Genomic DNA, 268,222 nt, shown 5'->3' with positions numbered 1-268,222 from the left:
TTGTCCTCCTTACAGCCACCTTTTACACATTAATCTGAACCATGCAAAACAGTATAAAAAAGTGACTGCATATATCTACAATTCACCAAATTGCAGCTTGAGCCAGTTTCTTGAGTCAGTCCTGCTCCATTTCAGTTGTTTCTAGTCCTCAAACCAGCCCTTAATGGCACAGCCTACTCATTGTCTATGTTGTGGGAAACGATTGGGAATACCCTATAGCCACAGCAAACAGCCATGTTAAGGTTGGCGACCGTGTGTGTGTTCCTCCACTGTGGGTGGAAAACATCATATTACATTCACTCTCACAAATTAATGTAAGAGAAAAGTATAAATCACATTTGTGCGCACACCCCAGCGCCTTATTTCAGCCACAGCATGAGACAAAGAATTAAGTTTATCATGCTTGACATCTTTTCCCATAATTTGGTGCGCTGTGGACATTGAAAGGATTCATTCACAGATGCCCCCGCTGTTACAAACCACAAAATATGCATGCGTCTGTTTAAGAGAACCACTGCTGCTCTAAATATTATAGCAGTTGGGCTTATGCTAAACAAAAGCATAGGTAGGTATTTTTTAAGACTGGAGGGGATAAAGAATAGTCAGAGAAAATAAAAAAATTCAAACATTTCACAATGTCTGCATGACTCAAGATTGTCATATTTGTCACTGGTAATGCAGAAGTCAAACGACATATTTCCATCTTTATTATTTTCAAAGACACCAGGCTTGGAGTGAATCTTTAACCATAAGAGGTAAAATTTTGCCTCCTTGCCTTGTGTCACAGTTTACCACTGTGTACGTGTACCACATGTGGGATTGCAAATAAGCATCTCTATTTTTAGAGGACTTTAAGAACTCTAGCAGCCATCTGGGTCATTCCATATCATTAGAAACAGCTCCAGAGATGAACAAATACTCCTGGCACTCAAATATACTTCTGTCCATAAGCCTATAGCACCCTGAGTTGATGCCAAGCCTAAAACCTCCTCCATCCATGGGGTTATTTTTGAATCTACATAAATTTGGGTTGACACATTGATTGAAAATGCCCGGTACTCCGGTTATCTTGCTCATCAAAGCTCCAACTCAGCAACATTCCCGAGGGTCTTCCATAGTGCTCAGAAGCCTCAGTCTTACCCACTGTCATTGAAATGTGTATTTAAACTCTTCTCTATATTCCTTGATTAACCATTCTAGCTGTCTGTTAGGCTCCTTGGCTTGTCTTTGGCTGTTGGTAAATATTTGCTAGACGGAGATTGCATTCCAAATTGGTGCTCTTTTGCATAATCGTTGTTGTGAAGGCATCTGTTGTCTCAGTTTAACTGACCACATTGTGTATTTTGATTATGTTGGCAAGGGTAGGCTTCTCCGCAACTCTCATTAGCATTCCTTCCAGATAAAACAATGATCACTTGAAGATGACTAAGCTAAGCTTGCAGGAAGTGATCTGAAGCCCTGATAAGAGCCCATGATTACCAAGCAAGTAATTCCAGTCCTCCATGCATAATGTTTTAATTCAACATCATATCCATCACCTCATTTTGTTCCATCACTAATCTTTACTTAAGTTATCTTAAGACTATCACTTTGCCCTGTAGCTACAGGCCTTATCATTTATTGATTATTTCTATTAGATTAAAGGAACTGCTTTCATTTCCACAAGAATGTTCCCAACTCTTTGTGTCCATATGGAAGCACTTGCTGGACAGATGGGTTATTTTCCCTTCTAGTCATGGTCCCACAGGTCAGAGAGGGATTCACAGAGACTCAGTAAGTAATGGGGCTGTAGATATCCAATTGCTGCTTGCTTTGAAGCCCAACTACCAGGTGATCCGTACTTGACCAAGCACATAAACTAAGAAAATGAAAAAACAAAATCATAGCAGCAACAAATGGGAACTGACAATTTTAACATTAATCAGATGAGCCAGTGTTAAGAGGTTTTCTTAATTTCTTTTAGACAAGTCAGGATTATCACATGGCTGCATTATATTACCCCAAAACCCTTCAAGCTTCCCAGACATAATTCCATGTGCTGAGAAGCCAAATTGCTTGAATGTGGGTTACACACAAATGACGGACATTTTGTCTTGGGGTAATTACTAATATGCCACTGTTGTTGCCCAGGCTGTCTGTATCTGGCTTTTGGTTTAAATGTTTGGTTTACTCTCCTTGGGCAGTGTGGTTTGATGCAAAACCGCAAGCATCTCAGCCATGTTGATAGGAGCCAAACTGGGAAGGCTTCATACTGTATATAACATTGTTTTTGTCAGTTCTTCATATAGCAGCCGTTTCTGCAGCATCAGCAGGGCAACTAAACTGAAATTGTCCATGCTGATCCAATTAAAACGTGATTACAATCCTGCTACTATAGAAGTTGGGTCACTGAAGAAAGTGTATATTAAGCGTTAATGCAATAGTTTATACATTTATTACTTTCATTTCAATTATACATTCATGTCATAATAGTAAAAGGACAACAAATGGACACCCTTTGCTTTTAATGTGAACCAATTGTATTTCTTTAAATGAAATTCTTTCTTGAATTTGAAGAAGTTACAAAAAAGCTGATGCTTTAAAATGTTTAAACTTCAAAGTTATCATTTTACTACCTTTTTTTCAATATCTATATGAAATAATATGGAAATCACATTCTCATACATTATTATCATAAATTCCATCTTGAGCCTGTTATTAGGTTTTCTTTACAGAATATTTCTACCTTTTCCCGGTCTCGGCGTGTGTATACAACAGAGGTGGATATTCTGATTCCTTGCTTCTTAGGCTTTCATGAAAAAGTGATAAAAAGAAGGGATAGCGTGCGCATGTAAGTTTGTGTATGTGTGTTGTGTATGTAAGGACATGTGGATGCAGAATTTTTCTGTCTTGCTTGATCCAGTATATAAAAGGGTTAAAATTGGTGCCACATCTTCACATAATAATTGCAGAATATCAGTGTGCAAGCACCTATATTTACACATACGCTACGTCCCAGTTCATGGAAGTTGCTGACTGTGTTATGTTGCTTATCTAAAATTTTTAAAAAGAACAGTGTAAGTTTTTTGGTACAAGGATGAAAGAAAATTTAATCTCAAAAGTCATTACTAAGTAAATTAAATCTTCACGAGTAGTTACCCTGATAGTCTTGCTACATAATAATGCTTTTATGTGCCAGTCACTGTTATCGGATAGTTTCCTCTTGTCTTCTTGTCAGTGACAACAGCTGGAGCATCTGGAGACAGTTTCCAGAAACATTTAACATTTAAAAAGGAAGATGAGTAAGAAACCAAAGTATGGCTTTAAGATTACAGAGAAAAAAAGTCATAAAACGGCTTAAATGAAGATCAAGAACCACAAGCTGCTGGGAGATAGCAGATCACCAGTCTGTGAGCAAACACATGGATGGCATTAGACTTATCAGCCAGGAACAAACTTTTAAGCATTTGAGTGTCTCGATCACACACAATATTTTCCAGCACACAGGTGTTTACGGTCCTTTTTCAAGCAATCTTGTTTACAAAAACAACATTAAAAAAAAAAAAAATTCAAGTTACAATCAATTAACGCCTGTGTTGAGTGCCTCCACTTACTATACTGGTTTACGGCCGAGTACCAAACTTGCTTTTTATTGAGCGTTCTGGTTACAGACTGTCCAAAAGTTACCTCAAGGGAGATTTTGAAATTTTGGCTTGCTAGAGACAGAGGTATTTTTGTTGTGCATGTAAGTTACAATCAAGCTGATATACTTAGAAAACTTGACTCCCGCAAAGCAATCACATGAAGTTTCTCTCCCCTTTTCCTTTTTCTCCTTCTCTTTTTTTCCTAACTTGGATGTTGTGCAGGACCTATGAGACATTCCAGTTACATCATGGCCAAGTTTGAGCCTTACATCTGTTGTTTTTCCACTTTGTAAAATAGCTTGTTCATTTGGAGAAACATTTATTGGGCAATTTATATTAGAACTGTGTTAAAATAGTTTTCTATTGGATTTAAAGCATTAAATAATAATTAGTACAGAATTACTGACATTGTTATTGTTGTTTCTGTAAAATAATCCTCATATAAACATTTCTTTGGGTTAATTTCAAAAAAATGGTTTCAAAAGATACTTTTATTTTTGTGTGCATTTCAGTTCGTTTTTATTTCATTGTCAAATGTACAATAACAATTAAATAATAATAATAATAATAATAATAATAATAATAATAATAATAATAATAATAATAATAATAATAATAATTAAAGCTGCAAGCAGCGATGAACGGGCCCTCGCACCCTTGTGCAGGTTCAGGCGTGCTGCAATGGAAGCGCTTGAATGAATTGCATGTAGATTCTTCAGGCCTGGACATTTAGCGGATGAAACCAGCCACTACTCGCTATGTCAAACCATTCAAAAGTTATGGCAGAAAATAGGGACAATCAAATATCGACCAATCAGAAGAAGAGCGGGGCTAATTCATACCTGGAAGGTCAAGTACTCAAAACCGAGTCTGATGACACCACCCACGACTCTCTATATCAAACCATTCAAAAGTTATAGCAAAAAGTAGGAACTATCAAATATGGACCAATTGGTCCATGGCGCCAAGAGACTTTTCTTTAAGTTGCGACATGATACAGGTGTGTACCGATTTTCGTTCATGTACGTCAAACCGTATTGTGGGGCTTGAGACACAAAGTTTTTTCTGTCTGAACCAATCAGATGAAGGGGGGGCACGCTTTTTGGCATCTATCGTCGCCATGGTAACGCTTTTGACTGAGAAAAGAAATGCGCGTTGTCGCAGGATCGAGATGCACATTTTGATGTATAAGACACCTGGGTGCACGTTACGGTTCGGGCCGTATTAACTGCCGAAGGAATGGCATAAATTGCTCCAAAATTACACGATTAATTGAAAATGGGCAACTTCCTGTTCGGTTTCGGCCATGGCGCCAAGAGACTTTTCTTTAAGTTGCGACATGATACAGGTGTGTACCAATTTTCGTGCATGTACGTCAAACCGTATTGTGGGGCTTGAGGCACAAAGTTTTCTAGGGGGCGCTGTTGAGCCATTAGTCCACGCCAATTAATGCAAACCATTAAATATCAAATTTTTCCCCAGGCCTGGCTTGCGCGCAAAATTTGGTGACTTTTGGGGCACGTTTAGGGGGGAAAAAGGCCCTCATTTCGTCGGAAGAAAAACGAGGAAAAAAATAATAATTCCTACAGATACAATAGGGCCTTCGCACTGTAATGCCGCTTTTGCACTAGGACTTACTTGGCCCGACTCGGCTCGGCGCGGCTTTACACGGTTCCACTCTGTGTTTTCGCATTGCCAGGGGAGAAGCGGGCAGGTTTGGGTGAAGCTGCTGTGACGTACTCGATTGCGCAACCGCTTTGTTCATGTCAGCGCTGATCAGAAATCAGCTGGAGCCGGAGCGGCTGAGAGTAAAACAGCCCGTCTACATCGCTTTTTTAATTTTTCTCGACAGCCACCAGGTTTATGAACATCTGCACCTCAGCGTTGGATCACCAAACAGACGTTTTGTGCTTTATAATAAAATCGCCGCGAGCCGCGGGTCGCCTCGCTCTGACTCCCGCTTCCTGATTCAAACGTCTGACGGCCCCGCCCCCCGACCAATCAGAGGCGCGGAGGGTGGTGACGTCCCCGCCCCCCGACCAATCAGTGGCGAGGAGGGTGGTGACCTCAGAAATAGTCCCTTCTCAGCCCGCTAAGAACCTGGCTGAAATGGTTACAGAAAAAAGTACCGACTTGGAGCGGCTTTACTCGTCTCAGCCCTAGTGCGAAAGCGCAAAACGGGGCCATAGCGGGTAGAACCGGGGAGAAGTGAGACTAATGCAAAAGCGCCATAAGTGCTCGGGCCCTAATAATAATAATTCAAAGTTCTCCAACCTAAACATATTTCCACTCTGTGCCCACAATCCATGCAAACGTTAAAAAAACTTGCCCAATTCATCCTCCTTCCTGATCCCCTGCAGGCCTGTACTCCCATGATTCCAGTCTCAGTCATATTTTAGCACAGTTGCTGCTTGTACAATGATCACATCGGGCACCTGCTTGCCCTACGTGAAGCCTGCACACTCTTGAGAATCAGCACAGTGGAGAAAAGCACAGAAAATATGATGGCAACACTACTGACTAAGTGGCTGTTTTTTATTTTTTTGTTTTTTTTTTCCTGGTCAGATGCAGCCCTCTCACATTTTTTAATTTCTGGAATATGGTTCTATGTTGTTTTTTAGCAAAAAAAAACCCAACTAAACAGTCAAATCTACAAATCATATATATGCAAGTACATGCTGTTTTTACATACGTGTACAAACATACAGTATGCTCAAGTACCAGTACCGGCTCCCAGCAGGGCTGCGTTCTCTCCTATTCTCCCTCTACACCAACAGCTGCATTTCCCTCCTAAAGTTCGCTGATGACACCACCCTGGTGGGCCTCATCTCCAGGTTTGACGAGTCGGCCTACAGGAGGGAGATCGAACGGTGGCTGAGTTGGTGCTAGAACAACCTGGAGCTCAACACCCGCAAGACAGTGGAGATGGTGGTGGACTTCCGGAGAAACACAGCCCCTCCCCTTCCCATCGTGCTGGGAGACACAGGTGGACTCTTTCTGCTTTCTGGGAATTACCACCACCAGGGACTTGAAGTGGGAACTGAACTCCACAACCCTCCTGAAAAAGGCCCAGAAAAGACTGTTCTTCCTCCGTCAGCTGAGGAAGTTCAGGCTGCCAAGGACCATGATGGCCCAGTTTTACACGGCCATCATTGAATCCACTCTCACCCGCTCCATCATCACCTGGTTTCCCGCTACAGCTGCAAGGGACCTCCACAAGCTGCAGCGAGTGACACGCTCTGCGGAGAGAGTGATTGGCTGCCCCTTGCCCTCCCTGAAGTCCCTGTACGACTCCAGGGCATTGAGAAGGGCTAGGAAGATCATGGCCAATCCCTCTCACCCTGGCCATGGCCTCTTCTCCTCTGGTAGGAGGCTGAGGCTACCTAAGGCTGTCAAAGCTCGCCACAGACTCAGCTTTTTCCCCTCAGCCGCCAGGCTGATCAATGACTCAAGTTTCCCCCCCCCTCACCTCTGTAATGATCCTTCGACCAAAAGGTAGTCAGAAACAAACCTTTTGACAGCGTCAGACAAATAGTTTGACCGTCCAGTATTATGATTGCTGCCATAGTCTGTGGTTTTCTAAACAATCAACAGGAATTTAGGTTGGAACTACACGTTATTGTGACTGTGGCGCTGTTGTTTAAAAACCCAAAACAAACCTAAACAATGTAGCTGGAAGGCAAACTAACACAATTAAATGTATTTAATTCAAGCTAAGAAGAACATCTGGTTTACCTGTGGCAGCAGATATGTTACCCACTGGATTAGTCCATGACACCATAGACATGCCAAGGATACTGCATGGAAAGGAAAAGTAGGAACTGTAGATCCCATGTGACTAGCAAACCGGCAAACTGCAAAGTGCATACTTTCTTAAACAGTACAGTATTTTTTCTTAAAATGTTTAAAACATTTTTCGGTCAAAAAACCGAATAAGTTGAAGCATGCCTGACTCACCTCAGAGATCTGCAACCATTCAGCATGTACAGACTGCATGCATACATAGAATTTGGTAATGTGGCATTGCCAAATTCCTTACAGGCCTGTCACACTGTAATATGCAGTAAACTTTACACTGGCAGCTCAATTCAGTCTATACAGTAGCTTTTTATCCACAGCAAACTAGTATGCTTCTTTGAGGAAGGGCCACTAAACCAAAACTTGGATGCAAAAATGTGTACCTAACATCTAGCAGTTGCATCATACAAGCTAGGTTTCCATTAGTGGGTAAAAACAAGACAGCTGGAATTCTAAGAAGGCTGCCCTTTTTCTCTGCCTTTTCACCGTCTTGTCCGCTTTCAGTTAAGGACAGAGTAAAATCCCCTGACTTAGACTACCACTCCATACCACCTGGTGGCAGTAGTACACCATTTTCACTGTTTGACAACCCATAAATAAATAATATGAAGAAGAAGATGGACAAAAAAAAACAAAACCAAGCAAAACAAAAAAAAACTGTCATAAGATCAGCCTTGAAGGAGCTGAGATGTTTTCTGTTTGCTGCGTGCACACACTGCAGTGGTGTCAAATCGGAAAAGACAACCTATATTTGTGAAGGACAAATATAGGACACACACACACAAACACACCCCCGCAGATTTTGAGACCGTTCTGAATATATTCTCTGTGGCAGGAAAGCGTTTCATCCCAGAAGAAGTTCTTAATACTTCCCGTTGCGGGGCTGTTCACACTAATGGAGACACACCAACAGTATAGGGCATCCTTGAAAACTACTAACGATTGGAAATGCACCTATACTGAGGCTGCAGGTGTTCCCCTTTGAAATTGCTCATAGAGTCAGCTGAGTGACAGCAGCATCACTGGTAAGAGTTGCATGCTGCCCGATGTCAGCCTGCCCTTGCTCACACACACAGACACAGACACAATTCAGGCAGAACACAGACAGGCCCGTGTGGCTTTGTGAGTACACTCATTGTTTATATCAGCAGTGAATCAACTTCAAGCCCTTATTCCTTTTCTGTCCTTCCACACAGGAGACACTCATGACACACAGTGAAGCGCATTATTATTCTCACCTTGAAAGGGCGGTGTGAAAAGGGTCAGCTGAAGCAGATTCCAAAATCATTAGACACATTTAATTAACAATTGACCTGGTTATTTGTCACCAAATTATGAACACGACTCAATACATCTTTGGTGATCATGTGTGAAACGACTTCTATGTGGCTTTAATCACTGTTACTCTCATAACCGCGTGTCTCCTTCATTTCCCTCCTCCGTCATCCACCTCCCACTGATGTGTCGCACATATTTCAACGAACCTAGATCCTGCTCCTCAGAGATCTGTGAGTACATTGTGAAGAATGTGCGTCCTTCCTGACATTACAACGCTCTTTATCAACGAACAAGAGGAGTAGGAGGGGGTTGGGGAGGAAGAAAAGAGGATGTTGAGGAGTTAGAAGTAGTTTAGGAGTGGGGGGAAAAAAAGAGAGAGAGCTCTTTGTGGCTGCTTATCTGACAGGAAATGAAGCGACTCAATGGCTTTGGCATTTGGCAAAATAGCTTCCTTCAATAGCCATTCACTTGAAGAGGCATCCCCTGACATGAGGCCACATATGCCTGAGCAGATGACGGCAAATGAGAAAAAGAAAGAGAAATTCAGGAAGGGAAAAGAGAGCCGCAGGGTGTTTTAGAAGTTCCGTATTTCGCTAATTGCCCATGATAAGATGGAGCAATTTGCCAGTAGTTGCGATGATTATCAGTGGCAGCAATTTAACAGATGTTGGGGCATTGTTGGAGCTTTTCAACGCACTGCTTTTCCAGCACTGACTAAAGTACAATTGTGACAGACTTCTGAATTCCCAGTTAGTTGAGCAGAAGCACATTTTAGAGGGACTGAACTTAGCACACCAAAGGGCACATATGCGTACAAAGCCCTGTCTACATCCAAAAGCATAAGCAAGTCACAAGACTTGCCAGCCCACGCAACAGTTTGAATCTTTTTGTTAATGGGATTTAAGGGACTTTGTTTTCCTGACGTGGTATAATTTAAGCCACTGTATTATAGGGCTGTGTTCCTCTCCTGCTGCTGAGACAAAGTCATGCAAACCTCATCCTAGTTATTAACCCTGGAAGCCCCCATGGTGCACGGTCATCTAATGAAAGAGACTGAAATGCATTTAATTCATTTCATTTTGATGATCCTCTTCTGACCTATGTGACCTTTATGAGCACCCAGTGGCCGACATGAATTGCTTTCAATTTATGGTGTTGTGAATTTATCATCAATTTTTTTTTCAAGAAAAGAAACAAAACAAAAGAAAAAAAGGAAACAACGAGGAAAGATACAGTTAAATAAGTTAAACTGAAAAAAACAACACATGACATGTTTAGTTTTATAAATTAAAATATAACAAAAAAGAAGACAAAGTACAGCCCATAACTAAAAAATATCTTTGTTTAAAGAATGAGATAATTGCTCTCTCTCAAAAACAAAGAGAAAAAAAACATAATCTTAAACACAAAGGAAGGTTTTAAGCCTAATCTTAAAAGAAGAGAAGGTGTCTGCATCCCCAGCACTAACTTGGAGTCGGCTCTACAAGAGAGAATCCTGATAACTGAAGGCTCTGCCTCCTATTTTACTTTTAGAAACTTTAGAAACCACCAGTAAGCCTTCAGTCTGAGAGTGAAATGCTCTGTTGGGAAAATAAAGAGTTTTCTGTGTTTTTTTCAAGGTAAGAAGGATCTAGGGCCCTTAAAGGCTTTATATGGAAGAAGGATAATTTTAAATCGTATCCAAGGATTTAACAGGCATCCAAAGAAGGGAGGCTAAGACTGGAGAACTATGATTCTCTCTCTGCAGCATGTTGGATCAGCTGAAGGTTATTCAGACTAAATCTAAGATATAACATTCAGTGTTTTTTTAAAAGGTGAAAGAAGGTTGCCCTAAAAATATTTCAGTTTAAAAGTGGAAATTAGCAGTCATCCAGGTTTATACCATTAAGGTATGTTTGTAAACCAGATAGCTTATACACACATATATAAGTGTGGGGTGAAAGTAACATCAGTAGAGAAAATCTGTGACATGAGGTGGGTTTCTATTGTAATAGGGAGATTTTGTGGGAGCCCCATTAGCCCCTTTTAACATTGACGAATACCCCGCATTTAATGCGCGGATCGAGCGCGTTGCCTGTTCTTTTTACATTGACCGATGCGGGTTGGCGTGCCGCGTGTCGATCTGGCCAGCAAATAACTCGCCTCTGAGGATAGTCTTTACCGCGGTCAGGCCTAATGTAAACAGAACTATCGCGGGTGGCGGGTCGTGGGAGGGAATTGTTGATCATTTAACCTCAGTACAACCCACCAGGGGAGTTTTTTAAATTTTTTTATTTATTATTATCTTACAAAATAAGCAGCTGATGAGAATAACAGTAGCAGGAGGTCACAGGTAGGGCCTATTTTTGCAAGATGAGTAACCGGGGAGATGAAAAGATCCCCGAGGACGCCATAAACAGGCGTATGTCACCACAAAGGATGGTCCATTATTTGGACCATCCTCTACAACTGGACACAAAAATGACAAACCAGGGCTTTGCAAGAAGCAAAACCCGGCCAAAAAACGCTCATGTCAATGTTCATCCATCTTCGTTTTGAAAAGTACACCTGTCTGATGGCGTATAAATCTTGCTGATGTGGGGACCATACATCATTCTACACTCCCACACAGGTCACGTTATGTTACACGGATAACTCCTCCCAACTCGCCTTCAGGCCCGAGGTGACAAAAAACACGCCTTGCGTTTATCATCCAACGATAATAGTGGGATCAAATCTAAAAAGTTTTAGATTTTTTTGGGACTTAGAGTTCAGGCAATCCATGTCTTAGATTAGGTACGTCAGTAAAGGCTACTGATTAGAAATGCCATACCCAGGAGATCACATAGAACCCTCTCAGTCTTTCCTATGTGAGTTTGAGTCTTCTCTTCTCTTTCATATCCCACTATTATCGTGTATACTATAGCAAACAGAGAGGCAGGAACCATTTCAGCCTCCTCCATCTTCATCTTGTTGTTTTTCTTTGCTGTTATTCTTTATAATTAGGGCCCGAGCACTTACAGTGTGAAGGTCCTATTGTATCTGTAGGAATTTTTTTTTCTTTATTTTTGTTTTTCTTCTGACGAAAAGAGGGCCTTTTTGCCCCCCTAAACGTACCCAAAAAGTCACCAAATTTTGCACGCAAGTCAGGCCTGGCAAAAAATCTGATATTTAATGTTTTGCATTAATGGTCGTGGCAAAATGGCTCAACAGCGCCCCCCGGAAAACTTTGTGCCTCAAGCCCCACAATACGGTTTGACGTACATGCACAAAAATCGGTACACACCTGTATCATGTCGCAACAAAGTCAAAGTCTCTTGGCGCCATGGCCGAAACCGAACAGGAAGTCGGCCATTTTGAACATTTTGAATTAATCGGGTAATTTTCGCGCTGATTGGTCCATATTTGATAGTTCCCCAAAAGTCACCAAATTTTGCACGCAAGCCAGGCCTGGCGATAAATTTGATATTTCATGGTTTGCATTAATGGGCGTGGCCTAATGGCTCAACAGCGCCCCCTAGAAAACTGTTCTCTGCCAGAACTTTTGAATGGTTTGACATAGAGAGTCGTGGGTGGTGTCATCAGACTCTGTATTGAATCCTTGACCTTCATTGGCCGGAATTAGCCCCGCCCCTTCTTCTGATTGGTTGTCCCTATTTTCTGCTATAACTTTTGAATGGTTTGACATTGAAAGTCGTGGGTGGTGTCATTTCTGATATGCTTATGGGGGGCGGTGGCCATGAGTGCGAGAGGCCTGTTCATCGCTGCTTGCAGCTTTAATTGCAGTTACGTTTGCATTAAACTTTTTTCCAAAAGAAAAGCAAAACTCAGATTTTGGGATACAGGTACTGCTGCAGGGTTTCAGTGTTTTTCTCTGAATTAATATAACTCTCCTCATTCTCTCTGTGTATCTCATCCTGCAAGGCTTTTCTTCAAACAGAGAAAGAGGAGATCTCAACTTTGAAGAAGATGGACACAAACATCTTTGACAAATAATTGGGATTGATGCTATCACTGTTGCGAAAAGAGGTTGAAGGCAGTGGATGATCATTCAAATGATTATTCAGAGGCAAAGCACTTATGTAATGCAGTAATGCACAATGATTAAGTAGTGTTATAGCACTAACATTTTTATAATGGAGGCCAAAAAAAAACTGAACAACTAGATTTTGAGCACTTTAGATCAACTGGCTATGTCACATCCGTCAGCGCCACAGATGTGCAAATGCACAAAAAGTGTTCCCATTACACTTTTACAATAAACTGGAATATTCATACATCTAAAAAAGCCACTTTGTGAAAATATGAAAAAGGTTTTTTGCGATATTTGGCAGTTTTGTTGAATAAGAGACATTTCCAGGTTTTTCTTTGCGATATTTAGATTTTGCTCAGATCTGGGGGTAACGGAAACGCTACATACGTCAACATTGTAACAGAGTTATTGTAACGGTTGAGAGGACCAAGGAGGAGGTCCTCCTTAGCCCTCTTACATTTCAAAAATTCAAGGTTTCACCCTGTAAACACAATAATGGAGACCTCCTTAATTCAAAATATGACGAAAGCACCCTTTTCAACCATTTCTTTACATATGTGTTCATAGCAGCTGGTTTTATGAGATGGAGTAAAATGCCAACCCCTTTTACACAGGATAGGCCTCTTTTGAAATCAGTCTTACAGCTTTGAGCTACCCACTTCAGAGGTAAAGCAAATGCAGCAAGATGTGAAGTTATAGAACTTTGATAATTCTACTTTGATCTGGGCTTCTGATGTAGCAGGACACCAGCAAATCTCACCTGGTCAAAGATTTACATATATTCAGACTTTAGTGGCTCCATGCAAATGTGTTGTAGTAGAACGCATGAGTTGATCACTTTGGAGATAAAAATATATGCTAAAAATGCATGCCTTTATAGGCACATATACAACCATATCCTCTGTTTGTAGGTTATGCAGAAGTTTCTCTTTAAAAATATACACAAATATGAAGAAAACACTTTTTTTTTGGGGCAAAGAGGACAAACCTTAATATTTATTCCAATGCAAAAAAAGTAAGACTTGAAAAGTAATATATTTCAGTATGACATTTAATCTTCGTGTCCAACACCTTAATTCATATTTGGCCTGGGGATCATGTCAGCCATTAATCAAAGAAAATAATAATTAGATTTCATATCTTGTTACAGGGTCTAGCAATGGTGATCATGCTTTCCTTATCATAACCATGTAGTCATCTTTGGTTAACCTCAACTAAAATACTTTAAATCATAAGTGGCTGGGACGTGGCTTGAGTTCTTCATCTTGACAGTTGTGTCTGCAGCTCAATTTCCCCAACCCTCCAACCTGATAATGCAGACTTCTTTTTTTCCTGTTAAATATGATGCAAGAGTCAGTTTGTGGCTATTCAATGTTTTGCTGTGAAACTGGGTTACAGAAACATAAACAACAGATTTGCTGTCATTAGGATTAGCCCTGTCATCTGAAAAGAAACACATTCATACCACTTCATTATGTGGTTAGAACATGATTTGTATCACAGACAGTCCTTGTTCATCACTTAGTTACACATCAATATGAAAATGTTTACATTTTTTGCCAAACTTCTCTTTAGCGACAAAACAATCCATGAACTGTGGTTGTGGGTGCACTCATTTTCCATTCATTAAGAAATGATGTTTTCACCTGCCAATGTTTCATATAAATCTAATTGTCACTGTCCTCACCCCACTCCCCACACAATAGGCCTTCTACTAACAAAACAACAGCTCATTGTCTTTGAACAAATTAACACTAATGTGTCTTAATGGGGTTAAAATTACAACCCAAATGTTGCCAGGGGGCATTTTCTGACAAGGACTTGTTATTCTCGTTCTAACCAAACATCTGGAGTTTCCCATAATGCACCTTTTATAAGACCTCTGGCTCGATCTTTTTATTTTTTTGTTTTTCACCTGATTGGCTGTGTTTCTTACAGTGTTCCTCCTGAGGAATGCCACCACTGTTGTGTATCCAAAGAAGAGATTAACTCTTCAGTACTCAAAACACTCCCGATTTTCTCACACAGGGCAAAAGCCATTCCGTCGTATTGTTTCCCCAGCTTTGATGTAGGTCTTGAGCCCTGACGGACGTGTAATATCATTTACAGTCAAAATCGGGGTGGTCTTTCACGGGTGTCAACAGCTCACCCTGCTTTTGTCCCACCGATTCCAAAAGACCAGGCTTTTCTCAGGCTGTTGAATGTTCGCTGAAGGGTTTAATTGCAAGCAGACTTATAGAGATGAATATTTGAATCATGCCGAGTAAAATGCGGCTCCATCTGGATTTGATGAACTCATAAATGAATCCCATCTGATGCTTTTCACTTCAAACAATTACATTAATTCCAGGGCACCTACTATTCTTTGACTGTGAAGTGAAAAAGCGCTAATCCTAGAGCAGACACGTGGTTCATGTTGTAAAGAGTTCATAGCTGGAAAAAAGAAAAACACATATGTTTGCTAAGAATAGAAAATGAATGAATGGTATTAACCTCTGTATGAGTGAGAAACTACTTGATTTCATCACTGCAAAATCTTCTCCTTGAATGCAAAGGATTTTAGGGTTTCCAGTTTTTAGCACCAAAACAGTTTTTACCCAGTGTTTGGAAACAATAAAAACATTTGCCAAAAGATCTACTGCAATCCCTGACTTAATAACATTTATACACCAATAGCTCTGATCACAAGAGTTCATAAAATGTGTCAAAACAGGTTGCAGAGGAAGCATGAATCTATAATTATATAGATGGTGTAATTATGAATCAAGCACATATACACTTCGTGGTATAATTATGAACCTTATGATATGCCACTAATGGGAACTGAGAGTGTGGAGTTATTCCGCATGCAGACAGCTAATTACTGTGTAGGCCATGTTAATTGGTTATGCCCCCTGTTTAGAGGCACATGATCAGGTTGGCAGATTTATGGCGTGGCAGAACACTTACACAACATTGAAGTTTTTAGAAAAAGCGTGATCACAAGAATAGGTGAAAAATATGTTATTGAAGGTTTAAACTGAGACTTTTGTCCTTCAGAGTTGTGAAATGTTTTTTTCATGCTTTCTTTCAGAACAAATGACAATGACAAAAATTACCATCATCTGTAAAACTTTCCCATATGATAAGATAAAAAAAAACAGGCCTGCAGAAACATCTTAACAATTAGCGTTTGCGGTTGTTAAAAGAAATTGTTTGGATCACCAAAGCAGTTTGGTTTTGTATGGAAACAACTGTGGCTGGATGTTTGGTCCTCATGGAAGCCACATGACAGAGAGGTCACAAGAAAGACAGCAGGCTCGGCGCTGTGTGCGATCTCACCACACTCGTACTCCACCACACTTTTGATGTTTCTCTCCAGGACTTTTATCATCGGGAGAGACCCCTACTCTCACTCATAGGAAAGCAGACACACACACAGAACACACACACACACACACACCACTTCTCCATCTAAGGAGAAGCTTGGCTACTGCCACCTATTTCCATTTTCACACAACTATTTTAACGAGTGCAGAAATCATTTAGTGGACACTTTCCTGGATCATAAAACGTGAAATGATGGCTGTGGGACCCTGAGCTTTTATTGATCTGTGTTCTCTGATCAAATGTATACATCCTGGGCCAAGCCTCGTCAGCTTTGAGGAGAGGAAGTGGGGGGATGGGGTGCAGTGAAGTTTTTTTGGGGGGGGCTGTAATGTGATATGGAGTCTGCGTCGCATTAGCCTTAAAGAGCCGTGTGGCAGACGCACTGGCACCACAGAGTGGAGAAGAAGAGTGGAGGAGGAGGACTCAAAGGAAGATGAGGGGAGGCAAATCGGAGGATGGATGCCCTGATGAAGGAGAGGTATGAAGCGTTAATGCAGCACGAAGGAATGTCATCATCCCCAATGGAAAATTTTCAGCAACATCCCACTGTTTTTCCCCTGGACCTAAGTTACCTTTCTACCCAACAAACATACATCTTCACACATCCCGTGACAGCCTGTCATCCCACAGGTCAAACTGGCGTTCCCTTACACTGTGTCATGTCGTCTCCCTCCTACTCTGTAATTTCCTCCCCCACCCCACCCTCACCTCTTTCCCAGAAAGAATGCGTCTCCCATTGCTTCACCAGTCAGTGTCGGGGGCATAAACAGACCATTTTGGTGTCTGACTCAGTTACTGAGTCTCCAAGGTGCCTGAAGGATTCCATGAATTCCTGCTTTTGCTCCCTCAACTGTGACGCCACCTGAGGGAATGCCAAAGAGATCACTTCCTGTCCACAATCAAGGTTCACCCACTTGCTGTTTCTTGCCCAGGTGAAAATATTTTAGATAAAAACGTGGGGAAAAAAAGCAATGGACATGAAGCTCAGTGAAAAACTATACAACATATTCCTGCTTTGTACATTCATGACAGTAAATGGAAGGAAGAGTGATGGAGTTGGAAAAGGGGCAGAAAGAGCAACAGAAAAGAGAGAGAGCCAGAGCGAGAAGAGCGGAGGGGTAATGACTAGGTCTGCTCAGGACAGACGAGGCGACAGAGGGGGAAGCGTCTCCGATCGTCTCCTCGTGGCTCCTCTTTGGCGTCTGTGATCCTCGGACCCTTCACGCAATCTCCCTTATTACAAGGCTTCCCCTCTCCACATGGGCACCACTACAAAATGGAGCAATTACATTTAATTAGGCTGCAAAGGGTAGCTAGCCTGCCCCATCCCAAAACCTCAGAGAAGCACAGACTTCAGGTAACACAACGATCGGGGAGAACTTCAAAGAGATGCAAAATTACAGCGCCATTAGTGGAGCCACCACAGAACTGCTGTGAAGCCAAGGAATCATTTGACCCAGAGAGGTAAATTCAAAGGAGTTGAACTGAAAAGAAGTCCAGCAGAGACAAACACATGTCAACAGCAAAAATTAAGGGGAAGACGAAGACGCTTCTGTAAATATTGTTTGTGTTGTATGGTAGACTTGAAAAAATGAAGGAGTCTTTACAATACCTATTAGTTATGCCATACCTCTCTAGCCTCTGTGGTAGGATGTTTTTCGGGCTATGTCAAGCTTTTGTGGTTTAGTGGGGGGAAAAAAGGGGATATTTTGCATTGAAATAAACCAAGAAAAAAAGGACACGATAGGCAGCAACAAAATCAAACATGTTTCAAATTATCTAGTAGTCTTTAGTCTCATCTCATCGTAAAAACATGTTGTTTCATCATGCAATTGGTGTCAACGACCAATAGAAGTATTGATGTCCTTCAATTGATAAAGAAAGCTGTCTGTAGTCATTTGAAGAGTGCAGGATTCTTAGTTTTAATTTTGGCAGCAACAGCACCTTCAAAGACAGTGTTAAAGTTTCAGCTCTGTCCTGGGAACTGCCTATTAAGCCTGGACAGGAACGTTTTAAACTTTAATAACATAAAATACGCAATTTAATGCAAAGTGGATGCACGAAGTATCAATGTATTGTTACACATTACAAAGCACTCAGCATGCAGTTACAGCACAAATAACTAAATGAGGCTTTTCTTAAAAGACTAGTTATAAATGAAAAGTGCAGAGTTCAAATACTTCACGGAACAGAGGAGCTACCGAGCCCTTCAACACCATTAACCTGTTGTGTTATGCTTCTTTTACTCTATTTTTAACTTCCTGAGATCACTAACTGTAATTTGGCTGGAAAATGACTTAATCAACTTGGCGTCTTAGATGTCCTGCTGGGATCATTGCATCATCCTGTCCACTTTCATATTCTCACTCTCACGTGACCATGCGTGAAAGGATTTGAGATGTTGAGGTAATTTACCGGAAATGCTTAAAAAACATAATTTTGATAGCATGCTGATATGTTGAAAACATCCGTGCCAGTGCGACTCATGTACGTTCTTGAGCCATTACCTTTGCCCATGAGCTACTTTAAGAATTTGGCGAATAGTTTCTATTAGGGCTGCCGTCAAAATTGGGAGTATTGGATCCTGGTAGAGCCAAGCTACTTAGTAAGCTTCTCTGCGTAGCTAGAAAATGCATTCTGTTCAATTGGATTCATGAGAAACCTCCATCAGTAACCCAATGGTATAGAGAAATCTACAGAGTTCTTCCGATGGAAAGACTCAGTGCCAAATTAAAAAATAGAGAAGATAACTTCATGAAAATTTGATGGCCTCTCATAGACCATTTGCCCAGGGATCTATCTGCCTTGATTTATAAAGGAAGCGATTCTTTGGATTTTAGACCCCCAGCTGTACTCTTGCAGTTTACCTTCTGATGTGCTCGGTGTGTGCTGTGTGTACTACACAATATAACTTTTTTTTAATTTACATAGTAACTGTGTTGTATCTATAGATGTGTTGATTGCCCTTTTCTTTTTCTTTTTTTTTCTTTTGTTTTTGTTTGTATTGTATTCTGTTTTTGATTTATAACTTTATGTTAATACTGAAAATCAATAAAATATTATTATGAAAAAAAAAAAAGAATTTGGCGAATCAAGAAAAACTTAAGCCAAATCTGCTTGTTTTCAGGAAGAGGCTTAGCTTGTTGTCTTTGCTGTTCTGGAAATAATTACAGGATTTTGGGACTGTGCTGGGTGCAAAGCCACTATAGAGGTACCACAGAAAATTAGATGGCTGACAACCACCATGTCATGGTCACTTTAAAGCCACTCTATGTAGCGATACCTCTTCTTACCACATAGGGGCAACATATTACAAGAAAGTTCATGTTTCAGTCCCTGGTGTCAGACAAAACAAGTGCACCTCCTGTAGCATGTGCCAAACCATCCCTACTCATTAGCACAGTATTGTCAGAGGCCCAAATATAAACCTTGACTTAAATATAAACCTCATCTTACGACCTACTCCTGGATGAGAAAATGTATTTTATAATAGTGATATTCAATCTACTACAGTTTTGAGAATTATGTGATTTACATGTACTGAAGATAATTTTCTAGCTCATACTGGTTCAATACCTTAATGAGATCTGGACACTCTGAGCACAGAGCAATAGCAGATATCTTCTCCCATCTCTGTGGCTACTCCTCTCTCTCACTGCCACTAAAATGTTCTCTTGCATATATGTTATATGTGTGTCTTTTGTAGTGAACTGCAACTCCATAAAGAATTAAAAAGGTCCAGGTCTTTTTTTCCCACCACAAAATTAGTCTCATGCGCGATCATGATTTACTGTCTCCGTTATAGTAATCACAACCAGAACTGCGCTCACCAAAGACTTCAACTAACTGCTGGAAACTTTGACAAGCAGCCAGTCGTGGTGTTGTCGTCTGAGACACCAGCACTCTGGGTTTATAAGAAGCCATATTTCAGAGACCGGGCTGATGACGACTATAATATTCAAATGTGCTCACCCTCTAGATTGATTGTTTTTTCATGTTTTTAATGGGAGAATGAATGATTAGAGTAAAATAAATCCTCATTAAATGTGGAAATAAATATATGTTTAATATCAATAAGGAAAAAAAGGTTTTGGAAACCGCTGAAGCTTGTAAGTAGTACACTGGAACATTTTTATTAATGAGGAAGGAGACTAAACGTGTTATTCCACAAGCGGGTCCCTTCAAAGTCTGAAAATGTATTTGTAAAAATATGCAAAAACCTTATGTGAGGAAAAGTCCAGCAAATAAAATACATTTTCATCTAGTACTATGCTGATGCACACACATAAACCTACCCCCCTTATGAGCCTGGTCCTGCTCAAGGTTTCTTCCCTCCTAAACGGGAGTTTTTCCTTGCCATTGTTTGGCTTAAGGTTGTTCTCCCACTAGGGGGGTTTTTACCTTTACCTTACTTATTGTTTATGTAATAATTGCGCGGGGGTCATGTTCTCGGTCTCTGGAAAGCGCCTAGAGACAATTTTTGTTGTAATAGACGCTATATAAATAAAATTGAATTGAATTGAAAACAAAAAACAAAAACATACCAACTTTCAACCCCATAAAACCAGCAAAACTCAACCTTTGTGTGTTGATAATGACTGAGCATGCTGTAAAGTCCTCAAAAAGACATTGTGCTCAATTTGTTCTTCCTGAGCGTCTGTGGTTGGATCTTTATGACAACAAGATAAGACCAAAAGCATTCCAGTGTGCATCAGTTACTATCTCAATGAAGCCTGCCTCCACTTTGGACATCACAGATCTCTTTAAAGAGAACTTGAACTTAATTGCAGTGTCTGATGATGGGCGAACAGTAAGTGATACCAATCTTTGAACAAGTGGCTGTGACCCAAATGGAGTCTAGACTGCAGGCATTTGGACATTTTCCAATTTTTGTTCCTGTGGGTCTTTGCTTTAACACATTTAACTAGAATTAAAACAATCTACGCTCCATTTAAGAGCCAAAGTAGATTTTAATGAAGGTTTACAGTGGAAACAGCGATTCTGCAACAGCAACTGGACAGATACACAGAAAGTCAAAACAAACTGTAATCACTGTCTGATTGATGAAAAATTAGTGTGAATCTTAGCCAAGCGTGCATCTGTATTTCTCTTCATTCTTCAGTTTGCTGCTGTTAGCAAGAAAATCTTCAATAACAGCCACTGAGCAATTTCTGCTGCAGCTACAAACACTGAATACAAGTTTAAAAAGGCTTTAATTTTGACAGATCAGGTATTGTGTGCTGGGTATGATACCAGCTAATGTTAGATGATTTACAAAAAAGACACTTCTATAATTCCATATGATTGTTTCTAAACCCTGCAATCTCTGCCTATGATTGTAAACTGGTGCAGGTGTTTCACTGCTGCTGCACAGATGCTACTGGAGTATCAAGATTTGATGATTCCAGTGAGGATTCTTTCTGACACACCAGTGGTCTGCACTGTTGTCATGTCACATTTTATTATTTGCTCTACTTGCTTGGACCTTTGGGAGGTGAGCAGAGTCTAGTTTAAGCCCAGCCATGCAGATAGGGTCTTCTGTCAGCCCACTGCACCTCAGTTGAACTTTTCAGCTCTGAGCTACTTCAGGCCTCTTTTCTGCACAAACTAAAATGAACAGAACATTCTGTGATCCAAGAAACATTTGGTGTAGTTGCAATATATGGTAAACTGTGGTTCGGGTGTTTGTCTACAACAGGTTAAGCCTCATATGCCAGGTATATTACTGAATATCATAGCAGTGCCACCTGCATCTTCTAGCAAGCCATCATGGTCCACCGTCATCGACGTGGAGGCAATGGAAGCAATGCAATGCTTAGTACATGGATGTTTCCCATAGCAACGGGAGAAAGATATTGCAAATAGACATCTGGTGAAAGAGATTCATATGATAAAAAAATGACTGCTGCAGAAAGTTTGGATTTTCTATTTTTAAAATTGTGCCTTTTATTAGTTCTCACACATTCGGTGAAGATTCCTGGGATGTTTCTTTATCCAGGATCTTACGTCACCATGTTAGGTACGGATGTGACACCCGAGACGGACGTTCCGAATCTGTGTTGAACTTGTGAAGCTCAGCTGTTTCGAGACCTTGTTCCAAGGTGTAGGTCAAAACCTGTCACTCGACTGAGGTACTGTATCAGTGTTTCAAGTGATGTGTCGGTGTTTCAATAGACACACTTGCACGTGCAAGTCCAAACAATAGAAACCCAAAGTGTTCAAAAGTCATGGAGACAAAACCTAAATTCAATGACCTTTATGAGAGGGGAAAGGTTTTGACAGAGGAGCAACATGTTAATGGGGCAGAGATTTTGTCAGAGATTGATTAGTTATTTATTCAGGTCAGTGAGGTACAAGTATATATAGCAAAAGTTAGGTATGATGGAGAATTATTAACGTATCGTAGTGTTAGCTAGATTGAGTGATTGGTCTAGATTCTAGAAAGAGGAGCGGTATAAATTTGATGTGTGGTTTAGCTTGGCTATTTGTGTATGTCTGTGATAAGTATTCATACAGAAGCATAAAAAAAACCCATACATTTTATCAAATAAAAATATTTATGCAAAAAAAGTGACATTTCTGGTAATTTTCTTTTATTGATCTTAATTTCTGATGAATATTAAATGTTCAATCACAAGTCACTACCAAAAGATGAAGAAGATTTGTCACATATAAAATCAACTAAAGTTTTTACTATACAACATTTGGATGAATCAACATCTATTGAACTCTAGTGGTCAACAAGTGTGTTGATGACTTTAATTACTGTAAAACACCTTTCAATGCTCAGCAAACCTCAGTCTGGGGTTACTTCCTGTTAAAGGGGACCTTCTTTCTACAGCTTGCTCAGGATGGTGGACTGTATCAAAGAAATGTTTTGATGGAATACGTTGGTCTCCTTAGTGAAGAAATACTTTTTTATTGGCTTTGTATTTATTACACTAATTTTTGAATGGCTTGAACTGTATTGCTGGAGTGCCTTGAGATGACATTAGTGGTCATTTGGCACTATATGAAAAAAGCTGAATTGAACTTAATAGTCTGATATAGCCAAGACTAGAGTAGAATTTAATATTGGTAAAGGAATATAAAATAGTCTTTGTTTCATTCATCAACAAATTGTCAAATTATGTGAAATGGCCAGTAGATGTCACTGTGGAAGTGAGATTCAAACATCTCAAAGCTTTGAAACAATTTCCAGCACAATTGTTTGAACATTTCTAAGTTTCACGAAGCCTAGCTTTGCCCACCACTAATGTTAGGGTTTTAGGAATTGGACCCAAATGCGGGAGACCAGGAATAATTAGTAATGAAGTCCTTTATTTTTAACAAAAACACTGGCCAAGCAGACATTCCCTATATATATATAATAATATAAATATATATAAAGAAAAAGCAGCAAATACAGGGGGAAACAAAACCTAAATAAAAGATAGAAGAAGCAAAGGGAAATGAAATTGGAACAATATACAGACTCAGGGTCTATTGAGACACAGGTGTTAACAATCATGACAGCAAACCGTGGAAGTCAAAATACAACTCACACACAAGGAATAAGCCTTTACAAAATAAAACAGGAAGTCAAGCAAATAAGCTAAACAAAACTGGATAACAAAAATAAAAGTAGAGCAGGAAATAAAATCAGAAGTTAAACAGGAAAATTCAAAAAGACCTGAAATTAAAAACAAGATCAAAACCCTAACAGTATAAGAAAAGTACTACAATCAGTTACTTGATAAATACATAAATACAGTATATAAAAACTGTTTTTTTTTTTTACACAATTCTTCCATAATCAAACCATTTCAAATACACTATACATTGTATTATCTCAAGCTGAATTTGCTAAGGAATAGAATCCAAAAGGACAAAAATGGGAAAATGTTTTGATATTGTCATTCCAGCCTGTAGATAAGAAGCCAGTCAAGTGAAACAATGGCAGGAGCAATATCTTGTCTCTGAGTGGTTCAGTGCGGATATGAGGCATGTGGTGTCCATCTGTCTTTAGCCTGAAGCAAGTCTAGATATTTCTGGTAAAAACATATTACTTCAATAAGGGGTTTTCCTGAAGTGCTAGGATACACTCATACATCCTGTTGTATGCAGTGGCGGGCCCAAATCTTTATATCGGATCATTCAGAGCAATATAGTCCAAAGAGTCCAGCTAAAGAAATATGAAATTACCAATGTCAGGTGATCAAAGGTTAGCCACAGCTACTTTTCTATTATTTCCAAATTAAAAGTGTATATTTACTACTGTGGGTTATGCTAAAGCCTGCGTCAACACAAACTGACATCTGGCATGTTGCCGTTAATTACTCTCTGATTGACCTGAAAGTGAAAGAGAGATTTTGTCTTTTCCACATCTCACAAGAGCATAGCCAGCGTGGGTTATTGATGAATGCTTAATAGTTTGTCCTATGCAGATGTGGGTGGCGTTCTGTTTAGATGTGGATGGTGAACTGAACATAAACTCTCCCTCCTTGTGGTGACACAAGGAGGGAGAGTTTATGTTCAGTTCAGTGACTGCAAATCCAACAAAGCTGTTTTTCAGCCTGAAGGTAGAACTTTATGGCGAAAGTGACACAAGATGACAAAAGCAATGAGTTTCATCCTTTAAAATCCTACCGGCTTTGTGGAGGCAGCGTCGTCAGAAGATATCATCCAGTGTGGGCAATTTAAGTATAATGATTTTCTGGGATGTGTTTACTCTCCAGAGGCTTTCGCTCTCAGCTTCTGTGCAACTTGTGTTCCATGCTGTGACACTATAATGTTCTCAACGGAGACTTTGAGCAGCTCTGAGGACATTGTAGTTTTCCTGAAGGTCCTCAGGATATTAGGCATCTATTGTGTCTTTTTTTATCAGAGTAGTATGGGTCTGCAGAATTGTAGGTCCCAAGAATTAAAAGGAGGAGACCCTGTTCACTTCCTTTCCTTTCATTGTCAGTGCAGAGAGGGCCTGTTTTCTAAAAGTCTCAAAGTATACTTACATGCACATTTTAGTTGAGCTATGGCTTTAGCTGGACTAGTCCATCTTACATGCACATGAAGGGAATTATCACGTGGTCACCATTGCCACCATGATAGTGGTGATGGTGCCTACTTTCAGCTTATTAGCAGTGGGTTTTTCAGGTTGACCTACATCATACATCAAAACAATAGGTTTTGCTGGCAGCACATTTATTAAAATAGCAAACAGTGAATTGAACAGACCTATGTACATTTTGTACATCTATAGGCTTTAGTTTTTCTTCCCTCTTCTGTATCACTTTGCTTCTTCCAGGATTTCCACCTCCAAGCCCAGTCAGACTAGTGCAATGATTTTATTTTTTCTAATACATGTAACCACATTGACTGATAATTTCCTTTGTCTCATTGTTTTTTTTTTCACTCCTCTCATGTCATCCGAAGATTTCATTTTTTTGTTTAAGGAGTTTGCAGAGATGCAGTCAAAGCAGGAGCGAACAGGGAAAACAGCATACATTCTCTGGATTCTGGAGACCATAACATTCTTTAAGACGATGGCAGAGTTTAAAAGAAATTTTAAAACTGAGAGAAACCTGTTTTTTTAAATACAATTTGCATACACTAAATCACCAAGGCCACAGAGATCATAAAACTTAAAAGGCAATCCTTGTCGCTGCTGAAATACCCTCACAATGACATTCTCCTTTGACAAACAGTCCTGACTGAAAATACTCTGTACCACAAGGACCTACTGCATAATAAATCATGATTGAGACCACTTTGCTACCAAACCGCACAGCACCACTCCTAAAGGGAATTACTTAGACCTAAATCCCTGTACATGATTAAGAGCTGAAGTCATAGTGGCATTTTACATGTTGACGATCTAACTTTAAACACTCTGCTGGATTTTTATACATTTTGGGAACAGAATTTACCAAGAGTGTACCTTATATTATAATTTCTACGGAAAGTTTTTTTTTTTTTTTCATTTTTTTCATCAGATTGGGTTGAATCATTTTATAGAGACAGCTGTTTGTGTATGTATGTATATGTGTGTGTTCTGCAAAGGGCGCAGGGGTGGGGGGTGTTAAGTGATGTGACACTAAATAATTCAGGTTTCCATATTAGCAAGAACATTTAATTAATTCACATAAACAGCCAAATGTTTGTCTAAAACTGATAAGGGCAAAAATTATGAAATATTTTCAAAACATGGTCAGAGAGGAGTAAATAGACATGTAAGTATTTAGTCATTTATAGTAATAAATGAATTGGAAAGAAGTTGAGTTAGCATGACACCATTATTCGTCAGGCCGACTGTACTCCAGATCTTACCATAGTGTCTACAACAACAAGGTCTTTACTGACATGACCAAAGTAAAGAGGTTTGAAACACAACCATGACTGAAAGGATTTCCCTTAAAGCATCACGACCAGAACAGACTAATATCTAAAAACAGACTTTTTAAAACTATGATGAAATGAAAAAGACAACTGATGGAGAGGATGAATGGACCCATGGCACCGCTTCAGATCTGGCCCCAGTATGGTGGAGGAGGGGTACTGGTATGAACCTTTGGATGATGAGCTTTCAGCACCTTTTCAGGTTTAAATAAAGACTGAATGTCAGCTCCCAAATCTAGGGCTGAACATGCAATCAAATTCAAATCAATCTCAAAGTTCACACCTACAAATGACTAGTACTCTTCTTCTAACATACTAGATCACCACCATTTAAGGAAGCACCATGGGTGCTGTATACTGTGTAACAAAACATGACAGTTATTGATAATGTTTCTGCAAAGTCAATGAAAAATATATTGATATCTGAGTCATTTGTCATATACACAAATATCAAAACGTTTCATGGAGGCAGAGGGAGACAACCAGCTCTACTTGAGAGTTTTTTCCATCAAAATAACTGTTTTGTGGTCTAGTGGGACGACAAAACCATACCCATGTCACAAATTATATTTCACTGAAAATGGATTATTTGAAGAATTGCTGCCTACAAATGCCAATCACAGAAAAAAATTTCAGTTGCAATATTTGTTAGGTAAATTGCAATTAGGTATTTCCCAAAATTGTTCAGTCCTACCCAAATCTGTTAACTTCGGGTGGGCCTAGTATTAAAGTTTGACATAACTCCTATTTGATTTCTTGCTTGTTTTGTTCTCTCAACCACTTTGGAAAAAAGTGTCTGCTAAATGATAGTAATAGTAGTAGTAGTTGTAGTAGTAGTAGTAGTAACATTAACAGAGTAAAATAACGTAGATATTTCGTTGAGGAAAATTGTCAAAAACAGGCTGGAATATCTACATTGATTCCAAAGTATTTTGGGGCAAAAATGATATTATAATAATAATTTATGCTGTAAATTATTAAACTTACTCATGACATAGAGAAAATGCATGAGCTGAGATTTCTTTTGTTTTCTGTGATATTATTGAGTAAAATATTTGTCTTGAAATTTTACACATATACAGTATACATTTTGCTGAGAAACCTAAATTGTGTCAAATATTTAAAGTGTTCAAGCTTTAATAATATGATGACTCAGGTGAAAATTGTTTAATTTATTTTACATTGAAATTAACCTACATAGATAATTTCTGCAGTGTTCATGGCATATTGCTTTTCTTTCATTTTTAAGATATATTGTGGAATTTGCTTCTGTAGATGTTTTTTGCAGTTTTACATTTTTTTGCAGTATTGTTTGTAGCTGATGCTTTTATTCCCCAAAATACGTCATTTAAGCCACATTTAAAGTTGTGCAATATGGTTTTGTCAGTAAACACCAGTTCAGGATAATGTTAAACCATCTTTCTTAAAACCTTTTGCTATTTTTGCCCGCACACTTGTACACCGGTAGAAACTTCAGCCCTGATCACTTGAATGTGGCAGCTTTGCTTGATGGGAGCCTGGACCATACAGGTTGCATAACTCTCCCTCTTAAGAGGCCTCTGTTTCTTTTTCTCCCTTGTCCTCCTCTCAGTAAACACATCTACTTTGACGTGAGTGGCAATTTTCATTGCGCTGATTGAAGAGTAAAGCTGCTGCTGGTCCGCCACACAGACTCCTGCCCTGCCCTGCCTTGCTCCCTCTCGCACTTCATACCATCAGTCATTTAAAAGAACCTCCCCCATAATCTTAATCCTTCAAGTCTCAAGTCCCCTTAAGGACTGAGTCTGAGCCCTAAATGTCTCCTCTCGTCTGTCATTTACTCTGGAGATTCTAAGCAGCAAAAGTGAGACCGTTTTAACTTGTAAAAACAGTCACAGAGTCATACAGTCAAAGAGCTGTTTTTCCAGAGGCGTGACTTTGCGCATAAATCTTCACATGCAAGCTAATAAGTAAATTAATGTTCATGAGCAACAAACAAAACTTCCAAGCGTTAATGAGGTGACTTGCAATAACACAAAGAGTCACTTCATTTTTCCTCTCTTAATCTGCCAGTAGCCTGTCCCTTTAATAGCACAGCTTAATTGTAATGACTATGTCTGTTTGTCTTGGGATTGTCTTGGCTCTTGGATAGAAGGGAGGCGGCAGGCCTAAACCACATCAGCAAGGCTGGGCAGTGGTGACGACTAACAGCTCATCAGTAATGGAGACTGAGGGCAGCTCATCAAAGACTAAATCAACTGAAGTGTCCCCCAACAGATTAAAAGCACAAGTGGCTGAAACCTCAAGGCGATGAATTTGGATAATCTCCCCAGAGTCTTAACTAATATAAAGAGAAAACACAAAATTAACCACAGATTGTGTCTAGACAGAGCTTTAATCTACTCTGATAATTTATTCTAAGAGCTTTCAAATGAGTACATGACCATTGCTCTAGTTTGGGAAGAACATCACACAGAGGCACACAGGTATTACTTAACTGGTTCACACAGCGTGTTTAAAAACAGTAAAGATATAAACAGACACCGTGAAAATGTGGAAAATCTTGTTGATGAAAAGTAGTTGGCAAACGGTTTTATAGAGGCTCAAGTAATGCATCAATGAAGTATGTAAGCAGTTAAGAAAAACAAAAATGTAATCCAGTAGATGGTATTAAAAGACCAAAGGCACCAAATGTTTCCAGTTTATTATCAGAGCTACTCAAGTCTCAAAGCTGATCAGAAAAATTCACTCTCAGTGACTCTTGTGCAGGTTTCAAACTGCTACAGACATTTATGCCAGACAGGATAATTTATTTAATTGGATTTTACTTATTGTTCAGTCAGTATAGTGAATAAAAAAAATACTTAAATACATGATATGCATTATATTTGATGGTCTTATTCTATTTATTCTATTAAAATTTTACTTAAGTACAGTGTCTAATATTCTGATTTGTGGAAAGAAATAAAGTGTGTTATATGCATTTAACATATGTTATCAGGATATTCATTTTCACAAACAGATGAACCGCAAAAGACATTTGTCAGCATGTTTTAATTATTACTGCACTGTTAGCCCTTAGCTAATGTCACTGTGTAAACAGCTGCAGTAAACACTAAATCAGTACATTTACATGCACATCTAAATCGAGCTGTGGGCAATAATCAAGCTGAGGATTTTACTAGAGTTTTCAGAGAAATTTGAGTATACATGTGCGGGAAGAGAAACAAATTATTTAGTGAGGTGCAATCGACTCAGCAGCAACACTAGGGGGTGCTACATGCCCTTTCGCGTTGGCATTCTTCTGGTTAGTTAAAAGAATTAGTAAACAGACGCGGGCAGATTTGTGCATGTAAGTGTTCCAACTAGCCATTCATCAACGTCTACTTATCAGAATTTGGTCATTGGGGCAACATTGTAAGCAGAAAGGCCCAGACCTCCTCTCCCTGGACACAGGTCTGCTCCAGCTCTTCTGGAGGAAAACCGATGCGTTCCCAGGACAGACAAAAGATATAATCTCTCCAGTGTGTCTGCAGTCTGCCTCCTCCTGGTCAAACATGTCTCATGAGGGAGTCGTCTGGTGGCATCCTCACCAGATGCCTTAACTACCTAAGTGGGCTCCTCTGCACGTGGAGGAGCAGCGACTCTACTCCAAGTCCCTAACACGTGACTGAACTTCTCACACTATCTCTAAAGGAGAGTTGAGCCACCCTGTGCAGGAAACTCCATCTCAGCCAATGGTATCTGCGATCTTATTGTTTTTGACCATAGGTGAGGACAGGAACATAAATCAGTAGACAGTAACCTTGCCTTCGTCACAACAGACTGGTAAAGCTTGTATGGTTCGATGATTCCAATAGGATCACATCATCTGCAAAAAGCAAAGAATTAATCCTTTGGCCACCAACCCAGACCTCTTGTGCCCCTTACTGCACCTAGAAATTCTGTCCATAAACGTGATGAACAAAGTCGTGACAAAGGGCAGCCCAACTCTGGACTGGCAAACTCAACGAGTATGGGGTACTGGGTACGTGGCTATGGGCTATTAAAGTCCCTGTACAAACAGAGTGAGAATTTGGTTTGCATTGCCGGTAGTCAAATTGGGAGCGGGAGTTGGACATGTAAGTGTTACACAATAAATGTAAGTGTTATAACAATACGTTTATAACATTCTGTCACACACTGTAACTAAACCCTCATCCCAACTGAAACTTGAAACATTGACTGTCACCTTTGCAACTATTGTAGTCTTATGCAATCGGGACCTCGGGACATCAGGACAAACTGAGACATAAAAATTCAAAAACTACCAGCAAGGTTTGTCAGCTCAGTTCATTTGAGCTACTGAACAATTCCACACTGAAATTTCACAGAGAAATTTAACAGGTGACTAATATACAGTACTTGTGCAAATACACACATACATTAGAAACAAAAATAGTCAATTTACATCTTCTGATCTTAAACTTTACCTGCAGACAAAACTGCATTGCATTATTACCCATTATTCTGTAGATGTCACATTATATATTGTACTTTTATTAATTCATGTGGGACTCTGACTCATGTCCACTATTTGTTTTCCAGTGATTTTAATTAGTGGAATGAATATGTGTTTGCTTTAAAGACTGTATTTGTGTAGATGGACAGGAAAGCAACTACAAAATAATAATTAACTCCAAGCATAACTCCAGACTGCAGCGTTCATGTGATGATAACACTATGTTTGATGAGAGGAGAAAAACAGCATGCCTCCTTTGCATTTCCCTCACAGCCTCAGTTGATGTTCCTGCATGATGAAAGCATCCCATAATCCCGATGGAATGACAGTGGACAAAACATGGATAAGACTGGGGAGGAAATTGCAGTACAAACAGCCTGATGAGTGCCAGAGACATGGCCCAATGAGTATGGTCTGATCTGTGTTTGCACAGGACCAAAGCATGCAGATTGAAGCTCAAAGCCTTTTGAGCGTGTGTGTGTGTGTGTGTGTGTGTGTGTGTGTGTGTGTGTGTGTGTGTGTGTGTGTGTGTGTGTGTGTGTGTGTGTGTGTGTGTGTGTGTGTGTGTGTGTGTGTGTGTGTGTGTGTGTGCTGAGCAAGAACCTGAGGCTGGTGTACAAACAATGTTCGAGGGCAACAGGTGATTCAGGGGAAGAAACTTCTTCAGAAATGGATTCCCGTGGGATTTGTGGCCAACTTTTTTCCCTTCCTCCCGTTTCCTTTCACAGATCCCAAAGGTGTGATCTGCATGACTTTGACTAAGATCTTCTGCGGATTATTGACAGGTAGAATCTGACTCACAATAAGCATTTTTTTTTTCACACGAATTGAGCAAGGCAAGAGATTTTGGATGATAATCTTTTCTTCCTCCCAGAAAGCATCTAATTGCAATTGGCTGGTAAGCCCACACAGAATGGTATGCAGTCGTGAACGATGTGTTTACGCAGGTCGATTTTATGTGAAGTGTATGTTTGCTCTCATATTGCATATAATTTGCCCAATAACACTCAGATCTGCTATTAACTTACCACATAGTTACTTCAGGCAAAAACTCAAGGGATTAACTCTTTGTATTCAAGTCTGGACAGCAATGAAATGAATGACAACAGCAACAAAAGAGTGCAGTTAAAATATCAACTGTAGGTTCAGGATCAAAAACATTCTATCAAATTGCTTGTGTTTTCTCACACTATCACTCCCAACTTCTTATAAACTTAATCAGACTTAACCGGTTCTACTTTTAACACAATTTTCAACATCTAAAGTTTGGATATCCATCAGCAGCTTGTAGGGAGTGAATGTTTGACTGTCAAAGACAGTCTTTTTGGGGGGTGGTGGTTCTGGAATAATAATCTTTCAGACAGAATACGATCATGGCATTCCCTGTTGCATATTATTTTTAATGATTTGCTCTGCATAAACACCAGCAATACGCACAGGAAGGACAGAAACATGATATGTTACAGTATGTTACATAGGGCTGCAAAGTAGGTTGTATTGTAGGTTGAATTGGAACAGATACGCTTCTGAAAATGTCTTTTTCAGTCACTGTTTGGTCAGATTAAGGTACCAATACCTGTACCTGGTTAGCTTTAAGAAAAGTCATGACTTGGGTTCGTAGCCATTAGCTCGCAGGCTTGCATGCATTGTTCCAAAACAGTCCACTACTCATTGCCTTTGAGCACAGATATTGATTAGTGTTAACAGGAAAGGAGACCAAAAACAAATAATTCAAATCAAATACAAATAAGTGTGACAAACAGTAAAGACAGAAAAGTATGGATAAAAAGCTGAGGTAATATCTACTCAGGGCTATCTTCATTTCTTTTTTTTTTTACATTTAATATCACTGAACCACTATGCGGTTCTTTGTCTACCATTTTTACTATATTATTTCACTGCATGACAAAACTATTGTGCAAACACTAACAATGTTAAACTTCGTTCCAAGCTTCACCACACTTTTTTTGCCCCCAAGTGGTAGAATAATGTTACAAGTAGAAGTGTTGGGTTTGCAACACAATAGACACATTTCCACTAGCAGGAGTTCATGGTAATCCCACCAGACAGGAACCAAGCTGACCGTCTTCTCAGCCACACTGTAGTGGCACACAAGAACCTTTAACTGAAAAAATAGCCGAGCCGACCATGAGGTGGCAGTAAGGCGCGGCGGTAAGGAGGCGTAGAGAGAAATACGTACAAAAAGAAGAATGCAGTAACATAGAAAAGAAGGATCACAGAGGAAAAGAAGGAACACGTAAAGTTTTGGTAGTGGTGGTGGTGGAATAATAAACAAGTGTGTTTAACAATGTGTTCATGTGACTTAAGTCCTGAATGTAATTTAAAAATCCAGAAGGCCACAGGGCAGGGCCGTTCCTGGTAAACTCACAAACGGCCCAGCCCAAACAATCTACCCGGAACTCCAGGTGGAAACCAGTGGAAACGCGCCTGGTGACGTAGAACCAAAAAGCTCCTCCTCCATTATCTGTGTTGCCATGGTAACAGTTTCTGTTGGCATGACTGCACCAGCAGTTAGCCACTGTAGTCTCTATTGCTTACTCATGCACGGAGATACTCTTATTTGAGTTTCATTGGGCAAACATGCCCATTTAAAAATGACCTCGACTGGTATCACGTACACGATCAAGTGACACAAAGGATTTCGGACTAAATTAGAAACTCAGAGTGAGAACAACTTGTTTTTTGTAACGATACATGTACCCAGCCACCCAGAACCCACAAATGTTGATTTTAACAATACATTTTTGTCCACAATCACTCTTAGATCAGCTATAATTGGGGGACGGTGTCTATTCCCATACACACATTGTCCCTTGAAAAACAGCCATGGCTAAATCAGTGGCGCCACAGCCACAGAAGCAGGTAGTAATAAGGCTCTGGATGGTAGCCCATAGATGTGTTAGCTGATGTGTTACTCAGAGGGCCCCTATGAAAAGACCCCAGGCGCCTATCCCAGTGCCTGTCTCCACAGCACTAAGCGACCATTAGGCTGGATTTAAAGGGCAAGACATTTAGGCTGCTGTCATCTTGTGTCAGTCCACCACAGGGACCGCGCCGTGGTTAAACGGGCTCATAAATAAACACCACAGGCATACAGGCAGGGAGCTGGGTTGTGGTGCTGCTGCTGCTGCTGGTGGGGGAGTCGACCGCAGGTTTGGACCAAGACTCTTTTCAGCACCCCTCTTCCCTCCCCCACCAACAGCTACATGATTGCCAGACACAACCTTCAGCTTCATAAGTCATCTGCTAGACTGACAGCTCCCCACACAGTTGCTTTGTCCCAGTTGTGCTTTCCCTTCTCCATTTTTACTTCTCTCGCTCTCACACACACACACACACGCTTTGCATCTGCCTCACAGTGTCCGCTGGCTCTGCTCCGAGGCAACATCACCACTGTGGCGGTGGCGACAGCAGTGATGGAAAAACTGAGGGCGTCTTTCTGAGCAGTGCTAGGGGTCTCATCACACCACCCCTCCCCTCCCCTCCACTTTTCCCTCACCCTTTCTGTCTCTCCCCTGTCTGTCTTCTGCTTGAGTGCGGACCACACAGATGTTCCAAACCACATCCAAGCAGTCTGGCTGTGATGAGCACATTTGCACACAGAGTGTAAGCTAACAATCTGCCAACAGCTAAAATGTGTCTACTATTGCCTCGCACTAATCTTTGTCTAAGACAACGGCCACTGGAACCAAAATTGAAGGTGCTTACGTAACTCTGGTAGACTTACTGGGAGACACACACATGCAGACACACATAACAGCAAATTATTACATGGAATACAGGATGAGCTGTTGCTTTGGAAACACCGCGAACGAGTTAATACCTCTGAATATCCCGATGAAGACTCTCAACTGTCAGCAGTAATGTTTTGATCACCAGAAATAAGAACAAGTATAACACTGTTTGCAGAAAGGCTTGCACCAGAAATCACTCAAGAAACAAGTACACTGAAGAAGAAATCTGTGGATTAAGAATGCATTACCATCAGGAACAGCTTAAATGGTGTGATTCAGTCAAACTTCACCAATAAAGAGGAATATAATAAGAGCTGCTGAATGCCACGTCCTTTTTGAGTAATCAGCCATCTTTACCAGTCTTGCAGACATCAATGCAAGTATGTCTCAGGCCCTGTCATTTAAAACAGCTACTGTTTTAATGCACCAAAAACTAGTCAAACCCCTCAATTACTCTTCATGTGAATGTTGTGTGTCTCTGTGAGTGTGTGTGTGTGTGTGTGGGGCACATTTCTCAAGTCTGTGGTTTGGTATGGTTTGGCGGGTGTGGGAAAGTGTGGTTAGAGCTACACTCACACAAATAGCGGTTTTCTGTGTGAGCAGACAGTGAAATTCTCATTTTAAGACGACAACAACACAGCTCGTACCTCGAGGCTCGCCAATGGCCAAACCACACGATGTTTAAATCATTTTGGCTTAATTGCATTTTAACAAGGCTCCCTACTGAGTTGACATTATACATTAACACTGTGGGTGCTGAAAGCTCGCAGTCTGACAAGTTTGGCCAAGTACAGCTGCGCTTGACTCACAATAACACGAGAGAGCCCTTTGGAGAAAAACTCAATTATGTGTTATTTGTAAAATTAACAACAAAGAGGGAAGAAAATGCCTCCAAATTGCTTTAAATTCTTACTGCAGACTTCTCACTTCTCACTTCTCACTTCTCAATTCTCACTGCAGACTTGCACAGCTGGCAGATACAGGATGAGATATGATGTGACCATGTATCCAGAGATAAAGTAGTGCATGATACATGGTACTAACACAGGACTACCAGTCATACACCCCTTCATTAGTAGAGCCAGACAGTGTGGAGCATGTATTTTACTACAGACCCAGCATTTCGGAGAGAACATAACCTTTGGGTGGGATGTCACAGGACTGGGCTCCCTGAGGAGTGTGTGTGTGTGTGTGTGTGTGTGTGTGTGTGTGTGTGTGTGTGTGTGTGTGTGTGTGTGTGTGTGTGTGTGTGTGTGTGTGTGTGTGTGTGTGCGTGTGTGTGTGTGTGCGTGTGTGTGCGTGTGTGTCTGTCAGTCAAATTTTACTTTGGGTTTAGAGTACATTTCCAAAATAACAATGTGCAGCATAGAAATTATAAAGCACTCAAGATGTACAATATATAGTTATGGAAGCCCAAAAGCATCTGAGATTACTTCTGCAATGGCATTAAAGGCGCACGCTCTGCACACACAACAGCCCACCAACATACAGCGATGTCAAAATAAAACATTCAGAGACATCCTAATATCCTCGAATAGGTTGGAAAGCAGGTCCCCAGATAGCTCCGACTGCGGGCATCGGGCGCCTATTTTTGAGAGGCACACAGTCTTAAATAGCTGCAGGAAATGAGGAGATGATGATGGACCTCTGCTCTCTGCTTAAGTGCTGCTCTGCAAAAATAAAATAGGGGTAATGTGTTGTTTTCAACATGCCAGAGAGAAAGATGAAAATAATCAGTTTAAAATAAATGTTTGCTAATTAGGGAGGAGGGAACAGCAGCAAGTCTATAATGCAAACATTATCTTTATGAACATTTTTTTGAGTAAAAGAATGTTCATTTGTTTAATGTAAAAAATTAGCTGAATAATTGTTAATATTCCACTAAAAGGGAGATTAAAAATGCCAACACAAGGGAAACGAAAGCAGTGCAACTTAATCACAAGTTTAATCAGCAATGATGCATGAGGATCTTTTATGTATGAAGATTATAATTGTGCAATATGAAATCTTCACTTTCCTTTAGTTCCTATCCTTTTCCATCTCTCTATTTGTCTTCTCACAAACTGATGTGCTCTCAGCTGTTTGTATGAAGCGCCATCTTGTGGCCGTTGTCTTTTTTCTTTCTGTTTTTCTTTTTTTTTATAAACTGTCATTGTGGGATTAGAACAAACATTGAATGCAATCCCTTTTTTTGGAAAGAAAAACGACAAAAGCCCTCTAAAAATAGTTGTTACTGGTTTTAAGTTAAAATAAACAAGTAAAACACAATCCTAAACACAAAACATATTCAAAGCAAACAGACATCAGTGGTGAAAATTACTGAGGTTGCAAATGTTTTCATGTAAGAAAAACATTAGTTTCCTATACAAATTCAGTGTTTTTTTTATTTTTGTTGTTATTTTTTGTCTTATTATTCTTTTGAATCATGACAGATCATTTGTAAATAAATGCTGGAAATGTAAATTGCTACATGACGTTCTTTATCTGAGTCAAATGCATCAGAGTATAAAGCCTCTATAATGACAACACACTGGTTTATGCAACAGTGACTAATGTGCTTGAATGCAAATAGCCCTACATTTTTAAGTCATCACAATATTCATTATCATCTCTCTGTTGCGTTGCTGATGATGGGAAATTTAAACACTGTGTTAATATATTCTGTGTAAATGACAGCAGGAAACTATAGTAACTCACAGATAATTAACATTTTATCACTACATTGATGAATAATGTTCAGTAACTTCATTCTTCAAGAGCCAAAGGCAATAATTGCGAACTCTATATAATTCTGCCACTGTCAACCCTTCTGTTCACTAATTTCATGCATTTTTGTCTTTGAAAATTATACATGCTACTGACTAGTTGTACGTTTTTAAGTGGACTTGGATCTAAGGCTCAAATTTCACTGTATTACATTATGTTGTATTTAGCAGATGCTTTTATCCAAAGTGACTTACAAAATGATTTATACAATCAAGGCAATAAGTAGAGGGAGATTTGCAGCATGCCAAAAGTGCAATTAACACTTGTGGATGCTTTCTTAGAGACGTGCAGGGTTTTCAAAAGTTTTTCTCAGTCTCTTCTCCCTGATTTGTTTTGACTCCACAGCAGTCCCAAAGAAATTAAATTAATTAGCAATGATGTGCTGAGTACAGTTAAGTAGACTCTTAACAGGTGGTTCAACTGCGGGGCAAAACTGAAAAGGTTAGGCGAGACATTGATTGAAAAGCAAATGAGTGGCCTCTGAGGAGTTTGTGTTGATGGATTGCTCTTAAGAGCAGTTAATCCAGTTGCTGCCAATAGGGAAGGAGTTTAACATTGACCAGGAAATGCCAATGCACCTATAATACCATCACTTGTCACTCAGCGTAAACTACCGATAGCTGCAATAACAACTTCAGCTGTGTAAGCACCTCAGGAAAGCACAGCAAAATTAGAGACTACAGTTGACAAGAAGGTCAACACTCTGTATCTGCTCTTCTTTTTAAGACAATTCATTCGTTTTCATTTTTGAGCTTTCAAGTCTGGGTAAGAGGAGTTTATTATTAATTGGCCAGGTGGACTATTTGAACGTGTTTCCCCATTCTCTCCCACTTTAGTCAATATCTCTGGTCAGTTCAAAGGATGAAGCTGTAAAATAATACAAGCCCAGCAAATAGGTGGTTCACAAAGTTACCGAATGAAGCAACCTATGTCCACTCAACACCTGTTGCAATCTGAGCCTCAATCTGAGCCTCAATCTGAGCCTCAATCTGAGCCTCAATCTGAGCCTCGTTCCTGCCAATTCAGTCCCCTTGGAGCCTCTCAGATGTGCCTCTCAAAGTGTTCTGCTTATCCTGTCCCCGAATCAGATGCCTCTGTCAATGAAGCTAAATAGAAGCAAAGCACAGATGGTTATGTCCTAAAGTTTCAAAAGGTCCTGCTTTCAGATATATATGGGTTGAATTTAGACCACTGGACACTTCAAAGCATCAGCAGGTTACCAGCATTCATAGACTCCTTTATGTCTGCGTTTAAGTAACAGAACTGAAGAACATGTAATCTTGGTAAGGTGCATCTAGTTTACCTTCAAACGAAGAAGTAAAGGAAGAAAACATCAAAGCCAAAAACCATCAAAGACTCAATTTATACTTTTTCTTTTTTTTTCTTTTTTTAATCAAAGAATTGACCGTTAGATGATATGGTGGAACCCGTGTTTGATATCATTATTGTGCAACACCCTCTAATATGGATCCCGTGTAATAACCAGCCTGCAAGCAGCCCCAGTCTGCCCTGGAGCACTAAACCATCCCCATCTATCCCCGTGCCAGCTGCAGGGGAGATCTGATCTAACGTAAGTGCCAAAGAGTCAGAGTTCACTGAATAACAAAAACAGCGACACAGAGGATCCTCGTCATGTGCTGTTCCCGTGGTGTGCGCTCACAAAACACACCGGCTCTTTATTTCTGTGTCAGGATTATAGATGACAACATTTCTTCTCTCTCTCTCTCTCTCTCTCTCACTCTCTCTCTCTCTCTCTCCCTGTTCACATCCTGAGGTGATTTTTTTTCTCTCTCTAAAACACTTATGTAATGAGATGGATAATTTTATTTTGGAACAAGGGCTCGGAGGAAATTAAGTGTGTAACCCTCCAGGTCTGAGCATGCATTGAACAATGGTGACAGATAGGTGTTATTAGGAGTTTCCTCCTTGCTCTTTAGGGGATTTAGGATAATCTCCTTTACAATGAGTCATAGGTAGATTATCATATTGCCTGCTGTAGACCAGGATATCCTATGTAGGCTATGCTTGAATGGCAACAGTGCTCTGTACCTGGGAACCACTTTCCTCTGTGATTCTTTGCACTTTTACTATGCATACAGAATATAATATATATATATATATATATATATATATATATATATATATATATATATATATATATATATATATAAATAATATACAACCAATGTGTTGGTGCATTACTCATATGCCTGATATACTGATATTTACCCATAATATTAAGTGTGTCTACCATGTTTGAGGTGTTTCTTTACATTCAGCACTTGCCAGGTTCAAAGCCTCTTGAGTAATTGGGTGTTTCAACATAAATCCTTGGAAAAATTGATGTGTTGGTTTCATTTTTTAATTTATTTTACTCAGTTTGAATTTGTAAAGGAGTATGTAACTGTGACAAAATCTTCATTTCTCAGATAGTTAATGTTATTAAATATTAGAGATAATAATAAATGTACACTTAGCTGTACTTTCTTTCATGAGTGTGTAAGTATACAGGTTTTTGATCGTTGTGCTTTCCAAACTATAATTTTTCTGGCGTCTAATGCAATAACTTGGTATGCAAAATTACAGTTCCAACTCCAGTGGGGAATCATTAGTTTCCAAGGTTATATATCAGAATCAGAATAATCACTTGTGCACTCAGGAAAAATAACAACCTGGATCCTAACACCTATTAAACATCTGCCCCTGCTTTATATTCACTCTGAACATTTGTTTGCAAGGTGATTTAATACTGATGCCTTTGTGTGAAGTTGTTCCCATTTATTCTTGCAGTTATAGTGAGTGTCATCAGAACAAGAGTTATATCGCTCCAAGTGCTGCAAAGATGCGACCTTATAAGCAAGCCTGCAAATTAGTTTTTTCTTCTAAAGAAATGTCGGACACATATCTGAATGCATGCTTTGGCTCTTTGCGCTGATTAAATCGCAGGCCAGACCGAAGGTCGCTAAAGGCCAATTAGAAGAAGTGAGCTGCTATCATATAGATGGAGCATGACCTTTTTTGTTTGGTGCAGATGCAGGACTACTAACTTTGCAGACTCCACAGAGTATGAATAATCACCATTCATAAAATCTTTAGGGATTTTATGAATCTTTTTAAAGCATGGCGGTATTTTTGTGTCATGATTTAACTCCAGGTCTCTTAAAATATGAGTCCCGCAGAAAATGACTTCACATAAAAACAAAGTGTGGCAGGAGCTCTTTAGGAGGATGTATGATCACATTTAACGAAACCCAGAGGTGAAGATTATATGATACAGGGGAACAGAAAAAAAAGGTTGCCACTTCTGTGATTAGTTCTTCAAACTGCATTTCTACGTATCTGCTTTGCTGTGAAAGTAAGATTGCTTGTGGCAAAAACAGTTTACTGTGAGCACGTTAGAGCATTGCAAATGAGTGCACTACATACCACAACCTCAAGCATTCATAACTGAAACAAATAGAAGTGCTAGAGGATATCATATACCGTCATGCCGTATACAGAACACCACGTCAGTAAAATGAGTCTTCTTGTGTTATTGCGTCTTTCTTCCATTTGAGGGCAGTCTCCGAGATATGTGGCTCAGTCACAGGTGTCTCCTACTGTTTGTTGTACTAGTGTCCCCTTGTTGTTATCTTTGCAGGATAAGATGTGGAAAAAGGAAATATAAAAATGGACAAAACTGTGCTCCGTGGTAAAATGAAACTAAAGGTTGAAGGGGTCATATTGGTTTCTGTATATATATATATATATATATATATATATATATATATATATATATATATATATATATATATATATATATATACGGTATTATCAGTTATTTGAAATGATCAGCTCAAAATTCCAAAAATAGCACAGCCTTGCTAAAACTTACCGTTATCAACAGAGGTGTAAAAACATGGTTTGAAATGGGCTTTTATTTAGTATTTCTTGTGATATTTTTTTCTTTTTTACAAATGTATGAAACGTCCATTTTATTAAGATGGCAGGAAACGTTGTATTTAAAAAAAAAAGAGGTATACTCTGTTGTCCAGTGCAGCCTTGTCTTGGTCTCCACCCATGTCTTTATTGTTTTTGATGCTTTGCCCATCTTTCAGCACAAGCAAACTTGGTTGGATACGATTAATCCTTCACTCTGCTCACCTACGCCTCAGGTAGGTGATGCCACCAACGAACCACGAGTCTGCAGCATGGGGGGACAGATCTTGAGCTAAATCTCAGAGAAGGTACAATGGACTTCTTGTTCACTGTCTTCTGCAAGATTTGTTACAATTCCTCACAAGCGGATGCGATGGCATTACTTTACTTTCTTTTAGGTTATTTTTAAGTTATCTGATAATAACATCAGCATAATCAATTCACATTCTAGCCTGGTGATGGTACTGCAGGAAAAGCCAGATAAGGTCAATTACCACTGACGTTAAGATCATTGCACAAGAACAAAAGTGCGGTTAGTGTTATGAGTGAATCAAGTGAATAACTGACTCATTGGGGACTGAAAGCGCAGTGGCATTCAATAAGACACAGAAGAGGATTTGTAGTGTAATTATCTGTCATACATTCCAATTGTGCCAAAAATCATTTGAGCAAGGAAATTCTGTCTGTGCGCTAATGCTTGTCATTAACATGTATCATTTCTACAAGCAAGCTGTGGAAAGACTGAAATATTTCCAACTTAGAAAATGGATCTCAGCTGAGAGAAATCTTCTTATTGGCTCTCGCTGGCTCAAAGTGTACAATAATCAGTTTTTATCTCTCTATATATTCAAATCATCTAACAGTCAGGGAGTTGTGACCTGGTTCTTTTATGTGCCCTTTAATTTGAGCATATTGTATTAAAACTTTTCACAACATTGTGATTGTACTAGTATTATTATTAATTGTAACATTCAATCAATTCACTGCTGCAAAAAGGATTTTATTTCTCTATAGAAATCTTTCTGCCATTGTGACAATAAACATTAATGAAACTTCAGATCGGTGCAGAGAGGGAAACATTTCAGTCGTCTGACAGCGTGGTTGTAGAAATGAAACATTTAACGACAAGCATTTGAGGGGACATCGAACTGGGAGTTCTCTAAGTACAACCCTTACTGAGAGGCACATGTGCATTTCTTTGTGTTGTAATTAAAGTGAAGAATGAATAAGGCCTTCAGACATAGCGCTGTGACGGACCAGAATGTTTAAATTTTTCATTAAGCTAGTTTAAATCCAATTTTACAAAGAGGCTGGTGAAGTCTTTTGTTAGAGAAAGTGGGTGTACAGATTGGTTTCATGGCCATTGATAACAGTTTCTCACAATATTGTTTCTATTTGAAGGCTTTAATTTATATTATAGTCAAAGTAAGAAGATTGTATTAAAAAACTCTCCATCAATCTGAATCGCAATAAAACACGGCGCAGAACAGGGTTTGTCTCGTATGGTGCCGTTTCTGCACCCGGGGAATGGAGCGGGTGAATGTAAGAACACAGTGGCAACGGTTCATTTAAAAGTTTAAGAAAAAACAAGTATTTTTCTACCATTTGTTTTCGGATATTGGACTGTTTTTGGGTTTGTCTTGGACAGAACATTTTTATCCTGTAAAACTCCTTCTGTGGCCTTATGGGTTTTGTATTTTGCTTTGTTTTCGTTTTATTTATTTCTTCGATGTTGACATTGTCATTTTTTTTTCATCTGTGTGCTTTTGGAAAACAAAATGTTGGTCCGAAAAAATGAAAACCAAATCTTGTTAAAATAAACACAAAGCCCCATAGTTTTCTCATTGGATGTCCCGCAATTCTGTATTGTTGCCCAGGTTTTAGTAAGTTTTGTATATATATATATATATATATGTATTTTTGTTTCCTTTTTCCTTGTAAGGTGAAGAAGTTGGCTAAATACGGCTATTTTCTGACAATTCCTGGCCTTCCTCTCATAGTTTTTCAGAGATACACAATAACAGAATAGTGGCTCCCCATGCACCCATGTTTGGGGATCTGTCATCAGTTTTTTAAGGTGAAAAAGTGAAAAGCTGTGTTGTAGAGAGATCATTCTCACAGCTGTCTGAGCAGACACTGAAGCGCTGAAAGATAATGGCAGCTTTCTGCTGCAGATGCACAATTAAATCTTCAAGCTCAATAAACAATCCAAGCACGCAATCCTTCCAACTTTCCATAAAAATGCATACTAGTGTGAGAAGCTATTAACAAAATCCATGATTCTACATTGGAGCTAAGTTGCTGACATAGCATTTGCAATTATAGGTCATGATGCAGAGAAAAATAGTTTGAAGCTTTATTGTTGAATGTGACTGTTTTTTGGTATTTTCATAATCTTGACATGAACAGAGGGAATCTGCATCATGTAAAGGGATTCAAAATATCACATTTTGTAGGTATAAATGTTCATATAAAAGCATCATACTGTAATTTCACTGTTAAAATTCAGCAACAACAGTTATGTGCATAATATTCTTAATACCATATGGTAGATTCTCCATCTGTTAGGTACAAAATAGACAAAAATAATTTCATACGTATATTTTTTTTCAGAAAAAATCTAAAACACAAATGATCACAACATAAAATCAATCAAGAAATATGTCATTAGCAAAATAATTTTCTTTTACTTTAAACTATGCAATCACACTTTTATAATCAGGACACTGATTTTTCTTTAAATATCTTTAACAATGCGATGAAAAAGGCAGATTTTTTTCAAGATTAAAACAAAAAATGGAATAAAAAAAAAGTAGAAATAAAGGAAAACGAGGAATGGTTATTACGAAAAAGTCCTGACTTGTGTTTTGAACAAAGAGTTGATATATAAGTCAAGCATGATTCATGTAACATTTCTTAGGCACTCATTGCCTTTTAAGCTTCATGTCTATCAGCTATAGCCCTGCCGGTGATAAATGCTGGGTACAAGTAGGCTTTTACATATTATTTAATAAAACATGAACATAAGTGCAACCACCATTAGTGATTGGAGCTTTTTCAGTTGAGGCACACATTTTACAGTCCTTTTCTTACCAAAAACAGAAGGAAATAAAAAGGAAATGGACTTTGTTCAAGGCCAGTCAGAGTTTTGTCATTGGTATGTGCAGGCTGTTCCAGGGTCCCATCCACAGTTCCTCCTCTGATAATGTGCGGTCACTGTGTGACTCCTGTGTCTCCCTGTTGTTCTTGTGGTTGTCAAGAGAAGTCTCTTGCTCCTCATTGACGCATGAGCCACTGCTGTTTCTGTCAATCACCGCCTTGGCGATATTGGTTTTGGACCCCAAACTTTTTATATCTGCGATGGTGGAGCCCAGAGAGCCAGAAGAAGACAGGGTGTTGAGGTTTACGTCCTTGGTAGAGGAAACGCATGAACCTATTCCATTTTCTGAGTTGTTTTCTGACCCCTCAGTGGTCTCAGCAGGGGGGGGTTCTTCATGAGTCACACCCAACTTGTCGAGTTTTTTGAAATGCTTACTCAGCCGGCACGGAGACCCCATCTTTAGGTTGTTTAGATGGGGCGGCCGCCTAGTTCGGATGATTGTGCCATTCTGTGCGAGATAAATGCTCCCGTTGATGTGGCTGTGGCTGTTGGGGAGTCGGTTCCTCTGGGTCTCTGTGGTGCTCTCCTCTCCCGTAGAACTGGTCTCATTCTCCCGATTGACCACAAGCTTAATCCGTTTCGTCCTCCCAGTCTAAGGAGGAGAGGGCGGGGAAGTCAGAGTTAATACAATAAAAAAATAAAACAATATACAGTATAGAGCAGGGATCGGCAACCCGCGGCTCTAGAGCCGCATGCGGCTCTTTAGCGCCGCCCTAGTGGCTCCTGGAGCTTTTTCAAAAATGTTTGACCTTTTTTTTTCCTTTTTTTCTTCTTCTTTTTCTTTTTTTTCTTCCTGTTTCCTTTCCTTTGTAATCTCAACATTTCAACTTTTTTCTCGAAATTTTGACTATTTCCTCGACATTTCAACTTTTTTCTCAACATTTTGACTTTTCCTCGAAATTTTGACTTTTTTCTCGAAATTTTGACTTTTTCCTCAACATTTCGACTTTTTTCTCGAGATTGTACTTCAACATTAATCTCGACATTTCAACTTTTTTCTCGACAATTCCACTTTTTTCTCGACATTTCGACTTTTTTCTCAACATTTCGACTTTTTTCTCGAAGTGCATAATGAAAAAAAAAATCTTCCCCTAGTTATAACTAATATAGCTACATGCAGCATGTGTTGCCTTCATTCTAAGGCTTATAAAAGACTTTTCATTTTTTGCGGCTCCAGACATATTTGTTTTTTGCATTTTTGGTCCAATATGGCTCTTTTAACATTTTGGGTTGCCGAACCCTGGTATAGAGTGTACAAGTCTATGAACTAAAAAGGCAAACGTAACACATGCAGATAAATGAGATCACACTATTCACAAGGGACTCTTGATGAAATTTCATAAGAAATATTTCTGTTAAGATTTATTGATTGCACCCATTAACATCTCATTCCTTAAATAACCATTTCTGAAGTTGTGAAAAAGATGTTCCTCTTTCAGACGAGTCAAAATACTGGTCTGCTTCAAGCAAACACACAGCTTAAAAGATTGCTGAGACTATTAAAACTGGGTCGAGAAACCGTCTGAACAATGTATTATCACCTTGAAATAATGAGGTGTGAAAAATAATCTTTGAAGTGTGAAACATCATCTTGGAGAAAAAGAATGTGGTCATAAAAACCCTTGAATGATTGTGACCTGAGATGAATTAAATTTGTGAAATTAAGGAAAATCAACAGTAGATCTCACAGTAATGTTGACGTGACTAAACAGGAATGTAGACTTAATACAGTACATCTTATGAAGCAGGTAAACCAAAAAATAATAGTCTTAATTTAGTTTGGGAGCATAGAGAGAAATGTAATGTAACCTGCTGTATTTGACCCAGTGCCTGGACTTGGATGGGATGATCAACTGCAGTTTCAGCAACGTGAACCAAAGAATATTTCATGGAGCACGAGACATCATTTTCACACTTAGCACTTGAGAAGTTAGACCCCGACCCAACTGAGGATCTTTGGGATATGATGGAGGGGACTCTGCACAATGGTTGCTCTTTCCTACAATCCAATACAATGCGAGATCATGGCCAAAAACAAAAACAAAAAATCAACCTAGCTTCACAGAGCTCAAATATACTGCTGCTGAAAGAGTGTCAACCGTAGTCCTTTGAGTGTTTTTACCGTACACAATACGGCAGTAGCTGATCTAACCGTTTCTTTGACTTTTGTCTCCTCTAGAATGGTGCCAACATTCAAACAAACTAAAAAAAATCGGCAGCTGCAGACCATCTGTGCTCTGCAAGATAACATTAATGCTTTTATCAAAGGAGTTTAGTGGCTCTGGAGGAGGATACAGGGATGTAACAGCTTCAGTTCCCTGTCCGAGACTATTGTCTGATAGCAAAGCAGTGAAAATATAGTATATAAGTATATGATCATATAATGTTTTTAAAAATGTGGTTAAGGTCAATTTTACTATTGGTCAAATAAAACATCCTGTGCCATTCTACTTCCCTCTCTCCAAGCCTGCAGACTGCAATTTAGTGTAAGCAATAATACAGCAATAAAGCAGCTCATATGACCCCACTTTAAATAAACTTTACGATAAAAAAATAGACTACTACCAATACGTCTAGTAAAGAAGCACTGTCCTAATAACAACTACAACCAAATGAAAAAAAAGAAAATGCATCCCAAAAAATGTTGTGATAAACCACCAATAGTTTTTTTTCCATTGTTGGTTTAACTTTTTATTTTTCTTTACTATTGCCTTGTCCTTAATGAGGTTAGGGGATCGCACATACAGTAGGTGAAGATTCAATGCAATATGTCGGATCCTTGGCTTGGCTGATTTTCATTTAACTGGTATTACATGAAGTTCAAATCTGGATTCTATTGGAATTAATTAATTTCAATTAAGTTGATTATAATGAACTATATTTAGAATGAAATTGGATTTTACTTAAATAGATTGCAATTAACTTGTTTTCTTTATGTGTAAAAGTGACTTGAAAATAACGTTTGTAGTGAAGTGGTGCTATGCAATCAAAGTGAATTGAGTCACGATCTCTTAGGACTGAATGGACCATGAAAAATAATATTTCCACTAAAAAACATCAAAGGGAAATACTAAGAAAAAGGTAGTATTGCAACATGCAAAAACTCTCACAGTAGAATAGGAGTATAAGGCTCTACAAAAGGCAAAAGCACACCAAAAACATCAGAGAGAAATAAGTTAATGACATAAGAAAGACAGATTCAGATCATTTGCAGTGGAAAATCACCAAGATTTTTCCTTGCCCATGAAAGAGAGAGAAAAAGAGTAAATTCAAGACTCTGAAGAGACAAGCAATATTTCTTCACACCCATGCAAGGGTAATTGATTTTATTTACTCTTACTTCACAGAGGGTAATATATCTCTCTAGAAGGCAGTTGAGTTCCCATCAGACTCTGAACCGGCATCTGATGTTTCCTCCGTTTCGGTCGAGCCACTGACTGAAGACTTTTCAGTGGAGATGGCATCCTCGTCCACTTCAGTGATGGGAGACAGTCCTCCGTATATCTCGTCTGCGATGGGAGCAGGGCTTCTGACCTCAGTTCTGGAGGGAGGCCCGCTGTAGGGGGCGGAGGGACCGGGGCCCTCAGAGGCCACGCTGGACCTCCTGGACGACGACTCGTCACTCGCGTTGCTAGTAGACTCTACGCTCTCGTCACCGCTCTCAGGTGTTTCCTCATCCTCTTCCTCACTCTCCTCTGTGATTGTGTCCACAGAACCACGAGTCAGGACGGATTTTTGAGAATGCTGACTCCCAGCGGTGGACGGGGAATCAGCTGAACTCTCCACGCTCCTCGCTGAGCTCTGCTCAGTCACCTGACTGCCGGATGAGGACCTCGCACTTCTGTCTGAACCGGATAGTTTTGTCTTACTGGATCCACTAAATGAAGACAATTCCGTTCCTGACCCAGAGCCTGACTCAGCCTCGGCCTCGCTGGCTGTTCCTGTCCCTGACTCGGCTTCGCTGACTTCGTCACTGGATTTCTCTGAGGTTATTTTTGATGAGCTGGTTCTCTGTGATGACCGAACACTTGAGCTAGATAAAGATGCAGCACTGGTAGCGCTACGACTTCCACTCTCACTTGCACTTTCACTTCCTTTGCTTCCACTCCCGCTCATGCCTGAAACACTGCTCCCCTTGCTGGTGGCCTCGGTGGCTGATGATCTCATAGAAGAACGTGCAGACGATCCACTTTTTGTAGCGCTGCCTGAAGCCTCTTCTTCCTCAGACTCCTCATCAGAATCACTCTCAGTTGCTGAACCCTTTTCTGTGCTTGTTTCCTTTTCCGTCACTGATTCTGTTCCTTTTTCAGATTTCGACTCTTCCTCAGAATCTGATGCTCCCTCAGTTTCTGACTCTTTTTCTGTAGCTGAAGATTCCTCTGATGCCGACTCTTTTTCTGACTCAGACTCTCTTTCGGTGGCAGATTCTTTCTCACTGACAGATTCTTTCTCTGTTTCCTCTTCAGATTTGGACCTACTTTCCTCATCTGAATCCCCGGACTCTTCATCCAGCTCTTCCTCTGAGTCCACGGTGCTTTCGTTTGTATCATCTCTGTCTAAATCTACTTTAAGATAATCTTTGTCAACGCTGCTTCTTTCTGAGGATTCATCCCCATCAGAGGTTTTCTCCTTACTGCTTCCACTTGCACCTGCTTCTGGCTCACTTTCTGTCACACTAATAGACACTTTAGACTTGCTTTCATCCTCACTGGCTGCTTGCGAAGCATCCTCATCTCTCTCACTGCCGGTGGCTGAGCCCTGGCTCACGCTACTCTGTGACTTCCTCCTGACTTGCAACTTGTTACTCAAGTTGATTTTCTTTAAAACTTTGCTAAGCCGGCTGCGGGCATCAGACCTACTTTCAATTGGTCCCATAACTGCTGGTTTGTCGGTCAGACTCTCCTGACTGTCGATGCGGCGGGCTGACATCAGTTTGGCGTAATCCTTGTCCTTCTTTCCGGCGCCAAACATCTTGAGCATCTTGGCTCTCTTCCATGAAGATGGGCCAGAAGGACCGGCATCTGAGGGCTGCTCTCCTCCCTTGCTGGCAGCCAGGAGTTTGCTGAGTTTCATGACAGACTTCAGCCTCTTGGCCGCCTTAGAGGGTTCACCTTCCTCTTCTGGCTCAGCTTGGCCAGTTTCATCCTCTGGCGGCAGGTCCCTAAACCCAACCCTTTTGGGTGAACCTCTACCTCGCACGCCACCGCGACCTCTTCCTCTGCCTCGTCCCTAGGACAGCCACATTTTATTTAGCAAACTTTTGTAATGTTAATGCCACAATGCTGGAATGTCTCACAGGGATAACACTGCTGTTCCGGTAATACAGACAATAGCCATTATCACTGCAAATTAGGGCTGGGCGATATGGACCAAAAGTCATATCTCGATATTTTCTAGCTAAATGGCGATACTCGATATATATCGATATTTTTTCTGTGCCTTAATTGGGGTTTCCCCCAAAGCATTATAGCATCTCTGTTAGCTTCATTTTCTTCTGAGGCAAACCCTTAAAAACAGTCAGTTTTAATACAAAGCCTCGTGCCAAATGTCACACAGGTTCCTTTATTAACAGAGGTCTGCACAATATCAAAATATATAAAACAAATGAAATAAAAATAAACTGCCTGCATATATAGAATAAAAATGCTTCTTGAATAAAATAAAACAAATATCCCTTTCCTGCATAACAATTAAATTAAAATACACTCTGCAATTAATACAATGTAGACAGTAACAGGCAGACTTTTCCACTGAGGTTGACAGTTGTGCAAATAACAAAACATTTGTGCAAATCTCAAATAAAACATTCAAGTCAATTTGTCACAAAATAAGCTATATCAAAATCATTAAAAAAAAAATAATAAAAAAAAAAAAAATGTATTTTTTTTTTTTTTTTTTTTAAATCGATATAAACGATATTGTCTCGTACCATATTGTGTTTGAAAATATATCGATATATATTAAAATCTCGATATATCGCCCAGCCCTACTGCAAATACAAAAATCCCCATTCATGGAAAGATATTACCTCAGCACCAGGTTGACCGTAGTAATACCCATCATCCTCCACGATCACCTCTCCATATTCATCATACATGGGAGATATCAGCCGCCTCCGGCTCCCATACTGAGGAAAATCATACCTGAGAAATAGATTTATAGAGAATCCACAAAATAAAAAGGATGTTTACAATTATTGGTCTTTACATTCAACAACTGATAGATTTTCAACAATACCTTAAGCCAACATGAATGATGAAGCCCCAGTGTTATAGTACCATCCTTGTTCTAGTCCTTTTTGTTATATACATACACATGCACACACACCTATATGGAAATATCTGACCAGTTTTAAAGAAACTGATTTTGCAAAAGTGAACTCAACCCACTGAGCTATTTATGGGTCCGAGAAATACGTATATAAATATATATTTGCTCATTTTCACAAAAATTGTTCAAAACATATAGAAAAAAATCTTGTTTCAAACAATCTGTTTTAAAACAACTGTATGTGGAAAAAACAATATATCTCAAGTCCTGAAGAAAGCTGGTCCTTTCTGCAAGGAAGTTGCAGTGGCCTAAAATCCAGCTGTTCTTTTTTTAACAGTATTTTCCTGCTGGATGTCACCAAATACACTACATAATTAAAAGGGAAATTGCACAGTAGCCCAGATAAAACCAATATTTATGTGTTTCCAATACAAAGTGTGTGAGAGAAATAAGTCAGTGACAATTTGTCCTTTGCCACCCTCTGAACATTCAGGATCAGCTGCGAGGCCCACACGGTCTGCTGATTGCTGGATTAAAGCTCGACCACTAGGCAATGTGACCATTATTGCAAATAAACCAGATCAAAGACATACAGTCATTGGGATGGTACAGCTTTTACAATTCAAATTGTGACATATCATTAAAAATATAATTATAGGCTCTTAAAAGTGTATGCCACTGTAATTCAGTATTAGAACGAGTAAAGGTGACTTTAAAGTAAGCTGGTGAGTATATACAGAGGAAATTACAACATTTACACATATAATTACTACCCCTTTCCAACTGGCACAAATCCTGTTTTTAAGGAAAAAATATATTACAAAACTGTTGAAAATTACTAATGAACCATGGTGGCAATTTAACATCTACCAGGTGTGGACTCTGTGATATTTGAACCTGACCATAATGCCTATGAATTTATGGAAGCTTCCTTTTCAGAGCTTATAATTAAGTAGGGGATTAATCTAATGAAACACTGATTTACTAAGCTTGGCCCTATATAATTCACTGCTGATTGGACAGTTATTGTATCCCAAAATAAAGGATTTATAAACTTTATATGGAAGGACAGTCACAGTGAGGGGGAGGCTCCAGTGTTGTGCAAGAAGGAGACAAGCGTATGTGAAAGAAAACAATTCTCCATTCATGTTTGTTTATTTGGGTTGCCAGAAGATCCAACCCGAGGGCTGTTTCACAAAAGAAAAATCCGGATTTTCCGGATATCCTGGTTGATTTAGGCCTGGATTCAGTATCACAAAAGCAGTAGGACATAAGTGACCATGGTGATGTAACCTGTGCAGCTAGCCTGCCCCAAACCAGGCTAATAGCCAGGCTTCGTTAAGCCAATGTGATTCCATGTTTTTCTTATCTGTCTGTTTTCGACTTTAAAATTTTTTTTTAAAAAAAATCCCATTTTAGAATTACCTTGTCGATGATGAAGCACTTACATTGAGAAGGAAGGATGCCATACACTACCTGTGCTGACTGTGGGTCCCAAAATTCAGCACCGCACCGAGCGGAAAAAAATATATGCACATCTTCATAACCTTCCCCGCCCCATTGAATTTTTTTAAATTGATACATTTATTTCAATCCACCATTAACCAAACTCATATTAACCTAGTGTGGACAGCTGCCAATAGTCTTTATGCCTTTTAATTATACTCACTGGATTAATGTTAGCTAGTCAGGCCATATCATACTACAGAAATGTGTGATTATGTTCAGTAGTGGAATGATGTATGAAAGGGGGCGGTTTCTATGGGGGGGGGGGGTTACAGTCAGTGGCTGTCCCCCCCCTGGATCCCTTCTAAAACTGGCCTCCCTTTATTTATATCAAGGGCGAGCTTTTCTGCTGGCGTGGATTCTGGGGATGGTGCGCAGCCCCCTGTGCCAGACACACAGGGCTTATTTTTAACGGCTAAAATAAATACAGGGATGAAATCTGTGAGCAGGCACCTTCAATGTCAGTACAAGTCATTTGTACATTGTCGTCAACATTTTTTCCAGATACTAAGCTGTCTGCAAAATGTCCTTATATATATATTTCATTTACCTGTTGCCAAGTCCTCTTTGGTCCAGTCATGTTCGTACTGTATAAATATTGATAAGATGTGTAACAAAACCACTGAGCTATCCAGTGTCCGATAACATCAAGCTCTCAGATACCCACATTACATTATACTGCCACCATTCATTTATAAGTTTAAAGTTGTTAATTTGAGCAAATATCAGGTAAATCCTTGACTGATATGATTATAATGTTTTCCGTTAAGAGTAAGAAATTATTATTTTTTTGGCTATTTACGCATTCATGCCTTGTCCTTTTCCGCTCTTTTATAATAGCGGCAGTGTTTCCTTTCTTTATGGGCTTCATTTCTTTATAATCGTCCATCAAAAGATGTTGCTCATTTGGTGTTAATTTATGCAATGTATGTGTTGTAGAATCAGTGAATCTGTGACCTCATGATCTCAAGGTCTTGTGAAGAAATTTGTGGACGCGCATTTACCTGGATCACTTACACCTGACTTGACAAAGGCGCACCTCCTGGGCCAGGATGAACTGATCGCACTATGACAAGCATGGAATTATCTTTTATCCTGGATTTCTTAATCCTACTTTTGTGAAACACCCCTCTTAACATATTGAAGTGCAAACTGAAGTCAAAGAAAGTCTGTAATCTAACTGCAAACTTGGAACACCAACATCACCAAAACCTTTTGCAGCTCAGGGTTGTCATCGTGCATATATTCACCTGTGTAATCCCTAAACATTGAGGAATAACAGATTAACAAATGGAAAAGGCGCAGTGGTGTGCTGTTTATACTCACATTCCAAACAAGCTCTCATGCTTACAGCCTATATTGCTCTTAAATTACACCCTCCTTACCACCGACAGGCTTGCTTGTTTGTGATTCAGTGCTTATTTATGCTGCTCCTCGTAGAGATCTTTAATCATTATTGAAATGTCTTGGATATGCTTGTTTTTGTAAATCAGGAAAACATGCAGAACTGGACCGGACACTTCCATGAGCTTCAAGTGAGATTCAACCACATACTTATTTATCTGAGGTAATAAATCGGCTAAAGGACACTTTTTAACACAAGTCAATTCCTCTTTTGGTGATTGAAGCCTGTAAGATGTAAAAACTTTACCAGCTTTGAGACTTGCAACAACATCATTCCACCGAACAAGTCACCTACAACAGAGCTGGCGCGTCTAATGATAATCATTTCTCAACAGCTGCTTTCGCTTTGAGGTCTATGTGTATCCTCTTTAGACCATATGGAGAATGTAACAGGCAAGCCAAATCGCCCTCCATCCTTCAAGTTAAAGGAAATGCCATCAGGGTTTCAGTGCCTGCCTCAAGGCAGTGTAATTGAACTCATTTGATAACAAAAGAAGCGGCCAATGCTCTGATTGTAACAATAAAGAAGAAGATTAAATACAAAAATCCTTTTTATATTTGTCTTCCCTGAACATTTTAAAATGATCTTCATCCCTCTGGGACCTCAGAAATATCAGTTCAAATGAACCAACAGTGATCAGTAAAGGGGATTAGAGTACGATTAATGAGGGATGCAAGTGGCTGCATGCTCACCCTTGGTCATAATTATAGTAGTCCTGTGTGTAGTAGTCCTGGCCTTGGTCGATACCAGACTCCATCGAGAGATCCTGTGTTTCAGGAAGAAAATTGGTCAATTCTTCAGGTAAACACAGTAGAGATAGACCAATAGAAGCATACAGGGGGTACTGAACAGGAGGACTAACTGAGAAATAAGAAAATCAGGAGTGTGTCTACCTCAGGTCTCAGAAGAGATGGCCTCAGCAGTTGCTGTTGCTATCAAGGATTAGTTCAGAAGAAAGGCAAGGTAACGGAAAGAAGATATGGTCAGGCAAACATACAAAGAGTTCACCATTTCATTTCTGATTAAAAGTGAGAAAACGCTTCTCTCTTTTTTTCTCATTGCTGGGTCTATGTTAGAAACAGTGGAAGAGAAAGACAAAAAGATAAAATATTGATTGAAATAAAGCAAAGAAGAGGAGGAAAGCTGCTAACCAAGCAGTGGCATTGAAAGAAACTGAAAAAAAACATTTCCTTTATCAGATGTTTCCAGTTCATGCATAATTGGAAAGTCACAAAGGCATTTTAATATCAAACATTGTCAAACAGATTTTGTTAGGTCCCTTATTATGTTTTTACAAAGAAGGAAAAAAAAGTTTTTTTTCTGTTATTTGACAGGAACAGAGAAAACAATGAACGGAATCTAAAGTGTAATGTAGGTGTTAGAAGTTGTATCACTGCAATCTAATCTTAACTCAATTCACTGCTTTCCATCAAGTGAACTGCAGATAAGAATAATGTGTAACAAGCTGCCTCAAGTCGCCATCTGTGACAAAATGTCTCAGCACAAAAAGAAATGTTGCAATGCTCTTACCGGTCTGCCGTATCCACGCCTCCTGTGTGTTGCAGAAGGGAAATAAGACATCATGAATATGATTGGTGGAGATTGACAGCAACAATTCAATTGCACATTAGATGAATAGGTGTTAAGGCTACAGGACTAGGGCGTCTACATTCTGCTGACAAGGGAGGAAGATGCAGCCTTACTTACTGCGCATTTTCATATGTTAAATTACAGAGTTGCAGTTATTGTTCAGCTTCTTTCAAAAGTATGCCCAAGGCTGCAGAGTTATCTTCCTCGTTATCTCATCCAAATGGAAGGAATGAAAGATGAAATAAATCAAAAACTGAAAATTGGAAAAAGACAGCTTAGAAGATGTGTAGGGGACACTGAGATCAAGTGGAATAATTTATTTCTCAAAGTTAACGTAATTATGTTTGGTCAAATCACGATATGGTAAATTTAATCTTTAAAACATATTCTGACAAACAAAAACAGCCCAGAACTCTGCCTGAGCATCAGAGCAATCTGCAGTGCCTTCAGCACGAGCCAATGAGAAACAGCGAGCAATGGGGCTGCTCCACTGACGCCTCCACATTCACAAGTGTACAATTGTAACATGTCTAAGCCCATAAATAATGACTACTTTCACACACTGGATATATGGCAAAGTGATGATGTGAGAGCCCTCTGGAGAGCCGTAATCCATTATTATGGGCAGGGACCAGAGAACAGGGACAGGACAGAGTCATATGCCACACCTCCCAGGCAGAGAGGATGATGGGAGTGGGATCTGATGGATGAGCTCTTGGCTCGCCTGCTGGCTGCTGATGGTGCTTCATGTAACATCAAGAATCACGGACAGTAGCCATAGGGAGTTTGCACAAAGCAAGATTTTGGCTTCTCTTTTCATTATCCAGAAATCAGCCCATAACTCTTGAAGAAGCAACTCTTTATTGGGTTATACGGGTCTGAGCTGAGCTCTTTTGTTGCATCACGTAAAAGCTCCTCAGAACCTTCAAACATTTCTTTTATCTAATAAAATGTTTTTCAAACATCAAAACAACTCCAGGTTGCCTGTTGTAGCTCCACATTTTGATTGCATTTTGAAAAATTGCATATCTATCTATCTATCTATCTATCTATCTATCTATCTATCTATCTATCTATCTATCTATCTATCTATCTATCTATCTATCTATCTATCTATCTATCTATCTATCTATCTATCTATCTATCTATCTATCTATCTATCTATCTATCTATCTATCTATCTATCTATCTATCTATCAAAAAGATAAGAGACCAAGATTTGGAAAACACTAGAATAACTGCAGGGAGAGTTTTTTTTTTGCAGCTTAGAAAGCTTCTGCTAAATGAAAAATTGGGTAGTGGGAAACTAGTTTAATTAAGCAAGAGAAGCAAAGACAGGTAGACAATCAGGAGGATGGGGCATTAGTCGACAGTCATGCAGGCAGCAGCCTTAGTACACAATCGAATATTTCTCTAATTAGCCTCTGTCACCATGCAGATGAGCATCACAGTGACAACCTCATTGTCCTGAAAGCATCTCTGCAGACTTGTGAACAAACATACAAGGTCCTCCGGTTGGCGCCCAGCTGATGTGTCCTGCTTTCACAGAGACGTGCCTGGAAATAGCACTGAGATGTTTTTTAAGGATATTCTGCTGCCTGTCTTGCAATTATAAAACATTTTGCAAATGTAATGCTTGTTTTATGATACATACTTTTACAGTGTTTGCATACATTGTTAAATGTTAATTTCTCATGTTTCTCTTTCATCTCTGCATTCAACATTTAAGAGATCCCCCTTGCTTGATCTGCAGGGAATTCAATCTGATTGTATATTTAGGGGAAATGGGGGAAAAAGTTAATCAATTTCTAATTTCCTCATTTGAAAAATAAATCGTCAGTTTAATTAACTTACACGTAATTTGGATTCCGAATGCTCATATCTTTTCAATAAAGTAAAATAATACACTTTAAATCCCCAATATACTTCCACATAAACTATTCCCTCAAGGCTGTGAAAGCTTAAATTACTGTAGTTTACCAAAAAAACGTTATGAAAATAGTTTTGGGTGTGAAGAGTTAATGCTAAGATATTAAAGTGAAAGAAGACGTGAAGGACCTGATAAACTTGCAGAGCTGTGAACTCCAGGGCAAACTCAAGTCTACCACAGATCTCGTACCAGTTTAGAAAATTAAAATGTGCAAATAAAATGGACAGAATCAGTCTAAATATGTAAACCTCTTTTATGTGCCAAAGCAAGCATAAGCAAATTTTACAGTTAGTGCTGCAGAGCTGAGCTGAGTCGATGAATAACATTCGATTTCAATACAAAATATCAAGTAAAAAAACATTTTTCTTTATGAAAAACATGGTCAAAATTCTTTGACTTGCCCAAATCTTTTGTATAAAATACTGCCAACTGTGCAAAGATAAACAGTAGAAACATTAGGAAAAAAAGAAGAGAAAAAACAGGCATTAAAATGAAGAGAGAGAGAAAAATGAGATGATGGAAAAAGAAAAGTTCAGAAAACTGTGGACTGAGATGAAAACTGTTCAGGAGGCTCAGCAGCATTTGGGCTCAACTGACATTGTTGAACTTCTTCCGCTTTGTTCAGTTGACTTGGTCCATGTTCAGCACATTTCATACCTGCTGAATTGATTTGGACTTCAGAGCTGGAATTTGTTGCTTTTGGAGCGCTCTGCTCATCGTGTGAATCAGAATTGTGGTCTTTGTTTGTGGCCTCTGATTCTTCAGTCACTTGTGGTTTCTTGTTAAACTTGGGCACCTTGCAGTTTTTATCTACTTGGCTGTAGAGGTTGGCAATAGATCTTTCAATGTCAGCGAGATTCTGGATGTTTTTAAGGATCCCTTTTAGCTCCTTCTTAGCTCCATCATTTTCTGATGGGTTAAGTGCAGGGGGTCGTTTTCGTTCTGAGACGGGACGGAGAGAGGACACAGGTGGTAAATCGATTGGAACAAATTGGACGACTGGGTGTGGGTGATCGCTAGCAGGTGACACAGGAAGTGGTGGTGGTGGTGGGGGAGCAGTTAGTTTTCTGACACGAGGAGGGGTACACTGTGGTTTAAGCATGTAAGGGGGTGAAGGTGAAGCAGAAGAGGGACTGGAGGAAGTAGATGGTGGAGGAGATGTGGGTGGGGATGGTGGACGGGGCCGTGATGAAGGAGGAGGTGGTGGTGGATTATTTGGTGGATCTGGAATCATCTCCACAGTGATCTGACAAGGCTGCGCCGTCAAGTAGCTGGAGATGCTTGAGCTGAACTTTCTCAGGACAGGTGGAGTCGGTCTCTGGCTGGACAGAGGCTGCGACTCGTTTGCCTGGGCACTGACAAAGTTGGGCGGCACATCTCTGCCTACAGAAATGGGACTCTGAGAATAATCCATGATGGAACGCAGGGTTTCTGAGGTCAACTCCAGCATGTCATCACTCTCCATGTCCCTGATAAAGATGGAAGAGACGGACTCATGGAAGTCTTTATTTTGCATGAAAGCTTGTTGCTCAAACTGCCTGGCTTGCTCCCGAACTGACAACTTCGTATCTGAGCTTTCACTCACTTGAAGCGGATATGGACTCTCTGGATCTTGCTGGCCTGTCATGGTTGTTTGGAGAAGCTGCAGCTTCCAATTGACTTGGTCCATAAGACCTTGTCTTTTTTGCCTTTCAGAGCCATCAAGCCCTCCATGAATGCGAGCAGGCATTGACAACGTGCACCCTGACCCTGCTGAGTTGGATGGCGAAAAGGAGAACCAGTTTTCATTTGGATTGTGCCCCTGTGCAAAGGCACCAGGGCTGCCGGGGGGAGTCCTCTCTTGATAGAGGGGGTTGTGAGTTGTGAGTGGTTTTCCGTCCGAAAGGAATGTCACGTTGCTTTCTGACTTGGGTAAGTTGACAAGCAATGCTCCGTTGCTATGGGCTGCAATGGCACGACGGGCGAAGGTGCTAAGAATCCTTTGGTGGTCGGCCTCCTCAATGACAGACTTTTTAGCCCTGTCCCAGTAAAAGGTGGAGGTGAAGAAAAAAGAAAACTTGAAACAGGTGAAAAGTGACGATTTAGAGGTAAGCAATGAAAAAAAATAGTGAAGCAAAAGCGACAGGCTATGCAAGATTAAAAGACCCTTTGTGCTGTGACTGATTTTTGCAGATACATTCAATGTAGTGATTATTTGATTTATGGCTTTAAAAGTCTGATAACTTTATGTATTTCCAAGTTGTCTCTTTAAAAGCTTTCTAATGAAATGCAAAATGTACAATTAAAAACTTAAAATATTGGTGGAATTCAATTGTTTATAGATGTGCTATATACGGTAATACAAATAGCAAACATTAAACTCTGGAACCAGTCTCAACATAGAGGGATGTGCAGAGATGGGAAAATGTGATACTATCCACCAGTAGTGAAAAGCGAGCAAGGAGAGACATCTATAGTGATATTTTCTTCACTGCACTACCTCTAAAAAATGTGTAGCTTCCCTTTCCCTGACCACATGAATGTAAGAATTAAACCAAGTTTAAAAATCCTCATCAATCCTTCACCGAGGTCACTAAACTGTATCAGTTTGCAAGAATGTGTTCATATTGAAGGGTTTAAAAGATAAAAGAAAACCAGCATTACGGTTACCTACATACTTCTACGGCACATGTATATATAGACTACATTTGCTCAGTAGAATCTAAAAGCAGGAGTTGAAACAAGGGGCTTTGCTTTAAAACAATATTTACACAAAACATTATTTAAAAATGCTCATAAACCTCATATAGATGGACTACTTACTGCAGTCTGAATCCAGACAAACAGGGGAATAGAGATAATGGAAAGATAGAAACAGGCAGATGGTAAGAATACTAAAAGACAAATGTCAGAGGCGATGATGAGATACTGATGAAGTGTAGGTGCAAGTGTAAAGCAAGTTTCCGTATTCTCAGCTCAAGTGCTACACTGTCTTATCTATACTAAGTCTAAAGTGTGCACACAACACAACTCTGCATTTAAAGAACCAAATAGTCTTGTTTTTGAAGGAGTTTTGAATATGAACCACTAACAAAAAACATCTGGCTCTAATGCAATGCAAATACAATTGTTTCTGGTGTTACAGAGCCAAAGGTTTCTGCTTTTTGTTGTTTGTAATCATTTGTTGCGAGCATACCAAATGCTCTTCACAGCCTGCTACCGACTGACGTTTTCTTTGTCAAAATCAACTGTAACATTAATGCTAGTGTTTTAAAATGCTGTACATATACATATATTTTAAATCGGGAGGACAGAGCCCTCAGTGCAAACTTGTTTGATCTACAGTACAAGAATGAACATTTCATTACGCATCCAAAGCAGTTTTCATATCAAAGGTGAAATTCGATTGCGCTGATGGCAATATACTTTGAATGTAAAGGGGAGCGAAGGAAGCAGTCAATGTACTCCGGGTATTAATCGAATTAAGGTTTAAACTAATTTATGAACTCAAACACATTCTTACCTTGAGAGAAGTTCTTGCAAAAATGCATACGCAGTCAAGTTAGAAACACATACATAAGCTAAAGTCTAATCACCTGCTGGACTGCGGCATGCCGTGCACACATGAAAAGTGAATCATTGTTAGGAAGACAAAGAGCAGAGAGATTCACTGATGCAGCTACTATGTCAGAGGCAGCAGGGAGATTTCAGAGATCACCATCAAGAGCTACAAGGGATTTTTTCGAAGAAGGGACTGATATTTTGGTCTTGAGTATGAAAACGCCAGGACACAAGTGCAATGCTTTATCTGAGAGCACTTGTGATCAAAAACTTGGGGGAGGAATGCTGCAAAGCCATATACAGTACCTGCAGATCATGGGAATTGGTGTGACGGGAGGCAGATAGATACCAAACAGACATGACTCACATGCTGCTGTCGCCCAGCTCTTCGTAGAGGTTAGCAGTGGGAGCTGCTGTCGGAGCGGTTTTTCCTCCTGGTGGTAGAGCCATCTGAATCCGGGCGGTTTTGGCACACTCTGCCTGCCGCCTGTGCAAAGTGTACTCATTATTAAATGGGATTTTTGCTTCCAGGCAAATAATATGATTTAAAAAAATACAAAGTAAAAATCAGCGCAAAATACGAATTGGTTTCTGTCATAGTTACGTATTTTAAATATACATACATTATTATACATTATTTTAAATTAGTTCAGTTCCATTTTAATCGTTTTATTTCTGAATTATAAATAAAGTTAATGTGTTGATCTTAAATGGCATAAACACGTTAATTTTAGCTTTAAATACAAGAACATAGCATCTTAAGCCCAAAATTAATGTTTCTAATTATAAAGACGCAATGAAGTGAAGGTAAACTGTAGTGCAGTTAAGCCATAGAACATTTGATAAAGACAGAAAATGTTTACGGCAGTGGAAAACTGTTTCTTTGGTAAGTTTTGGAATGATTTTCCTCTTTATAGTTTTATCAAATTTTCTGCATGAACAAAAGCTATTCAAGCAAATGACACTCAGAATTACATTCAGTCTGTAAGCCACAAACTGAACTAGTATAGCATCGTCATGTCTTCATGTCAGCGACCCTGCATAAAAGTTAGTTCTGACAAGCATGCATCTTGTTCCAGCATCACAACATTCAGCTCATCTTCAATTAACCAAAGAACAACGAGGATGAACGTTAGTGCACTTTTCACATGCACTCACAAAGACAAAACATGAGGTGTTACTTACTCTTTGAACCTGATGAGTTATTGATGAAGAGAAAATGAAATGAAAGAGAAATAGAAAAACAAAATGTAGATATATCATTAGTGTCCGAATTTTTCATGATCTTATACAACTATAATAAGCAAATGTAATCAATAACATATATGCATCCTTTCATTTTACTTAGTCTGCTAAGAAGACACACTTGAGCCTCCAGCTGGAGCTGCAAGGCAATATGTAAAAACTGCTTTTTTTTTTTAATCTGCAGTGCGTCTTGCATGCTTCATGTTACCATTACCTATTTATAACAAAATTAAATTATTCCACATGAAAGAACAAATTAATGTTTTGACTATTATAGTCACATCCAAATGTATGCAACACCAATTTGTTTTGACATCCACAAGTGAGAAAATTAGTGTCACCATAATGATGTAATCCCAGACAAAGTGGCATCTGCTTTGCCAGTTTGCGTGTTCGGTCTAATGTCAGCATCTATAGTTTTCTAGTGTGTTTGGTTGGTGCATTAGGATGAGGACAACCTCTCTACCCATCTGCCATGAATAAATGTTGCCAATATAACTTTTTGCAGCGTACCAACTTTCTTCCTGTCAAAAAAAGAGTTAATTTACACTTCACCAATATAAATTCTACTTAAACCCCGCCCCAAAACTTTGCACCTTTGTAAACAACAGTGTGCATCAATGAGCGTGATAAAGCCTGAAAAATGGGCAGAACATAGCTTTTTCTCTGTCTGTTGTGCAAAGATGATTAAGCAGTGTGACAGTGCGCTGTGACGGTCACAATTGGCTGTAGATGTTTGTCACAAATGAGTGTTAATCAGCTTTCACAGAGCATGAGCATGAGATTAGCCCAGCAGAAGTGCGCAGTCAGCATGTCTGATGAGGAATACATGAAAGAGAGAGACAAACTCACACAAGCAAAGAGCTCTCTCTCTCTCTCTCTCTCTCTCTCTCTCTCTCTCTCTCTCTCTCTCTCTCTCTCTCTCTCTCTCTCTCTCTCTCTCTCTCTCTCTCTCTCTCTCTCTCTCTCTCTCTCTCTCTCTCTCTCTCTCTCTCTCTCTCTCTCTCTCTCTCTCTCTCTCTCTCTCTCTCTCTCTCTCTCATTTCAGTTATTCTGTTTGTGTTTTTTTTTCTGGCTTTATTCTAACAGGCCAGAGGGTGCAAGATGTAAACAATGGCTTACATTATAATGATAATATCCGATTTGTCTTTTGAATGCAAACCCCTTTAGCTAAACTCACAATATCTCCCATGACAGTGCTCTTTCTAAATGAAACATATTCCTATCTTAGTTCTTCTGACAAGTTAAAAATGATTCATCTGCTGTATAGGTCAGTGAATAGAAGTATGGCGAGGGTACTGACTGTTTGTAAGTGACCATGACGATGAGGATGGCAGGAATGCAGCAAAGGATAATGATGATGGCCAGAGCAAGGAGAGCTCCTTCGGTGTAGCCCACGGCCTGGGCAGCCTTCTTCACACTGGCCACGACGTCTGGCGAGCGGATCTCGAGGATGCGGCCTCCCTCACCCAGGTACGGTTGGAAGTCCTTGTTTATGTCCAGCACATTCCCATCAAGAAATCTGTAGTTTACAACATATAATAAGAACAGTGGACTAAAATGAAAACTGTAGCAAAGAGTGATTTTCTGATGGATCTTGTCACTCGTACATACAGGAATCTCTGTATGTTCCCATGTTTATACGCTCTTTACGTTCTTGACAACACTTCTCTTGATATACTGTTAAACATTGCAGGTATATAAGCAAGTACGACTGTTTTGGACAGAAACTTTTGGTTCAGCTTTCCATCACAACTCAATGCTCAACCAAAGAGAAACACTTTAGAAAAATTACATATAAAAAGAGCGAGTTTCACAATGTTTGACTTGGTTCTCAGAGGTTAAATTACAACAGTGCTACTGAAGCACCACTGTTATGTTGAATCAGAGTTTAATATATTATACTATTATGTAAACAACCAAATAACACACAGTACCGATAAAACAAGCTGCTTAACACACCCAATCATTTTCATTGTGAGATATTTATAAACTGCAGAAATTTCAATTCATTTGCAGAAAATCAAACAGAATCAAACAGAATTGGAAGCGCAGTTATTGGGTTTACATTCATCAGAACGCCATCAAAAAGTACCTAATGCAATACTCTATCAATATCTTGGGCTGATAGATTTATTTTTTTTGCTGCTGAAGAATTCAAAAGTTGAATATTTCATTTCCTGAGAGAGCGTTACGGCAAGGTCAGTGAAATAGTTTTGATAATTACTTTATATAAAGCTTAAATTAAAAACAGGGGTGTGCCCATACTGATCTTATGATACCTTTAACTCCAAGTCCTAATGAAGAAAGAATTTAGCACTTTTGCAGCCACAAATACAACCTTATGGCTGATATTAGCATCACTATTTTGATTATATGACCATGCTTACATTATACTCACACATTATTGTTGCAACATTATTTCATAAAACAAACCAAAACAAAACACCTCACCTCTTTCCCCTGCCTTCTGACTCAAACAGAGGACACCCAAATGGATCATTTTGCATTATAAATACATTTGACCTTGACCTTTAACAGTGCAGTTGCAACTGTACAGTATTCAGAGGTTGCTATATCGTCAGGGAGGATGCACACTGTCATGTCCAATTACTGTCGTTTGTGGGTGTGTCTTCTTTTAGTGGATAAATGAATGGAGATGAAGGTTATTAACTGGACTGACAATCTATCCTCCAGAGAGCCCAGATGGCAGCAGGTGTGGATATGACTATGATGCAAAAAAAACAAACAATCCCCCCAGAAACTCACTGGCAATGCCAACATTCTCCTGTTTTCGGTCACTGCTACTGCAAATGATGTGCAATTACGTCTCAACACTGTCAAATGCGTGCATAAAATGTCTTTTCTGTCTAATTTATTTGATTTTCATGGCATTATCTCACCAAATTTATGCAATGTGCTCATTAAGGATATATCAAACTTCTTTTGGCCACCGCCATGTTAAATGATAGCTATAGTGAGAAATCCGAAAAATACAAACTCTCCTCATTAATACTTAATGTAAAACCAACCCATTTTGATACATGCAAAAAAAAAAAAGGTTACAAGACGTGGGCATTTTCTAAATCAACTGAATTAGACGTACAGTATCATGCAAAAGAAGGGAGGAGGTGGGAATCACCTACTCCACAGTATTTTTAGTAAGTATAGATAAAGAGAAGCAGTAAGGTAAATTGGCTGAGTTTTAAGTTAACATCTCAGAGGGGTTGTTTCCTATTGATGTGAAATCCTCATGCACTGGCGGAGTTGACTTCTAAAGATTAGTGTCGGTTTGGTTTGACAGACAGGATAAGAAACATGACATTTATTAGTGCAAGACTGGCCCGTGGTGCCGGCTGAGGCACCTTCTGATGGGTTGACAAGATGTCTTGTGTGCACTTTTCTGTGGTGCCTTTTCTCTCCTTGGTATTTGAACAAACTCTGTCAGACAGATCCTGAACACTCTCTAGCTTTGCACCCTTAAATAAAAGGAATACAATCTTTTGCTCCGTGTTCCCTGAAAAGCCTTTGAGATATCAGCAAGATGTGTTGATGTACTGATTGAAACACACACTGCAAGTTCGTTTTTGCCACTCTGACTGCAACCTATCCTCTCCCATGTGGTACATCTTCCCTCATTTACCAACACCATGCATCTGTGGAATAACCAACTGCTTATAAAGGAAGAAGAGACGGTGAAGGGGAGATTCTTCAGAAGAGGGAAACCTGACAGAGATATTTCCTGATTGTCTGTTTTAAAGACGAAACTGCAGGGTAAACCTATAGTAAACAGGGTCATTAGAAGATCAATATAAATCCAATGCCAGACTGTGCTTTTTGTATTAAATCTTATCCACTCACTTGAAGAGCTCCTTGGGGGAAATGGCCCTGTTGGTGACTGGGTCAATGGCGTACACCATCAGGTCGGACTTACTATAGTCCTCCAACTCAAAGCCATCGCCATGCCGACGCGGTCCAATGGACTCAACAATCACCTTGGCACCCGGAATCTGGTCCTGCACATATTGCTCCATAATCCTAAAAGTAGGGATAAAGAAAAAAAACAGAAAACAGAAAAACAGAAAGAAAAATAGACTAATAAAAAAAAATCCCAAGACAAACTATACAGGAACAATAAAGGCCTTAGTTCAGAGCAATTTGTTGTTAGACCTGAATAAGCAAGCACACAAGTTCAAAATGATATCTGGCACCTGAATGCCCCACGTAATATGGCTCAAGTACACCACTCTGGCAGGGATTGCCCCATTGGGCAGCAATTTCCCTCCTCAATTTCCCTCTTGGCAAAACAAAGCCCTGATAATCCTTTTCATGTACAGAGAAATCCACACCTCAAAATGCAGCCAATAAAAAAAGCCTTTCTATCTGGTGTTGCCATGGTGGTTAAACAGTTTAATCGCTGAGTTAAAACGGCCCTGGATCATCATCAGTGGCACGCAAAATCACAGACCTCTTAAAAGGCGTCACAGCAAGAAGCTCAACATAACTAATGTATGTATTTTTCAGTCTAAAGAGCAGTGTTGCTTGTGTGGAAGAAACACCATCATTAAATGAATAGCAACTATTAACATCCATTTGCGTTTTACATTGACTAATTTGGTTAAACAGTGTGCCCTAAGAGCCACAAGAAAGATGATTCATGAACACCTATCAATAATTAATTTTGGCTTAGGAGAACAGACTCCAGTGGGTAGAGACTGCCGGTTTCACTTCCAATACGGAAAACATAAAGTTCCGCTACCACAGCAGAACCCCCTGATATAGACTGTATAATTATTTATAGTCAAGATTTCCAGTGCATAATAGTGGAACAAACAAGGTTGGTATATTATATGATATATTGATAAATACATAATTGATATATTTTTAGTTGACAACCAAAAGGGAATAAAGTTACTCCTAATCCCAATCCTTTTTACATGTAGTGGTTTTTAAAGGTTCTTAAAAAAATAAAGATATTGCAACAATAATAAAAAAATATATATCGTTTTTTAACTGTGCACAGACTGATGTGAGTCTATTGTCATTTATTCACTGTCAAGCTTGATGAAATATACGTTTTCTTACTTAATCAGCTCCTCCTTATTCTCTTCCACTAAAGCAGGGGGGACAGTGGACACAACAACTTGCATGTCCAAGGCATTGACCACAGAAACCTGAAAGAACCAGTAGAAAGTAAACAGAGAAAAAGGAGGATTGAGGGGTGAAAAAATTTCAGCAGAATTGTGATGAGGTCACTTATACATGTGCCCCACTGTGAGTTTGATCGGCTCATTCAGACGATTCTTTTGGCACAGCAACTCAGACACAATAATTACCTGCTTGTATTGCGGAAAACTGAACAGGGCAAAATTCTGATTCCACTCTGTAAGTGTATAGGCAACAGACCTCTGTACTGAAGCCAGATCTCCCATGTGGCTCCTGTGAAATTAGGTTTTCCCCTTGAAAATTAACGAGCACTGTGTTTAAGCACTTGCTGCTCCCACAAATTCAAGCAATGTCCCAGACTATCCTTCTGTCTCATTAGACGCTTTTTAGCCAGAAAGATTTCACTGAAACCAAAATAACCCTGGCCACAGTCAGAAAAAGAAGCACTGAATTGGGGGCAAAGATGAGCCCCGATAGTGGGCATATGGAGAGTTTATTGGAAAAAGACAAACATTATGGAAGGCAGATGCACATATGGTTCAATACTCATGGAGGAAAAGAAATGATTTAATTAGATAGTCAGCAAGTGGTAGATGCCACACATTGAGAGTTCTGTAATCCAACAGACTGGAACTAAAACATTAAATGCTGAGTAAACAAAGCAAAACAACATACAAAGCTCATCATCGAGGCTCATATAGAGAAGTTGCCATTGTGAAAACAGCAAGGAACTTTAAACCAAATTCACCTTCACATATACAGTAACTTATGTGCACCTCTTGAGCCCTTTTCACACAGCGCTCGTGTTCTATCTGTGAAAAAAAAATCCATCCTCATTATACTGCTGATGTTTCCCTTTGGAAATGCACGCAGACTTAACAGAGGTGGCTCAGCTTTGTGTCACTGTGTGACTTTGCACACTACACTAGCTCTGTGGAATCATCTTGGTAACAGGGACATCATTGTAAGAGTGGTGTGTCTGCCATGCAGGCTCCCAGCTTGCCTCCTCTTTATTTCACTTCTGTTACTACCTCCCAAGGTGGAAGTGAGGTGCAAGTAAAATGGCTCGCCGTTCTGCCTCACGGTCGTTCAGAGTCCTGCCTTGAACATATTGTGTATAGGGGGCTTTGATCTGCTATTGCAAAAAGCTTTTCATGTACAGTATATAATTCCAGTAGAAGGTATTGGGAAAAAAAGAGAAAAAAAAAACTCATACACTGCAATCTAGATGTCACAATAATTATTATACAGTACATAAAGGAACACATTAGGACATGTATTTATATATTATGTACATGCTGAAGCCTATACATAGTACACTTTTTAATATCCTCATAGATTGTTCTTTAATTGATGTTCCATATGTTGATAAGGTTAATAGTGACCTTATATACTTATTTTTTTCTCTTCTAATGAGGCTTCGTGAAGAAGGCGAGCTAGAGTGAAAAGAATCTTGGGTCTACAGAGATTAAAGAGCTCCCCCTTTAACCTGTGGAGTCGTCTACTCCTGAAAGCAAAAACTCTCATTTGTTGCATCAGTATTTAATGGGTAAAACTAATACCTTGTTTGATATTGAGTTACTTTGAAACACTTTCATCTGAACAAATTTCTCTGCGATGACTCACATGTCTTCACAAAGTTTTACTATCTCCAGTGAAGTCTAAAAAATGTTCCTGTTTCTCACTGATTCAAAAAAGTCCTGCAGCCTATCCCTCACTCATAGCTTTTCCTCAAAAATAAAAATTGATCCCTTTGAGAAGATTTTCATAATTAAGATTATTGCCAAATAAGTAGCTCTGTCTGAAAATACGACTTACGTAGTAGGTATGAGAAATTGTCACTGAAAGACAAACTATGCATTGAACTGAAAGTCCATAAAGAGATCGTGCAGAAAAAAATATTGATCACGGATGGGTCAGTAAGCACTTCCATAAAGAAGCGGGATTCTGTACCTCCTTTGTACCAATGAAATGCTAGTCAATGACATGTATTCTGCATATCAAATCAAATCAAACTTTATTTATATAGCACTTCTCATACAAATAATGCAACACAAATATGATTATTTATGACAACAAATTTGCATACATACTATAAAAAGCCTTAAGCTGGATACTCACCATGACTTCGGCACTGCTGCTGAGACCTTTCCCATAGTCATCTGTGGCTATAACTTCAAACTTGAAGTAGGACCTGCGCATATTTCGAAACTTGATGGCTGACTTTATGATACCTGTGTAGGTCTCAATGACAAAGCTGTCTTGTCCCTCTGCTGTGGGTGGAATAATCAGACGGTAAGCCATGGCACTGTAATTCCCAGTGTCCTTATCAGTGGCCTGTAATACATAAGTAGTAGTAATTAAAAAAATCAGGCAGGAATTATGAATAATTACAAAATAATAATAAATTAAAGCTGCAAGCAGCGTTGGTCAGGCCCTTGAACATATGGCCACCCTCCCCAGGTGCCACCACATTCTAGGTCAATATCACTATAAAGTACCTTTGGTGTCCCCATGCAAATCAACTTATCATCATAAACATATTAGAAAATAACAACAATCTGAGGTTCTGGAGGAAATGACTAAACATTTGCACACATATGAGTGTCATGACATGTTTCTTGACATGGATTTCCACCAATTTATACCATTGTCTTTCATTTAGTGTACCTAATTTTAGCATGTCCCTCATGATGCTCCGCTAACTTCTGCAAATGCAAAAAGTGGTAAAAATACGAAACATTAAAATATTTTTTATATTTCCTAATTTTTCTTAACATGTTCTTCAATAAAACTAGTAATGTTGATCAACTCCATTTTTGTGATATTTTTAAACATTTTGTCAGTGTCCCTGGAACTGCTGTTGACCTTGTAGTTATGGGTAATTGAGCATTTCACAGCCGATGTAATTAGTAACATCATCAACACCATTTTGTTTTTCTTAACGAGGACTTGGGTTAACTGCCGCAAATACATCAAATTCCCACCATATAATTCTTAATTTTCATCATTTTTCAAAATATTCTGATGTGTTCAAGCTTAAGGTGTCCATACTCTCATGGTGATGTATTAATAATATAAAAAAACTTAAACTTAATTTAAAATACATTTAATCAACAGTGTATAGTCACCTTCAATACTGACTCACTTTATTGGCCTTTTCCATTAAATGTACACTCACCATTATTTCTGTTTAAGTATTTTCTAAGAGTTTTACATGTCATTTTGAGAACTAGGACACATGTAATAATTACAGTTAAAGCTTCCTTTCACAACAAAGCGAAGTTAGCCACTCATGGTGAAGCGTTTAAATTTGCTGCATCACCATGGGAAGGTCCTCTGATGAAAACTCAATTCTATCTCATGATTTGCTTCATCAGCCTCTTAAACATGGAAACCAGGTTTGACATCTCCTTGATCATCATGTCAGAACAGCCACATTGAAATGTCAGGCCCGTCTATATATATAATTATAATAATGATGAATTAATCGTACATTTTAAATCCTGACAATGAACCAGCATCAACAATGACATCCCAAGAAGAATATAGCCGTTATTAATTCCCATGTGCATTTCCATCCATCCATCCATCCATCCATCCATCCATCCATCCATCCATCCATCCATCCATCCATCCATCCATCCATCCATCCATCCATCCATCCATCCATCCATCCATCCATCCAATTGGTGACAGGATCATGGGGGCAACAGCTGAAGAAGAGATTCCCTTGTTATGTGTAAAAATATCTGCCTTACAAAAAGGTATAATTCGTTGTCTCCAGACTGTGATACTGGCTGTTTAGATGAAAGCATAAATAAAGAACGTTTTGGCAAGATCAGGGCTGGAATAACAATATCCTTCTCTTTGCCACAATGATTTATCACAAAAGGTCCTCTATAGGGCAGCGGTATTTTGGTTTATTACATCAACGACAAAACCAAACATTCCAATCTTCCGATGAGAAAAATGCATAAAGACTCAATAATAATACCTGTGGATGTATCCTTTGGAACATATCATTTTTTGAGCATATCATTTTTTATATAGTTTAGTATGTCTGACTATCTAACTAACGTAATACCAATATTCAGTTTATTTTAGCCTTGTTTTAGCTCTCCACAAACTCCTGAGGGAACTATTTGGCTCTCAGGCTGTTAAGTGCCACACTATGTTCACCAGCTTGTTGCCAACTGTCTGCCTGCCACTTAAGGTTCATTATGTAGTGTACAAAATGGCTTTTCCAAGAAAACAACTGTCTGCTATGAGCAAATAAGAATGACATGAGAATGTTGAGTCTGCTTGAACAGAAAAGTTGTGACCAGGCAACCAAATGACAAGCAGGATCTTGTTATGAAAGCTCATTAAAGTGGATGAAAACTGCTGAGTCATGAGCTCTTCACAACAAACACTACCTAGAGATTTGAAGAACCTTTCTAAAATATTGATTGAATGTTTTCAAAATGGGAACACCAACATAGTAATGATTTTTGGAAAGGCCACTGATTGTACCATATCTTTAAGGAGACATATTACACTCTTTTCAAAAGCTAGCCCAGTTTCCCGAGGTCTTAATAAAACATCTATGACAGTCTTTTTTCAAAATACCACAGGGGTACAGTGCAAAAGCATCTTTTTTAACTATGCCTTTTTTGGGATTTAGTGGTGCTTTTATACAATTAAGCACATGGTCTTAAGTACAATTAAACATTTTCTTTATTATATTTACCCTTTAAATTAGTGGATGATTGTTTTAATGCTCAAAAATAACACAGGAAGATTGCAGTCTGCATGATACTGATCAAGCCACTTTTTCCATTTGTAGACAAAATTCAGTAAAGGTCTGGAGGCTGATGCACACCTAAAAAAGACTTGGTGAAACAGGTGCGTAGGAGTAGGTAGGAGTGAATCAAGGAAAAAAAGGGGGTCTCCCGCACACTGTAAGGTCAAGTGCAAAAAACTTTTCTCTGCTTGAGAAAGGTCCTGTGGACCGAAACGTTGCTTTTTTGTTTACCCTATTAAAGTTTTTTGCACTTGACCTTACAGTGTGCGGGAGACCCCCTTTTTTTCCTAGACAAAATTCACTCATCAACCTCTAAGTTTCAGGTGCTGATCAGCCACTGGGCTCACATGCAGGCATCAATTTTCACAGTGTTATCTGTGGCTAGTGATACTGTTAATACATGTAGGTGCAAGCTTTGCCTTTTTTTTTTCTCAGGCAACTGGGACAGATAGTGAAATATCTTCACTCAGCAAGGGTTTACCTTTACCTAGCTATATGTTTCAATATAATTCACGTGGGACAATCCTTAAACGGCGTTATGAGAGTTGTTATGGGGAGAAGCTGGAACTGCGCTTCAACAGTCTAACCATAAAGGACTGTGGCAGGGACTAAAGACTATGACAGACTATGGAGCACCCACATCAAAGGTGGACATTGACTACTCTCAGGCTGATGAACTCAACAAATTCTATACATACTTTAAGACTAGAACTTCCCAACCGGACATGCGACCCATGTGACTTGAGAGATGAGCCAGATTTCGGTAGATTTAATTAAGCAGTTGCATGCAAATGGGTCAGAACATACATCAGAACGACGAAAAAACAAAGGGAAGCATAATGATTTTAAAGCATAAATGATGATTCATCCTTACGATTCTGATAAACAGATCATTCTAATGTCAGAACTAATCTTTTAGGGACAAAGTATAAGTCATACAGCATATACTGTGTTCAGGCCAAGGCTAAATGCTCATTGCAGTAGTTTTGGTTTGATCCAAGTGGGCAAGGCTACATTTGCCATCACAGTGAACACCAGGAAGGCTGCAGGACCAGATGGGATGTGTCCTGAGAGCCTGTGCTGACCAGCTAGCACCGGTGTTTAGTGCCCTCCTTAACCTTGCCCTCTGCTTGAAGCACCAGGGGACGATACACTGTGAGTCATTGTCCTTGTCCCTTAGAAAGCCCAGCCCAACTCCCTGAATGATTACCACACTGTCCTGACATCTGTGGTGATGAAATGTTTTAGGCGGCTGGTCAAAACTTCCTCCTCCCCTGCTGCTCTGGATTCCCTGCAATGTGCGTGTTGTCCTACTGATCCACAGACGATGCCATTGCCTTCCTGCTCCACAGAGCCCTCGCACAGCTAGACTCTGAGAGGAATTAAGTGAGAACACTATTTGTGGACTTTGAGACTGGCCACAAAGCTGAGTGATCTCGAACTGAACTCTTCTCTATGCAGATGGCAGATGGCTTTCCGATAGACAGACCACAGGTGGTCCGTGCAGGCAACCACACCTCATTTCCCTTCACTCTCAACACAGGAGCTCCTCAAGGGTGTGTGCTCAGCCCCCTGCTGTACACATACTTTACACCCATGACTGCTGGGCCACATTAGAGGACAACATTATTGATCAGTTTGTTGACTACACAGCTGTGATGGGTCTCATCTCCAACAACGAGTCGGCGTACATGAGAGATTGGCCACCTGGAGGATTAGTGTCAACTCAACAACCTCCAGCTGAATGAGCTCATTGTGGACTTCAGTCAGAAGTAGCAGAGGAGCTACACCCTGCTCATCATCGGCGGGACACAGGTGGAGAGGGAGGAGAGATTCCTCAGGGTTAACATCTTAGAGGATCTGACATGGACTATTCACATCAAGGTGAAGGTGGCCTGTCAGCATCTCTACTACCTGAGACAGGATACTCAGGAACTTTTACACCTGCATTGTGGAGAGTATTCACATGGAAAGCATCATCACATGGATGGGGAGAACTCCAAACAGATTATTCTGGCCATCAGCAGGGTGGTCGGCTCAGCTGGGCAGATCGTCAGAACCACCCTCTCCCATCCCCAAGACATTTACAACAAACATAGAACAAGGGCCACCAGGATCCTGAAAGAACCCACCCAAACCTGCCATATACTTGTTACACTGCTGCCTTCAGGGACATGTTACCGCCGCCTGAAAGCTCATACAGAGAGGATGAGGAGTAGCTTCTTACCTCAGGCCATCCGCATCCTCAACAAACACTGAACTGAACTAATCAACACATACATGTAGGCCTGGGCGATAAACTGAAAATGTACCGTTACCGACATTCACTGCGATGACCGACAATTTTCCCATGTCGGTAAATTTGGTGTTGTGATAAAAAAAAAAAAAATTAAGGTTATTTTGTCTTTTTGACTGTGCTGATAGGCTATTTTTATTCCCCTTTAAGACGATGTACATGACTTCACCCATCCAGTATGAAGGAGAAGGGAAACCCAAAAAAATGCCTGATGGTTCAAACGAAGAAGCGGCTGACAACCTGTTTTGCTTTGTTTAAGCAGGTACACAAATTATTTCACTGCACATTGTACAGTACCATGTAAAATGTGTATGTGACGGATAAAGACATTTTGAATTGGAATTTTTGGTGGCCTAAAATGTCCCAGCTGTTGCACCTGGCTACCATTAAAGAACAAAAAGAAAAAGCCATAAAAGTCCATATGTTTCAATCTTTATAATTAAAAATCATTCATAATAACAATGAATAAACTTTATTGGTGTGAGCTGTGTTAAAAGGATGAAAACAGGTAGTCCAAAGGTGAAAAAAGTATTTGTTTACCCATGAGTCCTTACTTACGCTGCATATGATCAGCATAACTGATTACTTGTGTCTATGATTTTAAAACTATTTCTGTCAAGAGGCCAAATGGTCTGAAAATGAAAATGTTTCTTTACGTTGTGATACTTTTGATGGTTATCTTGAGTGAGGAGAAAGGTCACTGAGCTTTGTAACTAATTAAGATACCAAATAATTCTTGGCTCCTGGTAAAAACAAAAAAGAAAAAAAAAGGATCCACTTGACTCTTAATTGGACAGATTGGTGTTTGTTTCAAGTTAATTGATAGACAGATCGAAAATGTAGTTATCAGGTGGTTTACAGTAAATAACTCAACACATTTTCATCAAATGTGTTGTCAGAGCTACATCTGGGTCCTCACCGAATGGGTATAACATGTTGATGCCAGAGCAATGGACGTGTTATCTTGAAGACCAACATTTACTGCATCCTGGTTTAATTTTTTAGTTTGTACTTGAGTACACTGTTTCATTTTCAGAATAGCTCTAATCCTGCCAACGCTACTTGATGAGGACTTTGACATAAAATTTTACTTTACCCCCCGTCACTAAACTCTTCTTCTCTTCTTCTAGGACTTGTTTGGGAATTTTCTATTTTATTTTATTTATTTTTTGCCAGGGAAAGAACCACAAGCAGATGCTATTGATGTGTTGATCAATATAACCCTGTCAGAGTTTGACAGAGTGTGGACCTGGGATTTTCTTGCTATAAAGATTTCACTTTTGATATAAACAAGCTTGGACATGCTTATCTTTTTTGGCTTTCTTTTCCTTCCTCCCCAAATGGAAGCTTAGTAAACACAAGTACATATTTTGGAAACTGGTAGAAATAAGACCGTTCATGGAATCTTGTGCAGGTATAAATGATGGAGTATGACAGAAAAACTCTTCTCTGATGATTTTTCCAGTAAAAGCTGGCACAAACAGGAATACAGCTGTAATATACCCCTTTCACAAAAAATAGAAGAAAAACTGTGGGTTTATACGTCTGAAAGAATAAATGGGAAATGCTGTAAACAGACAAAATCCTTCGGCTCTTGCCAGAAGATTAGTTTCCAGCTGAACATGATAGTGAATCTTTGTAATGTGACACATCGGATGTCACAAACACATCAAAAAACTGTTAAATCAGTAGAAGGAAGGAGGATGAAAGTGAAAATGTTTGGGGATTATTTAAACATGCTTTTATTTCATTATATGTAGTCTCTTCAAACTGAAAAGTATTCTCAAGCGCCTTATAGACTTGGGCAAGTTGGGAGTTTGACGAATTTCATTTATTTTTAGAAAGTAAGATCCTGATCTCATTTTCCTGATTGAGCTAAAAATCTATATGCATCATTCAAGACTGATTAATGAACTTATAAGTAAAAGATCTGTTTAAAAAAAAAAACGTTTATTGCGGTCAAATATTACAAGGCATCAAAATAGGTTTTCATTTGTGGAAAAGATTAAACAATAACTTCACTTGACATAAAGCCAAGGAATTGAATTACCTTTTGGACTAATAGGTATTCATATTCAATTATCCAATAATGCAGTCTTTCAACCTATAATCAGTTTAATAAGCCATGCAGTATTTGCTGTATTTTTAGGGAGTACTTGATTGATCCATCAGTGTTTTTATTTCTCTAATAAGCTGTTTTTTTGGAGTATTGAATTATTTTTAGTAATAAATACCATAAACCTTTTATACCTGAGCTCTTATACAAAGACTTTTGATCAACACTGCATGAGACATGACAACAAAACAAAACTCATACAGGTGTAAGACCTTTACCTGTCTGTATAAAAAAGTTAAACGGTAATTGGTTTACACATTTTAACCCTCTCCATTCATTTTAACCAGATCAGCTGAAACACTCAGTTTATTTAAATCCAGGTTGAAGACACACATGTTCTCAACTGCCCCTTGAATAACGCCCAGAGTCTAATTTAAAGCTTGAGTGTCAAAACGTAATCATATTTTAACTATCGTCTTTATCTATTGCTCTTTTTTGTTTGAATTTAAACTCATACTTTTATTTTCTCCTGTTTTAATGTATCTGTAAAGCACTTTGAATCACCTTGTTGTTGAATTGTGCTACTGTATACTGTAAACAAACTTGCCTTATCCGGAATCAACAAAATTCTTGTATCTTTTCATATAACACCGATTATAGCACTTTAATAAAGAAAACAGTATATATGTATAAGCAGTACATTTTGTCCACAAACACATGCCAGTTAACATTATTGGAGAAATGTGGATACGGGGTCTAGCCCAAGGACACTTGGACAGGTTGAGAACTGAACTATCAACCTTTGATGAGCCTCTTAGCTATCAAAAGTCAGTCAGTGATGAAGCCTGTACAGCTCATATTCACAGAAAATATGACGTAATAATATGGGTTTGATCTGTACCAAAAGTATGATTACATTTACTGACAACGCAACAAGACATTTGTCCTTGTTTATGTCACCTTCAACTAGGGATGGGAATCGAGAACCGGTTCTTGTTGAGAACCGGTTCCCAGTGTTTCAATTCCTTGGAATCGTTTGCCTTTTTCCCAAACGATTCCCTTATCGATTCCAGTGGGCGTGAATGACGTCACCAAGCACGTTGCGCCACGTGCGCATTCACGCCCAGCAGGAAAACACGGGGACAAAGCGGCATAAATGCTCGAAAGTTTGGTTACATTTTACCAAAAAGGATGACAACAGGGCGACAATTCTTGCAATGTGGACATTTCAACAAAGGGGGGAAACTGTTAGGACTCGGCCGGCTGATGCGCTGGGAGCGCGGAGTCAGCCGGCGTGTGGTAAGGTCATTTATGGTTCTGCGTTACACCAACGCAGAGCCTACGGCGTAGGGTACGCGGCAACACGCACCGTACGGCGCGCGTCGCCGCGTACCCTACGCCATAGGCTCTGCGTCGATTTAACGCGGAACCATAAATCATGCTTTAGAAGAGCTGCGCCACGCGGATGAGCCGGGCGCTCCGAGCCTCCGGCGGACAGCAGAGCTCCTGACACAGCTGCAGCTGATCAGCTCATCTATGGAGAAGTTAAAGAGCTTCTACCGCTAGATTCTCCTTTATCAGCAGGGAAGAGTATCAGGCCAGAATAGATGAATGTCACCAGCAGTGACTAAGTTTGTACTGTTTAACATGTTACTGGACATTCTTGTGTAATTGCTACAAAATAATGTGTTGTTTTTCGTTAATTTCTACAGAAGAATATTTATTTTATTATTATTATTTTATATTAAATACATATTTTACTGTATATTACAAATCATTTTGTGGGGACCCCCTGGCACCATCGAGGAGCCCAAGGCTGGGGGCGTCTTAAGACCTCATTATATTTTTTTTGTTCAAAAATATAAAAGTTTTATATCTTTGAACAAAAAAGATCAGAGAAACAAAGAAATTGAAGCAAAGAAACAATTTTAGTATCAACTTTGTATTATTAAAACAAAGTTGATACTAAAATTGTTTCTTTTTAGTATTTTAGTATCAACTTTGTTTTATTAAAACAAAGTTGATACTAAAATTGTTTCTTCTCCTTTTTTCCAAATGAGAATCGATAAGAGAATCGATAAAGAATCGAATCGATAAGCAGAATCGATAAGAGAATCGGAATCGAAAAAATCTTATCAATTCCCATCCCTACCTTCAACTGTATTCTACTTGTGACAAAGCTGTAAAAACAACTACAATGTCCATCTAGATTTCTAATCTGGCCCATTTGGTCCTATCTATTTAAATTTGTTTGTATCCTTGCACTTTCTGTCTGACTGTATCACTCATGTTGTAGTTCTGATGGGTCAAACCTATGCATTGTTATGATGTGTTTTCCTCTTGAGTCCTTCTCCTGTGTTCGCTCTAATGCGTCATCACAATGAATCATCATGATGCATTGACCTATTATGGCATCTAATACCTATTTTAAACAGGCCTTGAATGTCTTAAAAAAGGCTTTTGATTGTTTTTGCTAAATAAATTCGAAATTCAGCCTCTAAACCATGTCTTTATCATCCCAGTCTCTAACTTCCTAATCTATGTGGGATTCTGAGTGGGCGGGGAGGCTATGATAATGAGGTTCTGTGCTGATTGGCTGTCTGAATGATGCGATACACCACTACGAAAAAATGGCGGAAGCTCCGTCCGGTGGAGTTAGTTGTGGGCGTGGTTTCACGTATCGGAGGCCAACCTATGTAAATCGGAATCAGAATCTGAACGGCTCGTAGAAGCCACATCAGACTGGACGGCTCATCTGGGCGGCTGTACAGACTCTGCAGAATTTGGTTGCTTTCCTTCTTCTCTGAGTTGGCAGGCTGAGGGGAGACCACTTTATATATGTTAAAGCAAGAGAAAACCTGTTTTTCCATAATAGGCCCCCTTTAACATAATTTTATATACATTCGATGACATCAGAAGAGCGACACACGACGATGACATGTCAAACATAAGATAAGACACAGAGCAACAATTATGACAGTCATTAGTGTCACAATCAGTTCACTCAAGTGAACTTCAAGTGCAAGCAGACTACATATGTGATGACTAAGGATGAATAAACAAAATAAAATGTTGTCAGGTTAGCAATCTAAAGATAGGATATGCTCATAATTCCCCTTCATGACTAAATTATTTGCAACATGATGACTTCATGAAATATTCATGCACTTCAACATTTGATCATCTTCTGGTCAGCTGAGGTTTGACTGAAGCTGTTAACCAATATCATAGATGAGTCTCAACAAAATTTAATATTGAGAGCGTTACTTCCCTGCAACTGGATGTCATTTCTCCATCACTGTCAGGACAACATGAAACATTTTTGGCAAAGGTGGCTGACAGGGTGTCAAGCCATGCTTGCGTGAGCACACAGGGATTACACCACTCAGCTCACTCTCATCCCACCTGCTTGTAAACGAGGCAGACGGTGAAGAGAGTGAAACCGACGAAGAGATGTAACAAGCGATATGGGAGCAGATCAAATTGTGCCACACGGAGCCAGTTGGACGGATTGTCAAATCGTGGCTGCAGGGAAAGTTTTGAAAGAGTAGGAGGAGATTCAAGAAGTAATGTTGCTGTCTTCGTGTATGCTGATACAAAAACATGTAAAAAAATAAATAAAAAAAGATCAGAGCAGATGTTTTCTTACCACTATCTTGAGCACAGAGCTGAAAATCTTGGTGTCTTCTGTCACGCCGCCTATGTAGAGCTTCCTGGAGAAGACGGGAGGGTGGTCATTCTCATCCTCCACCTCAATGAACACTTTGGCAGTGTTAGCTGGAAAAATAAAAAAAAAACAGTAGGAAGCCTTCAAGTCTTTTGGAGGACATTAACTTCAGCCACAAACAGAGTCCTAATCTACATTTCTATGAGTTTATTTTAAACCAACAAACATTTGGGATTTTAGCCTAGTTTGTGCACTTGAGTGCAACTCGAGCAACTGATAAGAGAGGTCTGCTGTACCCTTATAAATTTAGGACACCAAAACAGAAAGTTTATATCATCGGCAGCCAGAAGCTGCTGAATAAACACAGCTCTGTCAGTCACTCATTTGAACTGAGAATGATCAAATGCTGTACATGTTGGCCTCACAACTGTCAAAGCAACTTTTTCATGGTCATCAGCTGGTCCATATCTTCAAAAGACAGCTTGAAAATAATTTCTAAGGATATTCTGAAATTTATTCATTACTGAACATACCACAATATGTCAAAACACAGTTCATATAAAATCCCATTAATAAGGAAACAAATACATTCGATTTTTTGGGGATGCAGATGATTGCTTTGATCTAAAAAATAAATTGTTTTTAAAATTAGGGATTCCAAATGTTCTTTCCTTGGACAGAGAGCTATTTATAAAGGAATATTCAGTAATATTTTCTCATTTGAACAAGAAGTAAAACCCTCTTAATTAAGAAGTAATTTTCAGCTGCACTGTGGAAGTTGTTTGAAGTTGGATTGCCATAATCCATTTTCAAATTTGGATCAAAAATGAGGACGTTCATTTCGTTTTGATTTTAGAAAACTGAAGTCTGTATATTTTGACGAAGTCACTGTTCTTAAAAAGATCACAAAAACATCTGAGCCAATTTTCACACAGTTCATCAATCACTCAGGAAAACCTTCCTAATTTATACTCTCGGTGAAATACAGCTGCTTAGCTATAAAATTATGATGAAAACAATTTTTTTTGAAGATGTATACAATGTAGACAATGTAAAAGGCTCGCAATTTGCACTGCGGACACTTTAAGAGGCAAAAAGCAGAATCTGCTAGTTAAAGATTCATTGTGGAGAATCTAGTCTAGTGCAGCTGCAGTTTGTATGGTACAAAGAATAGCACTTATCAAACCCCAAACTTACAGCGGTTACTAAAAAAACCTGCTCTGGAGTCTGCATTTGGCCTATTCTTTTGGGGGATTCTTTGTAACACTTTGTCATGCAATTACGGTAGAGTGATGAGGACAACCTTCTGTGTCTTTGGAAATAAATTGCTATTTCAAAATAACAAAAACCAAAGATCCTATTTTAAAAGATCTAACACTTATGAAAACATTAGAATTCACATTGTATAGCATTTTTGACCATACATCACCTGAATAATCACAAACTTTAACTGGAACTTAAAGTGCCCTTGGAGCACCACATGAAATATTCATCCTGTCTATTTCAGGATTGGAAAGTCTGAACCTTTTTCAACTTTATTTTGTCACAGCTATGCCTATATAATACACAGTATTAATATGTACTGAACAAAATCCTTCCAACACTGCAGTTTAGCTAAAAAAGTGCAGTGTCAAGAGCCATTTTTCTTCTAGCTAGATGCAAGATTGTAAAGTAGTGTGGCACTCGAGCCAAGGAGGTACCAGGGGAATTGGACAAACAAAACACTGCATATCAAGTTATGTGAACAATAGCTATAGTGTGAAGCACATGGGGACTACTCAATGGGAGAGAGGTCTGCAAAGTTTCTCTCCTCCTTCTCTTTGTACAGAGTGGCCTTGTTCCTAAGAGATCATTGCTATTTTGAAGATATGAGTACATCTTGGTCTTATCCTTGATTTCAATATGTAACTCTGCATATCTGTGTACTATATGCATGTTTGAACCCTTACCATGTAAGTGCATATAGAGTGTAATCGGGCTGTAATAATTTGACAAACTGTTTTCCAAACTCCTTTCCTAATCCTAGTTTCAGGTGGCATTACCATCTCACATTGGGATTGTCAAAATGTCATAAACATGAAATGATCAGAGGGTGATAGTTCACTATTCAGCCAGTAATGGCAGAAAACAAGCCTATCACTGTCAAGAAGAGCAGAGACCTTTCTCATAAATATTGAGCCATCATTTTACCGAAATTTAATCAAAATTGCTCACTTGTTTCATTCTATAAAAGAGCAAGGAAGGTGGCTCGCTGACAGTTGTTGACAATCCCTTTGCTACTCAGAAAATCAGAGAATCTCACTTTTTAAGATGCATGTGGGTTTCTCCAGCTTTAGTTTCTGGGCATGTGTGGAGAAATGTCACCACCACCAGTTAAGCTAGCCTAAACTAAATCTAATGAATGGCCTATGAGGGAAAAAAAAAATGTTGTCATCCCATTTATGAAGCCCAGATCCACCGTGTGTATTGATAACAAATGATGGAATTTTTAGTGCCTTGCTAGGAGGACACTGCAAACAGACAAGCATCTATATACAGTGTCACTCAAACATCTCATATCCTCAGTGGTTCTAAAGCTGCCTTGGTGCTTTTAATAAACACTCTACAGCTCAAAGAGAGGCCAAAAGGGAAGAGAAGATACTTGTAACATCCCCCCTGAAAAGCAAGCTTAAGGTATATTCTGTGGGCTGGGAATATCAAGATACAAAAGTAAATACTGAAGTTGACTGACATGGATCAACATCACACTATATAGGTGTATGCCAGCCTTTTGAATATATGTACCTTTTGATATGCTTGTTTAGAGCCTTCAAGTGTAAAACTGCATGCATTGCAAGATCAGTTTTGAATAGAAGCAATCTTACTCACAGTCATGTAGCAAAATTGGCTGAACTGTCTGAACTTGCTCTGAAACTGAACCACGTGAAAGAATATTTATTTCAATTCCAAGAGAATAATCAGGCAATCTTTTACTCTTCACAGCCTGAGTGGAGGTGGGTAGTCTGCCATTTGCCCTTGGAAGCAAACGCTTTAGGTGGTCTGCATATTTCACAGCTTTAGAATTTGTAAGGTGGGAGGAGACCTGCTGCAGCCTGAGCATTAGTTTGGTGCTGAGTGCTGGGGCACCTCTGTGAAGATATAGCTTCAAGAATTTGTCATCCCTTCCCCTTTTCCTCAAAACTCTTTCTCATTGTGGCGACAACTGTGCCAGACATTCTGGGGTTTAAGTGTTGTGTAGTGTATAGTGTTCGTAGAAAGTGTGGTGAACCACCAAGATCGCTTCTGCAGAGATACCAGGCCCTGACCTTGATTAAAGAATGAAATTCCCACTCAATGGAGGTACAGGCAGTGATCTACAATGATTCACACTACTGCCCACACCATAGTTTCATCTGAGGTGCTTATCTCCTTCTCCAGCTTGGTTTGATAAACATTCCACAGGGAGTTGACTGACAGGACAGACTGACAGTGCAGCTGTCTTGTAGGATTTCTCAGGCCGACTGGATTGAAAACTGCTGTGGAAGGGAGCCTGAACATGGAGGACTCTGGGTGCAGGTCATTTTCCATCCGTTTGGCTCAACTATGGACGTATCTTCAGTGAAGATGAGAAGCTTCGTTAGCTTCGTTCGCAGTGGATTGGCTGAAAGGTAAACCATTTCCTTTGGCAAAGGGTCAACAGTTAAGAATTTGGCCCCAAATTTGTTCCAGGTTCTGCATCAGTGACCAGCGTCAATGAGTTGTTCACTGGGTCTTGGCCAGTTTTCAATGAAATCATTATTGCTGACAGTTAGGGTTAACCAGGCCTTGTAAGACAGGAGAAGGATTTTGGTTTCGCCATGGGTAGCTAACAGCTACCTTTTAAAAACTGGATTCGGTTGAAGTTGGGAAATTGTGTAAAATGTAAATAAAAACAAAATACAATGATTTGACAATCCTTTTCAACCCATATTAAATTGAATACACTACAAAGACAACATATTTAATGCTCAAACTCATAAACTTTATTTTATTTTTCAAATACTAATTAACTTAGGATTTCATGGCTGCAACACGTGCAGTAGAAGTTGGGAAAGGGCATGTTTACCACTTCGTTACATCACCTTTCCTTTTAATAACACTCAAACGTTTTGGAAGAGAGGAGACTAATTCTCTTAGCTTCTCATGTGGAATTCTTTCCCATTCTTGCTTGATGAACTGCTTCAGTTGTTCAACAGTCCGGGGTCTTCTCTGTCGTATTTTACACTTCATAATGCGCCACACATTTTCAATGGGAGACAGGTCTGGACTGCAAGCGGGCCAGGGGAGAACCTGGACTCTTTTACTTCCAAGTCACGCTGTTGTAACACGTGCAGAATGTTGCTTGGCATTGTCTTGCTGAAATAAGCAGCAGCTTCCATGAAAAAGACGTCGCTTGGATGGCAGCATATGTTGCTCCAAAATCTGTATGTGCTTCACAGACATGTAAGTCACCCATGCCATGGGAACTAATGCCCCCCCATACCATCACAGATGCTGCTTTTGAACTTTGCGTTGATAACAGTCCGGATGGTCCGCTTCCTCTTTGGTCCGGAGGACACGACGTCCAGTGTTTCCAAAAACAATTTGAAAAGTGGACTCATCAGACCACAAAACACTTCCAGCGTTTCTGGATGTTGTTCATAAGCGGCTTTTGCTTTGCGTGGTAGAGTTTTAACCCGGACTTACTGATGTAGTGAGGAACTGTATTTACTGACAGTGGTTTTCTGAAGTTTTCCTGAGCCCATTTGGTGATATCCTTTACACAAGGGGCGGACAACCCTGGTCCTCGAGAGCCACACTCCTGCATGTTTTAGATGTTACCCTGCTTCAACACACCATGATACAAGTACCTGTGTCATCAACAGAATTGTGCAGACCTTGATGACAAGCTAATTAGGAACATTAATTAGAATCAGGTGTGCTGAAGCAAGGTAACATCTAAAACATGCAGGAGTGTGGCTCTCGAGGACCAGGTTTGGCCACCCCTGCTTTACACACTCATGTCGGTTTTTAAGGCAGTGCTGTCTGAGGGATCGAAGGTCACGGCCATTCAGTTTTGGTTTCCAGCCGTGGCGCTTACGTGCAGTGATTTCACCAGATTCTCTGAACCTTTTGATGATATTATGGACCGTGGATGTTGACATCCCTAAATTCCTTGCAATTTTGCTTTGAGAAATGTTGTTCTTAAACTGTTCAACTATTTTCTCACGCAGTTGTGGACAAAGTGGTGACCCTCGCCCCATCCTTGCTTGTGAATGACTGAGCATGTTTGGGGAGGCTCCTTTTATACCCAATCATGGTACCCACCTGTTCCAGATTAGCCTGATCACATGTGGGATGTTCCAAATAGGTGTTTGATGAGCTTTTCTCAGCTTTCTCAGTATTTTTTGCCACCTTTCCCAACTTCTACTGGACGTGTTGCAGCCATGAAATTCTAAGTTAATTATTATTTGGCAAAAAACTATTAAGTTTATCAGTTTGAACATTAAATATGTTGTCTTTGTAGTGTATTCAATTGAATATAGGTTGAGAAGGATTTTCAAATCGTTGTATTTTGTTTTTATTTACATCTTACTCAATTTCCCAACTTCAACCGAATCTGGTTTGTACAACCGAAACATTGCTAATATTAAGCTGGGAGGTACAGTAGCTAGGTGTAGCTCTAAATAGATATGGCTACTTATGCTGATGGCCATATTACAACCTTTGAAGTACTCTGATTTAGGCAAGCTAAAAGTAAAGAATATTGCTATTACCAGCTCACACTTCCGTTTGGTAAGTGGCTCCTGATCTAGAATTTATCTTGATAATTTGAAACCCCAGAACAAAGTGTCCAGTGAATGTGTTAATACTAATGTCTCCACACAGTTAACATTATTCCTGGGGAAGACCGTTTAATCTATACAAGTTAGTTGAAACGTGTGTTAAGTGAGAAAAGGCTAACTTTAAGAAGTGTCGGCTCTACAGATAAGGCTTTTCCACTGAAGGTATTGAATGTTATAGGGACTTTTCAAGGTCACCAAGGAGTGACCCCAAATTGAGACACAAAACCAATGCTATGAAAAAGTGTAATATAAAAAAGTGCAATAATACTCTAATAATACAAATCAATAAAGTAATCATTAGAGGTAAGATGTAGTCCATCATGTAGCCCATATAAAAACACATTTGGGAACAGTTTGTGCCCAGTTGTTCACAGGAGCCCACTCTCAGTTATGCGAGAGAGCCCTCTACTTTGCATCCAGTGCGGCATGTGTGCCTGACTACTGTTTACTTCTAATTAATGTGATTAGTATGTGAGAGAGACAAAGAGTGAGGAAAAGAGATGCAGGAAGAGTAGGTCACTGATTGTGCCCTGAACCGTATTTGCTGCTAGCGCTTCATTCATCATTATACAAAACCTAAGTGTCTGTAGACTTGCTATAAACAAGGCTAATGATATTCCGGCTGAAGTATGGGCATCAGCGATAGCATAGTTAAACATTTTCATATGCTGCAAACAAAGTGCTTCTTGAAAGGCATGAAACCTCAATTTGTGAGAGTCAAAGTATCAAACTACTTACACAACTCTTCAAAACAAATTCATGCCACTCTGCCCAACAGGGTCTAGTCTGAGGATTTTGAATATAAATATTTTGAAGTCTATCTGAAGCTCATTTTTTAAACTTTTTTATGTGCTAGTCAAATGAGTACAAAAACAACACCATCTGGAAGTATTTGTTATTCAAACCTATTAATCTGCAGGTATTTAGGTTACTCCTATGTACATGCACTTCATCTTGCTGAGACTGCAACTGCATACACTGCACTGCAACACTTGAATCCCTGAAGTTCCATCCACAAATAACACTTTAAAGCAACATTCATGGATAGGGCATAAAATCAAATGTTTTTTTCAATCCCGCAGAAGCCTAAATAATGGAAATACACAATAGAGCCACTTGCAGAGAATTGGCCTGCTGAAAATTAAATAGGGAAGCAAGAGGAAAAAAAACATAAACATATCGACACACACTCTATCATGATAACTCAGTGATACACTAGGTTGTTGGAAAATCCTATGTTGTTACAGCCATTTTAAAGGCACATTAGAAGCTTGCTATGCATGTCTATTGGCTACTTAAAAACATAGTAAGCTACATATCTATAAAAAAGAGTATTGTGGCAGGATGAAGCACGACTCGAGAGGTTGGTCAACAAGCCTTTATTCCAGACAACGGAATAACAACTGGCAACTGACAACTGACAGAGAACACGCGTAACTAAGCAACCATAAATCTCCCCGTGACCACGCCCCCTTCTCTACAATCCTGATGGGTGCGAGGTCCGTAATTGTGTCCGCCACAGTATATTCATAATCATAAGCCATAATCCCTCTCTTTCCTGGCTTGATTTACAAGAAAAGTATGATGGTGTATGTCTTTCTGCCTTGTCCGTTCAAATGACCAGAACCAAATAAGAAATTTATTGCAAAGGCAGTAAAATGCCAGCAGTGTGGCACAATTAAAATAACCTGAGGCAGATAAAGTGCGTTCACGTGTCACCAGATTTAACTGTTTGCAATTCAAAAAATCTCCAACATAATGTTAATAAATGGGTGGGATGCTCAGGTCCTCACAATGTTTTCAGACCCTTGTGAAACACTAATAATCAAGTCAGCTAGGTACCAATGTGAAAAAAATTAAATAAAAAAATCTTCAGCTACTTTCTCTGTAAGATCATTATCTGGGCTGTAATTCTATGGTGCACACACAGAGATGGAACCTTGTAATAATAATAATAATAATGATAATACATTTTATCTATAAGGCCCCTTTCAAATTACTGTACAACATAAACTTTTATGACGGTCCTTGGGTGCTCATGTAATAATTTTGCTTAATCTAGCTTGAATATTGTGCACATTCTTCCAAGACAGATCACATCGTCAGGAGAAAAGTGAAGCTAAAGCATGAAGGTTCTTTAAGTTATTTCAAACTGTCAAATTAAAAAAACAACAATTATAATATCTTATTGTGGCGGCTGTGGGATGTCGGTGGCCTTGGACTTGTGGGATACCATTTTCCCTGCAACTGTTGCTTTATTTCAGCATGCTGTTTTCTGTTTGTTGGTGCACCATGAGTAAAAAATGGGTGCAGTTACATATATGTGTATACGTGTGTTCTTTTGGTTGTGTTGTCAATAAAGTTGTTACTGCAGGAACGCGGTGCATGGAGTGCTGCTTGGGTATTAGCAAAAATAGTATCCCTCAGGTGCTCTTCAGTCAAGGGAGATCCATAAATTGTTGAAAACAGAGGACTGAGGCACTCATGAGGGTAAGGTTAATAAAATGCCTTTATTTTTGCATGGCTAGTCTCTTAAAAGCGTGTCTACGCGTTTCAGCCAAACTGGCCTTCGTCAGGACAAAAGAGAAATGTTTGTCAGACAGCTCAATTCACAATTAAATAGGTGATTTCAAACAGCTGCTCAGTGTGAGCAGGTAGGAGGTCACATGACCTGAACAGCAAGACCTGCCAATAACAAGCAGAGGGTGAGAGGCTCTGTACTGAAAGAAAGAAAGTTTTTTTTTCTTTCAGTACAGAGCCTCTCACCCTCTGCTTGTTATTGGCAGGTCTTGCTGTTCAGGTCATGTGACCTCCTACCTGCTCACACTGAGCAGCTGTTTGAAATCACCTATTTAATTGTGAATTGAGCTGTCTGACAAACATTTCTCTTTTGTCCTGACGAAGGCCAGTTTGGCTGAAACGCGTAGACACGCTTTTAAGAGACTAGCCATGCAAAAATAAAGGCATTTTATTAACCTTACCCTCATGAGTGCCTCAGTCCTCTGTTTTCAACAAAGTTGTTACTGCGTTTCAACACAAACTCTCCAATATGCCTTGCCAGCGCCACATGTATAGTATGCATACAAATAGTCATATAGCGTAAAATAATTAATTTGCCTCCAAAAAACACTTAGATAATCATTTTATGCATATAATGAAATAAGTACATAAAAATCACAATATAACATTAAATTGTATTTATCCAAAGCGATATAGATGGGAACACAATCAACCCAAAACGGAGATGGAGACTTGTAGTATGCCAAAAGTGGAATTTCTAATATAAAAAAGGCAGTTACAAAGTGTGAGCAGAATGTTTAATCAAAAGCACAACTAGAGCATCACTTCAAATAAAGAAGTGCAAAGGAGAGTCATTTCAGATTCTGATAGTTCTGTTAGGCTTTTAGAAGAGCAGATGAAGTTGGAAAAGGTATGTCTTCAAGTGCTACTTGAAGATAGAGAGGGATACACCTGCGCTGATAGCATTTGGCTGGTGGTTGCACTAGTGTGGAATAGTCTGTAAGAACTGTCTGGACTAAGAGTGCCTTGTGCATAAGGGATGACACTGCCAGACAGCATTCCTGTGAAGAGCGCAACGAGTGGCCTGGAGCATAATCTGTATAACTGAGCCAAGGTAGGAAGGGGTGATAGAATTTTTTTATTGGAGTCAGTCTGAGTTTCTTTATGAGTGCACTCAGTTCAGACCAGCATTGTGTCTATAGAGTTATGTTCAGCTACCTTGAAATGTGTGATAAATGTAGAGGTGATGTTGATTTTGAAATCCTGGTGGACGGACTAATGGACAGGAATCACCAAGATCAATTTTGGAGAGGTTTAGTTAAAAGTGCAGTTCCCTCATCCATGTGAAGATGTCAGAGAGACAGGAGCTCATCTTTAACAAGATGATAGAGTCATCTGGAGGAAATGACAGGAAAAGGTAGGTATCATCTGCATAGCAGTGATACAAGAACCTACGTAAGCAGATGGCCTCGCCGAACAAAGCTGAGTAGATGGCAAACAGAAAGGGCCCCAGCACTGAGTGTTGGGGAACCCCAACAGAGAGGTAAAAGGGATGTATATTGTTGTAATGAATGTGTGAATGAACACTCAGTGAGGTACTATTCATATCAAGAGAGTGCTTTGCTCGAGATGCCCATATCAGAGAGAGCTGAGAAGAAAATACTGTTACTAGGTGTAGTAGAATGATGACTGACCTACAGCTTTAGCTGCTCACAACGAATCTGTCAGACAGAAGAACTGTTTCAGTAGAGAGACTAGTTTTAAAGTAAGACTGATACTCAGGGCCGCCGCGAGGGGTGTGCGAACCGTGCAACCGCGCGGGTCCTCGCGCTATGGGCCGTTTTTTTTTTTTCAAAAAATTTTTTTTTTTGTTTTTGTTTTCATTTTTTCCCTTATAAATATCAACAGTCACGTTCCATTACAGACCTAAATGTGTACTAGTCTGTGCATATCAATAAATATATGTGCAATGATGCGCGTGTCTGTTGTTCAATACAACTGCGTCAAACCAAGCGCGTTGACACAAGGTGCTCTGATCCAGACGGGTGGAGTTGGAACAAACTGTCACACAATGTCGAGAGAACGAGACAGATTCAGGAAATTTCCATCAGGGGATGAAAAAAGAAAAAAACTAAAGAAAATGGAAGAGTTTAATGCCTCTCTGAAAGGCTTGTTTGATAAATTTGTTACAAAAATCACAGATCCGATCGGATCTCAAGCAGCCGTGGGGCCCTGTGTCAAGGCAAGAGATGATGATGATGAGGCAGGGGAAGGTACCCAGTATTTTGCTAATTGGAGAGTTAAAATTGCACATATAGACACCCCATCCGACCCGAAAAACCCCAAAATGGCCCCCCCAGGCCATTTCGCACAGGGCCTCGCAAATCTCCCAGACGGCTCTGCTGAAACTGGTCCATGAAGTTGTTCAAAGGGGGACTCTGTAGCACCCTATAATGTAATAATTTCCTGAAAATGTAATAACGCCTGAAAATTTAATAAAATTTGCACTTAACTCAATCGAAAATGTAATAAAATCCAATAATGTAATAACTTCACCAATAATGTAATAAAATATCCTGGCTGATATTGTAATAACATTTTCACCGATAATGTAATACCTTATTACATTATTGGGAATTTATTACATTTTCAGGTGTTCTGAAACTCTGAAAGTGAAAGTTTCTGAGCATACCACACCACCAATATTACAGTAATTTTGTCTTCCCAGGAAAAACCCAGTACTAAATTAATGTGTCTATAAATGTCCCTTTGCTGCTTTGCCATAATATTTTTTGGCAGCAACCTGAATAGTTCAGACTAAACCACACAGGCACACACAGTAGTGGTGGATTAGTAGGTGTTACACTCTTCAGTTGGCCTATATTACTTGCAAGGAAGAATTAAGAACTCAATACTGCAAAAACACCTACGAATCCAAATTAGCCAGATTGTAATTCAGTAAATGTGAAAGGAAGTATACATGATAAAATAGAGATTAAAAGATTTCCAGAAACTACATTTAACAAGAATCAGTAACAGAGAGGGATTATGACTTAATATACAGAAAGAGCAAAATGTGAATTAGACATCATTTTATCACTGAATACCAACAAGATAACACATCTTCACTCAACAGCTCATATTTCTTACTTTTAGAAGGCACACGCAGGTTGGACATGACCACCACCATAGAGTCTGCCTGGACCCTGAGGACATAGCTGGTCACATTTTCATAATCCAAGGGTTCTGCAATGGATATGACACCTGTTCTGTTGTTCACCTTAAAGTGACCTGAAACAATGAAAAAACACACAAAGAAAACTGTAACAATTCGGATTCTCCTCCACCATGATTATTTGTGTCTTGTCATATCTGATGGCTGTATTAAAAATGATGGAAGTGGTGGTTGCAGAGCACACTATACACTATACTTGCTCAGAGTTACTATAGCTTGCCTTTTGTTATGGAAAAAACATATTAACACCTCTGACTGGCAGTCATTGTCACCTAGTGTCTAAACCACTAGGTGACTATCTGGATTGAAAATGAATGAATTTAGATTACCAGCAATAAGACTTGAGAAATGAGCCAGATTTCAGTAAATTGAATTAAGCAGTGTCATGCAAGTGGGTCAGAACATACATCATGCTTCTAGATGCAGAAAATGACACAGAACAAAGGATCCATAATGATTTTAAGAACCACAAATGATGACTAATCCTTACAATTTTGATAAACAGGTCATTGTAACACCAGAGCCAATCTTGCACACTCTATACTCAGCCCAAGGCTAACACCTACATCAGTAGATTGAACTGTAGATTGTAGAGTCAATCAAATGGCCATGGCTACATTTCCATCACACCTTCGACAGACCCTGTCAGGTGGTTTCCTAGAGTTTTCATGCCTAAACCATCTTCTCCACTTCGCCACAGAGACACACTTGTAGACATTCATTACCGTCTACTATATATTGTTTCCTACATAAATACAATTATGACTGTCTTATATATATAAGCCGGAACAGTTCCTTGGGAAACAATGTAATTTTGTACAATAACCTGAGAAATCCTTCAGTTAATTTCCTGCATTGATCCGTAGCCCATACCTAGTTCATTTCCAGCAACAATGGAGTAGAAGATGGTCTGATTGATAGCAGCAGCTAGAATAGTCCCCACTGGAGTGCCAATTGGAGCCAGCTCTCTAACTGGAGGAAACCTGAAAAAAACATTGAGTGTAAATCAAAAGGGAAACAGTATAGCCCAACATAGTGAAAGTAGTTCAACATCACAGATAATGGTGTAAGGGAGATAGGCAAACGGGTTGTGACTGCGATTATGTTATCAAATACTTGTTTTATGAACATCTAGGAATTAGAATTCCAGAGTTGTGATATTGACCTACAGTAACTGTAACGTAAAACATTCTTAAAAATCTCTATGTGTGTTAGGAGAATGGGTGCTGTTTTAAAAATCTGGTTGCAGCTTTTTAAAAGTAATTACTTCCTTAAAGTTTTCATAACCACTAAAAGGGTAAGATAGAGCCAGGTGCTGCTAATCAAATATGCTTGATTAATTTATCTTTTATGTGATAACTTTCATAAAAGCAGAAGTTTTTGTAACTTGCTGCTGATTGAGATATGTTTTATTACAATTCCAAGGAGAACAGAAATCAGAAATAAATATAGAGAAACAACTGTTGAGGTACATTAGTATGAGAGGGGTTGTTTTCAAACAATCTGGAATCAAGGATTATGAATTCATCTCAAGTCTAAAGTCCAGACTGTGCAATGCTCAGTGAAATGAATAAAAGAACAAAACACACAAAAAACTAAACATTTCTAGAAAGTTAAATGTCAAAGTTCATTCAAAAAAAGAAGAAAAAAAGACTTAACATGTATTTTCTATTTGGAAGCATTACCAAGAAGGAAGCTAAGAGCCACTGGAGAAATTTGAAGGGATATATCATCTTTGGACTTGCGTATCAGTGACATGGTGGGAATATGAATCCTACATTGTCTACAGTCTCAAAAATATGTAGAAACAAAACCAAACAAAAAACAGGCCATGTATTTAATTTTAAAACAGGATCTCTTACCCCACTAAGACAAGCTCTATATTAAATGAGACTTAAAGGAGCATGAGGCTCCTTTTAAGAAATGAGATTCTCTAGAGCCACCCTTCGCCACGACGGCCGTCAGGGGTACTGCAACCAACAGCGAAGCCGGCACGGGAGAACGGGGAGAACGCGCATGCAGCGTCATGTGACGTCACATCCGCAGGGCAGCGCGGGAAATTCGGCCTCCGAATTGCAGCACATTTTGCAGCACACAGCCTGTTCAAGGCAACAGAGAGATACGCTAGAGGGCTCATTCTTTTTGATTTGGAACGCTTCATCTGACATTTTTACTAGAAAACTTAAAACGTATACGAATTTTCTTCATAAATCCTGCCTCAAGCTCCTTTAAAAGTCAAAACTTAAAGATTTTTCCCAGTGTGTACAAACAACCAGCACAATTCTTTTTTTTTGTTTTTAACCAGTTTCTACTGGATTCAAATCTGTCATCATGAGAAGGGAATCATGTGCTCATGTGTTGAGAGATATTAAGCTAAGGCACAATTTTGCACGACTGTGTCTACTGCTGTGAATGCTGCAAAGCTCCGTTGTTTGTGCATTCATGTTGGTCTGTCTTCTCATGCAGGTTTCATTCAAACATGATCACATTTTACATCAGCAAAGGGATCTCTGTATCACAAATCTCTGGTTGTAAGTGAGAGTAACACAATCATGATCTGTAACTGTCAGATTATATTATACATGCAGACAAAATCAACATCAAAGTTTATCCTTGAGTAGATGGCACGTTCGCAACCTGAATTATAAACAGAGTTGGGGTGCCCAATTGCCCCTCCACTCCATCACATTTTATTGCAGACTTTATTTTCTGTCAAGTTCTCACAGAGCACTCAGTTGACCTTTATCTACATCAAGGGTGACATTTTTCCAAAGAACAAAAATGTTTTCAAAGAATCTCTTCAGGATTACTCATTTCACAAAGCAATAATCCCTTATAGAACTGCAGGCGGGAGAGGTCTAACAAGCAAAATTGAACCCTTTTATAGAAGAAGATGAAAACAACTTTATCCACACGGTAACAATGAAGCAGCTTTGCTGAACAGGAAGAGTGAATACTGTGTAAAATACATCAAACAGTCTTATGTTTATTTGGATGACCATTTGCTGGTAAAAAAGTAACTACAGAGTTTGTATTTAACTTCTCAAAAGACTTAGGGTCAAACATAGATGCAAACTGTACATGGACTGCATTTAATTGGCGCATTTCTCAACCTGTTAACTACTCAAAGCACTTTCCACCAGAATAACAGTCACCCATAGATAGGGATGGGAATCGATAACCGGTTCTCTTTGGGAACCGGTTCCCAGTAGTTCGATTCCGTGAAATCATTAACCCGTAACGATTCCGTTTATAGGTCCTGCCGACCTCTGATGCATTTGCGTGATAACATCATATAAACGCTTTGTATTTTGGCTCAGAATGTTTCCAACGCGGCGTGGAGGCAGAAATGCACAAAAGTTTGGCTATATTTCACAAATAAGGACAATACTAGGGCCAGGTGCAACCATAGACTGTATATAATAATTTACAAAGTTTTGGGCCACCGTCATGTGATCATTATGAATGTTTATGAACATTTGTGTTTCGGTTAAATTCGACTTTAAAGCTGGCTCAATCCTCAGTCTGAAAGCAGCTTCGAATGCCACCTAAGATGGCCACTTTGTAAGGACTCCAAAGCCCAGCGTGCCTTGGAGGTGTGAACAAAGGGCGGCGCCTGAAACGGCGCGCGTCCAGGAAACTGCGATCTGCCGCTTTGATCACGTCACCGGTCGATGGGACCACAAAAATGTCTCTCTTTGCCTCTTCGGGGGCGTGGGGGGGGTGTGTGCTCCCAATCAGGATTACCTGTCGAGCGTTAAGATCCTCTGTTACCACGGAGCGCTGCGCTCCTGATTTCCTCTGCCTCTATCTAACCCTTCTCCCGCTTCGAGCATTCTGTTTATATCAGGAACCGGGACGTCTCGAGGACGGCCAGCTGGCGTCCCGCCTCAGCTGTGAGCTTCATTTCCTGGATCCGTGACACCCGCGCCTCGGTGACTGACGGGAAGAGCCGCTTTTCTACAAGTGAACCGGCTCCCCGCCTGAGCCTCGAAGCCGCGTGAGAGGCTCCGTTCGATCCGGAAAGCACAGCCCGGCCCAAGGCGGCGCTCCACCGCTGTCCCTTTTTGTTTCAGGGAGAAGGAGAGAGAAACCCGAGAGACTCTGACTGAAAAACCCCGGCAGAAACGTGAATCGGGACCTGGAAAAGCCCAAAGCCCTCCTGATCTGGAGCAAGGAGACGTGAGGTTCCTGTGTTGGGCAATTAGTCAGTTAATTTAGAGCAGTTTAATGAAATTGTGTTTTAATTTAACTTTGTATGCATATTATTGTGTAACGCCAGCAACTACCGGCAGCGCTGTTTGTTTATTTTTGTGGCGCCGTTTCGCCAGTTATTCGCGGTTTAAATACCGTGTCCGCCATCTTGGTCGGGTCCACGTGTGTTTTGAGACACGCAGATGATCGGAAGATTTGCATCACATGATTTATTGTTTTGATTTATCTCCTTTACGTAGTAAACGTGTTGTTGTTCTTTTTCTGTATAGTTAGTGTTTTGTGTTAATGTAGTGAGCCATCAGAATTTATCCGGGGTGTCGCTTTTTCATCTGCTTGACATCTAATGTAAATACATTCTGATTGATTTTATTGAGAGAAGTTGTTTGTGTTGTTTTTGTTACAATGGCTTGTTTGCCGGAGTCAGTGCCGAACTCGTAGCCCCTTCAACTGTTATTCTGTAGAGATAATAGTAAAATGTACTATTCTGCAGAATAATCCATATTTTGAGACTGATTCTGCTGTTAAAGTTATCCTTTTCCTGGTTAAATCCAGGTGGTTCCCCGTTTGATTAAGTCATTTTGATAATCTAATAAAGTAGATTATTTATCAAATTGATTATTAATAATTGTTGAAGGACAATTATTAATAACTCTTGATAACTGAACAGCGCCCTCTACTTGTGGCACAACAAAAGTATTCGGTCACGTGATCCATCAGGTTCTGAAAACCAGTTTTCAAGCCCGTTTTCCTTTATACAGAGTGCAGCCATGTCACTCAGCAAGCCCTCGGGAACGCGCCCACTGCACATCAATCATAGTTAGCTTTGCAAACAGCTCCTTCAGCTGAACTCCGGCGAAATATCTGCAGATCAGCATTCAGACTTTTACAGCGGGATACACCATTTGATATATTGACTCGACGGTAAAATCAAAAATGACCATCCAGTTTACCTGATGCTGGGCTTGTATAAATGGATAGTTGTGCTTGGCGAAGGGCGGTAGCTTGACTATTACACATAAGGAAGTGATAACAGCCAGTGATTGGCTGAGCCGACTGCCAAACAATCATAATAGAAATACATTTAATGCTGTGATATAAACTCCTGGCGTGGTACAAACCAATCCCAGCAGTTTTTGAAACAGGCTGTAAATATGATTATTTCTGCTTCTAAAGTGGGATATTTTAACATGGAGATCAATGGAGATTGACTGGCTTTTGCAGCCGCCCTCTATTGGTCCAGGAACTGCAGCGAACCGTAGTCCTGCATGAGCATCAATGCGGAAGTGAGATGGTTGGTGCAAGGTTGCAACAGGTGCAGAGCTTTGATAACATCAAAGGGGGGAAATACCTTAAACACACATAAAAGCTGTTAATGTCCAAAAGTTGATCATTGTGATTGTATTTATGTTACAATGATCATTTTTTAAAATCTGAAGCCAGCTTTGATTTAAATGAAGTTGAGTGCAAAATATTGGTGCACACTTGAAATTAAAGTGTTAATGGAACCAAATTCATTTGTACTATATTTGTACTGTATATAATTGAATGAAAATCGTTAAGAAAATCTATAAAGAACTGAAGCCATAAGCGATATCAATAATGGAACCGGAATCAGTCAACTCTTAACAACTCCCTTCCCTACTCATACAGTAGAATGCTTCTTCATCCATACAGTGTTTTCGCCAAAGCTGTACTTTTTCCCAATTAAGTCAATTTGATATGTGAAGCGGGGATGCTGGGATGCAATTGCTCATTATCCAACTGGTTGACACCTGGGGCCTGTTTCAGAAAGGACTCTGAGTCTAAAAACTGACTCAGAGTCAAGAAACTCTGACTTTTCAGTTTCAGGAAAGGTGTTCAGAATTGGTTCACTCATCTCTGAGTATGTCGACTCTGAGTTACAGCAATTATAAAAAGCCATCATCAATGGAGCCCAGACTCCATGACAACGCATAGTAAGCGGAAGTGATCTTCCTATTTTAATTAGCTAGAACTGAACATATTAGTGCATTCATATAAAGTGTGATGAGTAATGTGTAGATGAATTAAAATATTTAACAACTGTTTCATATGAATGAAAAATGAATGTATAATAATAATTTTAAATAACTTAAAACAGTTGAATGTGAAGTAGGCTTAAACATATTTCAGACAGGTAACTCAAACGTAGCAGGTGGTTGTATTCAGACAAAAAGTTTCGGATGAAAGGAAAAATCAAAGATAAAATCATTCAAGCTGAGAAATATGAGCACACTGAATGCTCAAAGAAAATTTCTTTACTCACAAGTTTGACCAGGACTAATTATTTTGAACAATTAACATCATCAACTTTTAAATCAGGTTAATTAGGCTACTTGATGACTTTGTGGCAACTGGACAAAGAATAAAACTGGAATATTTATGTGTGTGTGTTAGCAGGAAAAAAAAACAAAACGTATGAACACACGTGATATTTGTGGGAACTGAGGAAGGACACATGCCCAGAAGGAACCGTCACAGCCTACTGAAAACAAAAGAGACTTTTGCAGAGACAGAAAGTGATCTGGAAGGAATGAATGCAGACGCAGTATCAAGCCCAGGAACAGATGGACATATGCAGATGGACACGAGAAATGTTCAGTCAGAGTCACCTGTTTTGAGGAGATCTGAGTGTCAAATTAAAAGATCAGACAGATTTGATTGTAGAAGGATGTACTGAATGTCCAAGGTTCTTATGTGGTGTTAAAAAAGAGAAAAAGAAAATGTGAACAGTGATGTTTAAAATGTATGATTATGCCATGGCCTTGTTGGGTGCCCAGCTTCAAAGCAGGGGGATGTGCCGATATGTGCGGCATCTACTGTTTTATTATTCTTTTATTTGTGGTCCTTACACTTGTAGATTACTTTCATGCCTCAGGGACAGGGCAGCAAAAATACAGAAGTAAGCCTTTAAACAATGTGAACACAGTGAAGTGTAGCACAGCACAGTTTTTTAATCTTATAATCTGTCACATTAATGTGGCATTAACTTGACACTTACCAGCAATAATACCTTTGTTCTAGAGATTATCCCAAAAATGGGAAATTCACTGAAAGATCAAAACTGTTTATATTGTGCACATCATAGACACATCACATCCTGAGAACATTCAGCTGACATATTGGTGGTCCAAACTGATAAATATCTGCTGTCTGGAACAGTGTTTTAACCATACCTAAGTTAAATTAGTAGGCCATTGACAGACTAGTGTAGATCTTGATGACAAGCTGAGAGTGACCCAGTCATTAGATTCAAGTGTGTTGGAGCAGAAAAAACAAATCAATTTATCAAACATTACAAGTTCCACACAATGACATTCAAATGTTATTCTAAACTTCTTTTACGATTTTTTGTAGTGATGTGGTTCATAACAGAACTCTCAGAATGAACTTATAACTATTCCAATCTGTGTGAATACATTGGCACCATTTCAAGACTTAAGCGTTGATTAAACTGTCACATAGCAACAGAGGATATGTAATGAAGTTACAGATGTACTTCCTTCATAACGCTACTTTATGAAGGTACATTTCACCTGCGGGAATGCACAGCATACACGTCTATGGTAAAAAAAAAAAAGTTTGAACACAGACTTAAACAATGGTATTTCCATTGATCCATCCATTTTCTATATCCACTGCATCACATTCAGGGGTCTGCTGGAGACTATTCCAGCTGTCACTGAACAGGCAGAGTACACCCTGGACAGGTGACCGGTCCATTTCAGGGCTAATTGTATTTCAAACTAGAAAACTGTCACCATACTCATCACACTAATCCTTTGCACAGATTAAACCACAGTTTGTAGGATTTGCTCGTTTGCACTAACAAAATAGAGGGAGGTTAACACTGACCCAGTTGGAGGCTTTAAAATAGCATTATGCCATTGTGGAATTAGGACTTTGACAATAGTCCGCATATCTATAGTGGCTTCTTCTGTCATACCAGCACTTCATATTCATCGATTCCCCTCTGTGTCTACCTTTGCTGCAACCTCTGGCACAAAACAACTGTGGGTATCAGTTTGTTACACACAGAACTCCCAGGGATAATAACTAGCAGACCCACTTGGGAAAGGCTGTGTTAAAGGGGCCACTGATATGAAACAGGGAGTGTTTATTAGTGCACCACAGAGTGTGTGTGGTTCAAGAGGTGGAGCAGTTATCTATCGCTAGGGAAGTCAGTGTTTCAGTCTTTAGTCACTGAATCCCACATTGCCTCTGATGTTTTCATTGATGTCAAAGTCATATATGTGTCATATATGACACAGATGTCCCTTTTAGGACAAGATTGTGTGAACTAAGAAGTACTGCATCTGTAAATAGCTTGGAGTGTGAAGTGCTTTGTGTGGCCAACAAGACTGGACCGCATAATTGCAACCCAATTTAACACATACATTTCAAATCCATTCATAAGTAAACCTTATAATTTTGAAGAGACATTCGTACCAAATTTGAACCTCAGTGGCAACTGCTTTGTCAAAAATCAAGGGTAGGTCACTACTGTGTAACCAGGTCACTTATTCATAGAGACTCTAACTACTTCTCAATTTTGAAGTATGAAAGATTGTTTCGAGCCTGCATCGCATTCACACCAGGAAGAGGCAGAGCTGACATGTTATCACTTCCCTACAAAGTGGCGGCCTGAGGGTTGTAAACTGCTGAGAAATGCCATGGTAGGTATGAGGTGACTGAAATATGAATAATTGTGTGTATATATATATATATATATATATATATATATATATATATATATATATATATATATATATATATATATATATTTTTTTTTTTTTTTTTTTTTTTTTTTGTATTATTATGTATAGACTGCAGGAACATGATGGCTGCCAGCCTGTGAGCAAATGCACTCTCACAACATATAATTATGTTTCGGGTTTATTAGCTTTGTCATTTACTCAGAATGGAAAAGATGACAGCCGGTACCAAAGTTTTGCTTTCAAGAGTTCAGTTCCAGATAATTTTAATAAGTTATGTAACATGCATGATGTCTGGGAGTACATCAAATGCAATTTGATGTACTCCCAGACATGATGCAGCAAGATGAAAGATGAAAGAAAATCTATTTAGATGGGTAAATTTGAAATGTTCCCATAATGTTGTTATTATTTTTATGATACTTATAGCAATACCTGGGCTTTGGGAATGGGTTGGTACTACTGTATGTACGAATTTGATACCGGTGTTATTTAAGAATTTACCTTCCTATCTTTTAAAAACTCTACTAAATAACTATGAGATGATTGCCATCAGAATATCAATGACACTTCTCTGGAATGGCATACTTTCATTTCAGTTTTACCACAACTCCAAAATGTTCACTTCAGTGGTAAAATCAGACGTGGCTTTTTGGATAATTTGAGGATTTTTCATCTTTTCTGCAATGCAAACACCCGAGTTTGCTGTCTGCTTCTCTCCATTTCACCTGATGGCTCCTTAAATGGTTAATAAGGTTGCTCATCTTACATTTAGTGGCATTCATGCCACCTCTGGAAATCAGAGCTTTGCATAATGAGAAGAGCAGCAGAAAATACCATATTGCCGACATAATGGTAATGGTAACCGGATGGAAAAATTAAAAGATTCTGAAGATGGCATTTTCTTTTGACGGAATCTGGAAGTATCTCAGATGTTGAAATTTTAATCAGATCTGTAAAAGAATGAAAAAGAAAATAAAATCTGATCCGCAGCAAAAGTAAGAGCTGCAAGGACAGGAGGGGAAGATGCTGACATGTCTTTTGGCAACAGAGTCATGGTGTCAACTTGACAGAGGGTGAATGACGAGTCACTATAATGCACAGTGGGCTCATAGGTGTCAGGGAGCAGCCTGCCTCAGGGCCAGTAGCAGATTGATGCTTATGACACAAGGCAAAGGAGGATAAACCTGTATGTGCTGCGAAAGGGTCTAGAGTCTCCCGCTTTCCACCTCCCCTCTCCTCTTCCTTCAAGCATTGCACCACAAAGTGAATAGGAAGCAGTAGATGACAGGTGAAAGAACTGACCACACTTATTTATGTCTTTGTTCTTTTGGTTGTTCCATTGTGGAAAGCTGGAAAGGTTTTTAAGAACCAAGACACAAGCCATTTGGCTGCCAAAATAGCATGACACGGTTGTGCAAGTAACCATATATGCAGCACATTTCCATCTGCCTGTATATAGAAGTCTGTTGCTGCTCGGCTTGTATTTGTATTTATATTATGTATCAGTCCATTTATAATGACTATTGATGTGGATACAGTATGTGGTGGGAGTTAAATATAGGTGATCCATCACAGTGGCGTTATCTCCTTTGTTGCTGCCCAGAAGGAAGACTTTAAAAGCTGACAATCGACTTCTGATTTGACTTGAACTACATAAGACAGAGGGGATGCTTTTCAGCTCTGCCTCAAACATGAGCAGACAAAAGGGGAAATGCTTGTTTAATCCATAGCTTTGTTCTGTATCAATTCTAAGAGACTCTGAGAGCAAAGGCAAAGTCAGCTCAGTTAGAGAGCATGATTTACTCAGGAAAAAGCCTGTTGAGTCTCCATGCAGAATTCCAAATGTCCTTGATGTAATGAAAAAATATTGTTACATTATCAGGAATTGTTAACATGATTACATGAGTTTCAGAGAAGGGTTTTTTTTCTGGATGATAACTTAAGATGTTGGACTCTGTGGTCATTCAGAACCTGAAAGTATTGCATCACCAGTATTAAAATGCCATTCCAGTCTCCGTGCATTTTCTTTATTTAAACATGTCAATGGAAGTGTCATCAGCCATCATTTCACATAATGCATGATATCTATAAGTTTTAACTATAGTGAGACAGTGACTGAAGGCTGAATTTAGTTATGTGTGGCAAAGCTGAAGAGCAGTGTAGTAGTAGATTGGAAAAGGTTAAAGGAGAGGGATAGCTCTAAAGAACAATTACAAGAACCTGAAACCACTCGAGTCATACAGAAAGTTTTGGAAAATGGTGCAGCGTTTGAAAGCCACATGATATTACAAAGAAATTTCATCTGGCAAGAATCAGTTTGCAAGAGTAAGTATTATTGTTGTGAAAAAGGAAAAAGAGGAAGAAAAAAAGACAGCAAGAACATGTCAAACTATACCACAATGGCACAGCAGCATAAAAGGTACTGCAGTAATGTTGTGAGTCTGACGGTATTCAATAGCTCATTGAGAGTGCAAGAACACTATTATGAGATTCTAAAACTTAGAGGTTCCCTTTTGTTCACTATTCCCACTGCTGTCACATGGTTTTATGTATAGACACAGACATAAATTATACATAGTATGTGGTAACTCATAAATATCACATTCAAGACATTATAAGCTAATTCATGATACATAATGAATTCCAGTGAATAATATTCACTTTTGATTGTTTCAGTTAAAGAAAGTGAGTCAGTAATGTAGTCTCTTTAAATAATCATTGTAGCAGGTTAAAGCTGTTGCAAAACAATGATCTTTTGTTCTGGTTGGTACCGCAAACCTGAAAAAGGCTCTGAATTAAGACCCTACGGTTTTTAATCACTCATTTTATGTAGAACGTGTGCAGTGCAGTTCATTATATTTAGCAAGTAATGCAACGCACTTTTTCTTTTGCACAATTAGCTTCATGGGCTCCAGAGCCACCCCGGCACAGAACCAGAAGTCTTCATCAGTTTGTTCAGTTTCTTTAAATGACTGGCTCTGATGTGCTGCCCCAACAAATGACTGTGGCTTAAACTGGACTCTCCAACACACTCTTAAAAAAAAAAACAAAAAAAAAACAGCAACATCTTCCCCATCAAGAAGTACAACCTGTGCAGACTCTTCTTGTAATAAGCTTCAGTTTTGCATTTCCAGTCCAGTCTTTTATCCAGGAGAACACCCAGGGGATTTGAGGACCTCCACCACTCTTCTTTCAGGATGGAACTAGTGTTTGGCTTATTCCTTCCCCTCTTAAATGTTCTGCTTTGTCTAGCTCGTATTCAGTGTAAGGTAATTGGTCCCCTATCATGGTCCAAAGGTTCGTCCTTATCAGGCTCCTGGTACTGTTTTGTGATTTGCAGCAACGAGTTCAAAAGGCTCCATAAAGCCTCATGTCTGTGTCGCATAATCATAACAATTTGTAGTATGTACATCGTAATGTCTTTAAATGTTGTTGCTTAATTTGAAAATGGGAATGCTCTTTAACTCTTATTTTTAAATAATATTTTGGTTTGATTGATAAATCAACCAAATGCATAAAAAACAAACCCAACCAAACAATATAAACACATTATAAACCATTTTCCGCCTGAAAACTATTTCATTCTACAGCTCAAAGCATCTTTGTTCACTGAAAATAATGCCTCTGACTTTAGGTGCACTTGTATACAAACTAATAAGAATTAAATGGGCAACAGCTTACCTATCAGCTATATGACAACAATACAGTCGTTATTTTGTGAATTTTAATTTAATGCTGCACAATATTTATTATGAACCCCCGGTAGTCACTCTCCAATCTCATTTACAATGGAGTGCACAAAGGGATTTAGACATTAGAAATACGAGTAAAAAGCATCAACAATTATAATAATGAAAGACGAACACAGCTATTTTAAGCTAAAAAAAAAAACAAGTGTAATGTTTAGGATCACTTTTGAGCTACAAATTGTATCTGTGAGCAACTAAAAGCTTTTCTAATGGTTCATGTCTTGATCAAAAGCACATGATTTTTTAATAATACTGTATTGATTAAAAGCCATAGTGATACTTTGCCTTCCGAATCCATCTCATGTATTAAAAAAAAAAGTAATTTGCTTAGTTTGTATAAGTCAGTAATATGTCCGAATGCAAACAGAGTATAACATAATGTAGAGGACATGAGAATGTGAAGAATTTGGAGGTGTAGTTATGATACATATTAGTTATGATTTCTGAAAGTTTAGAACATGCTTGAGAAAAACATATCGAAAGGTCATGATCTCTTAAAGCCCTCGGGCGACTGCAGAAAACACGTGAAATAAGACCTTGTATGGGCTCAAACTTTATCTCAAAAATACTATCTGCGATTACAGTACCAGTTACGACTATAACCCAAGAACCATTGAAGAAACATACTGAAGCACATCCTTTTCTAGGCCTGACCTCATTTGAGAGGAACTCAAGTGGAAAACTGCCCCGTGGTCTTATTAATCAAAATTTTAAATTTAACTTGAAATTAGGGAGTAGAAGAGGGACCATCTGGATTGTTATGAGCACACACTTCAAAAGCCAGCATCCATAATAGCATGGGGGCTCATAAGTGCACATGCATGGGGGAATTGCACTTTATAGGGCATCATCACCATTATTGCTGAATGATAAAAACAGACTCTGGAGCAACATATGCTACATACGCTGCTTATTTTTGTCAGTAAATTTTTCAGTTTATATCATTAAAACAATGCCTTGTGAAATTCTACAATAGAACACAACAGCCTGATAATAAATTAGTTCAAGTGCAAAGTTGCTGAAAAAATTCAGCCTTTTGTGAAAATTGAGCTTTAGAGCAGCTAAACGCATATTTAAAGTAAGATTTGGAAAATATTTATCTTTAAAAGTTACAGCTAGTGATTTACATATTACCCAGATGTTTCTATTGAGGTGTCTTGGGAAGGTTATTATTCAGTAAGGGACCTGGGGTCATTTAAGTCTTCACTGAATCTTTGTATTCATTGCTGCTCAGATAATGTTTCTCCATTTGGCCTCCTAGCAGTGCATATCATATGCAAATAGCGAATTCCCTGCAGCATCAAGACACTAAATTATCATGAAGTCCGTTCAAGACTATATTTTTACTTATGTCAGCTTTGGCTTCCTCAAATCTGTGACTAAGTTAATAGTCTATTACCTTTTGGTCACAAATGCTTTTTCAGTCTGAAACCAAATTGAACACGTATTAGCACATGTGTTCATGAGCTGCAGAGTCACATTTGCTGAGAGGATTGATCAAAAACAAAGAAAAAGAAATCCAATGCTTCGCACATGAAGCAATCCTTAAGCAAGCTTTTGTGGTGAACTATCCTGTTCCACAAAAGAACATGCTCAGAGCTCTTTTGAAGGATCATGTGCCCTGGGTTTGCTCAGGGCTTTCTCTCAGTTTGACATGCCTGTAATACCTCCCCAGGGAGGCGGCCAGGACACTTCCTAAGTGGATGCCCCAACCACCCCCAACTGACATCTCACTGATGTGGAGGAGCTGCTGCTCTCAAGACTCCCTCCTGGATGACCAACCCCCCCCCCCCCCCTCTCTCTCTCTCTCTGGGAAAAAATCCAGCAACATTTCAGATGTTGTTCATTTCAGTTGCCTGTGTTTACAGTCTCATTCTTTTGTCCAAAATGCATGGCCGCTCGCTTCCCTGACGCCCCAGTCTGACCTCACCCCTCATTGCAATACATAAATTATTAATTTTAATTCTAATAATTATTCTTGGCATTATCATGATGTATTGTTACATAGTTTATTATTGTATTAAGTTATGAAATCTCATGGGATGTTTAACTATAGTATTATTATATCGTTATATATAATAGTATGGTGATATAATTTGGTTATATGTTATAATATATATATATATATATATAAGGATATTACTATATTATTATTCTACATTGTATAGTGCTACACCACTCTATATGATAATTATTTATTTGTTTAACTTATTTACTTTCGAATTAATATTGTCAATTTATGTATCTACTTTCATCACCTTATCCACACACACACACACACACACACACACACACACACACACACACACACACACACACACACACACACACACACACACACACACACACACACACACACACACACACACACACACACACACACTGTATTGTACTGTACTGTATGTTAATAAAAAAAAAATGCATGACCGCTGATGAGGATAGGGACAAAGACCAACTGGACCAGTTATTACTAATTAAGAAAAACTATTAACAATGTTTTTTATGAAATGAAAACTAGAATGAACTATGCAAAACTGGCTGAAACTAAATAGAAATGACCTCTGTTTGCACTTTTGTTTTGTGTCTTGTTTCTTGACGTCTATTCATCCATGATTTTTGCACTGCATTCCGACTACCAATACCTTTTTACCTTTGGCAGTTAACTTTTCTAATTACCCAAAAGAAAGAATGAAGGACTTTTCTTCAGTTTCTTCGGTATGGCATTATTGATGGGATTCTTTCATCCTAGATTATTTTGCCAATATCTTTAAGTCAACAACTAAAAAGAAAAGACTAAAACTAATTAATTTTTCAAAACTAAAACTACTGTTGCGCTTGTTTTCACTAAAATAAAATGAAATAATCAAACAAACTGAAAAACTAAAATAAAAATACACGCAATTTAAAAAATTCCACACTATTATGACTCTGAAGCACTGCAGAAGTCACACTGAACCGCCTATTGATCTCCTAATCCATTCCCTCCTCAATAGTGAACAAGACCCAGAAAAATTGAACTCCTCCCCACTTGAGATAGTACCCAACTCCCAACTTGGAGAGGGCTCTCGAAGCTTTTCTGACTGAGAACCACTGATTTCACAAATAATCTTTTTACTTTTTACGACACCAGACACAAAGTGCCATGATGGCAATGTTCAACCAGACACAGTGCATCTTCAAGAGGGCAATGTCAAAAAAATCTATCAAAACAGTAGAACTGTCGCTGGGGACAGCCAGCCAGAACATCTTAGCGATGTAAACCCTCCACATAAAACAATCACAGGATCACAGCAGCGAGACAGGGATGTCTGGATGCTGAGCCAGGTCCTGCTCAAGGTTTCTTCCCGCCTAAAGGGGAGTTTTTCCTTGCCATTTTTTATGTAATAATCGCTCAGGGGTCATGTTCTAGGTCCCTGGAAAGTGCCTAGAGACAACTTCTGTTGTAATTGAGGCTATATAAATAAAACTGAATTGAATTGAATTGACTGATGATGCACGTCTTCGAAACTGAGCCAACTGTCATGTGATATTCAGACGCAATGTATATATTTTGTGCCACATAGTGATGCTTTCCTGCAAATCTCACTGTGCAATCACTGGAACTGTCCAAATAGCTACCCTACAATGCCAACACCGAGAGGGTTATCAAAGAGAAACTGAATCCACCAACAAACTGAATCCAGGAAGAAAGACAGAAAGCAAATTAATAACAGAAATTGTATTGGACTGTCCACTGCAGCAGCAAACAGCCTTTTTGAATGTTGTGTGTGAAAGTCAAAGCTCTGGGAAAAACTGATTCAATAGTATCTGCTACATTTTAGTATACTGTAATTATGTTGAACAGTGGGCTGTTGTGCATGTCAGGCATGGATATGCTGATAGCTCAGCTTGATCTCATAGCTAATCGCAAAATACGCACAAAACAAATTATTTAATGCATGCAGTGTGACTACTTGCATAGTTCTTTTAATGTAGTTTAGTTTGAGGTTTATTTTTTCCAGAACCATGTTTTCTGTCCTTTGCAAATTAGGCAGAAAGAAAAATAAAGGCACACTAAATGTAGAGAGTTATTGTTATGTAAGATGTTTTGTTTTCTTTGCCAAGAACCTGAAGCCTAAATCGCAAAACCTCATCAAATTGTGTGAGATAGTGAAAATAAAGAAACTGCTAATAAAAACTGGAAAACCAAGGGAAAATTTAAAGAAAATAAAAAGTATAAATGAAAACCCTATTTGCTCCCTCTTGTTGCTAGATATCCTGTTCTTACTGTAATTTGTGCCCTGAGTTTGCATTTTTGTAGCCGAGTGAAAAGTCGGGGTGGTGACTTATCAATAAATAGTTGGTATTGTTGGCTGAGAGCTCAAAAATGTCATTATAACTTCACAAGCAATGCCAAATATTAATTTTATTTTTAAATTATACAGAGAAGTAAACTATTTACAGTTAATCTTTCACATTTATTTGACTTGTTTAATGTTATTATAAGTTTGTCGATTTTTGCTATTGTGTGTGTTTACTGTGGAAGATTGCTCATCCTCAGTTTAAAGAAAGGTTCATAATTCATTTATTGTAAAGCAAACTAATGCAAATATAGTTAAATACACACTTAAATGGCTATTATCCCTCACATTTTCTTTAAACTTTGGAAATCTCTTTTTGTTTTTCTTTTCCTTTCACTTGGAAACGGTACTGTAAGCCATACTTCTCATCTTTACTGGCTCTTTGGATTGACCTTTATCTGATATTTGAGATGCATGTACTGTAACTCTGTCTGTCAGATGGCCAAGTGATGCCTGCCTATTTATCAGAGACGCTTGAAAGGCCAGCACACCTTTGGTGTTTCCAGGTTTAAGGCTCACTTCAGCAGGTTCAGACCAACAGATGAAAATCAATCCCTTCTGGGACACAAAAGACGTCCACAATCTGCAGCTTTGATTCAGCGGAGGAAGGATCACAGCATAGAATTATATGCTGACGAACATATAGAAATAGAAATAGGGGTTGTTTTCTTATGTACGGTATCTAGGTTTGCAGTGAGGCGTTCTGCCGGTGTGGGGGAGTTCACCTTTAGGTTTCTAGCTGACTTTTAAAATACTTGGCAATAAGCATATACGTGTAGTCCTATTATCACTTACATACTCGTCTGGAAAAACACCAGTCAGTTCCATGAAGGAAGCCAAAAAAAGAGATACTATGACATCATGTGATCTGCCTAATTAAACAAAAATGACAAGTTTGGATTACAGATATAATGGTCTTTCACTAAAAATACCAATACTTGGAGAAATATGGACAAAGAATGATTTTGCGGGATACTTTTCTTTAAATTATTAATTGATGAACAACTTATTTCTTATTGATCAGTGGTTAAAATTCGATTCAACCATGGAGGATGCCATCTACTCTATACTGTACTGCATCGGAGCCTAGAACATCTGGAGGGGAAAGACACACATGTGCGGATGCGTTTTTCTGGACTTTAGCTCTATATTTAACATGATCATTCCACAACACCTGATAAATAAACTGCCCCCCCCCTTGAATTCAGCAACCACCTGTGCAACTGGCTGCTGGATTTCCTCACAAACAGACCTCAGCACGTGCGGGTGAGTTCCATCTCAGTCTGGGCGGTGGCCTGTAGTGCCTCAGACTGGAAGTCCCTACAGAGGGTTGTGAGGACAGTGGAGAAAATTATTGGGACTTCACTCCTCCCCCTCCAGGATACTGCAAGAAAACGCTGCTTGACCAAGGCTCAAAACATCTCCAGAGACCCCTCCCACCCCCACCGTGGACTGTTTTCACTGCTGGCGTCTGGAAGAAGATTCCGCAGCCTGCGGAGCAGAACAGCCAGACTCTCAAACACATCCCACATGCCATAAGACTGCTGAACACTAACCATGCCCCCACCCCGCCTACACAGGAGTACCTAGCTCACTCAGGATCTCTCTGCCATACTGCTGTGAAACAGACATTACATATGGACTATATGCTATCACATCCCATTTTTGTACCTGCACTATGTAAATATATTAATCTCTTTATCTTATTTATCTTAACTGTAAATATGCCATATTCACTGCTGTGCTACATTGGCATTCCTTCGAAATTTCATTTCCGATGCAAATTAGAAATAAACAAATAAAGTCAGGAAAATATAGCAAAGACACAAACAGTTTGAATGTGCCGGGGAACTGCAGTCTAAACTCCTTTTGTGAGGTCAAAGCTACACAGCCTCAGCTAAGATGTGGTCTGTCCATCAGACAATCACTTCTCTCCCCACTCTTAAAAAGTTGGCACAGCTATTACAGAAGCTCTTCACCTGATCGGCCCAACTCTGAATTGCAACTGGTCATCCTCCAACTCTATCCTGTCTCTTGGTCACACTTCACAAAAGGAAAGCTTGTAACTTAACAGCAAGATATTGTTGCCATCAAGTGGTTGCTGGGTTAAACAATGATTTTTTCTAAGCATGTACTTTCATTTGCTGGATGTATTTCTTATTCCTTATTCCACCAGCCTTACAAATGCTGGTATACTGGTCTCACATGACAGTCCTCACCATGTCCACCCCCCCATTCTGGAGGTTCCACTTCATATCCACATAAACACTTTACATCTGCACTCTGATTCCTTGTTGTTGAGTGGTTAAATTCTTTATTTTTGACACTAACCCCTACATTTACTTCTTGATAAATCATAGTACATCATTAAACTGGTTTAAGTTTGATACAAACAATGCTATCAAATGGACACTTGTTTTATTAATTTTCTAAATACAATAATAAGTTCATTTATAAGTTTCCCCAAAGGGAAATTAATTGTTACAGTTGTCATTTCACTTAAAGGGGACATATTATGAAAAACACGTCTTTTCTTGTTTTAACATATATAAAGTGGTCTCCCCTCACCCTGCCAGCACGGGGGAGACAAAATACCATGAATTTCTGCAAGGTCTTTGACCCCCGCCTTACAGAATCCCCCAGTGTCACGTGATTGTTTTTGAGCCGATTAATATCTGCGCCTAGGGTGACGTCACCCGAGGTGCAGAGGTTTGGCCTCCGCTGCTGAAACCACGCCCACAACCAGCTCTCTCCGCAGGCTGGAGCGGTCCTTCCTTGAGCCAGTCGGACTCAGCGGAGCGGATCCGGGTTAAATCATCCAGGTTCCCGGGTGGTTTGGGAGCTGGGTCCTCGGGGGTCCGTCCCAGGTCGGATCAGCTTCACCCGCCGAGATTTTCAGCCAAATCTGACGGTTTGATCCCCGGTAACTGACGATGCGCAGAGGATGCGCCCCGGAGCCGATCTGTGCGCCGGGCGCCCGCCGTGGGGTTGCGGTTGTATGATCTTTGCAAGGGCTAAGTATTTAGCTTAGCTCCGGAGCCCCGGCGCCGCATACAGAGCTGCGGGGGCTGCTCATGGACCGGACCGTCGAGGAGCCCCGGGCTCGGGGCTCCATTAGTACCGTAATACATTTTTCTTCTGTGGTTTCAGATCTTTCAAGCACCTGGAGCTGTTCACATTCAGAAGACGCGCGGCCCTTCCTTGAGCCAGCAATAGTGCATACATTTTATTTATATATTTTAACAATAAAGTTGCCATTTGTGAAAATTCAGTGTTGTGATTTCTTTACAGTTAACATGATTCATTTGTCTTGTAACATAAGAAGTGAAATGATGAGGAATCGGAGTAAATAACCGTGGTGTACCTGTTTAGAATTAAATTCAATCTTCCTGTTTGCAGACGAGGTGACTAAAGGCTGATTTATGGTTCTGCGTTACACCAACGCAGAGCCTACGGCGTAGGGTACGTGTCGATTTAACGCAGAACCGTGGACACGCTTTGCTACGCAGCCGCTGCTCTTCTGCCCGGAGCAACGCTTTGTCTCCTCTCCTGCTACACGTCATTCAAGCAACCAATCAGCGCAGAGCCTCATTATCATAGCCCCCCCCCGTCCTGAAAATGAAGCACAGAAAAAGGCTTTATTATCTGTAAAACTATAGACATGGCCCAGAGGCTGAATTTCTAATTTAGGTAGAAAAAACAAGCTTTAGATTGTTTTTAAGACATTCAAGGCCTGTTTAAAATATACATTAAATGCCATAATATGTCCCCTTTAAGTCCGTCAAGGAGTCATCGTAGAGGGTTATTGGTGTGAGCAGGAAGGATCTCCCGTAGTGGTCTGTGTTGCAGCGCAACAGAAACAACCTCTGACTAAAAAGAGTATGCTCAGGCTTGTCGATGATCTTCATTTTATGACATATCCTACTTTGCACAGGCAGCTCCAGAGGCTCCAGAACAGAGCACGGCCTCTTTATCAGTTTGCACAGTTTCTTTAAGTCACTGGTTCTGCTGCTGCTCCCCCAACAGATGACTGCAGATGTGATTGATCTAACTTTTTTAAGACTGACTGAAATTATTTTTTTCTCAACCTCAGCAAATTTCATTTCCGTTAGTTGTAGCTACCCACGCTTATTTTTCGATGTTCAAATTGAATATCGACTTCAGATTCAGAAATCTAGTCTTTTTTTTACGCTTAAAGTGAAAACAATTTAACATGTTACAATGTAACATCTTACTCTGACAGATTGTAGTTGTACAAAAAGGCCCCCTAAAGAGAAAGATTAAATAGTTTCTTGTCTGGGGCCCCCAAAAGCTACAGCTCTGCCTTTGAGAAGCACAAATGATCAAAACAAGATCCACATGGAAAATCAGGGGCAATGACTGAGTGGCTGATCCATTATCATAGACTCATAAGGATTCAAAACATTATTTTTATCAAGTGACTCACACTTTTGCATTCCAAGTAGCTCCAAACATCCAGGGTCCTTTCCTGACTCCATGGATACAGACAACTGGGCAGCACACCTGACCTCAGCAGTCGGCACGATGAGAGCCAGTCCATCAGCAGGAATAAACAAACTCTCACATTAGCATATCTGTTTTGCCAGCAGGACTCGAACAGAGAAAAAAGGATTTTAGTCCTTTGTATACTTGACACTGACATATTACATTTGACTAGGGCTGGGTAAATTATTATTTTTTTTTTAATCAATAAATCTATTTAATTGATTTTGGATCGATTTCATTAAAATTTTGCAATATCGATTCACAGGGCATGAGATCGATTTTTCCCCAATCGCTTTAATCCCATCAGTCTCGTGCATGATGTCAGGTTGACGTTCAAGCGCACGAGTGTACATACACAAAAAGGTATACGCAAGTAAAAGTCCGCGCAGGATGTCTGGAACCATTTCGGATTTAAAACAACAAAGGACAAAGAACTGGATAAAACCAAAGTAGTATGCAAGATCTGACAAGCGGAGATCAGTTTTTATAAAATACTACAAACCTCAGAAACCACTTGACAAGGTATCATGGTACGCTAGCGTTAGCTTCCGAAAACAAGCCATCCGGAAAAAAACAAAAGAAACTGAGGGAATTACTAACATCGCCAGCCAATTCTCCACTGTTGGCTCGCCTTGCGAAGCAATACCTTTGTGTCCCAGGGACCAGTATTGCATCAAAGAGGGTGTTTTCAACTGAGGGTGATTTTGTCACTGCTAAAAGGAGCTGCGTCACCCCAGATCATGTCAATCAAGTCCTTTTTCTGCACAAGGATCTCAAAATTAGAGACTTGAGACAGTTTTGTTTAGAGTTCAAGTTTAAGCCGTCCAATTAGTACATTTGTATTTTGAAACACAGTTGAATCATTTTAATTATTTAAGACCACACTGAATTGATATGAATCAAATCTTGATTAATCGATTCAGAACCTTGTGAATTGAAATCGAATCGATTTAGGAAATTGGCCATGATATATTTGAAATTGGACTTATATTTGACCAAACTCTTTTTTCTCCCAACCAAAATTATTGATAGGAACAATTCAGCAGTTGCCAGGTAGTGGTAGGAACATGCCCCTCACATCTATACTCAATTCTACACCCTTGGTTAAGTCATTCATCATTCCCAATTTGTCAGTGTAGCTATTTTTAGTAAGTGCTGATATGGAGGCATATATGCCAAACTATAAGTACTTGTAATAATAATGATAATGAACCATATGCAGTCATTGTAGCATGAGTTGCCCAACGGAAATTCAGTTTGAGGTATATTTCAAGTAAGACTCCATCAAAGGATATCATAAGCAAATAACAGAAGGCTGTGGCAGGAAGAAAAAGTCAATTATACTCTTGTTCTATGGATTGTGAAACTGTTTTGAAAACGTATACAAATAAAATCATACAGTCCTTCTTGTGAAAAAAAAAGAAAGACTAGATGAGACTCACAAACCAAACTTATGATGTACAGTGCTGAGTTTTGAAATTGCAGCAACTATAAATGTCCCGTTTCTGAAAAAAATAACATTGCAATCAAAAAAAACAAAACAATAAAACCTTAATTTGTTTTGTTCAATCTGTGAGTTGATAACAGAAAAAAAAACTGTGATCATGCACTACAAATAATGTAGAGCAGAGGCGTGCTAGCATAGCTGAGTCATATTAACCGTGTACACATTTCAGCTCAGTTTGCATATCTATTGTTTCCGCTGCTCTCTTTCTCCTTTCTTTTCACATATGTGATATATTGAAAGAAACAAGGAAATTGCAAAGATAAAACACTCAATATATAGCTGGAGTTCCTGATTCTTAAATTGAACCCTTAACCCTTAATTTACCTGTTTCATTGGTATTGACCAGTAGTAGTAAGTAAATGTATTAATGGATAGCCCCTTGAGATGAATCATCTCGTTTGAGGCGTTCCAACAAAAAACATACAAAACAGTTACATACAACATACATAATACATACATAAGGCTCTCACACACAAACCCGCCCACACACCAGTCGCCAAGACCTACCACACCCGAAGAACACAGGTAAATACTGCATATAATGCAGTAATAGCAACAAGAACAACAATATTAATATTAATAATAGTCATTATCATCATCATTATGATACAGTATATGAAGAAATAGATACATTGTATATAAAATAAATAAATAAAAATAAAATGAGAAGGCAATACCACTACAGGCAACTACATGGTTTATTGAGGTTGGAATATAGTGAGTTTTTAAAGAGATGTAACAAATTAAGTTTTCTTATATTAATGGGTAAGTTGTTCCAGTCTGATGGGGCTTTAAACTTAAAAGCATGTCTGCCAATTTCTTTAAAGGTTAAAGGAACAAAAAAGAAGGGTTGCTGAGTGTTTCTAAGAGAATATGAGGATGTATATGGAATCAGATATTGTTTTAAGTAAGATGGATAACTAAAGTGGATACATTTGAATATGAGTTGGAGCCAGTGGTATTGTCTTCTTGAGCTGAGGGGGAACCAGTTTTATAAATGATACATGGAGCAGGTGGTGAGTTCGATATGGGCACCTTAACACAAATCTACAGAGACTGTTGTAAATGACATTGAGAGGTTGAAGATGTGATTCATAAGTGTTCTGGTAGACAACATCAGCATAATCTAAAATGGGTAATAATAGTTGCGTGACAATTCTTTTCCTTGTTGGTAGAGTAAAACAGTTTATTGAACGGTAAAGGATGCCTAGGTTGCGATGTAACTTGGTTGTGATGGACTCAATATGATGTTTAAAAGAAAATAATGGGTCGATCCAGAGGCCGAGGTGTTTCTCAAGGGGTGTGCCATCATTGAAAAAAATATTAAGATCTGGGTTATTTCCAAGGCCTGTATGACGGGTATGCCTTTTGGTGCTGCAACCAGGCTTTCTTTTACATTAAAAGGAGGAGAATGGATTAGGAATTAGAAGAGGTATGATCATTTTTTGTATTCATTTACTGATTCATTTATTTTCTATACACACACTTTCATTTTGTTCAGGGTCATAGAGCAGTCTCCATGGTATCTAGATTAGATCCCCAGTGCATCAGAAAATATTTTTGTATTCATAGATACCCAGCTACTAAACGAATTAAATGAATAAATTACATTTAAATTAAATTGCATTTAAATAACATTAAGCCATTCTAATGAATAACAGGATTAGTTTCATCTGAAAAAACAAAATAAATATGTAATTTTAATGAACAATAATTAGATTCTACGGGTTTAATCAATACTTGGAGAAAGACTAATAATTTCTTTTGTGGCTGAAAAATATCTGTTTTTGTATCCTTAAAGGGGGGCCCATTATGGCATCTAATACCTATTTTAAACAGGCCTTGAATGTCTTAAAAAAAAGCTTTTGATTGTTTTTCCTAAATAAATAGAAATTCAGCCTCTGAGCCATGTCTTTATCTTCCCATTCTCTAACCTCATTCTCTATGTGGGATTCTGAGTGGGCGGGGCTATGATAATGAGGCTCTGTGCTGATTGGCTGCCTGAATGATGCGATACACCGCTACGAAAAAATGGCGGAACCTCCAGCCGGCGGAGTTAGTTGTGGGCGTGGTTTCACGCATCGGAGGCCAACCGATGTAAATCGCTCCCGTCATTACGTAACGACGGGAGCAGAATCTGAACGGCTCGTAGAAGTCACATCACACTGGATGGCTCATCCGGGTGGCTGTACAGACACTGCAGAATTTGGTTGCTTTCCTCCTTCTCTGAGTTGGCAGGCTGAGGGGAGACCACTTTATATATGTTAAAGCAAGAGAAAACACGTTTTTCATAATAGGTCCCCTTTAAATTCACCAAGTAGTGTTTGCTCTGAATATCTCTGAAGCAGTATATCGCAGCAAGGTTTTGGTGATAATTGGTGCTTTCAGCAGAGATTAAATATACAATGGTTCACTATTAAATCGGAGGTTTTACTAAACCTGAAATAAACTTGGTACAAACAAACAAACAAGATATATGCATGTTAATTAAAAATAAAAGCATTTTGCTCCATATTTTTTGAAAACAGGTAGCAATTTAGTACTACGATAGCAACAAGAGTAAAAGGCATTTATATGAGCCAACAGTGACTGAGAGCCCCTCATTTTCCTCTGACAGATGGAGGAGAGCAACCATAAAGCAGGAGTGGAAGCCATTAAGTCAGCCAGAGCCCTGCTGAGTTGTTTTTACAGCATACTCTACAGCTATAGGCATGGCTTACCTGATTACTGCAATAACTAACTGCCTTCACAGAGGCAGACAAGATCTTTTGTGAACGTTTACAAAGTGATTAGTGTTTGTAAAGTTTATTTTGGAGGGGACAATGTTTAAAGATAAACAAGCAAGGAATGATGAAACAGTAAATCACAGAAAAAGAATACTACACTTCTACACTTGAGAAAAGCTGGTCCAGTAGCAGAAACTTGAGCACCTGGCTAATGCTTTCACGGTTCATAATTTAGAGGTGATGTAGTTCTGTGTGTGGTTGGTCAATGTGATGCCCTAAGGAGGCTTGTGCCTTTGCAATAAGAGAGACTAAATTAAGCCTATCAAGCAGTAAGCAGAAGTGACATACGTGTAGTTGGGGGCTATCCTACTGATTCAAATTACTGATGTGGCCAACACAATTCCTTGATTAATTTATGTTAAGTATGAATGGGATCTACCATAACACTGTCCAAACATAAACTGCCCCTTGCTTTTTTGTTTTTTACTTATATTTCAGGAAGCTGTTCATTGAAATAAACATAAATCTTCATAAGCTTATGCAAAAAAAAAACAGACATTGCCTCCACATGCTATCATTGGGCAGCTTTTTTGTGTACTTGAGTGGATATAATTTATTGTTGGTGTGTGTTTTTAGTGAGTAGGATTAGTAAAAATGCAGCTTATATATCCCACTTTTTCTGTTTATTTATTTCAATAAAAAGGCTTATTGAGCGGAAATATATTTTTTTCTGCAAGAAAGCAAAGCAAATTGCCTTTGAGATTATAGTAACAGTCACAGGCTGGAAAAAGAGCCAAGGCTACAAACGGTGCCTCGTCATTTGACCCAGGCATTAGCTTCCTCTAGCCACTCAGTTGCCAGCGTCACCTTATCATTGGCCAGATCAGTAGGCGGCTTTGGTGCAACATACAACATACAACAAGAGAACACAGTCTCTGACTGTTGCTCAATACTCTAAATTTACTCCCTTTTACTGCACCATGTGTGCCTGTGGTCCAGACCCTTTGTGTGTGTTTAAGACGCAACTTATTCAAAATGTTAATCAATGACATTTAACGAGATCAAGCTGTTACACCGATGTAGCAATCAATGGAAAAACTGAAGAAAAATAAATTTAAGAACGAGAACATACAAAGAGTACTTGATTATAAACCATCAGGACAGTATTTTATTCCAGGCACAAATTAACTGATCTGCAGGAGGAACTAAACACAAACAGACACATATTTAACCAGGCATAGATTAACAACAGACAGCAACATGTACCATAAGACAAACCTCCGCACAAAAAACCTTGACTGAAAATCCTGAGCGAAGTGTTGACAGCTTGGGCAGGAATTGCATTCCTTGTTTTATACTTTAAAGTGTATCAAACTGTGACAAAAGACAGTTGGCGAGACTCCACATGCACAAGCTCATCCATCAAACCATTTAGAGACGGCTTTACTTTCATCTCCTAATGACTACTTTGTGTGAGTTAACTTTGCTGTGAAACCTTAAAGCTTCAGTCTGATGAGGATCCATGTAATACTGCTGACAGGTATGTACTGTACCACAGCACAATACAAAGCTATGCTTAATTCTCCTGTTGCCTCATCACAGAATATTTTTTAAAGCAGCTTTAACCATCATTTTAATCACCTGTATTTATTTATTTGTAATATATTGCTTCTTGGCTTCCTTCCAAGCCACAGCATCACCAGCACAGACAAACAGCACCCAGCCATGGCCCACTAAGGCTGCGTGTTGCATTTTAAGCAGCCTGCCATTTCAGAACGGTATGGATTATGGTTCCTCATGCTGCAGCTCTCCCTGCTGCTGTAATAGTCTAAACAGTTAATCTTGTCCAAAGTGAGCTGTAACCTACTCAGTGAAGCCCTGTTGTTCCCTTCTGGTTAAAAGAAAAGGTACATAAAGGTGATTTGGAGCATCTACCCTGAAGATTTATGATGTAGATATGTGATGTGAAGCTTGATTAGTCATGCACATAAATGAAGCATTACAGAGATATTAGTGCTAAGTACTGGCAACAACGGGGGAATTACATACAGATACATATCATCATCAAAACACGAATGTATAAGGAAGTGACTTAACAGCAGTTCATAGTAGAAACTTCAGTTTACCAAATCATTAAATACTGATGAAAGTATTGGAGGAGCTTAAATTAATATGCGACAACATATGGAGCATGTGTGCTAAGGTGTTTTTCAACCCTTTTCACTGACCTTCCTTTTGTCTGGCTGTACAGCCTAAGATTCTCAAAAGGTGTCTGATGCTACAGAAGCAGAGAGCTGCATCAACAATGTGTCGAGGAGAGTTACCTGTACTCTTCATCAGTGAAGATTGGAATGCGAGAAGGCTGGAGGACAGTGATCTCAACCACAGTACTGTTAGTCTTCACAGGCTCCCCGTCGTCAAAGGCAATCACAAACAACTAAAAAAAAAGAAAAAACAAAAAAAGGGGGGAAGGAAGTGTACGTTAAGAATACACGCATGTAAATACTAATAATATGATAATAGTATGTATAACCAAACCAATAATCTACACAGAATGCATACTGTAATTTCCTTAATGAGGTTCCTGGCAGCGTTTTTTTCTTTCTTTTCTTTTGGGTGATATGTTCAGCATCCTAATAAAGACAGACTGGAAAAGCAGAATCTGGCAAGCAGCCTGAAAAGCTCCTACAGAGAGTGAGTATGAATGTATTGATCGACATTCAGAGTCTGGTGGAAGGGGCTGGAGCAAGGCAGGGAGATTGGGCCAACGGAAAGTGAGAGATCAGCAGGGTGAATGAACATCTGAGGAATGGTTAAAGAGATAGGATCAGAAAAGACAAGGAAAAAAAGAGTTTGAGATAAAGAGACAAGAAAAAAAGAGAGAGAGCTTGAGCTAGACAAGACAAGAGGGTGGGAAAACTCTACAAAAGTACATAATGTCCAACACTTGCCTTACAACAACCTTAGAACTTGTTTACACCTGGCATTAATGAATAGGTTAGGTGATCCAACAGAGGAGATCAACTCCAAGAATTTTAGAAGAAGTTTATATGAAGTGTATATTAATGCTGCGTTCCATTTACCTCGGAAGTCGGAACTCGGAACTGGGAATGGCGTCACAGCCGAGTTATCAGCGTTCCAGTTACAAAGTAGGTAAACAAGTTTGTAGTTCGCATATACCACATGAAAAATGTAAATTACACTATAGCAGCATATATATGCCGAACAATACTTGTATACGACTGATTTAGTGTGACCAAAACTAGAATGAAGTGCTACGAATTTTTACAGAGCTCTCTTCTACTGTTTACAACCGGGGCAGCCATCTTGGAATCTGAACTCGAGGGTGGTGAAGACTCTCCCACTTTCCCAGTGGGAAATCCCACTTCGAGGGGCGTTCCAGTTGAAAAACCCGACTGGGAACTGGGAAATCCCCACTTCCGAGGACAAATGGAACGCGGCATTATTTTTCAGGTTGGTAAACTAATATTTTGAAATGTCCATGTTTCTATAGGTTGTTTTTTAAAGTTAGTCTTTATGTCTAGAACAGCTGAAACAGCTCCGTTCACTGTAAAAAGTAGCACTACTGTCTATGTCCAGCCTCTGCACCCTGGGGTCACTGTAGGAATTATCACAAATGAAACAAAGTAAGTTTTCAATGAATCATCCTTAAGGTGCTCTTGGACTCAGATTAATGTAGAATAACCTTTTTCTGACCATCAGAAAAAAAAAACATAATTCAATCTCTGTCAATGAGTGTAGGCACATTAGTGAGAAGGTTGCCCTTCAAAGCGGGACAGGGTGAATTTACATTCACTGAATGTGCGCCGCAGCAACTGGATCTCAGTGCATATTAGATATCACCCAGGTGTGTTCACACATGTACTATGAGCTGAACTGTAACTTGATCACTAAAGGTACACGATGAGCTTAGGTGTAATAGATATTGAGAGTTCGAGCCGAGGCTCATTAATGTTGGTAGTACAGCTTTATGTAAGTATCTGCTTTTGTTTTGTGTACAGGAACTCTGTCATTATTTTAGACTATTTAAGACTATTTATGACGCTTTTAACTATCATCACTTGAATATTATCAAATGATATAGACATCTCTGATTCTTCTACCGGATGGCAACTAATCCCAAAATTGTTCGATGACCTTATGGTTTCTACTATGACACTGCTTATAAGTTTATATTAACATTATTTGATGAAACACGACCATATCAGCTTTTTACTTCTATAATGTGTATTTTTTGGGGGGACTCTGCTTGGAGTTCGCTTAAAGAGCTGAATCTTTTCTGCCAAATGTGACATAACTCTTCATTGATATGTATATTTATATATATATATATATATATATATATATATATATATATATATATATATATATATATATATATATATATATATATGTCATATAAATTAGAGGTTATATAATTAAAACAAGTTATCACCTGGATTTGACTAAAAAAATAGGTAATAGCCTCCCATCATATAAGTACAGCCATCATGGATATGTGTCAGTTGTCAATGATACACTCCTTATTGATGAGGTAAGCAGCTTCTCAATCTTTAATCAATCATGTTGGAGAACATTTATGGTTGTGAACAAATATGTAACTTTGTATCTGATAGATCTACCACTGGACTGCATCAATCTTACAAAATTACTAAATATACTTTCAAAGTCATCCATCCATCCACCCACCCACCCATCCACCCACCCATTCATTCATCCATCCATCCAATCAGTGACAGAATCATGGCTTGAGTAGAGATTCTTCTGACATTACTATGATAAAAGCTATATTTCCTTGGCTCTTGACCAAAATATTTTTTGCTTTGATGAAACCATTAGATAGTTTAGCTTTGGTAAGATCAGGGCTGGAATAACAATATTCTTCTCAGTGCCACAAAGAGCTGATTTACAGTATCACAAAAGGTCCTTCATGGGGCAGCAGTATTTTGCTTTAGTATATGTGACAAAACCAAGCAGTCCAACTCCCCATTGAGAAATGTCCATGAAGATTGAATAATTTGATCTGTGGAGGCAGTCTCTGAAGAACATTTATGTTTTGTACACATTTTCTTTTTTATTTGGTGTTGTATGTCTCATTATAAAGCTAATGCAATATTCAGTCTGTTTTAGCCTTGGTTTAGCGCTCAACAAACTCCTGAGGGAACTATCTGGCTCTTAGGCCGTTAAGTGCTACTTTATGTTCACCAGCTTGTTGCCAATCGTTTGCTTGCCACATCAGGTAGTGTACAAAATGTTTTTTTTCAAGAAAACAGCTGTCTGTTATGGGCAAATAAGAATGCCATGAGAATGTTGAGTCTGCTTGAACAGAAAAGTTGTGACCAGACAACAAAGCGACGAGCAGGATCTTGTTATAAAAGCTCATTAAAGTCTATGAAAACTGCTGAGTCATGGGCTCTTTACTTCAAACACCACCTAGAGATTTGAAGATATTTACAAAAATATCGATTTTATGTCTTTAAAATGGGAAATCCAATGTAGTATGAGGGCCACTGTTTGTACCATGCACTAAATGATTTTAAAAGGATGAAGAGAGACACTCGACTCCTGGGCCCTTTCCACATGCTGGATAAATTTATGATCTGTGTCTGTGATGTTACTGTGTCCTGCAAATTTGAACAGTTTTTACAAGTTCACTGAAAAACCTTTGCAGAATTATTTTGATTTATTTTAATTTTGATTTGCTTGAGGGTGTTTCTTTTTTCTTTTTTTGTTTTCTTTTTAACTGAACTAGGTTTGGAGAAGGAGCAGGGTCGTCTCCACCTGGTGTTGGGTGCATGGGCTGGCCTGCGCTCTGCTTGTATCTAAGGGGACCAATCAGGAAATGCAAGAAATGCTTAAGTGAAGAGACAAGTTCCTGCTATACCTGGTGTTTCAAAACTTTTTCTTACCACTTAATCAATCATGCACATCTCAAAATGACAGCTAAATAGCCTGAAAACTAACTAGATTACAGTTTAATTCTATTTTAAGTCATGCAAAGCATTTTGGACCTTTAAAAGTGAAAATAAGAGCAATTCTCAACACAAAATGTGAAGGGAAAACAAGGTATTGGGATAAAACAGCTGTATAACCTAAAGAAAACTACTCATCAGTCACTCATCAGAGTAATAGGGCATTGGCAGGATCTGAGGTTGTTTCATTTGGTCAGGTTCAGGTTCAGCAATGTTATGTACCCAAAAAATTAGGTTGGCTGACTATTTGAATAAAACAAATGTGCAGAATTTCCCATCATTTTTTTTACGCCCGTCTCTGATGATACAGGCATATTCCAGCAATGATGACAGAATTCATTAGGCTCTAAATTAAGAAAGGTAGCTCAGTGAGCATGAGACATCATTTTCCCACATGGACTGGCCACCATGGAGTCCAGACTGTAACCCCAATCAGAATCTTTTGGATTTGCTGGAGCAGATGTTTTACAGCAGTCTGACTCTCTGGATGGAAATAAATGTGCCACAACAAATGCAAGCAGTAAGCTAAGCTAAACGGGTGCCAGGAATATATTATGTGACTTTCTTTGGTCAGGAAGTTTATATGGAAAACCACAAGTTAACACCATAAGCAGATACAGCATATCACCAACATCGTTACTAAAATACCCCGCACTTACCTTAAAGGTGACACTGGGCTCTTCATTAAGGTTGACCTTCGTGATGACTCTTCCAGTTTTCTCTTCCACATCAAAGATGCTTCCACTGTATGGTGACCTTTCCAGGTCCACTGTGTAGCGCACAAAACTTGCTGGAGTACTCTGCAGAAGGAACAAAGGAGAGCATGAGGCACATTAGTCTAAGAAGAATCCACTGATACGGACACCATCTTTAACATATTTAAATTTAAAAAAGCAGAACATGGAGAGAGTTTCGATATAATTGTGTTCACATGCAGACCTTTAGAAATGAAAATTGAAAAAAAAATGCACCCATCATCATGCTCCTATTCTGTTAAGGCAAGTGTTACTCCATAATTAGTCATTAGTCCTCATCAGGTTTTCAAAAAAGAAATCAACTCTGATTCTATCAAACTCATCCTTTTCATTTCAAGTTTTAAAACTTGGCCATCAGTTTCATCCTGTTAGTCCAGAGTAACACACTCACACTCATTAGCAACATTATATATAGACTGATAAAACCCTTCGGTGAAACTCAACCATGGGTCCTGATTACTAATCATCAATACGTCATTTTCCAGATTAATCTTTCTGCACTCAAGATTTTTTTTACAAGCTCTATGAGGTTTTGCTCCTTTGCATGTGATTTTCCTCCCCTGGGACAGGGTCAAAGACCTGAGGCTAGATGGACGTAAATCCTGTATTAGTGGATCCTCTGGGAGCTTTGCTAATTCACTAAGATGATTAAAAAAAAAAGAACCTAAGAGCTCTTTAAATGATTTTGTAACATATCATTGAAAATATGTCAGGCCGAGACAATCATAATAATCATGAGGATATTCATAAAAATCATATTTCACTATTATTATAAAATAATAAACACATAATAACAATTATAAAATATATACACAATAAAACTCCTACTGCACATGCCCTCTTAAACTGCGTTTACTCTGTAATTTACCATGTTCCCTGTGGCCTGATTGTTTTCCTTCAGTTGTTGCTTTGAATAAACACGCTTGCTGAATGAAATGTAAAGTAAGGTACAGGAAACAGTCTGTGCAAGAAGTAAAAAGCAACTCTAGAATAAATTTAATTTAGATATGTCTCAGAATCAACAGCAAAGCTAGTGCTAACTGTTTGGAAAAGAATAAAGTCGGATAGTTTTGTAAATGGATTAATGACTTTAATTTAAGAAAAAAAAAGATGGACGTGGATAATGGAATCACTGCAGATTTATAGCGAGGGTCATCTGGGGATCAGGGGATCTACCTTCAGTTCCAGAAATCTTTGTGAACCCCATGTTGCTCCTGACATCCTCTCTAGAGATTGTATGTGTGTAGGTGAATGAAAAACACATTAAAAGTACTTTGTAGAATTAAAAGGCTGTTTCTCTTCCGGGTAATTTTATATTCAGAGTCATATAAAAAATGATAACAGGCCAGTTCAGGTGTTTGTAGGTTTTCTTGTACTTTCTTGACATGTTTGTGTTCCTTTTCCTTCCCCCATATGAGTGGGGACGGTGTCAGGCTGAATGCACAGAGTTCAGTGGTGGCGGTGGACAGTTTGGGGTCCAGTGGGTGGTGTAAATCAAAGAACAGATACTGGTCTGTATGTAGGTGTCCACTCATCAGAACGCTACACTGTCAGCTTGAGACCATCTCCACCATAAAAGAGGAAAAAGAGAAGCAACACACACACATCGAGAAGGCAGTTCCTGAGGTCAGATATGAAATCTACAAGGGATGAAAAAAAAAGCCAGGATCAACCAGAAAGCAAAATAACAAGCGAAAGCCATTCTTATTTTACAGTATCTGAGACACCTAGAGGGGTCATCTCCAAACACAGCTTTCTTTTGCATTTGAAATCAGACAGCATCCTCAGACAAAAATCAGTTTATCCTACAAAACACCCAAACAAAACCAGAGTGGTGTTGTATCCGCGGTCCATTGCATCGGAGAGTGCATAGGCTTAATTTAGGGAAAAACTAAACAACTCTGCAAACGCTGACACAACACAAGAGAGCCAGCTCCCTGTTTGTGACAACCCTTCACACCTCGATTCATATGATCACTAAACCTCACATGTTGACAAGGTAAACAATGTATGATTGGCAAAAAAACCCCATGTAACCAGGACAGGCACAGGTGGGTCAGGTGATTCACATGAATGACTGGCCCAAAAACAGTTTCTAAGCTTTAAAATCCTCAGCTGTCAGTCAAAACTAAAACAATAAAGTAGTTTGGACAGACGTGGAAGAATTATAAAGAGAAAGTCCTGCCGCCTTCCATTCATGAATTTAGGGATGACTATGATCAGGATTAGCTAAAACAAACAAGAACAGAAAAGACAAAATGAAATAAGTGTCAGATTGTGATTCAGGCATGTCCATATATCAAAGATATCAACAGTCTCCCCAAGCATTTCTCAAGATCAATGCTCAGAAGTCAAACAGCTTTTTAAGAAAGCTGTACTGTCAAAAAGATACTCATGTCAGGACAGTTAAAGACTGGGTTAGCTCGGAAATGTAATATCTCTTTAAGTCAAAACATTTTTCATTTTCACCCCGATCTCTTTCACTTTGGCACTGTGGTACCGGAAACAGAACTGTGTTTTCTACTTTGGCCTTTGGCACTGTTGTATGTTTTCTTCAGTAAAGAAAAGTCCTGTACACGATGCAAAATGATGATAACATGTGTAAGTTCAAAAGAACTATTTCAGAGTTGCAACAATGGTGCGATGCTGGCACAAGAAGGAGGGGGTGTCTCCCACTGAGAGAGAGAGTGAGATGTGCCGCAGTTACCGTGACATTCTGGAGTTTTTCTACCACCCACAGCGAGAACTGACAGGCATCCATATCCCTCAGTATTCATGCCCAACAGAAAGGATAAAAGCTTATTCAGCCAAGCGTCCTGAGACACCACCAGCAGGAGGGCCACTAATAAACAAAGACTTTAATGAAACACAGAATCAGAGCTAAGGCTATTTGGACATGGCCAGGGTGTTCATATTCTGCTCAGGATTCCTCAAACGATATTAATATTTGGGTGAGTTGCACAAAAAACATTTGGAAACTCAATGACATATTTTTAGTTTTATCACCAAAATATTGAAATCTACAAGCGTGGAGCTGCAGGCTGCGTTTGGATTCAGCCCTCTCCCCCTCTCCCTCTCACTCACACTAACACACACCCTTGCCTCCTTCCCATTTATCAAATATACACACACTGGATAAGGCTGATGTCTCCTCTGCATCCTTGGGTTGCAGTGTCAACAAATAGATGTAGCAACGTTTTTACTTTTGTTTTAGATCCTTTAACCAAATATTAGCATTCCATCAGAAAATATCTATGCAGCTTCCTGTCTCAATGGCTGTTCACCAACTGTTTTCTGCATCCTTCCATTTTGTTCTTTAGTTTTCAAATCGAAAAAAGAAATGGGAAAAAAATAAGGTCCCCACAACCACAAGCTACTCAGATGTAGTGACGTACATAAAAAGGACTGTGAGGAAATACGATTACGTTTGAGACGACTGCTAGATGACGCATGCAGGACGAGATGCAAAACAAGATCACCTTGTAGTTAAAAACATACTAAAATAAGATGCACACAGTGCTGGGGCTCTGATGAAAACATCTTTAAAAATGTCAAATGCTGCAGCTGAAAATTGTACATTTTCTAAAAGCATCCATCCACCCTCTATACCCGGTTAATGCTCTGCAGGGTCACAGGGGTTCTAAAAGCCTTCTGAAGGCAAGAATCATCAGGCAAAGCTTCTCCACATTTCGGCCACATGTGCTGGTTACACCACAGGTACTACGTATCAGTATGAAGGGTGACTTATTTATGAGTTCATACTTACTGGTGGGTCTCGGTCCTCAGCTAAAACAGTGGTGATGACTGTTCCTTTCTCTGCATTGGGTGCCACCAAACCCTTATACAGGTCTTGATTGAAGATAGGGGAGAAGTCATTCATGTCCTGAAAAGTCAAACAGAAAAACACTGGTGATGTTTCTATTAGTGCTTTAACTTCTGACCCCAAAGAATACGCTGAGGACAAAGTAAACCTTACAATCCCACCAACATGTTTTATTTGCTCTCCAGTAATGAAAGGACTGGCAGGCATAATGATAGCAGATTGTATTTTTCCAGTTGCAGCTTTAAATTTCTACCAAGCTGAGCTACTTTGGTGATTCAACAAAGCAGTCAGATTCTGCTGAGCACTTAAGAAATGTGAGCTAACTGTCATCATACAAAGACACACACATACAGTGCACTATAATCCCAATATAGTTGAAAACAAAACACGCCAGTATAAAATTGTGCCTGGAGGAAATTTGAATATTTCATTGTAGAAACCAAACCAATACTTTTTTTCCTGTCTCTTGTCCTCTGGCTCAGGTCAGTGCTTCAGACATTACTTAGTTTTTAATATTGCTTTTTTATCAAATATATATTTTTTAAATATCAGTTTAACTCTAAGCCTGTGGTAACTGTAAACTTTAGTATTACCTGATTTGATGGAATAAATGGTGCACCATTGACTTAAATAAACGACCCGCTTGCTCTGTAGTTTTTGGGGTTAGGTAGCGGTAGCGGTAGCTTAGCTCAGACTGCGATCAGATCTCAAGATTTAGGTCGATTGCTGTTGTTGTTTTGGTTGGCTCCGTGCCGGTTTCGTGTTTTGTTTGTGGTTTTTTGTTGCAAATTTCCAGTGCGTGTGTTTCCATGTGTTCCTGCTTCCTGGATTGGCAGTGGATGTCGTCACCCCCCCCCCAAAAAAAAAAAAAAAAAAAAAAAAATCACTGGGTTTGTATGTGTATATTTATGTATGTGTACGCATATGTATGCGTATATATATGTATATATATTAAATATAGTAATAATGCACATGTGTATGCTTTTGGTTTCTACCGTCATGGTATCAATCATTAATATGTGTGCAGACAAGGGAAAAAAAAATAAAAAATAAAAAAATAAATAAATAAAAAATAAATAAATAAATAAAATAAACGGCCCACACGATGACTGAGAATTTGAACCTTTTAACTGCAAGATGTACCAGTGACAAACGCCTTTGTGGAGTGTTATTACCTTTGCAAGGTTATCCCTTGCTTTAGCAGCTTTTCGGATAATTAAAAAAAAATGTTTTAATACCGTATGCAACTTGTTGCAGATTGAATAAACTTCTGAACAAAACTGACTCATGTGGAAGATGCAGGCACACACGTTTCTGGCGCATAGAAGATTTTAGGGTTAGATAATCTGGATAAATTGAGGGGGTGGGGGGGTCGGCTCAGTGAGTGGAGCATTGCAACAGCTAGGAAAGACAATAATCTGAGTGAAAGAAAAAAGACGTTTGTTCACCTATAAACATGCCCAATTTAAAAAAAGAAATGGGTATGTTTTCTAAAATGTATTCAAACCTGAAATCAGATATATAATATTCATGTCTATTATTAGATGACCATAAGTATAAACTTTCACAATGGTCTAAAACAGCAAGAAGTGAAGCTGTTTTGATTGAGAACAAAATATGTGGCAAATAATGTTTAACCTTGGGGCAACAGAGCTATGTTAAAATAAACTGTTATTTTGACCCTTTGACAAGACTAAAAAATGTCATTCCACCTGGGTGACTGCATGAATAGGATTCTAATAACCCTACGTTTAATAATAGACCCGGGGCTGTGTTCAATCCCCAGTGTTTCTCAAAGTATATTGATTTTAGTCAGACACACTGAGCAATTCCTTTGTGTTTGGAAAATGTAAACACATCTACCATTTGATGGCATTAAAACAACTGTTGAGGCAGATGCTAAGAAAGGTTGAATATGTACAAGAATGTACAAGTGACACAGTTGTGGAATATTCTCCAGTCATCAGATTAAGTGGTGCCAGGAGAAGGTGTCAGAGTTGGGGATAAATTCACCCAAGCCCTTACGTGGCACTGCATGAAAAGCCGTAATGACACATCGATCAGTGCAGCCACAAGGGCTTAGGAGGACCAAGAAAAGGCATGGTCATTCCACGCAGTCCTCTGCTGCAACCGTTAATATTAACTGAATTTTAAATACATAAAGATTTTTTTTTTTTTTTTATATATCAAAGAAAGGTCATCTAAGCTGTTATCTGAAAAAGTACAGTGATAGTCTGGGATGTATCGGTGCTCAAAGCATGGGTGACTTTACGTGTGAAGAGACCATTGACAGAGAATGAAAATGATCTGATTTTAGATTGAAAAGGCAGATTTCATTAAATGAACAAAGCGTTAGCCACAAATATTTTACAGCCTAAATGAGATGGCTGACAGCATAGCTCAGCATTTAATATTACATGAAAAATACATTTTAATGCTTGCCCTTGCTTTGAACTACAAAAAGACAGTGATGCTGAATTCAATAAGTCTGTGGAATTATGTGGTATTTTATCCCCCTACATTAAAAAAAATCTCAAGGCACTCAAACCTTTGAGCTAGTATTCAGAACTACTGAGAGAAATTTATCACCCTGCCCCAGTTTTTAACCACCTTCTCCCAGAAGATGACACACACAAAAATTTGACAACATTGTTGGTTTGCAAAAACATGAAATCTTGTGAACTGTACAATCCTTACATGTGAAAATTAAGACCCACTCAGCCATCACATATCTCACAGGAATAACTATAATACCCTATAAAATAAATGCGGGAGCTTGATCCTCCTTTCTCGTGAGCTTTCTCTTTATCTTCCACTGTTTTGGCTGAGCCCTGGGCAACAGTGTGTGTTATATAAACTCAGTGGTGAGGGCAGCCCCACCTTGATCTATACACAGATTTAATGTTTCCAAGCAGAAAATGTATGATCCAGCTTTTGCTTTGAACAACAAAGACCAACCCTTGTGCTACAAGTGTTCATGAGGGAACTGTGACAAGACACATGCACAGGCATGCTTTTGTTTTGCTTAAAATATGCACTTGCTTCATGTGCGTACACAATATTTTATCTCCAACCATGCAGATGCATACACATACCCACAGACAAACATTTCCGAAGCGAAGAGAAGAGAAAGTTTGAAAGACTCATTCGGAACAGCAAGACAAGCACAACATTCAATTCATCACACCAAGGTGTATAATAAAAGAGAGAACAACAAAACAATAGAGGGGGGAAAAATCAAATAAAAATGACTTCAAATAATTGAGTTGAGGCGTTGTATGAGATAGGAAGTGAAATCACTGGAATAAACCAGCTCTATCCACCTAGAAGCTAGTGTGAATCTATAATGTTCATTCCAAGTCATTTCAAATGGCAGTAACCAGTTTGACATCAGTGGCTGAGCAGTTCCTTATCCCATCATACACTTCTCAGGGGTGACAGCACAAAGAATGACAACAAAGCTTGTCCTTATCAGAGAACAAACCCACTCTTGGGGTTGCAAGATCTGCTTGAGTGAGGCACTTCCGCCTTTTCCATGCAACCCTGACAGCTCAATTCTGCAGAATGGAGAGTGAACTGAATTCATTAACAGAGATAAACGTGCGCACATTTGGAGGAATTAATTACAGTCAAAAATACACGTGCATTAACTCATGCATGTGTGAAAAGTATCACAACTCAGTCCTTTTTATCAACCCCGCTGTTAATCTTTTAAAAGGCTAGAAAGAAAACAGAAGCTCCTTTAAAACCTAACGTAATTGCTGTCAAAGGTAATGAGTCATTCATGTCTGGAATAGCTCTTTGTGCAAAACAGAAACGCCAATCTGTCAATTTTGCTTTAGTTGTGATGCAGTGAGGAAAAGCAGGTCAGGAGGCTAAAATGTGCTTTAACAAATAAAAAGGACTGTTCTTTTATAATAAATTAAATATCACAATAAAGGTGACATTTCAATACTGAACTGTCTATAACTCTCGTCTGTGTTATGACCTTTGCAAACTATGCAACTGACTCACTGGGATTCCTCCTCCTCCAGCAGAACCATGAGGACAGATGAAAGTTTCTTGAGCGCTGAGTAATAATGGTAGACCGGTGAACTGGAGGGCTCTTACCGTAATGCGGATTGTCACGGTAGCCACCCCAGGGGGCATTGTCCCTCCTTGGTCGACAGCTTCCATCTGGAAAGTGTAAGATGTTCCCATGCCCATAGCTGCCAGGTCCTCAAAGTCCAAGGTCTGCAGCACAGCCAAGTCCCCCGTGACAGGGTTCAAAGAAAACAGCTGCCTCGCCGACTCAGTCTTGATGTGGTATGTGACGTTGGAGAAAAGGTCTGCGTCCACCGCCTGGAGGAGGAGGAGGCAAAGAAGAGGGGTATAAAAGTGAAGAAAAGGGCAAGCAGGTGCAGAACATACGTTGACAAGTTAGAGAAGAAAAGACACGTGTTTCTTAATTACAGACGGAGATTTAACCTAGTTTTTATGACATTAAATGCTTAATTTCTATGTTACATTTATTCCTCAGGGTGACTTCTGTCAATCAATAGTCTTTAATTAAATAAGGAAACTAAAGAAAGTTGAGTTATATTGAAATTAAGTTTGAAAGCAGATAGCATTTCCAAAGATTAATGAAAAACTTGGTTTATACAGTAGTTGGCATTTCATTAAAACGATATATATTTCTTCAGATTGACACTGACTTTAATACATTGTGCTAGAGGGGTGGTTATTCAAAATCTCAGTTATATCTACAGTATTTTGAAAAACGCCATTTCCGTGTCATGCTTTTGTAAGTAAAGACAACGAAAGCCAGAGCATTTATGAATATCTTATGAAATACATTTTGCTCATTTCCACTGGAAATTGACCCTTTGCAACACTCATCCAGTCTGAGGTTAGTAGACTCCCTTGCTATCTCTCTGGTCTTTCTTTACCATCCTTTGAGTTCACTACTTAGAAATGCTGATGTTGTTCTCTGGAAATCATTTCCTGGCCACTGACCCAGGATCTTATCTTTCCTGAGATCATCAAAGACCCAAGGATTTCCATCATCATGATGAATCAGAGCAATTCCAGTGTCATCATGTCAAGGCAAAGGTTTGGTAGGGAGAGAAAAACACCAGTCTCTATGCACGGCCACTGGGGATGACTTTAATTCACTATTACAGCTCACCTTCATGAAGACCAAGGCTTGGTGGCCTTTCATTAGGTTAAAGGAGAAACATTAAATCCACAGGACACTTATGTCAACAGCCAAGAATGTTTGAGGAAATATAAAATGTTTTTCTTCTCTTTTCTTCAGCCTGTGGGCCAGGCATCGTTATTCAACTTAACAGTATCAACAGTATAATGAGATAACCAGAGTTACAAGTAAAATGTGGAAACTTTGGGCAGTCTGTATGAAAACTTATCTTTGGCTGGCACTGTGACTCACAGCAGACACAATAAACACTTTGGATTGTACCCACATCTTAATCCTATGAAAAATACGTGGCTGTTTCTAATGATCGGAGGGATGTTAAAGAAGTCATCCAACCCTAAAGACATGCAACTTTAAAATTACATTTACAGTAAACAAACACTAGTTCACCTGAAGATGTCCTTAATCAAATATCTCTGCCAGACTAATAAATCCAACACATCTGCTGTTCCAGCTTTTGATTGCAGGTAAAAGTAAAACCAGTAAAAAGAGGGGCTGGCATCAACAAAGATGCTTGATGTTTTTTTTTCTTCTTAAAAAATAAAAATAAATAAATAACCCAAGTGTAAAAGCATGGCAAAATGCAGAGAGCTGTAACCCTGTCCAATTCTCTGCTCAACATGGTGCCAATTTGCTGCCACCTAAACTATTTATCAGTGGTTTTACTCTGTGATGTGATAGGTCAGCCAGAAAAAGCCCAGTACTAATGAGCTGAAGGGGAATATTGCCATCTATCAGAGTCTGACTTATTTTGGTCAATAAGCTGATTCTCCTTCCTTGCTTGTATTCTCAGACAAGGACAGTTGTCTAATTAAATGGTCCAGACAAGCTGCAGTATACTTGTACCATGGCTAAATTGTGCATGGAAACATACTGTCACTCAAACCTTATTCTTACTTTCTTCATCTTCAGTTATATCATTACCTGGGTTATCTCACTCACAATATGTCTGCAATCATTTGCCCCTGTGCTCTTGTTTGCTCTGCAAATACACACCAGTGCAAACATGTGGACTGATATTTAACAGCATTGATGGTAGAGTTAGATTTTCCCTGTTATAATGCTAGTATTTTAATTTTTTGAACCATTCCCTACCAAAGGTAGGTAGCCTGGATATGACTTGAGAAAAGCAGCTTTAAGTCTTACTATTTCTAAACGTGCCCAGAGACTTGCCATGTCAGGAGAAATGTGTCTTTCTACTCAGCACAAAAAGCTTCAGGTATATCTGTGAAGATGCTCTATATGGAAACATTTAGTATTTTAAATACAAAATTGCCAGCTCATGGGGTTAAAAAACGCTTTAAGCTGATTTATACAAACACCTGAATAATAACATGATTTTATAAATGAGAACTTACACTTAGCCTCAGCACCACAGTTCCCACAGGACTATTCTCAGGTACATTAACCACATAGGACTGCTGGGAGAAGACCGGGCTGTTGTCATCTATATCCTCAACCTGGACCGAGACGGTCAATGTGGTCCGTCGAGGATCCACTGCTCCATCTGAGGCCTCTATTACCAAGTCATACTGACTTCTTGACTCCCTGTCGAGTGGCACTCTTGTGTAGATGCTGCCATTAACAGTGATTCCAAACAAAGCGGGATGATTCACAATCCGGTAATCAACCTGGCCATTAGCTCCTGCGTCTGGATCTGTTGCCTGAGAAGGGAGAAAAAACAAAGACCAATGGCAAAATGCTTAATGAGGAACACACAAAATACTGAAAATCCTAGCAACATGGCCTCACATATTTTCAGTTGAATGGATCTTCTGCATGGTTTCAGTTTGGTTACTTAATCTGAGCCATTCGCAGCTTTTGGTATTTTAATTAGTCACAGTTTAATGCTGCCAGACTCCCAGAGCAAGCACAGCAACATCACAGATCACAAATAATTGCACCAGCACATTCATACTTTTTTGAAAATACGTAGCAACATAAACAAAACAGAGATGGTGTGATGTGTAACCCAGATAATCATGTTGAAGTATGAAATTTGGCTAATGTTTTGTTAAATGAAACATGAATAAAAGGGCATCAATTTTGCTTCACGCTTGAATCTGTAGCGAGTTTACAATGTGAGTAAAACACAGAGAATAGGTTCACATTCATCAATAATAGGGGATAGTAGTCTAGTGGCTACAGAGGTGGGCTTGGGGCTGGAGGACCTGGGTTCAAGCCCCAGAATGGCAACAAAGATGAACCACCTTGGGCCCCTGAGCAAGGCCTTTAACCCTAATTGCTCCCATGGCGAAATGGTGTGTTTGTTCTCTCAGATGTAAGTCTCTTTCGATAAAAGCGTCTGCTAAATGACAGGAGTAGTAGTAATAGGAGAGTAATTAAACACAGACATGATGTGTGGAAAACTGCTAAGAGGTATACAAAAAGTTCTCACTGGATGAAAACAGAAGTGGTTAGTAGTTTTGTTCCATAATTTGTACATTAAAAAAAAAAACAAAAAAAAACACCACACAATTTAAGATTCAAGATTCTTAATTTGTTATTGAGGCAACTTTCCGAACAACATTAGTACAGCCCGTCCAAAGAGAACAAAGAAAAAAACAAACAAACAACATAGGACATGGGTAGACAGGTGCCTGAGGCTGCAGCCAAGGGTAGGCACCACCCTTTCATTATCTGAGAAAAAAGGATGACACCAGGAAAGAGTGGGAAAACAACATCTTCACGCCATGTAAAGGTGCAAAAAATACCTTAGCACAAAAAAGCAACATACTCCTGGCACAGCACATCTAACGTAGATTGCGTGCTGGGGGGATGGAGGTTGTCTGTGGACTCTGTTCCAGTTCTTTCAGCCATAGACCTTGATAGCGATGGAATGTTATCAGCCTGCATCGGTATACTTCTGATTCTGTTCTACAGGTGTCATAAGGGGAAAGGGGAGTGTTTTGTTAGCATAACAAACATTGGTCACCCTGCCAAGGCCGGACTCGTGGGAGCCAAATTCAGATATCAACGACTTTTTTGGGGCAGGCCGACTCCACTAATTTTATGTCTGCCTTAAAGGTTTCTCTGGTACATCTCAATGGCGACTCCAAACAGTCAAATTTGTTGTCAATTTCTGCCAAGCCGAGCTTGCAACTTCTCCAAGGTTCCCATCACACCAATGAGTTCGAAAAACCGCGGGGAGCCTGCAACTCTGTTTGAGAATCGCAGTTTGCGATTTTGTTCAAACAGCGTCTGAGTTTGAGTGTTGATAGCACGACATAATCCATCACCGGTGCCAGGCAGCCTTGAAATAGCCGGAATAGCGGCCGGTGTTTTCCGAATTTGGCGATATGCCAGGTAACCGCTAACTCCAAATAGCAGAAACCCTGGTATCAGAAATGCAATTATGTAGACATCTTCCACATCCTCGACCGACAATATGGACAGACACACGATTCTCCACTTCTGCCAGGAGTCCATCGTGTATCCATCCGCAAACGTCCTGTCGGGGCAAAAGAACTCTGCCCTGTGTTCTCGTTGAGAAAATTTGGTCAATCGGTTGAGAGACCAGCTAAACAATTCCATGATTTAAAATTTTTCAGAGGATATGCAAAGACAGGCTCCGAAATCGAACGACAATGCAACACAAGACAAAGTCTTGGGCAGGGCAGATAGAGAGGGAGGAGGACAAGAAAAGCGTCCACCTTCACCGAGAGCAGGAAGATAAATTTAACAAGATAACAAGGTTAAACTGTGCTAAAAAGAAGTAGTAAATCTGTGGAGGACAATTCTTCAGTAAATGAACTTGTGTACACTAAAATTCTGGCTTTTTGCCTCATTTCATTGATCACATAGACTAAGTGATGATAGACATTTTTCTTGATGGTGATGCCGAAGAGCAAAGTTTGCTAACAATGTTCTTCAGGAAAGACATTTCAAATAAATGACTGTCCAGAAACACATCGCAATCCAATTTAAAACCGAAAACTAACTTCCTTGTAAAGCAGTTGACAGATGTTGCAGTCTGCAACCCTTGGAACCATTTTTTTTTTTTAGATTAAGAGTGGTGTTTGTTATTTCTGAAGTCAGATCCATGCCTTAAAGAATTTAAGTGAGCCAGTGGAGGTGAAACAAAGTGCTAACTGGGCCAAAGTTTCTTTTCCTCCACTTGATCGTAAAAAAATAATACCAGGGATTTACATTTTTCTAAAATATTGTCCAACAATAGTGTTTTTTTTGTGCATTTTTTGCCGGTTGTAGTTTTGATGTTTAAAATACATTAATGCTTGACTGTGCCAAGGGAACTCAAATAGTTTTCAAGCATCCTTTAACAGTATACAAGTCAAATGTTTTTAAAGTCTCAAAGAAGAAAAAATATTTAAATAAAATATAGATGGCTGCAAGTGCAAACATTAATTGCCATTTGGATATAAAGGAATATTTCGTTACAGAACTTTTTCCAATCAAACCTGCTTTTCACATTGCTTTTGTCAAGCATGAAAGTTTCCACTCCATACCATCTTAAAGGTATTGTGACATCATTTTTAACATGCTTTTAACACTATTAAAAGTCTTGGGCAACATCCCTCAAATGTGTCTAAAAGAGTGTAACAAGAAAAACTTCACTCTAGTAATCTTTTCCTGGCTTTTTATTACAGTGTTTTTTTGCGCCGTGAAAAATGCTTCCTTTCCCCCCTTTCCTGTCAATCATTGCTCCGCTCCTCCTCCAAACCTCCTCCTCCTCCAGCCATACGCTCACAGCGGCGTCGGAGAGGGAGCGACAGGCGAAGCATGCACGGAAAAGCAGGAGGGCGAACCACAGCAAACAATCATAAAAATAAAGGCATGCAAGCAGCACTGTCCCCTTATCTTAAGTCCAGTCAGTGGCCGCGGGTCTTCTTAGCAGTTTTCCTCCGGTGATTAGAACAAAAGAGGCGTGTTAAGCCTCATTTATGGTTCCGCGTTAAATCGACGCAGAGCCTACGCCGTAGGGTTCAGCGTATGGTGCGCGTTGCCGCGTAACCCTACGCCGTAGGCTCTGCGTCGGTGTAACGCGGAACCATAAATCAGCCTTTATGGTGCGCTGGAGAGGAGAGGAGACAGGGAGCTCGGTGGAGGGGGCGGTGATTTAGCGGATCGTTACGTAACGATCCGCCACCAAACCACATGCGCCGTTTTTGCACAGTTATGCGGAAAATCCCAGAAAGCACACAATACACTGAATGTTAAAAGTTCGTTGTTTTTTGGGTGTAATTGATGTCAAGACACCCAACAAAACACAAAAAATCAAGAAAAATGTGTTTTTCATGTCACAATCCCTTTAAAGAGGGTTGCTTTAAGTCAGGAAAACACATTTCCTTTAAACCTTAGTGCCACTCTCTCCAGGCCATATATAAAAGGATGTTTTAACCAAGTGAAATCTTGCACGGTGCTGTTTGTTTATGTCAAACAGTTTCAAAGGAAGCATCTTAGTAAAAAGAAAGATGGGGTTATAATGTGAGTTCCTGAACAAACAAGTCTTCTATTAGTTTTTATATTAACATAGTGCTTGTGCTTTGTAGTCATCTCTACTGCTGGTGGTTACCAGTACGACTCCTTCCCGGCACGTGTATTCAAAGCTGACTTTACTGTATCAGATTTTACTGTTAAATACTTGAATGGGCACCAATAGTCCTAAACTTTCCTGTTTCCATCTCATTTAGTCCCTTATTTGCATCTTTAATTCTCAGTGTATCATGTGACATGTTCATGTTATGATAGAGAGTGTTTTGAAAAAGTGTCTTCATCGGACTTTTAACAAATATACACTGCCAAAAGTCTGTGAATCACATTGTTTTGAAGCCTGCATATGGAGAGCTGGCAGTTACTGATCATTTGTCAGCCCATCGGAGGGGTGATGAAACACAGAGAAATACTCTGTTGTCCAGAAAACAGTGTTGGCCAATAAAATAGTACAGACTGCAAAACTTTGTCTGAGCAGTGTTGACAAAGTCAGGTGTGTCTCACAGTGCATGTATACAGTGTAGGTTGTGGGTGTTTCCTCTCTTCTTATGTATCATTTAATTTTCTCTTTTGTTGGTGCTAACTGATGACTTGAGGCAAGAAAAAAAGGAAAAAAAAAGTCATGAAAATATGAGAATTAGCATTTTACAGTCTTAAGCTTATAGGAACTTGGGATCTAAACCATTAGATACATTGATGGCCTTCTTTATCAAATTAACCACCCATTACTACTCACCCATGGGATATGATGAGTTAATTTCCCCTGCACTTTTCCTGGATATTACAGAAATATGCTAAAACTTCACAACTGAAGCCCCTAAAAGTCAAGTTTCTTTACAAGTGTAATCCTTTGGGGCTGGGTCATTTCAAGCACAAGTTAATTATCATAATCTCTTAAAATATATCCGTCAAATATATACAGTTTTGGTGCTTGGGAGTACTTTTGGGTAGGGTGGTGTGGTGGCTTGTTGCTGGCTGGTGCATCCTTGTGTACGGGGGATTGCCACGTGGCCGTGTGCCATGGACTTGGGGGCGACTGTGTGGGAGGGTCCGGGACAGGACTCCATGGTCATGGCCCTAGGCCCCCTCCTGTTGGTGGGGGTGCTTGACTGGTCTTCCTGCCGAAGGTGGGGATGGCCGGTGGTGGCATTCCCCGGGGGGACTCAGAGCAGCCAGGGAGCATGGTGGTTTATTGATTCATTACAGACATCTTAAAGGGGACCTATTATGGCATCTAATACCTATTGTAAACAGGCCTCGAATGTCTTAAAAACAAGCTTTTGATTGTTTTTGCTAAATAAATTAGAAATTCAGCCTAAGCCATGTCTTTATCTTCCCCGTTTCTAACCTCCATCTCTATGCGTGATTCTGAGGGGGCGGGGCTATAATAATGAGGCACTGTGCTGATTGGCTGCCTGAATGACCCGATACACCGCTACGAAAAAATGGTGGAAGCCCTGGCCGGCGGAGTTAGTTGTGGGCGTGGTTTCACGCATCGCTCCTGTCGTGACGTCACGACAGGAGCAGAATCTGAACGGCTCGTAGATCCACATCACACTGGATGGCTCATGCGGACGGCTGTACAGACACTGCAGGATTTGGTTGCTTATTTTCCTTATAAATGTTAAAGCAAGAAAAAACGTGTTTTTCATAATAAGTCCCCTTTAAAACCATTGTACCAACAATGTTAACACTTGTACAAATCTATGTATCTATATATGAATAGACATACATATACATCCGTGCATACACACAGTTTGAACATATAGAGGGAATCCAAACCCAAACAATGCTTTGGTAGATAACTGATGCAACCACACTAGAGTTTGGGGTGAAAGAGGCTGACACTTAATGGGTAAGGAGGATATGTAACTTATGCCCCTTGACGTCAATGCATCCTTCACTGTCTAGTTTTACAGAAATTAACAATTTAAATGGCAGGTTGGTAAAACAGTACCTCAATTCTTTATTATTTTTTTGTGTCGTCCGCATAAGTATGAAAATAAGTTATTTTGTGTGTCTGTTGTAACTGTACACAGTTTTGAACATGTCAAGAGCTTATTTTTGCATTTCTTATTTAAATGGAGACAATCTTGCCATGCATCATTCCAAAGGGAAAATAAGAAGTCGGGCATATAAATGGTGTTTACAGCCAGTAAAATTGCTAGATAAAAAAAAACAAAACAACAAATAAACAAAAAAAACTATCTTTAAATATATAACTGTCAAATAATCAACGTTCTAAAAGACCATAAGATTCTCTAATTTTGTATTTATCAAATACAAGCTGTTTTCACAGACTGCTTATTGTGGTCAAGGTGATTTTACAAAAGAGAGCCTCCCAGAATGAGAAGGCTCCTAACCCTTTTGATCAAAATAACAGGCAAAAGTACAGCCTTTCAATGTGCATGTGCACAGAGAGCTTAGCTGAGGTTTGCACTCGGCTAAGTACCTTAATGTGCTTTTCAGCTCAAACTGGCAAGGTGCCATCTGAGAAAACATTACAAACCAAGACAGAGGGAGAGAGTTGGTAGCCTGAACTCTGTCCCATTCTAGCTGCTGGCGGCATTTCCCAGGAGGAAGACTCCTCCCAAGCACCTGCTTTTCTTTCCTTCATATGTCCTCTTGTCCTTTTTCTACATTTACTGTGGGGCAAAAAAGTATTTAGTCAGACACTAGTTGTGCAAATTCTCCCACTTAAAAAGATAAGAGGCCTGTAATTTTCATCACAGGTATATCTCAACTATGAGAGACAGAATGAAAGAAAGAAAATCCAGAAAATCATATTGTCTGATTTTTAAAGATTTGCAAATTAAAGTGGAAAATAAGTATTTGGTCAATAACAAAAGTTCATTTACTTTGTTATTAGGGGTGGGGAAAAAAATTGGCTGGATTCTTTCCCCCCATTCTGTCTTTCATAGTTGAAATGTACCTATGATGAAAATTACAGGCCTCTCTCATCTTTTTAAGTGGGATACTTGCACAATTGGTAGCTGACTAAATACTTTTTTGCCCCACTGAATGTCACTTTGAAGATACAAGCAGTTTTAAAATCTGCACAACATATATTTGTACATAACTTCATCTACACAAATGCACAGGCAATGTTCCAAAATATATCTATTAGTTAAATTTCAACCATGTTTCATATAGTTTTGTAAAAGCTTAGTACCACTATTTTTTATTATCTGTTTTTAGTTCAAGAATATAATTAAAAATTATCTTATTATAGTAGTTCCCACAACCTCTGACACAGCATAACATTTTTGTGGAGGAATTATGGCCCATTCTTTTTTACAATGTTGCTTCAGTTGGTTTTTAGATTTACGCTTACCGTAATTTCGCGACCATTCGGCGCACCGTGTGGAAAGGCGCACCCTCATTTTTGTGTGTCATTTTTAGATTTAAAACATACATATGGCGCACCGACCCAAAAGGCGCAGTCTACAGAGCAGAGCTGCACACACGCGTGCCGCAAAACACGCCGGCCGGAAAACACACACACCCGCTGCAGAACGCACACACATGCAGAACGCACACACAAGCACACAAGCGCTTATTTAAAAAATAGAGCGGGAGCAAAACCTCTGTTTCTGCATTAAAGAGCTCCGCTAATTCAGCTGCGCCAGTCCGAATTTCCTCGGTGTCAGACACTTTCTGCACAACAGTAAATAAACTTTTCATACCCCGTTGTGCGGATCCTCCACTGCGCAAAGCCCGTCTCTCCCCAGCGGGGTGGAGCAGCGCGCGTCACAGCGGCTTTAACCTGGAATGTGACCTGTTCGGACCGGCTGGGACCGAAGCCACCCACCTGTATGTGAGCAAGGGCTCCCGGGGAAAGACCAGCGGCCTTTCGGCCGGATCTGCCCCGGGGATGGTGAGCCCTGGCCCGGCAAACCCGCGGCGGGAGCCTGGCGGCTCCTGAGCGCATCCTCTGCATCTTGGTTACCGGAGATCAAACCGACAGTTTTGCCTGAAAATCTCGCAGGGTGAAGTTGGTCCGACCTGGGACAGACCCCTGAATAAATAAAGGTAAGAAAATAAACGTTTCATACCCCGTTGTGCTGCGTTGTGCTGCGGATCCCGACCGCAGCGGTCCCGGGTCCCGCGTCCCGGGTCCCGCGTCCCGGGTCCCGCGTCCCGGGTCCCGCGTCCCGCGTCCCGGGTCCCGGGTCCCGCTCCGCGCTGGTCCCGGGTCCGCTCCCCGTCTGCTCCCCCGCGCTGGACCCGCTCACACACGCGCTGTCGGGGAGCCGGTACCGGGGTTTGTATCCGACAGGAGCTCCAGTCCGAATTTCCAGACCTGTCTCAGCCACCTGATCATCATCATCCCTTCATCCAGCCCCCCCTTTCCATTCGCCCTTATAATGACTCCGGCTGGAAACGTCTTATGCAAAGTTTTTCTTTTAAAAATCACCATAGGTTTCTGTCCATCAGCTGCGCCAGTCCAGCGCTACATGAATGAGAATCTGTGTGTGTCGCCGCGAATACACACCCGCGCATGTCGGGGTCCGGTACCGGGTTTGTAACCGACAGATTTGGCTGCAAATTTCGGAGGGTGAAGCTGATCAGACCTGAGACAGACCCCAGAAATCTCTGCTCGCAAAGCGGCCAGGAACCAGGTCGATTGGACCGCTTGGGGAACCAGGAAGTCGGGTTGCAGCAGCGCCCATCACCGCGCTGCTCCAGCCGCTGCTTTAACCGGGGAAAGTCACCGGTTCCGACATGCAAAACACACGCACGCTGCAGAACAAGTGTGCTTATTTAAATAGAGCGGGAGCAAAACTTAGTTTGATTGTATTTTATTTCACTTTACACATCAAGCAAATCCTTAAAAGTTTTCATCTTCTGTTTCGCATTAAACAGCTCAGTGGATGGTCTCATTCAGCTTCACCCGCCCCCTTCTCCCTTTACCGTTCTCATGGCCGGCCTTACATTACCGTAATTCAGGTAATAGACACGGCGCACCGTTTCTTAAGGCGCCCGGCACATTTAAAAAAAAAAAAAAAAAAAAAAGTTGCGCCTTATGGTCGCGAAAATACGGTACATTCATCTCTCCTGTACTCAGTGTGTCAATCGAACTGAGTTCTGGACTTTGAGTAAGCCATTACAAAACCTGGATTCTAATTTTCAGCCCGTTGATTCTGATCAACTTCTATCATCAATTTCAACTAAGCTGCTAAACAGAGGGTCTCACATTTGCCTCTCGGCTACTGTGGTATACAAAATAGGTCATGGTGAACTCAATGGTTGGAAAGTGTCCAGGCACTGTAGCTGCAAATCAACTCCAAATCAAGACCCCCTCCACTGGCGTGCTTGGCAGTGAGTCTGAGGTATTCCTACTTAAATGCAGAGCTTGGTTATGGGCAAACATGTTAAGGCCAAATACTTTAACTTTGGTCTCATATGTTCAATGTGATTTATGACCATTTCTAAACTGTTGTGCAGCAACAATTGCTTTTCAAAGACCATTGCTTATGACCTGATGAGCAGGATCTGCCTACAAATTACCTTATTGAAGTCTATGAGACCAAGCGGGGGGGGGGGGGGGGTATTTAGTATTGTCCATAAGATTTGTTCTTCTTTTTGGCTTCAGTCATGTTAAACAAATAATGATTAATGTGAAAAAGGTGAGATGTTATTTTTTTTTGCACAATAACTTTTGCACTTGAATCAGCTCATCTCCCACACATGTAACATTATTAAATATAAAACATTTCAAAGCCAAATTTTTGCCTATATTAGGTCTAAAATTGGGTTGTGTATATGCTATGTGTAAAAATTAAGATTTTTGTGAAAAATGTACCAAACATTGGTGCAATAATGGAAAATAATGAGTATAGGACAAAAAGCCTTGACTGAATTCCTTAAGCTATCATATTGTATGCCTGTGCATAGTCAGGGGATATCAGCTATCCTAGTTCCATAATGAATCCATTTACAAACATACCAATTAATCCACACCAATAATTAAAAAATTTAATCTGTCTCCATGCTAAAGCTCAGCCAAGGCAACCAGCAGCGAGGCAGCTTTGGGTCAACTACCTCAAATAAAGCCAAGACAGGTTTTAATGGGCAGCTGAGCTACAGTCATGATCCAATAGCAACAGTGAAGTATAAAGGCAAGTTGTACTTAGAAATAAAAAAGGTCTTAAAAAAGGTTTGTCATACTCACCCTGACTTCTCCTACGAATGAATTGGCCTCTTCTTCACGGACAGTAAAATTAGTAGTGATGGTGTGGTCAAACTCAGGGTCGTTATCATTGACATCTGTCACTACTATGTTCACTGTAGCTGTGGATGTCTAAGGGGAAAAAAAAGAAAGCAGGAAAACATCACATTGTGACTACATTTTGAGCATTAATTAAAAGTAAAGAATACAAAAAAATATTAAAAGATTAAATCAAAATTCCACATCACGTTTTGGGCAAGAAACTATAATAACTAAAACGCAATATTATACATTATACGTTAAATTTCATTAATACAAGAGGTTGGCAGAACCTATTAACGTAATCGTTAGGCAGACCGGTTCTCTTTGAGAACCAGTTCTCGATGCCCAATCCTACCATCGACCTGCCACCCCGCTTTAGTTCCGTATATATTAGACCTGACTCGCGGTTAAGACCCTTGGAGGCGTGTTATTCGTAGGGCAGCTTTGCTCGCCACCCTGCATCGGTCAATGTAGAGGTGCACACAACACGTTATATCTGCGCTTTAAACGCGGTGTATTAGATAATGTAAAAGGGGCTTATGATTTGATGTCAGAATCATCATCTATAGCTGGTAGTGCAGCCGTCTCACAGCTAGAAGGACCTGGGTTCAATTTTCGCCGGGGACGTTGAGTGCGTGTTAGTTCCACCATGACTTCGGCGTCCACACCCTGGGTGGGGTTGGTGAAAGGGCCTTTCTGTGTGGAGTTTGCATGTTCTCCCCGTGTTCCCTTGGGTAGCTAATGTGAGCTACCCTCACAAAAACATGCACACAGTCCTGGGCTATACATGCCCCTCTGGCCAACCGGGGCGCCAGATGGGGTGGGGAGGATCCGGCCGGAATAACGTGATCCTTCCACGCGCTACGTCCGGCCGGAGAAACCCCACCCTGTCTGGTGAAAAGAAGTGACCCGCTCACTCCTCAAGTAAGGAGGAGACTTGAGCTCAGTGTAGGTTCCTCCCGGGGTTGGCAGAGAGAGCAATGTTCAGGACTGACTTAGGTAGGGGCACTGGGTGATAAAATGGGAAAGAAATAAAAATAAAAATATTGAAAAAAAAAAAACTAAAATAATCATCTATTTCAAGATACCACTAAACTACACCCACAATATAATCCATCATTGATTGAAAAAAAAAAAATTCCAATCAATTACAACAAATTGAGCTGGTAAGGAAACAAATAAATCAAAATTAAACTCATAACTTGTCGGGAGGAAATGTTAAAAGTGATTAAATTCCATAAAAAGCTAGGCTTTTTGAACAAGCAGCTCTATAATAACAAGTATAAAAGAAAACAGTTTTGAAAGGTCAGCATGTTTGCTTGACTAATGTTTCTGAAATGTCCCAAAGGGATAGACAAAAGCATCCACTAACAGAATCTTCAAATACCTGAAAATGAATTTAGCACATCCTGCATCTGCTGTGTCTGTTGATTTTGTCTTAAAATATATAATCCACATGCAGTCAGATGTACTCACTGACACAGGTACATGCTTCACTCTGACTCCCATCAGTGGTCTACAGCACAAGGGATTATCTTCTCAGAGTAAGCAGGCAACAAATACTTACCGAATTAAAAAATGCATAAGAGAGAGAGGGGGAAAATATATTTATATATCACTTCTAAGCTGAAAGCTGTGCTGTATGTGATTATGCGCTGACTACAGAAAGAAAGAAAACCATATCTCAATGCATAAAAGCTGATTATCACATCTTTTCCTCCTTCTAACTGCAAGCTTAAGTTGCCATTTAAAATAAAAGGTTAACTCACTCATTGCAACTGAAAAAAAGAATCTAACCCTCATCATGTATGAGAAGTAATGAAATATAATCACAGTTCACAATAGGTTCACCACCTCCTGTCACAGGGAAATGCCTGGGAAATGCTACTTCCTGTGAAATTAAGTCTTCACAGTTGAAACTGGTCTGATGAACTCAGATAGCACTGCATGGGGATATCTTCTGCAGATTTGCCACCATCAACACTAAGGTTTCATCTGCAAAGTTGAAGAGTCTCTAACAGATAACAGAGTCCACTGTAGCGCAGTCATTGTGATATTGTGATAACAGAGAGGGAAACGTGGGGAGAAGATGTCCTTGAGCAGCATCTGTGCTCACCTTTCAAAGCTGGAAAAGACTTTACCAAGCTACACCTGCAATTTCATCCCTGTTAGGAAGGTTAGTTATCCACTGATAAACGTAAGGCGAGACTTAAGAGAGATTTAGGCTACAAAATCCAACAGACCTAGAGAGCTTTTTAGTTGAAATCAAGGTAAAAGAACTGCTTTGGTGTTAAATCAATATGAATACAGATCAGTATGATATTGGACCTTTAAAGGACTTCATATCTACTGAGTTCAGGGTAAACAGGCTTTCAATCCTTAGTCATTCAATCCTGTGGCTAAGGGGTTTCTCGGGGACATGAACGATGGATTTGAAATAGATGACAATTTGGTACACAGTAGCTCAAGGGATCTGTTGAAGATCTGAGTGACAATAGGATTCAGTTGTTCAGCATCTGCTTTAACATAGCAAAGACCCGCTTTTGGGCATTACGTTTTACTGACTGTCTCTAGAAGTGGGGGGTGATATCCCCCCTCACATCCCTGGAGTGCAGCCTTGAGATCAGAGGGGAAGGGAGTTGCCATGAGTGTACTTTTCAGGATACAGTTAGACATCCATATTAGCATGGGTACATTTTAAACAATGCAACTTTTATTAGATCTGGCTGCCACACCACTCTCATCCCCAAAGCGCCAACATTTTTTATTTGCTTGTTAGTGAGGCCTGGCAGGCCTTTTCTAACTAATACAGGATCATTAAATGTAAACTAGTGTTTCAGCTTTTCAGTTTAACTTCTCTTCAGCCTTTTGATTTCATTATCCTAGTCTTCTTTTATAGTAGCCAGCCCCCTCCTTTGTAAGCAACCCTGGCAAAGTTGATTCAGTTTGGCTTGTGAACCAAGCTTTATTGTTCTATGCACAGTAGGCCTTGGCAAGAACACGTCATAAAAAAACTTGGTGTGGGATGTCGGCAAGTACAGTTTGCCCAAGTTGCCAGTTCCTATTTTAAACACTACAGTCTATTAAGTCAAAGCAGTCTTGTAGTTGTTGTGTTTCATAGCTGGTCTTAAATTCCTGCTTCTAGAAGTTGACCAAAAAATGATCTCTGAGACACACCTACTACAGAATTGTCCAGAAGTGATTCAGAAGACTACTGTCCCAGTTCAAGGTTATGTTTAGCTCTGTTAACATTTCCAAATATTATGAAAAGTGGAAACTGGTAAAAAGTTGTTTGTAATTAGCTGCCTGATGTTAAAGGAGCATGAGGCTCCTTTTAAGAAATGAGACTCTCTAGCGCCACCCTTCACCACGACGGCCATTGGGGGTACTGCAGACAACAGTGAAGCCGGCACGGGAGAACGGGGAGAACGTGCATGCAGCCGAATTGCAGAATCGCAGCACATTTTGCAGCACACAGCCTGTTCAAGGCAAAGGAGAGATACACTAGAGGAAACATTCTTTTGGGTTTGGAACGCTTAATCTGACATTATTACTAGAAAACTTAAAATGTATATGGATTTTTTTCATAAATCCTGCCACAATCCGGCCTCAAGCTCCTTTAAACAGTTCTTTATTGGTAAAAGTTATCGGATTTTGTCATGATCATGTCTTGGCTGTGCTGCTTGTGATCTCTAGGTGGGGCTAACGGGCTTCCCAGAATCCCGAGGCACCGCTTGGCTTGTTCCCGCTTGCGCACCTGCATGTCATGATCCAATCTTCTCAGCCACTACTTAATACGAGCAGGAGCAACCAGCCTCCGCTGCATTATTCAGCTACTGTAGTGGTAATTTTGGTTCCTTCAAGCATTGGTCTCAAGTCCCCCCCCCCCCCCCCCGCCAAAAGAGATTTGTTGAACCAACCTACCCTCCTCTATTCTATGGATTATCCATTTCTGCATTTACCTGGATTACTGCCTCATCTACATGCCTGCCTGACCCACCGACAGAGTCTTGACCAGACGCACAGCTAACACTTTCCCCTCAGCACCTGGAACCCTACTGGATCCAGTAAGCACATGTACACCTCTCTCCTCTGGACATATCCCTCCAACAGGACCTGCTCATTAATCCTCCCTCTCCGCCTCAGTTTCCTGTTACCCCAGGAGTAACTCCCTTGGTCTACTCTTGGCTTTTGTTTTTGTAATAAACATAGTTTAATTATTTAAACAACTCGCCCTTTGTCTGGTCCGGTCCCCCTAGATGGCTTCACACGCCGTGCCAGATTTTAATTAACTGTAATCTTAACATGTATGAAACGCTGTCCTTTTTCTTTTCCTTTTCACATGACTATGTTTTACCAATTGCAATCTTTACATTGCACTAAATTAAATGCATATATTCAAGTTTCTTATCAGCATTTGATCTCATAGCTCATTGAGCAAAACTAAACCCTCATTGCAATTAATTTGATTCATTCATTTGCAAGGCCAGTGTGGACAATTGTACTGATGGTGACCTTCAAACAATGACACAGGTCATACTTATAAAGCACTTCTATAAATCAACATATATAAAAGAAAAAGGAGCTGAATATGCACAGTCTACTGTATATCCTCTCAGTATCCTGTGGCGAACATGCCTGTCTCCTTTTAGGGGAGAAAGAATCGGTTGCTCAGGGAGGAATTGTCCTCTGCAGGATAGAATACTTCACAGGATGCCACTATTTGAAGTTTTCCTGGAAAATGAGACATTCGACACATGTCAGGGAAGAAGAGAGAAATGACCTACTTAATGCTAGCTACATTTCCTCATTCATCGCGGACTCCCTATTGTTCTTTGTTGTAACTTCTTTGATATATACAATCATGTATGATGAGGTATGGCTACCAATGCAGAGGTTGGAGCTCACAGCCACTGCTTTAATGAGATCTGCTTTTCATCATAAAGTGGATCTCACACCAATTAGTTCGGCATAATATAACAACAGCCATACCAAGATGAACTAAAGGAAAAAAAAAAGACTCACCTCTATGGACACATATAATTAATGAGCTGCTATAAGTTATTTAACATGACATAGACGAGACCCTGATCCCACAGATTCAGAGGTGGATGACCCTGATTCACTGTGTTGTTGTTGCAGCGACTGATATCATTTTGTTGTTGGGAGTCATATACTCTCTTGCTGTGGATAATCCTGGATGAATTTCTGGGATCCAAGCTTGGCTGTGTTGATTTAAAGCTTGTACTGGTGAGAATACAAATTTTACAATTTATAACAGAAGATAATGATTAGTTTTATGCAAGAGGAGATAATGTTAGAATGAAGGTTTAAGTGTGTATGTGTGCTTGCAAATTACGCTGAATTGAGAGACGATTAACACTGGTGGGAGACAGCTTTCATCACTACTTGTGTTACGTTTCCGTGGTTACCAAAGTTCTGTGCTAATTACACATCCAAATCCCTGCTATCCTGGTCCTTTTCTCTATTGGCTTACATCTCAGATCTGTCCCCTTTTCCTAGTTTCACATTGAAATGCACGTATATGAGTGTCTAAGAACAACCAACTTTCTTAAGAATCTAATTCACAAGTGGCAAAAATTCAACATATTTATTTATCTATTTACAGTCATCGTTTATCTCTGGTTTGGAGCATTTTCTCTTCTGGTTGTTGCAGTCTGTACATTTTATTTTAACTTTATCAGTCCACAGAAAGCAGACATTCTTAAAATCTCAAAAAGCCTTCAATTTGAAACAGACTTCAGGGATCGATATGAAATCAGTGTAAGTGTTTTCCCGTGTTTTCATGTCAGTAAGGGTGATAGAAAAAAAGAGAACAGAGATAGCTCTCAAGAGCAATGGAAGAAGCAATGTGGCCCGATGAGCCTAGATTTACCCTGTTTCAGAGTGATAGGACCATTAGGCAACAGATGAGGGGATGCAGGCATCATGAGGAGTGCCTTACTGTACAAGCCTGAGGGGGCTGCGTTATGATCAGGGGTTGCTTCTGTCGGTCACGTCTGTGTATCAATGGCATACGCCCAAAAAGTGAAGTGAGCTGACTACTTGAATATCCTGAATTAACTTCTTTTTTTTTTCCTTTCTCCTATTATTAGAATTGTTTTAATTTTGTCCCTAGAAGCACAAGGATATTCCAAGATGACAATTCCAGGATTCATCAAGCGTACATGGTGAGACTTTTTTCAAGGAGTATGATGCATATTTTACACACATGGATTGGGCAGCACAAAATCCAGACTCTAACCCCAGTGACAGTCTTTGGGATATCACAAGACTTTACACTGCAGACTGTACCCTCAGTACAAATTGGCATGGAAAATTTAATTCAACTTTAGATGGAAATCAATCTTGCATATATTGCATAAGGTTATTGAAATGATGCCAGTGCAAATGCATGACATGATCAATAAATAAGGCGGTCCATGAAAATATTAGATAGTGCAACACTGTTTTTTCTTTTTTTTTTATTAGCATTTTCCATACAGCCCCAGAGTTATCTGATTTAGGGCTATACTCTGAACAAAGTATGTCAGAACACTAAATAACATACATTATGCAAAGGTATTTATCTGACTAACCTGTCTATCAGCTCTAAGACAAACAACAACAGTTTTTAGCTACTTCAATCTGTAAGGTGAGCCATCAACCTCATGATTCACTTCCTCTTTCCTCTACATCTGTCACTGTCTATAACTATCTCCCTCCCGCTGTATTGCAGAGCATATAAAGGAAGACATACATTTACTGTATGAGGACATACTGTGTCTGCTTATTCTAGTGAAAAAGGCAGTAATTGTGACAGCTCATCAGCTAATGTTCATTACCCATCACACACTGCATCTTAAAAAGGGAACTGCATTTCACCTCTGCCTCGAACAGAGACAGCTGCAGAGAACTGCAGAGAAGTCTAATTAAATTAAGACAGTTCATGCTATTATCACTCCCCATGGGAGACCAAGCAGCCAGCATTCACATTTGGTTCGTAACTGCCGTTTCCCAAAGCTAAATCGTAAAGACTCTGCCCCGTGCATTTCTAGGTGCTTTTGATGGAATTGAATGGGCAGCAGCTTTTTACAGGTACACACGATATTTTGTAAGCTTAATATAAAATTATGGTTAGTATACATAATACGTGCTGATGATAGTGTCGTTGTGGCAAAAGACACAGGCGGTAAAACTTGTGGAGATGTATTCTTATTTCTTTTCACATTGGCTGTCATGGACAGGGCACGAAAGATGATGAAAAACAGATTACGGTATTGAATGAGCAGCTTGTCATTATTTCACTGTTGTCCTCTTAACTTTGAATGCTTCTGCATACTTGGTGAAAAAAATAAAGTTTTAAACTCTTGCTTTCTCTTTTCCAATGAAAAGAAAGTCAAACTTGTTTGAGATGATGTTCATTTGGTCTACATGTCATGAGATGACCGACCCTGAAGGATCAGCTTAATAGTTTGATAAAGGAATTAAGGAAAAAGAAGAAAGGTCCTGCCTCACCCCTCCAGGGTTGCCGTCGGACGCTGTGACAATCAAACGGTACTGATCAGTGGTCTCTCTGTCCAGAGGCATGTCCAGAAGCAGAAGGCCAATCCTGTAGAGAGAGGTCAGAGAAAGCTCCTGTATTATCAAAAAATGTAACTACATTTTCACTGTCAAATGAAGAGACTGCAGTCATTTAAAGAAGTATGTTGAATATGAGTGCCATGGAGGACTTCATTTCAGTTGATTCAATCTCAAGCTTGAGAGATTTATAAAACACAATCACTGACAGAAGAGGATGGGTTCAGAATTGAGAGCAAGATGGAGTTTAAATACCACCACGTTGTTTCTCCATGTAGCAGTCTCTTGCTCCCAAAGCTCAAGGACTACAGAAAGAAAAAAAAAAACATGTTTTCCTTCTAATGACTGCAGCAGACCCAGCAGCCCTCCTGCTTGTCCATGCGGTATAATTTGGCTTGCTGGCATTGCAGACACAAAGTGTGGATGGATTCCCATGCAGAACGCTAAATTATCTCTGTTTGCACACAAGACACGTGAGGACTATTCACTTGACGCACAAACACACACATATACACACATATACACACAACATTTACATTGCAGCACTCAAGAGAGGCTCTAGCAGAACAGGGAGCGCATAAAAAAACACATCTGGACGCACTGCTAAATTAATGTCAGTAGCAATTCCCTGCAGTCCCCTGTTCCTTCACATCTCTGATTTAAAGCTCTCATGGCCAAATGGTTCAAGCAGAACTTGACCACTACTTTCTTCCTGCCTCTGTCACACTACAGAGCCTCATTTCAAGTCTGACAGGCAAATTACTGAAACCTCTATCAATTTTTCTCGAAACACATGCAACAAGGTGATAGCGAATGCACTGTTTGGAATCACATCGTTAAACGGGCGCTCATTCAAGAGGTGAAAAAAAAACAACAAAAAACCCAGCTCTGAAAAACAAAAAATGTGACACTCCATGAATGTTTCACTCATCTTTATTTATACATTTAAAAAAAAAAAAAGTAGAGCAGAAACAAACCCTCTGTACTCAGCCTACAGAAAGCTTTGATCTGAATATGAAGATGGTTTTCTGTATATCATTATTTTGACAGTGTGGAGATGTGAATGATGAAGATGGGAATAATTTACACTGGTTATCTATCTTTGGGGTTTATTTCACACCATAATGGAAGTCCAAGAGGTCCACTGATCATATGTGGTAGGGTCTCTTGCCTCCTCTCCCCAGGCACAACTAAAATAAAAAAGAAAATATCTTTTCAGAAGTATAGGACACTATTAACAACACTGTCTGCAGTGTCAGATCATGTCACTATACAGTAAATTGGACTTGATGCAGAAGGTGTCAGCTCCCCGGTGGCATGAGTATTTTACTTCAGGTCAAGACTGGCTAAATAAGTCACAGAGCTGAAATCCAATTTCAGCCTCAGCACATCTGAGCCTTTAGTCACAGCTGACTTTGTCATGGATTGGAAACATTCAGATTTCAATCTGATTTAATTAGATTTATTCCACAAAGGAAAAACATGCAAGGCAGATACAGTGTCTTGCAAAAGTATTCACTCCCCCTCGCTTTTTACGTATTTTGTTACATTATAGCCTTTAGTTCAATGTTATTTTAATGTGAATTTTATGTGATGGATCAGAACACAATAGTCCAAGTTGCTGAAGTGAAATTAGAAAAATGTATACATAAATCCAGGGCTTAAAGTAAAAAAAAAATCCTGCACCTGAACTTTTTTCTGGGAGCAGGGGCACATGCGCTCGGCAATTTGGCAAGCAACAAAAATGACAACTTTTGAATATTATTTTCCTTTTCACTATGGGTGCTTTTGATATCAAGTTTTGCTAGTTGTCATTGTGTTTGACGGGGTATACGAGGACCTACAATCCAAAATATGAATATTTTAAAGGTCATAATGTTATAAGGGCAGGTGAAACTCAGGCAGGCTAATTAATTGGTGGAATTATTGATTAGCAACAATTTAATTAAGTAATGGACAATATTTATATGTATCACTTCCACTATTTTTTTTTTAAATTTGCAAAACACTTACTGTACAGTGCAACAGTTGAAGAATAAAAGAGGGGAAAGAACCTGGCTGGCCCAGAGGAGGTGGTTGCTGGGGTTCTCCCTCCTAGCTCGTGTCTCAAGTCCAGTCCTCTTTCCCTTCATAACGACACAATTGTCCAGTAGAAAACTTGTGACTTGTTTCCACTCAAGCTCATAAGACTGCAGGACATCTTCTAGTTCCAGTAGTGCTGAAGCATTGGCAAGATTGACTTTTCTGCTTGCCAGATGTTGAGTTGTTACTCTGGCCTTATCATCATGAAAAAAGCGAACAAGTACATTCATAATTTTGTCCATGCTTTGAGCTTCTCTAATAGCCGTATTTTTAAACTCTGGTACTATGCTAATACCTGTCAAGTAGGCCGGGAAACTACCGTATTTTACCCCTCTTTCCCACCGTCCTCCCGTATTAGTATTTTCTCGTAAATTTCCCGTTTTATAATATAGTAATTTAAAAAAAGGATTATTGTGCCTCTCCAAACTGAATTGTCACTAACCTTGTGGCAACAAAGGGAACAAACTTGGAAAAACAAATCAGATAGGTGGATGTAACGAGAGAGAAGACATTTCTGCCAGAAAAGTGAAGACTTCATGTAAATATATCTAAAAATGGGAGCCAGAGACCCACATGAGTGAAAATGACAAATTAAAAGAAAATGTTTTACTTGAAGACATTCAATTTGTGTATAAAATGAAAATATTTAAAATAAATAAATAAATGTGCTTTAATTCCCCTTTGTGTTTTCATTTAGGCTCTATTATAGAAATTACATTCATAGGAATGGTACAGTATATAAAGGTATATAAAGATCAAATAATTGTAGTTTGTAAGTGATTTACAAGTATATATTTTAAATATCTTAAAATGTAATACTGGATCTCGGTCTAGCTGGTAGGACAGCAGGTGGAGGAAAATGTCCCCTTATTTTCAAATCCAAAACTTGACAGGTATGTATGCCATGTGTATTCATATAACTGGCATGCTGATAAGAAATGGTCAGGTTCGTCAAAGCTTTTTTATCAACAGTTAACTTTTTACATAGGTTTACAAGCGGTTAAGCAATAGTGAAGGATACATCATGTTCAGCAATGAACGAGCACACACGGATGTTCGCATCCGCGGACAGCAGATATGAGCGGGATCTCCTTCGTGGCGAGGTACAACTTTTTCCCCGCTGCTGGCGCACATTAGCTTTTTAGAGCAGAGCGTGCAAAAGCACCTGGCTCTCTTAGCTTCTGGCACCAGCTACCAAAACACCTGCCGTCTCCGCTCATTTCTCCCATCCATGCCCAGCGCCATTTAATTTTCAGTACTTTATCGGCCAAACCCTTCAGACTTCATGAAGTTTTTCTCCATCTTGAAGTCGGTGATACATAAGTGTTCGTGTTCCTGCGGACTGAAATACACCGCACTGCACCCTGCTGGTGTCATAGATCCGCCCCCGCTCTATTTCTGATTGGCTAGTTTTAGTTTGGTTGAGCGCGAGAGCTGCTTTCCTCTCATTCCATTGGTAGACGAACTTGGCTGACTCAAACTGACAATATCCCGTAGCCTATCAACACATACTGTATTTAAATATAAAACGTTAAAGTTACTCATCTTTTCATTTATATTTTAAAAAGCAGTCAAACTCCTCAACTGTATCTTAATCCTGTAAAAATGTTTTATCAAAATGATTACATTTTTCAATAGAATTACTAGATCCACCCTATTGTTCCAATGCCTAAGTATTCTCCCTATTTCTGCTGTAAATGTTTTTCAGATTTGTCTTTTTGTCTATCAATCCATCCACAAGCTACTTCCAACCTGTTTTCATTCTTTATTTCAATTCAATTCCCAAATTCATCACTTTAATACTAGGTCTGCAAACAATCTCCATTCAGATTCAGATTCAGATTCAGATTACTTTATTTGCCATTTGTGTAACACACATAGGAATTTGTCACGTTCAAGTCCATCCCACCTTTTGCAGGACTACTTTTTCCCAATTTTCAGTTAGGTTCAGAGGTCCTCTTTATTGGAACACCTTACAACTCAATATTAGAGAATGCTCGAGCAAAAATAATTTCAAAAAACAAATCACAACTTTTTTGCTAACCCAGCGTAGCAAAACAACTAATTTCCAGAACTTCTTTGCACACCCTCATTAGATTCCTGTTTTTCTAGTAATTTAGCTTATTCTCCTTAGTTGTCCTATGTTTTACATATCTCTGTAGATATTGTTTGTTTCATTATAGGAGGACCACTCGACAAACCATTATGGGTTTTTTTGGTTCCTCCTGCACATTTTTTCTGTTACATTGTATTTCTTTTTTTTGTTGTTTCCTTTTTTTTCTACATACTGTTTGTCTGAATTTTTGGCGGTTGTATATTTTTTTTATGTGCAAATAAATAAACTAAACTAAAAACAAACTCCGTACGCAGAGAAAAAAAAATCCATACGCCGGAGATCCGGCACAGTGCCGGAATACTTTAAGCCCTGTAATTCTATTTTTTAGAAATAATAAACTGAAAATGGGCATGGGCATATGTATTCACCCCCTTTGTGATGCAAACCAATTAACTAAAGAAGTCACATCTAGTGAAATGATATCCACCTGTGTGCAATCTAAGCGTCACATGATCTGTCATTACATATACACACCTTTTTTGAAAGGCTTCACAGGCTGCAACACCTAGTAAGAGGCACCATTAATCAAATACAGCCATGGAGACCAAGGAACTCTCCAAACAAGTAAGGGATGAAGTTGTTGAGAAGTAGGGCTGGGCGATGTATCGAGATTTTAATATATATCGATATATTTTCAAACACGATATGGTACGAGACAATATCGTTTATATCGATTTAATTTTTTTTTTTTACATTTTTTTTTTAATGATTTTGATATAGCTTATTTTGTGACAAATTGACTTGAATGTTTTATTTGAGATTTGCACAAATGTTTTGTTATTTGCACAACTGTCAACCTCAGTGGAAAAGTCTGCCTGTTACTGTCTACATTGTATTAATTGCACAGTGTATTTTAATTTAATTGTTATGCAGGAAAGGGATATTTGTTTTATTTTATTCATGAAGCATTTTTATTCTATATATGCAGGCAGTTTATTTTTATTTCATTTGTTTTATACATGTTGATATTGTACAGACCTCTGTTAATAAAGGAACCTGTGTGACATTTGGCACGAGGCTTTGTATTAAAACTGACTGTTTTTTTAAGGGTTTGCCTCAGAAAAAAATGAAGCTAACAGAGATGCTATGCTATAATGCTTTGGGGGAAACCCCAATTAAGGCACAGAAAAAATATCCATATATATCGAGTATCGCCATTCAGCTAGAAAATATCGAGATATGACTTTTGGTCCATATCGCCCAGCCCTATTGAGAAGTATACAGTAAGTCAGGGTTAGGTTATAAAAAAATATCAAAATCTTATGCAATCTATCCCCAGGAGCAGTGATGGGCAGAAACGCGTTAGAAGTAACGCGTTACTGTAATCCGATTACTTTTTTCAAGTAACAAGTAAAGTAAGGGATTACAATTGCAAAAACAGTAATTAGATTACCTTTACTTTTCTGAAAGAAGGCTGCGTTACTGCGTTACTAAATGCAGTATTTGTTTTGTGAAAATATCTCATGACTTTGCGCCGCTCATAAGTCAAGCCTGAATTATGGTTCTGCGTTAAATCGACGCAGCGCATACGCCGTAGGGTACGGCGTAGGGTACGCGGCGACGCGCGCCGTACAGTGAGCGTCGCCGCGTACCCTACGCCGTAGGCTGTGTCGGTGCGCGGAACCATAAATCAGCCTTCAGTGGTAAACCAGAGACGACATGGAGTGCGAGAGAGAGCAGGAGCATGCGGCGTTTAACGCCTGGAATTACAGACATTATTTTGAGTTTGACTCGGTCAAAAGTGATAAAAACATTCTCGTCCGCTGTAAAGTCTGTGTGGGAGGAAAGCTCGTTGCGAGACCCCCGGATTCCTCCTCCCCCACTGGGGCTGCAGCGCCGGCTGCCTCATCAGACTCCACCGAACTGCTGGTGGCCCCTCTGCTGCTAAACAGGTGAAACTAGATGTAAGACCAAGGGGACTTAGTGCAGCTGAATTGAAGAAGCTTGTCGCAGGTTATATTGTAGTTCAAGTCAGAGAGAGCTGTATTTTGCTCGACGCAATGTGCAAAAATTTAAGACTGAAAATAATAAAAACAAGTTTAAAAATAGACCGTTTCATTTACTTATTGTCATTTAATTTTATATGGTGGAATATGCACAAAGAATACAATTAAACTGAAAGTTCTATTGTTTTATATTGTTCCAGTAAAGTGTATTCAGGTTGTGCATCATGTTTTTGAAAAGTAACTAAGTAAAGTAACTAGTAATGTAACTAATTACTTTTGAAAATAAGTAATCAGTAAAGTAACAGGATTACTTTTTTGGTTCAGTAATCAGTAATCAGTAACTAATTACTTTTTCAAAGTAACTTGACCAACACTGCCCAGGAGCACCATCAAATCTATCATAACAAAATGGAAAGAACATGGCACAACAGCAGACCTGCCAAGAGATGGCTGCCCACCAAAATTCATGGACTGGGCAGGGAGGGCATTAACCAGAGAGCCAGCACAGACACCTAAGGTAACCCTGGAGGAGCTGCAGAGGTCCAAGACTTGAGTATCTGTACATAGGACGGCAATAAGCTGTATGCTTAAAGTTTGGCTTAATGGTAGAATGTGGCCAGAAGAAAGCCATTACTTTCAGCAAAAAACAAAGTGGTACGTCTTGAGTTTGCGAAAAGGCATATGGGAGACACCCAACATGTACAGTATGGGGGGAAGGTGCTCTGGTCTGATGAGACTAAAATTGAATTTTTCGTCCACCAAGGAAAACGCTGTCTCGCGCAAACCCAACACATCACATCACCCAAAGAACACCATCCCAACAGTAAAACATGGTGGTGGGGATGCTTTTCAGCAGCTGGGACAGAGAAACTAGTCAGAGTTGAGCGAAAGATGGGTGGTGATTAAAAACAGGGATATTCTTGAGCAAAACCTGTACCACTTTGTTTGTGATTTGAGGCCAGGATGGAGGTTCCAGCAGGACAATGACCTGTTTGCGGTCACTGCTAAAGCAACACTCGAGTGGTTTAAAGAGCATATTGCAGATTAGGGTTTTTTCAAAAATTATACCTGACCTTATGTGAAAATGACTATGTGAGAAGTTAATGTAGGATTTAATATGTTTTACAAGACATAAGCGCACGTATTCAGAGGAAAAAGTGGCTGATTTTAGCAAAGCTCCTACAAACGCTTTTTTTTCCGAACACCGCGTCATATGACGCAGCAGCAGGGAGACGTCTCCACAGCTCTGCCCCATCTGACTGCGCAGACCCCGTACACACGTAGCCGGTATCTGCTAAAACGAAGATTTTTTCCTACGTTTGGACCTGTCATCCACATGAAAACGCAAATAAACGAATCTTTAAAAAAACTCCGGGCAAAGTGAAGATTTTTGAAAACTCTGTTTATGTAGATGCGTGTAGACAGAGACAACCGGAGTTTTGCATTTTCGAACGTCACATTATGCTCCAAAACAACAACAAATCTGCTCTGAGTCTGACGTCTAACGTGCAACCTTTGTTTACAACAGAACTACAGATGATCCACCATCTGTCCTCCAAGCTATTTATTAAATAAACGGTCTCTGCTCTTGACCACCGTTTACTGCATTACACCGACGCAGAGCCTACGCCGTAGGGTACGCGGCGACGCGTAGCCCTACGGCGTACCCTACGGCATAGGGCTGCGTCGATTTAACGCGGCAGCTCCGTGGCGAGGCTGGAAGACCAGATGATCTACAGGTTTGGAATGCTTATGAATGTGGTCGAAAACGCATATCTTCGGTTATGTGTGGAAGGTTTTTTTTTTTTTAACAACGATGTAATGTGGATACAAATTATTTTATAAACGAAGGGGGGGAAATATTCGTTTTTTTTAAATACCTGGCTATTTCGGATGCATTTAATCAGAAAAAAGAGAAGATAATAAGCTTTTTTTCTGTTTAGAAAGTACAAACGTAGACAGATTACAAGTACTCACCCATCTTTTAGGAGTAATTTTCAGAGTTTCTTTCAGGAAGGCGCACGGGCGGGTGCTGCGGTGAATAAAGGCTGATTTATGGTTCCGCGTAAAATCGACGGAGTAGCCTACGGCATAGGTTACGCGGCGCACGCAGCGTCGTGCGTCGCCGCGTACCCTACGCCGTAGGGTCTGCGTTGGTGTAGCGTGGACCCATAAATCAGCCTTTTAAAAAGCGAGTTTCAGCTGTCAATCAAAAGAACATGGGGCCCCTAACGGGTTCGTAATTATAAGGCTGTGGCCCGTCATATTGGTGTGAATACACATTCACAACCTCTTCAGTGTCACAACTAACATTAAGATCCATTATTTTTCCTATTGTTGGAATTCAGCGCGGTCCCTCCCGCTACGTCACTTCCGGTTCAGCTTTGTCAGATGTGGAAGTAAAATACTCTCACAAAAAAAACTCTGGAGGTCACTGTAGTATATATTTATGCGTATTTCAATGAAAATTCAGTTCCTACATTATTTTCCTACACATTGATTCACAGGGGTCTCCAACCTGCAATATGCTCTTTAAGGGGAAACATGTAAATGTGTTGGAATGGCCGAGTCAAAACCCAGACCTCAATCCAATAGAAAATCCATAGTCAGACTTAAAGATTGCTGTTCACAAGAGTAACCCATCCAGCTTGAAGGAGCTGGAGCAGTTTTGCTAGGAGGAATAGGAAAACATCCCAGCTCCTAGACGCCTCTCCAAATAGGCGTCAGCAGCTGTGATTGCCGCAAAAGGTGGATCTACAAAATATTGACTTTAGGGGGTTGAATAGTCATATGCATTGACCTTTTCTGTAATTTTATCCTATTTCTTGTCTTTCACAATTTAAATTCTGTAAATTAAACAATGCAAAACCTCCAACAATCCATGTTAATTCAAGGTTGTGAGGCGACAAAATGCAAAAGAAGGCCAAGTGGGGTGGATACTTTTGCAAAGCACTATAAGTAAACAAAGGGTCACGGATTTCTTTGCTGCCTCCTTTGGTAAATTTATTTCAAACTTACTGAACGAAAGTCCCAGCCGTCACTGTACAGTAAAAGGATGACTTTTCTACAACTCCTCCTTTGAAGCAAGAAAGCTGCTTGGCATGTAAAAGGGACTGCAGGCATGAATGGCAACATGACCTGGGGTTGGCATTTTATGGCCATGGGATGCCTTGGCTTCAGAAATAATGCTGCAAACAAAAACAAAGAAGGCAGTTAAAGCGTCCAGCAGATCTGTAGTCTTACGTACAGAATTTAAATGAACAAAGCCCAAATGAGCAAAACCTCACTGACCTATTTATTTCAGATTGAAGCAACGGCTCATTTTTAAACGAATCCCTCAAAGAGGTCGTATTCTAGGACTGCATTACCACCTTTGGTCAGTTATATAGTTGTTGTGAATATAAATGACTGCAAAGTTTTAAAACCATTCTGATCAGAGGGAATTAATTTCTCCCAGACTGCTTCTGGACTGCTTCAAATGCATCAAAGACAACACAATCTAACACATAATGCCAGATGAGATAAACTGCTTATCTAAAACAAAGAACTGAAATCTTGATGTTAAGTTTGACCACTCACAGAAGCCTAAAAAGACTTTTGCAGATAAAGACAACTAACTACTGAGGAATCTCTACAATCTACAGAAATGCATCAGAAGGGACATAATAATGACTGAATATGAAGTATTATTAGCACCATCCAAGGGAACCTGCACCATTCATCACTAGTTCTGGACTGTAGAGTTCATTATTCATTCCAGCGAGAGAGAACCAACTCATCATATAACTGAACATGTAGCGATTCAAAAATCTCTGTTGAATTTCTGAGGGTTGAGAAATGAGAATATGCAGCAGGTCTTTGTATATATATATCAGACTCATCATCTGTGGGAGCTGTTCATTTTTTTGATTCATGATTTGCTACATCAGCACCTGCCTGAGGTTATTATCTTGTTATGCTGCTGTTATGATTTTCTTATTTTACTTTTGGAAAACGTCTTGAAGGAAAATATGTATTTGTTTAAGCAAGTTTTCTGTCATATATGCTTTAGGAGATTACATCAGTAAAGCCCAAAAGAAAAGAAAAGAAAACAAACATTTCCCTTTGAATATTGAACAGTGCTGCAACACTTGTCCTTTCATAGCTTGGAAACTTTAGACGCAGACAAAAAGGGCTTTAATCAATTAGTGAGAACCCTTTCTGGCACAGCCCTGCATTTTCAGTCCTGCTCCATCTCATCTCTTTATATGTGCTTGCTTATTTAATGGATGAAAAAGGCACTAACCACTTCAATATGTTATGCTTTCTCCTCACTTCCTATTAGCAATTGAGTGGGGTGGGTATTTTTTTGTTTGCTTTATATAAACAGCAAGGCTAAAAATTGACATACTAAAGCTAGATGAAAAGCAGAGACAGGAGGCAAATTGGAAAAACTAAACAAAAAAAAAAACAACAACAACAGTTACTCTTAGCTCTGTGTGCTCCGTGAGTCAACTTTCTAACTCGGCCGTGTTATTTTTGTTGTTTGTAACTTTGGCTTTCAAATTGTAGTTAAAAACAACATATCTGTGATCTTAGATATGTTTATTTTTGAATAAATATAATAGCAATTGTTAACCAGATTAAAGATGAGTTGATAAATCAAACAAAATTAATATAAGTTAAGTAGCATCTTCATATTTACTATAAATAAAATAGTGTCTCCTCATTCCTCTCTGCCCTGCGCTATATTTTGCAGAGATTTTATCTGAGAGAAGCCACAAATTATACACCCTGTCAGGCTCATCTAAAGACTGGTAATTAAAATAAAGAAAAAGAAAATACTATTCTACAAATCATGTTACTCTTTGCCTTGAGCCTCTGCACATCACAGAAAATATGAAACAAATGTCAAAGATTTCAAGAGCCAATGTGTCCTCTGTGTTCACAACTCTTGAATCCCAAATTCAATCCAGCTTTTAATTAACCAGCTGCACAAGATCATTTTTCTAATTTAAGAAAATTCTCAGCGAATTCTGCAACTAATGTCAGAGTAAAAAATCAGAATCACGTTTATTTATAACGAACCTCCACTGAACTGAACACAGTGAATTTGTTGAACTTATCTTAAAAATATTCAAATTTCTACAGTAGACTTAATTTGCTGATTGAATACAATGTCAGACCCAATACAAATGATTCAAGGCAACATAGCAAATGAAGACAAAGAAAGTCATAGTACATCTGAAGATCTGGCCACCCAGCCATGGAGTTCTGAGTGAATATCTCAGAGAGCAGAAAGCCTTGTGAGGAGGAGAAAATAGACAGCAACACAATGGAACTACAAGCCCCTAAATGACATACCACCGGCAGATTGAAAGAGCCGCTGATGTTGAGTCCTATCAGTGGCTAAAAAAGGCTAGTCTGAAAGAAAGCACTGCAGCACTAACTGCAGAAACACAGCAGCCCTGATCACTAGAGCTAAAGAGATGAGGGTCTGCCACAGAAGCAGCCTGTGCAAAGATGGTGCTGAGACAATCCACCACACTAACAGGGTGTAGGATGCAGGTAGGCGCACACACATGGCACGTCAATGCTACCCAGCTGGAATGGTGTACCGGAACACCTGTGTTGGCTGCGGTTTGGAACCGCAGCCAACCAATGCCACCATTTACCAGAAGAAAATGCACAATAACCTTGAAAATTAAAAAGGGCTGGAAAAGGAAGGAGAAAAGATGGAAAGTGAAGGGAAGAGTGGCATCAATGGTAACTGGAGGATTTGGAGCTGTGACTGCAAACCGGGGGAGTGACACCACCAGATTCCAGGAGCAAGCTTAAAGACCTACATTTTGTATACACACACACACACTTAAAGGCTGTTTATCAGTGACCTCCATGCCCTGGACTTAGAAGACAGGGAAAGCCTTTCACTTACGTTTCAGAGAGGTTGAAGACCTTCTGGGAATCCCCGCTGGCAATCCGGTATGTGATCGGATCATTTTCTCTGTCAGTAGCCTGGAGAAAGAACAAGATAACATAAAAGGTCGTACAGTACCATAACAGCTGAAGGGCAGAAGATGACAGCTGAACAGAAGGACGCTGGACTGGAGTAGTGTCAAGCACATCATCTTGCAGGCATTGAAATGTGAGAGATAAAAAAATGAAAAGATATGTAGTGTGTACATCAGTTTGAAAATTGCAAAATCCTACTAAATGCTTCACGTGAGGGGCTGCATTTGTGTTGCACCTGTAGGTTGAGCAGAATAGCTCCAATCCTCATGGCTTCGCTGACCTCTACGTTGTAGGTGAGGAGGGGGAAGCGAGGAGGGCTTTGATTGTTGGGTGGCAAAACCTCTATGTAGACTGTAGTAATGGAGCTCCTGAAAACAGAAAAGTATCAGCAAAATCCATTTCTCTTTGATGGGTTTGCCTGATATGTCTCACCCAAAGCACAGTCAAAAAAAATGCTCATAAGAAAACATGGGTTTTTTCCAGCTCGCTAATATAAGAAACACGTTCTTACAAAAGGAAGAGTCAAAGTGAACTAACTTGGTGATCTTGAAGAGTGATCAAACTTATTTTGACTCTTTTTGACAAGTGAATTAAAAGACCTGACATGACGTTTGAGGCATCTTTGGATAAAATTACATTTTTTTTGTTAGTTATTTTTCTACATGCTAACTTGCAGCATGCTGTAACTTGTGGCAATCTTCTACTGAATCCATCCAAACCCGTTGAACTTGATTAAAAATTAATTGCTTTTGTACAACGAATAAAACACAAGACGAAGAGGAAATGAAGTCGAGACAAAGTATCAACCACCTGATACATTCACCCTCAGAAATCTTATTTCTTATAGTACTCAGCCATTTCAGTCACTTAGAAGTAAAATTCTGAATGGGATTATCAAATAATCCTTGTAAAGTGATGCATACTGAATGATCCACATTCTGCAATGAAATCAACAAAATGTAGAACATTTCAAATAACACCATCAAGTTAGAAGAAAATAAATCGGCTCTTTATTCTAAAAACTTTTATCATCAAAAGCTGCATTGCTAGGATACCTTCTCTGGTTCTCTGGTGCATTATCAGAGGCCTTGACAGTCAGTGCGTAAGATCGTCCCACAATTAAGGTGACACTAGGCGCCACAGTGATGCGTCCAGTCCGATTATTAATAATAAAGTCTCCTTGGGCGCCAGCCAGTATCTCGTAGGTCACCAGACCATTCAGTCCCTCATCAGCATCTGATGCAGTTAACTGAAATAATTGAGGCAGAAGCAAAGAAAACACAAACAGACAAAAAAGAGATGCACATTATTCACATTATGTGTGTAGTCTTTATTTAACTTTGTAGTTTTCAATGAAGAATTCACAGTTAACACCATTACTGAGCCAGTCAAGCAGTGAATGTTTCTTAGCAGGGAACTGTGACTTCATTCAGTCACAGAAGTTTTAACAAAGGGATTTTTTTGGAGGACATGTGTTGTTTGTTGGATACATGACATGTGCTTAATGCATAGACGGAATCAAGCAATTGGATTTATTTCCTAGGAAATTGATTATTAATCAGTAAAAAGACCCTGTCAGATATTATTCATTCAGAGGTACGATGCAAATTTGATATAGTACATTATATACACTATTTCTTTTATGCTGTTAAAAGGAAGAAGAAGAAGAAAATAAATTGCTTCAGGAAATAGCACTTTTTCCAAGTCACTTATTAAGGGCACCCCACTACTCGTGATTGTAAACATTCATGGTGTCATTGGTTTCATATGTTTAAAGCTTGAAACTTCAATGCAAACTACTCCGACCTCCTTTTTCATGCTTCTGACACTGGAGTAAAAGCCAGAGCATCAAATAGGCAGCAGCCTTCTCAGGGGGCCTCCAGCTCTTATAAACAGCTTACAAAAATCGGTTATGCGGTCATACCAGACACTCTGCGACCCTTGGCCTCATTTTGGGGAGGGTGAAATGGCAGTTTAAAAAAAAAAAAAAGAAGATTAAACCTAACCTTTTGGTTATATATATATATATATATATAAATATATATATTCTCTCTTTGGGACTTTCTGTGCAGAGAAGACAGATCCAGTGAAAGGAGATAAACTTGTGCTCCATCTACCAAATCAGTTAAGGAAATGATTGACCTCTGGTCAATCTCTGATTCAGATTATGGGGGAATTTGAATCAGTGAGCGGACGAACAAGTCAGTGCTGAAAAGGTCAAGTTTAATCATTTGCTTATTTAATGCTCAAGCTTTATACTCACACACACACATATGTGCACACACACACACACACACACACACACACACACACACACACACACACACACACACACACACACACACACACACACACACACACACACACACACACACACACACACACACACACACACACAATATATACAGACACACACACACAAACACACACACACACACACACACACACAGACTTAGCACAGAAAGTAAGGACATTTATGTTTGCTAGATTATTTCTCTGTTATAATGCTTCTCGGCAGTAAATCTTATACCGTTGGAAAGCCTGTTTATCTCTTTTTTTTTTTTTTTTTTTTAAATGGTGCCACATTTGTAAGAAACATGCATTATTGGAATGAGCAGCAGAGCTGAGGTATGTGGGTTGCTCCCATGAAAATTTGCCAAATGTTGACTGCTCATGCCAAACAACATTGACTCCTGTTTGGTGGATTGGATGAATGAAGTTTAAAGAAACGGCATATATTGGAAATTGAACAATTTCTCCACGTAACAAACATGAGCCTCAGTAGTGTGTGGAAGAACCCTAGACCACCACAACAGCCTGGCACCCCCTCCTCATGCTGGTCACCAGCCTGCTCACACACAGCTCCGGGATGGCATCACATTCTTCAACCAGCATTTGTCCCAAGTCAGCCAACGTGGTTGTGTTGGTCACTCTGGCACGAACAGCACGCCCGAGCTGATCCCACCAGTGTTCAATGGGGTTGCCGTCAGGACTGCTGGCAGACAACTCCATCCCCTCCACTCTCAAATTCTGGAAGTAGTCTCTGTTGGAATGGGCGTTGTCATCTTGGAGGATAGAGTTCAGTCCCAGACTGTGGATATATGGGATGGCCACTGGTTGCAGAATCTCATCTTGATATCTCTCTGCATGGACATTGCCTCCAATGATGAAGAGCCTTGTTTTTCCAGTGATGGAGATGCTGCCCCACACCATCACACTGCCTCCACCAAAAGATGTTACTCTATCAGTGCAGCAATCAGCATAAGGTCTGAAAAGCCTTGTCAACACTTTGACCCTTTGATCCAACCTAGGATCAACCTAGGCAGAATCTGGACTCATCATAACATGAACATAACATCCCTCCACATGTTCAGGTTCCAGTGCACATGTTGCCGACACCAGTGCAAACGGGTGTGCCAGTGAAAAGTGGTCATGGCAGGTGTCCTGGCAGCCCTATGAGACCAGAGTGGCTGCATGCACACTGTTCTGGATTGTTTGGGCAGAGAGCCGTCGGTTATATTGTCCTGCAAATCTTGACTGCAAAATCTGTAGAAGACAGCCTACGGTACTAAGTGCCTGATTGGCAGCAACTGGGGGCACCAGAATCGGAAAACAAGATTCAACAGCAACAGCAAAATTAAAGCTGCAAGCAGCGATGAACGGGCCCTTGCACCCTTGTGCAAGTGCTTGTATGACTTGCATGTAGATGTCTTCAGGCCTGGACATTTAGCGGATGACACAAGCCACGACTCTCTATATCAAACCATTCAAATGTTATGGCAGAAAGTAGGAACTATCAAATATGGACCAATCAGCGCTTTTTGGCGTATATCGTCGCCACGGTAACGCTTTTGACTGAGAAAAGTAATGCACATCGTCGCGGCGATCGAGACGCACATTTTTATGTACAACACACCTGGGTGTATGTTACGGTTCGGGCGAAGAAACGGCTGAAGAAATGGCATAAATTGCGCCAAAATTACACGATTAATTAAAAATGGCCGACTTCCTGTTCGGTGTGGCCATGGTGCCAGGAGACTTTTATTTAAGTTGTGACATGATACAGGTGTGTACTGATTTTCGTGCATGTACGTCAAACCGTATTGTGGGGCCTGAGGCACAAAGTTTTCTAGGGGGCGCTGTTGAGCCATTAGGCCACGCCCATTAATGCAAACCATGAAATATCAAATTTTTCGCCAGACCTGGCTTGCGTGCAAAATTTGGTGACTTTTGGGGAACGTTTAGGGGGGAAAAACGGCCCTCATTTCGTCGGAAGAAGGAAAAAAAAAAATCCTACAGATACAATAGGGCCTTCGCACTGTAAGTGCTCGGGCCCTAATAAGCTGTTTGGGATTGGCAGAGAATTTTCACGGGTACAACCCACATACTCAGCTCTGCCGTTCATCCCACAAATGCATGTTCCTTACAAATGTGGCACCATTTAAAAGGGAAATAAACAGGCTTTCCAACAGTATAAGATGTATTGCGACAGACAGACAAACAGACAGACAGACAGACAGACAGACAGACAGACAGACAGACAGACAGACAGACATATATTCATATTGGCTGCCCAGGGCTCCACACTGACGGAGATGAAAACATTTCATCCGACTTATGTGTTATTACTGTTCCAAACGTTTGCTTATCAATAGTATGCGGTTGATTGTGTTCTTTCTCTTTGAGCAAGAACGAGTCAATAAGAGAGATCCTATCTGATGAGAATACAGGCAGATGTGTATAGCACTGAGATTGAAAGGAAAGATAAAATAAGGAAAGGAGAAAAAAATCACCTGTAGCACCGTCTCTCCAGGCAGCATGTCTGTAAAGACTTCGACGCTGTAGGAGACCTCTGCAAACGTTGGTGTATTGTCATTGGCATCAATAACCAAGATGTTGACAGTTACTGGGCTGCTCTGCTGGACGCCATCTGAAGCCATCATCTGCAAAACAACATGTGAAGAAATGCTTCTTGTGACTACAAAAATTGAATATATGTGAAAAAAAAAGAATCAATAAAACAAAATAAATAAAAAAATAAAAAGCCCACTTGTCCAGAGGGATCACTCTTTTTTTTTTTTCTATTCAAGCTTTTAAGATTTTAGGCTTTGATGACTAAAACTATCAGAATCTTATTTCATTTTTTCCATCTTCATCATAAAAACCTTGACAACACATTGCATCTGTGTACGATCATTTTCCATTCCAGTAAAGTCAGAAAAGCCTTCAAAGATTAAAAAAATGGGGGGGGCTTGTATGAAGTTTGCCTAAAGCACAGTTATCAAATTGAGCGAACTACATGTTTGCTTCTCTGTGGCAGCTCTGATCTCCAGTATTTGGCAAGGAAGAAAAAAAATGGACTGAGCAGACATCAAATGAGGTGTAGGGGGTAAATGAGATCTAAACAACTGTGACAGCAGTAAAAAGCAATAGACAGACAGACCAATCACTGTGTGCGTGTGTGTCCCAAACCTCCTAATTTTCATAAAGCAGTAAAACAAACATGGCACATGCAGCTGCAGTACATACAATGTAAAAACACACTAACAGTCAAGACATGCCCGCTCAACCCTCTACTTGTCTCTCACTCATCAACAATGACTATACAGACATGACATGAACATATCTATGAAGACTGCAATCCATCTAAATAGGGTGTGAACACATTTGAGTTAGTTTTGATGTAAAGCCTTTTTTCTGAATAACATCCTTAAGGCAACAACGTAGCTTTCAAAGCTTTTATCCAGCTATCTGGTAAACAACATGTCATCACATTTGATAGAAAGAGCTCCTAAAGGCCTCCCTTCAAATGACTGATAAAAATCAACAACTAAGATTAAGTCTCTAAAATGGCATGTTAAGTGTATTGCTTGACATGATTGTTTCAGCTAAAGCAGTATATCCCAATCATTCACTGACCTAGCAGTGTGCAAGATTTGGATGTTTTGACACTGCCGAATCTCAATTACGCCGAGTCGGTTAGATAATCTTATTCAATTTTGCTGCCATTGTTATGGAGGTCTACAAGCCTTTAAAGAGCAGTAGTGTAAAACAGTGAAACAATGTCAGTAGACTAAAGCTACACGTGCATAAAGCATAAAGGAAACAATCTGTTACAGATCCTGAATCGACATCTGAGGAGATTAGAATAGAGCAATAGTGGCTCAGCCGTATGTACGGGGGAAGGACGGGGGAAGGGTGGCTGAAATATTCTGCCAAAACAAATCCCATATAGATTGCTAGGATGTGTTTACGGGTGTGTGACATGTACTGTAATTTGAAGATTACGCAGTATAATTGAGATGAACCCAATTCAAGCAAGCATATGCTGTCATAATCATTTTCACACAAGTGAAGGGCTTTTTTTCACAGCCACAGATTCTGATGTGAAACAGCTTCTAAAAACAAGCCTTGTTTTTAGAAGCTGCAGTGCAAAAATTCATTGTGTAGAGAGTAAAAAAAGCCTTGTTTCAAGAACATTAGGAGACTGTCTTTGACTATTTTCCTGGTTTAAAAAATTGGCAAAGATTATTTTACTTAAAATGATAATTTTGACTAGATTTATGGAGTATTATACTTATTTCTAGAGGCGTTGTTTTTTTCTTGCAGTGTAAGCAACATAACATCATTATTGCCTGTAATTTACTAGACGGGCATAGCCATAACTCATCATTAAAAATATTTATGACATGCTCTTTAACGCTGACCAAAGAAGATGGTTTCACTTGAGTTTTATAAGATCCAAGTCTTGAGTTCAAATCTGCAATAGCTATGTTGTACAGTGCTATTCTTTTATTTTTATGTTTAAGGATTACACATAGGTGAAGATCAGTCACTTAAGTCCAATATGTAAATCAAATAAAAGGAAAACCTTATAGTTCCTACTCAGGGTCATGGGGGTCTGCTGGCGTTTATCTCAGCTTCCTTGGGTCAAAAGCAGAGATACGTCCTGGACTGGTGGCCAGTCCATCACATGGCCACATACAGACACACACTCACTCCTGTTGGCAATTTAGAATCACTAATTAGGCCACGTTCACACATAGCCGGGTATTTACAAAAACAGATATTTCCCCCTCTACGTTTTGAAATTGGAGTGACAGAGAAGTGGAGTTACTTTTAAGTGTGACTTTAGAATATAAAACAGGTAAAATACAAGAAAAATATTGACAGTGGCCAAACAAATTGTAAACACAGGTCGCACACATGACGCTGGTGATGTTTCCGTCTCATAATGTGACGTTCTGAAGCCTAAATGTCCATTTCCCTCTGTTTACAAGTAAAGATTGTTTTTGGTGACTTTGAGCTTCGTTTTTGTGTAAACGAACGGCCAAAACACCACCGTTTTTGCTAGGTGTAAACGGGGCCTTAGCCTGACCTAACTTAACATACATAATTTAGATTGTGGGAAGAAAACCAGAATACCTTGAGAAAACTGCAAGCTTGGGCAAAGCATCAAAATTGCACACAACCACATGGCTACAGCAGTAACGAAAAGACAGAAAATCTAATAAAGCCTGTTTAGGTCTTAAAAGGCCATAGCCTTTAAGACAAGGAAAATATACTGTGCAATCCATCAGAAATGTGTTTATCGGAATTTTTGCAGTTCTTAGTGTCTGTGTGTATGTTTTTTGTTTATGTCCCTGAGAGCCCTGCATTGCAAAACAGTGATATAAAACTAAAGAGTCTCGAATGCTGGAAACTTGCAGCAGGAGAAGTCATGGAAACGGTTAAAGAAACAGTATATAGTGTTCTCCAGTGAAGAAGGATGATAATAGAGCTCGTTGTCTGTAAAATGATATGAGGAAACAGAGAGACTGCTTTAAATTTGAAACACATTGCATAATTGACACCCTACGCAGGACTGGCACTCCTGTGACTCGTAACTGAGCATCGGGAACATTGCCAAGGCAATCACTAATGCAACAATAGCAGACTTAGCAAACATTTTTATTTCCCTAAGACAACCTAAATGTGGACGACTTATATAAATTCGCTCTCATTTCACAGGCATATGGGAAGACAACGCAAGTTTATTTGTACAGTACATTTCAGCAACAAGACAATTCAAGGTGCTTTACATAATGAAAATATGAAAAGTGGAGTGGAGAAAATAAAGAGCTACAGTGCAGTGGCAGAATAAAGAAAAGTTAAGATAGTTACAATTCAGTACTGAAATTATCATTGTTTAAATCTAAATTCAGAATGGTTTGAATAATTTAATCAAAGGCAGCTGTAAACAGATGAGATTTTAACCTTGATTTAAAGGACCCGAGTGTTTCAGTGTTCCTACACTTTTCCAGATCTGTGGAGCATAAAAGTTTAATGCTGCTTCTCTGTGTTTTGTTCTGATTCTGGGGACACAGAGCAGACCTGAACCAGAAGACCTGAGACGTCTGGATGGTTGATATGGCAACAAGTCTGTGATGTATTTTGGTCCTAAACCCTTCATTTATTTATAAAGTAACAGAAGTATGTTAAAGTCTGTTCTCTGAGCTAAAGGGAGCCAGTGTAAAGACCTCAGAACTGGAGTGATGTGGTTCACTTTCTTAGTTGTAATGAGAACTCAGGCAGCAGCTTCCTAGATCAGCTGTAGCTATCTGTGAAGACACTGTTGCAGTAATCAATTCAACTGAAGATAAACGCATGATGAAATTTTCAAGGTCCTACTGAGACATTAGTCCTTTGATCCCCAAGATGTTCTTCAGGTTATAGAAGGCCAACTTAGTAATTTCTTTAATGTTTTCTAGGAAGGTTCAGCTCTGAGTCCATAACTACACTCAGGTTTCAGGCCCACAACTGCAAAGGAAATCAATAAAGTTATATCTCATGGTGCAAGTACTAGTATTCTGAATCTCTGGTCGTGTTGTGTTCACCAGTAAAAAGATGAGTGTTCAGATGGAGTAATACCAAGTGGAACTCTAAGTGGTGTTATTTCGATCAGAGTGTGTCAAAGACGTTTACAGAGAACTGGCACATATTCTATCTTTGAGACATTTCGAGAGCAAAATGAAACAACCCTTTTAAAAAAATAGTGAGTGCAATATAACTAAAAATGAAAAGGCTAACACTCACCCCATAGTGACAGCTTCTACAGTAAAGTGCTGCTAGAAAGGACCCTGAGCCGAAAAGCTTTCTTTGCACTTACCACTGTTTGTGCTGCTCATACAACCAACGACAGAGAGAACTATATTAGATGAATAAACCTGTGTGCATGCAGTGAAAAAGGTCAACCCTGTACATACAAAACAAACACATTGTGCTTTCCTAAACTGTGGACGTCCAAAGCTCTTCTGCTAAGCCTATCAAACCATGTACTACATCAAACCTGCGGTGAACTGAGTCATTCCTTTAGCTCCTGCAGAGCGCACTGTCAGTACTCTGTAGTGCAAAGGAAATCTCCTGCGTGGAGGAACTTCCTGTACTTCCAGAGGCTTCCGTTTTTTCAGTTGCAAAGGGACAACAAAATTAAGTGAACTAGGTTGCCAACCAAGAGTGTTGTGTACACTTTGTAAAATACTGCCTTGTGACACAAACAGTAAATCTACATTGATAGAATCACACGATAAGGATAAACCATTAAAATAAAAGTGTTTCATACCCTTACCCTAAAGGAAAAATAAGGTAGCTGTTTAGTTTTGGTTATAAATGTTGTCATTTGAAGAAACCATAAAACAGGGTTTTATATCATTCTTTTATGACAGTATTGCTAAAAAAAAAAAAAAGGCAATAATGCACGTCCTTTGCAGACCACTGTGGCCAGGCTAACTAATCCTCCTGTGTCAGGAGCCCCTGACCTATTATTAAACTGATCCTGTAAAGAGTTTGGCTCTTTAAAACGTGAAAATCAGTCATGCTGTGCTTCAGACAGGATGTGTCTTTGCAAAAAGCCAAGGACACCTTTAAGCTTCAACAAATGTTCCAAGGGGGGTGAAAGGGACAATCTATCATCAATCCATGTTCCCAAATATTTGTAAGATGAGACAATCTCTTTTTTTCCTCCTACTGAGGTCCAAATGCTGTTGTACTCCACGCTTTGAGAACAAGCTTTTGACATAATCATAAACTTTGGCGGATACCCTAAATTATCTCCATGAAATCAGATTTCAGACAGTCAACAAAATCACACCATGTCCTGTCCGAGAGATAATTCCTGAACTTTTTGACAGGTGAATCACCCAGATCAATGACCCTGAGTCTGCTTCAACTAACTGATGGACGACCGAATCAAACGCCTTGGAGGGATCCACAAACAGAGCTGCAGTGTTTTCTGACATCGTTATCAGGGTGTAGCAAGAGCTGTCTCTGAAAAACTGTCATCCAAAGTTGGTTTCTTCTCCTGAATCATGACCCTGGAACACAGTCTCATTTGCCAATTATTTCTAAAGCCTTTTCGACACACATGAAAGCAACTACAGAATTGTTCATTTTAACTTTTTGCAGCTCTGCATGCTGCCTACATCCCACCACGTCAGGTAATAGCCTACGACACTTGTAGGTATCATTTTACAGCCTGTGTACACTGTTCTTGATGTCTTACCCAAGATTAATCCCAAGACGTTATTAAATACAGCTCATATGGTTACTTGACCTTTTCACATTTGCCAGGTTTGAGGTGAGATGTCTGATGTACATCTCATGTCTGTTCATTAAAGAATGAATGTGTTGGAAATGTGTTACCCTGTACTTTGTACCAAAATCGCAAAATATTAATACAATACTTTTTTTTGTGACCAGAGGTGGGCAGTACATCCTTTTTGTATTTTCATATTAGGCTAAACTAAGCTGACTGATGCAGCCTGCCTTTAACTTTAAGAACAATAAACAATTCTGTTCATATATACACTAGGTTGCCGAACTGCTATGTCAAAGTTCAACACCAAAAAAAACAAAAATATATATATAACGTGACAATCACAACTGTGTCACAGTGAGAGAGTTAAAGATCTGGTTCATAATCTATGAGAATAACTTGTAATCAAACGATATTGTCACTGCAGACTTTTTGAGAAACTTGTGACTTTCTGTAGCTTACAAAAACAAAAAGCAAATCATAAGGAACGACCCATACATTTGAAACATGCGGTTGACATCAACAAACATGTGGCAAAAACTGAGAAACATTGTAAAGATGAAGCAATCGTACGCAACAAGAGACCTAATTTGCAGTGTTTTTTAGGCTCCTGTAGGGCATCAGTAATCAATTAATTAATTGCAAGAGATACACTGCCTGGCCTAAATAGAAGAGTAAAAAAGAAAAAAAGCCACCACCTTTGGTTTAACTAAGCAAATGGTCAAGAGCCTCCCACAGGAAAATGATTGTAGTGATTAATATGTTTCAGATGGCAAAATGTTATTTAACCCAAACTGATCCCGTTAGGAGCTCCTCATTACTTTAACATCCACATTTAGCCACACAAAACAAGGGCGTATGTACAAACCACTAAATAGGGTTAAAAACTCTCTAATAAGGACGGAAGGAAAGTGGAGAACATCATTTTTGAAGAAATTGGTTTGGAAATAAAAATCCTGAACGGACACCATCAAAGATCACTTACAGTAAATGATTGGTATAATCTAATTCAGGAAAATCAACAGCAGAACTGGTAGAAAATATTTGATTGTGATAGCAAGAATATTTCCATATGCAGAATGCAAATAGAGCTCAAGTTTTATTTAAGTTTTAACTAAACAGCTAGAAAGAAAGCACACGTATCACTTAAGGTTAAAGATTAAGAATAAAGGAAAGAAAGAAAAGGCTTCTTTTTGCTGGGGAGCATAAAAATTGCACAAAAAAAAGGTTACGTGGTCTGGTGGGATTTACCTAGAGTCAAGAGGCCCATCGAGAAGAAAACTGGGAAAATACAATCAGGATGTCAAGTCTAAGAAATACAGTTAGTCAATTTTCAAAAATGCTAAAATTTTCGTCTAGTTTTTATGTCACTTTTTTTTTATGGTTCCGGATGATTTGATTGTTACAAACTCCACATTTCAGGTGTATGGTTTCAATCAATGACTTAATTTGATCACTTTTATGATTTACCAGACCAAAAGAGGTCTGACGCTTCGGTTCACTTCGGACGGAAATCTGTAAAATCATGCAGACTGTCTTAAGGCTGAATTATGCTTCTGCGTCAAAACGACGCCGTGTCTACGGCGTGTGGTTTTTGTACACGCAGAGGACACGCCGTCACATGCGCCGTCAGTGACGTGCACCTCCCGAAAATTGTAACTACGCGTCGAGGAGACGCCGACCACACGCAGACCGAGAGGGCTGTGATTGGTTCGTTTGAAAGCGAAGCATTTCCGGTTTCCGGTTTGAAGCAGTAGTGAACTTCCAGGGCTTTTTTCTTCGTTTATGTGTGATTTTTTTTGTTTTTGTTTTTTGCACAATAGTTGTCCTTATTTCTTTGATTTACTGTGACCGGAAAAAGTCGGATAAACCATTCAGAAAAAGATCGCTAACTAGTGGCCGCGGGGGGTACTGCACCGCGACCAAATGGAGAGACGGAGAACTCTGAACGGTTCGTGACGGCGTCACGACTGCGCCGTGTGCTCTGCGTGTGTGTGACGCAGAAGCATATTTCAGCCTTTACTCCATAGCTACTTGTCCACTAATAAAAGGTCATACTCTTCTGAAAGTGTCAAGTCAGCTTTGTATTTCCAAGTGCCTCTTGGTTTAGCACTAATTTGTGACTTTTATTAATATACACAAAAGGGAGAAGCAGGTCACAGGGCTCAAGGGCAGTCTTGCATAAACAGTAGCTGAACAGAGTTGGAGGCTCACCGTGAAAGTATAGGACATCTGCTTCTCCCGGTCCACAGGTTTGAGGAGCCTGAGGTAGCGGATTATCCCAGTTGGGGTCATGCCGAAGATCGTGGTGTAGTCATTCAGAGTAATCTTCACCATGGGGTCTTTTGTCTTGCAAAAGAAAGATATACCAAAAGAAACGTGTTATCATGGCAAAATGAGTGTTTCATCATTTTTATTTCCCCAAGGCCGCAGCTGTGTGGCCGAGAAAATGCATCAAAAAGAAAATTCTGATGCACCAAGGAGGTGAAAAAGTAATTTGCCTGCCATCTGTCTCCAGGAAGCAGTAGAGAGCAAGCAGATGACAGAAGCATAAAACATCTTTTTTCTCCCATAACTGTATCAGAAAAGCAATGATTAAAAGAAATTACGTTTACTTTGCTAACTCCCATTCCTTTAATTGAAACAATTACGCAGTAATTAAGACTTACTTAAATATTGGTGTGACAGCTTTTGTTTGGCGTATCCAAATAAACCAGAGGCCTGTCAGTTTGGTTCGTTGCTACAAGTCGGTTTCGATTCACGTCCATCAGTAAGTCCTCGTAAGAGTTTGGTAAACATCGGGCCTGGGTGCTTTATTGATTTTATTCTCTCTCTATCTACTTTGATTTGTTAATCTTCTCTAGTGACTGAGAGAAGAGCTATTTTGAAACATGAACTAAAAAGGTAGAGCTCTTCTGCTAAGGCTCTGCGTGTGTTCATCTGAGTGTGTATGTGCATGCCCTCAGTGTGTTTCCATCCATCACTGTTAGTGTATAGATTGAAAAGCTCCTCCAATGTGGTGGACAAACACACAAACACACACAACTGGACAGCTTGTGAACTTGTAAACCGTATATGTTTCCACCTCCTTTACCCAACTATACAAATGATTCATTCAATAATGTTTACGAAGAAATACTATTCAATGAAATAGATACATAACCTTTGACTAAACAGAAACATCAATCTGCATATACGATAAGAAAAAAAAACTGATACATAATAGAAACATGCAGATCACTTCAAACACACACAAACACCCCTAAAAATACAAAGGTCCGTGCAACAGCTAAATTAATCTATGTACACACACATCGCTACCGGAGACTTGCTTCATCTTTGGTTCATTTTATATTGAAATTTTTAACTTTTTTTAATAGAATCCCAAACTTCACAGCTGTAAATCAAAGAGGTCTCCAACAGCGATGACTGCTCTGAATATTTTGCACTTTCTGCAGAATGATGCGTGCATTAACTGTAGGGATGTCCTGACTTAATTTGCAGAGGAAGTCCACTTCATCAAGTTTTGTTAATGGATGATTGTTGACTGTATAAAGCCTGTCCGCTTCTGATTCGTTATTAATTGTAACTTGGAGAACTGAAAGAATAAAAATAGCTAAGCCTTTAAAAAATAAATAAATCATTTTTAATAATGATAATGATTTAATAATACTTTTGGGTCTCTCTCATGCCCTCTCTAAAGATATTATACAAAAACTCCCAGAGACACTACGTGGAGTATTGACAGAAAGCATTTAGAGCTGTGATGCATGTTTAATGCTGAGTGATTAAGCTATCAAATCCCTAAAATGAATTTGCATTACTGATATCAATACTGGCCTACTTTAAGTTATTAAATCTGCACTGTGCAGCTTTATACTGTAGAGGAAAACAGAAATAGTGGATTAAACTCATAGGATACTCAATATTAAAAATGACTCAAATCAGAGATTAAGAGAAACAACATTTGGGTCAGGACATGCCATTAGTACACTGTGTGGGTCACTGCATGTAAACACACTCCTTTTACCTACAGGTGTATCACCAGGAGCCAGCTATGTCACCAAAGAAATATATGATTAAAATGAAAAGCAAAAAACATGACATTTTCGGTGAAACACATTGATATAATGTACATTGATGAATTCAGTGTAATTAATATAGTTTCAGTGCTTTGTGTTGAAATGTACACATGTGTGAATGGATGTGTAGCATGCATATAGACAACAGCGAGTTTAAGTTTGCAAAAGCTCTTTTTCTCTCTACCTCTTCAATGTCATTATCCAAAGCGATGATTCCCAGGGGGGCAGAGAGGTTGGCACTGCCTGAAATGGTGGTACCCACTGGGGAGGACTCGCTCACATAGCCCTGATAGGTGGCCAACTGGAAATACGGTGCCTGGTTGTTCTCATCCAGGATTTCTATAATGAGGTCAGCAAAGGCTGGCAGGGGGTGACCATTGTCCTGTTCAGCCTGTGAAAGAGCAAAAAAAGGAAAGAGAATAAGGGATAAAAGTGTCAGTATGGGAAATTGCAGCATGACAATTAGATGGGAAAGTTACTCTCTCCCATCTCTTACTGTATGAAGGCACATGGGTAATTTCTCTGTCACCTCAATTCAAATAAAGCTACAGTGACAACATTTACTCAGGGCTCCGCATAGGATTATCCTGTAAGTTAGTAATTACCTGAGCACTTAATGCAAATACCATCACTTGCAGCAGACAGTGTAAAATGAGTTGCTCTAGTTCTGCATCAAATGAGTGACCAATGCTACAAGGAGACCCACAGGGAAAATTAGTACCTGAGTCAATGTCAAAATAAACTACTTATCCTCTTAGTGTAATATTCCATTTTCAAACTAATCCTCTGAGAACTCTGTTCCTGTTTTGCCTGAAACTTCCATTAATCAACCATAAAACAGTTTCTTCCTATAAAATACCCACTTGAGACCCATTTCTCTCTGAAGGTTAATAAACTTTCTACAGATACATATTCAGTATGCAGCCGTAAAGGAGAGGCCTTTGAAATGTAACTTTGCAAGAGTGCAAAAGAGAATAAATTAGGATTAACTGTAAAGTTAAAAGTTCTCAATAGCATTTTTACAAGAACTCGTTATTGGCAAGTTTGGCTTTTATTTTGGAGTTCAACAGAAATAAATTTTACATGATTCTGTGTTAAAAAATACTTTTTATTCATGCTGTAAATTGTACTGGCATAACAGTCCACTCTGTTTGGTCAGGTGACTGCAAAAATGACAGAGTGAAAGTAAGCGGCCTAATTTCTGTTTGACGTATTTCAAACTACCCAGAAGGCAGAGATTATGCAAGTATTTTTAATGATGATATTGACAATTGAAATAAGTAAAAAGATAACTATAAACAGGCAGTTGAAGACTAGTGTCCTATGTGAAATATAATAACTCTCTTTGGTGTGGGCTGGGGCCAGCTCTGTGTAAATGCACAAAAGCATCAGCAGGCAAAGCCAATATTTCATGTTTTCCTGTGCAGTCACTGGATATTTGAAAAAAGATAAATGATATCCAGGCCAAGATGTTGTATTTTGGGGTTAGTCATTGCTTGAATGCAGATTAATGTAAAAAAATTAATCTAAATGATCAGAAGATCATAGCTGAGAATTTCATTAAAGATTCCATTAAAGCCAACAACTTCTGTTTTCCACATGTCTGACTTTATGCTGCAAGCAAAGTTGGCTCAAATCTGATTGACAGCCTGACGATGAATGGCACCAGAAAGCTGCTACTACCACAGTTTATCATATATAGATTCTTCATATTCATGTAAATAAAAGTTACAAATTACAAAAAGAAAATTACATACATGGGTGTGCATTTACAAACAATGACAATAACTATAGTGAAACATACAAAACTAGATACCACCAAAGTGTAAATATTGCCTTCGGTTGTTTCTCTTCCAAAAGCGTTCCTAACTGCTTCAGGAAAGTAGGACAGTTAAGAAAATAATAAAATAAGTGTTATCTCAGTCGTGTAATTGTGCACAAACTCTAAGAAGCAGTAAATAAACTCTTTATTGCGTCTTAGGCCAAACAAAATGAATGCGATCTGGCTGGGCTGTCACTGCAATCTTTCCCCTCTTAAGCACACTCAGTGGGGCACCGCTGCCTCCCGCACCGGGCTGCTTCAGAAACATAGAGGCCCTGAAAATCCAGATGGAGAGGACGACTCATGCGACATCAGTTTAAGCCATGAACTGGAACTAATTCTGCTAATTAGCTCAATTTCACTGGCCTTGTGTTGCAGAGGGAAGATTATAACACAGGAATATACTTGTAGTACTAACTGGTAACATATATGGGCTAAACTATTCCTTTCTTCCTGTTGTGTGTGAACTAGGCACGACCAGTAGAGCTCATCCAGAGAAGGAATTCATACATGTTATAATTTTACCACAATGTTATGTCAGACTGTTTATTTTTCCTGGAAATCTTTCACCTTTGTCCCTTATCTGAGTAATAATACAGAACTATGTCATAACACCCACACTATACCACCCCAAAGATCCAATCTGTTCACACAAAAACCTGAGGGAAGAGTCCCCTGTTTAAAAGATAAGGTATACATTTCCAGAAGTTTTATTTTACCTACATTTATAAAGATGTATATATTTGTCTCTGTGAGAAACCAGACAGGGAGTAGGATAATGTTATTCCCTTGTGATATAGCTCTTTACTGGTGTCTCTATTTCAGGGATGCAGTGCTAAATGACCAGCCACTGCAGCTATCCAACACACAGGCCAGCATGACAGTCGATGTAAGCAAAAGTCTTTGTTTATCGCTCAATCTTGATTTTCCTGTCCTGATTCCATCATTCCTAAACTGTCATAGTGCACCTCTTCTTCTCTCTTTATTTGTTTTCTAATTTACCAAACAATTTTTCTCTCCGCCTGTCCGCCTCGCCCACTTGTCTTCATTTCCTTCAAGTCATCTGGGTGGATGTGCTTGTATCAGGGTCAGTGATGACTATTAAAGGACAACAGATGTGTTTTACTGATATATGCCCAATAGTCTGCAGGTTCTTTCATATACTGTATTTACCACAATCATTATGTATGCAGGCTTAATACACAAAATCTGCTATATCATTGCACTGTTAATTCTCAATTTCCTGCTCTTCTGAGTCCCAGAGCAACAGTCCCTTTTCTCTAAATAACTCTGATAGATAAGGCTCTTAGCATCCAACACACATATCCCCAATTTATCTTAGTTTTTTCCTATTGCCTCCTTGATCTTTCTCCCATTTTCTAGTTATACACCTAAATTCACCAAAAGACATGCAAATGCCTCACATATTATAAAACTGTATTTCCTCTATTGAAAATAAGGGGTTCCTCTCCTTTCCTCCATCCTCAGCTATCCAGGTAAGTGGCAGGTTAGAAAGTACACAGAGGTGTCTAGAGCCTAGTGATGGGTAGATGGAAGGTTCCTTTGCTCCACTGCTCTACGCCAGCAGCACCAAAGTGAGCTCTCCTCTAAATTAGGATTCATGAGGGCAGAGTAGCCTATCCTCCTGTTAAGTCCATAAATCATAACATTGCTCATGGCCCTGTTTCTTAAGCAGTTGAAGATAAGGTTAACAGCCTTAAAGACTGAGGTTATCTTGGTGGAGCAGGTAAGGGTGCATGCTTGAAATCAAAATATGGGTCCGTTGTTGTTCTATTGTTGTGAGACAAGCACATAAATAATTCAAGAAATGAATTAAGATTTTGATTGAAACGGCTTTCTTTGCAGGATGTCGAGGAAGAGAAATAAACTGTATTTTAGTTTGAGCACAAACATGTAAAGACAGATGGGCTGCATAAAATTCAGGAATTTTGTTTTTGCCATTTTCAAGCCATGAACATTTGTGCTCAAAAGAAAAAATAAATCATAGGAACTTATTACACACGTTGTTATTTTAGTTGTGGTGATTGTGTGGTGATGACATTGACAGTTCGGCAGAGCCACAACCTTTAATTGGACTGCTGCCCTTATTCTAATTAAAGAGGAATCGATTTACGCACCAAAGTGCATCTAATGATGTTACAATAAAGATGGGCATTGGGCCTTTTTCAGCTGGGCTACTACAACAGACACCAAAACAAATAATTAACAATTTATCTGGCATTAATTATCTGTAGATTACCAACAACAGTTTGAGAAACATGTGCTGTTTCATAGATCATTTTCCAAACTGCATATTTAAAGTGTAAAAGGGGCTAAACGCGTTTATACAAAGAATCTCATGTTTTTTTGAACATCTCCGGCCTTCCTTCCCTGCCTATCTATTAGACTTGCTATGTTCCCTGATTGTTCGCACCTGTGTCTCCTGAGGTAATGTGTTTAGATTTCCTTGTCACTCCTTTTCCAGTCACCTTGCTTGCCTTGCTTCTTTGTTGTGTTCTTTTGTCTTTTTCTCACTTCTGTATCTCTGTGCTTTTGCAGCTTTTGGGTTTCCTGCCACAGCAGCACTTTTGCCTTCTTGCCTCCTTGTCTTCTGCATTTGCATTCTTCTACTTTCTGACAAGAGCTGATCAACTCGATTTAGTTTGAGTTCAAGTAAACTGCCATGTTTACATTTGAGTTGGACTTGAAAATTTGGATGTCTTGGTATTTGAAAACTAGTCCAGTTAATGAACAGTTAAGATATATGGATACTCCCTGCCTTTTGCCCTTAGTATGCAGGGATAGGCTCCGGCAGACCCCTGTGATCCTGCAGTGGATTAAGTGGATATTGAAAGTGCCCTACGCCGTAGGCTCTGCGTTGGTGTAACACGGAACCATAAATCAGCCTTTAGTCACCTCGTCTTCAAACAGGAAGATTGAATTTAATTCTAAACAGTTCCTCATCATTTCACTTCTTATGTTACAAGACAAATGAATCGTGTAACTGTAAAGAAATCACAACACTGAATTTTCACAAATGGCAACTTTATTGTTAAAATATATAAATAAAATGTATGCACTATTGCTGGCTCAAGGAAGGACCGCGGGTCTTCTGAATGTGAACAGCTCCAGGTGCTTGAAAGATCTGAAACCACAGAAGAAAAATGTATTACGGTACTAATAGAGCCCCGAGCCCGGAGCCCCCGGGTTCGGAGCTCCGGAACCCGGGGGCTCCTCGACGGTCCGGTCCGTGAGCAGCCCCCGCAGCTCCGTATGCGGCGCCGGGGCTCCGGAGCTAAGCTAAATACTTAGCCCATGCAAAGATCATACAAATAACATAAAAAAAAAAGGAACTTACTGCTGACTCGTGTGCAGTTGCCGGATCCGTGCTGTGGGAACTGATCCTTTTAAGAGGGTAAATGTCGATGCAAAATCTCATTTCTACTGTCCCCTCGCTGTGGAAACAGCCACCGCTTGTAAACAATGGAGGACGCTCGAGCCGACGGAGAGAGCTGGTTGTGGGCGTGGTTTCAGCAGCGGAGGCCGAACCTCTGGGCCTCGGGTGATGTCACCCTAGGCGCAGATTTTAATCGGCTCAAAAAAAATCACGTGACACTGGGGGACTCTGTAAGGCGGGGGTCACAGACCTTGCAGAAATTCATGGTATTTCATCTCCCCTGTGCTGGCAGGGTGAGGGGAGACCACTTTATATATGTTAAAACAAGAAAAAAACGTGTTTTTCATAATATACCCCCTTTAAGCTGTGAGGCAATACTTTTAAAGAAAGTGATGACAAAATAAATGCAGTTTCCCAAATATGTAATTGCTATCTGGCATACCAGCATCAAATAACAGTTATGATAAACACAAATATCAGCTCACTACAATCATAAACAAGCAGGTAATATATCTGAAGTTGCCATGGAAACAGTCGCATTAAACATGGAGATTGCATATCATACACTTGATTGATGTTGATTTATGACCAAGAATGCACTGGGTAATAGCTCATACTAACGTGTTTGCAGCGCTATGCATTCAAGTTATACGAAGAAATAGTTTCCTGGCGTGTATCGTATGTAGTATATGACAGTAAATAATATGTAAGGGATAATGCCAGACGAGGTATACATTTTCAGAAATATATATTTATGTTAATGTACACCTCGAAGGGCATTATCCCGCTTATACCACGGTCACTTACCAAAAAACAGAAATATTAAATAAGTTATTCATGCTTTAATGTGTTTTTAGTTGAAATCATTAGTTTTATAACAAGCCACAGCCTGGCGGCTGAGCGGACTATTTAATCTCTCGTTCGCAGCCGTCGTAACCGGGTAAGTTACAAAGTTTTTTAACAGGCCATAACTCAGTTTCCTTGATAACGGGAGATATTCTAGTCCGCTCAGCTCCGCTCGGCTATTTTCTTTTCTCTCCTCTTCTGCATCCCAGTCATCAAAATTGTTAAATTCACCAAATAAATTAAAATAAATTACAAAATCACTCATGTCGCCATCCTGCGGTAGCCGGCTCTTCTTATCTGAATCTCCGTTGCCGTGGTTACCACCTGGCAGTTGATCCAGCGCAATGATATTAAAGTTATCAGGCAATTTGACCGAACTTGTTTTCTAGGTGTTGTGCTCGCCCATATGCCCATCTGAACTTATAAAATGTATGAACATTTTGTGATTATGAATTCCAGCAAAGCCAGACCCGGCCCCCCCCCTGGAGTTTATGGCCCTGCTGCTATCTTCTCGCTCAGGCCAATTTATGACCCTGGTGGCCTGGTTCGAGATGGCCTGTATGTGACCCACGATACGGCCCCAGATCAAAGCAGGACAGGAAAGTTTCTGCCAGGGAAACAGACTCCCTGGGGATTTACGACACCCCCTGGGGGGGAGCCGGATGCAGCGGAGCCCCAAAACCAGACCTCAAAATGGTACTGCTTCTTTGAACCCCCCCTTTTCCGCTTTAATGTGCCTCATAAAATGGCGACTGTGCCATGAACTACAATTCCAGCATGCCTTGCGGGATGGGGCAGCGCCTGAGAGCGACGCGCACCCAATCCCGAGTGAGGCACCGATGACGTCACCGCAGCGCGCGTAGGATCAAAACCCCTGCCGCTGCTCCTTTTTCTCTCTCTTCTCAACTTCATCTCATCGGCGCTGGATCTTTGGCTCCACCAAAAGACCCCACCTCTCTCTCCCCCCGGGTTGGGGGGAGGCAGGAGGCCCGCACCGGACCGGGCCCTGCGGGGTCCGGCCGTTGAAGCCGCGGTTCCCCGGGAGGCTCCGATTTCTCACTAAACTCTGTTCCTCTTTAAGTTTCTGCAGATCTGAGCTTCCGACGCCCACGCGCTCCCGGCAACCAGATCGGGACACAGCTGCGATTGAGTGCTCAGACTGAACCCCCCCTCCCCGCTCCGAGCCCCTGTCTGCGAACCGGCGCAGGGATCGGGGACGGACGGCCGGCGTCTCGCCCGGCGTGAGCTCTCCCGGGGCCCGGACGGCCGCGCGTCGGCGACCGGCGCAGAGAGGGAAGCACGGCAGGAGAGACCGGTCCCCCCGCCGCGCCTAGGAATGCGTGTGAGCCTCCGTTTTGGTCCGGAACCACGGCCCGGCACGAGGCGGCCCCGCCGCTGTCTAATCCGTTTCAGGGGAAGGGACGGGACGCGATAGCCTGACTGCGAAACCCCAGCAGGACCGCGAACCCAGTCGACAAACCCGCAGGCACCCGATTCCGGATCCCAGAGGAGACGTGAGCCCGCGTAGCAGTGATCAGTAGGATTTAAGAGTGTTCAGAACTGTGTGTGAGATTGTGAGACCTGGGTTATCAGTAACTTAAGAGTGTTACAGAGCTAAATCTGTGTTCAGAGCTGAGATTACATCATCATTGTTATCATTATCATGTTTGATTATTTGGTAGTCGTTGTTTTCTGCCGTAGGCACGTTTTAAATGCTGCGTTCGCCATCCGGTCCGATTGCACGTGGCCCAGAGGGCGCGTCCATCTTTAAAAGACCACAGGAGCCCCGTTTGAACTGTAGATGTTCTGTATCTTCGTTATTATTTTTGCTTGATTTCTTTTTTTGTTTTTCATTCCATGCATTTAACGTTTATGTTTCATTTTATTGATTGTTGTTTTTCTTGTTAGTTAATGGTTTTATAATAATGTCGTGTGCCATCAGATTTATTCGGGTATTTATTTACATCCCTTTTGATACCCGTATGTAAATAAATTCTGATTGATTCTTAATGAGTGGTTGTGTTATTTCATGCAAGATTTGGTCACGAGTTGATTTGTTTAAGCAGAGCCCAGTGTTCGGATATCACGCCTTCACTGTTATTCTGTAAGATTTGCTGTTCTGCAGGATAATTCAAAAATCATATGAGACTGATTTTCTGCTGTTTTAGTTATCCAAAGCCCCTGCTTAAGGAACAGGGTGGTGCCCCTACGAGAATTATCATTTTTGATAATACAATTTGATAAATAGTCAACTTTATTAATTATTAATAATTATTAATAAAATTATTAATAACCCTTCGATAACTGGACAGCCAAGCTACCCGAGACGCACAACATAGGTGTCGGTTATAAGTTATAACTTACATCTGCCAGCCAATCAGAATCGAGTATTCACACAGACTGTGGTATAAATTACGTTACACTGAGTGAAAACAGGTTTTGGAGTGGGTTTGTGGTTCAATAAAATACTTAAAAAGTCTGGTAGCTGAAGTTGCATAAACAGCAATAAAATTGCTACTGGCCAGCACTGGACCTAGCACAAGTCCACAGTCCTTTTATGTGTTACCTTGATGATAAGTGTGAACCTCTGATACAAGTCCCTGCTGACGGGCTTCAGAACACGCAGCTCTGCAGTCGTCCTGTTTAGAGAGAAATACTCTTGATACGTGACCGGATGACCTGCAATAGAAGAATCAAATAAAACAGTTAAAAGGTAACACTGAGAACAAGACTGAACATTCAGAGGAAGAATCCTGGCATACCAAGACTATTAAATATGTATAATCGATAAGGATAAGTGAGGAACGTACCAACCAGGATGTAATAGAGAATGCCAGGTCTCTCCGATGGGGGCTGTATGTTTCTGTCCATGTCCACTGCCCGAATGGGGGGAGTCACATTCAGGGGGTTCAGTTTGCTCTGCATCAAGAGATGAGGAAAGTCAGATACTAATCACCGTATCTTGCAAAGAAATAAAACCTTATGATATTCAAAACATCTTATAAAAAAGAAAATTTGTATCCCAGAAAAGATTGTGTGTGTTATATATTAATATTTTAGACTGCTGTTGAATTGGACATTATTCACTACTTTGTGCCTCCACATAATTCTTTCATCTATCTGGACTTTCCACTCAGTCAATTAAGTTGTTTTATGCTTTTAAAGGGAATGAGAAGGACAGCTACGATTGGGCATGACCCAGCTTCACTTATTGATATTGCATGCTACCTAAAGAGTAAAAGTACTTGTGCTGCAAGATGCCATTGAAGACAGCCATTATCTTATCCCAAAATTGCAAAAAATGAATGAGTGAATGTTGTTGCTAATTTTGTTGATTTGGTTTAAGACCTTGTCCTAGCAGTTATACTTATTAGCACACAGTCTAATAATTAGTGTACTTAGTTTTAATAAAAAACTAAACAAAAACTCATCAACATGCTTCTTAATGTGTCTAATAGTGATGCACACCAAGTATTATACTGCATAATAATTGCTGAAATATGTTTAGTGCATCACATTTGAGAACACCACTCATCATAGGAAATGCCTCTGTGTTGTAGCTGTTACAGCATTGGCAAGTATGCAAAGAGGTCTGTGCCCAACTTCCTGAGTGCAGACTGGCACATGGTTAATAGCACTCTGGTGGAAGAATCCCACCGGGGGTGGGGGGGATATTTATATCCATCCATTAGCTCTGGAGGAATTGTTGTATCCTTCCCCAATCAGCCCTCTTGCTTTCACAATGTATAGAGGTGTGCTAAATCAACCCCCCCTAGGTCTGCGCAATGATGATTAATTCTAATACCCTCCTTTAGCATTCGTTATCCAGGGGACTCCAGCACATAGAGTATATCCCCCTTATGGCACAAATAATGAAGTAATGCAGATCAACTTAATAATTCCCGTTTAGCCACTGATATTATTTTTATTCTTATCATCCATTATGAGAATACAAACCTCCTGTTGGACTGGCATGTTACTCTAATGGTTAAACTCCAGAATGGAGACGAGACGGCAAAATCTAGGAAAGGAAAAGCCAATGTTCGTCTCTCCTCACAAAACTGTTAAGAAATATAATAGTACACTATGCAATCTAAATAAAGAAGAGGATGGGAGGTAAATTTGAAATTTCATATGTTTATATGGAACATTCTACTTAGTATGCTTGTATATAGTGAAAGGCACAGTCATAGCCACAATAACATCTGCATGGTGGCAGAGGAGAACATGGAGAACATTACTTAAACTGATGAAAAAGCTTTATTTGTGAAGCTGGTGCTTCCAGGTCCTGCACACTTAGCAGTCTCCAAACCTGTTTTATTATAAATTATACAATACAAGGGGAAACTCTAAAAAGAAAGCTTGGACAAACAGCTGTGACTCACTTCATGACCCCCCAAAACCACAGCTGAATCTACACATATTCAGTCCACGTACTCTCATACTGTTTAAATTTGTCTTTTATCACCATCTCATTTTCTGTAGGTCAAAATCGTCAACTTCCCGTGAAACCCACTGTCTATTTCAAGTCTTTATGCAGTCTTTTTCCACAAATAGTTGAAAGCTCATCTAAATGCGCCTCATATTTCCATCACACTGAAGTGTAAACAAAAGAAAAGCAGAAAAAAAAGGCTGTCTTTTTTTCCCAAAGAAATTCCACTCATTGCAAACTGAAACACTTTGACACTGCAGTATTCACTTCACATTAACCACAAACAGAGCATTAAAATGTGAGATAAAGTGCAAAAATAATTATGCTAGCACACACATTCCCATTTCCGGGCAATTAATGTTTCTCATTCGTGCCTCATAAACTCAGCATTAGGAAGTGTGGCAGGAAATCAGAGACTCCACAGTGACAGGGTTCCTCGGTAGATTGAAACCATGCCACTCTGTGGACAACATGATGCCCATTCAATTCCCAATCACTGTGTGTGGAAACACACAAAAAAAGAGAACATCTAACCTTAAGTACCATAAGAACTTCAACATCCCGTGTGCTACACCAGGTTTTAACGGGTTAATGCAATTTCCATTGGTCCACTTCTTGCTATTTCCACCTCAGAGAGTATCTTTTATTCTCTACCACACCGTTTTTCTCTCTTTTCTGGCTTCCATGAATTCCAGAGGTGCTTAGCTGTCATCCCAGCTAAGCCCTCAGACCTGACTGCTGGTAAAAACAGACCAAAAAAGTTCCCCCGGGGATAGAATGGGTGAAGCAAAGACAGAAAAACCTACTCTCCCTCCTGCTGAGGAGGACAACAAGGGTATTTATAAAGTGTATCAAAATATCTGCATTGCATGTTAATTATGTGTGTAGACACAAAAACAGGAGGAAGCAGACAAAGACAAAACCTGCCCGAAATGAAAATACAAATATGCAAATGCTATTAACAGGTGTTGACCTTGCTCAACAGTGTGTTCACACGTGCCTGTCTGCCTGGCTCTTACCGGTTCAGTGAATTCAGGGATGGTAATACGGTACGTGATGGGGGTGCAGTCACGAGTGTTGTTCACTAAAAAACAAGGCAGGAACATAGGACCCAGGTCATCGCCGTCCAGGACGTCCACAGTCAGAGTGGTGGTAGCTGAGAGTCTGTTGGGGGGGTATGGAGCGCGGTCCTGGGAAATAAATACACACTTTCAAGTCTAGCCGTCAAAGACTCCAACGATTTACTGCTTTGTGCACTGGGGCAAAAAAACACCCGTCATGGCAAAATCAATAAACCATGTTGAACTCATAACACATCTCAGCAGCTGTTCATTTGCATATAATGCTGTATATCATTACCCCGGCCAGCCATACCCATTCACTTTGTGAAAATCCTCTCGTGAAATGGGATTGATTCTCTTTCCATTCACAGCTATTTCCACCAATACAAAACATACCACACCACTCTCAATGGGGTAGAGGCCAGATTTATGCCATGACTCATGGAGGAGTGTCCACTATTCAAAATTATAACCAACAACAATAATTCACTGGCTTTCCTACACTGCTGCACACGATTGTGGGTAGACTCCCACAATGGTGTGCAGCAGAGTAGGATTCCAGTCAGATTGTTACTCTGCTTCTGCCATATGCTTCGTTTCTCTGATTTGTTTTCGGCACTTCCAATAGTGTCTAGAGACAGTTTCTTCATCATCTGTTGGTACCGTTTCCTAGAAATTAAAAGTCAAATCCAGAGGGTTCCGGATAATTCATTGTATCGAAGAGGAGCAAAATAAGGATGGCTGGCCGGGTTAGTATATTATGTTTTTTCACACACATATCATAGTTGTGTTTTTATTATTTAATTATATGTTTAAAACGAAAAAGCAATAGCATATTTATTATAATTATTCGCAGTAATTTCATGATAATCATTTTTTCAATAAAATGAAGCTGAGTGAATACAGGATGTACTATTGCAGACAACAATGATTAAAGGACAACTTGACTGTCAGGGTTTTAGTCATAAATATTTCATTACAGTATGAAAGTATCAATCAATTAAAACGTAAATTTAAAAAAAATAATCAACAGTAGAAGAAATGTCTGATCTGCTTAATTTTTTGTTGCATAATACACTCATGTCCTTTTTAGACAGCAAGTATTATTCAAACAAATAGACAGCCACTTGTATGCCTTTAACTATAACTGGCTGTACAACATAAACAGTGTATAAAATTCAAACATGCCAATGAGACATTTCTAGGAAACAGGAAAAAAAAAGAGTAGAGTTATAGACATCAGAACACTTAAAGTCAGACTGACACATTTTACTCCTCACATTCTAAACCTTTATTTCTTAAGTATTCATTGCAGCTGACTGTAAACCTCGCAGTTTTAAAGAAAGATTGTCTGTTGTTTTACTTCCACTTGCAAGCATTATAGCCAGAGAAGTGATCAGCGCAGCACTTCAAAGATTTACGTTCTCATTGTAACTCAACTTTTGACACAAGCAGAGCAGAGACCTGCATCCCGTCTATACATCATGTGTTCTTCCGTTCTGTAATCTGAAGACAACTTGCCAGATGAAAGAATTTGTTCTACTCTTTTATGCATGCCACAGAGATAATAGAAGAGGAAATGACTGCTAAATTATTATGTGTTTATCTAAGCAGCTTCCTAGTTCTTTGAAAATTAAAATAACTGACACATAGAAAGGAGGAAAAGGGCGTTATATGACAGTGAAACATTAACAAGTAGCTTTTTCCTCAAAATGCTATATGACTACCGGTAATGAACTAAAATGAAGAGAATGGTTCATGCTCATAACTAACTGCTCGTAGAACTGCTGGAAATGTAGAATACATATACAGTTTTGGTGTTTAGCACTTTGGGAAGATATGCTGACATTTGAGAGGTGATGTTCTGTTTACTACACAGCAACATCTGCACAAATGTGACCTTCATGGAGCAGCCACCAGCAGACAGGAGCTTTTAATCAAGTCTGATGGAAATTAGTCCTGTAAACTCAAGTACAAAACTATGTTTGCAGGAATAAAATGTACACACTTCCATGAAAATAACACTTCCCTAACAGTTTCTAAAAAAAAAACAAAAAAAAAAACCCTTTTGAAAACAAATTAATATTTTCCTGCTGAATTATTTATAAGAGACTGGTGTGACGCCCACCTGTGTCTCACAATGACCCTTTTAGACGCAGTATGTGAGTGCACGGGCAGGGCTGGAGCTGGTTGCTAAGGACAAGATTGGAGACACCTGCACTTGAGGGGGTGGAGCTGTTAAAAGTCCGGCTACCTCTTCCCTAGGACGACTTTTTGTTTGTCAGGCACTATGCTTTAATGTCTGTTTCTTAACAGCATGGTTATTTTTCTCGTCCCTCACCAGCATTTTTGACTTTTTGATGTTTTTCTAACAGTCACTGGTGTACTGAGGCTTTCACTGCATCCATTCATGCCTGGCATTCCATTATCCACACTCACTAGACAATAGTTTGAATCATTTTGGTATTCACTAAAATAAAATTTGATTTAACTCCTCTGCTTGTTGTTGTGTCCCTTATTATGCAACGGTGTGTTTGAGCCTGCCGTTACACTGGGATTATATTTTACCAGATTATAATAATCTGAATCCTCTATACCACTCTTTTTCTTGTAAAGCAGGTCCAAAAATAAAAAGGGTTTGAAATATCCCCGTAAGAATGACATGCCCTTACTGAGTCTCTAATGGACTTCAAATTCTTTGCTGGTGGCTTTGCAGTCACTCCTGGTCAATAGACCTTTTATTTACCCAGTGGCTAAGGGTTCGGACGGGAGACAGAGAACATAAAAATGCCCTAGTAATAATCCATACTCCCTTAATGGCATCATTAAGGCAATAATTTTCTCAGTCATCCAGCTCAGTCAGAGTGTGAAGGGAAATGCACCCCTTCAAGGAAAATCCATAATCAAATGAACTCTGATATGCAAAGCTGCTCTGTTATACAGCACATGCACTTTTTAATGTCAGAACATGTCAAAGACTGCTTGAACCAAAAGAAGTTCCAGTAAATCCTGGTGGGGTTCAACATGCAAGTGTTGCAGATTGGGAGTAATTTCTGAAGTTGTATAATCTAAATATGAATTACAACATTCAACTGTCATTTAAGAAAACATCAAACTACTGCGTATTACTTATTAACATGAGAAATCTCTTGAGCTGTAAATCTAAAAAGTATGGTTATAATTTATTGATTGATTGATTTATTTTTCCAGAAGATTTCACTTTAAAACTACATAGGAATATCCGTTATACACTCAGGGAATCTATCAAATGGTAAATTATTCTTAATTCCCTTAAAGCAATACATCAGAATGTGTGGATGCTTTGAGCAGTTTTTTTTCCCAAGTGGAAGAGGAAGACCAGCTAAAAAAACAAAAACGTACAAATCCCTGGACATTTATAACATAGCATACACTGCAGAATTGCTTGTCTCACCACATCCAATCAAAGGTGTTTGTGACTGTGAAGGTTATTTCACTTACACTGGCTTGGACCAAAACCAGGTAGCGAGTTCTCTCCTCATAATTTAGCCTCTCTGCAAGTATTATGTGTCCTGACAGGGTGTTTCCAACCCTTACTGTCCCGTTAGATTCCTGAAAAGAGAAAAGAGTGAAGCACTAAGTCATGATTACTGAAGAATTTTACAGGATCCTAATTGTGATGCGACTTGTCCACATACTTGATCGTTAGGGTTGTAGAGGATGCTGTATTCTATGTGTCCATTGGGCCCGTCATCAATGTCTGTAGCACCATTATTTCCTGAGAAACCGGTGAAAATGGTTGTTCCAACTGGTGTGAGCTGGGGAAAGATGTGAAAGCGGTTAGTAAGAAAAGTCAACAGTTCATCCAACCCCCGAGAGCACAACGTCAACTTAAAGCAGAGACCCACACAATATTTCCCATCCAATTGCCACTCCACCACATTAATACACAATAAAATTGAAAAAAGGAAAATGTTGCAGTCAGCAGCAGTCTGAGAGCTTCCGTGCAATTCTGATGGAATAACAAAAAGTGAGAATGAGAACCACTGCTGTTCCCCAGAGCCCTCAGCAAAGTCCACAGGACCAGGCAGCAGGAAGGCGATTTTGTTCAGGAGAGTTGACAGCAAGGTGGAATGACTCATTATATTATTGGGGCAGTTGCGTATGGCTCTGTTAACACACTGCGACAGGGATTTTGAATATACAATGCGCACAAGCTGCGAACGAAGAAGGTCGAAAAACCCAACAGGGAATTATTGTTTAATCTCCAAAACATCTGACAGAATAGTGTGAGAATTTTATACATTTCCTAGCTGCCAATCCTACCAGTTACCTGTAGCCAAAAAATTGTCAAAAAAGGTGCGCAGGGTTGCTATATATAAGACATAGACACTTAGGTTTCAAACACTTCTCAGACAGCAAAACTTGAACATTATTATATGCAGTAAACTTGAATATAACAACATCATGCACAAAGGCAAAACAATACACAAGCAGAAGGGAGTGTATGTTTATACAAAGCACTTTATTGCATCATAAGACATGACAGATGGATAAATCTTCTGCATTTTTCTCTCTCTGAATTTAAGACGCAACAAGAGGTTTTACATTCTGCACACAGCACTTTCAGAATCATATCCTGATAGAGCAGCAGTCTTACCTCATTTACTGCCACATAGTAGCGCGGCTGCTGAAATCGAGGGGCATTGTCATTCTTGTCCCTCACTACAATCCGTACCTCATGGAAAATGACCGTACCAACCAGCTCATTGGTGCACTGGACCTGAACCACAATGGTGGTGATGTAGTTGGGGGGCTGAAACACAATTTAATACAAACCTTTAACTCGTATGCTAAATTAGAAGTCATTCAACACTGTATTTATAATTATTTATTTTTGACATACAATTGATTGAAGTCAATATTGCTACAGGATCAGTGTCATACGATGTCTTAAGCACAAATGCATACTTCACTGACCAGGGGTAGAAAAATGAGCATCTACTGTTTGATACTGTGGTTATCTGCATGATACTGGTGAAAAGAACACCTGGCTAATGTTTTGGATATGTCAGGCTTCTCTGAACAGTAAGAAATGATTCTCTGGGCTATTTAAATGCATAATGGGCTGCTGCAGTGCTGTTCTATTGCCAACAATTGCAAAAAGGATAGATTTGCTAAATTTAAGGCGACTTGCTACCCCCAACATTTCCTTTAGCAGCTGCAAATATTTGTGTTTTTACATTGTTGTAATTTCTGAACATCCAACCTCACTACATTTAGTCAGTTTAATCTAACCACAGGCTGTAAAATGGCTTCTAATGTGCTGTCCACACGTCTCACATTCTATACTGTACCATTTAGGCTGATCTGTATGCACAGCAGGTTTACTGGGTACCCGGGGGAGTTGAAAAGCACAAATTATGTACAAACACAAGCATGCATATGAGTGTCTCCACTTATTTAGTCACTCACTATACTTAACACTAGGGGGGGAATTATACTGACACAAATTACTCCCAATTACCCCCAATTCTGTTGCTGCTTCACTTGCATCTAGTACCCCTTCCAGGATTAGTATTTGCTGCCAAAGTGAAGGTGCAGTTAAGTAAAGAGGTAAAGACTGACTAGTAGACAAATTGCCTTTATCAGTCACATCCGTAAATATAGATCCATGAAGAAATGTTTTAAACCTTATTTACTAAAAAGCACAAGACATTTGTGTGTTTTCGTCATCAGTCCTGTACTCACATCTCGGTCCAGAACACGCCCAGTGCTGTTGAGGTAGAGTCTCTGCCGCGCTGGTTCCAGTATCACCCAGTAGTCATAGTTGTCCAGCAGAGTCAGTGAAATGGTCCTGCCTGGGTCCTGGGCACGACCATTAATCTGCATGTTTTCCACCAAAATCGTACCTGAGAAGGCAAAACAGTCTGTTTATTGAATGACTACGTGGTGAAATTTTTTTTTTTTTTAAATCGATAGTCTTTGTCGCTGTAATGAGCCTAATCGTGTCTTCTTTGGATCAAACCTAAAATCTTGATGTATTCGGTTAAAATACTGGTTAGACTAACTGTTGCCCATCTGAATCTTTTCAAGGCTCAAATTTGCCCAAATTATGGACAAACCTGCACTAGGAAAGAGCTGAGTTAGCAAAGACCTTGCGTTCTCACTTAATTTATTCCTTGTGGGTAATTTCAGGCAAGAAAAAGTCAGGAAGATGAAGCCTAAATGCTTACCGGTAACTCAAGGATTCAAAAACCAGTGTGATACATTATCATGGCTGCATTCAATTTGTATATACAATCTATATCTTTAATCAGTACCTAATTTACTTTCAAAGCAGACATGTCTCAAAGTCTAAAACCAGCTTTTCTTCCCTTTTAAATTGCCTAAATATTCAAGAAACAGAAGGAAATAATCAGTTTCATCAAAATTCTGTATTATAGATGAATCAGAATCTTACTAAAAATGAAAATCTTTTGTTTGAAAGGAAGAGGAAACCGTCTAAAGCACCTGCACTTTAAATGCTTCCTTAATGATAAAGCACTTGAGTCTTGGCATGCAGGCTCTGATCTAATTAATCCCAACTTATTAACAATATGTAAGATATTGGGAGGATGACCTTTACTTAACCCCATCGTCAGAGAATCAAAGCCTACAGGTGGAAGCTGGGGAGGGGGAGAATTTAAGAACAGCAGGGAGCTTGGCATGTGATGAGAGACATCAGAAGATGTGAGAGATGTGAACTTATTGCTCCTTAAACAGATCTATAAACGAGATGGAGCAATAGAAATAAACCACGCGTGGGGTGAAAGCCAGCGTAAAATGCTGCTCAAGATGTTCGAGTGAAACTAACTCCCAAGGGGATGCCTCATTACTGCAGATCCATCAACCATTTTGTATGGAATTCTGTACTCGCTATCTAGATTTGTAGTTAATGGTCTCAAGTATTCACATATCTAATGCTATCATAATATTTGTCTTCTCAGACAAGGCATACTGATGGATAGCCATCAAATAAGCAAGCATTATGAATTACTCTGATAATAATGGTATTAAAGTGTTTCAAAATGAAATCCCTTCCTGGGTCAGGCAATAAGTCTTATTATCTGTAGTCTTGTGCTCTACTGCCAAAAACAATATATTGAAGTGAATTAGATTAGATTTTTGTGTATTTCTTGTCCAGATTTTTCATCTCAAAAATTATTTTGATTCCGTTTTTGAATGTTCTATTGCTTTACACAATGTTAAAATGAAAATTTCAGTTTTGATTTTTAACTTTACAAAGATCCAGAAATCCATCTGAAAGTATAAAGAGTTCAATTAATCAAAACACTATTTTTTTCTAAACAATCATCCTCTTATCATGTTTCATGTGTAACCAATAAGCATTTACTGTAGTCAGATTTTAGGATCGATATGCTTACCCCAAAAAGTGACTTGTGTATTTTAGGCAAGTAATCTGAACCACAGTTATTAATAAACTGCTCCTAACACGCCTTGCTATTCCACAAACTGGGGAACTTAACATGATTGGTTGTATTTAATGTTTTTTTGAATGCAGCCCCTAGAAAACCTGTGCTTTATCATGTCATAAAGCATGTTATGCCTTCTAGTCATTAGTCACCCAGGCTCTCAGATCTTCAAGAAGGAGCCTAGATGGAGGTGCAATGGAGGCACTCACATTATAAATGTAATACCCGCTGCTGCTTTTTGGAGCTCTTGCTAATGACAGTGCTCCTTGTTTGCACCAGTCAAGGCTTGATGCATCTGTTTTCTGTGATCACAAGGACCAATAATTATCTGTCTCACTTCGGCTTAACTCCATCTGAAAAATGGTTGCTGTAACAATTTTAATTTAAAAGGCAAAAGAGCCTGATGTCCCCAGTTCATTAATCAAAAACACAACATTTCATAAACAGATCTGGCTCAGTAACTTGAGAGGTGAACTACATCTTTTCAAAAATCTCAGGTTGGAATTTACAAGCTGTTAATATTACAAGGGGGGTAGAGAATCTTCTTTCTCAAGTTAATTGAACCACAGCTTTTCCGCCGTGACAGCTAATATTTCTAATGCTCCGGCCATTTCCTATTCAAGAGGATGAAAGTGTGCCACACGTGTTCAGAAAAGAGCTATGGAGGGGTTTCTTTGTTGCATGTGGTACTGTATGCTTTTTCTAGATATCATTAAAAGAGGAGAAAAAAAAGGCAAAGGAAGACTGTCCAATCTGAATGTCAAAGGCTACTTTGACTACCATCATGGCATTTCATCTGGGCCCAACTAGCAACGACTGATGTTGATGTGAGTAATTCCAACCCAAAATAATTGGCCAATTACCCCCCATCCCCCCTAAATCTTTTGAGCAGTTTAAAAAAAATAAAAAAAGCATATTTACATCCTGGCTCAAAAGGCCGCTGGTCTCCATAGTTTGATTTCAAATCCATGACAACTGAGGGACTTTATTTAAATTTTGCATGCTGGGTGAGATACATTAACTTTTAACAGGAGAGACAGCGCCACTGCACTGTCAAAGCTCATAGCAACAGCTCGTGTCTCAGCATTTATGGCCCAGGCTATCTGGCACCACAGAGACAATCAAGTTGTCTCACAGAGACAACTTGATTTTCAGCTCTATGTCAGTAGTCTGTTATTAATTAAAGGCCCATTCAAAATTATGTTGGCCCACCCAGAATAGAAACGCTGGCGCCACGCCTGGGCTATAAGGCCCATTTGCAAACTATTTAGGTTCCATCAGTCTCCAAGGAAAGAAAGATTATTGAAAAGTGAAAATAACTCAAAATAGATGCCAATCTCCCCCAGGAGTGAACACCCAATATAGTATACCATGTTCAGATAAATGCTTAAAATTCCAAGAGCTACATGTTACCCTCCACACGCCTCAGTTAGCATGTTAAATTTTAAATATCATGACAGTACAATTTGTAAAAAACTGAACATGCAAGATTTGTTTGGAAGGATTCCCATGAGAAAGCCTCTGTCTGCATAAAAATGAAATGAAACAGAGCTTCCCAAAATCTCCCAAACAATATCATCTGTACAGTCAAGATCAAAATGTTTATGTTGGACCATATTGCACCGCACCATATTTGGTGAAAACTAAACACAGTCACAGAGTAGAAGCATAAACACCTTTTTCTAACTGTCAACCCTGGTGATGATTGACAATTCCATCTAACCTTACAGGACATAGCCACACTGCACTCATGGAGTCGACTCAAGGCAAGAACATCTCTGTATAACTAAATATTCTAGTGCTGAAGGTAACGCCATCTGCCTAAAACCATTGCTGCAAATAATTTAACAGGTCAACGACCTTGATCATACCTGCAAATCTAGAAGAGAATCAGTTAAGGAAAAACAAAGAAAGAAACTAAAAAGAATGAAGATGCTGCAAACTCATTTTTTCCCACTTTAGCAGGATCTTAAAGAGTATTTTTTGTTCTACATATGTTTACCACATGATACTACACAAACAATTTTAGATAATGCATCCGTAATGGACATGCCACATTCGCTATTTGTAATGCGACAAAACATTGTGCATAGTCAAGTCTCTCTTTCCCAACACTGACATTCTCCTGCAGAGTGCAAAAAAAACATTATCACTACTACTATCTGTGGAACATGTTAAAAAAATGCAGTTTTTTTCGACCTTTAATGAACAGTGCTCTCAAACTGCACAGGCATTAAGTTTGCAGGGGAGACAGTTACTAAGGGTGAAATATAATGTGTATATACTGTATATATAATGTACCACTCATTCAGCTACTAGTGCTGGTAAAGCACACAAAGCAAAATCATTTTGGGAGCCTTGCTTTGAAATCTATTAAAATGATTATAGTCCACTGATAAAACCAATATGGTGCTTTGTTTTGCTGATACCATTTTAGACAGTTTGTAAACTGTGTTCTAAGAATAAGCATGCCTTGCCTTCATACTTCAACTACTTTAAACCCTGGCAACATTGAAATGTATACACTTTGTGAAACAGTTACACCTAAGTGATGTTCATTTCCACAAAATAGTGTGTGTGATTCATAACAGTAGAAGGAAGTCGAAAACACAACTGCCTGCATCCAGGTGTGACAAATTTGGATTCATGCAAGTTGATAGGTACTATTGTACTGTTACCACTATGTATATGTTGACTTAGGTAAACAGCAGGCAGAACATGTGTTTACAAGCCAGGATCCGAGCGTCTTGCTCTTTTATTACAGTCTTCTTGAGACATTGAAATACAACACACAGAATAGAAAAATAAAACAGTGCGTCTGACACCAAAATACCAGACATTTGTGGATGTTTCTGTAACAGAAACACAGAAACCAAGAAACAAGGGATAACATTTCACAGGTAAGAAGTTGTTTTTTTATTATTATTATTATTATTTAACTGTTATGAACCGGTTGAATACGATGTATCTCTTAAGCTTACAGAAACAAAACCAGTTTATGTCAGGACAAGAAAAAAAAAATTGTTTTTTTTAGTAGGACATCAGTAAGACGATGAAGTGACATTTGGCAATTATTCATTGTATGCAATTGTGCAAAGTAAGCCATGTCATTCCTTAATTATCTATTAAATCAGTTTTATGGCACTAACATTAATGTTAATTGCTAACATAAGATATGTACCTGAATCATTTGAGAGATTCATTAATTAAGATCTGTAATTAATTAATCTAATTAATCTTTTTTTAATCTCACCTAAAAATTGCTGAGAAAAGCCCTCAACTTGAGGTGTTTTCCTTTAAATTCATTACATTACATTGTGGCAGGTCAAAAGATTGATATAAAAAAGGCTTTATGAAGTCTTTTTTTTTTTTACAGACTTGAACCGATGCAGTCCTGCTGCATCTGTTCAGCAGGCTAAGGGCCCCTGAGCAAGGCCCTTAACCCTTACTGCTCCCCGGGCCATTGCATGGCAGACCACTGCTACCAGTTCAACTAGAAAATGGGTTAAATGCAGAGAAAGAATTTCCCCATTGTGGGATTACTAAGGGAAAATGTATTTCTTTCTTCGTCCATCGTTGATAGATCTCTGCCTCTGTTGACTGATGCAGTAAGTGGACGTACTTAGTGGTGTACAGGTAAACTAATTCGTACAGGTAAACTAATTCTGACTTAATAATCATTCTTAGCCTACACCTCTAACATGAAATAAATCCAATGAATTATGAAATATCCTTCACAAAATCATCATGAACTCCTTTACTCTGTTATCAAACACGCCTTACTGAAACACATTTTATTGAGGGCAGAACAACCATGTTGCTAAGAAGCAACTCTTCTTTAATAAATTGTAGTCAACAGACATCTGTTTATTAAAGATGGATTTCTTTTGTTCCCTGTTCCTGCCATAAACATTGTCAAAGAGACTAGTGCTATTACTTTGTCGTGTGCTCAAGTATCCCTTGAATGTCTCTTTGAGTCGCTGTTGTCAGTAAAGTATCGCTGTATTCAAACCACCATTCAGATGAACAGAAGGTGATGCATTACCACTCACTGTTTTTATGGCAACCAGGTTACTGCTGTGCATGCCGAACATGATCTACTGCCTTTGTGTTTTGGTTGCATGTAATCTTCTTTGAAGATAACACCCACTCACAAAATGAAGGCTGTACCTACTTTTCCCTTCCACAAACATTGCATCCCTTGTTCTCTCATGTGTAACTGGACAAAAGGTATGCATACTGAAAGATTATGGGAAATTATTCAAGTGCAACTGAGTTTTGGCATACGCTACATACAAAGGTACAGTCCTTTCTGATGTCAGAGCAGCGTTGTCATAATATTACCTACTTACCAATATGGACTTGATGACAAGCCTTTTGCCAATATTCCTCCACCTATGAATACCATTAAATAAAATTTGAATAAAAATCAAGGAAGAAGTTTCCTCTGAATTCAACATTCTTTTAACCTACAGTCATTTCTGAAACTGGTAAAGTATGACTTACGGTGTCATACTCTCTGCAGGGTTTGGTCATAAAACAAAGTACTGAACAAAGATTTAAGCTGACAGCAGGACTCCAGGAACAAATGTTGGCATTACCAGCTGTATTAACCACTTCTGATAGAATTGTGATTTTAAAAGACCCTATTTCACAGTCAGCTTTTATAACTACAAGTGTCTTCCACAAACTTTCATGTGGTCATGGTCAAGGTCAAATATATTCATATAGCACATTAAAAAAAAAAAAAACAAGAAACCACCAAGTCTGTCCAAAAAACTAAATACCGTATATATTTACAACATGTCAAAGTTCAGCTTTAATGTAAAGCCAGTGAGTAGTAATGAATCTGAAGTAAAGAACTTAAAAATAATAGTAGTCCCTAGTTTTAATTTGTAACTACAATTTCTTCCAAACGATGGGGTTGGTGACTGAAAAAGCAAAGTCACTTCTATTTTTAGGTCTATTTTTAGATTTTTCCAACTCATTTCAGACATAAAAACCATCAGTAAAAACTTAAATTGATGTCAAAAGTCGAGTTATGGTGTCAAATATTACCAAAAATGTGAGCCTAAATGGAGCCAACAAAGAGAAAACTGTTCTTAACATACACACAGAGGAGTACAATCACCACCAAGTGTGCTGTAAAAAAAAAAAAAAAAATCACACCCATGTTTTTTGACAAATTGACTAGTACGCATGAACAAGGGGCCAAGAATGGCAGCTCTGTATATCAGCTGATCAGTTCAAACAAATGTAGAAATTTCTTTCTTACTTTTATTAAGGTGCAGAAAGTTCATTTCTTCAAATAATTAAAGCGGTTTGAAAAGGGATATCAGGATATCAACCACAAAACAATGAAAGAAAAGCTTGCATTTCTTAAAAGTTAACCCCAGGGGGAGCATGTTGTACATGTACTGTAGGGTAGGACTAGATACTGAAATGACATAATATTGACATGATGTAATTGCAAGTGTCACAGAGCAGAAAAGGATCAATCACACATGGACATACAATTTTCTCAAATGAGAAGATCAGATATGTCACTTTAACCAGGTAATGTTTATGTTTCACACCAATAAATGGATTGATTCTTGATGTTGAATGTGAAAGTCTGTGATTAATTTCATTGAACTGAAGCAACTGAATTATTGTACACAAGAATCATTTTCATCTTTGTACACTACTGAGGAAACCCTGAAGTTTCTTGCTATTGGAAATATAAAATAATGTGTAAAATGTAATGCCTAGAAAATATAAAGGCAATCCAATCAACAATGCAGGAGATAGATATTTCGACTAAAACCAAAGAGACAGAGTGAGTCGACGATGAGAACGGTCTTTTTATTAAAGCAAAGATGCTTGTAGACCACATCTTATCAGCAAACTAATCCCTGAAGCAATTTCCAAAGGAGCTCTCAGCCTGCATGCGTCTGTGTGTGTGTGTGCGTGCACACAAATGGGTTAATCAATGACAGATTATAAAGTGCTTTTCTTCACATCTGTGATGACTGGGGTTCTAATAAATGATCAGGTAGTTTAATCTCAACACCAACCTTTCCACTGTTGAACAGCAAACACAATGTCCCGCTGGTCTGGAAATGAGTTCCAGCCATGGACTATGAATGACCAATCATTTTAATGTCTGTTCAGCCTAATGAGAGGATTAAACTAATCCATTATCTAATTATAATGTGCTGGAAATTAACTAATGAATCTTCTGCATCTTATTACCAGAGGAATGCAAATTACCAGCTAACAAACACAAACAAATCCAACATTACATGCTGTTTACTGCTGTACACCTCTCTAAAAAATAGGTTTGACGGAAATTTGAAAGACAATGTTTGCTATCCTCCTTTGACACAGACACTGCTCACTTTTAAAATTCTGTAAAACCAAATCAACTGAAATACCTTACATGTTACAAGCTCTTTACGCTGAACTTCATTGCAAGCATAACAATAATGATAAATATAAGATAGTTTCCCAGCTGGCATGTTATTCAGCACACTTGGAAGAATTGGCGACATTACAGTCTCTATAGTCTCTTCATGCACGACAGAAGCAGCGGTGAAAGAACACTGGGCTTCCCTTAGAGAGATATGAATAGAACATATTCAAGACAGTATTAATCTAATTTGACAGCACCACCATATTCTGTGGAAAACCAGTTGAAGAACATTATGAGGGCAGTGTGTTTATAACAGATGCAGTAATCACAAATGAGCTAAAAGAGTAAGGCTTCTTTCTTTTTCCCACCTTAAATAAAATAAAAAATAACAAAATCAGCAGAAAATCCACTTAGAGAAATCAATCATTGGTGAGTATTTGTTACACAAACCATTTACTTGGCATGTTTTGATTGTATTTGATCGCACATTAATACATTACATTAAATTAAGGAATTTGACTCAAATTTACATCCTATTCCCCATTCGGACGGGATTCATTTGGTCACATTCGACAATTTGTAATAATCATGGAGGGCATCAGTGATTTGTAAAGTAAAAATTCAAAAGCAAATTGCCTACCCTCCGTAACCAAACACCGAGGTCACGCAGTGATTTAAAAACCATCTGAATGCGCAAGTCGGTAAATTGCTGATGTGTGATGTGATTTTTATTCATTCCTTTCGTGTCTTTTCTGCCTCGTTCCCGGCCTAATTTTTGAAAATTCAATAGTGTGATACTATATGACAACTTTAGCCAATACCTACCCAATATAGTGTAATGATTAGATTTTTTAGATGATAAACATACAGAAATTAATCAACATTAAGCTTCGCACAGAGACTTTTGAAACAAGTCCAGATCAGCAGAAGAACGACAAGAAGAAGATAGTGTGGCTGCATCAAGCAGCCACACTATGCTCAATGCTTCTCTGACAGTACAAAAGCTTTAGGGCTTCAACAAAATATCACTTACTTTTACTGTCAAGTTTACAGTTACCATGGCAACTTAAAACATGGGCTGACATACGATTTTCCGATTTTGTCACTTCTCAAAATGTGATGTGTAGTCACTGAAATCTAACTCTTCAGATGTCTGATCAGATGCTTTTAACTAAATATTCAAATCTAAATGTTAAATTAAAGTAATTGTTTACTAAAATGCAATGGCTCAAAGTTACTTCCGGGATCAGTGTCTGTAAATGCCGGTAAAACACAGACTTGGCTTATCCAACGCGCATGCGTTAAAGTCAATACAGATGTCTGGGTGTTATTTTAGAATTACTGCAGGTCCAGAGGGAATTTTAGTCCAGTGCAAAGAGTAAACTAGATACTATACGTTCTATGCATGGCCATGCAAATAATGATACAGAGCAGTGTAACACAAGACAGGCCGGTTCCTATGGGGTGATGATCATGAGCACAAAGTGATTTACAGCAGCAACAGAGGCAATTATGCCAACAGTTCATCTTAACAATACGCTGTAATTGCCTATTTGAATATCACATACTAGAGTACATTCTCCACTTCAAAAAAAAAGAAAAGAAAAGATAAATAACTAACACATTCTGTAGTTGTATTAAAAGCATGCACACAAGGCGGTGCAGGCTCTTGCGAACCAATTCTAATCTAAAATACTGAGCTCCATGAAAACACACATTTATAATCAGTGTCACATATTTAAAAGCTTTTTATGTCAGTGTATTACATGAATTGTGTAATCTGACCTAGCAGAACATTCTGTCCTCCTGTTTTGCTCTCTAATCCACGAGGAGCAGGTGTTGTGCACTAATCCCAGCCTTTCAGCTGCACTCTAATTATATATTGATGACTTCGCAATCATTATAAAAAACGTGAACACACAATTAGACAGAGGCCAGTGAATGAGAGCCTGTAATATTTGGCTATGAAACAGGTAGATTCAATGCCATAAGTAGTAGACATCTGGAGAAAAAGTGAAACTCAAGCAACTGCGACATGTCCCTGACCATGTGTCACTCACTAATACACTGTAACCACACTTAAACAGAAAGGAGGAATGCTCAATTACCTTTCAAATCTTCAAATGCATGTGCACATAAGGCAAACTGCTTATTTTTTCAAGGTAAAATTCATACGGCACACCGTCAAATTGTCCAATTTGGTGGTTTTTCCGACTGCTACTAAGTAAGTAGAAATGTCCAGAAAACACTGAGAAGAAGATTTGGAAATGGACTTCCCAGAAAAGAATTTAGCTTAAATATGCACATCTTAAAATGACAGCTAGACAGTCTGTGTCTGGGCATGACGGTTTAAGACAGTATTGAACTTTAGAAAAATCAGGAAAACCAACCCTGTAATTACTTTGGCCATTTCACACGGTAACACTCACAAGTCCTAAATGCCTTAGACATACTTTAATTTAGGTTAAACATTAGTGATTTTCAGCTTAGGCAAAGAACCAGAGATAAAATAAAACACAGCCAAAAGTCTCAGGCATTAAGGGAAAAGCAAGCAATTACAATCCTCATATAAGAGATTATTTTCTATTAAAAATGTGTTATATCGATTGTGTTCCCTGAAGGGAGAGACGGCATTTTCTCATGCACAATGTAAACCTGCCGTAGTTAATGGGATTGTTGAGACTCAGTGACTAGCCACCTGCTTTGTATGTTATCAGCCCATTAACCTATTAGGATCTGCACCGCCCTCTAAACATATGTTGCAGAGGCGGATGTTGCATTACGTTTACTCACCATCTAGAATTTTGAACTCCTATCATGAAAATTAAACTGAGAAAGTGAATCATAAATGCATGTTTATCTCCACTCCTATAGTGGATTATCTTAGCTAAGCATGGCAAAAGTTATTTTGTCCTATTTTAATGCAACTCCTGGTTGCATCGGGTCTTTATGGCTTCAACTGCTGCTGTCAATCCTATCACTCCTATAGATCTTGCCAATAAATGCTATTGTCTGCCTTCTCTTAGGCTTGGCAGGATGCTATCAGTAATAAAGTCCCTGCTGAGATGTGAAGGGGCTGGTGGAAGTATAGATATCCTGCCATTCACCCAAAGTGTAGGCAGCTGCTCCCTGCCTTCTGAACCTTAACAGCATCAACTGGATATAAAAAAATAAATGAATGCATACCTTAATATTATGATTAATTAGGTTTAGAGAACAAAACTACATTTTTAAGATTAGGAAAAATACCTTACTTGAAGATACAGTTTTTACGGAGTTACATGTACTTAAGATAACTATGACTATCTAAGCTGCGTTCTGTTCAGCATTGATGAAAGCTGATAATGCATGATGTGTATTTTTTCCCCTCCAGTTTTAGCATTTGAAGCCACAGTTTTTGTTAGTTATGTTTCTTCTCCAGTTCAACAATCACGCTTAAAAGCATGTGCTACTAACCTTTGTTGACAACGGACCTCTCTGTCCATCCAAGCATAAAAGTAACCTCAATATTGTGTGCCCATGTTTCTAAAGCATGTTATTAGTAGTGCTTAGGTGCATACCTGTTTGTAATGAACAAGAAGGAATAATGACAGACATCACATAAGTTTACAATTCATCACATTTTATCCACTTCTAAATCTGTATATAAAAGTAAAAAAATTGTCTTTTGTAAGAAAAAACTAACTGTAAAGCAAATAATGTTTCAGTTGTTTACCAAATGCTTCTACTTGAATTGATGTTGGGCGCATGAAATCTGGAAGTTGGGGATTAAATCAGCAACCATCTAATTTAAAAGACGGCCACTACGCCTTCTAAACTACAGATCTCACAACTGTCAATCTCACAATGCACAGCAATCTATCTACTCTTGTGAAATCTGCAGTGAATGACCTGAGCTGCCTCTGAAAATGAATTTATGCATCATTGCCACATCGAGGCCCAGTAACCTAATCTTCAAGCATGACAATCTTTCTCCAGGGTATTATCTCACTGCAAGCTTTAGCACCTTAGGAGGAAGTAGATAACTCTGTTCCTGGGTAGAATGCAGTGGAATAATATAGCGTGTCCTTCTCTTATTTCCATACATCAATAAGTTCCTGCTACAAATGGTATAAAAGTTACAAACTATGCCTTTGCCTTTTGTCAAAGGCAACGATGAAAAATTCATACATCAATTTGCTCCCAAGCTGACAACGACTATTGTTTAAAACCAGTAACATTTAGCACTATAGGTGTTTCATGAATCATCATATGACAGCTGTACTGTTGCATAGCCACTGTTAAGTTGGTCGGATGAAATCCTATGTTTACATTCCAGATGCAATCGCTGCATCAGGAAATAAAAACAAAAAGAAAAGACAGGGAAACTTTTAAATTGATAAATAATGCAGCAACGTATGGAAAACGAATGAAGCATGACTGAACTGATGGCTGGGTTTGTGGAGGAGACAATGTGAGACATGGTAACTTGGGGAAAAAAAATATTTAAACCTCACACATCTAATGCTTTCTAAGTGAAACGCTTTTGAGTACCCATTACTAGTAGACATGGGCCTGATATTTCCATGGAAAGATAAGATGCATAACTCTGAAAGTTAGTCAATACAGGATGAAGTGAGAGACCTTTAAGAGGAAATTACAGACACAGTGAACACCAAATTTTCAGCACATTCAAATCTTTAGTGCCTCGTCAAAGATCCTCTTGCTAACTGACGACAATGTATTTAAAAAAATAAAAGATGGTTTGTTTTGACTTGATTTCATTTTACTGCTTAAAGCAATGAATACAGCTAAATGAAGCCAAACAATATATGACAAAGACTGTACCACAAGAGAAATAAACCACACCTGACCCCTTCTCCAGGTACAAGAGTGCACAAAGAATTGTGCACTCCTTTAAAACCAAACTGACCCATACTCTCAAAACACGTACAAACACACATGTAGACAACTATAAACACACTCCCCTTTAACCCTTCGCCTCCCCGTCGCTGGCTACCCCACCCCCCAGCATGCAATCTAGGTTGACGTGCCGCGCCACGGCTACAGCGCTCACATAGCCAGCCAGTCAGCACCCCCCCATCCCTGCCGCAGGTAGAATTATAAACTGTTGCTTCAGATCAGACAAAAAGGGTGGGAAGCTGGTCCAGTAAGTCACAGTGGGAGGCGGTTGAAGGGCAAGTAGTCCGAGGCCAGGCAAGGGCAGGAACTAATCCTGAATGGTTTTCAAGCACTTCCAATTTAAATATTATATATAATTATATGATATTATATTTGAAAGATGCATAATTATACTAAGAACCAAGGACTGATGGGCTATACATGCCCCCTCTGGCCACCCAGGGCGTCAGATGGGGTGGGGAAGATCTGGCCGGAATAACGTAATCCTTCCACGTGCTACGTCCAGCCAGAGAAGCCCCAACCCCACCCTGTCTGCTCACTCCTCATGTGAGGAGGAGACTTGAGCTCAGTGTGGGCTCTGCCGGGGTTGGTTGAGGGAGCAATGCCCTGTCACTTAGGTAGGAGCACTGGGTGATAAAACGGGGGAAAAAAAAAAATCAGGATAAAAATACATATATATTAAAAAAAAAGATTGTTTTTAGTAGGCAGTAGTAGTTTGTAGGCAAGGAAAGTTTGTGTGCATTGCAGATTTCACTAACTAGGCAATTCAAGGTTCATTAAGCATTTAATATTAGATTCCTTAGATGAACTCATGTTAAAAAGGACATTAATCTGTAAAACCTGTCACTCCTGCCAGCTAGGAAGAGAAAACTAAGGCTACAATTTGCACACACTGACCAAAATTGGACTTAAAAAGATAGGACAAACATTGCCTGGTCTGATGAGTCTGGATTTCTGTGAAGGTGACATGGTGAGATTTTTTTTGTTGTAGACAGTACAAAAGCATGAATACATCCTGTAATGGATTACCAGTTCAGGCCTGTAGTGGTGCTGACTAAGAGTAGTAGAGTAGCAACACTACATCCCCCCTCTTTTTCCTGTTATTTTAAGTGTCTTCCTCTCCCTCATGTTTCTGTTGATCTTCCTCGGCCTGTCATGTGAGTATGCATGAGTGTCCCTGATTAGTTGGAGTGGTTCTGGGCCTGCAGCATCACTCCTTTTTTTGACCAAACATCTGAATCTGCACCTGGGCTCTTTCGATCAGATATGACAGGGAGATTTTACCTTGGCACCCTTTAGATACCTGGATACCAACTGAGTATTTCTTTATACCACAGTTTATACCTTTTGTTCTCGACCATGTCCATCTCTTTATGACAACTGTATTCCTATCGTCTGATGGATACTTCGAGCAGGATGGGGCACCATGTCACAAAGCTCAAATAATCTCCATCTGGTTTCCTAAACATGACAGTGAGCTTACTGTAATCAAACGGCTTCCACAGTCAGCATAACTTCATCCCACAGTGCATTTATGGGAAGGTGGAGCAGGATGTTCACATTATAGATGTGAAGCTGACTTAATCTACATCAACTGTGTGATGTTGTCATGTCAACACGAGGAAATATTGGAAAAATGTTTCCAGGCGTAATACAAGTCTATTATCTCTGGTATAACTGATAGCACACACACACACACACACACACACACACACACACACACACACACACACACACACACACACACACACACACACACACACACACACACACACACACACACACACACACACACACACACACACACACACACACACACACACACACAACCCGGAAACCAGGCCGTGACAAATAACTGAGAGAGCAAGTGCAGATCAAAATAAAAGGTTTATTTTGTAATTTTAAATAATAAATATAAGCAAACAAAGATTGAAATGTTGCTGGCAGGGAAGAGCACCCAGACACTGCCAGGAGCAGGTCTTTTATCTCATGGCTCCCAATGAATGCCACGTGCATCTCATTTGCAGCAATCAAGAGACACATACCTTACTACGGTAATCACCATGGCACATACCATGCAGGGCCGTAACAACTACCATAACAACTTAAGGCAAATATTCCTTGTTAGCAAGTACAGCAGAGTTAATTGTAATATAAACAAATCATGCACATCCTAGATATGTAGCTATGAAAATTATAGAGGGCTTGTAAGCTGTAATAAAACTCTGCAAACTTAACTATCCAATATATTCATTGTAGAGATGAGCATAAAACCTGATATGTAAGAATTGAGGATTGTATGATGATGAGCAACATGGCCTTGCTGGCATTACATTACAGTTACAGTTTTGTGAATGAGCTTGTTGGCAGAATGAATGAAAAACATAGTTTCCTAGCTAATTTAAGAAAACCAGATTGTTCCTTGCGAGTGCTCTGAGTCACTGTGATAAAGATAAGTCTTGGAACACCCCTCAAAGCTTGTAGTGTTGCATCAAATCCACTTGCAACAAGCATGCAATTCGGTGACATAATTACATGCATCATCTATCTGTGGAGAGTATTTACTTTGATACCCGCATTCAAGTGGGTGTCAGTCAGCATTCATGAAAATGCAATTACGTATCAGCATTTAACGTGACTGTACCTTGGCAGCACTGTGAACAAAAAAAAAAAAAAAAGTCTAAAATTACTTCCCTTTTCTGAAACCCTTCAGAGTCACTCGGTTCTGGTTTCCTCAACATGCTGTTCAGTCTGAAGGTGGCTGACAGGATACTCATATGCTTCAGGTAACAGTTGATTCAAATCATAAATTTGTGGGGAGAAGATAAAAGCTTGGAGACAGCATCCTCATTTATGGAAACATTGATGTTGAAGGAGCCTCCTGTCAGTGGAAAAATACACCCTCTAGTTCTATTCCTCTTTTCTGTCTCCAAATATGTCACTGCCCAACACAATGAGATAAAAATCTCTTCAGTCTGATTAAATGCTTGTGGATTTAGCTCATTGGCTGAATAAGCAAAGGGGAGTTCAGAAAACAAGCTTTAGAGATTCACTACTCAAGAGGGTGAGATTTAAAATGTGGTGTATGGCAGCCGTCAGTGGCTCTGCAGAAGCAGGAGCTGAGATAAATTAAACATGTTACGCTTCATTTGAGCAACTGGCTTGCCATCCCCTCGTGGCTTTCCATTTTTCGGAAGTGAAAACCTCCCAGAATAAAAACACAGCGAGCCAAAATGAAAACAGGACCACAAAGGTGCTTATTTCCCAGTGACTATACACAGGCCTGCTGTCTTAATTGAGCCAGATATAAATCTGCCCAGACAATCAATGAATGAACAGCTGTTGACAAAGAATAGTGACTTGTGTTGAATGTTTATGAGCAGCACACCTCTTCCAGGGGGAACCTTGCACTTCTCCTTCAGATTAAATGTATTCGGCTGAGAAGCAAGGGGAAAGGATTATATATTTATCTGTTTGTCTATCTTCTCTAACCCTGAATACAAACCGAGACAGAGTGATGATTATATTGTTTACCATGCCATTCACAGACAAGAATGAATATAAATGCCAGTACTCGGAAAAGATGGGCTCTCATTAAGTGTCATTTGTATAGTTTTTGTGTTACAGAATTGAAGGAATGAAAACACATTGAGAGGGATAATTGTCTTGGTCAATCATGGCCGGTTACCTGTTTGGCATTCCTGTAGGTGAAGGATGGGCTTTGGGCCGTTTCATCATAGAGAGATAAATAAAAACAACGCTGGAGCCGGAGGATGCCCGTAACCCGGGTAAATGAGAGCTTTATGAGAAAGATTAGAGCAAATCCCTCACAGAGAGCATGGAAACGTGGAGCAAAAGAGGCTTTCGGATACAGATTTGGCTACCACACTCTCGCAAATTCCCCTAGCAATCGATCAAAGCCCCAGATCGCAGCTGCACACTCAGAGAGGAAGGAGTCGCTGAGACCGATTGACAGTCTGAGTTGTGGCCTGCTGCACTGATGAATGGGTGGCCTGAACTGACACGGAGCCAGCTATTCATACACTTCGGAAACACATACGTACGTAATGTATATGTGCGGTAAAAGGCCCTCTGCAAGACCCAGCCACCCACAAACAGCGCAGAGGGTTTCAGAAAAGCTGCGCATATGAAAAATAAGTTTTTGGATGCGGCCTGTAGTGAGAGTTGATCATTTAACTCTGTTAACCTGCAGAACTAATATCTGCAGGGAAAACCGACTGAGAGAAACGCACCTGCTCCATTTAGAGGAAAGCATTTGTCATTTCGTTAATGAATACATAGCTCCTCCCCAAGCAGCAGTCAGCATTCCCCAACCTATATATGTTAATATATGCAAGTACACACCTCCTCATCCACAAAATGTTGATAGAAAACCTGCAAAACCAAAGCTAAGTGACAAGACGGTAATAAATTAAAAGGTGAAACCTAGAAAGAGCTGAAATGTAGGTGCAGAAGATGGAGAGCCCAGGACGCCGGTGAGGCGAGTACATAAAAGGAGAAGCGGAAGAGTCTTGTCCAACCCACTCAAGTGCTGGATGTCTGATGTATGCTTCAGTGATTTTTGTACTGCTGTAGCACAGGTATACCACAGTAAGTACCACCTGCGCAGGGAGCACCTACTCATTAATGGAGCCCCACATCATGTCTGTGTGTCAAACACCATCTGTATACACTCAGACACACACACATTTCCACTTTACTTTGGGAGTGCAGTGAAAATGGACCAACTGCAACTAGAATCTATTTATAATTAATTTGAAAATATAATCAAAAGGGAACTTTAATGTGCAACAAAACATCTAACCCGCCTGTGCCAATCACTTGAGCCACTGCAATCTATTAAACTAGGAATCTCAGTCCCAAAAGGCAGAGTATTAATATGTATTTCATTACCAAAGCAACCTCAGTGAAGTACAGAAGCAATCCCAACAGTACATCCTGCTACACTTGACCACAGCAGCATTTAACCAAACGGTCGTAGAGCTCGAAGTAGATGGAGAAATGAGAGGTCGGTATCTGTGAGTACGTACCGTTGGGGCTCTCTTCATCAATGGTCACTATTGTTGCAGGAGGGCCTGGCCGGGACAGCTTACACTCTGCATACACAAAAAAAAGCTCTATTAGTTTTCGTCAAATTGTGTTGTCAACATATGTGTGGTAGCTGGGAAAAATAATTAAAAACAATAAATTAAATAAATAAATAATAATCACACTAACAGAAACCTACAAAATATCAAAACACTAAATAATTCTTAGATCTATGTCAGTGGATAACTTCAATTGTGCAACTTTTTCATATTGATTTGACCAAAGCAACCAACAGCCCCTCTGTACTATGTTAATATTTGTGTTCAGTGTAATTTGTATGATTTAAAGACTTGCATCTTTGTGTCTGCAAAGTGTACAGTCAAATTATCCGAAGCATGAGGTCTTTGATATAGACTTTCTAAACCTGCCATCTACCTTTCTAAAATAAACTGTCATTTCCTTTTTGTATATGCGTGGGTGGGGAAAAGAACTGGAAAACGTTGTAAAAGTGGCAGCATTTGGTTGCTGTCGGATGTGCTTATTTATGGCCTGTTTGTATCTTTAGTCAATAAGAATTATTGTTTTGGCAACTTTCATGACTTGTGATGGTTAGCTGAAGTGTTTTTTTTTTTTTTTCGTTTTAAATGTTGATTCCTCTTATTAACTGCTGTTGTGAATAACAATAGGCCTCCTATTCAAAGCTCTGTAAAACTCACGCTGAAGCAGCAGCTGTAAAGTAACCAAAGTCTCAGAGGGATTCTTAAGTACTTAAACTGAAGGTTATTGGACTTATTTTTTTGGTTCCTAAAGACATTTCCCCTCTCATCCAAATGAGCACTTCAGTTCCAACTGACAAGTGGAGAGTTTTGAGCTTATACAACACAGTACAGGCAGCTGCTCAGGTCACGACTCTACTGTCCAGCGTCGTCACGATATATGCCCCTTTTACAAAAATTGACTCAATTTCCAGAGGGTTGAATTCAATTTCTGTGACATGTTGGTCAAAATACCACAGGAATGGCAAAAACGTCACATTTTCAACCATCCTTTATGAGCTCTATGGAGTGGAATCAGCAAATTAACTGAGCCTCTCTTGATATCTATGTTGTTGTGGGTTCATGCAGCAGCGTCACATTAATGCTGGATGGAAGATACTTCTGACGTGCCTTCGTCATACCATACACCACCCATTTCATTTTTCTTGTCCTCTACACAATTGATCCACGTGCTTTGAAACTGATACATAATGAATGTGTGCAACTCTAAAATTGTTTCCAAATGCATTCAGTTGTATCCATTTATATTAGACCACAACAGATATGTTTAAAATAATTAAAAGGGGCTTGAGGAAGTAGTGTGGGTGCCAGGTGTAACCGTAACCATAGTGTTAAAAGTTTAAAGTGTTACTGCACTAGAGTGGACACAGCCTGTTGGAAAACCATGAAAGGACATCAAACACAAGAAAGAGGCCTCAGGTTTCCACTATCCGACACTTACAATGCAGCCTCGACTCTTCTAACCTTGTGCGTTAACAACCAGTCATACCATGATCCATGTGAAAAACATTTCTTAAGCTGTTCGGGTAAACAAACTGCAGTTGACGAACGTCTCAGGACCCACAGGAGAGATCGGTGGGTCAGTTATTTACATGATTTGAACAACTTATAATAATGAAAAGCCGGAGAACCATTTCTAAGGCTGATTCTCCTCACCAGTCAGCAGGAGCTGAACAAAAGGCTTTCAGATGAGAGGTGAAATGTATTCAAGGACAAAGTCACATTAGGTTTCCCATGACTCGAAGACTTAGAATCTAGACGGACACATAACAGATTAAATCTTTCTGCAGAAATTTTAGACCAAATTTTAGTTTATAAATCTGTTTTTTTGGGGGTGTTTTTGCAAAGTTTCCTGAAACTTGGAGGGAAACTGGAGGAAGAAAAGAGAAAAAAAAAACTCTGAATTTCATGAGGAAAAGATTACTTTCTTGTTAAATTTGCAAAGTACTTTGCATTGGAATTGGCTGTGAGTTTGCTTTTTGAGTACATTTTACATTGATTAAGTGACAGTTTGAGGTTAGAAAAGGAAGTTGGAAATTGCCTGACCAGTCAATTTGACTCCATGTAACTAAAACTTGCTTTGCCTGAACCAGTTGCAGAAATGAAACGCTGGTTTAGGAATGCATCTCAATTAAAATGTTGTAATACGTCTGTTATTTTACTTGAATGGAATATTTAATTGAAAACTAACCAATTCTCCAGATATTGCCCACAGCAATTAAAAAAAAAAAAGAAAAAAATACTCCTAGTAAATATTTCACTGGTCTGAAGAAATAAACCTCAAAATGCTGTAAGAGCAGCTCTCTCATTTTACAGCAAGAATCAATGACTGCTGCGGCAAAAACATCAACACGAATGCACTGCGTGATTCTGACACCAGACAAATCGGGTGATGAACGCATGAGGCAGCATTATGAGCAGGGCAGAGGTGAGAGCAGCTTCATAGATGGAGGTCACGGCAGCTAGATGGTAGGAACACATGGGACACAGGTAATGACAGCTTGACAGACAGCACCAGATGGGGTAGCGGGAGGGGGTGGAGAGGAGGAGGCAGGAGAAAGAGAAGATTCTGCGAGGCAACGCGCCATGCAGCTGATATGAGGAAAGTTTGGGATCAAACGTCTTGAGGGAGTCAAGGAAATGGGGAAATACAAAAAAAGGTAATAAAACGTAAGGAAGAACAGACAACAGATGTTTGCCCTCTTACCCTCATACTGCCAGTCTGAAGGAGTCAGGAGTTAGTGTAGCCAGAGAGAAGCGGAGCATAAGCATGGGAGGGTTGGAGAAAAGAAGTAAGAAACCGTTAGGGGACAGCTCAGGGAAAAAAAATTAGAAAGACTAAGTATTAGAAATAGAAGAAAAGGCAGAGAAAGAAAAGCGATTTTAGGGTGGATATACTGCCGAGGCTTTTAAAAGAGAAATGGTGGGTGTTAGTGAACCGAACAGGTTTCAGAGATACTTTCTGCAGATTTCTTCTCACTGCCACAGCTGCTTACTGACATTAGACAGCAAGAGAACCATTGTGGTGAATTACTTATATGACTTGAGCGAAAAAAAGAGTGGTAAAATTGAAGGAGGGGGGAAAAAGTGTGACAGAGAAGCAGTACATAGCACTTATACACAAAAGCCTGCCCCCTCCCTTTTTCAAGTCCTCTCCCTCTGTTTTCTAAGACAGCATTTGAAGCAGCTTGCTGGCAGGTGGTGTCATCTTACGTTGCATGTCATCAGATATGGGCAGAAGGACAGCACATCAGCAGTCACTGCTCTTGTGTTTCACACCCACCTTCTGTCACATACTTTAGTTGTGCAGCTACGCACCTGTTACCAGGTGCAAGACAGTGGATAGGGTTCTTGTTAAATATGCATGCCCATGAGTCTATTCTCTACTGTGGCATTTAAAAAGAGACTATTGATTAGTTAAAAACTTGAATGTGTTATTGCTTCATTTACAGTCCTTAGCAATTAAAAATGTACAACTTAATTACTGATGCAAATAATTACTAACATTGTCTAAGTTCTTTTTTTTCTTTTAATATAAACAAGAGGCACACCCTGCACATGTTGTGTTATAATTGTATGCAGCACTAAAACGTACAAACCACGCAGTCTGTCCCTCTGAAAATCCATGTTCAAGAGATAACGTCTTAAAAGGCGTAAACAACCATTCCTAACCTAAGGTCCTTTTAAACAACTTGTGAGACAAATTCTTAGATGTATTTTCTGTTAATTATGAGATTTCCATGAGTGTGAAAAACCTGTGCATGTCTCCAGAGGAAACAGAGACTCCTTTAATAGCAACAGGGTGCACAGAGCAAGTGGGTCACACCTTGCAATCTGAGTCATAAACAACAAGCAACATGAAAATAAGTATGCAAGTCTGCTCTGAGAAAACAGACTCTTTTTGAAGTAGAACTGTGTGCGTGTGTGTATGAAAGTTACTAGTGCTCATTTTGAGGAGCTTTTCAAGGCATCACAGGCGATATATTTTGTTAGCTTTACACAAGCGTGTTCATCCAGGAATGTGTGAGTGTTTCTGGATGTGTATACAGGGGTCTAATTGCACAGATGTGCATGTGAGTGCGGGATGCTAGTTGTGGTGTAGGGGGATCGAGATCTGAAGAAAGATCAGAAGAGTGCAGTTGCAAGACAAGAGGACGAACCAAGCAGAGATTAATAATAGCACCTCCATTTGAAGCAACAACAGGGCTATCCTATGATCAGAGCATGAACATATGTCGCAAATGCACACAAACCCAGCACCCACAGCAATGTGCCCCTCTGCCTCACAATTATGTTGTCTACAAGTTTGAAATGGTCCAAATTTCTTGCCACATTGGCACCTTTAAAACAGCAGTTTTATGTCTTTGTTTTCATATAAGAATGCATCAAAACTTCCTGTGTATCTGCTCTTGAATGTTTTTAAATAATAATACAGGATCAGATCTGAAAACCACATCACATAATGAATAACATTTGAAGTCAACAAGAGTGAGCAAAAAACTACTTTTGCATTCGCCCTAAAACACAAGACTTGTCTAAGTTTTGTCGTTGAAAGTGGCTACATTCTTGATTTGAGATATTTGCAGATGTCAAGAATGGAACAGCTTGAAAAAATTTGAAGTAGGAGTTTGGTTTATGAGATGAACGAGAGGCTTTTTGAAATATGAATATTGTAAGAAGTAGCCACAATTTGCTAAGAGTACAAAAAAAAAACAAGATTAGAAAAAGTTGTGAATATTTTACAAGTTATGTCCCATCTCATGAACATATCTGATGCACTTTAAAAATTGAAAGTTGTTGAAAACAACACATAACTGAATAGTGGGAACTTTGATATACACTTGATCAAACAGTTCTGCAGGAGAGGTACGCAGCAGCACGGTGCCTGCACCTACTGAGCTCTGCAGATTTTCAAGGCTTCTCAGCGGGGCTTAAATCTTTAACAATAATCTGATTTGAGAATAAACAGCATATGACAGCATATAAACAGTTCCAATTAGCCTTTATTTTATTTCTTTATTTATACACACACACACACACACACACACACATACATACACATGTATATATATATATATATATATATATATATATATATATATATATATATATATATATATAAATAAATAAATAAATAAATGTACATTTTTGTGACATCAGTTGTTCAACACAGCAAGTCATTTATGAGGTTTTCAAAGAAGGTTATGTTCTTGTTTATCTTGGAAATGTGCAAATTTTCAGAAAACAGCACAGCTGACTGAAACTTGAATACTGATTATGAAGGTGACCAATCAGGGCTGGGCTGGTTTAGGTCTAAGCTAAACCATTTTGAATCATTTGAAATGTAGTAAGAATAAATAAAAACGTCATTCCCAGCTAATCGTTCACATATCTGTGACATCTGTATTTACCACGTCTTTACACTAGTTGGAAGGCATCTGGTGAATGTTCGCAAAGTGGTTAAAGAACAACATGAGGCTTAAACTACAAAGTCAAATCAATACAGCCACATTGATTTCACTGTAATGTTTACACTTTATATTTGCATTTTTGTACTATGGGGCATGAATCCAAAACCAATATATAGACTGGATTTGTTTGAGAAATACCACACTACATGAATGTTGTATCGCTAAATTCCTCCAGACAGGCTATGTGGAGCAAAGGTAGAATATGCAGTGTTGCATTAATAATTAATAAATAGTCCATAATTAATGCAAAAAAATTCCATGACAATGTTATGGGAATCTGTTCTTTGAGCAGTTTTCTTTTCTGAAAAAGTACATTATTAAAAGTATATCTATGAAACATTTGGACATTGTGTGTAGAAGTACGACACATTTGGGTTTGGTTCTGTATGCTTTGAACAGATACTTTTTTATTCACCTCTAATGATGGTGCACTGTTGGGCTGCCCTTGTTTTGGTCTTGTCTTTTATGATTCTGCTGTGGCTCTTTTCCCGGGTACAGGTGGCAAATTATTTGTAAATCAAATGACAAAATAATGGTTTCATTGACTTTGTTCCAAATTAAAGATTATAAATACATCTGATCATTAATTTTATTTTACTTTTTCATATACATACACTAGGTGTTTTAAAGTCAAGGCTTTAAAAAGAGGGCAATTATTATGAAGAAAATTAGTAGCATTCAGTCACTGATTTAGTAATCAAGGCACAGTACACTCCAGAGACCAAATTCCCAAAACAATCAAAACCTTCCGTTTCTGACCTTGAGGTAATTTACACAAACTAAAGAGATAATCTCCCTAATCAACCAAGCAATGGTGCCTTGAAGCTGTAAAAGTTAAATTATGAAATGATTACTCCTTAAGTGGATAAGAAATCTAGTGGAAAAAGTATTTCAAGTAACCCTCAATCAATTTAAAAAAGCTTGAGGTTGTAAAAACCAATACTTTTCCCTGATGAGCTATAATGTTTAATAAAAAGTGTAAAGAACTTATCAAAAACAATCACAATGTACGCCAATCAACCACATCTAGACCACCTGACTTACAATCTGTATGTCCCCTGTGTGTTGCCAAGATGGATGTGATTAGTACATTACAAAGGTGGTTTAATCGACCCAAGCTTTCTCAGAGAGCTGGTTAGAAAAAACATGAAAGAATGTGTCCATAAATAAATAAATAAATAAATAAACAGATAAATGCCAAAAGCCGCATAGTAGCAGCAAATAAATCTGAGACTTTTTGCCAGCTACCAAAAACTAAACTTCTCAATTTTTTTTTAAATATATTATGATGGACATAGACTCTAGAAATCCACAATACTGGTTTTATTGGACCTCATATCAGTTTGATAAATTTGACCACAGCATCTTGTTAAACAGAAAGGAGGAATTGTTAGGGATAACAGGAGCTGTTCTCAAATGGTTCTCATCGTATCTTTTTTTTTTTTGAGTTTACATAAATCATTTTACATAAGAGGTCTATCATATGGGGTTCCCTATAAAGTTTTTTCATGGGTCCTAATCTGTTAAAACTACCGTATACGGTATAGAGTATGCTGCCTTTAGCAGGGTTTTTCATATTTTTAAAAACAGATCAAAAAAAATATTATTTTCAAACTGTTTGTGAGACGAGTTGCAACAAGATTTATGGTGCTGACAGTAATAAATAATTACCATTTCTTATTAATTAGCTATCTCATTAATCAAGCTAACATTGGAGAATGTTTAAATTGCACCATTTAAAAAATATAAATACAGTTTAAAACACTTTGTATTAACTTCTGTTTCACAACTATCACCTAGTAGACATTAAGTAGTCCAACACAGTTGTTGGAACATGTATTAACATTTATTATTTCTTAAAGGAGCTGTATGTAAGAGCAATAATAAAACGAATCATAAAATGACCCCGATATGTCAACAGACATTTAAAAATCATGTTCATTTCAAATACTTATGTCACTGACAACAGCACTCAAGCCAGGATATTCCAGTTTAAAAAGAGGAGTTGCAGCCCTCAACTGATGTTTATGTTGTCATTTTTTTTGTTTTGGCCTGAAGCTCCACCCTCCACCTATCTCCCAATCACCAAGTCAGTATTGTTTCTGAAGCTCCACCCTCCACCTATCTCCCAATCACCAAGTCAGTATTGTTTCGGCATCCGGGTTGCCAGCTCGGCTCTAATTATCGCAGCCCTGGCAGCCTACGTTCCTGCTGCATTCTGCAGCCTACCTGGCAACCTCTGGTCGGGGGGAGGAGGGGGAGGGTACACGCCGATCAACAATATTTTGAAAGTGACTGCAGTACCAGTTTTGGCCATTTCTTACAGACGGCTCCTTTAAGTTTCACCGTCATCATCCATGTTGTTTCCCATTAAAAAGGGAGCAGTCAAAAGTGTGCATGAAAAACTGATACCACCTTGCCCTGTGAAAACATGAATGTGAAATATTGTTCAAAAATATAATTTTTATACAGAAACTGTTCCGCAGCAAGAAAATGTTGCTTTGTCTGATGAATTAATAGATGTCGATTGCCTGTTAAACTTGAGTTTACAAGCAAACGTTAATGTTTATTTAAGTCCTGTGTCAAGCATATGATTTGTATGTTTCATGTGCCCATGTTTGACTGAAATTATATCTGTGACGATTTGTTAACAGTTTAAAAGCAATTTAGAGTGATTTTAATGACTAATATAGCTGTAAATATTTTGTTTAGTCATTGTATTTCATATGCTTAAAATCAAAAACTGTGTTTTAATTGTTTTTTTTTAGTGTTACAAGGAAAAAATGAAAAGGAAATTACAAAGAAAGCCACACCTTACACAGAAAACGTACATTCTATATTTTATAAGATTCACTGGACTTTTTTTTGCGATCCGTCGAGCCTTGCTCACCTAAACAATTATGACATAACAGAACATGGTTAATTTATCAGGAATGAAAAGTATGACACAATCAAAAGTTGCTGGAGTGCGAGTGATGATCAGAGTGAGAGAGAAGTAAAGCGATGCTTGCAATCTGAATATGAGCTTTTGTGTGAATGCTTACGATAAAAGGTACAGCATAAAGTTGAAATCAGAAGTTTACATACACTGTGCAAAAAGACAAAATCTTTTTGTCTTACTGTCTGAAGTTAAATCAGATTTAACCGCTCCTGTTTCAGTTCAGTCAGGACTACCAAAATTATTTCATTTTGCCACAAAATGCCACAATACTTTTTTCGAGGTCAAAAGTTTACATACATTTTCTTAGTAATTAGTAGCATTGCCTCTGAACTGATTGACTTGGGTCAAACGTTTTGGGTAACCTTCCACAAGCTGCAGACAGTACTGGAATTCTGGCCCATTCCTGCTGACAGAACTGGTGTAACTGAGTCAAGTTTGTCGGTCACCTTGCTCGCACACGTCTTTTAAGATATGCCCACACATTTTTGATGGGATTCAGATCAGGGCTTTGTGATGGCCATTCCAAGACATTGACTTTGTTGTCCTCAAGCCACTTTTTAACTACTTTGGCAGGATGCTTAGGGTCATTGTCCTTTTGGAAGACCCATTTGCGCCAAAGTTTTAGCTTCTTGGGGGATGTCTTGAGATGTGGCCTTAACCATTCCATGTGAAGTTCTTTCTTCATGATGCCGTTTATTTTATGAAGAGCTCCAGTTCCTGTTGGAGCATAACAGCCCCATAACATGATGCTGCCACCTCTGTGCTTCACAGTTGGTATGTTGTTCTCAGGTATCCAAGCTTCCCCCTTATTTCCTCCCAAATGTAACGTTGGTCATTATGGCCAAACAGCTCCATTTTAGTTTCATCAGACCACAGGACATGTCTCCAGAAGTTAAGGTCTTTGTCTTGGTGTCTTTTTGCAAACTGTAATCTGTGTTTTTTATGTTTCTTTAGGAGTAATGGCTTCTTTCACGCTGAGTGGCCTTTCAGCACATGTCAGTGCAGGACGTGTTTCACTGTGGATAATGACTCTTTCTTACCAGCTTTTTTCAGCATCTTCACAAGGTCTTTAGCTTTTGTTCTGGGGTTGATTCTCACATTTCGAACCAAAACACGTTCACTCTGGGACACATAACCAATCTCCTTCCTGGGTGGTGTGATGGCTCTATATTCCCATGATGTTTATATGTGCATATAATTGTTTGAACTTCAATCATCTGGAAATTGCACCCATTGATGAACCAGAATTGTTGAGCTCTACAGTTCTCTCCCTGATTTTTTCTGGCTGATTTATTTTGATCTTCCCATAATTTCAAAAAAAGAAGCAGAGTGTTTGAGGTGTGGCCTTAAAATACATCCCCAGGTGTGCCTTCAATTAACTCACATGTCAGTTAACTTACCAGGAGCTTCCAAACCCATGACATCATCATCTGGGCTTCCCCACGTTATTTAAATACATAGTAGGCCTACTTTTTGTGTATGTAAACTTTTAACCTCAAAGAAAGTACTATACAATTATCAAATAAATTCTCTCTCTCATTATTATGGCATTTAGCAAAATTAAATAATGTTGGTAATCCTGACTGACCTGAAACAGGAAAGGTTTTGTCTGATTTACGGTAACTTCAGACAGTGAGACAAAAAAATGGCATGTGTATTTTTACCTAGTGTATATAAAATTCTGGTTTCAACTGTATATTTTTTTCCCAAAAATCTCAACAGCTTCTATCTGTGTTGTGTATGATATGACACAACCAAGCTCCTTCTACCTCTCCCATATGCAGTATATGCTGTGTAAAATACTGTGCTAAACAAAACAGGGGGAAAAAACAGAAAGAAAAGGAAGACAAGACAGAAGGCAATTTCTCCAGACTCCACAGACCCAGAGGGGGTGATTAAAACAAAATTCAGGACACAACCTGTTCTGTAACTGGTTAAGTTTGCAGCATAAATCACCATGGTGATCCATCCAGGTTAAAAGAGAGTAACCTTCCTGTCACTGGAAATCCTGACTTTCAACCTGAAAACCCAAGCAAACTCACTTATCCTGCTTGGTAGTAAACCCCTCAGGCTTGTTGTGACTCACTCCATGAATCCTTGATTAGTACACCGAAACCACTGATCAGCTATCCACTGCAGAATAGATGATCTGTCCTGGTCCTTTAGAGATGGGATCTTTTTGTTTGGATACGAGTTAAAAATTTGTCTAATTGTTTGTAGAACTCCCAGCCCTTTTAAAAGCCGTTTTATAATGCATTATGATATCAGTTCCAATAAAAGGTAACAATAGATTATTAAATCACTACTGAAAATATTTGACACATTAATTCATGTTTAAGTCTGGAAACAGCATTGATGCATCTTTTTTTTTGTTTTTTTTCTAATTTTTTTATCCACGATTTTTTCCCAGCAGTTGCTTTTCAGATGAGGCTTTCAGGGAACCTCTAAAAGTAATCCATGTATTTATAACGGCAGCATATCAACTGCTACACTGTTGGAAGGCCATGATGAGATGAATTCTCACTGCCATTTAGTAACACTGTTACAATCTGGAAGGCCTTTAAAAGAAATTCACCAACTTTTATAACAAACATGTAGAATATCAAACTAAAACGCCATGAAATACACTCACTCTCCCTTGATATAGGCAGTCATTAAAACTGCAACTAATGTAGCACAGAAGTGACATAAAAAAGAAAGAAGGAAAGATGAAGATAATCCACAAAGGGCAAAATCACCAAAGATGAATTTAAGAATTCATTTATTTTTCTCTAGATAGATGGCAAACTGCCAACTTAACATGTCGTTCCTTTCATTGTAAAACATCTCATAGCTTATGTCCATATGTAGTCATAAGGGATTCCACCCTCTCACATAAAATCAGGCCCTAGCGATAATAACATGTCAGAGCCTATGTAAAGTTACTCTGGCAACAAGGAGAAGATTTTGAGAGGAGAATTCCTCTTCTGTTTCAACCACAGCACCATGGTCCAACTGAGGGAATACTGTCAGGAATGCCGGTGGTCCCCAGTTTGATCAGGATACATTAAAAATGTAAAAGTTGCAGATGAGAATTATGACAAAACCCTGGGATGGCAGATAGCCACAGAGTAGAGTGGAAACCAGTTTGATTAATTTAGTTTATTTTGCCTGGATCCATTTCTAGTGGGGTAGATGTGTTTTGGGGGAGGTCCAGTAGTGCCTGGCAAATGACCGCTGTCCAGGGACACATTTTGCCAGATAATGACTGTTTATGGGCAGGCAGCAGGTCAAAACAGATGAGCAGTCTGTGTTATAGTCGGCAGAGCAAAAGCTAGCGGTCTGCAGGGGCAGGTTGTAGGCACTGAGCATTACCACTCAGATTATACTAAAATAATTTTGTTATTCTTCTCTTGGTATGAATTATGCTGTTATTTTTTAACAATGATGTCATCGTGAGTGCAATAATGAAGTAAGGGCAGATTGAAAGGAAATGCAAAAATGAAGCATCAACAGTTCACACCTGCCATGTGATTACTGTAAGTTCCTATCTCTAGTACAAAGTCTTATACCTCACTGGTATGTTTCATTTGCATAGAAGGCTCTGATTTCAATCCAGTTTTCACTGAATAAACACTTGAGAAGTGCAAAAAGACATCAGGGATTAAAAACTAGCTTGCTTTTACTATTGGAGCCCCAGGTTTCACTAGCAATGCTTTTGGAATATGTTAATTTATGTTAATGTATGATCAGATAAAGTTAAAGCCTTCAACACAAGAAGACAACTGAATATTGCAAGGGCCCCTATTCACTACAACAAAATAAAAAGGTTCAAGAGGTGGTGGTAACAAACCGTGTATATTTGGGTGGTATTGTGCCACAGGAATTTGTTTTATTCCAAAACATGTATGGAAAAAGTTAAAAAACTCAAATTTGAATGTCATTACTTATGTGGGACAGGACTTGAATTTAAACACAATACTGTGATAAATACACAGCTATTGATTTATTGAAAAAGTCACATGATAAATAAAAATGTCCATCAGCATCTGTGTTTTTACTGAAAGCGCAACAATTTTAATGTGGATGACACTTTAAAAAATATATTATTTTGTTGAATCTGTTCTTACTTTTGCAGTATCTGGGGGGAATCAGACTAACCACCTTTAAAATACAAAAACAGCTTGAAGATCCCGAAGTATGTGGCAACATTGCAGGTGCAACATTAAGTGATGTCAATGGCCTGCATGAGGCCAGAACTTTGAAAAAAAAGCTTCTGTTGTTATAGATGGATCTGTTTGTTCCTTAAAGAGTTTGTGCTGCTTCCTTCTGGCCACGGATATAGTGTGCCGAGGTACCAGACAAAAGACTGAAGAACTTATTTGTCCCTGCTGCCATCGGCCTGCTTTAAACTAACTTTTTGTTTTAAATCATGTCTATTGTAGTGAGATCAAGCTTTTTCCCCCCACTGCTAGCTGTAAAACAAATTGCCCCTTGGGGATGATATAGATATTCATGCAGATTTATCAAACAATATATAATCTGGGGGGAAAAAAAATCATTCCACTTATGTTTCAGCATGAAAGTGTTTCATGGTCTTGATCATAGTAATTTAATATGTTGTACTAAACTAAACCAACATGAATAAAAGACATGTAATCTAAATATTATCATTCATCCTAAAAAGCTATAATTTACAACTGTGATTATTATTAAACTACATCTTATTATACTGAGTCTAGCAATATGCATTTTTGTTCACTATTCTTACATCTCCTTTATAGACAAGGGATTGTTGCAGCTTTGATTTGATGCCAATACTTTCCCCAAGATAATTAATATGATGCAAGATCCCAGCAGCTAACTCTGACTCTAAAGCACGTAATGGAAAACCCATTTGTGCACATCCTCTCCACATGAAGAGATCTGACAATTCACTGTTCCATAAGAGGAGAATAAAAGCAGGTAAATCAATAGAGACTGGCTGTGTTATGTTCTTCTTTTTGCACTCTCGATATGGGGGCATAGAGGATACAAACGCTGTTCTTGATTCTCTCCATTTTCCATCAAAAATCGTTAGAAGCCTTGCCCTTCTTGTGCTGGAACTGTGTTCATGCTCTCATTTTTAAATGGTCACATGTGGGGTGGAATGTGTTTAGACAAGAACTGAACAGAAAAAGGCAAGTGGGGGTGGATGACAGCTGCTGTCAATGTAAAAGTAAGGGTTAGAGATTGTACAAGTAAGTTGTCAGACAGACATAAGTGAGTGATAATTGATGTAGCATTGTGTAAATATTAGTCTAATGATGGAGGAGAGAATGGATGCTTTATTGATGTGTTTTCTCGAGCACACTCCCATCTTCTTCCACTTAAGACTGACCTCTCATTGCTCTCCTGTCTTTGTCCCTCAGTGAGGTTAACCACACGGACAGCAGTGCAAAGGTTGCAATCACACTCCAGGAGCACAGTGAGCACGTACACGCTCTCATTCCGAGCTGGCTGGTACAGACCCCAGGCAGCACAAGGTCCTGTCTCACCCAGAGTGCCCTCTGTCCATTCTTGTGCAGCCCAAAGCCTGATTACAGCCCCGTGGCAGACAGATTAAAACCCCTTCCCCCTGTCGCTCCACTGCTTCAACACTCCACAGACTTCAACGGCTGCCAGATGCAGTCTGCACATCTGGCCTCTAATCAGACAATCCCAAAAATAGACAAACAATTGTGGGTCAGGATGGAAGTGCAGATGGGAAAGGAAAGGAACGAGTGGGAATCAGCCAGAGAGATGGAAGCAGGAGGAAAAAAAGAAAGTAGCCTGATGGCAGAAGGCTCCCCATCGTTTTAACTAATCGACACCTCTCACTCAACACACACACACACACACACACACACACACACACACACACACACACACACACACACACACACACACACACACACACACACACACACACACACACACACACACACACACACACATATATACATAATTCCACAATATGGAGCAGTTTATCTATAAACATGCAACATAAATTGATATTTTATTTGAACAGTATCCACTGCGTACTGTGGCATAATCCTTATTACTTTATCATTTCATTTTAATTCATAAATTCACTTTCATTCCTGTATGTATTGTTTGCTTCCCATTGTTCCATTGTCTATTTATATTAACACTCTATTCTATTTTGACAATGCAATGTTTACTGTAATGAAATCATTTGTTTAATATTCCCATGCATTTACTAAGTATATCCCTTTCTCTTTTCCTCCCATATTTATTCCCCCAAGCATATGTATCTCTCAGTCTCCTTTTTACATCTATGTCTGCATTTCTGCTTCATTATCCAAATGAGGACGACTGTATTTCAAAGTGTGTCCTGGGAGGCCTATTTCACAACATGGCATCAGAAACCAGAAGTAAGGAAGGTTCTATTTTAGGTAGTGCCACAAACTTCACTGGCAGACAGAACAATGGCAAAAAGACAGAATGCAGCTGGGTTTGAAGTGTTCTTTTTCTTTAAAGCTGCAATACAGAACTTCCCAAAAATCTAGTAACCGGCTAAAGAATCTGAACGCATATAACGTCCATGCCCCTCCCAACACCCCCGCTGAGCTCCAGAACTGTCTCCCTCCCCCTCATCCTTGCTGTTGAGGAGTCGGCCGTGCTTGCCAGAGCACGTGCACATGAGCTGTAGTGCACGAGTACAACTCATTTAAATGGTAAATGGCTTACACTTGTACAGTACAGCGCTTTCTAGCTGTACGTTACCACAGAAACCTGATGCATCACAGAACAGGTACCTGAGAATAAATCAATAATATGCAAAATTGAGGTGAATAAGTTGGGTTTTTTTTTAAGTGTTTATGAATTAATGCTTACTTAAAGGAGCTTGAGGCTCCTTTTAAGAAATGAGACTCTCTAGCGCCACCCTTTCGCCACGACAGCCGTCGGGGGTACTGCAGCCAACAGGGAAGCCGGCACGGGAGAACGGGGAGAACGTGCATGCAGCGTCATGTGACGTCACATCCATTTTGCAGCACACAGCCTGTTCAAAGCAATGGAGAGATACATTAGAGGGCTCATTCGTTTTGGTTTGGAACGCTTCATCTGACATTATTACTAGAAAACTTAAAACGTATACTAATTTTTTTCATAAATCCTGCCTCAATCCTGCCTCATGCTCCTTTAATAAGTTGCTAAGCAAATGAGTTGTGGAATGAACACAAAGTAAAATAAATGCATTTACAGTAAAAGTTAAAATATAAAAATAACTCATATTTCATATACACTCCATCTTGTTTAATAATAATTAATCATAATTTACTGGATTTTCAGTCATACATACATACTGACTTCTGAGTTTGTGATGGAATGATTTGGAGGTACGGACAGAAAGCACCTGTCGGCTGTGCTTTAGGCTGGACTCTAACCTGCTATTAAGCTTCGTCAGACTGCTGCAGGGAATTCAAATAAAGACGCGCAGACATGCATGAGGTACAGTAAAAGGTTTATGCTCAAAATGTTGTTTCTGTTGTCACAGACAATTGAGCCTGCAGAATGGTAGAGTGGGTCAGATGCTGCGGGATATGAGGAAGGTATAAAAATCTAAAAATTAGGGGGGGGGGGCATTTAAGGATGAAACTGAAGGACAGCATAATGGATGGGAAATGGCAATGGAAATAGAAGAGTATATATATATATATATATATATATATATATATATATATATATATATATATATATATAATATAGATAGATAGAGAGAGAGAGAGAGAGAGAGAGAGAGAGAGAGAGAGAGAGAGAGAGAGAGAGAGAGAGAGAGAGAGAGAGAGATTATTATTTTTCCTCTCTCTTTTACACCATTATACTAATCAGTGCAATCAGTACTCACAAAGTAAGAAAAATAAGAATACCTAATATGTTCTCTCACTAAAGATTTGAAATCATGTAATATCCACTTCAAATGTAAAACTATCCTTAAAGCTCAATACCACCCAAATAAGAGCTATTTTAATTTTGTTATCAGAACATACAAACTGCAGAGTCGAAAATCGAAGGACGCCTAGAGATGAGCAAAGAAGGGAGATTTATGAGTGAAAGGATGACAGATGCGGTGCTGGGGAAGGTGAAAATCCCTGCTAAAAATCAAATCATCCCTAGCTGATACTTGCTGGCAAACAAGGCAACAAGCACCACATCCATTCTCAGATATATTCCGTCTCACCCACTAGTCCAACTATGACATAGTGGGTCATTTGCTGGCACACTCTGATCCAATCAGATTTCATTTGCAGCTTTTATAATTACTTCTTTTTGCACCCAGTCAAATTGCAGGCACCAGCCGTAGCCGTAATCGGCTGGAAAATAAAAACAAAAAAACATTCACATCAAGGTCATATGGCAATGTCAGATATAAACAAAAATGCAGAGATGCACCTGGCGTGAAAGGATGTGATCATATTTTTACAGAAAAGCAGTAACTGGAGCCATTTGCAGTGCGCTCATTATTTTCCATTAGCTATGAGGTCTCAGTTTGGCGCAGTCTCTGATCAAACACCATCGCCTACAATATTTGCGCTTCTGTGTGTTTACTAACAACAGTCTATAGAAAGCAGCACCGACATAGTCATTCTGGTGAAAGAATGAAATGCACATCTCGTCGCCTTATAGAACATCATAACAGCATGGACGAAGTTTAGTGGTTGAATAAGCTGCGATCTGTACGTCATCTTATATCTAGGGTATGTTTAAACATACAACAACCATTCAACAGCTCCTCAAGAAAAATTGTGTGTGTGTGATTATTCAATATGTGTGTGTTTATTTATTTGTAAGTGTGCATGTGAGTGAAATCGAAAATATTTGTTTTGATAGGTTCACGTTTAAAGTGTTCTTGAATTCTTGCCTTCCTGTTGACAAAAACAGATGAAAAATGAACTTTTTTAAAGGAATTATGAAGCTGAAATTGCACTGCTGGATTGACCCACTATTTCTTCTATTTTTTAAGTTCCCACGTTATATTATTTTGAAGTACTTTTGAAGTACTGCAGTTAACTAGTTTGACATAGACTGCAACTCAATAAAAAGAAACAAAGTTTTATAGGCCTAGCAACCATTTTTCTCAATTATTATTCTACCTTTCAATGCCGTGTTTGGCTATTTCAACCCATCTCCGACAACCCAATTTTTTCTTAACTGATCAAACCATCAGTCAGCGAGAGAGCTCTTAATCATACCTCCTTCACATGTACAAACCAGTATCATTTGTGGAACTGGTGTCAGTATCACTGTGGAACTAGTTGGCAAGATCTGATAGAGGCAGACATGTCAGATGTTACATCTGGAGCAGAAAAAGACAATGGCCAACCTCTGCAACAGCTACTGTTGCAGGATCCTTTGAGTGTATGAGTTCATGGATAAATTACCTGTTAATAGCTGTGACTGGATGAGTCCATCTTTGATTTACAAAGATGAAAACACCCCAGTATATGGCGCACATGTGGTGTGTGTGCAGCAACACCATCTAAGGTGGAGAACTGTGCAGCAAGGAAGCAGGTAACAGCGAGCCACAACCTCACATCAACTAAATCAGAGAGCCCACCTGGGGTCCACATGCAGCTGTTCTTTGCTTGGAGTCCAATCAGCCGGCTCAAGTCTCGATCACAACAAAGTTTTGACAATAAATAATCTAAAACCTAATTATGAGTGTTCTAAAAGATTTGTGTCCATCGTGTCCCACTTAAAATGCAACTAGAAGACATAAAAGATTATGACGCTGTTGTTCCAAGTAAAGAAAAATAATGTAACATGGGACATTCAATGTATTTATTTTACAAAGGCAGAAAAATCTTACCATGACACATTATTAATATTGTCCTCAAAAAATAGGCCAGAAACTGAATCATGTCTTTTTTATTTGACTTTTAAAAAAAAGATATGCAGAAAACATATTCTAGACTACAAGAACATCTCTTTCATCAAAAAAACAAGATATAAATATAATTTCTAGGTTACCTTTGCGTAAAGCCTGAAAGAAATACAGTATATCTGTACAGCTTTACAATACTCAGAAACTATTAGCAGTGATAGCATATTCAGTAATTGTCACCTTGTGTATATCAGGATTGTTGTGCATGGCAACAGTTTTCCTAGAAGCGAGTTTTCATCCTAAGACTACCGCACTATGAGTAAAGATTATGAGGAGAGGGCAGACAAATACCAAGACAGAAGAAACAGAGCATGTTTGCTCAAGGAAACACAAGTTCCCTAAGTAGGGATTTTTTTACCTTAATGTCAGTGAACCTGAATCACACCTAAATTATGTCTGTGCAGAATAACAAAATATATCTCAAAATGTAAAAGAAAAATACCCTTAAACCCTATTTCTCTAATGATGTTCTTGACTTCAACGGCTCTTTTGTTTTGTTTCCGTTGTTTCCTCATTCTGCACAACAATACAGAAATATTAATGCCCTCAGAATTGAAGTGTCAGACTTCAACCTAAAAACTAGAGATGCAGCATTCAGTCAGCCCTTTCCGTGATGGGGAGGGCTTGTTTATAAAAACCTGCCAATATGACGTCGCCAACATGTCTGAACACTGTTAATTTTCTAAACATAAAAGTAAATCAGAATCAGCAAGTCATTCATAAAAGGAAAGAAATTCCTTCAACAACTAAAACAAGTAATTTTTGTACTGTTTAAGACTAATGGGTTGCCATAGAGACACAGACCAAACCCCCAAAATTTATATCATGATAAGTTAAATTGCATACAGACAGAGAAAACTTATTTTATCTATAAATGCTTTTACATTTAAATAGCTACCGAGGAATCTGGGGAAACATGAAAGGGATGAAAGAAAAAAAAGACAGAAATGGGGTTGAGAAAAAGGGAATTTGTTTCCCTTTGCTAGAATTTGTGAGTACAACATCTGAAAGTTGACCTGAATTGCAACATTGCCACTCAGGCAGGAGAACGTCTCGAAGAGTGCAGCATTTTGTCAAAACTCATCTCGAGTCAGTTTTAACTGTCAGACAGTTGTGGCTATAAATGCTGAGATTCTGCAGTCTAATGCGGAAGCCTAAAAACTACAAGGGAAGTGGGAAAGTTCCTTTTGTTAAAAAAGTTGATTTTTTTTTGCTCCAGGGCAACTTAAGATTTTGTAATAAAGATTTTGTAAAATTGTTCAGGGGTTCAAAGCTTCAATTTAACTCATAATTAATCAAAAACAACAGTATGATGCTGTGATAAAAAGATTGTTCCAGGCTTTTTCTATTGAAAAGAAATATTGTCTCACCCACAATTTGCTTTCCCTCTAAAATGTGCTGTATGAAGAAAAGGGGAAGCCGGAGGGTGATCCAGTCGATCACCCTCAGTCTCGGGATGCTCATACCTTCTGTGTCTTGGCCCCAGCTGTGGGTAAGTAAAGAGAGGATTGCCATTCCTGTCCCAAGCCATCTGACAAGCCACCACCCCCGTCGCATCTTCTGTCAAGCCTTACTGCCTGCCCACCTGGAAAAAAATAAGTAAAATATAAAAAAAGAGAAGAGAGAGCACACTATTTATGTCAACAAGCCCTCAAAGATGCTTGCATGCACAGCTGTGACCGGTTAAGACCAATAAAAAAGCTCAGGCAAACATGAATACCTACAAAAATGACTGGTTCTCTATTTTTGTGGAACAAATTAATACCGGCATTCAATATTAATCACATTTATATTAAGAATGCTCTGATTGGTCTGCCAGTGACCAGATCGGTGCCCTGCAGCTAAGGCACTGGGATCATTTATCACCTTTTTTCCCCCCCTCTCTAGTTAAGTAAACACATTGTAGCGGATATGCATGGGCTTGGTGTTGAGTTGCGTGCACCTACGTGGTGACATGCACTGATCGGGTCACATAGAGAAGACATGGCCCTTGTGACAAGCCTTGCTACGCTTGTTGGATCTACTGCTGTTCAGTGTAGGCTGAAAGTTCATTGGGAATTTGTGTTGGGGCTCTGCGCGTGTTCAGCGAACTATGAGAAATTGCTGTTGCTAGTGAAGTTGCTTTGTTAGATGCATATGTTCTTCATTTTGAGTGCTTGAAATGAGTGGATCATTGAAAAACCTCAACAGGACAAAAGATCAATCGCTCTCACAGAGAAAGCTCTTGCGAATAAAATTGAAACCATTCACACAGAGCAAAAAAAAGGCATGTAAAGAAAATGAAAAGTGTAATTGCTTCTCTAAAAGAGCTAATGACAGATGATAAAAACTATACTCAGGTCAAATCAAAGCTTGACAAATTAACACATCTATTTATGAGTCTAGTGCATTACATGAATCGCTGCTACCTTTAATTCCACTTGATGAAAAGGATAAGCAAAATACATGGTTTTTCCAGCATCACTAAGTATAACAAAGGTTTCATTGAAGATGTGAGAATATGTCTTTCTGAAGCTGATAAACTTTCAGGCAGGCCATTTTTTAAGCATGGTGCCATCCCAGGGAACCCCATTAGGACCAGATATGGAGTTTCAAGACCACATTGAAAAGGAACCTCAATTGTCTCTTGATCTTCAGCGTGATGTTCACGATGACGTGCTTCCATCTGATAGTGTATCAAATCAAGGCAGTCGGTCAAGCTCAAAAGTATCATCAACCTTATCTGCACGTCTCAGGGCAGAAATGGCTGCCCTGCTCACACGTCAATATATGCTCAGAGACAAACATGCTCTTGAGGAACAAGAGGAGCAATTGAGGAGAAAAAGAGATTGACGTTAGCTTGAAGCAGAATTAGGTGCAATTGTTGCAAAGATGAATGTGGATCTACTGTGCGGAGTAATGCTTCACAGAAATCGAATGGGATGGAATCATATTTTGAGATAAAAAGAAAAACTCTTGAAATCCTTCATGCTGATGTAGAGACTTTTGTTCTACCACCACTTAACATAAATACAAAGGGATATGTAATTTTTGGAAGTACAGAGCCCAAAGTAAAAACAGTGAAACAGAGTCTGAAAGGGAATAATTCTGCACCTCTCCTCACGGGGCCTTCTGATCCTTTAAGACTATACAGTTTACCACTGCAACAAGCTGCATGTCCAGCAACTAGGGGTGTGCAAACAAGGGTACCTCACGATTCGATTCGATTTCGATTATTGGAGCTTCGATTCTTCGATTATAACGATTGTCGATTCGATTCGATTATTGGTGCCACGATTCTTCGATTATTGTGATTTTTAATGCTTTTTTCCATACAAGATTGATTTTGTCTTCCAAACGCGCCCAGGTGCTAAGACCGCTGCACAGAGTGAGCCCTCTTGTCATCCAGTGTGTTTGGAGGCCGGAGATGAAGAAAACAAATATGCGTGCATATGGCCATTTATCGAGGCCGGAAAAATTATCGAGTCAATTTTCACTTATCGTGCGATTAATTGATTTATTGATTATCGTCCCAGGCCTAATGGAGATACAAAATTAATTAACTTCTACGCTAGCCCAGTCTTTGATGACAACCCTCTACGCTTTCACGTCCATGTGCGTTCGTTCAAACAGGTCATAGAAGTAAAGACTGGTAATGCTGATCACAGCCTACAAAATATTGTACAGTACACCCGGTTGGTGCCCAATGAACATGTCCAGAGCTATCAACGTCTGTCTGATGGTGCTGGTTATGTAAAAGCAAGGACTGCTGTACGAACAGTTTGGAAATGAACCCATAATTGCATCTGCTTAACTGAACAAAGTCAATTCATGGCCAACGATTAGATCAGAAGATGGAAAGGCTCTTCAGGCGTACCGTCAGTTCTTACGTGGGTGTTGCAATGCGATGGAAAAGGTTCATGGCCTCTCTGAATTAAACCCATCTGCCAGTATGCTTTCTGTGGTTAAACGACTCCCATATAAATTGAAAGACAAATGGCGAACAGTAGCAGTATATATATATAACAATAGTTCGACATCCAAGAGATCACAGAACTACATTCATTGATATTGTTTTCTTTCTTGAGCGTCAAGTTAAAAATGCCACAGATCCTGTGTTTGGAAATGTATGTGACATTCCACCAACACATCTAGCAGCCAGGAGCAATGATGGAGGGAAAAGGAAGTAGCTTTGGCCCAACTGTTGAGAGAAGGAATTAGGGCTGCAACAACAAATCAATAAAAATCAATTATTAAAAGTGTTGGCAAAGAATTTCATTATCGATTTGGTGTGTCACGTGATTTACGTGTTACTCGCCATGTCGCGGCCATTTACCTTGATCTGCAGAGTTAAAAAAAAAAACTTTCATCTGCAGAGCTTTTTCCAATGGTGCCTGACTCAAATAAAGTTTAAAAAATAAACACCTGCAGACCAAGTTGAACTGAACAATTTTTGAGGTATTTTATTATTAAGTAAATTTCTATTTATAATAATAATACACAAGTGTTAAAGTTGAAACAAATTTTTGTCATTTATTTATTGTTACGACAGGTCGCAAACTTTAAAACAACATAAATGCCTTTTTTTCCACTTTGTACAAAAAAAAGTAGCCTACATATTTTGCAAGTATATAGCATATATTTGTAAGTGTTTTGGCATTTATTTTTCTTTTACTGAATCTATTTGACAAACATCCACCGAAAAAATAGTTGCCAACACATATCATGCACATATAAACAAATTTAGTACAGCATGTCTTTAGTGTGGACAATATGTGGAAAACTAGCAATTTATAATGTTATATGCAATATCTGCCCAAGCAGTTAATATGAACAGATAAAGTATGTGATCAGTTTATATTATCAAACAGTGTGCCACTTTCAGAGTTGGCGGTTTGTGGTGCTGTCTAGATGACTTTCTGTTTTGTAATTGGGAGTCTTCAAGCCATTCTGGTGTTCACACTATGATTCTTCAGCAACTAGGGGCTTCACACTACACAACCTCACATTAACCTGGTTAACCAACTGCTCTCCGAGGTTTTGTCAACAGAACTCACGAGAAATTAAGCGTAATCTTTTTTTTTTTTTCTTGAAAATGGATTGAGGAGGAAGCTGTTCAGAATGCCAACATAAAAAGGGGATTTGCACGGGATTGTCTGACCTGGGTGAGGAAAAAAAATATTTTTGGAAAGTTTAGTGTCCCTCCCTTGCTTCACAGTGATGTCACCCAAACTTTACTCTCTCTGGCTTGCTGTAGCTAAAATGAGAACAACTGACAAATTGGGTTTCTAAAATCATAAAACGTGAACACAACCTAACTGAGCATAGTTGTGAATTTACAAATACTTTTGCATCCTAATCTGTGACACACCCCCACCGTCCAGCACCAATGAGAAATAGTTCTGTAACAAACTCCTAATTTAATAAAAACTACTACATTCCTCACCAGCATAATGCTTTTATATGAGTGTTTAGACCTGTTGACAATCGGTTAACTAAATGTGTTTGATTAGCAACACCTGACAGCTGCTTATCCTTCTACCACCTTCTGGAAGCAGTAAGAGTGAATTAGTCATGGCTTGTGCCATGGATTTTGTTAAATAGATAAAAGGATCTAAAAGAATCTGCAAGCAAAGCTGTGGTGATCTCTTACTGAACCTTCCTGTGCAACACAGAAGGAGTTTCTCAGAATTCAGCTGTTGTTCAGAGAGGCTAAGCGTTCGTTCGAGGAACAGAGGGAAACCTTCCCTCTGAGTTATTTAATGTCATATCTTCCTGATGAGGCCTCTTTGAAGAGGAGATGATGATCAGGGATAATTTCAACAATAAAGGCCACAATTAAATAAGCCAATTTCAAATATGGATGTCAAACAATGTCTGAGGAATGTTGTCTTGATGTAATGCACAACTGCCCTCTCTTAGTCTTATCATTTCTCAGTTGACATCGCTTTGCTCATTATTACCTGAAATTGAATTTCAAACCAGTGAATATGCTGACTGCTGAGGCAGGTGACGGTTCATGAAACACATCTGGGAAAAAGATACTGAATTATGAAAAGTGAATGTAATTACTGTTGTAAGTTTTAGAAAAGATTGGAAGAAAAATGACTATTTTTGCTTCTTAACTCAAGTTGAAAAACTCTGAGACGGATTGCATGTTAACATTTAGGCAGCGTTCCCAACCATTGGCAGCAAGGAAAGCCGGTCTGCATTAAAATAAATTAATTAATAAAAATCAATTTAAAGGATAAGGTCACTTGGTGTCATCACATCCAAATTTGCATATTAATGCTAACAGCAGGCTGCATTTTCCTTCTGCTTTGTGTAAGCAGACCTAAACCTTAAAAACAGCTGGTTTCTCCTTTATTGTCTCCTATACATTATTTTAATCAATTTTTTTTTTCTTTTCCATTCATAGTAACAGATTGCAAAAATCCTCTACAATTGTCATGTAAAAGCAGCTAGTCGGGACTGACTGTTAATCCATGCTCACTATGACACCATTTCCAGAGTGCTGCTCTGCACTGACTAAATCAAAATGACACCATCTGACAAAGTTACCATTCACAGGCATAAAAGACAACATCTGTGCCGCGACTTCAGCAACATTCACAGAAACAATGGGCATTCACAGAGAACGTTAGAAGTGCCCGCATGTTTCAAATGTTTTCTCGGATACAGTGAACAACATCCTCTGAATTTACCACAAGGACACAGCAGCACCTCTTGAACTGCGGAAGAGGTTCAGCTGCTGCTTCTTCCTCTTCTTCTTCTTCTTTCTGACTGAGCAAAGTAGAAGGCTTGGGAGATATTTTTTGTAGCCATGGGGCAGTACTGGGGATGTCTGTCTTAAAACTTGCTAAATTTCTTACTGGTTACTTTTATTTGGGGCCAGTTATACTATTGTAGGCCAAAGTTACAAACTCTCAGGTTAATCTGTGAGGTTTAACTGTGAGGTTAAACTTTACAGTCTGGTCTGACTGATGTAACAATGTGATTTCTCATGAATAATGCCTTCAGACAGTGTCAAAACTGCTTCCGTTTGGTATACTTTGTGTGTGTGTGTGTGTGTGTGTGTGTGTGTGTGTGTGTGTGTGTGTGTGTGTGTGTGTGTGTGTGTGTACACACACTGTTATTTATACCCATACTGCCAAACACATTCTATGCCACTCCAGCATGAACACTTTGGACAGCAGGAGACCACTACGTGTTATTCTCCTACAGTACAACAAGAAGAGCAATTTCACACTGGTCTCCGATTTATTCACTACCCTCTCATCTGTCAGGCTCCCAGTGGTTCCTTTTGAAGAAGGTCCGTACTGCATACATCCATCTTTCTTAAGAGGTCTGTGTATGATTGCTTTGATCACATTCAAATAGGAAATCTCAAACCTGAAAATGCAGCCACCCTAAAAAGAGAAGTCATTGCTTCCAGCAGCTTACCGCAAATCTTCCCCTGGTTGACATGGAAACACTATGACATTTACATGAGGTAACAACAATGCTCTCACAGAGTTTGTTGAGAAGGAAACTGAAGGTTGCTGGCTGACTGATGAAAGCAAAATGGCTCCAATACTCTGTCTAACTGTCTTTTCATGAGTTACATCATGAATAGAAATTCAAACTTTCAGTACCAGAACAATGCTTTGATGAAACTCTGAGGGGAACCATTCCATTCCACTCTGCTCTAACTTAATGCACATCATGTCACGGTAATTCAATCACCCCCCCACCTCCAAGTTGAGCATTTCCTCTGAGTAAAAATCCTTAATATTTATACACTATCTCCACCATTCTATCTCTTAGGTGGAGGAGGAAGAGATTAAACTTTTGGAAGAGAACCGAAAGAAGAGACGATGATTGAAACGATGTGGCTGGAGGTGAATGAAGTAATCACATTTGTCGATTACAACAGAGGGATGATGCAGGTCTGTACCCCATTCAATAAGTGCTTGGGCTGTCCCCTCATTGAAAAAAAAGAAAGAAAAGGAATAACGCCTTCTTTCCATGTTCCTGTCCTTCCATCTAACCCCATAGAATTTTTTTCTTCTGCTTCATCCAGTTAAATCAATCAGCTTTTAAAAGCTACCAGAGATGTTCTGATTACAATAATTAGAAATAAAGACAGCAATCAACCTTGAAAGACAAAACATGTCACAAACACAAGCACAAATATGCCTAATCATATTTAATCACTACCAATAAATAGACAAGACTGCAACAATGTAGATATTTAGTTATTTAATTGATTCATACCAATTTGATTAATGAATGCTTAAAAGCAAATCTCTGGCTGTTAGTTTGAACAATATTGACAAAACAGTGCAAAACAAAAGCTGTGCACACACACCTGCCGTTTGGTACTTGTTGGGTTTTGCTAGCAGCAGATTAGACAAACATTCCCTCCTCAATAAACCAGACAGCATATTTTTTGTTTATTCCAAAACAACATTGAACCGTTTTCTCTTTTCATGATTTAGCCCTTGCAAAGAGGTGAGAAACCTCTCTGTAAATATTATCAGTTTTTTTTTTTTTTTTGTTATTCATAATTTTAGTAATAACAAGGTGAGGGGTAGATTTGACATTCACAACTAGGGCTGGGCAATTTGGACAAAACATAATATCCCAGTAAATTATGGCTCAGTTATGATATGCCTTTTATGTTCTGGTATTTTATTGCAGCCCATGTTCAGTTCAGTTCAAAGTTCAAAGCCTATTATATTATTAGAATGTTTATGAACACAGATTTATAAGTGAGACATTTAGAACTGAGGCTTTTTTTCTTGTTTTAAAAAAATGAGTGAAGTAAATGATAAGTTACTATTGTCTATTGTTTTTGTATTATTTATTTATTTTTTATCTTTATTTATATAGCGTCTAATGCAACAGATGTTGTCTCTAGACGCTTTCCAGAGACCCAGAATATGACCCCCGAGCAATTATTACATAAACAATGGCAGGTAAAAACTCCCCTAGTGGGAGAAAAGCCTTAAGCCAAACAGTGGGAAGGAAAAACTCCCGTTTAGGAGGGAAGAAACCTTGTTTTATTTATTTTTTATTTTTATTTATTTATATAGCACCAACTCATGCAGTGTAAATGCAACTCATGGTGCTTTACATACAAAATAAAATAACAATCAAAAGTACAATTTAAAACATCCCATACGACCCCACCCCGCACCCCCCACGCATACACACACCCTCACTCACACTCATACACATGTGCATACACTCACACGCCCACACACACAATAGCTGTGTTCGAAATCGCCCCCTATCCCCTATATAGTGCACTACATAGGGTGCACGCCATTTTGTAGTGCTGTTCGAATTCTCTACATTACTTTTCGTCCACTACCTCGTTCACTATAAAATACCCACAATGCACCGCAAAAGTTAGTGTACAAGCCATGTACCCTACTTTTTACTCCCGTATACCGCAATGCAATGCGGTCATGTTTTGTCTGAGGAGAAGAAGAAAAAGAAGAAGAAAAAATGGCAGCTGAACAGGAGGCGGGGGAGCGCGGGAGCTCTTTACTTACTTATAAATGTAAGTTCACAATTTGCGACTTGTTATAAAAGTATATGCTTGTCTGTTATTTTCAAAAGGGACAGATGATGACGTTGAGGGCCTGATAAAGCTGCGCATGCAGCATAACAGGCTCTTCTCGGGGTGGCGTAACGCCGCGTTTCATGGATGGGAGTAAGCAAACACATTTCAGTGATAGCATTATGTTTGTCCTTAGTGGATTTTATCTTGTCAAATTATGCTAGTCCTAACCTCGAATTACCTGTGTAAATATGTGCATTGTACTCTGTAAATCGTGACAAAAGATGTAGGGAAATCTAACAATTATGAGGTTGATATGATGTTATTAATCCATGGTAAAGAAACAACATGCACATCCGCTTACCCTGTTTATAAGCATCTAAGAGCCATCGCATAAAACGTCATGCTTAATTAAATTACACTTGCATGGGAGCCCCTATGGTGTGCAGACTTTTTTCTTATTTTTCGTTGATATGTTATACAATTTAAACAGTAACACATAGGTATATTTAATATTATATTTGATGGATGCATGAAATTAATACTTGTCTTGTATTTCACAGATCTCTTTCTCTTATACTTAAGTCATTGGTGATATCCAGTTGGTGCAAACCTAAAGTGATAAGTACACACCTGTGATATTCTGTTTCTATTTTCCTCACAAATGTGTATTGTGTTTTACAGTTGCTGTCATCTCCAGCTCCCTCCAGAATGATTCCCTTGGGTGGAGAAGACTGTTCTTAAGACCTTTTTATTGAAGCTTTTTTCAAAGTAATAAATAATGAATTAAAAATTGTTATTGAATTCATATTTGTCTTTCCTGGTTGAAATGTTCCTTTTATGAGTTTAAGTTTGTTTTAAGGTATATAAATACAGGATGCTGCAGGTATTTTAGATGATTTATCAGTTAATTGCTTACATTATTTATTACTATTCAATGGTACAATGGTGATTCATTACTCTAACATTTTTTATGTATTTGTTTTAAAATGTTGCAATGGAAAGCCGAAATGATATATTCAAATGTACAGTTACTCACAAGCCAATTCCCTGTCAGGATATGAGAAACCATTAAACACTCCTAACAAGCTGAAATTACAGAAGTATTGTTGCAAGTACTCGAACGAATTAATCAATCATAACCGCAGTTGGTGATTAATGTAATAACTGGTTAATTAGTAATTTAATTTAACTCGTGTTAAATATAAATACATTGGTAATTTTATAACTTTGAGGTTGATGTAACTGGAGTTATTAAATGAAATTCGAGGACATTTCAATGTTATTCAATGGATACTAAACTAAATAAATCAAAACGTTCAAATTGACAATAGGGGTCAGCCCATACAACCCAAACAACCACAGGAATCATATTTCTTAGATGTATCAAAGCAATCGTCGGTTAAATGCCAGCAGCCAGTAGCTAACGGTACCGTTGCTAATGGTAGGTTGCACGTACTAAATAGGTTTTAGCTCGTGCAATGTCGTGAGCAGTTATAGCTGAGGATTGGAACACACAACAGTAGTTGACAAAAGCACACTTCTACACCATTCATTTTCAACAATTTATTGACACAGAAGTATCAGTTCCCGGAGCTGTTCGGAGTGTTTACATGTTGCATGTCGCGTCCGCTACGTCACAGGAACATCCGGCGCATTTACTGACGCAAACACGTTAAAAAAAATGTACGTTGTAGTGTCCGAAATCTCATCTGGTCATCCCCTACATAGTGCACTATGTAGTGTATACTATGTAGGGAGTAGGGAGTGAGTGAACGAGTGGATGATTTCGAACACAGCTAATAAGTGGACTGGTGACATGGCTTAGCACTAACGATCCAGGTGAGGAAAACTTGAGCAGGACCAGGCTCGTAAGGGGGGGACCCTCCTGCCGAAGGAGGTTATGTAACTTATTATTTAAGGGCAAAATAAATTACATCTAAAAATAGGCTCATAGCTCCCTTAACTAAGCTAACACATTTTTTCAGACATTGCTGCAAACTATTCTACCCAACTTGAAACCGATGACGAAAAAATAAAGTGGGAAATTGAAAAAAAGAAGAAGAAAAAAATCTACCAATCAAAATGCACGTTTTTTTTTAACACCATGTGCAAAATCATATTGGTATTAGGGGTGTAATGGCACAAAAAAGAAATCATGGTTCGGTACGTACCTCGGTTTTGAGGTTTGGTTCATTTTTGGTACGAAAAAAAAAAAACTTTTGCAAACTACAGTTTATACATTTTCTTATAAAAATTAAACATTAAAACATAAAAAAATATATAAAAATAGGAATAAATCCTCCAATAAATAAAATATTCTCAAATTAAACAAAATATAAAACGTGTGTTTAAAACCTGTGTTCTCAACAACTGATCGGCAGCTATAAAACACCAATAGCATTAGATATAGCTTTAGCCCGATCTGAATTACTGCCAAAAGTGTGTTTACATGCCAAAGGTAGCAGCGTTGACACGGTGATGGTTTCTTTCCTTGCAGCAGCGATATTCACGTTTGCGTGGTGCCGTTTCAAATACGTTATGAGGTTTGACGTGTTGCCAGAAACATGTCCGGTTGCTGGTGAACAACGTCGGCACACTGCTCTCGTTTTATCTACTTGTCTTTGTCCGTTGTTGTTTTTCACCGGGAAAACCGAAGTGTCTCCAAACAGGAGACCTTAAAGATCAGGGAGAGTCTTCAAGCTCCCGCTTCTTGTTTGCATCAACCATGACGTCTGCTAGCAGTTAGCGGATAAAAAAACTCAAGTGGGAGTCCGGTACCGACTACAAACTTCCAGTCCGCCACTTAAGATGTCCGTGTGGGAACTCAGATTTGAAATATGCTCTGCCCGCAAAACAAGCCTGTTAAATAGCTTCTGTTAAATGTTTTACAGTATTCGGATCAGTACACTTCTACACCGTACCGAAACCGTTCGGTACGAATGTGTGTACCGTTGCACCCCTAATTGGTATAGATTTATATACCGATATAATGCCCTCCCCTATCCAAAACAACTGTACAGGGAGTGAATTTTTATTTTACATGATGACATCAACCATTTTGGCTTATTCCCTCTGACCAGAGATCACGCACATCAATTTTGCCCAATTTTACTCCCTTTTCTCCCTTCCTGATGCAACCACGCACGCATGGGGAGAGACAAACAACTATTCATGATTTGTCCTTTTCATTAAGCCTTATTAATGTTCAATACAAGGTAAGTGAGGCAGGGTGCGTGCCACGGGGGCCCGACCGAAGGACGGAGAGACACAGAGCTTCGTGCAGACCCTTTATTTGTCACACAAAACACCCCAACACAGTGCAGAAGCACACAGCATGACAGAAGCTCCTCCGACCAATTTGCTGCTGTCCAGCTCTGCCTTATAAAGGCAGGCCGGGTGGAGGCGTGGCAGCCACTCAGGTGGATGGGACACAGGTGCGTGTCCCATCAACCTCTCCACCCGGCCACAGTAAGGTTCTAATTTATGTTTTATGTTCACAAAAAGTTGAGACACATTGTATAGCAAATAACTAAATGTACTGAAATCTTAGTGTGTAACATGTTAACCCTCATAAAAGTGTAGTTGCTTGTTTCCATTAATGCTTGGCATAATGGCATATTTAAAAATATGTATTTAATAAAATGGCATATTTAAAGATTTTGCAAAAGTGACAATCAAAAGGTGCATTTGTAACAATGATGACTTGCACCGTGAAGTAATGACAACTCATGTCTTCCAGCTGCTTAGTTGAAATGTTTTGAAACAGAACAGAACAGTTCAGGTAGGCTACAGTGCATTAGGTTAATCCCCCGCTGTCCAAACGGTTAAAGACATTGAGTTATTATGAAATCTCAAAACTGAGTTATAAATTCAACAACAAAGTGTCTTAAACAGGCAAAACCCATCACTTTTCAATAACTATGACTTCTTCATTAATCCTCCTTTTCATTACCGTGCACGTACTGAAAACTGTGTTCATCAGTATAACTCATTTCCACTCACAGAACACTATCATATCCCCCAATCAATCAAATCATCAGATGAAGAAAAATACACAAAAAATCAGGTAAATAAGTCCTGTTTTACCAAATGTTGTCCATGTAAACGGTGTGCTGTGCATGAAGCATTTATTCGGTAACCATGTGCACATCCTTACAATATTTCAATTTGAATCATAATGACATCAGACGGTCCTTTCAAATTTCAATCTAATACAGACGCAGGAGCCATGCCGAGCATTCTCACACAAAATGGAATAGGGGAGAATAGGAAGTGGATTGCGCTTCCGTGCTTTAATGGATTCAAAATGTGAACAGGTGAAAAGCCAGCATGGTGCAAAATGAATGAAATTATGAACAGAACAAAATATAAGGTAGTTCTTCACTCTTGTGTGATGGACTTTTTATAGAGATATATGATTCAAACAGGTATGCTTAAACTGTATTTATGCCTCCTTCAACAACACTCACAGCTACTTCAAGACACATTTTTTTCAATTAAATAATCATTTATTCAATCAAATTATCCACCGTCTAATTTCTTTCTCAATTAATCAAATGTCTAAACTTTAAAATGCTCAAATATTTAAGTCTGTATATGACTGTTCCAAAGCCAGATGTGAAAAACAAATTTACTAAACAGCAGCGACAAAAAGAAAAAAAGAGAGGAAAAGAAAAAAAATTCTATTGCTCAAAACAGAGATACAACAAACTCTCACAGACAAACCCAAACCATACTCTACATAATTTTTTGCATGATGACAACTAAACTAAATTAAACTAAACTAAACTAAATTGATTAGTTGTGAAAACAGCTGTTGACAGTCTGTTGAACAAGAAACAAATGCATGCAATCACAAATATAAAATCACAGCTTATACTCAGCTGGGATAAGGAAATGGTAGATGGCTGCATTTACAAAAACTCTTCAAAATATGCTATTCCATTCCCCAAACACATTTGCACCCTGATGGGTATATGCACAAGAGTGGGCATTACTCTGAGTCTCAGTGCTTAAGAACACTTGAACATTTGGGCAGGTAGGCTCTATCCACTGAACCACATGCACCATTACTGAGAATATCCACTAAACAAAGTTGGCCATCTGAAAGGGGTTATGGCCTTTTAGCAACCTAACGCATCAGTCTTTAGAGTAAAAGTGATGTACAGCTCAGCTAGGTAAAGTACCTGAGACTGCAAGTTGATCTCAACATAGCAGCAGTCTTAATTACATAATATACACAGCAACATAACACCAAATATTCACCTCTGGTGTCTAGTACTGAGCTGTGCAACATTAAATGAACCTGACATCACCTTTGGCAATTCATAAACCCTCCTATATTTTTGTTAAGAAATAATTATCAAAAATAAAAAAATATTAAAAATAATAATAATAATAATAATAATAATAATAATAATAATAATAATAATAATGAAAAAATACAGCAACAATCCTTTTATAATTAAGTGGGCAACACCTGTGCAGTGCTGTATGCAATCAGCAATAGCAAGAGTGCTTGGCTGACTAATGACAGAAGTGATTAGAACTGCTAAGAGACTTGCCTGCACAGGCAAGGCTAGAGATTGCATTCAAATACAAAACAGAAATCAGGTTAAACACCCAAGTAAATAGCTGGTGTTAGTGTCTCATCTCTCCCCTCCACTGCATTTATCCACACAACCCACTTTCACAGAGACTGTTTACCAGCCGATTATCAGAAGATGTTGGATCGCGCTATCACTAGTTTAACTGCAAAAAGCAGTCTCATATCTTTTCAAAGGGACATAGGAACTCAGCAATTCAGTTCCAGGGTAGTCTATCTGAATGTTTCAAAAAACAAAGGCTGGTGACAGCTCATGACACGATCCCATTTAGCATGAAAAAAAAACAAATCCCTGAAATGAAATACAGCAGGGTTTAGTATGTTGTGTGAATATTGTGGTAACTTAAAGGGGATGTCTTATGGCACCTATTTTAAACAGGCCTTGAATGTCTTAAAAACAAGCTTTTGATTTTTGTTGCTAAATAAATTGGAAATTCAGCCTCTGAGCCATGTCTTTAGCATCCCAGTCTCTAACCTCATTCTCTATGCGGGATTCTGAGTGGGTGGGGAGACTATGATAATGAGGCACTGTGCTGATTGGCTGCCTGAATGACGCGATACACCGCTACGAAAAAGTGGCGGAAGCTCCGGCCGGCGGAGTTAGTTGTGGGCGTGGTTTCACGCATCGGAGGCCAACCTATGTAAATCGCTCCCGCCGTTACGTAACGACGGGTGCAGAATCTGAACGGCTCGTAGAAGCCACATCACACTGGATGGATCATCCGGGCGGCTGTTCAGACACTGCAGAATTTGGTTGCTTTCCTCCTTCTCTGAGTTGGCAGGCTGAGGGGAGACCACTTTATATATGTTAAAGCATGAGAAAACGTGTTTTTCATAATAGGTCCCCTTTACATAACATAGTCACAAGCTGAAATTTCTATGTACATTAGTGACACTGAAACAGTCGACTATGGTAAAATTGTTGTTACACTAAACTACAGCAAGTCGCAAATCGCTTTCGACCATACTGTCACTGCTGACACGATTTGGAAGGCGTACTTCTCATAACCATGACTTATAGGCAATTCATGATATCTAGAGGATTAACAAACCCCTGGAAAGCAGAGAAACAGCTTTGCACCCATATATTAATCTTTAGGATGTTGTCAAGGACTTCTGCATTAGAACCATCCAATAACAGACCAGATTCGCCATCATGTCATACATTTGTAACATGAATTTGTTACACGGTTGGTGCAATTAAAAAAGTACATATTGGGATCTTTAGGATGCTGTGTTCTATAGGGGTACAACAATTTTTTTGTCGACAATGATAAAAATAGTCAGAGTAAGGAATCTTTTTTCTTCTTTTGTATCTCTGCTGAAAGTTGCACCGACGCAAAAGTACAGCGCCAGGGAAACAATATGGCGGCGACCGACGCAACAGCACAGCGACTGGCAGTAAAGTTAATTACAAAAATGTATTTTTGAATGAAGTGTCCATCTTTAATGTCAATTAATTTAATAATCTTAACAATAAAATTGTTAATTTATAATCAGCGCGTCATTTATTTAAACAACCTCATGAAAAATGTTAAATCTGAGAGGAAAGTAAGAGCCATTTAATAACTTTTAAAAGTCATAATCCGATTAGTCGACTAATCGTTTCAGTTTTCAATGACTAATCGACTATCAGAATAGTAGTTAGTTTCAGCCCTATATGTTTTTAAATACACTTGTCAGGGTTTGTTAGAGTGACCTGCAGGTTTGACAGCAGAGGAGAAAAACAGCAGTAATTGAGGAGGCTTTTATTTTTATTAATTAATTAAATTATTATTACTATAATCGTAGTAGTATATTTGAACTTTAGAAAAAGCATCCAAAGCATGTTTTTACAGAAGCATACTATGTTCATGGCAGCACACTATGGCAGTGTGAAGTACATGGGCAAAGTGGGGCTCTCATGCAGCTGGAGAGGAACTGGGGACTCCCCAGTTCCTCTCCAGGGACTGCCACACCACAAAAAAGCCAGGACATATATTATAAAAATAGAGAAGAATTAATAACCAAAAAGCCATAAATTACACTTAATTTGTTGTATACATGTATAATAGTTCAAAATTTACAAGTTGAAATCATTCATGTGAAATTGTTTGCTTGTCATTTATGAGTTTGTATCCTGTTATAGACTTGAAAAATCCAAATCTGTTTTTGTCTTTATTTTCCCTTTAAACTTTTATTGCACAATCCAAATAACACTGTTATAAAGAATAACTGTCAGACAATAAACATTTGTTATTGTGGAAAAAGGAGCAGAAGCACTCACTAACTGCCCTTTTTTTGACAGCTATAAAATAAGTGGTCTACAAATTATCATGCTCATTACAGGGGTTTTATCAATTTTATTTTCTATATAGCACCAGAAAACAGAAGTAATTTAGGGCTGCCTTTTCCATAGCACAGGTATATACCTAGCCCTTTTATTGAACAAACTAGACAGTTTTATTTTATTCATCTTAATTACATAAATTGTTTCACTTAATCATATTGATAACTTGTGTAAAACCCAACTGTGTTGAATTTCACAGTATCTTGACTTCAGATTCCAACACTGCAGGTGCCTCCTGCTGCAGGATGATGTAATTGCTATTAAGAGATGAGTGATTTCTGAGTGAATGTCAAAGTACAATTGTAGCTGTGGGAGACAGTGGCCTTGAAAGCAAGCAGTGATCCCAGTGAGCACTTGACACAGAAATGAAAGGCTGCTGTGAAGTCAATGTCCAGATGGTTTTCTCAATGAAGCAGCTTCCCCACACACCTAGAGGTGTGCTTCATCAGCTTCGCTGTGAAGAAACTGAGAAACTTAAATATCCAGACTAATCCTTACGTTTAACATTAAAAATGTTAAAAATGTGGCTGTTCAGATAGATACTAATGGAAAATACATAGAATGCCATTATGTGATTTTGCATCTATGCTCACATCAAATGAGATTTAATGTGAGCATCAAGTGCACTCGTGATGGGTTGGAATGGCTCGAATATGATGAACCCTATGAACTTCTTTATGTAATGTATTTTTACAGGTAAAAATGTACTTGTTCTAAGCAGATTCACCCTGCTGTTTCCTGACAAGAATAAGGGCAAAAACTAACATCATCAACATACGTGTGTTTGAAGAGATAATGTCTGGTATCTAAAAATATGAAAAATCTACTGTTGCTTGTTGCCTGCCATCTAAAAGTCACACACTGAGAAAACATACTCACATCCTACATTGCGTTTTAATTAAACTGTGATTACCCTTGGAAAACAAAGTCTGTATTCAATCATTTTAAAAAACATAAAATAAAGAAATCTGTGGGGTGAGCTACAATCTAGTAGCTCAAGGTACAGGATGTATGGAATTTAAAGCACTCAATATAGAGTGCTGTGCAAAAGTTAAGGCATATTTCGGTGCAGCAAGGATGTGTTGTACTTACAGAGCTTGGTGGTCCCTTAAAGCTCCTATTTTTTTCTTTTTTGGAATAAGTGAGTCCCAGATCTAAGAGGCTCTAATCCCTCTGCTTTAGTCATCTCATGACCACCATATAAATCTCTAAACCCTTGCTGAGCTCAGTCCGCGCAGGAGCCACATCCAATCTGCATCTGCTACCATCAACAATGTCCTAATCATGTCACAAGGCAGTGCTCTGCACGATAGGAACTGCTTAGCCACATGACCTTAAATACATGCAGCTGACACCTAACAAAAGGACTGTTTTTGACTTTTTCTAAATGCTTCACTTCAGTGGGTGACATTTCACCTCGCTAATCGCAGCATGGCTGTGATTGTCACAGGGTTTGTCTCAAAGGGTTTAACATATGAAATGACTAATTCTCATAATGGAGGGAAAAAAATCCTTTCTAAGTGCTCTTTTTTTTCCATCCATCCGTTATCTTCCGCTCATCCACGATCAGGTGGCAGGGGCAGTCTGAACACGGAGGCCCTCCCAAAGCCACTTTTGTCACCTACTCAACCTCTTCCAGAGGAACTAGTTCCCAAACCAGCTAAGAAATATCTCCAGTGTGAGGTCTGGGTCTGCCCTGGGGCATCCTTCCAGTCGGAAAAACTCAGAATACCTCAACTACCTTAACCATGTGCCTGAATCTCTTCAACTGGGTCCTCTCAATGTAAATGAGAGGAGACTCCAATTCAAGTGTCTCCCCAATGAGTGAACTTCTCACCCTCGCTAAGGGACAGTCTAGCCAGCCTTCAGAGGAAATGTGAGTTTCATGTGAGGTTCACCTTTTGGCTCAGCTCTCTCTTCACCAGAACATGCCAGTAACAGAGTCCGCACTCCTGCCTCACCAATCCGCCTGTCAATCTCATGTTCCACTCTTTCTCCACTTCTTGATGCATGCTGTGGTCTCTCGCAAAACCACCACAAAAGTTAGTTTTTCAATACATTTAGGGTAAATATCTCAAACCAAGATTGTAACAGTGATGAGTTTGTGAAAGTTCTGCTTACACTGCAACACAGTGTAGAAAACATTGAAAGCATTTCTCAAGGGTATTCCTTCTTCTGACAGGACTAACAGGGACCACAAAGGCCGTGCCCGCTACTCACTATTCAACGCAGATGGAAGGATATAAAGTCAGAGAAGCCAGTTTGCATAAGAAAAATAATAATTCAATGCAAAGTATAGTAACCATAGTCAAAATAAAGGAAAATCTATTTGTTCTCTAAGCCGGGTTCAGATAGTATGACATTTCCACAAAAATGTTATTTGCTCTTATACAGTACCTACATATCATGTAAATGTATTAAAAAGGTAAGATCCCAACATATACTACTTGGATATTTTCATATATTAATCTGTTAACTAGTAATTCATTCAATTATCCATTTAACAAGAATTCATGTTTGGCCTAGAGGTTTTCCATTAGTTTAAGCTTCCACTGTGGAAATGCAGTGATGAGATGTGGGCAAGGTTTAGACATCTGACAGTAAGAAAATGAACACAGAAAGATCTAGTGCATGAATTACATCAATATTTAATTACTTTTCTCGCATACAACTGGACAGGCGTGCAAAACATAAACCCATAACTGACACTTATGAAGACAGCTGTAGAGCGGCTGAAAGTGAGAAACAGCAATGAAAAGACACTAACGCAGAGAATATTAAACTGCTAAAGAAGACAGAAGCCATCACCACCCAAGAGTTAAATTATTATATCAAAATATAAGTTGTCAAAACGACATTGAGGCACCCTGACACAGAGGCCACATTGTCATTTTCATTATCACAGCAGCATGTTGTACTGCCTCACTACTAATGTTTGCCATTTGCATATTCCGTTCGTTACATTCCACCACAGGTGGTGGAGATGAAAGAGAGAGTTTACTACCTCTGATATCCGACACTGAGCTGCTGATCTGATAATGGCGTTCATGCTGTGCAGTATCTGCCCTTTCTCCATCCGGAAACAGAGAAGTTGACAGCATATCATAACACAGGCTTACTACCAACAGCATCTCCTTTTAATGTGTGAAATACTATCAGTGAAAACTGAAACACCAGGACTCAGGTGAAGAAAAAAAAAAGGGAGAAAGCGTCCCGTGGTGACTCACGTCTTCTCATCCACTCATTATGCACTTGGGACCAAATCATTTCAGGCATCACTACCCACGAGTCTCTTATCAAATAATATTGAAATGTTGCCTGGAGGTGTCCATTGTGCATACGAATAAAGTCATATTTGCTGGATGATAAGTTAGTTATGATTGTAAGCCGCTGTAGGTAATATATTCTCTATCTTATGATAGAATCCCATTTTAATAATAAATCTTGTTTCCTCACTTTGTAAAACTTGAGTGAAAATTTCACAATGAGTTTCTAGTTTTAAAGGCTAAGAATATCCTGCCAGATGTAAATTTGTGCTGAGCTTTTCTGAAAAACAAGTTAATGGTTCACATAGCAATGCACATATGAATCCTCTAACTGACTTCCTTCAGTTTCATTAGGTAATGCATTTAAAGCCTAAAAAAAATTATACATATATATACACTGTTATCAATCAAATAATTTCAATGTGTAAAGGACAAAGATGGCACAAGCCTAAGCTGGACTGTTCAACAATTTGAACATTAATTTACAATATGGCAAGTGCTACAATATGGAGTTATATGAAAACTTTAAGGAAAAAAGATTTAAAAACGTATGTTAATATGATGAATTTGTATTACTTTTTTTTAATGGGCAGCTTGTCAGCTATGGCTGAGGAAGAAAAGGCTAAGGGTACTGGAATGGGATGCCTGACAACACGGTACTGTTGTACAGCTTATGGCATGTTTGCAGGAAGAGTTGCACAAAATAACAACCAAAATACTTTGCAGAATCTTTAATCCCAGAATGTCATATGTGTTGTGAAATAAAATAGCTCTCTGGCAATGTAGTGAAGCCCTGAAATACAGGAATAAATGCATGCTGTCAAATAAAATTAAGTGGTTGAGATAAAACATGTAATGTTTTGGATTGTTCATAACAATCTGTGGTGAAATGAATGTAAAACAATGTTTATCCCTGCAGCTCCCTCCCCCACCCTTATACCAATCAAATTTCTTCTTTTTTGGGGTCGCAATATGTGTCTCAATATGCGTCTCACACAATACAACGGCCTATAAATGGCGCCTTTTCAAACTCCCAAAATTATTTCCATTTCTTAGGGGCTGTAAAAATGAGTGCAATCTTATTTGTTAAAGCCTCATGATACATGATGTCTGAGGCACTGATTAAACAGAAAATTAGATCATTATTCATGCACGGCAGTACTGCAGCCCTTGTTAATTACTGCATTATCACACGCATGTATGCATTTGCCTGCATGAGCATACTGGATGAAAAAGGTTAACACTACAAGAAACTGCTCTCCCAACATGTTCTGAGAAAGAGAAGCCTTGGGCTGTTTAACTGTGAGCCACTAAACATTATGACTCAATTCTAAAAAACAGTGTTAGGACAAAGTAACACAGAGCGCCATACAGTTGTCTGTACAGGCTGCTCTGTATTACCTGTAAGTGTACATCAGGTTCAGGCTGACGGTGCAGTTTATTGTCCGGGGTTTATTGCCTCTTTTAACAGAGCATTTGACTTTATTAATATTTTAGGAGACCACCTTCAGCTAAATGTTGTGTAACTTTGCCCAATCTTTTTCTAAAGATCATGCAAACATCAACATTTTTAAAATGATGTCACTTTGTTCTTGCAGCACTGTTTTCGGGCTTCTAGCAGCTTGTTCTCGACACATCATCTGAGCAGAACGTTTTTCCCGTGTGGTGTGCATGAACTGTTCTGCAAATGGTTAGAAATATAAAGGGGGGCATGGTTAAAGGGGTGAAGCAGAAGTAATCCCCGATTTTCCACTGGTGCTGAAGTTTGCATCGAAACCCTTTTTTCCATCTCCTTGGCAATTGTGAATTGTAACAACAAATTTTCCTCCTCCTTTTGCTCCACTTCATGCATTTTGTCCTCCTTCTCCTCCTTCATCAACCCCAAATCTGTCATCTCTGTCATTGTCACCATGGTTTCCCTGTACCCTGTATCTGTGCATGGTTGCCAATGTGGTTGCCAATTTCAATTATAAGCGACTTTGGGCTTGTTTTTGTGATGTTATTTTAAAATTTTAGATGTTGCGGTGGTTGGGGTTTTTTGTAAGAGCTGAGGCTTGTGTAAGGTATGAACATATCCGTCCTAAGCATGGTAGCATGACGAGTACAGATGAGGAAGTAATAGTGGCTAGCCATTGGCTGAGCCACAGTCAGATATAATATTAGAAATAAATATATTGTTTTGTTGCTTTTTTTAAACTCTCCTGGAGTGGTACAAAAAAGTTAACCTGGCTGTAAATATGTTTAATTCTGCTCTAAAGTTGGACATTTTAACTTGGGAGTCAATGGAAATTGACTCACTTTTGCAGGCAGCCTCTAACGGTCAGTTGAGGAACTGCAATGAATCTTATGGCCGTTTTCCACTTGTACCTACTCAGCATGCTTCTACTTGCCACGCCCCCGTCTTGCGCTTTTCCACTACGGACCGAGGCGGGTGGAGCCGTGCCAAGCAGATACTTTTTCTGTATCTTTTCTGCCGAGGTTCTAACCGGGCTGAGCCGGCCCTGGATCTGACGTCATCACAATACACGCCACTGATTGGTCGGGGGGCAGGGCCGTCAGACGTTTGAATCAGGAAGCGGGAGTCAGCGCGAGAGCGACTCGCTGCAATTTTATTATACAGCGCAAACGTCTGTTTGGTGATCCAACTCTGAGGTTCAGATGTTCACAAACCTGGTGGCTGACGAGAGAATTAAAAAAGGGATGTAGACGGGTGATAAGGAACGATCAGATCCACAGGCGCTCTGTTTTACTCTCAGCCGCTCGCGGCTCCAGCTGATTTTCTCATCTGCGCCGACACAAACAAAGGGGTTGCACAATCGAGTACGTCACAGCAGCTTCACCCCAACCCGCCCACTTCTCACCTGGCTGTGGAAAAACAAACGAGGACAAAACGGGTGGAGCCGGGACGAGCCGGGACGAGGCGAGTCGGGCCGAGTAGGTACTAGTGGAAAAGCGCCATTAGTTCCACATGAGCCTCAACTCGGAACTAAAGAAGCGTTTCCACTAGCGTGAGTTCCGGGTAGATTTTTCGGGGCCAGGTCGTTCGTTTCCATTACCATGAACAAGCCGATAATGTGGCTGTCAGGAACCTTTAGAAACGGCCCTGTAGTAGGAGAGAGACGTTTTGTGGGACGTTTCGTCGGGGCTACCTGGTGGGTGGTCTCTGCTGTGTTTCTTCTTCTTTTCATTCTTCTGCTGGCCATTTGCAAAGTACAAAAAATGTGCATTACTGCCACCTGGTAGTCGTTGGCGCTATCGTTTCAGTCAAAGTTCTTGTGTTGCGCTACAGGGGTGTGCAAAGTCGGGCCTCGAGGGCCGCTGTCCTGCATGTTTTAGATGTTTCCCTGTTTCCACACACCTGATTCTAATTAATACTCGTCATCAGCTTGTCTTCAAGTTCTGCATAACTCTGTTAATGACACAGCCATGCTTGTCAGGGTGCGTTAAATCATGGAAACATTTAAAACCTGGAGGACACCGGCCCCTGAGGACAGACTTTGGAAACCCCTGGTGTAGTGGAAACACGCCGACGGAAGTGGCCGAGGAGTCGGTCGGCCATGTTAGAGCTTCCTCTCCGGCAGATTTACCCTGAGCTCCTGCATGTGCAAAAGGGCCTTTAGATGGTTTGCGCTTGGAAACAAATCATTGCAGGGCCTAGTGGGTCATTAAATACAGTATTTAAATCTTACACACTATACTGTATCTGTGCATGGGCTATACACACCACTACTACTACTACTGTCATTTAGCAGGCGTTTTTATCCAAAGCGACTTACATCTGAGACCACACATCTATTGTATCACATGTATAATCAGAAAATAGCGTTTGTGTGTGAGTTACTGATATGTGATGTGTTAAAATAGTGATAAATTATTATTCCCTGTCACCCCTGCCAGCCTCTTCCTGATACGTGGCCTCGAGGCATCTTCGCTCTTGCGCTGTTTGAAACTTGACTGATTCCTACCGATTCATAACCACATGATTTCTCCACACTTTTCAGCAATCATGACTGTCACTTATTTTTTTGTTCTGACAACCCTGTATATGAGCTGCATATAGGTGCTGCAGTAGGAGGGGCATGTGAGGACTTCTAGGAGGTCTGCACCCAGAACAAACTTTGCTGTGGTTTCTATTTCATTTGTTCAGTTTCAGGTCTGAAGCATATTCTAGAAAAATGTTGATGAAAAAACAATTAAGTGAACATTTACGTTTCATTCCTTTAATGACAGTATGAACCCAAGAAAGCAACCTAAGCTGGAGATCCACATAGCAATGCATCAAAAACTGTCATTCATCGATAGCTGATACCCAGCAGACAAATATTGAGGGAAACCTTTATCAAGTGATACAAATTTGGCAAATGGGTTGTAGGTTTCGGCGTTTGTTCTGGTCGGAGTTTATATCCTTACTCAGCCCTGCGTTACTGAGGCGTTACAACCCCTGGCTGACCAAATAAACTACGTGGAGAAAAAACACCCGGACTCTCTGCTCATTATTTTGGGGGACTTTAACAGAGCTAACCTCAGTCATGAACATCCAAAATACAAACGGCACATTAAGTGTCCCACCAGGGACACAAACACTCTGGACCATTCAGTCTTGCAGTTACATTTTTTGGTGTGCTGCTTTCACCACTTTGTGGGATCTTCAAACTCTGGACCATTGTTACACAGTTTTGGACTAATTTCCCTCTGTCCCCCGTGCAGCCTTGGGATTCTCTGACCACTGTGTGGTTCATCGTATCCCGACCTACAGGCAAAAGCTGAAATTTTGTGGAGTTACAAGACTGCTTTGACTGCACTGATTGGAGTGATTTTGAGGTCTGCCGCCTCAGACCTGCATGAATTGACTGATACCGTGACATCATGAAAGAGTTTTTGTGAGGACATGTGTGTTCCCACCAAGACCTTCCGCAAATACAAAAACAAAAAACCCTGGTTCTTTGGTAAACGTAGGCAGCTTCAACAGGCTAAGGAGGAGGCCTACAGAAGCAGAATGTATAACCAGGCCAGGAACACACTGACGACGGAGGTGAAAGCAGCCAAAAGGGGCTTTGCTGAAAAGATCAGCCAACGACCCAGCGTCAGTGTGGAGAGACCTGCAGAACATCACCAACTACAGGAGACCATCACCCAACATTCCAGTGAACCATCAACTGGCTGGCGAGCTGAATGTGTTCTATTGCAGATTCGACACATTCACACCTCTCAGTCATTACAGACTCACCTACACCCCCTGCCATTCTGCCCCCCCCCCTGACCCCCCACCAGCACTCAAGATCTGGGAAGAGGAAGAATGTCAACTTTTCCTCTGACGTAAGACAAGGAAGGCACCCGGCCCAGATGGTGTGTCACCCTTCTGCCTGAAGTTATTGACACTTCTCTGATGGTCAGAAAAAGGACATTACGTGTTTCAAGCAATAAGTAACCTTTAGGATCACATCTTTTCCAGGGACGTAGATTCAAATTTCAACTGGACAATGCACAACCATCTCCTGCACGTATTTCAATGACATGTCTGAAGAAGAAGAGAAGAAAAAAGTCCAAACCAGTCTCATCATCACAAGGAGAACACTGGAATACACACGTACATATTGCACCACTGCATCCTAAAAAGTAAAATTCTGACCAGTCAGAACAAATAGAGAATCAGATAACTAGTATCAATTGACCCTTTCGCAGCAAGTCACTAGAAGTGACTAAGCTCATGTTTTAACCACACTTGCTGCCATGACATAAAAAAAAAGTTGATGAAGCCCAACTCTGACATTGTAAATACTCTGGCACAGCAATAAGACCACTATTCAATATATATTCAGCCCATCACCAACAACTAATGGTTTCAAAAATGATGCAAACAGAAGGTCATAAATCATCCACATTCTACTCACAATGGCCTGAACAGAATTTGATGTTCTGTCAATGGGGAAATCAAAACTCTTTTTTTCTCAACAAATCACAATTGCTTGTAGTTAATATTGCTTTAAAAGTACTTTTTTTCTGCAAGTCTCTACTATTCAAGGCATAACTGATTTTGATATGAGCGCATTCTAGACTCATTGGAGCTGATAAATGATACCAAAAGCCGTTTAAGCGTTTCAGTACCAGACAGGGGCGTCAATTCAGTATGGCAAGGTATGGCAGCCGCCACACCTTGGCTTCAAGGGAAAATGTAAATGTTTGTTTTTTTAATACATGTATGGAATTACTCTGTGTCTATTTGTATTGATTATTCTATTACTTAATACATATAGAATAACTACAAATGCAAATCAGAACAACATGATCGATTTCACTAGTTATTATACACTGCAAAAACTGAAAATCTTAACAAGAATATTTATCTTATTTCTAGTTAAAATGTATAATTTTTAGTCAAAAAAAATATCATTACATTTAAGACAAGACTCAAAAACAACCATTTTCACCTGTTTCAAGTAGATTTTCACTTAAAATAAGTGGACAAATCTGCCAGTGGAACAAGATTTTGTTGCTTGTAATGACAAGATAAATCTTGTCCCACTGGCAGATTTTTCTACTTATTTCAAGTGAAAATTTACTTGAAAACAGGTGAACATGGTAAAATAACAAGTTATTTTTCTGGTGATGACTCTTGTTTTAAGTGTAATGAGATTTTTTGACTAAAAATTAGACATTTTAACTAGAAATAAGACAAATATTCATTTTTTTTTAGTTTTTGCAGTGAGCGAGACTGCATTTGAAAAAGTTCCAATTTTCTTAACCACACAGATAAGCTCCATAGCAGACTTCTGTGATGAGTATTTGCTGGACGTGTTGATTGATACTCTAGTTAAGTTCTGTGACTCGTAACCTTGCCATACCTTAGCTTCGACTGAATTGACGCCACTGGGACCAGACATAACAGTGAAGTTGAGACTGACTTTTATTGATTTATTTAGTTATTCATTTTTCCAGTTCTTTCAAAAAGTGTTTGAAAACTTCACCCTGAGATTAGCGGTTCATATCACGTTGGAGCTTTGGCAACTCTTCAAGACAAAGCACTAATTTCACGACCTACATGTGGAATCTACATGATAAGAACAGCAGCAGTGACGCGAGCCTCCAGAATGAGACGACTTATCCGAACGATGCAATATCCTCCTATATAATATAACACACCCGGTCCACAGTCACCTGCTCCACAGTCACAAGAGAAACAAAAGTCAGTTTCTTACCATTTTTTTGTATTATCCAGAAATGCTCAAAAATCCTTTCGTCCGGGTAAGAGAAGCACAAATATGAGCGGACAGCGCGGCTACATACTCCTCACTCCGGCTCGTCAGCTCTCCGCGGCCGCCGTGTCTTCAGCCCGACACACGAGTCAGCTGCTTCACTCAAGTCTCGGTCTCTATCTCGCTCCGTGTTCGTGACGTAGTGAGGCAGGTAATCCCATTACAGCGGTCATGAAAGGTGAGACCGGCTAAAGATTCACCGCCCTTCCCCCCACCGTATCTGCCTAATATGCACTTTTCTCCATTTCAATGAACAGTGAGAGATACTGTATATTATATTTACCGGGAGTTTTGTCAAACAGAAAAAAGAAATAGAGTGAAGTCTCTTAGACCCCAACAGGTGCCACCTGAGAGGCAACAAAAGCTTTTCATCGACACCTGTCTGTCACTCACTGCAGTTAAACCCATTAGTTGGATCTGTGTGCGCCGATGTAATTCCACTGGGGCATTTAGCTATATGATTCACCTGCTGTCACTCAACATCAGTCACTGGATATTTCTTTCTTCCAGCTTAACCACAACCAACAGGAAAAAAAGAGGCAATACATCTACACTAATTAGGAGGTGTGCTGGTTAAGTTCTGACTAGTGGTTGCAGGGATATTCAATAAAACAGCTCCTTACCTTTAATACACAGCCAGGGGTCTTGTTTGCAAAGATTATGCAACAGCGGGGAAATCTCAGATATTCCTTCAAAAACATAAAACTGTTTCAAGCTGCTTTTTTTAATACCTCTTCACCACTTGTAAATATACAAATGCAGACACACAAACACACATAGAAGGTCTCATAAGACACTCTGTGTAATATACAAAAAAAGACACAATCATGCATGCTATAAAAACTGAACTCACACTCTTCAGTCTATGGATCTCCACATGTTTTGAAGAGAAAATTAGACTGCTTAAATTTGACCCCCCCCCCCCCCCCCCCCCCCCCCCCAAATGAAATGGGGTAGACCACAACAAGGGCTGCTTCTTCTTCTGCATCCAAACTGCATTTAAACTGGTGAAACTGCCAGAGGGCCTTGTATTAGTGCATCCACTGATTAACAAGCAGGCATTGCCATGCTTTGAAATATGTAAAAAAAAGTTAGAACAATTATTTTATTGTTAAGATGAGAAAAAAGGGCGCAAGAGACTGTTCTAAATATTACATAATACATACTTTAAAAGCGATGTTCATTCTTGACCCATGGGAACATAAAAACTAACAGGCTTGCAAGTATTTGGAGCTTTAAACTGTAGCTTCATTCAAAATGTGCGCACATTTTCATGTATAATTCACGGTGCTATAGGGTCACTGCAGAGTTTATCATATCAGTTTATACTGTATTTTACACCAGCAGAGGTAGTATATATGTGCCATAGGAAATAAATTGTAATGTTGCTGTCATTGTTGTTTTTGTTGGAAACCTTTGAGGCAAAAGCTCTCTAATAACCAGGTCTCGCCACAATAATAATTCCTTCTCATCCCTCTAGCTCCAGACAAAACGAAGGGGCCATGGTTCAAGCAGGAGCGAAGACACTCAGCACAGATGGCGATTATGGGTTACTGCAGTATGTAAATTAAGCCTTATAAACTGACAAATTATGAAAACAATGTTGGACATATCCAAGTCCGGGTACAGTCAAAGGCCAGAAAAAAAACTTGCATCTAAAAGAACATGGAAGCATGACTGAGGTTCACAGAACTGCATCTCAAAGTCCGTCAAAAAAATCGTATCCACTATAAAAGATAAAATAACCTTTGCATGATATTTCCATGACTACGGTTATTACAGAAAATAGAGGTTTATCTATTTCCAGTTGTTCTGAGTGGTTATTTCTAACCTCTTTCCACCAACCTCTCCACTCTTCCTGCTACACATACAAATTTGTGTCACCTTTTCCTTACAAAAAGTGTGGTATTAAGATAGAGAGCAGACTTGCCCCATTTTTTTTTATATGAGAGATCAGATTTGTGTTGCAAAGTTTTAATCAATGTAATAATAGAAATTGGATGAAATCCAAAATTAAATGAAGTGGGGGAAAAATGAGTAGTAAAGTCAGAGGGAAGATTTGATTGTGCAAATTATTATAGAAATGATCAGATTGGATCAAATTTACATTTTGTTCTTAGATTTTTCTGCACATGTATCTTTACATTTTTTCTCAAAATCTGTTCTTGCAGGTTTTAAATAACTTTTAACCAGAACCAGCTTAACTGACTTTGAGATATCATTTATTCTTCTGAGAAGATTTGCTTTTGGCTTTTTCCTGTACAAGCAGAGTAGCCAAAGTGTCCCTTTGTGAATGGCATACGCTTTTCATTTGTATTCAGCTGAGGTTTGAATCGCTAAGCATGGATTGTTCTTCAGGGAAATTATTTCTAAGTGATTTTACATTAATACAGCACCCTCAGTCTCTTGTTTAAATATTTAAAAAAAATCAGAGCAGTTGTAATCTGCGTTCATTGACACATCGTAATGGTTTAATTTTTTTCGGTGAACATTTCTCTTTGAGAGCTGCAAAATATGTTGTACATTTATTCTTTTTATTTTGAAGACTTTTTTTTTAGATGTATTTTTTGCCATTAAATATTTTTGAGATCATTAAATGTTACTATATTAAACATATGTATGTATGTATGTATGTATGTATGTATGTATGTATGTATGTATGTATGTATGTATGTATGTATGTATGTATGTATGTATGTATGTATGTATGTATGTATGTATGTATGTATGTATGTATGTATGTATGTATGTATGTATGTATGTATGTATGTATGTATGTATGTATGTATGTATGTATGTATGTATGTATGTATGTATGTATGTATGTATGTATGTATGTATGTATGTATGTGTGTGTATATATATATATATATATATATATATATATATATATATATATATATATATATATATATATATATATACACATACACTCAAGGTTTTCAGACTTGCAGTGCCAGTATTTGGTTTATTACTGAGACACTCTCCCCCGGCATTATATAGCAGTGTGAGATGGAAACATTAAAAGTGTTGGTGATGGATGCATTATTTGGGTTTTATTGAAGCATGAGCATTTCTTTTAGCCCAGGGAATCAATGAAAAAATAAATCAAAGTTTCACAGAGAATGGCTTCACGAACAGAGAATGTAATGGCATTTCTCACATTTTTTTTTACATTACTTTACTTAAAAGCTTAAAGTTATAAATGAACAAACCCACCACAAGCATCATCAAATCCTTAAAAACTCGTGAAAGGAAGATTTAGTGCTAGAAGATGTGATAGGAAATGTTCAGTCACTCAGTGAGTTTATTATGAGTCCACTCAGTTCAGACCAGTATTGTGTCAGTGCAGTTTAGGTTTAGCTGTCTGTCTTTAGTCCCACACGCTCTGCCTGTGAGCTCATATGGTCCATCGCACAGAAGTACTTGCACACACCTAGAAATTCTGATGAATCTGATTATGTGGAAACACAAAGTTGAATTAAATAGTGCATGAAGTTATTCCATGTTTTTTCCCTTTCTTTTTTTTCATGAACACCACATGATGAGCAAATAAAATCAACTTTTCTTTTTTTTCTCTTTCTGCTACCTTATAAGTAACAGATATCAATTTCAAGGGAACTGGCAGATGGGAAATGCCATACTAAAGGACTTTTTTTTTGTAATTCAGTCATTTCTTCTCCCAGTATACTTCCTGGGGTTATTTGCACCGGACCTCATAATGTAGTCCCCCCAAAGCATCATCCAGGATTAACTCAGCTGCCACCCAAACAACTTTCTGGTATATATTTCTAACGTGTTTTATTTGGCTAACATTTTAAAACCTCTGCACAGGCCCCAAACTAAACCAAATAAATCTCAGAAAGAACATTATAAATATTCAGACTAAATGTTACATTTCTGCATAACTTAGTGGGGAGGCTGTGTGGGATGTTGTTGGTTAATGTAGGCAGAAGGCATCCAAAGCCCAACACTACATGAAGTGTATGGAGCTGTCCATTGTGCTGAAAGAAAGCAGTCCTCAAGAAAGAGCTGCAATAAGCAGCCTTTTCACAAGTGAGCTGTCATAATATGCTGTCAATTCTGTAATATGCTGTTGTCACAAATTAAATGATTTACCTCCAAAAAAATGATATTGTTGGATTACATTCGACAAGACAGTATTGGTACTTGTCAAGCTGTTGATAGGATGTTGCAGAAGAACAGAATTCCCAAAAGTTGGATTCAGATTTCCTCTATGGCTGAGTAAGCCACCCGTTTAGACAACCAAAGACAGCCACACATAATACTTCTTAGGGCACTTGTGTTGTCTTTGGCACATTCTGACTGCAGGGCTTTTCTCCAGCTCCCACCCACCCCACCACAAAAGTTGAACTTGTCTGTGTGCAAATGGAAGTGCTGCAGGGTGTCTGAGTCGTATAAGTGTCAAGGGACATTCATAGTTTGGCACTGACAGCTTGTGTGATACTGAGAGGTCAGTGCAACTGAGACGGAGGGAAAGCAAGAGAGGGGGTGGTTGGGGGTAGGGAGGTCAGAGGAAGCCAAGAACTCAGGATGTATGTGTGTGCATGTTTGCATGTACAAGACAATAATCAAGGGGAAGTTAGAGAAAGCAAGTGAGCAAGAGAGAGTGATAAGTGAAGTGACAGAGAAAATGAGGCATACTGTACATGAACAGACCTTCCTTCCTTTTTGTAATGTATTTAACTGAAAAACTGGCAAGTGAGAGATAGTTTAAATGGAAGCTTACACTACTCTTGAAGAAAGCCATCTCTTCCTTATTAAACTGAAGATATTCAGATGTTATTCCAACTAATATTAGAGAGTGGGTTAAGGCCAGACCCACCCAAGTGACTCATCAATGGAGCACATAATATCCACAAGCTCAAGTGTTTTCAGAGGGTGGATTTAAAAATAACGGACTACTTTTCAGAAATACCATATTATGGTAGTTCCGTACTACTTATGGCAGTAAATATGCAGTCTGAATTTAATTCCATGTGCTGATAAAAACATTTCCTAATCCAGTTGAGTCAAAAGAATATGTGTATGCAAAAGTGTTACCAGTTTAAGCCTGTGTGCAAGAGCTGACAGTAGAGATTTGGTGTGAGACTATATTTGAATTTCTGTTTTGGTTTTACAGGACATGATTAAAAAAAAAACATTAGTTTTAAATGTAAAAAGTAGTTTAAAATGAGACAAACAAAAGGTGCATAAGGTGTGTCACCACAATCAAACTAAATCATTCAACATGTTCATGGCAAGAACAATATTCAGTACTTGGAGTCTCTGGTCAAATGACTAATCCAAGTTCAAAATTCACCCCCTTTAGGTTTCCTCCAACTTTTTAGGAAAGCATATAGTTTTTTTTTTTTATAAAGTGAAAATGAAATGGATGTATTAAATTATTCATTAAAAAAATAATTAAAACACCCAAAGAGCTGAAGTATAACTCTCATGCAACTTCACTGCACCAGCCAGCCTTCTCTGGAAACAATGTCGTAAGTAAACGTAGTAAGTAAACTACCTGCAAATGAAATGGAAAACTATACATGGTTAAATTTATATACTAGTCTTTTATTTTTATTTTGGTTTCTCCACGGCTGTGTGACAGTACTCATGTGACATGTCTCATATGGGCATAAAGGCTAAAGGGGAGGTTGATAATTGGATCACATAGGGACAAATGCACTAGCGCAAGATCTGTTACTAGGAGTCCCAGAGGCTATAGAAACCAGCACTGAAGGCTGTAATGAAAATGTTCCCTTTTCTGCTCTTTTTACCCCCTTCTTGCCTTCTCTCCTCTTCAGAATTCATTTTTGCAACCTCGGGAAGAGAGCTCTTTTGACAGCTACCACAGGTTATTACTTTTACGACCAGAGGCAACCAGACCTCTAGAGAGTCCATTATCACCTCAAGGAGATGCTGACCTCTTCAACTGGCTCAGGGAGACATTAAAATTTCAAACTGAACATAATCATATCGATTGTTTATAATCTATTAAAATTTGACAATCAAGTTTGAAAACTTGGAATCACTTAAGTGGCAGTGAGTAATTGTCCTCAAGGCTTTTGCACAGTAATATAAATGTGGCTTTTATGACTTAGGGAAATCAGTACAAAGAAGGCATGGAATTGCTCTGTGTTTTGTATAAAGGTTATACGAGATAAACATAGCCTTACAAAAAAAGAATTGAGTGAATGGATTTAGATTAAAATTCACATACTTAAACTGGGATGGAATAATAAAGATTCTGGATACATTGAATCACCCCATTCGCATGGGATTTAAATTATTTGGGGACCTGTGGTGATTCGTAATAATCAACAAGTGTCTGTGATTTTAATCCCGTACAAATACGCCATGTCTCTGATTTGTAAAGTAAAGGTTTCACAGCAAATGACCTACCCTATTTCAGCAAACAGCAAGGTCTGAATGCAAATATCAGTATTTCGGTGATGAGGGGGCTGGAATCTTTTTTTTTTTAAATTCCTTTCGTAGCCTTTTCCGGCACAATTTTGGAACTTGCAATACATAGTGTGATATTATTTTACAACGTCATCCTATGTTTACCCCATATAGTGTAATCATGTAATATCTTTAGATGATAGTCATAAAGAAATCAACATTAAACTTCACACAGAGACTTAATGAAACAAGAAGTCTAGATCAGCAGAAGAGTGACACTGAGATGATGACACTTGTGTCTGCATCATGCGGAAAAATATTTTTGTCTTTCATCAAGCTCAAAGCCTTTAGACTACAATGAAAGCTTTGATAAAATGTACCTTTACATTTACTGTTACCATAGAAACTTAAACACATAGGCCAATACATCATATCCCTTGTGTAGTCGTTGAAATGTAAATGTGGATCTGAGCAGACATTTTTAACTCAATATTCAAAATTTTTGTTAATTGAACAGTAATTGTTTCATAAAATGCAAGAGCTTGACATCACTTTCTGGGATCAGTGTCTGTAAATCATAGTAAAACACAGACTTTGCTTATCCAACCCGAATTCACTGAAAGAAATACAGATGTCAGGTTGTAATTTGAAAATCATTGCAGGTCCTGAGGTCATTTTAGTCCTCTGTGAATAGCACATAAGACAGTTATGTATGAAAAGAGTAACTAACGCAACAAAATATTTAGTGAGAGTACTAAGTTTAAGGCTTATGATGAAAGACTTTGTATCTTTTTCCTCACATTGATACACTTTATTTTCATTTTGTCCTACCAAATTTTATGAGCCCTTTTCTACCCCTTTTCTGTGTTTTGGAATGGTATTCTTTGTGTCTGGCACTAGAGATAAGATTCAGTGCATAGAAATTTTAG

The 268,222-nt window shown here is 39.2% G+C and overlaps 1 protein-coding gene across 1 annotated transcript; it reads right to left on the bottom strand.

Moving 5' to 3' along the window:
* Positions 1-45,139: 45,139 nt before the first annotated feature.
* LOC133464094 (protocadherin-15-like) lies at positions 45,140-260,961 on the bottom strand. Its single transcript, XM_061746074.1, has 38 exons — positions 260,829-260,961; positions 234,367-234,485; positions 217,289-217,303; positions 214,528-214,593; positions 196,457-196,617; positions 195,366-195,521; positions 194,404-194,523; positions 194,207-194,317; positions 190,685-190,855; positions 188,044-188,152; positions 187,800-187,912; positions 179,353-179,559; positions 177,301-177,435; positions 169,307-169,456; positions 165,569-165,762; positions 164,749-164,881; positions 164,437-164,516; positions 152,316-152,409; positions 144,759-144,887; positions 134,491-134,796; positions 132,049-132,279; positions 127,882-127,998; positions 124,020-124,160; positions 119,692-119,804; positions 92,462-92,571; positions 91,504-91,644; positions 79,973-80,100; positions 69,307-69,522; positions 67,105-67,193; positions 65,881-66,057; positions 63,323-63,541; positions 61,960-61,968; positions 61,142-61,261; positions 55,245-55,266; positions 54,608-54,646; positions 54,407-54,480; positions 50,568-50,676; positions 45,140-49,762 (listed from the first exon to the last, which is right to left on the bottom strand). The coding sequence occupies exons 2-38, from the start codon at positions 234,455-234,457 to the stop codon at positions 47,897-47,899; spliced, it is 6,462 nt and encodes a 2,153-aa protein (XP_061602058.1). The 5' UTR covers positions 234,458-234,485; positions 260,829-260,961; the 3' UTR covers positions 45,140-47,896.
* Between the last annotated feature and the right edge of the window lie 7,261 nt (positions 260,962-268,222).

This window comes from Cololabis saira, chromosome 17, assembly GCF_033807715.1.
Source record: "Cololabis saira isolate AMF1-May2022 chromosome 17, fColSai1.1, whole genome shotgun sequence".
Classification (NCBI taxonomy): Eukaryota; Metazoa; Chordata; class Actinopteri; order Beloniformes; family Belonidae; genus Cololabis; species Cololabis saira.
This window is presented reverse-complemented; position numbering and strand designations above follow the sequence as displayed.

What these genes read in the sequence shown, in the direction of transcription:
- LOC133464094 (XM_061746074.1), bottom strand. Translation starts at nt 234,457, where the DNA reads ATGCGACGGGGGTGGTGGCTTGTCAGATGGCTTGGGACAGGAATGGCA. An exon ending in GCACCAGAGAACCAGAGAAG is followed by an intron (nt 164,882 to 165,568) that starts GTATCCTAGCAA and finishes TTCTGTTTTCAG; the next exon opens with GAGCTCCATTACTACAGTCT. An exon ending in ATTACTACGGTCAACCTGGT is followed by an intron (nt 49,763 to 50,567) that starts GCTGAGGTAATA and finishes TGGCTGTCCTAG; the next exon opens with GGACGAGGCAGAGGAAGAGG.